The 288,358-nt window shown below is 39.2% G+C and overlaps 1 protein-coding gene, 1 long non-coding RNA gene and 1 pseudogene across 3 annotated transcripts; 2 read left to right on the top strand and 1 right to left on the bottom strand.

The window, feature by feature from the left end:
- The first annotated feature begins 9,594 nt into the window (after positions 1–9,594).
- LOC149226401 (putative choline kinase 2) lies at positions 9,595–210,202 on the top strand. Of its 2 annotated transcripts, XM_089375286.1 has the most exons (7): positions 9,601–10,277; positions 40,829–40,950; positions 41,083–41,278; positions 98,904–99,021; positions 105,336–105,383; positions 163,697–163,794; positions 209,907–210,202. In XM_089375286.1, exons 1-7 carry the CDS (start codon positions 9,936–9,938, stop codon positions 209,985–209,987), a joined length of 1,005 nt encoding a protein of 334 aa, XP_089231412.1. In that variant the 5' UTR covers positions 9,601–9,935; the 3' UTR covers positions 209,988–210,202. The 2 variants fall into 2 exon arrangements, with proteins under 2 accessions (XP_089231413.1, XP_089231412.1); XM_089375287.1 differs by lacking the exon at positions 98,904–99,021 and having other exon boundaries at positions 9,595–10,277; positions 41,083–41,297.
- On the bottom strand, positions 20,370–21,492 carry LOC149226402 (UNC93-like protein 3 pseudogene; annotated as a pseudogene).
- A 40,147-nt stretch (positions 210,203–250,349) lies between the features above and the next one.
- On the top strand, positions 250,350–251,516 carry LOC149226403 (uncharacterized). Its single transcript, XR_016247027.1, has 2 exons — positions 250,350–250,979; positions 251,189–251,516. It is a non-coding gene; the product is annotated as an uncharacterized LOC149226403 (long non-coding RNA).
- Positions 251,517–288,358: the final 36,842 nt, after the last annotated feature.

Below are 288,358 nucleotides of genomic sequence, written 5' to 3' on the forward strand. Positions count from 1 at the left end.
CTCAAACAAGTTCAAAAAAGGTATTTGACAATCAAAACAAATATGATGACACATTCAGAAACCAAAATTTAGACTCTGGCTAAGAGAAAACCTAAATTTTCAAAAATTTATAGGAACTGCGCGGGCGAGTAGCATAGTACATTGTGCATGCGCGTAGTTGCTAGGGCAAAAACTGCACATATCTGCGCTCTGTTTATGAACATAAACTGCGCAGATCTAGGAAGTCCAAGAAAAAATAAAAAAGAAAGCAATTAAACCAAAATATCTGAAAGATCATAAATTTGCTAACACTCAGGTCTAGCTAAACAAAAAATATCAGAAAGAAAAACCAAGGAAAGAGAAGAGAACAATAACGTTCCCCAGTGGAGTACCCAATTTGTTAGGCAGATAAATCCCTCTCGCTGACAAGAGCGATCTCCCTAGATCCTAAAGGAAACTAGAAACAAACAAACAATTGAATAACTCTTTTCTGAAGCTTACCTCGTTTGAATTGTAAATACGAGAGAAGGAAAATAAGCCTCTTACCTATTTGTAAGATGCTCGATGGAGATCCCTACCCCGTCCCGATGCAACTTCTCAATGCTTAAAAAGACTTGCAATCACAGACATAAGAAAGATCATAAGCATATGCAATATAACAATTCAAACAAGCTTAATGTAATGATCAAGGAGATTAGAAATTGAAACCATCTTAATGAACACCAAAAGAGACACAAATCATTCATCATTTCTGTAAGATAATGCAATGTAAAAAATGATTCATTTGTATTAATTTAAGGATAAATAAGAGCCTTGATCTGAAAATGGGGCACTTAGGATTCTTGTCTAAGTTGCAAGAACCTCTCCCACTTCTAAAGCTTTAAATATTCCCAAGTCTTATTTATTAACCAATGCGGAATTAAAAATGCTTGAAAATATAGGTGTATGTTGGTATTTGTTTTTAACTGATTATATGCTTTAAATTCTGTTGTTGTTCTGTAAGTTAATGTGCTCACACTGATATATAAATACATATAACAGTAAATAAAGCAGCAGAGACAATGCAGCAATAAAACACACACAGAACAACAATATTAATTTGGAGTTCACCCAAAACTCTTGGGCTACGTCTCCGTGAGCTCTAGTTGACTCAACTAGGCTCTCTGGGATTATGGCAGAAGTCCTTTTTTTTCAAGATCTTGGCTCAACTCCTGTTTTTTTACATAGAAACAGTGGGTTCAGACACCATTTTATTCCCTGGCTCTTGAAGCTCTCGGCTTTCTGGCTCTCGGCTCTGGCTTTTGGCTCTGGCTCTTAGCTTTGGCTCTGGCTTCTTCGGCTCTCAGTCAATTTACAACCCTCTGGCTTTCCACTTGAACTCCAAGTGACTCCCTTGGCTGCGTGCGCTTCAACTTTTGCCTTCTGCGCTGCTTGCTTTGCTGCTGCCTTTTTGCGCTGCTCTCTTACGCCTTAGCTTCCTACTTTGGCTTTGCTTCTAGCAACAACTCCAACAACACCCACCCCTTTCTGTCTCTGACATTCATGGCTTTTTAAGCCAACTGGCACTGTCCGTTCGTTTCCTCTTCTCGGGCTTACTGGCTTTTGTCCATTCGAATCCCCCTTTGAGCGTTAGCAATCATTGCCAAATGCCTTCAGGGTTGGTGGCCACCTATTCTACAACGGAAAGGACCTTCGGGCCTTTGAAATCCCCAAAAAAATGCGTTCTCTGTTTACACAGAGAAATACATTAAAAACTGTGAAAAATCGCCAAATTTTCGTTTATCGGATTTGAAATGTTATAGATTCCGCCTTATAACTCCTTTCGGGTCCGCTTGTGTATCGACATCGCATCTCCACCGTTGAGCTGGGAGATCCAGATCCAACGACTGTGGTTCATTTTGAACGACTCTTTCATATGGAGGTTAATTGCCCGATGAGGCTGGTTTTCTCTCTCCTTAGCCTAGACACGTGGCAACCATTGTATGGGATCGGGCAGAGCCTGGCCCAAACCACTTACCGCCTTTGGCTCGCCCGAAATCCCGCTTGTATCGTGATTTCCCTTTTATATTTAAAATACATTAAAATATGAAATCTTGCTCATATCGGACTTGAAACAATATATATTTGCATTAAAAAAACCCTTTCGAGTCCGGTTTCATCACATTTTCTTTTGTTTTTCGTTTATTTAACGAAAATGCGATTCACAAAGGAAAACCCTGTTTCTAGATCTCAAAATATATCAAATGTTGTTCATAGTTTTATCGGGTCCAGCTATCGTAGCCATAGTTATTATCGGGCCCGCTCCATTGAAATGCTCCGATGCGATGTTGCGATTGCGACTTGTCGCTAATCACATATTGCATAGACCTGGGGTCTGTCCATATGGCAGGGCCTATGCCGACGCCAATCCGCCAACTTTGGCGATTGCAACATCACTCGGCCCAGGGTCCCGCTTTAAGCCCCATGGCATGGCCACCGCCGATGCCTATCCCCCGATATCGACATATCGCATCGGCTCGAGGGTCCTTACCTCATGTTAGGTGCGCAGGCCTGCCTCTGACCTGATATGTCGGGGATCGGCCATCGGGGGTGATTCCCCTTCTCACTTAAGTCTGCCTTGGACCTCCTCTGATGCGATTTTCTTCATAAGGCCTTTTAGGCCATTTTTTGAAGATTTTCCTCTTTTTCCAAAGAACCAATGGGCATCTTCTTTTAGCGATAACTTCTGCATCCTAAGTCCATTTTTACCCATTCAAGTTGCAATAGATTCAAAAGGAGACAATCTCTACAATGGGGCTATGTCCAGGAACTTCCTTGGACTTTCATTTTCCTCTGTGAGGAACACTTAGACTTAGGAGTCTATCCAAAACCCCATTTTGGATCACACCTTCCCACTAAAAGAAATTTTGGTCTGCAAGAGACTGATATACTGATCTGAACAGTAAACGAGAGTGACTCACCCTCTTCTTTCAGCCTCCCTACACTTGCCTTGCATAGTGCCTCTGAACCAAAGTTTCTGACCACTTCCCTTCCTGGATGGGTTGGTCTTCCTGGGAAGAACTGTCTTCCTCCTTGCCTTCCTGCAGAACTCCTGCTGAAATGGTCACAAAAGGTGGTTTGAACTTCTTTGCCTTGATCATTGATCCAAGATGGCTCAAACAAATGTGAAGTACATCTGCTTCACAAAACTTTCATTTGTACGTGTTGGACATGCTGTCAACAACAACTGTTAACAAAAACTGGATGGCCTAAACTCCTGCTTCAACAAAAGAAACAGATTTCGCAGCTTGTGAACACCACCATGTCTTACATCTACATACAAATGATGGACTAGATAACAAGCCCACAAAACATGCCTTCAAACAAATGACTCTTCAAGTCAAGCATGTAGAAAAAAACCATTAGGACTCTTTTCAAAAGATGAAACACTTCATTATTATCTCCATTTGGAGACCAAGTTAACTTCTCCCAAGTCAACATGGCATCACATGCATGTCAAAGCAATCAACCCTGCAAGTTAATTACACATACATGTTCAAAAACAAGGAAATCATCAACATCCCTGTGTTCATGCATCTCATGCTCATGCATGCATTTCATCCTTCAAATTTCACTTAAGCACATTGTACTTTCGAAGCTGAAATGAAATATAATGTAGATGCATCAATAGACATGCAATCTTAATTGGATAAGAACTCTAACCATTCCTTACCAATCCCTTTCAAAGGTACTACCTTTGTTTGCACATCAGCATCGTCATGTAAATCATTCGGAGACACATCATTCATGGAATCTTCACTTCCATTTCTGCCATCTTCTCTTTCCACTTTCTTCAGCTTTTGTGGAAGCATTGCTGGATTCAGAGTCCAACATTTTGCAGCAAGATGTCCTTGCTTATGGCAGTAAGTGCACTGCATATGCACCCTCTTAACAGCATGATTTTCCTTGTCCAATGGAGCTTTGGCTTCTTGCTTCTTTTCCTTTAAAAGTTTCCTGTATGTAGCCATTCTCTTCGAACATCTAGAAACATTATGGTTATCCAACCCACATAAGGAACATGCAATTCTTTTCCCCTACATATGTGGAAATTTATCATGCTTTGCATAATCAAAAGGAAAATGTTTAGAACCAGATTTATACCTTTCTCTTTCAACTTTATTGCCTTCGTGAAGAGGTGAATCAAATGAAGAAGTGGCTCCCTTTGGAACATCATCAATCTCTTCATAGCTGTTAGAGTCTCCCCAACTCTCTAGTTCAAGTGTGTGCTTCTGAACACCTGCAATGCAACCCCTTCTTGGAGCTGCTCCAATGGCATTCAAGGTAGCTTTGGAACTTTCTCCATAAGCTTGTCCATAGCCAAGACCCAAATACTTAGGCCTTTCCTCAATCATTATTGGCTCAACAATACCTTGTGCATGTCTACCCAATCCTTTTCCTTCATGGCCCATCTTGGACATTAGCTTGGAACCTATGCCTTTAGTATATTTTTCAAAAGAACTAATATAAGCATCCTTAGAGGAATGTGAAGACAAACTGGAATGGTTTACCTCTTCTTCAAGCTGATACTTGACTAAGGCTTCTTGGGCAACAAAGAGCCGTGTCTCCAACTCATGCATCCTTTTTAGGTTCATATTTGCAATGTGAAGTTGCCTCTCCATTTCCTGCAATTTGTCAGAAAGCGACTGCTACTCTTCCTTCATGGAATTCAACTGCTCTCTAAGCATGCTGCTCTTCCTCCCATCCTCATACATTTCTCTCACCATATCCATCATGGTGGACAATTATTTCTTCAAGTCTCCATCAAAGAATCTTGTGATGGAGAAGGAATTTGAGGATACACTTGAGGAAGTTGTCATTATGCCAATGAACAAAAAAAACTTCAACAAGATAAATAAAGAGCTTATTCAGCAACTTTTTACAACAAACCTCTTGTGCTTCAAGGATTGCCTTGAGGTCCTTTGGGATAAGAAGAGTGTCTTCAACTCTCTTTCCTTCTTGTCCTTCCTGGACTGAACTATCAATAGCTTTCCCTTCACCTCTGCAAACTCAGAAAATAGTCAGTTTTCAACAAGCATACAATCAGCCTCTTGTTGTTCAAACACCTTTCAAACAAGCAATGTTTGCTTTGTCAATCAAGCATTCTGATATAACCTTCTTAAAGGTGTGGTTAACCAAACTTAGGCTTCGATACCACCTGATCTGAAAATGGGGCACTTAGGATTCTTGTCTAAGTTACAAGAACCTCTCCCACTTCCAAAGCTTTAAATATTCCCAAGTCTTATTGATTAACCAATGCAGAATTAAAAATGCTTGAAAATATAGGTGTATGCTGGTATTTGTTTTTAACTGATTATATGCTTTAAATTCTGTTGTTGTGCTGTAAGTTAATGTGCTCACACTGATATATAAATACATATAACAGTAAATAAAGCAGCAGAGATAATGCAGCAATAAAACACACACAGAACAACAATATTAATTTGGAGTTCACCCAAAACTCTTGGGCTACGTCTCTGTGAGCTCTAGTCGACTCAACTAGGCTCTCTGGGATTATGGTAGAAGTCCTTTTTACAAGCTCTTGGCTCAACTCCTACTATTTTACATAGAAACAGTGGGTTCAAACACCATTTTATCCCCTGGCTCTTGAAGCTCTCGGCTTTCTGGCTCTCAGCTCTCGCTCTAGCTCTTGGCTCTGGCTCTTGGCTCTGGCTCTTGGCTCTGGCTCTAGCTCTGGCTCTTGGCTCTGGCTTCTTTGGCTCTCTGTCAGTTTACAGCCCTCTGGCTTTCCACTTGAACTCCAAGTGACTCCCTTGGCTGCGTGCGCTTTAGCTTTTGCCTTCTACGCTGCTTGCTTTGCTGTTGCCTTTTTGCGCTGCTCTCTTACGCCTTAGCTTCCTGCTTTGGCTTCGCTTCCAGCAACAACTCCAACAACACCCACCCCTTTCGTCTCTGACATTCATGGCTTTTTAAGTCAACTGGCGCTGTCTGTTCGTTTCCTCTTCTTGGGCTTACTGGCTTTTGTCCGTTCGAATCCCCCTCTGAGCGCTAGCAATCATTGCCAAACGCCTTCAGGGTTGGTGGCCACCTGTTATGCAATGGAAAAGACCTTCAAGCCTTTGAAATCCCCAAAAAAATGCTTTCTCTGTTTACACAGAGAATACATTAAAAACTGTGAAAAATCGCCAAATTTCCATTTATCAGATTTGAAATGTTATAGATTCTACCTTATAACTCCTTTCGGGTCCACCTATGCATCGACATTGCATCTCCACCGTTGATATGGGAGATCCAAATCCAACGGCTGTGGTTCATTTCGGACATCTCTTTCGTACGGAGGTTAATCGCCTGATGGGGGTGGTTTTCTCTCTCCTTAGCCTAGACACGTGGCAGCCATTGTATGGGATCGGGTGGAGCCCGACCCAAAGCACTTACCGCCTTCGCCTCGCCCGAAATCCCACTTGTATCGTGATTTCCCTTTTATATTTAAAATACATTAAAATATGAAATCTCGCTCATATCGGACTTGAAACAATATATATTTGCATTAAAAAACCCTTTCGGGTCCGGTTCCATTGCATCGACACATTTTCTTTTGTTTTTCGTTTATTTAATGAAAATTCGATTTACGAAGGAAAACCCTGTTTTCCGGATCTCAAAATATATCAAATGTCGTTCATAGTTTTATCGAGTCCAACTATCGCAGCCATAATTATTATTGGGCTCGCTCCATTGAAATGCTTCGATGCGATGTTGTGATTGCGACTTGTCGCTAATCGCATATCACATAGACCCGGGGTCTGTCCATATGGCAGGGCCTATGCCGACGTCGATCCACCGACTTCGGCGATTGCAACGTTGCTCGGCCCGGGGTCCCACTTTAAACCCCATGGCATGGCCACCGCCGATGCCGATCTGCCGAGATTGGCATATCACATTGGCCGGGGGTCCTTACCTAATGTTAGGTGTGCAGGCCTACCTCCAACCCGATATGTCGGGGATCGGCCATCGGGGGTGCTTCCCCTTTTCACTTAAGTCTGCCTTGGACCTCCTCTGATGCGATTTTCTTCATAAGGCCTTTTAGGCCATTTTTTTGAAGATTTGCCTCTTTTTCCAAAGAACCAAGGGCATCTTCTTTCAGCGATAACTTCTGCATCCTAAGTCCATTTTTTCCCATTCAAGTTGCAGCAGATTCAGAAGGAGACGATCTTTGCAACGGGGCTATGTCCAAGAACTTCCTTGGACTTTCATTTTCCTTTGTGAGGAACACTTAGACTTAGGAGTCCATCCAAAACCCCATTTTGGATCAAGCCTTACAACCTCTGTCTTGATGTCACGAGGTTCCTCCCAAATGCCTCCAACCCTATCCTTAGATGATAAGCCTTCCAATCTAAATCCAACAACATAAGTCTATCTTTTCTGAACCTCCTAATCCCTCTAGCCTGTAGTCAATTTATAGGCCAAGAGGAAGAAGTTTCAGATCCAAAAGAGAAGGATGAGATCCTTTAATTGGGGGATTAGGGTTCCTTGATGAGAGGGAATTAGCTCCATGATCTGAGGTGTGTGGCTCGAACAAATATGGCCTAGAAGCTTTCAGTGTTGAGATATTCACCCAACAGTGCTTTTGGAATTCACTTTTTATTTTTACCTTTCTTTGAGTTATGTGCGTGGTCTATAGTGGAAGACAGAGTGCAGTTCTGCGCAGGTTTCAAGGAGAGAAATTGCAAATGTGCGGAAACTGACTAGGAAAAGCGCGCAGGTCATACTAAACAAGTTATAAAGCCATTTTACCCAAAATTCACATCTTCTTCAAGGGTTTTTGATTGTTTGACTTCTAAGGGAGTGTAATGGAACATGTTTATGGATGGCGAGAGATCCATTTTAACAGTAAAGTGTCATGGTGACAAAATGACGTGTAACAATTAGAGTTTGCAGAGAAGTTTCGATGTAACATCCCCACATTAAACTATGGACTTAACCTAAATAATATGGAGCACACACATACTGGTAATACTAAGATGCACATGATCATGTGGTGTGACAGGAAATCAATAAGACCTTTCCCATATCCATTTGATTTCTCATCTCACCATGGTTTGTTTTCATGAGAATGTAGGGGGTGGGGGTCATTTTTAAGCCCATTTGGGAACATAGATAAGGTTTACAATAACCCCATGATTTATAACCACGGGACCAAGCTTGACTTGGATGATGTCTTGATATGGTCAATAACAAATGACTTGTTTCCAAACATTTGAAGTTAAGTGGGTTAGCTAAGTTGGTTTGAATATATTATTTCAAGGCATGGTTTGTCGTGAGGTCTCTAGTTCTGGATTCAATAGGGTTAGAGTCCCGTTGAGTCTCAAAGGGTAACCGACGATTATTTTGGTTGTGATGTACGTCATCACATTCGACGAATTTCGAGCTTGAAATTCAAAATGTGTCGAATTTCAAGGTGGGGTGAATTATTTTGAATGTAATTCGGCGAACGTGAATTTCCATGTGAGTTTTGATTGCCTGCAACGCTTGCCCATGGTTTTCATCTTACTTGTGCCAATGGTTTATTTATTTATATTGTCCATGCCCATGCTTGTGCCCATTCCTGAGTCTCGCTTTGCTTTCTCACCACACAACTTATACGCTGCAACAATGTCAATCCTTCCCTCTTTCCAGAATTAGTAGTATGTTGAATTTAATGCCAAATTTTATTACAAAAATTCTTAGTGTCGAATTTTTGTCGAATTTCAAGATTGTTGAACTCGAATTCAAATTTGAACCAAGTGACACTGTTGGCAATTGAGCTACCCTCCATCTAAATATTAAACGGAAAAGTGAGGGGCAAGTAGCCTTAAAACCCATTCAAGAACACATGTTAGGTGCACATAAAGGGTATAAACCCACAATTTACAATCGTGCGACCCAAGTTGGACTTAGATGATGTTCCAATATAGTTGACCAAACATGAGTCAGTAATTGAATTCTCCTCCATTTAAATATTCCAAGTAAGAATGAGGGAATGTTGTCTTTAAACCCATTCGAGAATGCATGTAAAATGCACACAAGAAGTATAATCCCACAATTTATAACTATAAAACCCAAACTTAACTGGGATGATGTGTTAATATAATTAAACCGGTGATTAAATTACCCTCCAGAGTAACAAAAAAAATCTTTAAACCCATACAAAAACACAATGTAAAGTGCACATAAAAGCCCATACAAAAATACAGTGTAAAGTGCGCATAAAAGCCCATACAAAAACACATGTAAAGTGCACATAAACGATGCAACCCTATAATGGTGAGACCCAAACTTAAATGATGTACCAATGTAGTTAACCACATTTTAAACCAAATAAATTAAATCAACCCAATCAAAGACACGATTTCAAAGTCTCTTATGGGAATTTGGTTGAGTAACCAACGAATATTATAGCCAACAGTTAAACCACTCTACATAATAGAAAATATAAAACTAACGCCACCTTATGAGCTGATTTCCGTGTATCAACTCTCAAGCTAAGTTCAAAACACACTCGCCAAAAGTTGACGAGCTTATTGATAGAGATGTATTCACTCGGCGACACACAGCACCTTTTTAGTCACTCGGCGACACACAGCACTTTTAAGTCACTCGATGACACAGCACTCTGCATAAAGGCGCAGTACACTTGTATGTTACCCTGGAGCATTTCCTTGAAAACACCGGCAACCCATTGACACAGCATTTATCCGGATCTTATCAAGAATCTACCCGGAAAAATATATTCTCCCGAATGTGATTATGAGCCTGCTTTTTTAATATTCTGGAAACCCACAAAAGGATTCTCGCAATATCTTAACTGAATGTCATCGTAATACTTCCATTACCGCGAAGCCCCTTTGAACTCCCCAGCATATAAATCCAAATAGTGTTTTCTTGCAAGGGAGATCTGTCGCTGAATTTGACTATACGAGAAAATGAGCTGTGAAGGTGGGGATGCTGATGATATACCAGCAGAGGCATACTCTCTGCTTCATAAGATTGCCAGCCAATGGAACGGCATAGTGAATGTGCAGGAACTGGTATTGAAGATACTCCAGGGATCGATGACCAACAGGGTATACGAATGCCACTGGAGTTGGGAAGATGGCCACTGCCCAAAGAAAGTGCTTGTCAGAATCTACGGCAATAGCGCCAATCTGCTGTTCGAAAGAGAAAATGAAATTATAACGTTTGAGCGCATGTCTCAGCTGGGTCATGGGCCAAGGCTGCTGGGTCGATTCCCAAATGGTCGTCTCGAGGAGTTTCTTGATGCTCGGGTATGTATATAATTTTTTGAGTTTTATATCTGTATTCAGCTATGTTTAATGTTAAGAGATTTGATTTTGAGATGACGAAGCTCAGGGCTTAAACTCAACTTTCTGCATATTAAGCACCCACCTCCTCCCCGTTCTTTGAGAGGTCTCCATTTGCGAAATTTTGATCACGGCGGTTCACTTGCTCGAAATTCCACTCATGGTGATCCTGGTGACCCAAGACACTATAGAAGCTCATAAGTTTACCTACTCATGCCCTGAAAAGAGCGCAGTCCCTATTCATTGCGTGATGCAGTGCATATATTTGTGATTTTGACTCTATGGAATTGAACTACTGACTGCTGGCTGATAATTGTCACTCCACCGATGATGGGGCACAAACCTATTTCGTCCGTCCTTGTTGCATTCTTGTTAATCAACTCAAAGAATTATTTTTGAGGACCAGTGATGGATATGACTGAATTGGCAATCGAGATATCTTAGATTTGATTTCTTAATAATTGATGTTGATATTGAGCTTGTGAAGTAATGCCATGCCTATTAGGCACCCACATTCGCCATGCTTATTAGGCACCCACGTTCTTACAATTTTTTTTATTATCACAGTCTAACTGTTTACAATTTTGTTCATAGTAGTCCCCAGGACCTAGGGCTCAATAAGATGACATTGGTATAGAAAGCACACTAAAACTGAGCAGTTCAATTGCCAGTTGTCAGCGGTTGGCATCCTCAAAGTAACTGCATTTAGCTATTTAATCTCAACATTAAGATATAATGCATATCATTAGTTTGTTTAAGTGAGGGTGTATCTTGTGATTCATTGTTGGGGTAATTAAGCTTAAAATAGTCCCGGCAAGATGCTTCAAGAGCATCTACTACCTATTAATAGACGAGACATCATTTGACACTTGGAGGCATGAGGTGGGGGTTGACTCAATGGACTCAATTCTACTGCTTCATGATATGATGTTTTGCTTGTGGGAGTGTGTTGGCCCAAGGGGCAAACCCACTGTTTCTTTGAGGGTTCAAGCTTGGGTGGGGCTTGTAATAATGCTCGACAATTAAGCTTAATTGAATTCACCGTAACAAAATTCCTTAGTTGCTATGGAACAAGTAAATATTTTTTGACATTTTTGTTTGCTAATCTAGCTTAATTAATCTATTATCAAATGGCCCCATGTTAAGACCATAGGGTGTTGGAATAAGCTTGTGCCTGATGGCTTGTTATGTTGTTAGCTAAATCCACTCTATGAAAGGACTTCTCGATCCCAGTGGCTCAATTAGGGTCAATTGCATGTTTTGGGAAACCTTGGTGGAATAGTTATCCCTGGTCACATTATCATTGTTGAAAGGAAGTTTGACTGTTCTAACAGTTGAACCTTTGTGATGTTGAAAATGTTAGCGAAAAAGGGTCCCTTGATTTGTCCTTTAATCAAAGGAACCACAACGAGTTTCTCCTTGAGCATGCACGAGTTCCTATGAGTTAGGACTCTAGGAGCTAATTCCTAAAAAGTCTAATTCCTATAGAGCTCAGGGATTTGTGAGAAGGTTGCGCAGGTTTATGTGTGGACCTTGTGAGAGAAAAGTGTGCCAAGAGTAGCTTGTGTGCATTATTGGAGAGAGGAATTTCCTTGGGATTGTGCAAGAATTTAGGAGTAGCCTATTGCAAGGAATTAGGAGGAAATCGAGGAGCAGATTAGAGGTCTTGCAAGGAGTATTTCAGCCTAGTGCAGGCAGAAGGAATCAGATTGTATTCTCTATTGAAATAAGTTGTATTTGCCAAGTTGGGTTCCCTAGAAAAATATTGTGTTTAATTGTGTGTGAATGTGTCTTTAATTCTGTTTTATTCCGCTGCAAATTTGAAGTAGATATATTCTGTGTTGTAGTGAAAAGAAACTGGTTTTCAGTTTTCAGATTGTTCACTATAGCAGTTGCAGAATTTCAAGGAAATTGTATATGGTATCAGAGCAAGTACAAAATTTAGCCAGCACAGGTTGACACATCCATCTCAAGGGCTTCGATCATAGGCTAAGGAGCAAACAGATCTGGCTGCAGACCCTAAGGAGCTGATCTAACGTGAAGAGAGGATGAGTTAAGTTCCAACCTCTTGTGATCTGATAAGGTCGAGATAGGGAGAGCTGTTGGCTGAGTATTTAATGAAGTACTGTGCATGCAGGATACTTCTCTGATCTGACCTCAGGAAAGATCTGATCCCTAAGATAGGAGCTGTGACTTCTGGAGCAGCGTTTTGGAGGGATGCATGCCTTGTCTGCTACAGGAAAGAAGATTGCATGCAGTTGTGGATCAACGTAGGAAAAGAGATCCGGAAGAAGTGTCTATCGCAAAGTTGAAGGAGTATTGAAGGCTGAGTTTAGGGCACCTTTGAGGCGGCCGCAGGGGCCCTAAAGAGGGCCAAAAATCTCAGGTCATATGCACAGGAACAGTGACCTTATAAGATGAAGGCAACAACAGGTTAAGGTACGTGGATTTGCTACTTCATGTTGGTTGTTGCAAGGAGATGGAGAGCTGGTTCTAAAGTATTTAGAACAGGAGATCTTGAAGCCCTAGTTAGGGTCTTCTCAATGCATGTACAATCACCATGGATCAGCCCTTAAGTCTGTTCCAAAAATGCGTGCTAGGGTACAGAAGTGGTGTGTATCATGAATGGTAGTAGGGCTGTCATGAAGTGTTGAGAAGAGGGCAGATTCAAGAGTTTTTAAAGGAGCTGTTCAAGGTGTGAACAACAAGGATTTGTATACCCTAGTTAGGGGTTCCCTCTAAGGTATGCTGCCAATAAAAGATTGTTCAAAAGGTTGATAAATTTGCTCAGTTTTTCTGTACGTGAGAGAGAGGAGAGGGACCTTAAAAAGGAGACATATAGACAGGGAATAGTGGCTGTATTGCGGAGAGATTCTATGTATATGGCAGTCCTGAACTAGGCGCATTTCCAGCCTCTAGTAACTGTACAAAAGTGCAAATTTATGGGCAGAGTATATGGCTGATACAGTGAAGGGAAATATGGGTCAACGTGGAGCAGTCTCAGTGGAAAGAGAGCTGCGTTGAAGTAGTTGGAAAGGACTGTTCTAAAGGACTTAGGACAGTAGATTTGATAAGCCCTAGACCTGTAAAAATTTGCAGAACAAAGGGCAGTAAATTTGTAGCCCTAGATCAGTCACAGAGATGACTGTAAGTGGGCAGATCGGAAAGCGTGAGCACTGTTCACAAATGAAGTTGTGAACAGTGCAGGAACAGTGCCGGTTGCAGTGCAGGATCTAGTCTAGGTTTGGGACAGATTTATTGGCAACGTGTGTACAGGTGGGAGGACTGTTAGAGGGTTGCCAGAAGAGCCCTAAGTACAGTTTTGCTGAAGGACTATCAGGCTGTTAGAAGGGCAGAAGTATTGGAGCCTAAGGAGCTGAACCTTGAAGGAGGCAAGGGTAGCCAAGAGGGCTAGTCAACCAACCCTAGTTCACTGTTTTGAGAAGCACATCTTCAGTGGAAAGTGGGCAGCCTCCTTTGCCCTAAGACTTGTCTTTTGTGGAGCAGCAGTGAGTCATGTAGTGGGTAGGTTGAAGACCCTATGAGTTGGCATCCTTGATGGACAAAGGAGCAGCTAGAGGGCAGACTATTTGGGCCAAATATCAGTGACCTAAAGGAGCTGCATTCATTAATAGGGCAGATTGTGGAGCTGGTGATGCATGCTTTCAAAGGGAGCAGCCTTGAGCAGCAAGGCAGAAAGTTCTCAAAATAGGGAAGTGATAGACTGGCATAGCATGGCGGGAGAGAACAGGTCTTCAAAGTAGGTTCTGCAGAAGGAAGCAGGAAAGTCTTCTAGTTCAAAGGGAGCAGCTGCAGCAACGGAGAACATGGTAATGTTGGAGACAAATCCAGGTGGACGAGGTTCTTCCAAGAACACCTTCCTCGCTAAGAGGGAGTGTTGAAAATGTAAGTGAGAAGGGTTCCTTGATTTGTGCCTTGGCCCTTAATTAAAGGAACCACAACGGGTTTCTCCTTGAGCATGCATGAGTTCCTAATACCTATGAGTTAGGAGCTAATTCTAAAAAAGTAGGACGAGTTCCTAAAATTTAGGGTGAATTCCTAAAAGTTAGGAGTGCAAGAAGCAGTTGACTAGTGCTAATTATTGGAAGGCCAAGTTTATTGTCTTCTAGTGCGAGTTATTTTGGGCAAAGGATGAGTTGATTGAGTCAAGCTTCTAAATTATAGGAAGGACGAGTTAACACAACCAGTGAGCTTTTGTTACCTAGTCAATCAACAGTTCGACTTTCCTCAAATAGAACCTGCCAGTAATAGCCTAATCGAAGTGCTTATACGGAGGAATGAAGATACAATAGCATGAGTTGGTGAGACAAGGCAATAGAGAGCACAGGTTGGTGCTTGTGTGTTGAGGCTTGTGTGATTTTAATAGAGAGCAGATAGGGATCAACAATCTTGCAAGGGTTTCAAGCCTGGTTCAAGTTAGGAAAACAAGCTTGTTTTTATATTGAAATAAGTTGTATTTGTAAGAGATCTAATGCTCAGTTTCTATCAATAATCAAGCAGAGGGTTTTCCTAGTTGGGTTCCTAGAAAAATATTGTGTTTAATTTTGTGTGAATGTGTCTTTAATTCTGTTCTATTCCGCTGCAAATTTGAAGTAGAGAAATTTTGTGTTTTAGTGAAAAGAAAATAGTTTTCAGTTTTCAGATTGTTCACTACAGAAGTTGCAGAAGTTCAAGGAAATTCTACATGTGACGTTTGAGTCTATGAAAATGATCATGACATAAATTTTACCATGTAATTACGAAGTGTTATTTATAGAAAAAAGGGAAAAAAACTGCCCCATGTTTCTTAGTTATTGTCCTCATCCCCTTATATGGATTTTTGATTGTGAGCCACAATTCACAACCTTGTAAAGTAAGAGAGACGCACACACACACATTGTCCATTGGGTTGTGGTCTAGTGACAACATGGACTATGGTCTAGATGCAACATGGGCTATGGGCTAGGTTCAGACCTTGATGTGCTCGCTTCCCTCTTGTGCTATGGATGGTCAAGTGTGACCTCTATTGTGGCCTAATCATCAATATTGCTTCAACATGCGTGTTGATGATGCATAGCCTTGGACAAATGTCATTGTTTGTAATGTCCTCTTTCAATTAATTGCCCAAGGTAGGACATAGTAGCCTATTTAACCCCGTAGGCTATAGTCATTTGGAAAGGGGATGTAACACACGCCCTTGTCTAACCAGAGGTGGTTACTATGCCAACCCGACCCTCAATGTGTAGTTATGAGGATGGAGTAATTTTTTTTAGTTTACAATAATCCACCTCCACAAGATTACTAAAAATTAAAATAAGCACATTTACATAAGCCGAAAAAAAAGGCAGGCTGTTAAGAAGATTTTTAAACAAAGTGACAGATTTCATGCAAGAAAAAATGCAATACCCTATAACATGCAATTTACACGTAGTTTCAGCTATACTACAATGAGTAATTGCTTGACTATATTTCATTTTAGGCACAATCTACACAAAGCTTGTCTGGCAAGACATAAAGACGAAAACGTTAGTCCAACAGTTTAGAAAAAATGTAAACCTGAGAACTAGGGATAGTACTACTTGAAAATGAAAATCTAAATGTTTTTTTCCCAAAATAAATGAACTTTCAATTCCACCAAATTTACCTCTTCCTGAACTATCAGGAAAATATCATTATAGCCTCACAAACATCAATCAAAGTATCGTAGGTCAAATCACCTACTTGGAAATCTAATACTGATATAAACCTTTACAATTCCCACACCAACATAAACATCCATCAAACTTCTCAGTAAAAATATTAAAAATATCAATCAATCATGTCTTAGTTTTGGTTCATCAACTTGAAACTGTAGTTCAAATCAACATTCACAATGCTTCATAAACTGGGTTATCGGTAATGAATAAAAAAATCACTAGCAGCAATATGACGAAAGCTAGGTGTCAGGTTCTCCATCTTATAAGCTAGCTAGACCGAAAATGTTCACTTCTAGTCTCTAATGGACAAGGCTGGGAAAAAAGGATTTGCATCACAAAACTGTCTTCCATGAATTTTGATAGCTTTATTCCATCCAACCACAATTGAAATTGTAGGAGTCAATGTAAGAGTCTGACTGGAGTAAACATTTACATCAAGCAAATCCTTTTTCAATTCCATGACCAAGTCAACTGTAATGCCCTTCAAAGTGTAGAGCAAGCCGGGATCCCAGTAGGTGTGCATTCACTTGAACCTTAACACCTAAGTTCAATATCTCATTAAAATACTCAGATCACCAGTAGCCCTATTAAATCAGAAAGAGTGAAATCATTGGCACCTATAATTATTTGAGACAATGAGACATCAAATATCTAAATGGGAAATTCTTAGCTCACTACATTCAGAAATAACAGTGTTCCCCCCATGGTAATTAAAATGCTGTGATGATCTACACACATTAAATCTTTTGTAGATACCACTGTCTCCATGGCCAGCCCAAATTTTTCCTTAATGCAAAATTAAGGTCAGGAAATTACTGGCTGCTTGAGTGACGCGTCTATGAATAGTGAAGAATCACACTGGAAGCACTATCTCCATTATGACTCGATGGGATGACATTCAGATCTCATATCTATTATGTAACTAATAAGACAACTTGCCAGCTTCAAAAATCAGTTCCCCATTATATGCCCAAAAAAAAGATTTCTACTTAGAAGTGGCAGAAACTTATAAGTTCGGGAAAGCCACTCGAGCTTCTTAATCTCCATTTAGGGCATCAAGCGAACATCATTAATATTAAAACAGGATGCCCAAAGAGCTAATTTTAAAAAGTTCAAGTTGTTTCTCAATTCATCTAGAAGCTTTAAAGCTTGACTTCTGACAATGAACTTTGAAGAAGGTTTAACACAGGTCATAAGATACCCAAATAATAGATCTAGAGGCATATAGATCTAGTCCAGCCTAGGCCAACTAGTGCGTCTTGTCATAAAAACTCATCTGTATGCCATAGACATGTGTAAGACAACTAGACAAGGTCTCATGTACACTAACTATGAAAACGAAAGACAACAATAAAATTTGATGAAAATCCATGATTAACTATAAACAAAGCAACAGAAGACTGGGTTCTAGAGAAAACCAACAAATACCAGAACATTGATGCTCTTGTAGCCTGGGATTTGATATAGTAAATACAGATAGCCTTTTCAATGACTATGAGGCATCCCTGTGGCATGTATAGCCAGTGCTAATTCATAGTTTTGACCACTGTTCCTACAGTATTTTGAACATAACATGTAGGATTTCCTATATATATATATATAAAAGCCTGTAAACACCACTGTGACACTTGGGTTTCTACCCAGTGACTAGGCTTGACTGCATGCTCATAATCTACAGGAAATATGAGTTAACACCATTCTTTTAGCAGTGCAAACACAGCTGGAAAGAGCTCACACAATAGTATACCAATTCAACAGAGATCTGATTTATCATTTATAAACTACAACATTCCCTTCTAACACACAGAAATCTATTAATCATTAATGCAAGCAACATAAATGATAACCATGTTCAGTATCCATAGTCACCTTTAATGCTGATATTAACTGGACTCAAGAATCCATACTCATAATGTTAATGGTTTCAGTTCTCAGGTTTGTATTGTGTTCTTTCAGTTGTGTGGGGACGCATTCAGGTGTGTGGTGGTTAATTCGTTGCTGAACACTTCCCAGCCCAGTATCTCAGGTTGGAGTTCAGCAAGTCTTCGTGGTGGTCGATATACAGGGCTGAGTATCAGTTTGTGACCAGTTCTTCGACAAGAATTCTGTTACACACATCATTATCAGTCATTACAAAATAATAATGCCAGTAACCATGTCACTGCTAGATGAACAACTACATCACTGGTCATACCTCACACTTCAACGGCGTCATTTGCACTCAATAAAATAAACATCAAATTGATTATACTAATCAAACTTGAGAGTTACTTATCTCAATTAGGACTAGGGAACTGAGTCTGGGACTGCGACTCTCCACCCAACCTTAGATTGGCCTGCACAGCGGTCTTGCTTGCAGCCCAATCACCCCCTGAGCCAGATTCTAAAGCGTGAGGAGGTTGCTCAAAGGATGAGACCAAAACTGCCGGATGAAGCAGAAACTCCGGAGGTCCAACCACCTCCACCCACTAGCTACTAAATGCAATGAACCTAGTGTTGTAAAATGTATCTAGGTTTGGTCTTCATAATGACATGTAATTGTGATTTTTGTAAATGATGTAATAAAGGAAATAAAATTATTTTTGTATGCCTTGCTTCATGGGTTTCATGAGCAAGAGATTTTATTTGTTAGTGGCTCCCATTGAGAGCTTTAGGATTTATCATCAAGTCAAAGAGTCAATGTCATGTATGAAGAACTCTTCTTGAGCATATGTAAAATGTATATGAGTCTATGTCTATGTCTAAATAGCCCTCCAAATGACAAGCACAATCCTCCTCTTCATGTCGGCTTCAAGTAAAGATAAGACCTTCATGTTGGCTTACAGTTAAAGGGACACATCTCTTCGTTGGATCATGTCGGCTAATTTATGGAGGACCAACTACTATAAATACCCAGCTAGGATCTTCGCATAAGGACAGTTCAAGGATTCGGATACCTCTGCAATTTCGGTGGAAAATCTCAGAACAGATCTTGGCTATCTCTGAGATTTTCGGAAGTCTATTACAGAGACAGAAATTCGGATTTGGAGAGACAGTCAAGCTCTGAAATTCGGGTAACAAACAGAAGACAAGTTCAGACTAACGCAGAAGTGTAATGAAGGGACAGCGAGGGTTTGTTTAGGGCCTAACACAGAAATATCAGTTCGAATTTATGAAGGAAAGTCTCAGTACCTCAGCAAAGGAGCACTGCCTAATCAAAGACATATATACTACAGTTTGGTACTATGGAGAAGCCATAGCTCGCTGAAGTGATAGGACTATGATTTGGTACTATAAAGGAGACAGCTCAGTAATATTCCAGTGAAGTATTCAGTGCCACCTCAAGAAGAAGGTCACAAGTGTGTGACATAATCTCAGTGCTGATACGAAGGAGAAAGGTCTCTGTGTTATCAATAGTATCTATGATTCAGTGACATGACTTCAGAATTGGTGCTACAGGAGAAGGAGAAGTTCGGCATCCTTGACAAGTTCAATGTCATCACATATGGTGCAAGATGTGAAGGAGGAGAAACCGAGAAGGAGTAATCGAAGAGAAGGAAGAGGACTTGTGTCTTGGTCTTGGTATTCGTCAATTGGAATCTCTATAAGAAGAATTTGTGCGGGTTTTCTTCTCAAAGAGTGAGAGGTTTTGGCCCTGGCTCATGCCTACATGCTGTGTCTCTTGTCTATTTATGTTCATGCATTGGTTACTGTTTGATGAAGAAGAACACTAATAAACTAATGTGAAGAAGATACTAATCTAAAGAAGTAAAAAGCATTCACAAGCAGTCACTAATAAAAGAGAACTCCCCTAATACTAATGCCCTAGATTTCTCGACACCCAGCACAGGGAGTCTAGAGGTCTGCTACCTCCACCTTTCCATCAAATGATGGCTTCAGTAAAGGCTGAAACAGGGAGTCCAGAGGCCTGCTACCTCCACCCTTCAGCCCCCTTACAACCTCTTCAATAACCATAGCATAAATGTCCCCTTCCTTGGAATTAAATTTTATAGGAGTGGCCTCTTTTTGTAATTTGATTTAAAAGTACACCTCCCTTTAATAAGTTCAAACATGCTAAGATTGTGATCCCTTCCAGCTGACAGCCAGCCTTCCAGAAGGGTGTATGGACAGATCATTGGCACCCTTCTTGTGGGCTTTCAGAGTTCTCAAGTGTACCCACAAGTCTGAATCCCATATGTAGATATTTCAATTCAGGGAACTGCTTAGCAGGGTTCTAGGACAAGTGGAACCTCCAGACTTCACAGATGACTCATCTCCATAGAAGCACAGGCTTGTTATTACGGCTATGTGTTGGAGCAGAGAACCCATTTCACAGTAAGAAGCAAGGTCAAAATCTTGATGGTGTCATCCATACCCCTTGTTACAAGCACTTGACCGTATTATGGGGAAAAAGTAACCCAGCAGAGCATTTATTTGTGTTAAAAACTCCATCCCCTAAACCCCAAAATGCTGCCATGCCTAGTAGATTGATCAAGTCTATTGCTCCACCCCCAAACCTACGATTCAACCATAGTTCAAAAAGCATAATTGTCTAAAATATAATACCACCAGACATAATGAGGGTGATGGAGAGCAAACCAGTCGTCAAGCCCCCAGCCAATAATGAGAAAATTGCATCAGCAGCTTCAAAAACAGCCATAGTACCTCCAACACCTGATAACACCAATTGCAGGGCTGACATCATATTTTATAAACTCTGCCCATACAAATGCTTGTTCAAGGCCTGAGTAGACAAGCAAAGGGATCAACAATAGCATCCTTTTATCAAATAGAGGAACAAGGTTGTCTTCAGTAAATCTCCAACAAAAGAATGCTAGCCACTACTAGCTTGAACAGTAAGCCCTGCTTTTGTACCACTCTGTTTATCTAAAAAGAATCCAAAAATTGTGCCCAAAGTAATGCTAACAAGAAATTCAATAAATAGCAATGATATGCCGGAGCCTTTGCCTTCCATTCCATTTTTCAGCAAAGCAAGTGAAAGCATGTTACGTATAACCTGGGTACTGGCAAACATTTCCTAAAATTCTCCATTGAAGTTTCCAAGAACTCTTCCTTCCATTCCATTTTTCAGCAAAGCAAGTGAAAGCATGTTACGTATAACCTGGGTACTGGCAAACATTTCCTAAAATTCTCCATTGAAGTTTCCAAGAACTCTTCCTTCACGCAAGTTAAATTCAGCTGCATGGCTCCTTGTGGCAAAAGTCAGGTACATTCCATCCCCTATCCATATAACAGAAGTTTTAAATCCAAGATACAATGATGCCGGAACTTGGAAACAGGGAAAACCCCTTGAAAAATCTCCAATGTATCAATTTATAAAGTTGAATATCTTGGATATCCAATGGAGCAAACGGAAAGGAGTTTTGACATCACCTTGAAGGCTGAGAGAAAACGCACAGTGAGAGTGGGAATTGACAGCCAAGTGGGATATGAGCTTGGCGCCTGCACCCACCATGTGCAGAGCAAATGTCGACTCTGCACATCGCCCTCGGGAGCAGCCTAGCCCTGCATTAACATTTCTGGAAAGTTCTCGGAATGCAATTCACCTCGTCAACATGCATACCAGAATTTTCCAAGAATGAAAAGATGCTCCCCTATTTGAACTGTGAGTATCAAGCCAAAAGAGGGACGTCCTTCTGTGCTGATCCTCGTGGAAACCCACCAGAACCATCAATTATTCTCCTCCCTCTCTTGATTTGTGTTTCGTTCTGCTCCAAAATCAGTGCTCTCCCTCTGTATGTCTTTATGTGCATCTGCCTTCTTCTCCCAAACATTCTATCGATAGCTGTTTGATAATAATTTGATTCCACAGCCCAGGTTGTTGTTTCCCAGTCTGGCCTGAATCTTGTAGGCCAATCATGTTGATCCACACCATTTTCTCTCTCTCCATATTGTTTTGGTTTGTTTGTTTAATTTCTTGTTGCAGTGGTGGTCAGCTCACCCCGCCATGCTTCCAACACCAATGGGCTGCCCCCTGTATTGCCAGATCACCATTAGTTGGTTGTTGCATACTTGTCAGCCTCCTTGGCTGTGACAAAGCAAGAGAAATCCTGAGCAATTAATCCCCCTTAGTTCTGGAATCTGTGTCCCTAGACTCAGCCCATTTTTAATCAAATATTTTTACAATGCTTACAATAATTGGGAAAATGACCGGGGGCTGTCACAGGGAAAACCCCATTATTTGATGTTATTTCGGTAACATTAGATAATCTGGGGCAGATGGAGGGAAACTTGCAATAGACGTCAAATTTGGGGCAAATGGAGGGAAACTTGTTAGCCACTCAAATGAAAATTAGGAGGGAAAACCCCAAAGGGAATCTATAAAAAGGAGAGAGGAGATTCATTGTGAGCATCACGGGTTGTTGATCTTTCTAATTTTTGGGTTGAGGCTCTTGGAGGGTTTTAAGACCTCATTACTCTGGTTGGTTTCGGTAGTGAAAGATTCCACCGTAGCCAATCCACCATTTTCTCTTACTACAGGACCGAACTTTGTTTGGCATAATTTTCTGAGGCAACTATTTTGTGGCAGTGATGGTTTTTGAGGCTTTATCTATGGCAGCGGATCATCTCCAAAAGGATCCATTTGTGGTAGCAGACTACTTCTAGGGCATTGTCTGTGGCAGCACATCATTTCTGAGGCCATGTTTGCGATAGCGGATCCTTTTTGAGGCTTAGTCTGTGGCAACAGGGTATCTACAAGGTACTGTTGTGGTAGCGAATCATCTCTGAAGCCTTGATTGTGGCAGAAAATACTATTTGGGACACCTCTGAGGCCTGGTTTGTGGCAGCGAATGGTTTTTAGCAATTAAGTATTGAATTGATGGTGGCAGTAGGGTTGGAATTCCCTCTGTGAGGCAGCGAAATAACGCATTTGAGGTAGCAAGGAAGTGTGGGATCCCTCCCTTGTGGCAACGAGGAAGTGAGGGATCCCTTCCTTGTGGCAGCGAGGTTGGGAAACCCCGTTCTGAAATGGTGGAGGGTGGATCTAGGATTGCGGAAGAACCCTATAGGCCTATATTCCCGTGTGGCAATGGACGTTGAGATGCTATTCTTGAGGCTGCTGGCAGCAAAAAGGGATATAAACTGAGGGATGCGAAGATTACTAGGGTTTGGCTATTTGGATTAAAGCAGATAGGGCAAATACATCTCAGGCAACTAATAAGACCGGATCCGAGGCAGCAAGTGATTAAGGGTGCCAAGACCGTAGCTGGTTGTAAGGTTAGATCAACAGTATACGGACAATAGGATCTACTGATTTAACAACATTAGTTTGTGAATCTAAACTATAGTGGGTTATTGGAAGGATTGTGGAATTGTAACCTGTTATGTACTGTTGAATTGGCCTTATTTGTATGAATTATTGGTGAAATCAACTACTTTGTTTACACTGTTTGTGCATTCAATTTTATCTAGAATACAATTTTGTCATGTGCTCTTTTCAACCCTAAGGGTAAATTGCATTGTTGTTATTGAGCCCTCATGTTGACTAAAACTGACTCTATTCTTCATGTTGACCAAACATGACTCTATTTTCGATGGGTTATATATATATTCATTCATTCATTTATTTTGATAAAATCCTTCATTTAAGAATTGATATAAACAAGAAATGTATTTAGGCATTTTATACAAAAAACCATGGGCAGCAAATGCAATTGCCATAAGCACTATTTGGAGCTTAAAAGTTGCATTGGTTACACACCAAATATGCCCATTAACCTAGGACCAACCACCCCTTTGGGCATGCATGGAATGGAATAGTCCATAAAGTATTTGGAAAATAACAAATTCAAATGGCTTGAGGTCCAATAGTAAACACGGGGCCAAAAACATCAAGCGACAATAGGAAACCAATAGTGGGGTGGTTGATCATCATGGTCCTTGGGGTTTGGCCCCAATTAATAACACTAAAGTCTAGGTCACTGATGATTGGGCCCCCATTAGTTTTGGGCCCAAGCGGCTTCTTTCCCTCTTAAATCACAAGTGTGAGCATGGGGAACTTATTGTTCTTTTGAGTAGGTTAGTGGAGTCAACTACTTATTGTTCTTTTGAGTAGGCTAGTGGAGTCAACTATGTCTTGACTCCCTTCTTTGTCCTTCCACTTTGCAACCCTAATGATTGTTGAAATTCTATGACAAGTACACTAGAATACAATTTTCTGCTAGATAATTACTTCCTAATGATTTTCAAACAATATTTTATGCCACTGTTATCAATGAATAATTATACATAGAAAATCTCAATGGTAAATGCAGTGGAAATGTTAAAGATCATAGAAAGACAACCATGCACAATAGAGACAATAATTTTAGCCTGGGAAACCCAACTTTGAGAGAAAACCCATCAACTTTCTTAGGAGAAATTATTCCTTAGCAAGGTTTTCAAATCAACACTTTCTCTAGAAATTTGTGCCAATAATCCAAGTCAAATGCTAATCAAACCTGGTCAAGCAACAACAAGTCAATGTTGGTTAAATCAGTAAAAATATGCAGAAGTGAATGTTGGTCAAACTATCAAACTTCCACCCTGCAATGTTTGAAAATTCCAAACCGGAATCCTATTGAAGCAACTGGAAATTATTCTCCTAATTGTTAATTTAATTTAACAATTTATTTACTGTTTGCTACAACAAATACTGAATAAATCACACTGCAACCTACACAAATAAAATTGCGAAAGAATAAATGCTGGAAGAAATGCTAGCACACACACATAAAAAATAACACAGTTATTTTTGGACAAAAGTCCCTGGAAAAACCCAACTTGAGAAAACCGGTGCAGCAACTAAGGGTTTTATTATTATGCAGCAGTGAAATAATACGAGTACAACTGGATGCTAAAATTGGAAATCCTATAGAGAAATAATGGCAAAAATCTGGAGTAATTTTCCTCACCCCACAGGGAATCTCCCGACACAACCTGCCTTCAGAATTTCGGCCCTCTGAGCCTCTTTGTCAGTCTCTGCGTTGCTTTTTGAAGTTGGCTGGACGTCTAGCCTCAGACCAAACTCTGATGAAGTCGTTTCGTTTTTCCTTCTGCTGACCAGAAAGAGGCTTCTCCGGCACTTTGGGACTCCTTCCCGACCTCTGGAATTGAAAACGTCAATCTCTCCCAGCAAATCGACTTTTCCTTAAGAGGCTATTGCGCTGCCCTAGTGTCAGCCTCTTTGTGGCTCTCTTGCCTCTCTGCAAATGCACTCATCGGATTTGGAAACCTTCCTCCAACTTCACTGTCTCTGCCCCTCTCTCACTGCTTCGATCTCACTAGCTCTCTCTCTGGCCATTGACTGCTGCTACTTAGGAAATCAATCTGCTCATGAAAATCGAACCTCACAAGTGTCTTCTCCATCACCACATCGACCTCCTCTTATAATCCTCTGTTGGAGCACCAACGACCAAGATTAAAATATAATCGATGGCTAGGATCATCTCTGGATGGATCCATTTCAGTTTCTAGATGATTCATGCCTTGACTTAATTAATATTGATTAATTAACCATATTCCCTAAGTTTGACTTAGAAAATATTTAAAAATTGGTTAATAATCTAATTAAGTAATTTCTAGGCGGAATTTCTAGAAAGGATTGTTGGGTCATCTCTATGCATCATCTCTTGTCACGCTGCTGATATCTGGCCATACTGCCCACCAACCACTGCGCAACTTTGATATACGTTGCATTTGTGCTGTTGCTGACCCTGCTAAACTGCGGCCGACACTGCATCTGCACTGTAACTCCCTCTCATCTGTTGCTACTGCAACTGAAAAGCATCCAAAATACTGAATCAACTGTGATCAGTATAATGCATCTGTCACCCGAGGCTTTGACTGCTGCTAGTATCTGCACTGTCACTGAAGAATCCGTGCTGTCGCTGACTCTGCATTTTTCCAATTGCACTGCACTCCCCAGCATCTGGCTGCTACTAGTCTATGCAATTGTCTCTCTCTGGCATCTGATTGCATTACTGTCATTGATCCATCCTGCCATTGAATACTATGGGCCCCCGTAGCAAGGTATTGACCCATGAGAAGGACTCCTCAAGGTCCCTACCTAATCTCTGTAGTTTTTTAGGACTACAGTACTAGATCTCCCCATGGGAAATCTCTTTGCCTCCTCTTGGCAACTCGCAATGCCCTCCTACATTGGAAACTGGATTGCATTGCTTTGCGTTGGGAATCACCTGGCTGGAACTGCACCTGCATACTACAACTGGGCAATTCACACTTCCTGTGTCACTGCATCTAGCTTTGCAACTGTCTCCCAAGTACCGACTGCAACTGTCTAGTGACAAATTGCGTCTGGTGACACTGAACCTGCTAATATGATACTGTGGGATCCTGTAGCAAAGGTGATGGTCCTGCTGCAACGCTCTGGAATCGATCTGACTGATCTCCTTGTTGCAACTGCGTTGGACGCTGCCCAATATGGCACACTGGAGTCTTATACTCCTCCTAGATTTGGTGCCCCACTATCTCCTTTCAAGCCTAGTCCCAGGCCTAGACCCTTTCTTTCTTTGCAACTCACACTAGACAACTCGCACTTCCTCTAGCATCTTGCCTCAGGCAACTAGAAGTCGATCTGCTGCCTAGATCTGCATCCTGGGTAACTCGCACGACCTCCTTTGGCAATCTCGTACGGTCATCCCTGTAGAGCTACAAAATTTGGAAACTCAAAATTGGAGAAATAAAACTCGAAAATCTCCCTCTTTCCCTCTGCTCTGTAGCTGAATCTGCTACTCGCACTCCCTTCTGGAGTGAGAAAGTTTGCTCACAACAACTGCCAATCTGTAATTGGAAAAATCAAACTTCTGAGACTAGAAGTTCCTTGAGGAAATTTTTCCCTCAACTGTGTGTGCGTCTCTCTCTTCCACTCGACACTAGCTTTGCTCTATCGAACTGCTGCAAAACCCTCTGTGTCCAACTAGAGATCTGCTAAACAAAAAATCTGGGTTGCTCCCTCTACCTCTGGAATCACTTGATCTGGTAGGATTGAATTTTTCTGCCCCTCATTCAGAAAAATTCGAACCTCCACAAGTAAGTCGGCCTCTTGGCAGAATGAATGCGTTGCCCTTGGGAATTTCGGCCTGCTGCCCACAATGAGCAATGGAATTCCTTCTCTCTTTGCCTTTGAGCTCTCTCGTTGATCAATTGCGCTCTGATACTAGGTGAAAATTCCAAATTGGAATCCTATTGTAGCAACTGGAAATTATTCTCCTAATTGTTAATTTAATTTAACAATTTATTTACTGTTTGCTACAACAAATATTGAATAAATCACATTGCAACCTACACAAATAAAACTGCAGAAGAATAAATGTTGGAAGAAATGCTAGATCACGCATAAAAAATAACACAGTGATTTTTCGACAAAAGTCCTCGGAAAAACCCAACTTGGGAAAACCAGTGCAGCAACTGAGTGTTTTATTATTATGCAGCAACTGAGAAAGATGTTGCGATGATCCCATGGAACCTATGGACCCCTTGGATCCTCCTCCATGTGATCCCCTTGACAGGAAGAGACCACTTTGGCTTTGTGATTCTTTACAAGATGCTAAAAGACATGTTGTTGCCAAAGGATCCTTTAGAGAAAGTAAGAAGCCATGTCAATACCAGGGATATGTTGTAGCTGAGCCTCCCACCTTGAAGAAGCAGTGAAAGAGTAGGTTTGGAAAGATGCTATGGCCGAAGAATACGAATCTATTATGAAGAATGTGTGGGAAGTGGTTCTGAGACCCAAAGGGAAGTTTGGACTCTGTTATGACTTCTAAATGTTTATACAAGATCAAGCATGGAGCTGATGAAAGTATTAAGAAATATAAGGCAAGGTTTGCGGCTCAAGGTTTCTCTCAGGAAGAGGGAGAGGATTATGATGATATATTTGCACCTATTTCCCGCTATACTACCATTCAATCTATTGTTTCCGTTGCCGTTAGTCAACGATGGACTCTTCACCAGATGGATGTGAAGACTGTGCTTCTACAGGGCATACTCCAAGAAAAAGTATATGGTGAGCAACCATAGGGTTTTGAAGTGCATAACAAGAAGACTCTTGTGCTAACTGAAGAAGGCTCTCTATGGATTGAAGCAAGCTCCTAGGGTTTGGTATGCCTATATTGAGAACTACCCGGTGAAGCTTGGATTTATGAGAAACAATGCTGACCCAAATCTCTACTTCAAAGTGGTCCAAGGCACACCCCTTATTTTGGTTTTATATGTTGATGATTTATTCTTAACAGTTAGTGAGCCTTTTATGCTCGAGTGCAAAAGGAGTTGGCCTCTGAGTTCGAAATGAAAGACCTTGGATTGATGCATTACTTCCTGGGCTTAGAGGTGTGGCAAAGGCCCAATTAGATTTTCCTATCACAAGGAAAATATGTTGTGAAACTGTTGGAAAGATTTTGAATGGTGGAATGTAAATCTATGTCCACACCGATGGATATGAACTTCAAGGAACTATGTGGAGAAATTGATGGACCTGGGTTGGCGAATCCCTCTGAGTATCGATAGTTGATTAGGGCATTGATGTTCCTTGTGAACACTCGACCGGATATATGTTTTGTAGCTAACACGCTGAGTCAATTCATGACTGAGCCTCTTCATGCACTTTGGGTCGCTGCCAAGCATGTGCTGAGATATTTGCATGGAACGATTAATCTTGGTCTGAGGTACACTGCTGGAGATGTAAGACTACATGGATACACTGATGTTGACTGGGCCGAAAATGTTATTGACAAGAAGAGCACTTCAGGATGTTGTTTTAACCTTGGATCTACCGTGATATCTTGGATGAGCAAGAAGCAAAAATCTATTGCCCTGAGTTTTGCCGAGGCTAAGTATATTATTGCTAGCATGGCAAGTTGCGAGGCTATATGGTTGAGGAAGCTCTTGGGAGAGCTATTTGAGCAGGTTCTGGATACGACAGTCATATATTGTGACAACAAGAGCGGGATCCGATTGGCAGAGAATCCCGTGTTTCATGACAAGTTCAAACATATTAAGATTAGGTATCAATATATTCGAGACATGGTGTAGAGAGGAGTCATAAGACTCCACATTTCGATCGATGAGCAGATAAAAAATATTTTTACCAAGGCTTTGCCGAAAGGGAAGTTTGTCTTTAGAGAGTAGCTGGAAGTGACTCTCCTGGGAAAGGGTTTTGGCTGATCGAGGACACTGAGCTATGCTCTTCCCCATTGTTTGAGCTTACAGGAAGAGTAATTGAACTAGAGAGCTCCTAGGGTTGAGGGATCGCTGGACCATAGGTTGGTTGTGATCCTTACCCCTTTGCAGTGAGTAGTATCTTGCCTATTGTCACCACAGGGTGTGTGTGATCCTTGTCATTTATGGCAAGTTGGGTATCTCCCCCTATCATGTCTGGACTAGACAGAGTATACCCCAATATGCATCCTACCCACAAGATGGGCTTGTTGGGATTGCCACCCATCTGGCCAATGGGTGAGGATACTTGAGATGGTTGTGATCCTTGCCTCTCATGGCAAGTGGTATCTTACTCAAGTGATGGGATGCAAGGTGTTCTACCACTTGACTCTTGAGGGTCAAGGTGGGAAGATCAATAGACAATGGGATGGATGTGATCCTTACCTCTCAAAGTAAGTTGTATCTCGCCCATTGTTATTGGATGATAGGATGGATGTGATCCTTACCTCTTATGGCAAGTGTTATCTTGCCTATTGTCATTAGATATTGGGATGGTTGTGATTCTTGCCCGGTAAGTTGTATCTCGCCTATTGTCATTGGATATAGGGTGGTAGCTTGAGCTCCCCTATGATGATTCTTCTTTAGATTCGAGAATGTTCAGCAGATGGGTAGAGATGAGCAGAGATGAGTAGAGAAGAGATATGACTTGATTCGGAGATGATGATGACGGGATTTTTGAGATGGGACTTACGATGTAGTCAGAAATTTATCCCTAGCCAAGAGGGAGTTTTAATTTGGCAGCTTAGGGACAAATTCTCTCCATTGGGAAGTCTTCCTCATCCAGAGAAGCCCCTTCTAGCCCTTGGAAGAATTTAATTTGGTTAAGGAAAAATATTATTTTTAAGGTGAAACCCATAGGTGCACAAAAGTAGAGGTTAGCCTAAAGGACAAATTGGGACTCCACCACATATAAATAGATCATTTGTCACATCATGTTGGAGCATCAACACATCACATTTCTTCTCTTGGATTGGTTCGTCTACTTCTAAAATTGCAGGTTCTTTTCACATGTGCAAAGGAGAGAGAGTCTTTTCTGAGTGGTTGAATTTATCTTTCTGTTTGGGATGGTTTGACCAGTGTTGACTTTGCATATTTTGACTTGGTTTGACCGAATTTGGATTTGTTCTTTGGAGGCCGAGTTGACTGCTCCTTGGATCGAGTTTGGCTAGGAACTTTGACTTGCGTTGGCTGTAGGTCTGCACCTAGGGTTTCCACAGGTCAAAGGTTGACTTCGACCGAATTTGTATGGGCTGAAGTTTGACTATTTTGACTCCTTTGACTTATCTTGGAAGGCCGAATTTAATGCTACCTTGATCGAGCTATTTGGAGGATCGTTCACTATTGACTAACTAGGGCTGTCGCTACTGTTGTTGACTTTGACCAGAATTGCAGATTTGTCTTGTTGACTAGATTTGACTTTTGGGCTCATCTCTTATTGGATATTGGTTGGTTGATTTTTGGATAGTCAAAGGTTTGACTTTGACACTTTTTTGATGAATTGGAACATTGTATCTCTGCTAAACATTTGATGACAATTTAATAGAATAAGAATTTTGAAAGGGTTTTCCCCCTTGTGGGGTTTTTCCCTGGTCTTTGACCAAAGAATTATGTCTCTCTTGTTCTTGTCTTGGCTGTCTTCTATTGCCTTTGGATTATTGTTCTATCTACAATTACTTACTGTCATTAGAAGATTGAATTATATTGGATAAATTGATTGCTGATTGAAGAATAATTGGAACAAGTGATTGTGTTAAGCATAAAACACTAGAAAATTAACAAGGATGACTTCAATGGTTGATCTTTCAATAAAGCTTTTATACCATGTTGAAGTTCTATGACAAGTACAATAGAATACAATCTTCTATCAAATAATTATTTCCTAATGATTTTCAAACAGTATTTTATGCCATTGCTATAATTGAATAATTACACTTAGAAAATCTCAATAGTAAATGCAATGGAAACAATGAGATCATAGAAAGACAACCCTGCACTGTAGAGACAATAATTTTACGCTAGGAAACCCAACCTTGGGAGAAAACCCATCAACTTTTCTTAGGAGAAATTATTCGTCAACAAGGTTTACAAATCGACAATTTGTCTAGAAATTAGTGCCAATAATCCAAGTCAAATACCAGCGAAACTTGGTCAAATAGTAGCAAGTCAATGCTGGTCAAACTACCAAACTTTAGCCCTGTGGTCAACAGTCCCTAATTGCGGCCTTGTAGTCAAACTGTCGCTGGTCAAACGCTTGCACATGTGGCCTTCTTGCAATGAATTCTTGGTCAAATGTTTGGTCACCTTGACCTTCTTCCTCACACGTGCTGCTAGTCAAATAACTGGTCAACTCATCGTTTTTCTCACTTGTGTGGATGGCCAAGAGAGATAAAATGATGAAGAGAGAGAAAGACTTCCTCATGCTTGTTAATCAAATGAGACATTACATCATCTTATTTATACATGTCAAAGGGGTGTGTTAACCCAAGGGATACCTCCCTTCATTGGCTGGTCTACTTGACTTTTTTATGGGCCGAGTTGCCTTAGTAAAATAAAAATTTACATAATGCGTCTTGGTCCAACTTGAAGACCCTTTAGTCATGCAAAAATTGTTGAAAATGTGTAGTTGCGGTTGGTAATTGAAGTCCAAAGGTCAAGAAAATTTGTTTTTTTATATATGGTTCTTGTAGGCTCCATGATGGACAGGTTGGCCCCACCTCATGAAGGGGTGTGACCCTTGGGTTTATTCCACTTGGTCAACCACATATAAGTTAAGAGACTCGACATCCTCATTGATCATCATCACAATAAGAAGTTCGATCTGTTCAAGAAGCATTCTATCCACACGTGCGAAGGAGAAGAAGGAGAAGTTGACCAACGAGTTTGACCAAGTCTTATATCTGTTTGACCAGCATTGACTCTGTCCTTTTTGCTACTATTTGATCGAATTTTTTACTTTAGAAGAAGGTCGAATATTTTGGAATCTTTGACCATTTGTTGAGCGCATTTATGGAGCTGTTTCTAAGTGTTGACCGAGCTTTGACCACAGGGCAAAGTCTTTGATTTGACCGAGACTTCTAAGGTTGTCATAGGACCGAATTTTGGCCCTTTGGCTAGGAGCTACGGGCCAAAATTCAGCCCCTCGAATAGACTTGATCAATGAGCATAATGTTGACTCTCTCTCTCTCCCCTTTGACTTGTTTTCACTGGGCATTGAATGAGGTCAATGGTTTGAGATTTTGATTGGAAGAATCTGATCTACAAATTGATTGAATTGAAAAATTCCTCAGAAGGAAAGATTATCAGGTTTCCCCCTTGTGGGGTTTTTTCTTGAGAAAATTTTGGTGTCTCTTGTTTCATTGTCTCCTTATGATCTCTACTGCTCTATTGTGCTTAATGGCTGAAATTTTCTTATGTGTGCTATAAGAAGTTAAAAATGTATCATTCGAAGTAGTTATCGGGAAGAAAATTGATCTAGTCTCTATTGCAACTAGAAAAGTCAACATGGTATCATAGCTATGGTGAAGAAAAGAGCATTGAGATCACTATTGAAGAGACCCTATCCTACATCTGTTATATATCTGATCTGAAAATATATGAGAACACAAATATACCCAGAAATAATAAGATAGAAATAGATAGAAATGCTTCTCTTTATTAATATCAAACAATGTTGAAAATATCGGTATTAGCGGAATATCGACAAGGGTAAAAAAAACATCTTATCGGTAATATCAACGAAAATATCGGCAAATATCGACAAGCATAAAAAATGCATAATATATTCATTTTTTTCAAAATTTTAAATGTATAAAGCAATAACATAATGAAATAAACACATTGGCACACAAATATGAAGAAAGAATTGATATATATGATGTCAAATAGAAATGATACATCAAAGGCGATACCAAATCTTGCTGATCCCTGATAATTGTCCAATCAAGGACTCATTGGTGGAAAACCAACACAAAATAATATCCTATATATAAAAGTATCTCATCATCATGAGTTATATGTAGCAAAACAAATAAAACTAGCAGCTATCTATCTGAAATCACTACCCTCTCCCCCTTTTCCGAGAAAACATGATGGGCTGTTTGTCAGGCCTACCCCTAGTAATAGAAGGCCCTGGCCCTGCCTCTGCACCTAATGTCAAATAATGAGTGCTAGGTATGGAGCTATGCTCTCCTATATCTATAGCAGATGGTGTTGATGCTGATGTTCTCACAATGTCCTCCTCCTCCTCCGAGTGTTGCTCCTCCTCTGAGTCCTCCTCCTCTTGCTGCCCCTGTTCTAATGGATCATCTGGCTCTAACCATGAAGGTGACTCCTCCAAGATGGGCTTCTCAGACTCCACCCTCCACTGAGACAATATATCAATATTGTCCAAGGAAATGGCATCTGAATCCATTGGTGCTTCTATTTGCCTCACTCGAAGTCGGATATTGTAATGCACATACAGTAAATCATTGAGGCATGCGAACTACAACCTGTAAGAGTGCCAAAAAAACTAATGAGTCTTGAATCTTGACTCTTGACACTTGAAAGTCATAAATTAAAAATAAAAAATTATAATAAGTGTAATTGCTCAACTTAAGGCTAGAGCTCAAGTTATACCTATTGTGCTTTTTTGCGTCTATTTTCTCAAATATACACTAATTGCGCTCATTCCCTGAAGAGCTACATGTTTGACTCAAGATTCTTATGGCCAATTTCTACAAATTTGGTGCCCTTGCACCATTTCTGCAAATTTGGTGCTCTTGCACCATAGCTTCGCCACCAAATATCTACAACAAAATAAAGAAATAAAAAATTCAAAAACTTAAAATATAATTAAACTTTCAAGTAAAAGTTACATAATTGAATTTTAAAATAATAGAATTATAAGTAAGGAAATTCTAAATTGAAAACTCTAATTTCTAATAGCATCATCAAAGCCAAATAGGCCAACACAATCCCGATAAAACTGTATCTCGCAATTGATTTTGCTACGAAGCTCAAGATCAGGTACCATCCTATGAATACAGGAATGGAGCCCTTCCATCACCTCGCCATCAAAATCAAAGTCGCATTTGTATGAAAATGCAGCAGGGTTGAGGAAGAGTGTTGTTGCATGAATGGGTCGATGAAGCACCTCTGTCCCCCAACTATCAATCACATCCCATAACATCATATGCCTATCAAGGCCAGTAGAACCCTTGTCTGCATAATAAGAACGAATGGTCTCCATGGCCCTATCCATGGCCTCACACAAATAAGCCATTGTAGGCTTCTCCCCATCTACCAATCTGAGAACCTTTACTATAGGTTCACTAACTGAGCATGCTTCTTCTACTCCACGCCAAAACGTGTCAGAGTACACCATTTTTGCAATGGCTCTCCCGTCCTGTCTCCTGCTGTATCTACGATTACGCCAGTCTCCTGCTGTACCTACGATTACACCAGTCATCAGACACAAACATTTGCTTCAACTCGAACTGACATCAAAGCAAAGACTGAAGAGTAATAAAGTTTGTGGAAAAACGTGTGATCGCAGGACGCCACAACTCCTTGTTTCTAGTTAGTGAACCTCCTCATGAGGCTAAGAACAAAAGCATGGTTATAAATAAACTTGGGGATGCTCCTAGCCATATCAACCACCTCCTTGATGAAGGAGAGTTTCCCCATATCCTCAAGCAGCAAATCGGGACAATGTGTTGCACACGGAATCCAGAACAATGTGCGATGCCTCTCCATAAGCATCTTGCCGGTAGAAACATAATTACCTGCATTGTCTGTTATGACTTGCACCACATTCTGCGCACCAATCTTCCGAATGAACCCATCTAACAACTCACATATCGTTGCTGCATTTTTGACATGTTCTGATGCATACACTGATTTAATAAACACGGTACCTTTAGGATAATGTACCAAGAAATTTAGAAGGGTCCTACCCTTCCTATCTGTCCAATCATCAGACATCATTGTGCATCCAGAAACTTCCCATGTTTTTTTCAACTCCACCAATCTAGAGTTGATGCCCTGCTTTTCTGCTTGAAGAATTGGCCCCCGCAACTCCTCATATGTAGCACTTTTGTATCCTGGGCCCACAACAACAATAACATCACACATTCGCTGCTAAAAGGGATTGGTTTTGGTGATGCTGAGAGGTAAGTCGCTCCAGAAAAGACACCTTCCCATGACTCTATTTGCTTCTTGCTTCTCCTTTTTCTTAACAATTGATTTTATGCCATGTTATGATCTCGCACTAGCAGTAGCAGGTGATGCTGTGGATCCCCTCCCACTACCCTCAACATCAAAATCAGAAGAAGATATCTCGAAAGATCTACGTGCATGTTCAACCTTGTTTCTTTCTATCTCTTCTTTCTTTCCGCCTTTTTCATCAATTGCCTCAAGAGATTTTTGTATAAGCTTCGGACTAGAAATTGTACAAATCCCAACATCATGTCCAGTGAGTCTAGCCAGATGGTATTTCAATCGCGTAACCCCTCCTATCATCCTGATCCCACACAATTTGCATGATAGATATGCCCGATTTGTTCCACCATCAGGCTACCCATACTCCCGAAATGGGTCCAAGCCTTTTGGCATATTTCAATTTTGTAGTGAGCTAACTCAAACCTAGGGCTCATTGAAATTATTAAGTAATAACCACCTAATTTTACAAAATAATTTTTTTGCTACATTATTTGTAATGTGAATTCAATGAAAAATCATAAATGACAATAAGGGGGTGCATTTGAAAGTTAAAAAAAAATGGAGTTTGTTGTCCAAATATGGAGAAAACCCTTGCATTTGCTCATGGGCATGAAAATCATAGAAAATGAAAAAAAAGAACAAGCAAAATGTTTGTAGGCAAATAGGCAAGCAAGAATAACCCTAAAACTATCAAAAAAATCATTAACATAGGGGTTTATTTGAACATACATGTTAATGGAAGAAATGAAGATTGTCTCATTGTTCTTCAATCTTTGATCAACAAAATATTCGTTGTTGGTGGCTATAATGGCTATTCAACCCTTGAATCCTCCTTGGCAGCAAGCACAATGCTCTCCCATTCCTTCTCCAATAATCGAAAATCAAAATGAATGAAAAAAAAGCAAAATCGAACATTTCTAACCGCGGCGGCAAATTTTTTTCTGAGCTCGGCGATATTTTGCATCATAGCGCAATATTTTCCCGAGAAATCGCTGATATTTCGGAAATATCGTGATATTTTCGGGGAAACAAAATATCGCGATATTTTCTCGATGATATGTCGTCTCTCTGAAAATATCGCGATGTTTGCGAATATCGGCGATATCTTTGCGATATTGTCATCACTGATATCAAACCCTTAAGGTAGGGCAACACCATACATTCACTCAAGGAAGGAGAACACTCCACAAACCATATGCCTGTTCATACAGTAATCTTTGACATCCTTCAATGGGGAGTCTCTAGCCTCTATATAGGTCTCATACGTACAATACCATGGGTCATTACCATGGTTCCCTCAATACCATCTATTTAATACCATGAGCTTGTTACATTATTGCTAACTACTTGTGGTCCCTTACATGATACGGGTTAACCACCTTATTTATTACTATTGCCCATTCCATTATTACATTATTCCATTGGGTACCTCCCTTTGTACCCCATATTATCCCCCCTAAGTATACTACATTCCACCCCCTTTAACATGTTTCGTCCCCGAAACATGGGAAGAACACAAATAATAAGATCTACTCAAAAAAGTAGTCCACTGGTACCATGCTCGTGCATCTAGCCATCCCAGAGAAAGGTGAGCTCTCGATCTAGCTGGTGCCTCGCTCGCTTGAAATGGAAGTTGACCCTTGTAGCTCTTCTGTGTTGATGTATAGTAGGTGGATCGTCGCCCCTCTCTATATGCCATGCGGGGGCTGTTGTCCTTGTAGCTAATTTGTTGCCATCTTGTTGGTTGTTTTCTTGCTGGGTGATGTGGGTGGTGATATGCTGAAGTTTTAACCAACAATGTATCTTTCTTTAATTTACCACCTAATGGAGCCTGATTGGTATCTGGTACATGTTGTGGTGCCTGTTGTTGTTTTTTATCTTCCAATATTACTTCAACCACTGAATCCTCATCTGATGTAACATTTTTTGTTTCAGCCTCCTTGGACTTTAGCTGTTTTTCTGGTACTTGGTTTGACGTGTGTGTTTGGTTGTCGATCATCAGTGGCTCATCATCTGATATGTCAGTCCCTGGATATCTTCTGCTTCAGCCTCCGTGGACTCTACCTGTTTATTGATGGAAATATCCTGTAATGTAATTTTCTTCTTTTTATACCAGAGCTTCAGGAATTTCTTATGCACATTAATATTGATAGTACCCACGGCGTCCATCCAGGGGTATCCCAAAACAACATCCACATTAGCCATATCTGAAGCATAAAAATTAGAATGCAATACATGCTTGTCCATAAAAATCTTCAAACCTTTATAAACTTGCACCTCCTCATTATTAACCTGTGTGTGACCCATTTGTTTCGCTGGGACTTGCAATTTTTTTGCCAAATTGACATTTATAAGATTCTGCTTGCAATTAGGATTTATAAACACAATGATCTTCTCTTTCTGAAGCAATCCATGAACCTGCAATAAGGAGATACCAGTAGGAAATAACCCCACATGTTTCTCATTATCTTGTTTTCTGGCATGAGACCATCTGTCTAAAAGTAATTTTTCAAATTCTTCATCTGAAAGGTTGTAGAACTTCTTTTTGTTCAGTAATTCCCACCATGTGGCCGCCTCATCTGAAAAATGAGCCACTACCAAAAATCTCCAATGTTGTGCCCATACTGATTTTTTTGCTTTTATGTATTCTTCAATAGTAGGACCATTATCTTTTCCTGTAAAATATAGAATCGCCATGAAGAGGGTTTGGGAAAAATTCACTTACTTGGTGAAAATTTGGAATTGTCACAATTTAGTCAATATTGCTCAAAATCCCTATTATGACCTGTTTTCGGAAATAGAACAATCATTTTGCATCTTCCCATGTGATAGAAATCCCGATCTAGGCACTGGAATTTCCGATTCACACTGCAACTATCCCGTCGTCACAAAAAATTTCTGAAAAAAGAGCTGATTTTAAATCAGCGATATCTCCCTCATTCGGACTCCGATTCGACTGATTTTTTTTTTTTGAACTTGGGTATTTTTTCACAAAAAACCCAGATCTGCAATTAGATTCTGCAGATTTTGCACCAGAACGTACAGATCTGCTCCGCAAACTCGCCGCCCCGAAAAATGTCTGCAACTCAACTGATTTTTAAATTAGCAATATCTCCCTCATCCAGGGTCTGATTCGGCCAATTTTGTTGTTGTTGTTGTTGTTGTCAAATTGGGTATTTTTTTCACCAACAACCCAGATCTACAATTAGATTCTGCAGATTTTGCACCAAAACGTACAGATTTGATCGGCAAACTCGCCGCCTCGAAAAAATGTCTGCAACACCACTGATTTTTAAATCAGCAATATCTCCCTCGTCCGGGTTCCGATTCGGTCGATTTCTTTTTTCAAATTGGGTATTTTTTTGCAACAACTCAGATCTACAATTAGATTCTGCAGATTTTGCACCAAAACGTACATATCTAATATGCAACTCGCCACCCCGAAAAAATGTCTGCAACACCATTGATTTTTAAATCAGCAATATCTCCCTCATGCGGGCTCTGATTCGGCCGATTTTTTTTTTCAAATTGGGTATTTTTTCGCCAACAACTCAAATCTGCAATTAGATTCTGCAAATTTTGCACCAAAACGTACAGATCTGATCTGCAAACTTGCCGCTCCAAAAAATTCCTGCAAAAAAAAATAAAAATATTCTCCACTTTGCCCAAGAAAGTGCTCTGATACCACTTGTTATAGATCTGATATGAAAATATAAGACAATGCAAATAAACCCAAGAAATAACAAGATCTGAATATAGATAGAAATGCTTTTCTTTATTAATATCAAACCCTTAAGGTAGGGCAACACCATATATTTACTCCTTAAGGAAGGAGAACACTCCACATGCCATATGCCTGTTCATACAATAATCCTTGACATTCCTTAATGGGGAGTCTCTAGCCTCTATATAGGCCTCATACATACAATACCATGGGTCATTACCATGGTTCCCTCAATACCGTCTATCTAATACCATGGGCTTGTTACATTATTGCTAACTACTTGTGGTCCTTTACATGATATGGGTTAACCACTTTATTTATTACTATGGCCCATCCTATTATTACATTATTTCCTTGGGTACCTCCCTTTGTACCCCATATTAACCCCCCTAGGTATACTACAACATCTGAGAAGATTGATCATCTACACTTGAGGCAATCCTGAAGATGGAGTCATTTTTGTTTGCCCTAGAAGCCCTAATTTGGGAAAACCAACTTCTTCATTCCCTCATTGTACTTTGTATCTCTGTTGAACAATTGATTTCTAATAGAAGAAGAATCTGGTTGGGTTTTCCCCTTGTCATTGACCGAACTTCTCTGTGTCTCATTGAGTTCTTGGCTGTCTTCTATTGTGCATATGGTTTATATGGTTTATGTTCTATCTACAATTACTAACTTTATTGCAGCATAAAGAAATTCTGGATTTAAGTGATTATAACAACATAAAACATCTGTTTTTTAACAAATAATCACTTTGAGGTCTTGAATGATAGCCTATTTCCCTTATTTTCATGTGCCTTTGCTACTTGATCCCCAAATTTTTATGCTCTGCAACCTAGGACTGCTATAGGAGAGAGAGGGAAGCTGTCCTTACAAAAGGATTAACTGAGACCTTTCAAGATTTGGAAGAAGGAAACCAACTTACCATTTACAAATGGGGCAATCCAAGGATGGCCAACATGGACTTGGATACATTTAATGAATTTCAAGCAGAAGCCAAACTTTTGGAACACTACAAAGATAAATTCATGACAAACTTTATCAAAAACTTCAACCATATCTATTTTGACAGCCATACCACTTTCTTGCTAGGAATGACTTCAATATATGGCCCTCTCACACTGGTTTAATATATAAATTAGCCTGAAATTGATTTGGGGATTTTTTGCAATATTTCTAATACTGAGTAATAGTTGGCCTATAGTAATAGTAAGCATCTATAGATTTGATAGTAGTATGTTTAATATTGATTTGATTAATGGTTAATTGTGAATTAGTTTAATATATAAATTAGCCTGAAATTGATTTGGGGATTTTTTGCAATATTTCTAATACTGAGTAATAGTTGGCCTATAGTAATAGTAAGCATCTATAAATTTGATAGTAGTATGTTTAATATTAATTTGATTAATGGTTAATTGTGAATTAGTTTAACATATTATGATAAATATATTATACGTTGTCCTCGATATTGATTGGTGAAACACTTTGGTTTTGCAGAATTATTAACAAATATTTACTCTCATAGAAAGATAATTACCAGCTTTTGTAATTACATGTGCAAAGCACAACAACACAAAATGTATGGTTTGGACATCTTATGGAGTTTGGAATTAGGTGTTAAAATTTTATAGACTTTGCATTCTTAGTAAGATGATCAACTTTGATGATCTTGGCAGACGCTTTCAGCAAAAGATTTACGTGATCCGGACATATCTCAAAAGATTGCTATCAAATTGAATGAATTCCATCATTTAGACATTCCTGGGTCATCTCATCCACGACTATGGGAGCGCTTGAGGTTGTCTTCTAGGTCTTAAATTGAATTTTACATTTGCAAATTATTGTCTACATGCTTCAAATTAGTATTACAGTTAGAAATCTTGTACTAAAAGTGATATTATGTTTTACTCTTGCTTGCTTCTTTTCACAGGGATTGGCTGGAGAAGTCAAATAAATTGTGTAAACCAGAAATAATTCAGGAGTTCCAACTGGAGAGACTACAGAAAGAGATATCAAATCTAAGTAATTCTATCTCAAAGCCCAACGAGCGAGTTGGATTTTGTCATAATGACTTGCAATATGGAAATATCATGATTAATGAAAAAGATGGCGAGATTACTCTGATTGTAAGGCCAATATCAATTTGTGAGTTATATGATAAATGCAAATTATTATCTTGTAATTTCGTGAATAAATCTTATGTTCATCAGACTTGGACTTTGTTGATGTTTGTTGTGAATGTTCATTTTTTTTTCTCATATCATACTTTTCTGTAACCTAAACTTTTGAAGAAAGCTAAAAATATATTTTTGTCATTGTTGGAAAGGTTTGGATAGCCAATGAAAGTCGTACTAGGTATAAAAAGCATCAAGAGTCAACTGATGATATCAATTTTAGGATTTTTGTGTTGGAAAGGTTTCAAGCAATTGGCAACAAAATAAGGTTGCATAGCAATACATGTTGGGTAAACTTGGTTTAACAGTTAACTCCTTTAAGAGGATGCATTTATTTTTCACTAAAGGTAGATTATTTCTACATGCTCCTGTTGAGAAATCAATGTGCTAGATGATTATGATTGGTTTCTCTTAACTTGGTAATTACTTGTGAATGTTTGTTGGCTTCTTATTAAATTTATATTCTCTTCATCAAATAATTACCAAAATATAAAATACATGAAGATCACATGTGACAAAGAACACAAGAAATTAGGCTCCAAGCCATGGCAAAACCCCACAAGGGGGAAAACCCAAGAAAATCCTCTTCTTATAGAAACCGATCAAAGTGAGATATCCATGACACAAGACCAAGAGCAAGACTGCCACAAAGACTCCAAGATAGCGCTCAAATTCTCCTCAACAAGTCAAAGTCAGCAAAAGTCAATGCTAGTCAAACCTCTGAAATCTGGTGAACTCTTGAAATTTCGGGCGTGAAATACCTAAGAAAAAATCACAGAACTAGCGAAAAAAACTCGCCTTCTTTCTCTCCTTTGACTTTTCTCTCTCTGATTTGACTTCGATTGTCTTCTTTTTTGGCATAGAAATCGAGTTGATGATGTGAGTGAATGAATGAGCTCCAAAGTGATCAAACTGTCCTCTATATATATCTGTCCAGGAGGTCGAATAGGTGGCTCCTAGAAGCCCAAGTTGACTTGTTCCCAAGGAGGGCTGACTTGGTCTTGTGTTGAGTCTTTAACTGAAAATAAAATTCTTTTTCTTTCTTACAAAAATTCCAAATGGGATTTTGATTCAATTACATTTCTTTGACTGATAATAAATATTCTTTTTGACTCAATTGACCCTATAAACATGAAGAATGTGCTTTGACTAGAAAAATAATAATAATAAATGAATATAATAAGTACATCAAAGATACATTTGTATTACATTATGAAGGCCAACGCTAGTTACACTTTCAACACTCCCTCTTAACTAGGGAGGTATTTATAATGACACAACAAGATACTCTCAAACTAAAATATTCTCATAAGAACGGATTCAGATTGATAAGCATAATCATAACATCATAACCAACATTGTCAAAAATCGCAAGGCCTTGACTAACAAGCTCTATCTCTCTACTAGATCAAAGCACAATATTGGGAGGCACAAATTTGGACACCACCACCGCCTCTCAAGGCACATACCCCATCTAGATGTTCACTGGGTATGTTGTTATAGGACTATTCTTATCTTGGATATCACCCATCCTCAAAGAATATCGATCCTCTGGACTATGGTCAAAAGGAAGTTGAGATAAGTCATGATGTCACCTTCGACAAAGATATGGCCCTCACGAAGATCAACAACCTTCCTATCCTAAGGAAGGACAAAGAGGCTGACACAGGAAATCAGGGTGAAAAAGAGGACGAAACGATGCCTGCTGTTGATGAACCTATGGATCCTATTGATCCACTCCCTCATTAGCCTTCCTCCTCCAAGAGGATACCCTCATGGCTTAGGGAGACTCTCGAAGATGCTGAGAGGCACATTGCACCAAGGGGGACTTTTCGTGAAAGCAAGAAGCTGAACAACTATTGAGGATATTTGACCGCCATGAGCACTATCATTCAAAATGAACCTTCATCATTCGAAGAAGCCGTGAAGCAACAAGTATGGAAGGATGCTATGAATGAAGAAGACAAGTCAATTATGAAGAATGATGTCTGGCATGTGGTCCCTAGACCCTAGAACAAATCGGTTGTCACTTCTAAGTGGCTCTACGAAATCAAGCATGCAGCTGATTGAAGTGCAGAAAAGTTCAAGGCTCACTTTGTTGCTCGAGGCTTTTCTCAAAAGGAAGGTGTAGATTACGATGAGATATTTGCACCTGTTGCCCGATACACCACCATTTGCTCGATCATAGCCCTTGCTGCCTCGCAAGGATGGAACCTACATCAGATGGATGTCAAGACCACCTTCTTGCATGGTTTAATCAAAGAGGAAGTCTATGTGGAACAACCCAAGGGGTTTGAAGTTTACGATCGGGAATCTCATGTATGTAGGTTGAAGAAAGCTCTCTATGGATTGAAGCAAGCACCCCGGGCTTGGTATGAGAGGATCGATAGCTATCCGATGAAGCTGGGATTCACTAGAAGTGAAGCCGATCCGAACCTTTACTTTAAGGTTGAAAATGATAAACCTCTCATTCTAGTACTTTATGTGGACGACCTCTTTTTGACAGGTGCAGACCCTCTCATTCACAAATGTAAGAGGGAGTTGGCTTCTGAATTTGAGATGAAGGACCTAGGACCGATGCACTATTTCCTAGGGTTGGAGGTCTGGCAAAAGGCAGGTGAAATTTTCCTCTCTCAAGGAAAATATGTTGTGAAGATATTGGAAAGATTTGGGATGGTGGACTACAAGCCTGTGACTACTCCGATGGAACTTAACTTTAAGAAGTTATGTGGTAGTGCTGCTGGACCTGAATTGGGAAATGCTTCTGAGTATCGTCAACTCATAGGAGCACTAATGTTCTTGGTGAACTCTCGTTCAGACATATGTTTTGCAGTTAACACATTGAGCCAATACATGGTTGAGCCTCATCATATACATTGGATTGCCGCCAAGAATATTCTGATATATCCTCGGGGCACAATCACTCAAGGACTGAGATGCATTGCTGGAAATGTGAGGCTGCATGGTTATTCTGATGCTGATTGGGTTGGCAGTGTGGTGGATTGCAAGAGCACTTCTGGATGCTGTTTTTTCTTTGGGTTCATGCTTCGATATCCTGGATGAGCAAGAAGCAGAAATCGGTTGCTTTGAGCACCGCCGAGGCCGAATACGTAGCTGCTAGTATGGCCTCCTGTGAAGCTGTCTAGTTGAGGAAGCTCTTCAGTGAGCTGTTTGTACATGTGCTGGATACCATCATGATCTTCTGCGACAACCAGAGTGTGATCCGATTATCAGAGAATCTCGTGTTTCATGATCGCTCCAAGCATATAGATATCAGGTACCACTTTATCCCGGATATGGTATAACGAGGAACAATAAGGCTCCATCACGTTGGGCTGATGAGCAGGTCGCCGATATTTTGACAAAGCCCCTGGGAAAGGTCAAATTCTTGGCCTTCTGAGAACGATTTGGAGTCGTGGAGAGACCCTCTTATGAGGGTCCTGTATGAGATGGACATTGAGCTCTGGGAGCTCCAGGGTGCTTGGGGTACTTCTTGGAGCGGTGAGCAACCATAGGGTGAGTGGCTCAGCCTTCCCCTAGTGGTTTTCTATGTACAGGGTGAGTGGTTCATCCTTCCCCTGTGGTACCCCTTGGCGACATGTGAGCAGGACGAGTGGTTCATCCTTCTCCTGCCGAGACATCCTACCCATGTAGTTTGGGACTCATGGGAAGTACCTCTCATCTGGCCAATGAGTAGGGAAATGAGGATAGGGACCATAGTACTACCGATGGATGCATCGTTTACTACCGTACTCCCTATGCTAGGATGCCCATTATTGATCTGGGATCAATGGGAACTGACTTCGGGTCAGTAAGAGTGGTATGAGACACTAACTTTTGATTGGAACTAACTTTGGGTCAGTAAGAGTGGTATGAAACACTCTCTTTTGATTGGGATTGACTTCGGGTCAGTAGAGAATGGTATGATACATTCTCGATCACTTCTTCTTCATAGTTCAACAGAGCAGAGTAGAGCAGTGCATTGATGGTAGAGATTGTTAATCTAGGTTGTCATTGATGTCAATATAGCAGTGTTTGTGATGGCAAATTCTTTAATACATGATGTTGCCTATTGATGCCCATTGATCTTAATACTGTTCATGGAGGATCCAAGGATTGAATACAAACGTAATAGAAATAGTGGAACCTAGAAGGAAATATATCAGAAACCATCAGAAGAGAAAGAGAAAGAGTAAAGAGGAGAAGCCATTGTGAAGCCAAAGAGTAAGATGAAGAGTTTATTGAAATCCATCAAAGAAGCAAGTTATCGGAGCAAGAGAAGCAGGTTATCGCATATGCTCAAGGGTAAGTGCTATCGGAAGAACAAATAGGAACATTACGTCGGAGGAGTAGAGCTATCAGAAGAGGAGCCATAACAGAGGAGTTAACAGTAATAAACCGTGAAACTCTTTAAAGACCACAAAACACATTGACAACTTTATATTGATTCTTTATCGGCGACTTTATTATATGTCACTGCAAAAAATCTCCGATTGTGAATTGAGTTGCGGACCTGATTACTCCATTATAACTCACCCTATTGCAATATCGCATCTGTTGTATCAGAACCTTCACATCGCAAGTCTTAAAGGGATGTAACGTTAAAACGTCGATTGCGATATAATATGCGGACCCGACAACTCCATTAAAATACACCTTTATGTAGTATCACGTTCGGGTATCGGAAGTTACACAAATCATAAAGGGTTGTCACCCCAAACCGCCGGTTGCGATAAACCCCCGAACCACCAATTGCGATAGCATTGTCGACCCGTTGCACCATTATAGCATGGCTTAATTAAATACTGCATCCGCAGTAATAAGAAAGTTCAAAGGAATGTCAAACTACCGATTGTGATAAAGTTGTGGACCCGACGGACTTATTAAAAATAGTTTATTAAATATCGCATCCGCCATGGGGTGATATGTGAATATCAGTGTTATTGAATGTTGTGATTGCGGGATTCTCGTGAAGTTGCGATCGCGAGATTAAGCCATGACGTGACGTGTGGGGACCTCTATTAATGTGGATTTTCATAAAGTTGCAATTGCGGAAGTCTTATGAAATTACGATTGCAATAAAGTGGTGGACCCAATGGGTTTATCAAAACAGTTTAATATAATATCGCATCCAGTAGGGGCAATCGGCCATTGGCTATGTTATGGGCACGACTTGTAGAAGACCTCCGAAAGTTGCGATTTTGATTGAGGTAGTGACGTGGCATGTGGGACCTCCTTGTGGGTATAACCTCTCTTATATGGTTTCCGTGAATAATTAAGTTTGTGGATGAAAGAATCTTCGATATATTTTAATATACAAGTCGGCCTCCCTCCAATAAACGTGTCTTTCCAGTCATTAGTGAAACCTGTATAAATATAACTTAAGGCACCTCATTTCTGACTATCGGTCTTGGGCATAAATTATAGAACAGAACAACAGTTCACAATTCATGAACATAAAGGAACAGTAGAAAGAGAGTCGAAGGTCGAGAAAAAGAAGAAGTTGAAGGTCCAGCAGAAGACAAAGGTCAAAGCATTTTGTTGATTGGGTTAATCATTGAAAGTTCAGACTTATAATGAATCCGTAGAAGCACAACTCGCGATCTGTTAAAGAGACTGCATAAGACAGGGTTGTTTTATAATTGTGCGCACAACCTGACCCTGCGACAGTGATTATTCTGAAGCAGTTACTCCTGAAGCGTACTCCTGAAACAGTTACCGTGACAGTTAGAACAGAGGATTGACACAGAAAGTTGGATGTAATGAAGAGCAACAGTGACACCTTCTATGAGACAAGGTTGTCATTGATTTTATAGGATGAAGACTACAGTGAAACTGTAGATTGACAGAATTCAGTGAAGAAGATTTTGGGAGCAGAGAATTATTATCAAACATATCTAGACAAAATATAACAGTGGGTTGGAGCCTAGAGGGTTGGTGCCCTGAAGGTTGGAGCCTCGAACAAACAAGGTAGGTGCCTTGAAAGATAGGGTCAGAGCCCTTGGGGTTGGTGCCTCAGAATTGGAAGGATTGGTGTCCTTGGAGTTGGTGCTCTTAAATCCAAGGTTGGTGCCTTGAGAAGACAGGGTTGGTGCCCTAGAGGTTGGAGCCTCACAAAAAGTCCAAGTTGGTGCTTTGCAACAGGTTGGAGCCTGGGAGTTTGAAGATCATTGTCTTCATCTAGGGTTGGAGCCCTATATACATTGTACTTGATTCATTGTAAAGATTATATTAATAAAAGAATTTATTCCTATTGTTCATTTTGTGTTCTAAATATAAGTGATCTAATTGGTAAAAGTAACAATTCAAAAAGAACACTGATTCACCCCCCCTCTTAGTATTTCCAACAATTGGTATCAGAGCCAGTACCTTCACTCAAAGCCTAACAACTTGAAGGTTGATCATTAGAACACAAATGGCGAAGCCAAGGAAGAAAGTCTCCAATCCTCCTAAAGATGTGTCTCCCTCAACCACCGAAATTGAAGTCAATCAATTTGTGTCTCCCTCTAAATATAAGTGATCTAATTGGTAAAAGTAACAATTCAAAAAGAACACTGATTCACCCCCCCTCTTAGTATTTCCAACAATTGGTATCAGAGCCAGTACCTTCACTCAAAGCCTAACAACTTGAAGGTTGATCATTAGAACACAAATGGCGAAGCCAAGGAAGAAAGTCTCCAATCCTCCTAAAGAGGTGTCTCCCTCAACCACCGAAATTGAAGTCAATCAATTTGTGACTGCTCCAATGAGGAATTTCTTAAAGACTCAAGGCATCAAAATCTGGAAATTAGTGATTGTTGATAGCATGATGGATGGAGAATCCAAGGAGTACAATGCAAAAGCAATGAAGGCAATCTTGAATGGGCTACCAGATTCTATAAAGAACAATTTAGGAAAATGTTCGTCAGCGAGGGGTATATGGGACAAACTTCATGACCTTCACTCAAAAGGAGCATTGACCATGACCACTAGTCAAGAAGATGATTTAAACCAAGAAGGAAATCCAGAACCCATCATAGAAGCTGAAAATGAGAATGATGACATCAAGGCTAAAGAAGACCTAGAAGATGAAGAGAATGAAAAAGATTTTGAAGAAGATCTCCTCACTAAACTTATGGCTACCATGGAAGAGATTATCAATTTGAAAAAAGGAAAACGAGGAACTTAATAAGAAAGCACTAGCTGGTGACCAAGACCAAACAAGGAAGAAAGTTTACCTTGTTAAGCTTCAAGTACAAGAAAGGGATGAAGAGCTTGCCAAGCTTAAGAAGGAATTTCATCAAAGCAAAAGAAAGCATCATGAAGAAGTCATATCCATGACAAATCAATTGGATAAAGCAAAGAAATGGGAAGATAACTTGTCAAGCCACCTTGAACAAAGGCACTAGAGCTTGAACAAACTTGAAGCAGAGATTGGTCAATACAAGGAAGAGGTCTCCTCCCTTAGATCACAACTAGAAGAAGTAAGGAAACAAGCACAAGGAACTGAGAAGACAATGCAAGCATTGGTAATCATAGAAGGACAAGTTGATGAAGCAGAAAATGAGAAAAACACCATGATATGTCAACTAAAAGCAAAGGATGAAGAAATATTCAAACTAAAATCCGACCTCAACCTTCTCAAGGCTGAAACATGTAAAGCTACAAGGATCATGGAAGAAATGGAGAGCAGTCTAGCTAAGGAAAATGAAGAAATCTTCAGAATGAAACCAGAAATCATCTCCCTTAAAATAGAATCAAATGAAGCAATACGTATCAAGGAAGATTTTGAGAAACAACTTGCTAAGAAGAATAATGATTGTGAAAGATTGGAAGAAGAGATTCTCCCTCAGAAAAAAGGTTGAAGGGATGGACAAATTCTTGAAAAGCTCTCAAGTCTTGGATGACATGCTCAATTATCAAAGATCCCCATTTGATAAATCAGATCTTGGCTATGAAGGAGAATCCTCGAGCAAGAATGATAATGCTTCAAACAAAAAGGATGTGAGGAAGCCAAAAAGAAATGTTGATGCTTCCAGTTCCAACAAAGGCAAGGATAAGAGTCAAGGCAACAATGAAGGAAATCCTATTCTAAGAAGAAATGCAAATGATGTCAAGGATGCAAGAAGCAATGGTTATAATCAAAGGATCTCAAGGCAGAAAGACTTCAGAAGTACATAAAGGAAACCTTCTTCTCCCAGGTACCAAAGTATATTTCTTGGTTATTATTATTCTTGTACAAACTTTGGACACATGGCAAAATATTGTACGGCATACCACAAAGATAGACACTATGGTCCCCGACAATCTCCGAGAAGCAATTCTACAGGAAGAAATCATGAATTCTTATTCATGAACAACATAGAATGCTTCAAGTGTCATAACATTGGTCATATGGCACATGATTGTAACTTAACTTAGGTTCCTACACAAGCTAGAACCATGCCAGAAAAGAAAGTTACACAAGTATGGAGAAGAAAGCAAATACAATATGAAAATCTCCTGAACTCTCCAGCCAACAACACATGTTGTTGACTTGATGAAGATATTCTTGATATTTCGAGTGTTTGATGATGGGATTCTGCCAAAAAGAGACCATGCATACAGTTAGGGAGAGTTTGTGATTCTTAATCATTATTTTAGAAGCTATCCATGAAAGGGTCCTTATGAAATCCTTGATGAGCTATATTAACAATCATTGTTTGATAGATCATTTCTCAGGAACACTCCTTTGAAAGAACATGATCTCTTACCTATCCAATGGACTGTTGTTAAAAATATTTTCCACTTGATATCCAAACAGAAATTGGAGCAGTAGAAGGCCATCTAATGCTAATAAGTGAATAAATATGTTGTTGTTATTACAGAAGTTGAATATTTCGACTCAGGGATTTGATATGAGAACAAGTAAATTATGGACACAAATAGAGGCAACCTTCAAACAAACAGATACATCTGGGAATGAAGCTTGAAGCAAGAGCAATTGGCAGCATTTGACAAAATTGAAGCATTGCAAAAAGCTGTCAACTAGTAAAAAGAATTCAAAAGACAGTCATAGAATGGATGTCAAATCTGCTAGTAGAAATAACTTGCAGAAGCTTTTACTAGAACACAAAGAAAAATGGCTCATCAAAAGTACTATAGAAAGAAGATGTTGCATAGTCGAATATAAGCTCAGTTTAATGTTGGTCACTTTGGAAAATAGCAAGAGTGGGGCACAATCTCTCACCATTTCATCCGAATGCAATAATGTTAAAATATTGAATGGCAGTGACTTAAGGAGAAGCACAAAAATATAGAGGAACTCGGATTTGAAGAAAGATAGTGAGAAAGACAATTTCAATGGTTTTTTTTTTGTTTCGGACTATGAAGACCTCTTAAATCTGACTATGGAAGACAACAGAATATGGACAACAATCCTTCTATCTTGAGCAATAAGAAGAACATCATGACAGGGGGAGTAGTTTGATAAGAGGAGCAGTTCGACAAGGGGAGTCCTTGTACGCTCCTTTGCCATTGATGTCAAAGGGGGAGAGAAGAAGAATATTGCCATCAATGACAAAGGGGGAGATTGTTAATCTAGGTTGTCATTGATGTCAATATAGCAATGTTTGTGATGGCAAATTATTTAATACATGATGTTGCCTATTGATGCCCATTGATCTTAATACTGCTCATGGAGGATCCAAGGATTGAATACAGATGTAATAGAAATAGTGGAACCTAGGAGGAAAGATATTGGAAACCATCAGAAGAGAAAGAGAAAGAGTAAAGAGGAGAAGCCATCGTGAAGCCAAAGAGTAAGATGAAGAGTTTATCGAAAGCCATCAAAGAAGCAAGTTATTGGAGCAAGAGAAGCAGGTTATCGCATATGCCCAAGGGTAAGTGCTATCGGAAGAACAAATAGGAACATTACGTCGGAGGAGTAGAGCTATCGGAAGAGGAGCCATAACGGAGGAGTTAACAGTAATAAACCGTGAAACTCTTTAAAGACCACAAAACACATCGACAACTTTATATTGATTCTTTATCGACGACTTTATTATATGCCACCACACAAAATCTCCGATTGCGAATTGAGTTGCGGACTTGATTACTCCATTATAACTCGCCCTATTGCAATATTGCATCCGTTGTATCGGAACCTTCACATCACAAGTCTTAAAGGGATGTAACATTAAAAGTCGATTGCGATATAATATGCGGACCCAACAGCTCCATTAAAATACACCTTTATGTAGTATCGCGTCCGGGTATCGGAAGTTACACAAATCATAAAGGGTTATCACCTCGAACCGTCGGTTGCGATAAACTCCGAACCACCGATTGCGATATCATTGCGGACTTGCTGCACCATTATAACATGGCTTAATTAAATATTGCATCTGCAGTAATTGCAAAGTTCAAAGGAATGTCAAATTGCCGATTGTGATAGAGGTGTGGACCTGACAGACTTATTAAAAATAGTTTATTAAATATCGCATCCGCCATGGGGTGATATGTGAATATCGGTGTTATTGAATGTTGCGATTGCGGGATTCTCATGAAGTTGCGATCGCGGGATTAAGCCATGACGTGACGTGTGGGGACCTCTATTAATGTGGATTTTCATAAAGTTGCAATTGCAGGAGTCTTATGAAATTACGATTGCGATAAAGTGGTGGACCCAACGGGTTTATCAAAACAGTTTAATATAATATCGCATCCAGTAGGGGCAATCGACCATCGGCTATGTTATGGGCACGACTTGTAAAAGACCTCCGAAAGTTGCGATTTTGATTGAGGTAGTGACGTGGCATGTGGGACCTCCCTGTGGGTATAGCCTCTCTTATATGGTTTCCGTGAATAATTAAGTCTGTGGATGAAAGACTCTTCGATATATTTTAATATACAAGTCGGCCTCCCTCCAATAAACGTGTCTTTCCAGTCATTAGTGAAACCTGTATAAATATAAGTTAAGGCGCCTCATTTCTGACTATCGGTCTTGTGCATCAATTATAGAACAGAACAACAGTTCACAACTCGTGAACATGAAGGAACAGTAGAAAGAAAGCCGAAGGTTGAGAAGAAGAAGTTGAAGGTCTAGCGGAAGACAAAGGTCAAAGCATTCTGTTGACTGGGTTAATCATTAAAAGTTCGGACTTATAATGAATCCATAGAAGCACAACCCGCGATCTGTTAAAGAGACTGCATAAGACAGGGTTGTTTTATAATTGTGCGCACAACCTGAAGCCGCGACAGTCATTCTTCTGAAGAAGTTACTCCTGAAGCGTACTCCTGAAACAGTTACCGTGACAATTAGAACAAAGGATTGAAACATAAAGTTAGTGTGTGTAGAGCTTAGTACAATTCATTGAAGGTACATTCAAATCATGAAGAGACAATTGAAGACCATGATGTGTTAGTCTTCATGATGTGACTTGAAGATTTTGCTTGGATGTAATGAAGAGCAACGGTGACACTTTCTATGAGACAAGGTTGTCATTGATTTTATAGCATGAAGACTACAGTGAAACTGTAGATTGACACAATTCAGTGAAGAAGATTTTGGGTGCAGAGAATTACTATCAAACATATCTAGACAAAATATAGTAGTGGGTTGGAGCCGAGAGGGTTGGTGCCCCTGAAGGTTGGAGCCTCGAACAGACAAGGTAGGTGCCTTGAAAGATAGGCTCGGAGCCCTTGGGGTTGGTGCCTCAGAATTGGAAGGATTGGTGTCTTTGGAGTTGGTGCTCCTAAATCCAAGGTTGGTGCCTTGACAAGACAGGGTTGGTGCCCTAGAGGTTGGACCCTGACAAAAAGTCCAAGTTGGTGCTTGGCAACAGGTTGGAGCCTGGGAGTTTGAAGATCAGTGTCTTCATCTAGGGTTGGAGCCCTATATACATTGTACTTGATTCATTGTAAAGGTTATATTAATAAAAACATTTATTCCTATTGTTCATTTTGTGTTCTAAATATAAGTGATCTAACTTGTAAAAGTAACAATTCAAAAGGAATACTGATTCACCCCCCCTCTCAGTGTTTCCAACAGAGATAGTACAGACTGGCAGATGGATTAGCAGATGGAGTTCTCCCTAGTTGAGAGGGAGTGTTAAAATTGGCAAATATGGCCAAACTCCACATGGGTCATCTTATTTAAGACAATTGCTATTTTTCTTGGATTCCTCTCTCTGAGAGGTGTAGGATTGATCTAAAGATCATCTGATTCTGACATGTACAAGTGAAGATATAAATTTATTTTGATTATGGACAAATTGTCATGGTCAACCTTCGATCTCATGTAGGCTCAGAAGCCCAACAGTCACGTCTATTCATCCTCAACGTTAGCTTATGAATACATGATGCTTCATCCTCATTTGGACATCACTCATCTTCACACATCTCTCTCTCTTCTCATCTGATTGGGTACGAATTTCTGGGTAGCTTCTCTCTCCACACATGCGAAGGAAAGGAAGGACATTTTTTGTTTCAGTGTTGACCGAATTTCCAGAAGGTTGTTTTGGGCTGTGTTGACCAAGCGTTGACCTGTTTGACTGTGTTTTTGTGAGGGTTATCTCTAATTGGGCAGGCTGCATTTCTGGGCACATAAATCGAGGCAATCCGTTGACTGTTTGACAAATGTTGACTGTGGTTAGCGCTGACCACAGGTTGACTATTTGACCAGACTTTGACTGGGCTGAATTCCACTGTTTTGAGGGTTGTTTCATCTTGCTGTTTGGAGGCTGAAGTTGACCGGATCTTTGAGGGTCAAATCTGCCCTGTTGACAAGCATTGACTTTTCTGGTTAGGGCTCTTTTGCTGCTGTTCTAAATTATTAGAATGTGTAAATTGTACTATCTCTCTCTGCTGAAATATTGAAGACTAAATGAAGAATTGATCAATGGTTTCCCCACATTGGGGTTTATCCCTCGCTGGTGCCACATCTTGTGTCCTCTTGTCTTGGCTTGTCTTCTACTGTTTATGTTTAATGTCTTATCAACATTTTAATTACATGTTTATGCGATTGCTTAACTGAAATTGATATTGGGCTCATAAAGAAATTGAAGTAAAATTGCTCTAAAGCATAGAACATACCATTGTTGCCTAAAATTAACACTTCATAACAGGGTTTTTCTTTCATGCTTTTCCAAGAAATTATACCAGCTTCCAATCATTAGTAGTATCTATATCAGCATTGGTATTCTCAATCAAGGTGTTCCTAGATCAAGCCAACCAACTATAGGTACAACGATATCAAAACTCTTCTAATTCTTGCTACAAGATATTGCCCTAGATCACTCATCTTCTCCTTTTGATCACAAGCTTCTTTGGATTTTCTGTCAAACTTCAATTAATATTGTATCCATCCAAGATCTTACAACTACCTCTTTTATTGCCATCTAATCGACTTCTTTGATGCATACTTTTAACTGCTTTCTCCTTCAATTATGTCTATTAGAATTTAGAGAAGTCTTCATGCTTTATTGATTTCTTCCAATTCTTCCTTAAGCTTAGATAGATCTTGTCTTGACCTGCAACCTTTGTTAGAAGATTATGAAAAGAACAAAAGGCAAAGTGCATTAACAAAATAGCAACAATAATAATTAAAGAAAGTAGGTATATAATACTTATCCTTTTGAGGAGAGTCAACTCCCTCTTAATCTTGGAGCTTTTCATCAACCTTGTCCTCACATCAGCATGATGTCATTCTTGTCAATCTAAAGAGCTAGGTTTTCTTTTTACAACGGAAACAATTAGTTAGGGTTTATGTTCCCAGGGTTCCTTTTAGTCCGAACTTTATTAGGGTTTACAAATCCTAAATGCCAAAGTCTTTAAGATCTGCCATTCAAAAATTGCAAATGCTACAAACATACTAGTTAGGTGCAAAACCCTAGACACCTTATTGACAAGCCTTCTATACTAGAGATTTCACTCTTTGATCAAGGAAAGATTTCAAATGCGAATGCTAACATAGATCTTTTCATAACGTGACACTAACTTTCAAAGGAGCATAATAAGATTAACTATTTCCTCATGTGAGTTCACCATGATCTAGAAAGCTTAGCATTATATGCACAATAGTTTGCAAGACAGTTATGAAAAGAACAAGAATTAGACATTCCTCTTTTGACCTTACCTTATTTCTTGCAAAGATCTGATCCTTTTACTTATCTTTAGTTGTCATATATCAACTTTTTTTTCAACAAAGGTGTCTTAATCCTTCAGCCATTGCACGAGCCACAAAAATTTCTTTTGAGCTGCTAGCTTTGTCTTGGTTCCTTTCAAACTTCATAGACTGGTCGGCTTCATGGATGTAAGTCGTCTTTCTTTTATATTTAAGAGAGTAGCATTGCAACTTTACATACTTGTGCCACTGAGAGTGAGCTTCCTGTGCCTTGAGATGTCTAATCATAGTTCTTCCAAAGAGTTTGCAAAAACACATATATGGTCTTCAAAGTTTCGGCCCCTTTCAATTTTATACCACTGACAAGATGTCACAGGTTTGTTTTTTCAAGGTCCACTGAAGTCAATCTGTATTCTTAGATCTTTATAACGAACTTTTGTTCTTCATCCTTCAAGTCATCACATATATGCCACTAAAATGTTTGAATGCTATTTCAATATATTGTCACAGTGGGTTTCAGATGTCATCTTTAACTATTGGATTTGTCACAGATTCATTTTCTTGTCTTTGTCCTTGTAATCACTACATTGTTCTTGGTAATTTTGGTATAGCCTGTTCATAGAAGGACTGTTGCTTCGAAATTAGATGTTGCAACAAACTTGTAGTGCCTCCATACTTTGATGCTTGCCACAATGAGGTGGACTTCTTTCAAACTCATCATTTGTTTAAGAACTTATCTACTTAAACTTCAAGAGATTCGGATTTCCTGGATAATGTTAGCGCTTGAATTTCGCCTCAGGCTGAAAAAGACAAAATCCAAGGCAACATCAGACCACTTAGCCTCGTAGCTAGCCCTACGGGGACAGGAGAGGGCTCTCTCCGGGTCTATCTCGGCAAAAGGTTTTCAAAGGGCGGAGATGACCAATAAAGAACACTGATTTTAGGCTAGTAAATTGATAAGGAAAGTTTGATTTTAAATTTTTAGAGTTTTGTTGGAAAACTTAGCACAACAATTTTGGGTGCGGGGGTGAGACACAATTTTTGCAGAGGTCTTTTTGGGACAAGGTAGGAGATTGTCTTGATGCCTTTGATTTAAGTGAATGGATAGGAATGACTGGTGAGGAGCTAAAGAGAGCAAGAAACCTTCGAGAGTTCTCCTTAGACAGATGAAAACATAGATATTAAGCAAACTTAAAGGCAGAGCATAGAAACCATGAATTCTACCTTAACACTTCGTTTACTTAATGTGCAGAAAAGAGGAGTAGGAAAATGATACACATAAACAAACGTACAAGTACATGAGAGAAACACACCATCAACACAAATCACCACAGGAATCCCAAATAGTGCTGCAAAACCCTGGTCTTTCCTTTGCCAAAATTGCAGAGATACAAAGAGTAATACAGTCTAAGCTTATCCCTCAAGAGTCCAGCCATGAAAATGACTAAGAAAGTACATAATATAGGCAAGTTAACACATTTCCTTGCCTCTAGGGGTCGAGCTCATCATCCTAGGAGCTGTTTCAACCAATTCTAAACTGAGCACTACAATCTAGGCAATCAAAACAACTTGCCTCTATAAGCTAGGAAACCAATTCATTCATTAATTTTTTGCCATTTTATGAATGAATCTTCTAGAATAGGTAAAAAGTGTCATGTCAATCATGAAATTACATCAAATACATCAAGGAGGATGAAAAATCCAACCAAAAAGTCAAAACTAGTCACTGCTGCGTTTTCCTGTGCTGAAGATGCAAAACTGGCAAATTTTCCCAACGCGTAGCGCGCCTTTCAGGCCACTTTTGAGGCACTTCCCGGCATCCAAATGAGGCACAAGTGGGCTTGTTGGAAAGGTCTGGATGTCTACTCTCCAGCCCAAGTGGAATTTCTCAATTTGGTGGCCATTTGCCCCTCCAAAATTGCAATCTCCCAAGACTGCTTCCTGTGTGTCCAAAAAGTGGCAGAAGGTCATTTTTTGCTTGTTTTTTGACCTTTTGGGGGCTCAAATCTCCATGAAACTTCTTGGCAGTGGCTGAGCAAGTGTATTTTGTCATGACAAATCCAAAAATGCTGAGTTTTCGTGAAATGGACCTCCCCAACTTAAGGGTAGCGCGCGGCGCGCTACGCGTTGAGGGCAAAAACCTGTTTTTGGCACAAAAAATTCAAAATTGACCAAAATTGCTCCAAATTTCCTGAATTTTGAGCTGGAGGTGTATCATTGAGCACCATGCTCCCTCAAGGTGGCTTCAGCCAAAATTTGAAGCGGATCGGGCCTTTTCCTCCGTTTTAGTGCCTTGGCCAAGCGTGCTTTGAGTACCTTCATTTTTGCTTTGCACACATGCATGCGGGCCCAATAATGGTTCTTCATGTGGCGGAGCATGTCTTTGTCCCTGTTTGCCTTGGCTATCAACCTCTCTAAATGAGTGTTCACCTGAATGAGCATAGAGCTTTGCTCCTTAGGTGTCAAATCACCTGGTCTCTTGCGAGCCAAGTTCCAGTCTTCTCGGATCCTCTGCAACTCATCAAGAGTGTGTTCATCCTCTAATTGCTTGTTGCGCTGCTCTAAGTATGTGATTGCCCAATTTGCCATTTCCAACTTTTGCTGCAACAAGTCATTTTCCGCCCTAAGTTGCTGAATGATCTCTTTTGACTCTAAGCTAGGAGAGCTGATATCAAGGTCAACAACATCTATGTCTGGATCACCTGATGGCCCCTCATCAATCTTGGGTTGCTTGCCTCTCTCTTGTACCTGTGCTGCTGTCGAAAGCGAGGCCCCTTCCACCTGGTGTGGAGATAACACTCGCTGTGCTGATGAAGAAGGCGAGACCCCTTCCACCTGGTATGGAGATAATACTCGCCGTGCAGATGCAAATAAGACCCTGTGGCCTCTCTGATATGTAACATATGCTGGAGGAGCACTGACATGCTCTACCTCAGGAATATCAAACGGCTGTGAAGGCCCTCCCTCATCATGGACAACCTCGGGAGGTGGCTGTGGCACCATGAAAAAGTCGCGAGAAATGAAATCCTCCCAAGCAATACCCTGCTGTGCCAACTGATGCATCACTATGATCTCGATCAGTGCATAATGATATATACTTTTGAGCTGCTGTGCGGGATTCTTCCTTTGCACTACGGGCACCATCTTCTCTATATTTCGGCACATGAAAAATGGAATGTTCATCATTCGTACCCGGGTGAAATGCATCAACAAATGGATATGGTACGAATATAAACGTGAAAATCTGCCCTCACAAGTGAAATAACGCATAATGAGCCTCATCAAGGGTGCATACTCATCCCTTAGGAATCTGAAAGGAAAAACAGCAGTAAGGTGCCTCATGCATCCGGGTTTGATGTATGGTTGATAATGAAATTTATCTAGCAGCTTGCGCTTGGTCCACTCTTCCCCAACATTTGGTATCCCGGTGGCTTGAGCAACCATTTCAGGTGATAAGGTGAAATCCACTCCTGCAAGGTTCACATGGCCATTGTGCAAATGTAGGACAAACAAGCGGACCAGCTCTCTATGGTGTTGAATTTGTGAGATCCTCTCACAATATCCAAAGCATGATTGATACTGAAAACATGACGTTGCAAGTGGACAAGCTTGCAAATGAGCCAATGAAGTGGGCTCCTCTCTGACATGCCGACCACCCTTACCACCCTTATGATGCCTCCTTGGCACTTCTACCTCTGGTGTTGAATCACTGTCATAGCTCTACTCATAATCTGATTCGGTTTCTGACATGGTTATGAAGGCAAGATGACTGAAATATATTGCTGACTTGGCACCCAATTAACTGCTTTTTGACTTTTTCAAATGCTGTCACCAAGGGGACATAAATACAAGGGAATTGTTAGGGATAGGGGAACATGTGGGAATTAGGGAGAATAAACACAAAGAAGGAATTTAGGGAAGACAAGCATGGGAAATTACAAAATTGTGGGATTTTAAAGTGAAGTAGGGTTTAGGAATTAAGTATGCTTTTAGGAATTTTAAAGAGGAGAATGATGAAATTTCAAAGGAAAATTTGAGGGAGAAAGGTGATGAAAATGAGGGAAAAAGGGATTTATAAATGGGCAACCTTGGACAGCAAGAGAAATTTGAAACCCTAGTACCATTGAAACTTTAAATTTTTCACAACAAGGGAGGGTTTTGATTTATCATTTACATAGCATTTGAACATATTAATTCTCTTTTTCATCTTGCAAAACCAAATCTAGGCATAGAGGAGAAGCCTACCTGCACTTTGCCTGAGAGAAAAATCGATTTGATGACTTGCTGGCAATTTGTTGAGCAGAAAACCCAACGCGTAGCGCGCCCTGCCCAACGTGTAGCGCCCCTCTGACGCGTAGCGCACGTGCAAATTTGCACTGAGAAAAGCTCCCTGACGCGTAGCGCGCCCCTGACGCGTAGCGCGCCTCTCCTGACGCGTAGCGCGCCTCTGAAACTGCTCAACTTGCTCAAGAACTCCTAAAATCGACTTTGCAAGGATTCACTTAGCTTGTAAGAGGCAAATGAGTTGCAAATGAGGAGTGATGTGCTTTTATAGGTTTCCTTTTGATTTTTACTTGCCCAAAACCCATTTTGTAATGTTTTGAGTGTTGACACTTTTTGAATTAATTGGCTCTGACCTTTGATTTCTTTTCTTTGAAAAATTGGTTGAAATGATGATTTCTTTTGAAAATCTTTGCAGGGATAGCTTCTAGGATGCTTTGGCAAAGGAGACCAAGGCTGCACTTCGACATTTGAAGAATTTGAAATTTTGAGAATTTTTACAAAAATGAGATAATGACCTTTGTTTTCAAAAACAGAGTTTTTGAGAACAAGGTGAAAATTTAGCTGTACAATGATGAGAATTTTTGAAATAATGTTTAATGAAGGACATCCCTTTGGCCTGCTGGTCCTTTATGACCTCTCAAGACAAAAATGGACTCAACCCTAGACCTAAGACCTTAAAACTTAAAGCAAGATGAATGACCCTTTGAGGATTTTATTTACTTGAACAAGCCTGAACCAGCAGTGCCAAACAAGAGAGGAATAACGACACAAACTTCCTCCACCAGGATTATGGCATGCCTAACGGAATGCAACATGATCACACTGATGGGACACCTAATCATGAAATGCAAAGAGCTTTGATCTCTAGTGGAGGGCTACTAGACCGACTCTAACATTGGCTCCAATGGGGATGGTAGCTCCTTGGAGGTGCCAAGAACCGCAGACCTCTGGGAGAGCAGACCAGTGCTTTCCACCATTGGGCGATGGAGTCATTATTTACTCATTTGACACAAACTCTGACAGCTTTAGTGACTGCAGATTTGACTGAAAATTGGACACAACTTTGACCCAAACTAACTCAATTGTGGACAGAAAATGGACTGATAAAAACACCTTGACAAACCTCAAACCAACCAATCTCCATCTTCAGAATTATAGCCTTCACCGCGGGCCCCAGACTGAGGATGAAAGATCAGTACACACATGCGATAAAACAGAAGTAAAATGGTATATACAATGATGGTGACAAGAACAGAAAATCCTCAGACATGGTACTTCTTTAGCAGTCGACCATTGATCGACCCTCCGGGATAATCATCTCCATTCATTTCCTTGAGAAGAAAAGCATTTTGGCCACGATATGCTGCGATCTTAATATCTTATAGGGACCCTTCCATAAATTATCAAATTTGCCGTGCTTCCCTTTGTCTTCATTCCGAGCATCCCATTTCAAGACCACATCATCTATTTGGAAGTCATCTGATTTTGCTTTCCTGTCATAAATCTTCTTTATGCGCTCTTGCAACTTGAGTGTGTTGTGAAGAACTTCCTCCCATGTCTGCTGTAAATGAATCATTTGATTAATCCGCCTCTGCATGGGATCTTCCTCACTATCAGCTTCTTGAAGCAATTTGACTACCGGAATAGCAAGCGAAGTAGGAAACACTGCATCTGTCCCGTACACCAACTCAAAAGGAGATATGCCAATTGACTTTTTATGACTTACCCAATCAGCCCATAGTGCATTCACTAACTTTTTATGCCAGCTCTTCTTATTGATTTCCAGCAACTTTTTAATGATATTTACCAAGGACTTATTTGAAGATTCTGCCAACCCATTTCCTTGCGGATGGTATGCGGTAGAATGCCCCAAGCTGATATTGTATTTGTAGCAAAAGTCAACCATTCTCTTTGATTTAAATGCTGCTGCATTATCTGTAATTAACTTACTTGGACAACCAAAACGTGACAGTATATTATTTTCAAGGAAAGAAATAATTACCGCATCCGTGGCCTGCCGGGTGGGAATGGCTTCAATCCATTTTGTGAAGTAGTCTGTAGCTGTCAATATCCATCTATGCTGTCCTGACGATGCCGGATGAATCTCACCGATAAAATCCAAGCCCCACTGCTGAAATGGTGCGCTGACTTCAATTGGTTTGAGAGGCAATGGCTGCAATTTCTGTTTCCCTTGAAAAATTTGGCACTCATGACAACTCTTAATAGCTTTATATACATCTGAAAACAATGAAGGCCAATAAAAACCTGCCCTTAGTATCTTATTTGCTGTAGTCTTCCAAAACAAATGGCCCCCGCAGTCACCTTTATGAAAATCTTCCACTACTGTTTTGGCTTCCTCCTCAACCAAACAATTCAACAATGTTCCACCAGGGTCTTTCCAATATAGTGCAGATTTAAGGATGCAAAACTTGGCTGCTTTCAACTTCAATGTCCTACTTTTATTTCGAGGCATCCCGGGAGGTGAAGACAAATTTTGAAGTACATATACAATATCAGCATACCAAGGAGAAGAAATAAAGATGTCAGATACCTGTTGTGCTGAATTCTCCTCATCTTCATCGGACATGGCAGCTATCAAATTGATGTCTAGGACATGTAGATTTGTTTCAGCCATCAATTTGGCAAGACCTTGCCCTTTGATCAACTTAGTGGGTTTAATTTCCACATCATACTCCAATAATGCAGCAATCCACTTTCCCCGCCTTCCTTCCGGTTCTGCCTGTACCAACACATCCTTTACTGCCGCGTTAGGAACATATGCTATAATATGGGAATGCAATATATACACACGGAAATCCTTCAATGCCTTCACAAGCGCAAGCGCTTGTTTTTCGATGATGTTATACTTCAACGCTCCGTCTCTTATAATACGGCTGAAAAAAGCAATGGGCTTCTCAACTCCATCTCTTTTTTGCATTAATACAGCTGCCAATGTGTGCTCAGAGGCAAATGAAAACAAAATAAAATCTTGTGTGTAATCCGGACTGATTAGAGTAGGGGCTGAAGATAGAACCAACTTTACCAAATTGAAAGATTTTACCGCCTCTTCGGTCCACTTTAGCTTGCTGTCCTTTTTCAGCATGTTTGTGATTTCTCTAAGGTGCTCTGCAAGATTTGGAATGAAGCGACGCAGAAAATTCAGCTTACCATTAAAAGACTGTATTTCTTTTTTGTTCCGAGGCTGCTCAAGTTGCTGAATAGCTTCAACACGTGCAGGATCTATACAGATGCCATCTTTGGAAATGATGTGACCCAAGAGCTTGCCTTCACTCATGGCGAAAAGACTTTTCTTTGGATTCAGCGAAATACCATATTTTCTGCACTTTTGAAAAACAATTTTCAAGTGATATAAATGTTCTTCATCAGATTTTGAAAATACAGTCAAATCATCAAGGTAAACAACTAAAAAGACATCTTTCTCGTTGGCAAAGGCCATGTCCATCGCACGCTGAAAAGTGGCACCTGCATTTTTCAAACCAAAAGGCATCTTTGCATAATGAAATGTTCCCCATGGAGTAGTGAATGCCGTTTTGTCACGATCATCCTCATGCACCAAAATCTGATTGTACCCGGAATAGCCATCGAGTAGCGACATCCTTGATGCTCCAACTACTCGCTGCAATAAATGATCCATTTTGGGCAGCGGATAATTGTCCTTTAGAGACACCTTATTCAAATTTCTGAAGTCAATGCATAAACGGATCTCACCAGTCTTCTTTCTTACGGGTACCAAATTGGATATCCAATCGGAAAATCTGATAGGTACTATGATTCCAGACTTGTACAACCTATTCACTTCTTTTTCTATCAATGGCAGCAATTTAGGATTGATTCTCCTCAACTTTTGGCGGAAAGGCTTTTGATTTGGCTTTATAGGAATAGTATGCTGAATGATATTAGTATCATATGTTTTCAGATCTGAATAATCCCATGCAAAGACATTAGAAAACGAAGACAACAATCTGACATACTCCTTCTTTACCTTTGGTGACAATGACTTAGATAACTTTACCATCTTGGGATTCTCAGCTGCTCCAATGTTTACCTCTTCAACACCTTCTTCAGTTGGTCTCAATGTCGGCTTGCGGGCCACATCATCTTGATCAAACAGCTCTTCCAAAGGAATCAATCCTTTAGGAATAAAATTATCCTTAAGTTGCAGCACATCCATTTGATTTACCTCATCTGGTTCAGTATCTATGGAAATGTCTTTAAACTCACCTTCAATCTGTAGAAAATCTTTGATTTCTTCATCATCCTGGAAGACTTGCCAACACCGTTGATTATCCGGAACTGTGGGGCGGTGTTTCACATAAACCTCAAATTTGGTGCTGGAATTCATTGGAATTTTTAAATTACTTGCTGCCTTGGCCAATGCATCAGCAACACCATTTTGTATGCGGGGCACACATGTCAAAGTATGTTCAGAAAATAATTTCAAAATATCTAGGACAGCATTTCGATATGCCCTCGTGCGAGGATGCTTGGCCTGAAACTCACCTTTAACTTGCTTTATCACCAACTCGAAGTCGCCATAGACTGCAATCTTCTTTGCTTTCAGCGTGCGAAGAATTTTAAGGCCAGCAATAAGAGCCTCATATTCTGCCTCATTGTTTGAACAATCAAATGCTAGTTTATAAGAACAGACTCTCACCTTGCTTGGGACTTTGTCTCGGGCAGAGAAGGGACTTCGAATCCACACACCAATACCAGCACCATCGCTGCCCACAAAGCCATCGAAATCCATGGTCCAAAGACCATCTTCATCTTCTTCCTACTGCTGAAACTGTGTTGCCTCTGTTTTTTCTGTTTGCTGCCCCTTAGCTTCAGCTGTTCGCTTCATGGCAGCTGACTTTTCTTCTCTTTCCTTTTGCAGAACTTATCTAAAATTTTCAGTAATCTCTGGTATATCTTCTGCCTGAACTAACTGACTATCTATCTCATTAAAATTATCAGCAAACAAAACAAACGACTCCAAATCTGTATGTACATAATTTATAGGATGATTTATTGGCTTTTCTTTGCTAGTTATCATGTATTTCATATTTTGCTCCCGATATAACTTTCTCATTCGACCGAAGACTGGAATTGTAGCATAAGAAAAATCTGGCTGAAGTGTACCTTTCAACTTAGCTCCCCAAGATCTTGAAAGCAACATACCAAAACGCAGAGGAATATCCGCCACAACCACATCCATCAAAACATTCTTAGCTGGAATTTGATCTAGGCTTACCACCAAGTCTTTGATCAATCCAATACACTTTACCCGGCTGGAATCAAATGAATACAAATCATGATATCTTCTTGTGATGTCCAATCCCAACCTTTCCATTATTGCTTTCGGCATCAAATTATGCGAAGCACCCGAGTCAAACATAGCATTGTGCAAAACATACTCGTGCAACCTCAAACTGATATAAAAGGGAGGAACATCATTTTCAGGAGACTCACCATTTAAAGCAGGCCCAAAAATTAATTCCGGCTGATCATCTTCTACATTTACCGTGTCAAGCATTGGATCAATATTCAGAATTTTGGAAATTTGACCTCGGTAGGTGGTGTTTTTCATGATTTCGGTCAATGGAATAGACACTTTCAGCTTTGAAATTTCATTCTCCAAACTAAATGCTGAAACCTTTTCACCTTCTTTGGCCGGAACTTCTCTTCTTTCAACTTTATCCCTCATTATGCTTGGTGGCTGATTTACCTTATCCGCTGAAGATGATTGACTTGCTGGGGGATCAATTATATCTTTTCCTTTTGTCGGGGAAGCTGAATCATGTATCTTTCCTCTTCTGAATGGGATTTATAGGAACAGCTCGATTTCTTAATTGTCTCTGCTGAGCGGACAAAGCATTGAGATATCCTCTTTGGTACTCCTCCGATTCTTCCTCAAGTGCTGCATCATTTGATAGGATATAATTCTCATCTTGATGTATGATGGAATTTCTCACCAATTCTTCTTCTTCTGTAATATAAGTAGGCAAATCATCAGGAGTGAAAAAGTGATTTTCCTCTCCTATAGTATCACCTTCATCCTCGGATTCTTGGCTAACAAAATTCTGCTGAAGCGGAGGTTTTATTTGCTGCTGAACTGCTGTTTCTTGTGCCCTTGTTTCACGCTGCTTAATTCTGTATTGTGGCTGCTGCGGACCTCGGAAATTAGGATTACGGATCTGCGGTTCCGGCTTGCTGAGATGAGTATTTTCAAGCAACCTTTCTACCCTTTCTACCTTGCGAAGGAGCTGATCTGATGTAGAAGCTTCTTCTTTGATTGTCACTCGCTTTTCGGCTTTCATCCTCGCTCTTTTATCATTCAAATTCGCTTCAACACTAACAACGATTTTCTGCATATCCTCCAAGGTAGGCGGATCTCTATCTCGCAATGAATAAGCCATCTCCGGATCAAAGCCATCCGGGAATTTGAGAAGTGCTGATTTTCTAGATGGTCTTAAATCATCTGGAATAGCATTGTAAACTGTGTTAAATCTGATAATGTAATCTTGGACAGACTCACCATGATTACGTTTGAGATTGTTGTACTCAGCATTGATCTGAAGTGGATCTTTTCTGATTTCCCATCGATCTAGAAACTGCTTCTGAAGTTCTTCCAATGTGGGTATGCTTCTAGCTGTCAAACCTCTGAACCATTTTCTTACTTCTCCTCCGAATGTTTGTACAAACAAATGCATAGTTACATCCTCTTCATCTATCTCATATAGATCAAAGAAAGTTGTCATTTTGTCTATATGCTGCTGAGCGGAAACACCCTGAGGAGTGCCATCAAACATGGGAATTTTACTCTGATAATCAGCTGGCATATCATGCAGATTTTGAGGAAGAGCAAGTGGGGCAAACCGGGCAGCCATTGCTTTAGGTAGATTGGGTCTAGGAGTAGTAGGTGTAGCTGTAGTATGAGGGGTATAGGGAGGTGTAGGCAGAGGAGAAGCGATATGTGATGAAGAGGGAGAATTGACTGTGGATTCAGGATGTGTAACTATAGGGGATATAGAAATAAAAGGAGGATTGGTCTGTTTGTGCGGAACTGAAGCCGTGATAGTAGATCCAATATTGCTAGATATAGTTTCAAGGAAATCAGCAAGATTAGTGACTTGGATATCTGTCTGAAGGTGTCTTAGGATGAAATTTTCAACCAATTTATTGTGTCTCTCGATTTCAAGGGCAGCAACAAAATCAGGGTTGGGAACTAGAGAATCAAGTGCACTTTCAGATTTGGTTTTGAACAAAGACAACTCAAAACTCTCGTCAAAATCAATGTCTTCAAGATACTCAAAAACAGCTGGACATGAATGAGATTTGAATATATGATTAGAATCTGAAGCCAGTTTGGATATCAAGGAACAAATAACCAATCAGCCTGTGAAAACTCTCAACTAATCATCCAAAAGTTCAGAGTTTGCAAATGAACTGGGGTAAAATGCAATCGAAGTGCCGTATTCACAAGCTCACGGAGATTGACTGAAGCAGCGTTTATCTACTTCCGCTTATGCAAAGCAAAAGCGTTTCGAAGGCTACCTGGCATAACTTCAGGCTCCGTCTAAGACTTATGAAATAAACACATCAATCCACAAACAAGTTTGTTCTCCCTAGTATGGTCGCCAATATGTTAGCGCTTGAATTTGGCCTCAGGCTGAAAAAGACAAAATCCAAGGCAACATCAAACCACTTAGCCTCGTAGCTAGCCCTACGGGGACAGGAGAGGGCTCTCTCCGGGTCTATCTCGGCAAAAGGTTTTCAAAGGGCGGAGATGACCAATAAAGAACACTGATTTTAGGCTAGTAAACTGATAAGGAAAGTTTGATTTTAAATTTTTAGAGTTTTGTTGGAAAACTTAGCACAGCAATTTTGGGTGCGGGGATGAGACATAGTTTTTGCAGAGGTCTTTTTGGGACAAGGTAGGAGATTGTCTTGATGCCTTTGATTTAAGTGAATGGATAGGAATGACCGGTGAGGAGCTAAAGAGAGCAAGAAACCTTCAAGAGTTCTCCTTAGACAGATGAAAACATAGATATTAAGCAAACTTAAAGGCAGAGCATAGAAACCATGAATTCTACCTTAACACTTCGTTTACTTAATGTGCAGAAAAGAGGAGTAGGAAAATGATACACATAAACAAACTTACAAGTACATGAGAGAAACACACCATCAACACAAATCACCACAGGAATCCCAAATAGTGCTGCAAAACCCTAGTCTTTCCTTTGCCAAAATTGCAGAGATACAAAGAGTAATACAATCTAAGCTTATCCCTCAAGAGTCCAACCATGAAAATGACTAAGAAAGTACATAATATAGGCAAGTTAACACATTTCCTTGCCTCTAGGGGTCGAGCTCATCATCTTAGGAGCTGTTTCAACCAATTCTAAACTGAGCACTACAATCTAGGCAATCAAAACAACTTGCCTCTATAAGCTAGGAAACCAATTCATTCATTAATTTTTTGCCATTTTATGAATGAATCTTCTAGAATAGGTAAAAAGTGTCATGTCAATCATGAAATTACATCAAATACATCAAGGAGGATGAAAAATCCAACCAAAAAGTCAAAACTAGTCACTGCTGCGTTTTCCTGTGCTGAAGATGCAAAACTGGCAAATTTTCCCAACGCGTAGCGCGCCTTTCAGGCCACTTTTGAGGCACTTCCCGACATCCAAATGAGGCACAAGTGGGCTTGTTGGAAAGGTCTGGATGTCTACTCTCCAGCCCAAGTGGAATTTCTCAATTTGGTGGCCATTTGCCCCTCCAAAATTGCAATCTCCCAAGACTGCTTCCTGTGTGTCCAAAAAGTGGCAGAAGGTCATTTTTTGCTTGTTTTTTGACCTTTTGGGTGCTCAAATCTCCATGAAACTTCTTGGCAGTGGCTGAGCAAGTGTATTTTGTCATGACAAATCCAAAAATGCCGAGTTTTCGTGAAATGGACCTCCCCAACTTTTGGGTAGCGCGCGGCGCGCTACGCGTTGAGGGCAAAAACCTGTTTTTGGCACAAAAAATTCAAAATTGACCAAAATTGCTCCAAATTTCTTGAATTTTGAGCTGGAGGTGTATCATTGAGCACCATGCTCCCTCAAGGTGGCTTTAGCCAAAATTTTAAGCGGATCGGGCCTTTTACTCCGTTTTAGTGCCTTGGCCAAGCGTGTTTTGAGTACCTTCATTTTTGCTTTGCACACATGCATGCGGGCCCAATAATGGTTCTTCATGTGGCGGAGCATGTCTTTGTCCCTGTTTGCCTTGGCTATCAACCTCTCTAAATGAGTGTTCACCTGAATGAGCATAGAGCTTTGCTCCTTAGGTGTCAAATCACCTGGTCTCTTGCGAGCCAAGTTCCGGTCTTCTCGGATTCTCCGCAACTCATCAAGAGTGTGTTCATCCTCTAATTGCTTGTTGCGCTGCTCTAAGTATGTGATTGTCCAATTTGCCATTTCCAACTTTTGCTGCAACAAGTCATTTTCCGCCCTAAGTTGCTGAATGATCTCCTTTGACTCTAAGCTAGGAGAGCTGATATCAAGGTCAACAACATCTATGTCTGGATCACCTGATGGCCCCTCATCAATCTTGGGTTGCTTGCCTCTCTCTTGTACCTGTGCTGCTGTCGAAAGCGAGGCCCCTTCCACCTGGTGTGGAGATAACACTCGCTGTGCTGATGAAGAAGGCGAGACCCCTTCCACCTGGTGTGGAGATAATACTCGCCGTGCAGATGCAAATAAGACCCTGTGGCCTCTTTGATATGTAACATATGCTGGAGGAGCACTGACATGCTCTACCTCAGGAATATCAAACTGCTGTGGAGGCCCTCCCTCATCATGGACAACCTCGGGAGGTGGCTGTGGCACCATGAAAAAGTCGCGAGAAATGAAATCCTCCCAAACAATACCCTGGTGTGCCAACTGATGCATCACTATGATCTCGATCAGTGCATAATGATATATACTTTTGAGCTGCTGTGCGGGATTCTTCCTTTGCACTACGGGCACCATCTTCTCTATATTTCGGCACATGAAAAATGGAATGTTCATCATTCGTACCCGGGTGAAATGCATCAACAAACGGATATGGTACGAATATAAACGTGAAAATCTGCCCTCACAAGTGAAATAACGCATAATGAGCCTCATCAAGGGTGCATACTCATCCCTTAGGAATCTGAAAGGAAAAACAGCAGTAAGGTGCCTCATGCATTCGGGTTTGATGTATGGTTGATAATGAAATTTATCTAGCAGCTTGCGCTTGGTCCACTCTTCCCCAACATTTGGTATCCCGGTGGCTTGAGCAACCATTTCAGGTGATAAGGTGAAATCCACTCCTGCAAGGTTCACATGGCCATTGTGCAAATGTAGGACAAACAAGCGGACCAACTCTCTATGGTGTTGAATTTGTGAGATCCTCTCACAATATCCAAAGCATGATTGATACTGAAAACATGACGTTGCAAGTGGACAAGCTTGCAAATGAGCCAATGAAGTGGGCTCCTCTCTGACATGCCGACCACCCTTACCACCCTTATGATGCCTCGTTGGCACTTCTACCTCTGGTGTTGAATCACTGTCATAGCTCTGCTCATAATCTGATTCGGTTTCTGACATGGTTATGAAGGCAAGATGACTGAAATATATTGCTGACTTGGCACCCAATTAACTGCTTTTTGACTTTTTCAAATGCTGTCACCAAGGGGACATAAATACAAGGGAATTGTTAGGGATAGGGGAACATGTGGGAATTAGGGAGAATAAACACAAAGAAGGAATTTAGGGAAGACAAGCATGGGAAATTACAAAATTGTGGGATTTTAAAGTGAAGTAGGGTTTAGGAATTAAGTATGCTTTTAGGAATTTTAAAGAGGAGAATGATGAAATTTCAAAGGAAAATTTGAGGGAGAAAGGTGATGAAAATGTGGGAAAAAGGGATTTATAAATGGGCAACCTTGGACAGCAAGAGAAATTTGAAACCCTAGTACCATTGAAACTTTAAATTTTTCACAACAAGGGAGGGTTTTGATTTATCATTTACATAGCATTTGAACATATTAATTCTCTTTTTCATCTTGCGAAACCAAATCTAGGCATAGAGGAGAAGCCTACCTGCACTTTGCCCGAGAGAAAAATCGATTTGATGACTTGCTGGCAATTTGTTGAGCAGAAAACCCAACGCGTAGCGCGCCCTGCCCAACGTGTAGCGCCCCTCTGACGCGTAGCGCACGTGCAAATTTGCACTGAGAAAAGCTCCCTGACGCATAGCGCGCCCCTGACGCGTAGCGCGCCTCTCCTGACGCGTAGCGCGCCTCTGAAACTGCTCAACTTGCTCAAGAACTCCTAACATCGACTTTGCAAGGATTCACTTAGCTTGTAAGAGGCAAATGAGTTGCAAATGAGGAGTGATGTGCTTTTATAGGTTTCCTTTTGATTTTTACTTGCCCAAAACCCATTTTGTAATGTTTTGAGTGTTGACACTTTTTGAATTAATTGGCTTTGACCTTTGATTTCTTTTCTTTGAAAAATTGGTTGAAATGATGATTTCTTCTGAAAATTTTTGCAGGGATAGCTTCTAGGATGCTTTGGCAAAGGAGACCAAGGCTGCACTTCGACATTTGAAGAATTTGAAATTTTGAGAATTTTTACAAAAATGAGATAATGACCTTTGTTTTCAAAAACAGATTTTTTGAGAACAAGGTGAAAATTTAGCTGTACAATGATGAGAATTTTTGAAATAATGTTTAATGAAGGACATCCCTCTGGCCTGCTGGTCCTTTATGACCTCTCAAGACAAAAATGGACTCAACCCTAGACCTAAGACCTTAAAACTTAAAGCAAGATGAATGACCCTTTGAGGATTTTATTTACTTGAACAAGCCTGAACCAGCAGTGCCAAACAAGAGAGGAATAACGACACAAACTTCCTCCACCAGGATTATGGCATGCCTAACGGAATGCAACATGATCACACTGATGGGACACCTAATCATGAAATGCAAAGAGCTTTGATCTCTGGTGGAGGGCTACTAGACCGACTCTAACAGATAACACGGTTCTTGGTGTCATGAATGCTTTGAATTGCATAGGTAAGCTTGTTTCTCCGAGTCTTAAGTCACCACAGGTTCACGAAGTTCAGTCCTCTGTTTATATCAATTCCTTTTTGACTTGTTCCTTCGCTTGATATATATGCCCAGAACTTGCTCTAGTATGTCAGTCATAATTCTTTCACAAGATATTTAACCAAACTATTTATGCATATTTGTCGCGTCATAGAGATATCGACCACTTCACAGAGATATTGGTGCTAACTTCATTTCAGTGAAAGATACCACTTTCATCACAGAGAATTTATATAACCATGGAGACTTGCATTACATGTCCATAGGAGCTCAGGTTATCATAACAAAATTTGTAGTGTATCTTCACACAAATTCGCATCATATTAAGCCTTGAGTCTTTGTTGATATACCTCAGATACTTTTTTTCGTGCCTTAGAATCTTTATATCATAACTTGATCTTATATTACAGAAGAAGGTGCCTTAGATTCCATTAGTACTGTGAATTATGCCACAGGAATTTTGTATCAATGTGTCCCTCTGTTCAAAGCTTCAGTGTTCTCTTTTCTAGCAATATAGTGAGAAAACCTTCGGTTCTTATAACTGATGTATTATAGGTCTTCTTCCTAGTCCTTAAGGGTTTTGATAAGCCTTGTTATAGTACAGGAATCTTGGCTTAAAACATAGATAGAACATATAATATCTCTAGCCCAAAAACATGCTCGGATATAGTCCTCCTTCATTAATGAGCTTGGATATGTGCTTCAGATTTCGATCGATGCCATTTGAGTGGGAGAATAGAGTCTAGTGAAATACTTACTTGTTAAAGAGAAGCTGTTGTCTTGATAAGAGAGTTGAGTGTTGATGAATGAGAATCAAAAGCCTTTAATGATGTCAAAAGAGAGAGATAGTTGCTGTAATGATCTTCTTCAAAAGTAAGTGATTCCTGCCGCTTCAAGTCTTCTTCTTTAGCCTTGATAGAAAGAAATGTAACTTCTGTAATGATATCTTCAAATAAGCCAACAAGATGTGATCTTCAATCTTCCTTCCCTTCACATTAGCACTAATACCATGTTGAGAAACCAATGTGCTAGTAGATTATGTTTGATTTCTCTTAACATGATAATTACTTGTGAATGTTTGTTGGCTTCTTATTAAAGTTATCTTCTCTTCCTCAAGCAATCACCAAAATATACAATACATGAAGATCACAAGAGACAAAGAACACAAGAAATTAGGCTCCAAGCTAGGGCAAAACCCCACAAGGGGGAAAACCCAAGAAAATCCTCTTCTTATAGAATAAGATCAAACTGAGATATCGATGACCTCCAACGAATCACAATGAACAAAAAGAGTAAGAAGAACTCTCAAACAAGGCTTTGTGCAAGTGTGCCATAGTTAGCGTATGGGCTTCGAATTATCAACATATCCATAGGATTGAAAAAATTTCTTCATAGGCTGTGGTTCACCTTGAACAAGCTTCAAATCTGTGTCACAAACTGCTTAGAAATTGCTCTATCACTGTGCCACACCTTATCCACAGAGTGCCATAGGTTCGTGTTGATTAAATGTGCCCTAACAGGGTCTCCCCGATCGGGGTGCGAAATAGTTGGAGGCCCGCTTGGTTTGATTGATATGACAGAGCAGTTATTGGTTTGGGACTTTTGGTGGTATCTCCCACACACTCACACGCTTATTCACTGTGATAACATGAAGGGTCGCAGATCAAGCCAGATCCACGACGTGAAGGTTGATAACCCTCGGTGCCTACATGTGGTGGGAGTGGAGGTGGAGTTAAGACCATTCGTTCGGCGTATAAACTCAGGTGCTCAGCTTCTTAGGGAGCCTAAGTTTGATGTTTACAGGTTCACAACGCCAGGGATGCGAGAGGTATACCCAGCTACTGCCTGTCTCAGTTCGATGTTGGCGTATAAAGTCTGGTATGTTATAATGCTATCTTTGTATCTTGGGTTGGGGGCTGCTACTCGTGATAAGCCTTGCGTCTAGAGGGGAAAGGAAACACTGGTTAAATTAACAGTTTTTGTGACTGGCAATATTGGCCTTCTCGACTATGTAATGTTGATTTCTATCTTTTTTGGCAACATCCTTTCTCACATGGGCATGTTTACTGGTTTCTGGTTTTTTCTCATGATGTTTCCTCTGCATGTTGATAATTGGGTTCCTCGTTTTAAGCTTGAATTGTCTGGGCAAGCCCTGTGGAGAGTAAGGGTTTTGGTAAATGATCAGGGCCGAGTCTACGGACTCAGGGCTCAAGGGTGCATGGGGGCCATCATTTTTATTTTGGTGGTACCTCCCACTCCTGGAGGGTTACTGTTTATGTATGCTTGCTGGCTCGGGTGGTGGAATTCTGAAGGGACACAGTGCTGTCCAACGCTTCATTTTTTTTCTGGTCATACATTAAATTAATGCTTGTCTTTTGGGTGGTTCTCTGTATAAATCATATTCCAGGTTCGCCTACGCTGTATCCACTTCCAACCTCTATACAGTGGGCTGGTTTACGAGCGCGGGAAGGTGGGAGAAGGGTGAAGAAAGGGGGCCTGACCTTGGCAGATATGGTGAAGTCTCAACCTCACGGTGGAGCCTCGGGCCGAGGCGGAAGGGGCCGCAGACACCAGGAAGGAAAAGGAAAAGAAGTTGGTTCGTCTTTTGGTCGGACTGCACGACAGAGGGGTTAGAAAACAAACTCTGAGATTCTTCAAGCCACGGTTCAGGCATATTGCGAAGGGACCCCGACGCAGGTGAAACAATTGATTGCGACCTGGGAGGCAGAGTTGAATTTGAAAGCTGAGCTTGAACTGCCAGTCGAAGATTGGGGGAGCTAATCACGGACCTTGGGTACACTTGCGACCGTCTCACCCTGTTTAGACAGTCCATCCATCTCTACTGGTTAATGAAATGCATAGTGGCCAAAGCAATGGCCGCAACCACCAACACAATAGTGTAAAGTGAGGTCGAGCCGGGCCTCTGAGACATTCAAAAAGAGCTCCAGCTTATTCAACTTCAGTTGCAGAATTAGAACGCTTGCTTGGGCCGCATTGAGCGGCATATCCCATGTCTGCCACAATCTGAATTGCCAAGATCAAGTGCTAAAGATCCTGCTGTGGTGGAATCATTAGATGATTAGTTGGTCGAAGTTATGCTTGTTAATTTTGGCTATATATGTCACGTAACATTTATGTTTTCAGTGTTATGCTTACTAGTTGGTTTCCAGACTATCAACCTTATAAGGCTTGGTTAAATAGACTCAAACTATTTATGTTTTGGATGGCTTATAATGCGATTCGGTGGCCAATAGACCTGGTTTCCCACTGGGCAGGTTGAGGCCACCAAATGACTTATATATTTGTAACCTGCCTATTTATAGATGAATGAATGAAAGGTACTGCTGAGCTTACAAAAAGAAATTGTGCCCTAACAGGGCCAAAAAAACTCAAAACATTTCCAAATCAAAGTGTAAGAAATAAATAATGAACAAGTGCCTAAATTGACCAACGAACCTATCCTTGAAATAGGTCTCAATGGGTTCGGGTTTGTGCCCCAAAGGGTTGAAGAAATGCCTGAAGATTTATCCAAGATCTACCTGAGAATAAAGGCCAAATGCCTTCAGACATTTTGAGGTGTAATTTTGAGCATACATACCCCATACAAATTTTCTAGACATCACTTATTATATTTTACATTCAAATTTTATTCAAATTTCCACCTTGCGGGAAATTAAAAAAAATTAAAAAAGGACTCCTAGACCTAATCAAATTCCACGAAATTTTACGAGTGATCTTGTATGGTAATATACAATGACTCTAAACACTAGGATGCACCCATGACCTCACCATCAAGCTGCACTTTGGCTTTGGGGTTATGGTTGGATGAAAAAACTCAATAATTAATAAATTATCGGAAGAAAATGATAATTAACCAAGTGAACAAAACCTCCCAGAGTAAACTCACTTGATGACAAGGTCCCAGGCCACCTTAGATTGTTACATGACTCATGAATTTGAGTACAACAGAAGAAGATGAGAAGAAGAAGTAGAGTTGAATAAGTTTGATGATATAGTGAACTCCGATGATGCATGAAGCTTCTGATATATCCTTGGGCATGGAGTATTTAAAATTTCTGGGTACACTTAAGTGGTCAACAGGCGCTCAGCCAGGGGAAAACCCCTTCAGGGGGAAAACCCAGTCCAACTCTTGCATTAGTAAATTCAAATCAAGATGAGACTCTTCAAGACCTCTTAGACCTAGACAAAGACCTCCTCTAACCACCAAGTCAACCTTTCCCTTAATAGATGATCCTTGTCAAAGTCTCCAAGTAACAACTCCTCAGCAACAACTTCAATCGAAAATTTCGGTCCCTAGCAGTAGAACTTCGACCCCCAAGAACAAAATTTCAGACTTGCAGTAGACAGAATTTCGGCCCCAGTGACTGCCCGAAAACTTTGCACGTGGGAGAGATAGATAGCCTAGAAACTCGAATTAGGTCTTCCCAACAAATTTTGTCCTTCTCCAACGACTTCGCTCTGTTTTTTTGTCTCTCTTCCTTGAAGATCGAACTTATTGAGTGAATGCTCCAAATAGATTGAATTGCCTCTCTATATATAACTTTTCTGTTGGGTCAAATTGCCCTAATGTAGGCCGACTTCATGGGGACAGGGCTGACTTGTTGTGGAGGTGACAAATAACCTTTTTGTCTCAAAAACAATTGTTTTTACATGATACAAAAGCCCAAGGAGGGTCTAATAAAAATGACAATGACTCTAATGGCTCAAGATAAAACCTAGAAGCCTTCAATGGAGGCTTTGACCTAGAAAGCATTTACCCCAGCATGAAACCCATGCTTTAATAAGTCATTTTTCTTTAATAATAACTTTTCTTTTGACAAGTACAATTATGAAGACCGACACTAGTTACATTTTTCAACACTCCTTCTTAACTAGAGAGGTATTCATAATTACATACGTATAAGAGTATATGGAAGATCTCAAAATGAAATGAACTACGAAGAGTTATAGCACACTCAATGCTATGTATTAGATACCTGACCAGGGTACTCTAATCGGGTGGGACTAAGATGGACTCGAGCTTTAGCCACTCCGGGTACCATCAGGATTTTAAGCTCTACCATCAACTTAAGGATCTAGGTGCGTATCCAAGGTTGGAGCTCCATGACCAACGCCATCCTCCCTGCTTCGGGATCTAGACATCAACACATAGGCCGACCAGATGTCCTCCCAAGCATCTTGCCATAATATGCTTCATCTCTCCCTATAAACTAAATCTGTAATATCAACCAACCCAAGCATGCTTGTAAAATATTCAAACTTCTTATTCGGAAGAGATTTCATCAGCACGTCAACTACCTGTTCATCTATCGGGATATATTGTAGCTTCACGAACCCATCTTGTACCAAACTCCTAATATAGTGGTACTTGTTGTTGATATGCTTTGTCCTTGCATGGAATACGGGGTCTTCAGACATCTTGATGCTGCTTTGATTATCACAATTATCATGGTAGGATTCAGAGGCTTTCCGAACAAATATGACAAGTGTTTTCTTAACCAAACAACTTCCTTTCCTACTTCACACGCAAGAACATATTTTGCTTCAGCACTACTTAACGCAACAAGACCTTGTTTTCTACTCATCCATAAAATCAATGCAGATCCCAAACTGAAACATCCACCGATAGTGCTTCTTCCATTAGTGCCATTGCCACTCCAATTGGAATCGGTAAAACCTGTTAACTTGACTTCCTTTCCATCATACTTCAGACAATGATGTATTGTGCCACGTAGGTATCTCAAAATATGCTTGGCAACTATCCAATGGTCATGACGAGGCTTCAACTGAAATTGACTAAGAACATTTACAACGAAACATATATCAAGTCTCATATTCACCAAGTACATGAAAGAACCCACCAACTTACGATAGCTAGTAGGATCGACGAGACTAGAGTCAAAGCTTCTCAACTTCTTGAGATTAGTGATCATGGGAGTAGTCATAGGCTTGGAATCCATCATATCGAATTTCTGCAACATCTTGATTATGTATTTACCTTGACCCAAATAAATCTCACCGGGTTTCTGCCAGACTTCCAAGCCCAAGTAATAGTGCATGAGTCCTAGATCTTTCATCTCAAATTCAACTGCCAACATTTTCTTGCATTCTAGTATTTTGCGTTCCACACCTGTAATAAACAAATCATCCACATATAGTAGTATAATGACTGGTTCATTCTTCACCACCTTAATGTAGAGGTTTGCATCGACAAAACTTTTGACAAACCCAATTCTTAAGAGATATGCATCCATCCTTGCATACCATGCCCTAGGAGCTTGCTTCAAGCCATATAGGGCTTTCTTGAGTCTGCAAACATGTGTATCTCTGCTATTTATTGGAAAGCCTTTTGGTTGTTCAATGTATATATCATCAATGGTTCCATTTAGAAATGTTGTTTTAACATCCATTTGATGGATATTCCATCCCATAGTAGTAGCTAGTAAAACCAAAGATCTTATAGTAGTATACCTAGCAGTAGGAGCAAAGGTTTCTTCATAGTCTATACCTTCCTTTTGTGAGAAACCCCTTGCAATGAATCTAGCTTTGTATTTGTCTATGCTTCCATCAACAACATGTTTGATTTTGTAAATCCATTTTGAGGTGACAACTGATTTGTCACTTGGTCTAGGAACGATTTCCCAAACCCCATTCTTCATGATGGATTGATATTCTTCTTGCATCACCTTCTTCCATTCTTTTTGATGAGCAACTTCTTCAAATGTAGTTGGTTCAACTTCTATCAATTTTGTCATATATGCTGCATATCCTGAATATCTCTTTGGTCTTTTGCTTTCTCTAAAAGTTCCTTTAGTAGCTCCATGTCCTTCAACATCTTCAAGTGTAGCTTTTAACTAATTTGACTTCTTCTTTGTTTCAGGAAAGATCACAAGTTGAATAGGCTCACTTGGTCCTTCTTCTTCTTCTTCTTCTTCTTGGTTTTTACTTTTTAGCTGTCTTGTCATGATGCATTCTTCTTCATATAGTGGTACATCTTCATCATCGAATTCAATTCGTATATCCTTGGATCTTTTGTAGGCATGATTTTCATCAAATATAACATCCCTGCTAACTTCAATTTGTCTTCCTTGGATCTTTTGTAGGCATGATTTTCATCAAATATAACATCCTTGCTAACTTCAATTTGTCTTCCTTCCTCGATGTAGATTCTATATGCCTTTGAAGAAAGACTGTAACCAACTAAAATTCCTTTTATGGTTGTAGAATCCAATTTCTTTTGCTTGTCTTTTGGAACATGGATGCATGCATGACACCCAAAGATTCAGATATGTTCTACACATGGCTTCTTTCGATGTCATATTATTAAGCATTCTATGAGGACTTCTATTTTGTATATATACTGCTGTATATATAGTTCGTATACATTCTACAATTGTTTTATTTTTCCTTTTTGCAACTCCATTATGCTTAGGGTTGTAGGGAAATGAGCTCCCTCTTAATAGTCGCTTCTTTACAATATGCAATTGATTCTTTTGAGGTGTATTCCCCTCCTTTAACATCTTTATTTTTCTTTCGTTTAAGGTTCCACTTCGGATCTAAATTCCTTGAACTTTTTCTTAGCCTCACTCTCATGTGTTTAAAACAATTATAAGTCCAAAATAATTAAATTAATTAAAATCAAGAAAGTCGGATTTAATCCTCCCTTTCTAGATTGAGTTTGTTCCTCATGGTTAGGAGTCAGTTTAGGCCTAGTTGGTTGAGAGATTCTCTCCAACTAGTTAGGCTCCTAGATTAGTGTTTGGTTGAGATATTTTCTCAACCATAGTGTCCAAGATAGACTCACTATCTTGAGACAAATTCTCCTCATGTATTTATATGTATCATAAACATTATTTTAATAACGAGAATGTAAAGAATGCTGTGAGGCTCTCAGGCCTTTTCCGCCATGTCTGGTTTGTGTATATTTCTGTTGTTTATTTTATTAGTGTTTTATTAGTTGATTAAATTCCTTCATGTGGTATCGAAGCAAGGTTTTCTCTTTTAGATTAAGTAAGAGAGGGAGACCGATCTAAGTCAAGAAAAAGTTAGCATTTTTCGGTTCAATTGCATAGTCTTCAGATCATCTAATTTATGGAATTAACAAAGAGGGACACTAGACTGCATGGCTATGGTTAAAGCAAAAGCGAAACTTTATCTAGAAAATTTGGGGTTCAGGATTTTTGTTGAGTGTAGAGAAAAGATCACTAGTAGCTACAATCCCTGTAAGAATAAAAAATCATTGCAAGAGCCGTTTATGTTGGGCATTGAAAAACAAAAGGAGATTGATTCAAAGAGCATGAAGCATTGCCTGAGCTTGGAACATTGCATGAAGACCTGGATAATGGAGTGTTTGCAGAATGGTGTTTCTGGAGGAACTGTTGGTGTGTAATTGCTTCGTAGTAGATTGTTTTGATTTTAAACTGCAAAGCTTACTGATGGGATATGCAACCGAAAAGAAATACCAATAACAACACATGAACAATTGGTGCCAGTGCTGCTCCAACCGCCAAGCCATAGCGAGAACAAATTGCTTAAGGAAGGATCTCTTCAAACATCAAAGTAACAGAGATCAAAACGCCCCCCCAAGAAAAATTGGAAGAGCCAAGGTGCAAAGTAACAAATGTTGTTTCTTCACCATAGGTAATATCTTTTCAGCGTGTTTATTTTTATCTTTAGGCTTAATAAAAAATTAATCAAAACTTCCGAGTTGACTAGTCCCAACGACATTAGGTTGAGGGTAAGTCTAGACATAAAGCCAACGAAAAGCACCAGTGCGAAAATGATAAGAAGATATAGCCCAGAAATACACTCCACAACAGTACTGCGACACTGTCATTCAAACGATAGTTTGATGAATTCGCTAATTGAGCAAGCACTAAAATCCCAACAATTGACGCAAAATTCAAGTTTATTGATTTAGAAGATGGAAATTTGGGTACGATATCTCCCATTTCCATTGGGTTCATCATGGGCAATGATATCTTTTGTTGCCCACCTGCCACCTACCCTATCAATCTTGTATTAGACAGAATTACCTGTTGTATGATCCTTCCTGCTCCTTGGATTACCAGAACATTTCTTGCTACAACAATTGTTTTTGCACAGTGAAGCATCAATCAATGCAACATTCTCCTCCTGGATCATAAATCTGGCATGCTTGGAGCTGGGAAGGGAGATCCTTCTATCTGAGTTGCCCTGGTAAGTCGCTTTTATTCTATGGTTTCAAGAGAAACCAATTTTAAGTGTTGCATTGAATCCTGTAGCGGTTAGCATGGAGTTTACGGTGAGCGTGGAGTTCAAAGCTCAACAAAGTCGTTGATTACTTGTAGTCTCCTTAAGGATATTTATGAGCCCTCTCACTTTTTATCTCCAATGAATAACATGGATAAAGCTTTTGGTGCATGGTGCATATACTTTTCCATGCATAAACATTAAATCATTTTTGTAGTGTCTTCATAAATCACTTTAAAAGGAAACATTACATCACTTTGGAGTGTCTTCGTAAGGTTCATAATTTAATGGGATGAATGTAAAAGCATTTTTAAAAGGGATCATAAAATAAAGCTCTGGAGGAATAAGGTGGATTAGAAAAGGTTTTTTTTGAAGTGATTGTGTGGAGTGATAAGGTGATTTTTTTTTTTGTAATTTTGGAGCGATAAGTGTTTTTGCAATTTTGGAGTGATAAGTGAATTTAAAAAAAGAGGGAAGCTAATTATTGTATTTTGAAGTAATACTTTTACTTCTAGGAGGTTGAGTCAGTTTTGAAGAAATTTTTCTTTCAAGAAGTCCTGGAACTTTGAGAATATTCCATGACGATGTTGTCAAGGTGAAAGATGATGTACTCAAATACTTAATAAAGACATTTTTTTTGTGGTGTTGAAGTGTCCTAGATCCGCCCGAAATTGAATAAGGGGATCTTAGGTACACCTTGTGTAGTGATTGATTGTGCATGTTTTGTGTCTAGTTTTGACACTACAATTATCTTATCTAACACACAAGAAGTCTAAAGCAAGTGAATGAAACAAGCACATTAATCAAAGCACCTGAAATTAAGAAGCTACAACGAGCATTCAATCAAGCACAAACAATCACATGCATTTGCGCAACTACAACACATAATCAAAGTTGGCAACATCAACATTCTACATCAACAAGCAAATTCATGCAAAGCAATCAAGTTAATGCAACTACAAACTCATGCATTTCAAAAGACTACATCAACATTCAATGACAATTAGTCATTGTGTAACTTGCAAAATCATAATTTGTAAGTTAACTTGTAAACAAATTCAAATAAAATTGAGTTGAATTGTAAGGGTGCATTCTCGGTCGAAACTGACACCGAAATTGTGAATTTATAGGAGGTAAAGTGACTCAATTCTCCTCAACTGAGTCAATTATCTTCAATTGAGTCAATATCATTTTAACTTGTCATTGTAAACATTGGGTGCATTTTCAGTGGTATCCGACACCCTCATCCTAGTACAAAATTCAACCAAGCGTGCATTTCAATTGTTAACAGAAATTTCAAGCAAACGTCAAGCTCATTGAAGCATTCACAAAGTTCAAGTGAGCGTGAGTTCAACCATTCCATTGATAAACTAAATCAGACACACAAGTTCAAGAATTCAAGTGAGCGAGATCTTCAAATCCCGCAAGTGTTACAAGCAAGCATCAAGAAAAATCAAGCAAGCAAGCGAGCCAGTACAAGCGAGCGTGTCAAAAGTCATAATGGGTAAAGGAGGAAAATGTCTTCAAAGTGCAAAACTGGAGATTAAAGATTTGCAAGATTGCAATCATGAGTTACAGAACACAATTGAATTACTAGAATGGAAGTTGAAGCAAAGTAAAACCTTAATCAATCAAATGACCAGTACATTAGAAGCAGCGAAAGACTTTCAAATTGAGCTTGAAGTGAAAGAAAAACTCATTCATGCACTTCAAATTAAGTTAAGTGAAAAGCAAGATTTACTTGATGCACAATGTGTAGAGAAGATAGATGCAAGTTGTGACACAGAAGACCTCATCACAACAACAAATGAAAGTTGTGATACAAGTGATCTTATTCAGCATATTAATGAAGGTTGCAACACAAATGATCTAATCAAGCAAGTTGATATAAGTTGTGACACAAGTGATCTCAACCAACTAGTTGTACTACTTAATGATGCAACAAGTAGTACCAAAGATAAAATTGATTAGTTTGATGCAACATGTCAAACAGATGAACTGTTAATGCTTGATGCCCAGTGTGACACAAAAGGTTTCATAAATTGAGGACAAGATGTTAGTAGCAACAACAAGTATGAATAACAACATCAGGATAGTCTTTCGAAGAAGGTGATCAGACCTCGGGAAGAAATCACCTTCAACAAAGATCGACATGGCCTAGGATACAACAAAGAAAACACTTTGTTTGTTCCAGATTTCTCAAAACCAGTTCAGTTTGTAAGTGTTGGTTTTCTCGACAGTGATCAGAATATGGTTAAGTGTAACCATTGTAAACGAAATGGACATATGGAGAGTAAATTCTTTGACCTTCATCCTTGTCACTATTGTGGCAAGAAAAATCGTTCAATTGAAAGATGCTGCAAGCGAAATCAACCACCCAGAGTGAAGTTCAATTACGAATGGATTGATCCTTGGAATTGGTCATCTATAGTCAAACAGTTGTCTATGTGTTACCGAAGGATTCAGTCTCACATGAAGACCAATTCTACAGTAAAATGAAGATGGTGAAACTCTCCTACACCTGAAGGGGGGGAGTTCAGAAATCAAGTGCAAATGATTGTCTCTCCTTTCAGCTGACAAAGGGGGGAAATGATAATGGAATTGAAGGTGGTTGTCAGATTGAAAGTCTCGACAACATTAGAAAAAGCAGCCAGTGGGAAGTCTTCATCAAATTAGCCAGTGGGCATCGACAAAGCATCCAGTGGGCATCATCAACAAATTCGCTAGTGGGCGATCAACAATTTTTGCCATCATCAACATCAAGTAGCCAGTGGGCAGTTTCACATCAACAAATTCGCCAGTGGGCATTCAACAACAAAACCAGTAGTGAGCAGTTTTAACATTAGCAAATTTGCCAATGGGTGTTCTCAATATTTTTTCAGTGGACAAAGCAAATTCGCCAGTTGGCGTCATCAACATTTTGTCAGCAGACAAAGGATGTTGATTGAAAGCAAAGGACAGATGGATCCTTTTGCAGCTTGGTACTTGATGGAGTCATCAAGCAAAATTCAGAGATGAATCAGACTTGCAGTTGATTCACGTGCTCTTTAGATTGGAATTTTTTCAAATCCAGCTTTGGCGGTTTTTCAAGTAGTGTTTTTGAGGATCAACAGTTTCAGCATGAGAATTTCGAAGATGGTTCTTGGTTCTTATTTTAGATTTATCATTGAGGGGGGGAATCTTAGTCTCACTCTCAGGTGTTTAAAACAAAAAATCAAGAAAGTTGGATTTAATCCTACCTTTCTAGATTGAGTTTGTTCCTCATGGTTAGGAGTCAGTTTAGGCCTAGTTGGTTGAGAGATTCTCTCCGACTAGTTAGGCTCCTAGATTAGTGTTTGGTTGAGATATTTTCTCAACCATAGTGTCCAAGATAGACTCACTATCTTGAGACAAATTCTCATGTATCTATATGTATCATAAACATTATTCTAATAATGAGAATGTAAAAAATGCTGTGAGGCTCTCAGGCCTTTTCTGCCATGTCTAGTTTGTGTATATTTCTGTTGTTTATTTTATTAGTGTTTTATTAGTTGATTAAATTCCTTTATTTTTCAAATACTTTCTCCTTGGTCTTGAGAAGATGGAGCCATGGCTTTTTAGAATGATCATCAATGAAGGTCACATAATAAAGATAGCCTCCAAGAGATTTGTTAGACATTGGCCCACACACATCGAAATGAATGAGGTCTAATATCTCCTTAGACCTTGTATCACTACTTGTAAAAGGTTTCCTTGTATTCTTTCCCAAAGCACATCCCTTACATACTCCTTCATGATCTTCCTTGATGTTGGGGATGCCCTTTACCATTTGACTAAGTGAGGGTATTATCTTTTAATGAATATGCCCATATCTTCTATGCCATAGTTCGATAAGATTGATCTCCATGTGAACTAGGGCTTGAGGAGATGGTGTTATAACTCTATATAGCCTTCCTTCACGAACTCCAATAACTTTTGCCTTTCAATACTTGAATCCTTTCCCCAAACTAAAACTTTACCATCTACAAAGGCAACCCTATCTCTTTTATCTTCTAAACAAGAAATGGAAAGTAAATTCTTTTTCAAACCTGGGACATAGAGTATGTTGTTAAGGTGTAGCTTTGCTCCACTTTCCAGCTTCAGTGATGTAGATCCAAGGCCCTTGACTGCATAGTTGTTGTTGTCTCCTAGCTCCACTGCATGTGATGATGGTTCCTTTGATAGAGTATGAAGTTGTCCACTTTCTCCCGTCATATGTCTTGAGGCTCCACTATCAATGATCCATGCATTGTCATCATCAAGAGTACCTGTAAGTGCAACCAAGAATCCTTCACTCTTGACTTTCCTAGATAGATTGTAGATGATTCTTCCAATCCAACTTCTGGCAATTCTTATGATATTGAATCCCATCTTCAAGTAACTTGCCATAGAGGGAGTAACCTTTTCTTCCAAGCCAACAAAGTGATCTTCAACCTTCTTCGACCTTAGCTTTGATACCATGTTGAGAAATCAATGCTTATAGGAATTAGGGTTTGATTCCTCTTTCTTGATAATTACTTGTGAATTATGTTGGCTTCTTTTACTTCTTTATTAGTTTATCTTTCATCAAGCAATTACCAAATTATATGTATATGAAGACCACAAGAACAAGAGACACAAGATGTAGGCGCTCAGCCAGGGCAAAACCCCTTCAAGGGGAAAACCCAGTCCAACTCTTCCACTAGTAAATTCAAATCAATATGAGACTCTTCAAGACCTCTTAGACTTAGACAAAGTCATCCTCCAACCACAAAATTTGCCCTTCCCTTTAATAGATTATCCCTGAGAAAGTATCCAAGTAACAACACCCCAACAACAGCTTCAATCCAGAATTTCAGCTCCTTAGCCACAGAACTTCGACCCCCAACAACATAATTTCAAACCTGTAGTAGACACAGAGCTTCGGCCCCAACAACTGCGCAGAAACTTCGCACGTGTGGGAGATAGATAGCCCAAAAACTCGAATTAGGTATTCCCAACAAATTTCGTCCTTCTTCAACTACTTTGCTCTCTTTTCTGCCTCTCTTCCTTGAAGATCGAACTTGTTGAGTGAATTCTCCAAATAGGTTGAATTGCCTCTCTATATATAGCCTTTTTGCTGGGTCGAATTGCCCTAATGTAGGCTGACTTCATGGGGATAGGGCCGACTTGGTGTGGAGGTGACAAATAACCTTTTTGACTCAAAAATAATTCTTTTTACATGATACAAAAGCCCAAGGAGGGTCTAATAAAAATGACAATGACTCTAATGACTCAAGACAAAACCTAGAAGCCTTGAATGGAGGCTTTGACCTAGAAAGCATTGACCCAAGCATGAAACCCATCCTTTAATAAGTTATTTTTCTTTAATAATATTTCTCTTTTGACAAGTACAATTATGAAGACCGATAGTAGATACATTTTTCAACATAAAGTGCCTTTGTATATATACATATTTGTGGAGGCATTTTTAGGAGAGGTTGACTTGCCTTTTAGGAGGGAAAATTGATTTAAAAATTTGAATTTAAAATTTGATTTTGGAGCCAAAATTTTGGTACCAAAAATAAAATGTGACAGAATATTTCTCTTTTGACAAGTACAATTATGAATTATCACAAACTCATTTTCCTCTTCTCTGTATATCAAGTCCTGATGATGAGTCTTGCTCTAGACTCGAAACGTCGACAAGAAAAAGATGAACACTGTGGATTATCCGAATCCAATCTCTCAAAAACCACTCCACAGAAACCTGCAATCCAAAGTAGATACATTTTTCAACATAAAGTGCCTTTGTATATATACATATTTGTGGAGGCATTTTTAGGAGAGGTTGACTTGCCTTTTAGGAGGGAAAATTGATTTAAAAATTTGAATTTAAAATTTGATTTTGGAGCCAAAATTTTGGTACCAAAAATAAAATGTGACAGAACCCTTAAAGTTGAATAATCCCCCAATAAAATACTTTAGCGACAAGGTATTTGATTTTTTTTCTTAATTAAAATCCCTCTTGGAATTTATAATTTGATGTACTCTTCTAGTCAATGATACGCTGCCACATCATCTCCTTTCGGGGATTTTGACCATAAGAGGGGGGGGCACCAACTTTGAATGGGCATATCTCTCAAACCTTGAGGACTCTCATGACGAGCCATACATTGTTGGAACCGACATGACGAAGACTATCTAATGATGATGGCCATGAGCCCAAGAGACTTGGATGCTAAATAGAGGGATGCATAAGCATGACTCAACCCTTAGGATTTTTTTCCTTTAGGATTGAATGAGTGGCGCTGCTTCTAACTGCTGCTTGGGTTGACATCAATGACAACCACTTTTCAACAAAGGTGTGGCCCAACCATGATAATCCTATAGTTGTTCGACTCACAATTGCTGCCTGATTTGTCGATCAGATGGATAATGTATCTTGCCCATGTAAGGGGAAAGTCGAAACAGAGTACATGGTTGAATAGATTGGCAATATAAGTCTCAAGAGACTGGATGCCATACATCAAGAATTCTACATGAAAACATTCCTTATCCATTGCTCATTTGGTGCTCATAGCTTTGATTGCTCTCTTGATATCCCACTCAGAGAAAAAATAACATGTGGAAGGGGAGGGAATATGTGTTGGGGTTTGTCTAGAGATGCCATAAAGGGAGGTGGTATGGGAGAACATAACCATAGGGTCAAGGTTAGATGGGGTATTATGGTGTCTAGGAAAGAGGGCATGCCATAATTCTTTTGGAGAGTGGTGGAGGGTTGTGCAAAGTTCACGTCTTTGTTGGAAAATAAATGTTGGCTTTTTATGGTGAAGAAGTTGACAGTAGGCGGTGCAGAGGCAAGGAGAGGATGGGGTGTCATCCACGAGAGTAAAGTGGAGTCACTTGTGGAAGGATTTGCATTCATCATCGAACCAATGGTTAATGGGGTTGGTTTATGGACATACTGACGGATCAAATGGGGGTAGGAATGAAGGGCAATCTCTTTAAGAACCGTGAAGAGGACCTCATGCTTGGTTGTGGGTTTGTCCATTGACTTGAGGTTGTCAAGGTGGATCCTAACAAAATCAAATGTATGAGGGAATGGGCAATCCCCAATACCTTGAAGAAACTTAAAGGTCTCTTAGGATTGACTGGATATTACTGCAAATTTGTCAAGAATTATGGTCAAATAGCAACATCTCTAACAAAATTATTGAAGGAAGCATTTTTTTGAATAAAGAATTAACCAAAACTTTTGAAGAACTTAAAGAGGCTATGTTCATTGTGTACAACTCTTGTCTTGGCGACACCTGACTTCACAAAGACCTTCATTTTGGAGTGTGATGCCTTAGGCCATGGCATTGGTGTAGCTTTGATTCAATGCGAGGCCCTAACCTTTGAAAGTAGTGAACTTAAAGGAAAGAACTTATTCAGACCCATCTATGGAAAAGAAATGTTGACCATACTACATGTAGTTTAGAAATGACGTTCATACCTAATAGGAATACACTTCAATTTAAACATCGATCATGATAGTTTGAAGTACTTCTTGGAGCAAAGACTATCTTTAGAAGAGCAACAAAAATGGGTCACAAAGATGTTGGGTTATGACTTTGAAATTGTCTACAAAGAGGGAAAACAAAATGTTATGGAAGTTGCACTCTCAAGGAAAGAGGAAGACACAAAGGTTTTACCATGCACTATTTCCATTCCACAATCTAACTAGGTGCAAGAAGCAAGGATAGAATGGAAGCAAGTTGAGAAGGCATGCAATATCATTCAAAAACTATATGACCCCGATGCAATAGAAAAATTTGTGGAAAAGTGATTTGTTGTGATATCATATCACTTATACTTATGTAAGAATTCTCAACTCAAACATAAGTTACTTTTGGAATTACACACTTCTTCTGCAGGAGGACATTTAGGGTCCTTGAAGACATATGATAGGATCAAGAAAGTTTTTTTGGGAAGGTCTTAAAGTAGATGTGCAAAAGTTTGTGTTGAAATGTGTGGTATGCCAACAAAATAAGGGAGAGACAGTCAAGATCCTAGGGCTCCTATAGCCATTAACCGTGCCAAGCTAGTGTTGGGAAGAATTCCTAATGGATTATATTATAGGTTTATCCAAATTTGAAGGAAAGAGTTTCATTATGGTAATGGTAGATCAAATGTCAAAGTATGCTTGTTTTTGCTCTCTTTCTCATCCTTTTAAAGCAAGTACAGTGGCAAAAGCATTTGTGGAAACAATCCAAAGGCTACATGGAATACCAAAGATTGTTGTAAGTGACATAGATCCAATTTTCATTGGAAATTTTTAGACTAAATTATTTTCTTGTTTGGGTAATCAATTGGCTCACAACTCATCTTACGATCCTCAATTTGATGGGCAAATTGAGATTGTGAATAAATGTTTAAAAGGATATCTATGTTGCTTTGCATTTGATAAGAAGACATAATAGGTTAGATGGTTTCCGTTGGTAGAATGGTGGTACAACACATCATTACATACTTTATAAAAAATGTCAACATTTATGGTACCGTATGTTATCATTCTCCATCCATCACATCACCCTTAAAAGGGACAATAATGACTCAAGCAGTAGAGGATGACATACAACACCAACAAGAAGTTCTCAAACTATTCAAGGGAAACTTGTTTATGGCACAAAATAGGGTGAAACGACAAGCATATCAACATTGCAATGAAAAGGAATTTGAAGTGGGGGATTGGGTGTTTGTGAGACTAAAACCATATAAACAGTTGCCCCTAAAGCAACAAAAGGACAATAAATTAGCACCAAGGTATTATGGCCCCTGTAAGGTGTTGCAAAGTATTGGGAGTATGGCTCACAAATTGGAGTTGCCTCCATATTCATGTGTACATCCAGTCTTCCATGTTTCTTGCTTAAAGAAGGTAATTGGTGACAAAATCCCAGTCCAAACTATTCTACTAGATATTAATGAAGAAGGGAAAATAATTCTAGAACTAGAAACAATCATGGAAACAAGGACTAAGTAGCTTATAAATTGAGCAATTACTAAATACCTCATCAAATGGAAGAACCAACCCATGGAAGAAGCAACATGGAAAGATGAGTTGTTCCCGAAGAAACACCCACAGATGGTCAAGTGTTGAGGACAACACTTCTTTGAAGGGGAGGGATATGCTAAGCCCTATATAAGCCCCATGGAATCCTAAGACCCCTTATTAAGCCTTAGATATTGAGTGATTACATTTCTATTGTTATATTGTTATGTAGGCTAGAACCTCTCAAGGTCCCATTTTATTATAAGTGTCCCCTTTCTTTGCTATATGTATACTAAGGAGACTTAATCTTAGGATCAAATCTTGTCTTGTACATCATATATATTGTAAAAGGAGGTTCCTACCTTGGAAAGTACTGTAAGTATTGGTTTCTAATCTTTTTTAAGGCACAAGGTTTATAACATACCATGATGATTAGGATATCTAGGAATATCTTTAACATTTAAAGCAGGGTAAATTTCATGCAAATCCTAAGGAACCATTTTCTTGAACTTTGCATAACATGCAATTGTGTACTTTGGAGTCACCAAGTTGAATTTAAATGCCTTATAGATGCTTTCTTCACCCTACATGCATGAGATATTTGAAGATCAACGAAGGACTAGGGCTTCGTTCTCCCAATGGAGTCACTGGATGAGCAAATTTGTCCTTGGCTTTCAGACGAACCTATTCAAATAAATTGAACCATAGACTTCAAATCATGAGGAGAAGGACTCAACTCCTCCTTGATGATGGTGACAAAAAGCTACAACAAAATCTAGCAAGCCTAGTGCAAAGCCTCACATGGCAACCTAGGTCTTATGGCAACAATGAGATTAGCTACGACTATCATCTCAATGGTCTCTCTCCTGCGATTTATTGGTAGATGATAACCTACAAGGGGGGATTCCCTAACAAGGCTCAAAGGGTGTTCACCTAAGGCAATTGAATCTTTGAGGGACTTTTGACTAATGCCACGCAAAAAGATCTTCAATAAATAATGGCTCAAGGGTGTCAAATGTCTAATGGTTATGGAAGAGAGTACTAGCAGGGTCTTGATGGTTGTGATAAGAATTACAAGTAATTGAGCACACTTTTCACTAACCCCAATGGACTAGAAGAATGCTGTTATAAACTAGGGTTTTATTATGTGCAGATTTACATCTTGCAATAACATATAACAACCAAGAAATAACCTTTAAGTGATGGATTCAACAATGTTATGAATATAATTTATAACAAGTAATTAAATAAAATAAATATAAATATTAAATAATTAAATATTAATTAGGTTAAATAGTCATTAAGTTAAGTGAAAAGGCATGTCTAAAAGACATGCCCATTCACGAAAGGACACCTGCTTAGGTATATAAATGCGGGTCCTCATTGTAAACAATCATCACTTGTACAATTTTATATATTAATAAATTATTATTTTAAATACCTTGTGTATTTTAACATATTAAGTCTTTGAGCTATCAATTTTCTTGCTTCAGCCATAGTTTTTATGCTTCAGTGGTATCAGAGCCATGGCACACGATATAATCATGCGGGTCTTTGAATGTTGTTCACCGCACAATGTGCCATTACGTTCACGTCCTGAATGCATTGAACAATTTAGTAAAATTCAAGAAGCATTTCAGCGTTTAGAAAAATCATTTGCAGAAGTTAAAGAATGTCGAAAGGAAATCGATAATAAGGAAAATGATCTAGATGATGATTCCGAGGAAGCTTATACAGATCAAGATGAGGATTCAAATAAAGCTGATCTTGATGTGAATGAGGAAGCTGGAAATGATATGGAAATCGAAGTTAATGATGAAGTTCATGTAAAGATGACTTATGATGAAAGTGAGAAAAAGGATTACAAGCCTACAAAGGGACTTCAACTTGGTATTCCCCATGAGAAGGCATCACAGAAAGGATGTGAAAATAAGATAATGAACAAGCAAGGGTTCTCTTGTGACAGTGAAAGTGGTCTGAAAAAGTTAAATTTTTACAAGGAGGGGTTTTTAAATTATTGCCGAAGTTATGGTCCTGTGATGAGATACATATGGTTACCCACTAAGTGCGAGGCTCTTGTTGAAATGGAACGCAAGGGTGCAGATAATTTCATTCAAAGCAATCAAAACCAAAACATTTTGCAGCCTGAAAGGATCGTGACAATGTTAGTTACAGAGGCACAAATCCTGAGTAAGGAGTTGGAGAGTTTACTGTTTCACCTATTGAGTACTGATAGCTCCCAGCAATCTGGCCAGTTCAAGCCCAAAGGAAGAGTTCTGAAAGTTCATGTCTCGGACATGAAGCTGCGTGTTACAACACGTTCAATTCAACGAATATTTGAGACTTTGGGTAAAGTTGAGGTGATCGTCGTAACAGGACCGAAGCCCATCAATAAGAATCATGGAGTACTTCAATTTTTGGTTCAGTATAGCAAGAGCGAGGAGGTGTTTCAAGCATTCAACAAACTCGATGGGAGATATATGCAGGAGCTGGGTTGTCGACTAGACATAGACTTGACAGACTTAAATGACCTTCATGTCTGTTGCAATTTCGTTAAGCCGCATACGGTCAAACAACAACCACAACAGGAGGAGATTATTAACGAAGGTGATGCAGATACAGGCAACACAGTTTTAATTGTAAAAAACCTTCACTACATCAATCTCAACGACAGGACCACCGTGACACCGGAAATGGTGTACAATATTTTTTCGTTGACAATAATTATGCATGGAAAGTCTACGATGAAGTTAACAGTAATTATTTTGGCAATTATAACAGTCAACCCTCGACGCTGCACCCGTGCCCTCTCTGCTTCAACCCTCGATGCTGCACCTGTGCTCTATATTTGCAATTATAATAGCAGTCAACCCTTGACATTGAACCCATGCCCTCTCCACTTCAACCTTCGACGTTGCACCTGTGCCTTCTCCGCTATGCCCCCGACCACACACTTCCGCAGATCACAATCTCGACAGCTGACAATCGACGAGAAACTCCACAAGCACACACCGTTTAAAAGGTTGCATCGTGTCTCCAGTCACATCGGGCACCAAAATACGGCTGGTCAACCCGGCTATCAAACCCGTCCAACCACCTCTTCGACTCGGCGTGACGGTCAGCATAGTCGTTCAAAATGACATTTAGTTAATTTAATTTAATTAAATTTATATAATATGTAGATATAGTTATATATAATATATATATATATATATATATATATATATATATATATATATATATATATAATTATATAACATAGCGAGCATTGATCCTCCCTAAGGTCGAGTTATTTCGCATACTGTCCTTCTCAACAAATCTATAATCTATTAGCTACGTTATTCTGTTTCAAATCGAACATCTTCTGTCTATCCCAGCTACTGCAATTCCTTTATTAGTTTGGTTTTAATTTCGACACAGTTTTCAATTCAATCACCTGGTAGGACATAGACAACAATTGCAAAAATGGTAGGAGGAACAGTGCAATCAGCTGGATTTCCTGCCATTCCTCTGCGACAGTTGCAACAAATTCTTCTGCACGGAGCACCAATCCTATAGCAGTCACAGGTGCCCCAATGGGAATATCCGCGACCGCGTGGTTCACATCTGCCCCACCTGTTCTTCTTATGTATTGCAAGGTCTCAATTAAGACGTTTCCCTCACTCTCCGAAGGCACGCTGAGTCGGGAAACTTTAATCCGAAGAATAAGGTTAAGAAACCATAGTCTTGCCCTATTAAGTGATGCAAAGAAATCGTAACGTTTGCGAATTCACATATGTGCAAGTCTTGCGCTCTAAAGACGTGCTTGAAGCATCGCTTTCCTATGGATCACTCATGTCCCAAAGGCAGCAGTGGCTAGAGAACGACCGATAATTCCAATATTAAACCCAATGCAAAGGATAATTTCAACGTCAAACCCAGTGCCACAAATTTTAATCGCGATTGTTCCCGATTCGAGGGGGGTCCACATCGATTTTGGTGGTGACGTAGGACTAAATATATGAGGTGTAGATTAATTTTAGCGATTTGTATGAGATTTTTGTTTTCGTAGAGTTTCATATTCAAATTCCAAATCCTTAAAAAAAAATTATAAAAAAAATTAGAGTTTCAAAAATAAAATAAAATTAGAGTTATTATTAAAAAAAAATAAAAATCCAAGGGAATATTACTGATGGGGTACATGACGAGAGGATGGCCAGATTATCCAGATTATATACATCGAGGCGATAGACACTAAGTGAAGAAAATCCACAGTGTTAAAGCTTTGAGGACAAAGCTTCCGAAGGGAAGGGCTATGTTATGAATATAATTCATAACAAGTAATTAAATAAAATAAATATAAATATTAAATAATTAAATATTAATTAGGTTAAATAGTCATTAAGTTAAGTGAAAAGGCATGTCTAAAAGACACTCCCATTCACGAAAGGACACCTGCTTAGGTATATAAATGCAGGTGCTTATTGTAAACAATCATCACTTGTACAATTTTATATATTAATAAATTATTATTTTAAATACCTCGTGTATCTTAACATATTGAGTCTTCAAGCTATCAATTTTCTTGCTTCAGCGATAGTTTTTATGCTTCAAGCAAAGGATCAAAAGGCTATTAAGAGGTAAGAAGGGATAAGCAACTTTATGGTTTTTAATGGTTTTATTTGCATAAAACGACAATAAAAGTCTAGGCGACAACCCTACTTTTGGGGTAAAGAAATGCAATTAAGGATAGATTTTGTCATTTTGATTTATTAGATGCATTTCTATCAATAGGTCAATGACATACAAATTCACAATTACCATAAAATGCAACAACCCTAACCCTACTTGCCAATAAATTAGGAAAATAAATAAAAGTTTAAAATGATCGCCACTACTAGGCTAGTGCCTTTACTCAATTAGGAAATGGAGTCAATTAGGGCAAGGTCAATGATAGAAGGCCTTGGATGAAGAGGGTGAAACATCAAAATTCTTCTCTTAGTAACCCTAATGACTCCTTTATGTGGGAGATTTAAGATCAAAGGATGCATGCACCATACTTCTTTGATGAATTCTTGAAAGATAAATTTTGCATAACCATAGAGAATTATGGTTTCAAGAAAGATATTGCACTTTTTAATATGGAACAATAGAAACCCTAATTTCATAAAAATAACATGCAAAATGGAAGAAAATGACAATAAACTTACACAAGTCCACCAAGAATCACTTCGTCAATCCCAAAAGGTTCTCTCCATACAAAAATCTCCCACCCAAGACAATTCGCTCCATTAAATATCCATTGCATCCAAGAGAAAAGAAAAATAGAACTAGTGCGCACTCCTTTTTGAGAGAAGAAGTGAGTGAAAATGTGACTATAATAAAGTGCAACTGACTTCCCTTTATTTATATGAGGGCAACCAAGTCACTTTTCACAAATTTACAAAAAAAACCCTAAAAGTTTACTTGGTTCATTCAACTAGGCCTAAAAGTCACAAGTCGACCTTAATATATTTTTACAAAATGATAAAACATAAAAATACATCATAAATCTTTGCCACGTGTGGGCACAAATACTGTTCAACATGACATCATCCTCCTAAAATAAAAATAGACATCTCCATCAAGCAAGTGAGAAAATGGGTCCAAGAGTGCTCCTCACTTCAAGGTACATCATCAAAGTTCATAGGTACATCTCCAAGTACCATCTCCTCCTCCATGACGTCATTATGAAGGAGCCTTACGTCACCCTTCTAGGGCGTGTATGGATGATGTGGGAACCTCTGGAGCAAGTGTTGGCATCTAGGCCTGGTGTGCTAGTGCTCCCAAACCATCTCAGTGGTCTCCATCATCATCTATTCTATGGAACATGGCAACATCCATCAAACAGGGTCAAGGCCATCTTGGGGGCATCCTAGATCCATCTAGGTATATCATCAATCAAGCCAACGCCTTGGCTTCTTGGTTCAATGTTTCAAAATGTAGAGGTTGAGAAAACGACATACAACCATGTGGAGGCTTCTTAAAGCCCAATTTTCATCTTAGGAGGGCAATGTTGTGGCTTCAATGTTACATGTGCTCTCAAAACTAGGCTAGACATCCTTTGAATTATGCTAGAGAGGTGTCAAGCCATTCCTCAAGGGATCTCAAGATCAAGTAAGATCAACATCATTAGAGACAAAATCCATTCAAGTATCATAGTGGACCATGCAATGTTAGGGGCACAAACATAGTTCACAGGAACCTTGCCTTTAAATGTCTTTCTAGCTTAGGATTTGTAAGAAAGTTACCACACTTGTGTTAGGGATGGTTATGCTGTTAGCCATGTTAGGTGCTTCTTGCCCCTAAGGGGAAGGACATTTCATAGGTAAACCCATCAATCCATAGATGCATGTGATAAAGGAGGTGACATAATGGGAAAGTGTTCCAGGAAGATGGCCATAGCCATGGTACTAGCTGAAGGTGGTCCAACAAGTGCTATATTGAGAAGAGGAAGCAATTGTGGAGGTGTGGGTTACCCCTTTTCTCAGACTGCTTTTTTGACCCTTCCATTGCGCCTTTTACTTTAATGATTTATCTTTCTTTCTTACATAGTTTAGGAGACCCAACTTGCTTTATGCTTTTCTAGTACCCCCTAAAGATGCAGCAATTTATTGCTCGTTGGGATTGGGACAATCATGAGTTCTTTTATTTAGATAGGGCAATGAAATGCGGAGGAAATGGGTGATGGCTAATGAGGGGGGTGGAACTCATGCTAGGCTTTGGCCCATTTGCTAATTTTACCCCATCCATCTTTTGCATTTTTCATTTTTGTTATTTGTCTTCATATGCTTTTATCTTTCGTTTACCTCTTAGGGAAAATTTCCTAACCCTGAATCATAGATGAGGATATAGGGTGCTAGTCCCAATGGCAAAGAATGGATGTGGATAATAAGGAAAACATGGAAGGTGGCAAGCATGGATTACCTTGGGCACGCTATATCAATTAGTGCCCCTCCCAGAGGAAGGACCTCAGGGGAGGTCACACAAGACAAGGGGCAAAGGATAACCTCCCAGGTTAAGCATGGGAGCAAGTGTACAGTCAAGAGCAGTCAATCATCCAGCTTGACCTATGATCCATATTAGTATCCCTCAAAACATTAAATGAAAGCACATGATAACAGAAATTGTTAGTGTACCTTCCCATAGATGATCCACCTTCCTTCAAGATGCATTGGTTGGAGCATAGGTGGAGAGCTCTAATGTAAAACTATTTGTGGATCATCATGGGGCTGTTGGCTGCCTGGCTGTCCAATGGGGAGAAAATTTTTCTCGTATGGGTTACCCACTTTTTGTGGGTAACAAGACCATAATGTCATAGTAGGAAGGTCAATTTGTGGAGTTGTGCATGTAATTTTGCGCTTACTCCAATCTACTATCATCCAAATGGGCTTCAACTTCTAGTCATTCATTGATGATGCATTACTGTGACATCACAGGTTATAGTGGGAGGATGTGTCCTTTTGCTACCACTGATATGTCATAATACTTTTGTTCAATGCCAATTGTTAATTATCTATGCTTTGATGCCTTGGATCCCTGTTCTTAGGTCAAACAGGGGGAACAGTCAACAACTTGAGGGAGTTAATGGTTATAAGGAAGCATGTGGTCTTACACTTCAAACACTTATAACTAGCCTTGCTATGGTGAAGATAAATGGTTCCTTTTTGGCCTAAAGTATTTGGAATGCCTGGGTGGCAATTGTCTATTTCTGACATGGAGAAACTGGTTGCTAAGATTGGGTTGTCTTTTAATGATCATTATATCTGGTGGATTCCATTCCAAAATAGATTGGCAAGACCTTGACAGAGATTCGCTGGTTTCCGGCCCTCATGTTTTACAGGAAAGGCATTGCCTCAGCCAATCATCTCTTTGACAACTAATCTAGGGATTGGCGGCCATCCCTGATAACACTATTCTTGACAAAGTGACGAGATTAATTCTTGATGATCTATCCCTTAAAGCGGGGCTTCAACACTCTTGGGTCTGGTGGTGAGATTGGAAGTGGAACAAATCTAAAGCCTTCACCAAATACTATTTGATTGATGGCTATGAATGGCCGCGCACAAGGTTGGCCTTCAATATGTGCTTTAACGAGCTATGGAGGCTCAAGTCTAATGAAAAAAATCTTGGCTGTGGATGCTGTGAAGCCTGTGGAAACCTACATTGCAAGTCATGAAAGAAATGTTTGTATGGTATTTAATCATGGGGAGTCTGCCTGTAGATAGGAGGCTCAGTTTCCTGGGTATTCAAAATCCATAATGTCCCTAGTGTTTGGATGCTGAATTGCTGAAACACATCTTCTGGTTTTGCGCCTTTGCCAACTCTGCTTGGGTTTGGGCTAAGTCTCTATGTAGTCAACTCTTCTTTGCAATTATCTCCTGGAAATCTACTTTCTTAGGAGACAGACTCCCTTGGGCTGTAGAGTTTCGGTCTTTTTGGCATCTCATTTGTGTTTAACTACATTTTTTCATGTGGATGAAACAAAATTAAAGGTTCCCATTGAAAAGGGAAAAACTCATGAGAGCTGATATAGCAAGCATTCTGTAACTTACGTCAATTTGGGTCATGTTATTCTCTTTTATGATTATGCTTTCTAACTTTTTGGCACCTTATTCTAGATCACTGTTAACTTTTAAGGTTGATTTTGCTGTTTCTGAAGCTCTTTTAAGTGGTTTTTTTCTTGTTCTTTATCTTTTCTCTTAAATATGTTAGAGATTCTAGAAAACACCTGGAGGAAGGACCAATTTTTTATGAGGGAACATGTCACATTGTAACTGAACTGGATTGATTGATTCTGCAGGATTATGAATATGCAAGTTACAATCCAGTGGCATTTGACATTGCAAATCATTTTTGTGAAATGATGGCAGACTATCATACAGAAACACCGCATTTATTAGACCAGAAGAAATATCCAGGTTTGCTATTGATTCTCATTTTTCTATTCCTTATTAAAAGAATGTTCAATGAATTAAAATTCACATGGAGCAAACAGCTCAATGATAATACAAAGATATTTACAAGAATAGAAACATCAGGTTTCTATGTAGAATATCGAACAAACAGTTTCATCTAAGAAACTGCTAAAAGAATAAGAATAGAAACATCTAAGAGACTGAGCATTACTAAATAGAGATATAGAGATATATTCTAATACCCTCCCTTAATGCTCAATCTATTTACAACACCAATAGACCCGCGAAATTTTACAAATTTATCAGGACCAAGAGGCTTGGTAAAAATATCGGCGGGCTGCTCTGTGGTGGGAACATAGTGCAACTGAACTGAGCCGTCTTCAACCAGCTGTCGAATGTAGTGGCAGTGAGTTTCCACATGCTTTGTTCGTTCATGAAAGACAGGATTCTTGGCAAGTTTGAGCACTCCCTGATTATCACAAAACAAAGAAGTAGGCCCTGTCTGAAAAACATGCATATCTGCAAGCATACGACGAAGCCAAACTGCCTCACAGGCGGCCTTAACTGCTCCCCGATACTCTGCTTCTGTTGAGGAGAGAGCCACTACCTGTTGCTTCTTACTAGTCCAAGTAACAGCTCCAGATCCTAGACTAAACACATACCCAGCTGTAGATTTACGGTCATCAACCGAACCGGCCCAGTCAGAGTCAGTGTAGCCACTGAGAATAGGAGTGGAGCTGTGAGTATATAAGAGGCCATAATCAGAAGTACCACGCACATATCGTAGCACCCGCTTTGCTGCTATCCAATGATCAGCTTTAGGAGCTGACATAAAGCGAGAAATGTAGCTTACTGCAAAACTGATGTCAGGTCTGGTAGCAGTAAGATAGATGAGACTGCCCACTAATTGCCTGAATAAAGTTTCATCCACAAGAGGAGAGGATGACTGTGCTGAAAGTTTGAGCCCTGGTTCCATAGGAGTCGTGGCCGGTTTGCAATCCTGCATTCTGAACCTTTCCACAAGATTTTTGGCATACTTGGACTGAGAAAGAAAGATCTGATTTTCAGTCTGCCACACTTCAACCCCCAGACAGTAATGAAGAAGTCCCAAGTCTGTCATCTCAAAAGTTCTGCATAGATCTTGTTTGATCCCATGGATCAAATGTGCAGAGCTGCCAGTAATGATAAGATCATCCACATAGACAACTACAAACAAGATATCATCATCAGTATGCTTGATATACAGGTTTGCATCAGATGGACTCCGCTGAAAACCCTGATCTGTCAGATACTGATCAATTTTTATGTACCAAGCCCGAGGAGCTTGTTTCAATCCATAGATTGCTTTAACTAACCGACACACTTTCTGTTCTTGACCAGCAACCTTGAATCCTGGAGGCTGCGTCATGTAGACTTCTTCTTGGAGATCACCATTTAGGAAAGCACTTTTTACATCCATCTGATGAACTTTCCAATTGAACTGAGTTGCTAGGGCAAGCACAAGCCTGATAGTACTCATCTTGGCTGTAGGAGCAAAAGTCTCCTCATAGTCGATGCCTTCCTGCTGTGAAAATCCTCGAGCCACAAGCCGAGCTTTATACTTGTCTAAGGTTCCATCAGCTTTGTATTTGACTTTATACACCCATTTGCAGCCGATGGGTTTTTTGTCTGCAGGAAGATCAGAAAGAGTCCATGTGTGATTCTTCTGAAGACTCTGAAATTCTGCTTCCATAGCCTGTTCCCACTCAGATATACCCTTAGCTTCTGAATATGTTTGAGGCTCAAAAGTACTGTGAAGGTTAGCCATAAGAGCAAAATTGACTGTAGACTGTTGTCTGTTCTTATGCCTAGAAGTTCTACCTTAAAGGAGCTCATCATCCCGGAGATCACCTATGGTTTTAGCCCACCATTTTGGCCGAAGAGAAGAAGAACCAATATCAGGATTAGAGGGACCAATGTCAGGAGGAAGAGAGGCAGGCTCAAGAGCAATAGGGACAGCAAGAGGGGGATTAGCTTCTAGAGGAAGCTCAGATAGAGTAGTATCAAATCTTGTTGCTACATCATCCCTCCCATCAGATGGACTGACTGGAAGAAGAACACTGTGAGGCGGATCCTCAGAACGCTGCTCAGAAGAAGAAGACTGAAAGAATCCTCTGTCTTCATCAAATACTACATCTCGACTGAAGCTAAGTCGACCAGTGGCTATATCTATCAGCCTATAAGCCTTGTGATGATCACTGTAACCTGTCATCATGAGTTTCTGACTTTTGGAATCCAACTTAGATCGCTTAGCAGATGGAATCCAAACATATGCAACTGAGCCAAAAACTTTGAGATCACTGATTTTAGGCTTACGACCAGACCACACTTCTTCAGGAGTCTTCCCTTTAACAGCCTGAGTAGGGGATCGGTTAAGAAGGTAAACAACAGTAAATACTGCTTCAGCCCAGAATTTGTTTGGAACACTCCGGTGTTGTAACATGGAACGAGCCATTTCAACAACCGTGCGATTGCGACGCTCGACAACACTGTTCTGCTGGGGAGTGTAAGGTGTGGTGAATTGACGTTTGATGCCATGAATATCACAGAAGTTGGCAAAAGCTGAGGAACAAAATTCCCCCCCATTGTCGGTCCTAAGGGTCATGATATTACAACCAGATTCGTTTTCAACTAAAGTTTTAAACTTCTGAAAGGTACTAAGAGCATCAGATTTATTTTTTAAAAAATACACCCACATCTTTCGACTGAAGTCATCTACAATAAGTAAAAAGTATTTGCAAGCAGTTATAGAAGCTGTATTCATAGGACCACAAATATCAGCATGAAGTAACTGAAGTACCTGGGATGCGCGCCAAGATTCGCCATTTTTGAATGACGACCGATGTTGCTTTCCTGCTTGACAGGCGCTGCATACCCCCAACTGCTGAGTCTGAATATCAGGTAATCTTGACACAAGTCCCTCCCGAGAGAGCTGAGAGAGATACTGCATATTGAGATGCCCATATCGCTGATGCCATAGAGTACTGATGGGAGAGACACGAGCTGCTAGTGCCACTTCTGGAAAGTCACCGGTGTCAAGTAGCCTGTATAGACCATGGTCCTCGAGGCCAGTAGCAACTGTCAGACTGGTCTCCCTGTCAATGATGGAACACTTGTGTGCACTGAACACAACATCAAGCTGAGGAGAATTCCTCATAATCTGACTGACAGAGAGCAGATTAATCTCCATACCAGGAACATAGTATACATTTAGAAATATGAGCGTGTGTCCACCAGACTGAATTTGAACTGTACCCCTGCCAGCAACAGTGTACTTTTCACCTCCACCAAATACAACTGAATCACTGAAAGGTGAAAAGTCAATAAACCAGTCACGCCTGTGAGAGAAGTGGCGTGATGCACCAGAATCAATGTACCATGCAGAGGAAGGAACATGTTCTGAAGACCTTTTAGCCATAAAGGCGTAAAAGGCAGAATCTGTCTGCTCGGAATGTTCTGCAACATTCGCTGTCTGATGTGACCCTCCCTGTTTCTTTTGTTCAGCAGCAATCCTCTGCCTGCAGTCTTTCTTCATGTGACCGAACTTGTGACAGTAATTACACTGTACACTCTTCTTCCTGTTAGGATCAAAAGACTGAGATGATCCTCTCTGCTGAAAAGACTGAGAGGACTGATATTTTGCAGCAAATGCATTCTCCAAGGGCACTGATGCAGTACCACTACCAAACTGCTGTTTCCACCTATCTTGCTGCAGAAGTTTGGTACATAAATCTGAAAACTTCAGATCAACATTTGTGGTTGTAATGTTGAGTGTTTCAATGAAGTGTTCATAAGATTTTGGTAGACTCTTCAGGGTAATGACTACCATATCTTCTTCCTCCATGGTCCGACCAATGGCGTCGAGCTGATCTCGAATGTCTTTAATTTTGTTGAGATGTTCCTGTAAAGACATATGTTCATCCATCATGATGGAGAACAACTGATTTTTGAGAAAAAAAGCTCTGCTTTTATCAGATGTCTCATGCAGTTCTTTCAACTGTTGCCAGATTTCAGCAGCTGTCTTGCCAGAAGGGATCTGTGGTAACTGATCATCAGCGACAGAGAGCTTGAGAAGCATAACAGCCTCTCGATTTCTATCATCAAATTTATCTTGATCGGTCCCGGCTGTACCTGGACGAAGCTCTTTGCCCAAAATGAGTTGATCAAGACGCCTGTACTAAAAAATGGTCAGCAGTCTTTGTTTCCAAATGTTATAGTTGCTGCCATTAAAGCGTTGATTTCCTTCTAACATCAAATTGGTGAGCGTGGCCATTTTCCCAGAGAAAATACAGAAGTCAGCAAAAATATCTCTCCAGTCAAAAAAACAATAGTAATACTGCTGAAACTGTCCCCTTTAATCCTGCTGCAAAAAAAATCCTTTTCTTTAACAGTGACAGATCTAAATCATAAAAAAATTTGAGGTTCCTTTCTCTGTCCAGATCTGAGTTTTGTCCTAAGATAAGCACAGGTCTGAGAATATAGTTTCCCACAGGTTTGCTTCAGGTCCGTGGAGCTCCACCATAATCCGATCCCACAGCTAGCACTATAAACCGAGTGACAACAGATAATTTCAAGTCTGAGTTTGTAATGGGAACACACTGCTGATTTGGAACAAATAAGAAAAAAATGCTGTTTGGGAACACACTGAGCGACACACACCGCTGATTGAAAACGCTGATAAAACAAATACTAAGATCTGAAAATTGGCCCACGTGAGCTATCAAAAGCTTCACGTCACGTCTCAGCTACGTGGTATAGATCCACAGGTGAATACTCAGGTTTGAAATATATCCACGGTTCTGAAAATACTTGAAATATAACACGCGTATATCCACGGTTCTGAAAATACTGGAAATATAACACGCGTATATCCACGCCACAGAGTTATCACAGCTTATCCACGGTTCTGAAAATACTGGAAATATAACACGCGTATATCCACGCCACAGAGTTATCACAGCTTGTGAATACGCGGGTTTTGAAATATATTCTGATAACACTTAAAATACAAAACACGCGTATATCCACGGGTTTTTTTGGAATTACACTCGTATCACAGTGTTTCCTCACGCGTACCAAGACAGAGTTTCAAATACACGCCACAGAGTTTCAAATACGCGCGTATCACAGGGTTTCAAATATCCACGGGTTTGACAGATATCTACGCCACAGATTTTCAAATATATATTCACGGGTGTTGAAATATATATATCCACGGATTTCAATGGTAATACCATCCACGGGTTTGAAGACACAAGCGTATATCACTTGTTTGACAGCGTTTGAAAAAAAAATAGACAGTTGCCCGCAGATCGAATTTTCAGACCATGACTCTGATTTTAAATGAGTTATAAATGAGAGAAAACACCTGGATCACGATCGCTGAGGAATGCCACGTTGTGGTCGAAGAAAATAGCTGGATTCACGATTCCAAGCAAACTGGCCAGCCACAAAAAAAATTCCGCTTCCACGACAACAGTCACCTCCACAGAGTTATTTCCTTAAAAAAAATGATCATGCAAGGGAAGAATCTATTTCTGTATCGAGATGGACGACTGTAAGCATTTATCACAGCGAGCAAAGCCGAGGCTAAGACTCAGTGAAGGCTGCCTGGCTTACAGAGGGCTCGACCTTAGAAAAGACTCAAGAGATTACGATGCAGAGAGAATTATTGTTCAAGAAATCTCTTAACCTTGCTCTGATACCATAAAAGAATGTTCAATGAATTAAAATTCACATGGAGCAAACAGCTCAATGATAATACAAAGATATTTACAAGAATAGAAACATCAGGTTTCTATGTAGAATATCGAACAAACAGTTTCATCTAAGAAACTGCTAAAAGAATAAGAATAGAAACATCTAAGAGACTGAGCATTACTAAATAGAGATATAGAGATATATTCTAATACTTATCTTACCACTGAACATTAGCATTCCAGTGAGCGTTATCTGCACTTGTATTTACTAGTCAGTATTTCTTTAATGAATATGGTATTTGCGATGTTCCTTTATATAGAAGAAGATGACTGGCATACTTGGTAAACCCAAACTTAACCCAACCATGCAACTTCATATCAAAATATTCCACGACATCTGCTTGAGTGGTGAACATAATTGGTCACAGTCAATAACAACCTAACACATAATTATCTTTAAAGCTTTTAACTAGATCTTGCGCATTTGCTTTGGATATTCTTGTGTGAAATATTTCTTTTAAAAGCAGCATGTAGAAAATTTTCAAAGTTTGATTTACCTTTATGTTTTTGTGGTTGCAGATTTTGCAGAACGTCAGAGATTTGTCGAATGCTACCTTGAAGTGTCAGGTTAAGTACTGAAGACTATCCTGATTTGATATTGTTATAATTTCTTAACGTGTATGCAGGTTAAAAATGACATTTTGGTTCTAGGTTTCACAGAGTGCTTTCTGTTCAAAGTATTTAAACTGACATTTACTTGCCTGGCAATTAATTAAAGGACTTATTAGAGTTTGTAGTATGTCATACAGCCAGTCTATTATTTTCTTGATGTAGCTATCTAAACTCCAGTAGTCCTGCTTGGGCATGTGTAGTGTGAATTTCGAATGCTTCAAATAGAAATATTTGTAAGGGAGACAATTAGAAACAAGTGAGTGTAAAATTACCATGAAAATATAATCTATTTGATTGTGCCATATTGGCTAGTTTGTGTTTTAGGTACACCCTTTAATCTCAACATTGAATTGTTGAGATGAGTCGTTCATTTAACGCTTGACTTTTTTGACAATAGAATGTAGATGTAAGGACTGAATATACAAAATTGCAGGATAATATATTACGAACACCTTTTTTTGTGAAAAATGCGTCTTTTATTAATAGAAATATATTTTCCAAAGACAAAATAGAAGCGGAAGGGTATATACATTGGTGAATCAAATCCTCTTCCTCAGTGCTACAAGAACAGAGACATAATCAGAATCTTTAGCACCTGTGATCAGCAGAGATCCTTTAGCTAACAATTGGATATATAGTATATACCTCTTCCTGTAAAACATGACAAAGAGATTGAAATGAACTTTACTCATTGGCAAAAACTTCCTGTAAACCATGACAAAGAGATTGAAATGAACTGAACTCATTGGCAAAAACTTCTGTAAAACATGACAAAGAGATTGAAATGAACTGAACTCATTGGCAAAAACATACTTGCATATTAGTCTCTAAATTGGCAAATAGTGAACAATGCAGTGACTCTTAAGGTAATGCTGGATTCCTGAGAAGAAGAATGGACTAGATAGCAGGAATCTCTGAAAAGTGCTGCTTGCCAGTGGATGTTCCCCTGAAACAAAGCTGAATGCTCATCTGGGATTTACTGCTCAGTGCCAACAGTCCTTGGCAAACTTGCACTTGTAAAAATGTGTTTGACAGTCTTAAGGTAACGACAGACGGAGCTAAGCCCATGTGTGAGCCCACTTCTAGGCAAACAAACTTTAATAGGCAGCCCATGATTAATAACCAACTATGAAAAGACCCTTAACTTGTAGCAGAGGTGGAAAGCCACACACAGTGTAATTTACAAATTCACTTGTCCTCTGGATTGGAAGAAGTCCTGTGACCGTTTAGAACAGGGGACAAGATATGTTTCTGATGTAAAAAGGATTAAAGCTTTTTGGAATCATGATGCTGAAGTGGCTTCCCAAAACTTCCACCCCCAATCCCACCACAAGAAACCATGCATATCAGTATTCAGTGTGAACAGCTCCTTGGAAGGAATCAATGGCATAATATTTTTGGATACAAGAGGGATTTCTGGTGAGTCAACAGTCTCCCGTTCTTTTAGGCCCTGGCTTTGAAGTTCCAAAGATCCTTCCAAAAAAATACCCTTCTTGCTTAACCTATGAACTTTAAATCACAATCAGTGAAGACAATATCGCCGAAATATCACCGATATTCAGAAATATCGCGATATTTTCGGGGAGACGAGATATCGCCAAGGAAATATCGCAATATTTTGTCTCCTCGAAAATTTCGTGATATTTCGGGAAAATATCGCGCTATGACCCAAAATATCACCGGGCATGAAAAAATTCGCTGCCGTGGCTAGAAAAGGCCAAAATCGTTTTTTTTTCTTCATTTTGTTTTCTGATTGCTGGAGAAGGAAGGGGAGAGCATTGTGCTTGCTGTCAAGGAGGATTCAAGGGTTGAATAACCATTATCGCCACCAACAACGAATATTTTGTTGATCAAAGATTGAAGAACAGTGAGACAATCTTCATTTCTTCCATTAATAGGTATGTTCTAATAAACCCCTATGTTAATGAATTTTTTGATAGATTTAGGGTTATTCTTGCTTGCCTATTTGCCTACAAACATTTTGCTTGTTTTTTTTTTTTTTTCCATTTGCTATGATTTTCATGCCCATGAACAAATGCAAGGGTTTTCTCCATATTTGGACAACAAACTCCATTTTTTTTAACTTTCAAATGCACCCTCTTATTGTCATTTATGATTTTTCATTGAATTTACATTGCAAATAATGTAGCAAAAAATTTATTTTGTAAAATGAGGTGGTTATTACTTACGAATTCCAATTTTTTTTTTTTGGTGCCTTAGGTTTGAGTTAGCTCACTACAAAATTCAAATATGCCAAAAGCCTTGGTCCCATTTTGGGAGTATGGGGAGCCTGATGGTGGGACAAATTGGGCATATCTATGATGCAAATTGTGTGGGACTAGGATGACAGGAGGGGTTACACAATTGAAGTACCATCTGGCTAGACTCGCTGGACATGATGTTGGGATTTGTATAGTTTCTAGTCCGGAGCTTATACAAAAAGCTCTTCAAGCAATTGATGAAAAAGACAGAAAGAAGGAAGAGGCAGAAAGAAACAAGGTTGAACGTGCAGGTAGATCTTTCGGGAAATCTTCTTTTGATTTTGATGCTGAGGGTAGTGGGAGGGGCTCCACAACATCACCTGCTATTGCTAGTGCGAGGTCATCATTTTTTGTTCCACGAATAGGACATGGATCACAACCTGGCATAAAATCAATTGTTAAAAAAGGGATGAAGCAAGAAGCATATAGAGTCATGGGGTGGTGTCTTTTCTGGAGCGACTTACCTCTCAGCATCACCAAAACCAATCCATTTTGGCAGTCAATGTGTGATGATATTGCTGTTGTGGGCCCAGGGTACAAAAGTGCTACATATGAGGAGTTGCGGGGACCAATTCTTCAAGCGGAAAAAAAGGACATCAACTCTAGATTGGCGGAGTTGAAAAAAACATAGGAAGTTTCTGGATGCACAGTGATGTCTGATGGTTGGACAGATAGGAAAGGTAGGACCCTTCTAAATTTCTTGGTACATTGTCCTAAAGGTACCATGTTTATTAAATCAGTGGATGCATCAACACATATCAACGATGCAACAATGATATGTGAATTGTTAGATGGGTTCATTCGGGAGATTGGTGTGCAGAATGTGGTGCAAGTCATAACAAACAATGCAACTAATTATGTGTCTGCCGGCAAGATGCTTATGGAGAGACATCACACATTGTTTTGGATTCCGGGTGCAGCACATTGTATTGATTTGTTGCTTGAGGATATGGGGAAACTCTCCTTCATCAAGGAGGTGGTTGATATGGCTGAGAGCATCCCCAATTTTATTTATAACCATGCTTTTGTTCTTAGCCTTATGAGGAGGTTCACTAGAAACAAGGAGTTGCGGCATCCTGCAATCACACGTTTTGCCACAAACATTATTACTTTTCAGTCTTTGCTTCGATGTCAGTTCGAGTTGAAGCAAATGTTTGTTTTTGATGAGTGGCGTAATTTTAGATACAACAGGAGACAAGACGGAAGAGCCATTGCAAAAATGGTGTACTCTGACACATTTTGGCAGGGAGTAGAAGAAGCATGCTCAGTTAGTGAACCTATAGTAAAGGTTTTGAGATTGGTAGATGGGGAGAAGCTTGCAATGGCTTATTTGTGTGAGGCCATGGATAGGGCCAAGGAGGCCATTTGTTCTTATTATGTAGACAAGGGTTCGGCTAGCCTTGATAGGCATATGATGTTATGGGATGTGATTGATAGTCGGTGGACAGGGAGGCTTCATCGACCCATTCATGTAGCAACACTCTCCTCATCCCCGCATTTTTATACAAATGTGGCTTTGATTTTGATGGTGAGGTGATGGAAGGGCTCCATTCCTGTATTCATAGGATGGTACCTAATCCTAAGCTTCGTAGCAAACTCAATCGCGAGATACATTTTTATCGGGATTGTGTTGGCCTATTTGGCTTTGATGATGCTATTAGGGAAAGGACCCTCTTCATGCCACGTAAGTGACAAGTCATCACACATTATAAATTATAATTTTCAATTTAGAATTTCCTTACTTATAATTCTAGATTTTTAAAATTCAATTATGTAACTTTTATTTGAAAGTTTAATTATGTTTAAAGTTTTTGAATTTTTTATTTCTTTATTTTGTTGTAGATATTCAGTGGCGAAGCTATGGTGCAAGGGCACCAAATTTGCAGAAATTGGCCATAAGAATCTAGAGTCAAACATGTAGCTCTTCAGGGTGTGAGCGCAATTGGAGTGTATTTGAGAAAATACACACAAAAAAGCGCAATAGGTATAATTTTGAGCTCCAGCCTTTAGTTGGGCAATTACACTTACTGTAATTTAAAATTTTTAATTTATGACCTTCAAGTGTCAAGAGTCAAGAGTCAAGACTCATTAGTTTTTTTGACACTCTTACAGGTTGGAGTTCGAACGCCTCAATGATTTAGTGTATGTGCATTACAATATCTGACTTCGAGTGAAGCAAATAGAAGCACCAGTGGATCCAGATGTCATTTCCTTAGACAATATTGATGTATTGTCTCAGTGGAGGGTGGAGTCTGAGGAGCCCATCTTGGAGGAGTCACCTTCATGGTTAGAGCTAGATGATCCATTAGAACAGGGGCAACGAGAGGAGGAGGACTTGGAGGAGGAGCAACATGAGGAGGAGGAGGAGGAGGACACTGTGGGAGCATCAACATCAAAACCATCCGCTATAAATATAGGAGAGCACAACTCCATACCTAACACTCATTATTTGACATTAGGTGTAGAGGCAGGGCCAGGGCCTTCTACTACTAGGGGCAGACCTGGCAAACAACCCATCATGTTTTCCTGTAAAAGGGGGAGAGGGCAGTGATTTCAGATAGATAGCTGCTAGTTTTATTTGTTTTGCTACATATAACTCATGATGATGAGATACTTTTATATATGTGATGTTATTTTGTATTGGTTCTCCACATTTGAGTCCTTGATTGGACAATTATCAGGGATCAACAGGATTTGGTATCGCTTTTGATGTATCATTTCTATTTGACATCATATATATCAGTGCTTTCTTCATATTTATATGCCAATGCGTTTATTTCATGTTGTTATTGCTTTATATGTTTAAAAATCTGAAAAAATTGAATATTTTATGCATTTTTTATGCTTGCCGATGTTTTCGCCGATATTGCCAATAAGATGTTTTCTGGAGCCTTGTTGATATTTTGCTGATACCGATATTATCAACATTGATCACAATAACTTAATGATGCAATGATATTGATGATTCCAAATCCAAATTGAGCACCAAGTCAAATCCCATCCTGCATGGCCGCCTGAGAAGTTCCAATTGATTAGAGGAGCAACAACTTTCCAAGCCTATCGAATGCTCTTGTAGATAAAGGACCTAGAAATCCAGAGTAAGTGAGAGGTGGAAAGGATGTCACATGAGTCAAAAGCAACCAATACTTTAAGCAAATGTTAAGCTAATTGGAACCTATGCCACAATAAAATATGCCATGGGGAGGAACCCTCAAGACACCTCACCTCCCACTTAGTTGCAAGAATGCTCCAAATCTCCTGTTATGAATATAATTCATATAAAAATAATAAATGTAAATATAAATATAATAATAATAATAAATAATAATAATTAATTAACTAATAGTTAGTTAGTTAGTAATGAAGATGTTGGAAATACTGAGAAGGGGGTGAATTAATATTTTTTTTCAATTGTTCTTCTTACCAGTTAGATTCTTCAAATTATAATCAGAAATGAAATATATAATAACTTTATTAAGAGAGGAATTTAATCATGTTTTCAAATAATTGAGTACAATAATAGTTGAGGGCACCAACCCTTCAAAGTTCCAGGCACCAACCTGTAGCCAAGCACCAACTTGGACTTTTCATGAGGCTCCCACCTCTAGGGCTTCGACCCTATTCTTCTCAAGGCTCCAACCTTGTGTTTAGGGGCTCCAACCCCTAGGAAACCAAACCTATTTACTTCTTTTAATACAGAAGGAGAGTAGTACTTACTTGGATGTCCTTGACATATATCTTCACTGTTCAAACTCTAAAATTGCTTGTGAGCTTTCATTGTTTCATCACTTGCTTCACTGTGCTGTCACTATCACAATGTTCAAATAACACTTTTGCTGCTGATAGTTATTGCACCTCCATGCCACAGTCCAATATCTAAATTTATTGCAATAGCAATCCGAAAACACAGTTCTCTGCAGTGAGGAGTCCGATGTCAAAATGCGTGGTGTAGTTCAAAAAAAAGGATCACCAAGATCATTGTTTTATGCAGTCATAGAGCGAAGTTCTTTTCACCACAAAGATAGCCCAAGAAACACAGTAAGTGGTCCGAATGTATCTTGCTGTCATAGGTCCGAGTGTATTTTGATGTCACAGGTCTGAGTGTGGCTTGCTATCTCAAGTTCGAATGTAGTTGTCACAGATCCGAATAGCTTACTGTTACAAGTCCAAATAGCCTGCTGTCACAGGTCCAACTATTTTGATGTCACAGGTCTGAATGTAGCTTGCTGTCTCAGGTCCGAATGTGTAGAGGCAAACCTTGGATGTAGAGTGGAGGTATAGTGACACAAACCAAAGATATAGAGCCATAGACACGAGGAGCAGTTTCTGCCTTTTCACTATAGTAATCCTGAGAGTCGAGCAACAATCCACCAATCAGGCTAAAGACCAATCCGAGCCAGACAGTGATATAAATATTACTTCCTGGTTTTTTATTTTCCTTCCTGAAGATTCATGAGATGTGAACCTGTAGCTCATTTTCTTCCAAGTTGTGATCAAACTGTTGAGTAAAGAATGAATATGTATGCCTATTTTATAGTGTTCATATCTCTCCAAATAGGCTGACATGAGTAGGCCAATATAGGTCGGCTCACTGTCTAGAATAATATCCTTAACTTAAAAAATTCATATCTCCCAAACTATTTGGATTTTCGGGCCAAGTAAGAGCTCATTGGAAAGGCAAAATTATGCTCTAAAAGATGGTATAGGTATCATATGGAGAGGCTGCCTTTAAGGTAGTGAAAAACATTTTTTAATGTTACTGGTCATCAATTAGTGCAGAATTGGAGGTAGGATAGAATGGCTTCATGAATAGTAAGGCTTCGTGGTGACATTTACTAGGAGAGCTCAACAATATATATTTTATCAATGACAATTATTGACCAAAAATCTCCCCCTTTGTCATTGATGGAAATATTTCTCCATTCTCTCCCCCTTTGACGTCAATGGCAAATGGGGTGCCCAAGTACTCCCCTTATCCAACTGTTGCCTTTGTCATGCTGCTCCCCTTGATATGCCACTCCTACTCTTGTGAAGATGATTATTTAATGTGATGCAAGAGCAATAAGCCCCATCTTTTGGCGAAGGTGTTCAAATGCTTCTCGTTGAAGAGGTTTTGTAAAGATATCTGCAATTTGCTCTTTTGTATTGATGTATTTCAACTTGATGTTTTGTTCAGCATTCTGTTCACGGAGGAAGTGATATTTGATTGGAATATGTTTGGTCTTTGAGTACATTACTAGATTCTTTGAGAGACTGATGGCACTAGTGTTGTCACAATAGATGGTGATTAGCTGTTTAGTTTCTATGTTGACATCCTTCAAAGCTTCATCCACAATATCTGTGTAAAACAATCTGCAGTAGTTATATATTCGGCTTCAGCTGTGGAAAGAGATATAGATGATTGCTTTTTGCTGAGCCAAGATACTAGACAATCTCCCATGAAGAATGCATTTTTGCTAGTACATTTTCGATTGTCCACGCTTCCAGCCCAATCAACATCGATGTAAGCTGTCACTGTAAGAGTTGTGCTTTTGAGATACCAAAGACCGCAGTCAGGAGTTCCTTTTAAGTATCTGAGAATTCTCTTTACAACCAACAAATGGGATTGCTTAGGAGCTGATTGAAATCTTCCCACCATTCCTACTACTTGCATAATGTCGGGTCTTGTAGTAGTTAAGTATAGGAGAGCTCCAATTATTGACCTGTAAAGCGTTGCATCTACCGAGGGGGATTCATCATCTTTGCTCAATTTGCAGTCTGTGGTCATCAGTGTGCTCATAGGTGCACATTCTTCCATCCCATATCTTTTAAGCATGTCTTTAAGATATTTTGCTTGAGATATGAACATGCATGCTGTGGTTTGAGATACTTGTAGTCCAAGGAAGTAAGACAACTCACCAATCATCGACATTTTGAACTCTTCTGACATATTTTGAGCGAACTCATGGCTCATCTGATCATCATTGCTAGCAAGAATCAGATCATCAACATATACAAAAGTGACTAGTAATTTATCCTTGTTCATCTTCATGTAGAGATTACTTCCTACTACCCCCTTTTTGAAGCCTTGTTGTTGTAGATAGTGATCTAATCTTGCGTACTAAGCTCTAGGAGCTTGTTTCAAACCATATAATGCCTTTTTCAACTTACATACAAAGTCTTTTCCTTCTGCTAGATCAAACCCTTCTGGTTACTCCATGTAGACTTCTTCCTTGAGTTCCCCATTCAGAAATGCTGATTTTATGTCCATTTGGTAGACTTCGAATCCTTTTGAGCAAGCAAATGTCGAAAACATCCTTATAGCTTCCATACGAGCTACTGGTGCAAAGGTTTGTTCAAAGTCGATTCCTTTAATTTGTGAATAACCTTTACAAACAAGCCTTGCCTTATTTTTGATGATTTTTCCATCTTCATTCATTTTGTTTTTGAACACCCACTTGGTTCCAATTATATTTTTATCTTTTGGACGAGATACCAGCTCCCATGTCTCATTCTTCTCGATCCGAGACATTTCTTCTTCCATTGCTTCCACCCAATGATGATCCTTACTTGCTTAAGTAAAAGTTTTTGGTTCTATCGTAGACAAGAGAGCAACATCATCTTTCCTTGGTGTACTTGTCATCCTTCTTCGGGTTTGTATTCCCTCGTCTACATTGCTAATAATTTGCGTTTTTGGATGATGTTTTTGGAGGAATTTTACTTTTGAAGGGGTTTGAGATGGTTATTTTTGATTTTCTTGATCTTTTTTCTCTTTTGCTGACTCTTCTTCAACTTCTTCAAGGATAGAATCTTCTTCATGGACTTCAAATTCTTTTTCTGGAAGAGCTTCGTCAATTTTTACATCAATGCTTTCTACTACTATTTGTAGGCGATTATTGTAGCATTTGTAAGCTTTGCTTCTTGTAGAATATCTAAGGAGTATTCCTTCATCGACTCGAGAATCAAATTTTCCTAGTGAGTCATCATTGATCTTCATAAAACATTTGCTTCCAATGATTGTATAGTACTTACCGTGGCAAGTCTCCCTTTACATAGTTCGTATGGTGTTTTGTTGTTATTTGGTCTTAGTTGAGTTTGATTCAAGGTATAAACTGCTGTCCCGACTACTTCTTTCCAAAACTTGGGCTGCAAATCAGTTGCTAGTAGAATTGTTCTTGCCATCTCTTGTACAATTCAGTTTCTTCTTTCTACTACTCCATTTTGTTTGGGAGTTCTAGCAATAGAGAGCTCTCTCTTGATTCCATGTACTTTACAAAATTCATCAAATTCTTTTGAAGTAAATTCTCCTCCTCTATTTGTTCTAAGGCATTTAATCTTTGATTCTTTCTCATTTCTATTAGAGCTTTAAAATTTTTGAAACATTCAAAAGCTTCAGATTTAAATTTTATAAAGTATACCCACATCATTCCAATATATTCATCAACAAATAAAGAAAAATACCTTTCGCCTTGTACAGTTGCAGTTCTAGTTGGTCCACATAAATCTACATGTATTATCTCCAAAGGTTTTGATGTAGAGAACTCCTTAGTCTTGAAACTGATTCTTGTTTGTTTTCCATGTTGACATGGTCCACAAACAACTTGATTTGGCTTGATAACTTTTGGAATGTCCCTTACTGCATTTGTTTTGTTGATTTTGATCAAGTTATCAAAGCTTATATGGCCCAATCGTTTGTGCCATAGCCAACTTTCATTTGCTTGACTTACATAACATTTATCTTTTTGAACTTTGTTCAAAATGTATACGTTATCTGGTGTTATTATTCCTTTAGCTATAAGTTCACCTGAGGAGGAGCTCCTTATCTCACAATCTTTCGTACTAAAGACAACCTTGTGTCCTTGATCACAAAGTTGGCTAACAAATATTGTGTTTGATTTCTTCCACCAGCAATGCATTTTGGGCTTTTCCTTTACCATTGATGAGAGCAACAATTCCTTTTCTAGCTATCTTGGCCGTTCCACTTCCAAAAGACACATTTCCATCTTTCTTGATTAAGGAGGTAAATTTCTTTCGGTCACCTGACATGTGTCTTGAACATCCACTATCTACAAACCATTGATTTTCATCACTATGAGCACATAGGGCTAGGCCACATTTATCAATAACGTGTTCATCCTTTTGTAGATATTCCTTTTTGAATGGACAATTTTGTTCATCATGACCATAATCATTGCATAATGGGCAACTTGGATCATACTTAGCCAAAGGATCAAAAGAGTTGTAAGGCTTGATTTATCCTTGTTCTTTGAGGCCAAGTGGCTTGCTTTGTTGATTCTTATTTCTTGAAGCATTGTCCTTACGAGGCTTGCAATGCTTGACTTGATGACCTAAGTTTTTACAATAAAAACAATAACCAAGATAGATTGTTTGGTATGTGTTAGAATAGCCTTGACTTGAGGTAGTATTCTTCCTTGGAGTTGTCCTTCCTTCATTCATTGGATTGATAAAGGTGAACTTTTGTTCTTGGTGAGATGACTTCTCTTCTTTTGGATGGCTGGAAAGAATGTCAACATAGCTTCTTTGGATTTCCTTATTCACATTCTCCTTTGTACTTGATGATTCTCCTTTGAAGCCAATCCCAGATTTGTCATATTGAGGTCTTTGAGCATTAAGGGTGTTATCAAGTGTTTGAGAACTTTGCCAACTCCTTTTAACTTGATCCAATTCTTTTCTTAGCGGAACAATTTCAGTTTCACGTTTTTCGCAAATCTCTTCTTTCTCTTATAGTTTATTATTCAAGAAATCTTCCCTCCTTTTTGCTTCCTCCTTTTCTACTTTGAGAGAAACAATCTTCTTTCGTAATTTCTCATTTTCTTCAATGGCACTCATTAGTAAATCATCCACATTTCCTTTGCCTTCTTGTTCGGAGTCATCATTATTTGTAAATGCCATGAATAAAACTTCTCTGCTTCAAGCATAGACATTTTCCTCATTTTACTCGTCATCATTTATTTTGTGAAAAGTGATATTTTTAGTTGATTTCTTCTTGGTGATCACAAATTCATCTTCATCAGAATCGTCTTGTTTGGAGAAGTTCTTCTTGTTAAAACCTTTCTTTTTGAACATCCCCTTTTTATATTCCTCCTCCTCATCACTATCATATTTATGAGGACATTTTGCAGCATAATGACCTATCCTTCCACATTTAAAAAAATTGAGACGATGCTTCCCTTTTAGCTTAGATCCTTTTCTTAGCTTTCATACAAATTGAGCAAGTTCAGATTTAGTATCAGAGTCATCATTGTTGGTATTCCAATTCTTTCCCTTCTTTTTTGATTTTGAAGCTTTCAGTGCTGCTTCCTTGGAATTTTGGATCCATTTTCTCATTTCATAAGCAATGAGAATTCCATGAAGTTCATCCATTTTTAAAGTATCCAAATCCTTCATTTCTTCTATGGCACTTACCTTGGAGTCAAATCTATCTGGAAGAGATCTCAAGACCTTTTGAACAATTGTGCTTTCTTCAATATTTTCTTCTAAGCTTTTAAGTGAGTTGATGACTTCAACTACTCGGAGAAAGAATGATGCAATGTCTTCTTCATCATCCATTTTAAGACTCTCAAATTGCCTTCTATGAGTTTGGAGCTTTGCCTTCTTAACTTTGGAGTCCTCGTCATATAAAGCAATGAGTTTGTCCCACATTTGTTTTGCAGAATCACAACCCATGACTTTTGTGAATTCAGAGTCAGTAATTCCACTAGTTATGGAATTTAAAGCTTTGGCATTTGCAATGTAAGCTTTCCTTCCATCTTGATCAGTCGGAAGAGTGGGAGGAGTTTTGTACTCGTCAAAAATAGATTTCCGTACTCGACGTCTAAGAGACATAAATACTAGGACATCCTCTTCTTCCAAAAACCCAAGTTTATACCATCAAACAAGGGAATCTTTCCTATCATTTCCTGATTCTTCATTGTGACTGTGAATCCTTCCTCCAGCTGTTAGGCTGATAATGAAGAAGTTGGCTCTGATACCAATTGTTGGAAATACTGAGAGGGGGGTGAATCAATATTTCTTTTCAATTGTTCTTTTTACTAGTTAGATTCTTCACAATTATAATCAGAAATGAAATAAATAATAACTTTATTAAGAGAGGACTTTAATCCTCTTTTCAAATAATTGAGTACCTGTAGCCAAGCACCAACTTGGACTTTTTAATGAGGCTCTGACCTCTAGGGCTTCGACCCTATTCTTCTCAAGGCTCCAACCTTGTGTTTAGGGGCTCCAACCCCTAGGACACCAATCCTATTTACTTCTTTTAATAGAGAAGGAGAGTAGTACATACTTGGATGTCCTTGACATATATCTTCAGTGTTCAAAGTTCCAAGGTTACTTGGGAGCGAGAGCAAAAACGGGGAGCGGGAGCGGGAGCGACATTTTCAGAAGCTCCCGGTTTGGGAGCAAATTCGAGAACATTTTTTATATAATATATATATTTTTATAATTTGATGCATATATGTCAACAAAAACATGTAAAATGATGAATTAGATATAAAAAACATAGATTGAACCATATAACAACAATCATCTAGAAGTTATAATCTTCATCAACCATGTCCACAAGTTAGTAACATACAACATATTGAGTCTCATGAATCATGATTCATCAATCTTAAAGTTTCAAGCTTTCAAAATTCAATATATAACATTTATCATCATTGATCACCAAAGTTGTACTTGTAAGCTAAGTGTAACCATTACAACAAATAATATCTAACATGAAATGAAATGTTATAAAATGAAATGAAATGAAACAACTTTGAACTTTCATGAAGCATCATATTCATAATTCATTACCAATGAGTTATAATTGCCAACTTCAAACTTAAAACTTAAATTGTCATATATTGTTTACAAAAAATATCATAATAAATATGAAAGAGTCAACAATTATAAAAGCCACTAGAAACTAGAAAAGACAAGTAAATCTATCATCTACATCTTCCTCTTGCCACCACAAATAATGTATAATTTCTGAGCAGGTCGTGGTGTTGTTCTAGGAGTCTCCTCCCGCACAGTACCACGACTAGAACCAGAAGGCAAATGCCCTCCACGTGTGGATGTACATGGAGGTGACGACATCAAAGGAACAAGACTTGGACCTCGAGAATTGCTACTGGATGGTGGGGGTGGCATGGTTGTTGCTTCATCTTCCTCTCTCAGAAGTTCTGCTTCCAGTTCTTCAAGATGTATAGTGCCATCCTCCAAATTATCGTCCTTTGGGTGGTTGTCCCAAATTTTATATGTTGGATCCTCATAAGCCCGATCACAGTAATGACTCAACAACTTCAAGTTGTAGTGCACATAAACCAAGATTTCTTCCCAGTTTTCATTGAGTTTGTTTCTTCTTACATTATGTATGAAGCTGTAGGTGCTCCAACACCTCTTTGTAGAAGAAGTATTTACAACCTGTGAGAGAACTTTTTTTGCCAATTTTGGCAAAAGTCCCATGCCGCCATATGCTTCCCACCATGTGAGAGCATCAAATCTGTCTCTGTCTTCCATTGCATGCAAATAACCAGACAAACTAGTGCAACTGAAGTATTTGCCTAATTCAAGACACAGATTAGCACGCTCCTCCTTGTTAGATACCAACTTGTCTAATGCTTCCATATATCTTGTACATACCTCAGGATCTGTATGGGGTTTGACCCTTACCCCACCCCTAGGTGCAGGTTGGCCCAACCAATTTGGAGAGTAGTATTTTGGGATAAAGATATACGCCAAGGCATGTAGTGGAACATTACGTTCATTCACCGTGTACACACACAATTGTGAATCAGTGTATACAAGTTGGGATCATCTTTCTGAACAGTAATTTTTATTTTCCCCAACATGGTATCCATTTGCTCATACACCTCCCCAATCACTGGTTTATCTATATGTGCAAAATGAATCATGTGATAAGTGGGCTTGGTGAATTCCAATACTTGCCTCACATGTGCCCAAAACTGACCATTAAGAGCGGTCTCCTCCACCTTTTCAAAACCTTGCTTGTCAACTACATTTGTAGCCCTCTCCTTTAATACCTGCTAGTGTGGACTTGCTACCATGCTAGCCAATGACTCTCTTACCATCAAAAGGCGCCTGAAGGTGTGGTAATAGCTAGCAAATCTAGTCTTCACAATCTTCAACAGCTCCAATTTTGAGTGATTGTAGAAAAGCCCATGGGTATTGCTATGATTTGTAATAAATTTTATCATTTGTTTGCCTCTCTTGTACAAATCACCAATCCATTTGTATTGTTGGTTTTTGTTCTTAATAATATCATGCATCAAAAGGTTCATTGTGTGAACCAAACACCCATACCAAAATGTGTTGGGGTATTTATCCTCAATAATTGCTCCCGTTGCCTTACAATTAGGAGCATTATAAGTGATGGCTTGGATGACATTGTATGGCTCAATATGTTCAATTGTTTCAAGTAATGGTTCTGCAATGTTGATGTCGTTCTTGAACTTGTCTGAGTAATCATATGCTGAAAGAAAGATGGCACCAATAACAGACACATCAAGAACACTTATCAATGGCTTGCCTTTTGCATTTGTCCATCCATCAGATACAATGGACACCCCATGGTCAGTCCAAGAATTTGTCATTGGACTCAAAGAATGTGATATTTTTTCTTTTTCATGATCAAGTCCAACGGTTCTAGCCTTGTCATACCGAGGGCTCTTGTATCCTTTAGGGGCATCATTTATGGTAGAAGCCATTTCATGCCAATAATGTGAGTGACGAACATTGAATGGTATCCCACATGCATAGAGAAATCGGTAAACTTTTAAATCCACATCATTCCTACACACTTCATCAAGGAAATCTGATATGGTTCTATGCCTTAAAGAGATGTTTGGTGACCCTGTGCCTCCATATCCACTGCCATGGGAGGATGTTGAAGGAGTTCTTTGTGCATGTGATTGTGAGCTTGGTTCAAAGAAACCCTTTGGTTTTTTAGATTTGTATTGGGCTTCCTCCTCTTCCCTTGTGTATTTGGCTCTATCTGCCGCTGACACACTTGCACAAGTTTTGGTTCCTATTTGTTTATCTCCATCCCATGGCCTTTTCCCACATAGGTACCTTTTGGCACGGGTGTATGAACCTGTGTAATTATTGTTGCAATGGGGGTAGTGAAATTTAGTGGTTCCACCCCCTTTCCTTGCTTCAGGCCTAGTAACATATTTCCACAATGGGGTTTGGTCTTGTTTAGTTTTTTGGGCTAAATCATGTGCACTCTCCTCCTCCTCACCAAGGTACTCCTCTCCAGGGTTTTCATCAAATCCCTTATAACCCACTTCTTCATCCTCTTCTTCATGTTCAACCCTCCATTTTTCTACTCTCCAACACCATAATAACTAAAAAAGGAACCAAGAAGAAGAAACTGCCAAGCCATATAACCATGATGTTTGAAATTTGAAGTTTTGAATATGCAAAAAAATGGAATGGGAATGGGAATGGGAAATAGAGAATTTTATTTATTTATTTATTTAGCAATGAACATAAAAAAATGCTAGATTAGAGTGTAGATCCTACCTCTTTGGCCTCCAATCCCAAGCTCCAATCTCCCCTTGCAAGCTCTTCAAACTCCTCCAAGCTCCTCTCTCACCAAGCTCCTCTCCTTGCTTCAAACTCTCTCCAAACTCTCTTGCTCTCTCAATGGGATGAAGTGAATAATGGGAGGGGAGAGGGTCTATTTATTCCCCCCCCCCTTCCCTCTCTCCCTTTTTCCCTCCCTTTCCCCCTCTCTAAGCCGTCGTAGCCTCCCTCTCTGTCACGCCCCTACATTGGCGGTACTCTTCCTACCGCACAATGGGGGGTGCGGCACCACCACCCAATTTCTTTTTAACAATACTTATAAGTGTGGACTACGCCTACTTTCTATACTTAGTTTATTTTTCAACTTTCCTAAGTATAACATTCACATACACAGCGAAAACATTTAATTAATCATCTTCATCGTTATTACCATTCAACATAAATGCATAGCGGATATTTTAATGGGAGGGGCAACTCCCTAAAATATGAGTCTGCCTGATAATAACAATATTTCACAAAATATATAGTTTTACAGTGTTTGCAGGAAACCCCAAGTTTCCTTGGTACAATATCTGTCACAACCGTGCAACCCGGCCTGCACCGTTCAGACTACCTGAACCACCGTTCGGAGTGCCCACCGGTTCTACCGTCTGTTGCAACTCGTTCACCATCGCACTGTTCAGCACATCGTTCAGCCATTCGGGCGGACGCCCTCGCATGCCCTCGCCCGTTCAGTCGTTCAGGCAGACGCTCTCACGCGCCCTCTCCTGTTTAGTCGTTCGGGCGGACGCCCTCGCACGGCCTCGCCTGTTCAGTCGTTCGGTCTGACGCCCTCGCACGCCCTTGCCCGTTCAGTCGTTCGGTCTGACGCCCTCGCCTGAACACCTCCAAACGACTTTGCCCGTTTGGTCGTTCAGGCGGACGCCCTCACATGCCCTTGACCGAATGCCTTCGAACGATCGTTCAGACAAACGCCCTCGGATACCCTTGCCCGTTCGATCGTTTGGCCAGACGCCTTCGCACGCCCTCGCCCGAACACCTTCGCATGACCTACGGCTCCGTTTTCTGCATTTGCTGCGGCTCCGTGCTACGGCCCAAGAGTCCGCCTGCACTTCGCCCAATTTCAGACTCTCCAAGTAGCTCGCCCTCCTAGCTTGCATAAACACTTGGAAGCTTTGCTTGAATGATTTTTGCCACCATTCCAATGCTTTACTTATATGGCGGTTGGCCCATCGGTTGGGGCATCGACTCACCAAGCCGACCCACCGTTTCGTCCAACTCGCCCCTTCGTTGCGTTGGCCCATGGTGTGGGCGCCCATGTGCGGGACCGCCCCCACATATAAACTTTCCACCACCCAACACTTAGTCATTTTTGCGATGACTCTTCGTGTCACACGTTGGCTTGTCTCCTCCATTCAGTTAGCTCGTCGCACTGTGTGGGCGCGCCCCAACTCGCCGGTTACCACCCAGCTCGTCGCTTGCTCGTCCGTCGTGTGCCCACCACCAAACGAACTGTAACTCATGGGCGTTACATTCTCCCCCACTCTAAATGGTTGTCGTCCTCAACAACACCGTCATACGACATCGCAAAGTGTCACTAGCTCCAACATCAAAATTCTCATGCTACCTGCCTCTGCTCTGCCATCGCATAAACCATAAAGGCTCATGTCTCCATGAATCAAAAAGTCTCCTCAATCCATGATCATCAACCACATCCGTCACAATCCCCACATGTTGCCCCACCGTGGAAGGCTGGTCCCTCCAACTCAAGCTACATGCTCACTACAACATATTGTGTCGACCTCATCATGTATCGTCATCGTGTGAACTGTTGCCATGATACTCCAACATAATGCTAACACATCTCTGTACACTGTTGACCCCCATGATTCGAACTAGTCGGGTGATCAGTCCAACTGTCACGCTCAAACCATAAGAATGCACATCCTCATGCCACCATCAGTCGTTTCTCCTAGCCTCCTGTCACAACATCAACTCGATCAAGAATCCATCTCCATCTCCATCAAAATGTAAGCCATGCCCAGGTCCATGAAGTAAACTCCATCTCGTCTACAACATGCTGCCCATGATGTTTGGTATCAATGTGCTGCATGAAATCAGCCACATCTATCCCAACATCATCATCCATGTGCTGCCCATGATCATAGACCAATCAGCTCCCATGTGTAAAAAGTGGTTAAGTCTCGGCTCAACCCATGCCCAAGTGTTGCCACCAAGGCATCATCATCGCTGCAACTCCATCACTCCAAAGTGTCTCATATCGATCCTCCACATCAAGTCACTCTCTCAAGCACACCCATACATGTACTCAAAAGTATGCACCCCATCCTGCATCAAAGTCCCTAACCTCAGCTCCTCAATGCATCAGATCCTCCAAGTCCACCATAATATGAAGTCCCCAAAAGTCACAACCTCATGTCATCATGAGCTCCATGAGTCATCTCCAACCAACATCCTAGCAAGCATACATGTCTCGGCCCAAAGGTCTCTGCAAGATGCCTCAGCTCTCCATGTAGTAGGAATGCTCCATAGTCTGCTCACAAGTCCAACCAAGTCCATGGCCTTGTTGTACAAAAGTGCACAACATCCCCATCGGCTCATAAGTAAAACATCTCCATGTCACATCAGCAAATCCACCTGCACAACATCTCTGCCTTGGCACTCCTCATTGGATGCCCATAAGTGACACCTCTACAAGTGCTCCTGCATAATGTCCCTGCATAAGACTGCCATGCTCCATGTCTCCAACTCGATGTCCATGACTCAAGTTGCCCATGTTGTCCAACTAAGTAGACCCATCACAACAATCGGTCATCCTCATCCAAGTCTGCAATCTGGTCTAGTGAACTCGGTCACCCAAACCATATCATCATCACATGAGTCTCTTCCACCATGGCTCCCCCACTGAAGGTTCCACCAAGACTTCCTCTTGGTCTTGGCCATGAGAAGTCCACCCAAGTATCATCAAACTCAAGTGTGTGCCCTTCTCCAATCTGTCCATGAGTCATGCCGGGCACTTAGCCAATTTCTCCATATGGCTAAAGCATGACCCATTCCTCCGCAATGATCATCATGTTCCTCCCTTGTCATGGGCATTTGCACCTTCTGCCATAAGGTCACAAATAAGCCTAACAAGCTTTGCAACAGCCAATGGTCCTTGCTTCTCCATACAAGGTCTCATTGTAGACATCCATGGTAAGATCCTCCATCGCATCGACAAACTGATTTTGCCCTTCCTTGCGCATGGTCCATCCTCCAAAAGCTCAGATGAAACACAAGTAGTACTTACTTCATCATGAGGCTCCTCCATGTGAGTATCCTCATCCACTAATCCCTGCAAACTGCACGATCCTGGTCCAACTTGAACAATTTCAAGTTCCTCCTCCATCGCTGTCATATCTGCAACATCCTCAAACATCACGACTTCTTCTTCTTCGTCATCGCAATTTGCAGCTGCAACCTGCGCCATTGCCCAACCAAGTCGAAGAAGTTCATCTTCAACATTTCTTTCTAAGACTTCAAGTTCATCTCAAATCCGCGGGTTCTTTTCTTTTATCAGCTTCAACCTGTATAAGGTCAGCAAGAGCTTCCCTTCGCATCCTTCCAAACCTGCCATGTCTTGTCGTTCAGCTTGGCCCAAGCATGAAGCTTCACCCCTGCTAAACTTGTCACGAAGTGTAGCACTTCAATCTACAAATCTGAATCACCAAAGCCCGCGGAATACGGAGCTCTGATACCACCTGTCACGCCCCTACCCTGGCGGTACTCTTCCAACCGCACGATGGGGGGTGCGGCACCACCACCCACTTTCTTTTTAACAATACTTGTAAGTGTGGACTACGCCTACTTTCTATACTTAGTTTATTTTTCAACTTTCCTAAGTATAACATTCACATACACAACGAAAACATTCAATTAATCATCTTCATCGTTATTACCATTCAACATAAATGCACAGTGGATATTTTAATGGGAGGGGCAACTCCCTGAAATATGAGTCTGCCCGATAATAACAATATTTCACAAAATATACAGTTTTATAGTCTTTGCAGGAAACCCCAAGTTTCCTTGGTACAATATTTGTCACAACCGTGCAACTCGGCCTGCACCGTTCAGACTACTCGAACCACCGTTTGGAGTGCCCACTGGTTCTACCGTCCGTCGCAACTCGTTCATTGTCGCACTATTCAGCACGTCATTCAGCCATTCGGGCGGACGCCCTCACACGCCTTCGCCCGTTTAGTCGTTCAGGCAGACGCCCTCGCGTGCCCTCGCTTGTTCAGTCGTTTGGGCGGCGCACTCGCCCGTTTAGTCGTTCGGGCGAATGCCCTCGCACGCCCTCGCCCGTTTAGTCGTTCGGCCCGATGCCCTCGCATGCCCTCGCTCGAACACCTTCGAACGACTTCGCCCGTTTGGTCGTTTAGGCGGATGCCCTCACACGCCCTTTGCCCGAACGCCTTCGAACGATCGTTCAGACAAATGCCCTTGGACGCCCTTGCCCGTTTGGTCGTTTGGCCCGACGCCCTCGCACGCCCTCGCCTGAACACCTTCGCACAGCCTGGGGCTCCGCTTTCTGCGTTTGCTACGGCTCAAGAGTACGCCTGAACTTCGCCCAATTTCAGACTCTCCAAGTGGCTCGCCCTCCTAGCTTGCATGAACACTTGGAAGCTTTGCTTGAATGATTTTTGCCACCATTCCAACGCTTTACTTATATGGCGGTTGGCCCATTGGTTGGGGCGTCGACTCACCAAGCCAACCCACCGTTTCGTCCAACTCGCCCCTCCGTCGTGTCGGCCCATGGTGTGGGTGCCCATGTGCGGGACTGCCCCCACATATAAACTTTCCACCACCCAACACTTAGTCATTTTTGCGATGACTCTTCGTGTCGCATGTTGGCTCGTCTCCTTCGTTCGGTCAGCTCGTCGCACCGTGCGGGCGTGCCCCAACTCGTCAGTTACCACCTAGCTCGTCGCTTGCCCATCCGTCGTGCGCCCACCACCATATGAATTGTAACTCGTGGGCGTTACACTCTCGGCCGCGCGGGCGTCGCTTTCCGATGGTCGGGTGTGAATTTTCCAACTGGGGAGCGATCGCTCCCCAACCACTCCCTGGCTGGAAAATGCACTCTCAAAGCGGTCGCTCCCGACTGGAGCATGAATTGGGAGAGGGATCGTGATAATAATTGCACCTCCATGCCACAGTCCAATATCTAAATTTATTGTAATAGCAATCCGAAATCACAGTTCTTTGTATTGAGGAGTCCGATGTCAAAATGTGTGGTGTAGTTAAAAAATAAGCATCACCAAGATCATTGTTTTATGCAATCACAGAGTCAAGTTCTTTTCACCAAAGAGATATTCCGAGAAACACAGTAAGAGGTCTGAATGTATCTTGCTGTCATAGGTCCGAGTGTATTTTGATGTCACATGTCCAAATGTGTCTTGTTGTCTCAGGTTCGAATGTATCTGTCACAAATCTGAATAGCTTTCTATTATAGGTCTGAATAGCTTGCTGTCATAGGTCCGACTATTTTGATTTCACAGGTCTGAATGTAGCTTGCTGTCTCAGGTCCGAATGTGTAGAGACATACCTTGGATGTAGAGTGGAGGTATAGTGACACAAACCAGAGATATAGAGCCACAAACCCGAGGAGCAGTCTCTGCCTTTTCACTGTAATAATCCTGAGAGCCGAGCAACAATCCACCAATCAAGCTAAACACCAATCCGAGCTAGACAAAGATATAAATATTACTTCCTGGTTTTTTATTCTCCTTCCTGAGGATTCATGAGATGTGAACCTGTAGCTCATTTTCTTCCAAGTTGTGATCAAACTGTTGAGTAAAGAAGGAATACATATGCCTATTTTATAGTATTCATACCTCTCCAAATAGGCCGACATGAGTAGGGCAGTATAGGTCGGCTCATTGTCCAGAACAATATCCTTAACTTAAAAAGTTCATATCTCCCAAACTATTTGGAGTTTCGGGCCAAGTAAGAGCTCATTGGAAAGGCAAAATTATGCTCTAAAAGATGGTATAGGTATCATATGGAGAGGTTGCCTTTAAGGTAGTGAAAAACATTTTTTAATGTTACTGGTCATCAATTAGTGCAGAATTGGAGGTAGGACAGAATGGCTTCATGAAGAGTAAGACCATGAAATGTAAGGCTTCGTGGTGACATTTACTAGGAGAGCTCAACAATATATATTTCATCAATGACAATTATTGACCAACAAAAGAGGCATGTCTTAGAGACATGACCATTCATGAAAGGGCACCTTCCTAGGTATATAAGCAAGCCCCCATTTCAATCATTTCACACATCTTTTATACATTCAACTATTCTTATATACAATTACTACTTGTCCTACGATGGATACTTACATATTTCAGTTCTTCTGAATTATTTCCCAAGGCACTGTATGAAGCTCTTACTGCCCTGCATATTTAGGCCATAAAAAAAACTTGACAATTTGCTTCAACTTTTTGAATTGGGACTTGTTGGGGAGCCAATGATAGTGATAATAAATGTGAAAACCTTCCTTGAAACCACAATCGACTTGGTTGCAAAAGTGAGATCTTTGACTTGCTAGGTGTGGAACTTCTTTTGTAGCTTCTAAAGGCACCAATCCCACATGGCTACAATCAAGAGACCGATGCCAAACAAGGTCTTGAGTAACATAAAATCATTCTAAGTTAAATATAATTCCACAAAGGGTGTGTTGGAAAATGTAACTATGTTCGGTCTTCAATAATGTACTTGAGTCATTATGTAATGTACTTGTCAAAAGAATAAAGAAAAGAAATTTTATTATTATTATTGTGACATATTAAAGCATGGGTTTCATGCTTGGGTCACCATGTTTTAGGTCAAGGTCCCCATTGTGGACTTCTAGGGTTTATTCTGAGTCTATAGAACTGTTGTATATTTAAAGAGACCCTTCTTGGGCTTTTGAATCATGTAAAAAGGTTAAGTATTGAGTCAAATATGAATTATGTAACTATCACACCATGTCGGCCTAAGGGAATATCAAGTCGACCTAAGGAACCTATTCGACCCCACAAGAAGCGTATAAAAGGAAGGTCATTGAATTCATTTGCATCATCACTCTCTCATCAAGTTCAAATTCTCGTGTATCTTGGAAGAACTGTGAAAATCTCTTGTTGCTAGGCAAAAGTGCGAAGTTCTCTTGTAGCTGGGAAAGTTTGTTGCCGGAAAGGCGAAGTGAGTGCGAGTTTAGGGAAGTCTAAGTAGACAAGGAAAATTGAAATTTTGGTGTCTCTCTCTCTTTGTTTCGTGTCCTGGATTGGGAGATCGAAGTCTTCCAAGTTTCACTGTCACGGAAAGCTACCAGTTGTTGTAAGCTGCTGCATAGTCGAAGTTGTTGGGAAGAGGTCGAAATTTTGGACGCTGACTTGGTGTGGAGGGAAGGTCTGGTCTTGGTTTAGGGTGAAGAGTCTCAAAGAATAATATTGAAAGGAGGAATTATCTTGACTGGGTTTTCCACTCGGAGGGGGTTTTGCCCTAGCGTGTGCCTACATCTGGTGCTTATTGTTTTATGTGCTGCTGTTTTTTGTAATTGCTTGATGAACTAAAGAAAGAAGATATAAGGAATAATAATAATAAGAAACATCGCAAGTAATTATCAAGATCAAGAAAATCTTTATTGCATTTTTGATTTCTAACATGGTATCAGAGCTTTGGTGAAGAAGGCAGAAAAAGACAGTCTCAAGCACTTGATCCATAGGTACTGTCTCAGGGAAGGAGTCTATTATATTCAAGGAAGACGTCTAACTCAATCAAGGGTGAGAACAAGCTTGAAGGAGCATCTAACTTTAGATCTTGGAAGAAGAGGATTGACCTAATCCTCCAGAAGAACAAGGTGCTGGATTTGGTAAAAGGAAATGTAAAGAAGCCTACAGAAGAAGCCAGTGATGCCGAAAAAGCGAAATTCAGGGATTTAGAATTGGTGGCTATGACTCTGATGGTAGAAGGAATAAAAGACAATCTTGTCCCATTCATAACAAACATCGATCAAGCTCAAGAGATGTATGAAGCTTTGTTGAAGCTGTTCACTATTAAGAACATTGGTCAAGTAGCAAGTTTGAAAAATGAGCTGAGGACTACGTAGATGACTAAAGAAGATGCCGTGGCAACCTTCTTTGTGAAGATAGCTAGACTCTTGGCCATCGATAAGATTGTTCCGGACAAAGAACTGGTGATTACTGCCCTATTAGGATTGCCACCCTCTTGGGGTGCATTTGCTGCAGGTCTGATTAGTTGGAAGGTAGCTCCCACCTTTGAAGTATTATGGACGCCTGTAGTCAAGAAGATTTAAGTATCTCAATGGTTACCAATCCTGAAGGAGTATCAAATGCCTATGTTGCTCATCATAAAGGAAAGAGATCGAAGGGACCGAGGGAGAAAGTTGACATGTTCAAGATAGAGTGCTATCAATGTAATACAAAAGTGACTGTCCCGAGAATCCAAAGAATAAGAAGAGAGGAAGAGATCAAGCCAACCTTGCTATAGAAGGAGACTCAAAGAAAGTCAAGCTTGAAGAACCATACATTAGGGGCTTACACTATTAAGTCCTTTGCTTATATCTTTACATATCTTGTTTTATATGTTTTAGAATTTATAGGTTTTTAACATATTTTGGAAAATACATTTTTGTATTATTTTAAGTTTGTAGGTTTCCCTCAAGCTTTGGAGGTAGCCCTCAACAACCTCCAAAGATAAGTATTTCATGTTTTTTTAGTTTTGGGTTCATCTATTCATTTAGTTTTGATTATATTAAATACTAATCTCCTTTCCTCCTCTGCTGTCTTGATTAGGAGAAACATTTGCAAGGAGTATCTCGCAAGACATGGTTAGTCAAGAAACAAAGGTATGCTTTAAGTACATTGATTGAAAGGATTATTCATTTGATGATCTATTACTAACTGTGTTATGACTAGCCATATTGAATCTTAGTGATTCTTGTTTGGGTGATTCATCTCTTGATAAATCTACCCACCCCACTCATTCTTGATTGATTGTGTAGAACTCTAGACAGGTTATGGAAAACCCTAACCAAAGGGTACGCTCATATGATGTTTGAAATCAAAAGTTGCTCAGGAATGTTGTGAAAATGCTAGTTGAAGTTTTATTGATAATGTCTTCTTTGGGATTTTGGTGTGATCGGGAAATCCTAACTTGTTAGGATTGAATGATAAGGTCTAAAATCCCGAAACCTTTGAAGGTTTGGTAATGTAGGGTTTGCTATGTTTCTACATTGGAACCCTTACTCATTAGGGTTTGGTGGAATGAGTGAGCAAGACCCTTACATTGTCTTAGAAATGTTTACTTTGGTATGTGTGTGTTTGTCTGATCAAACCCTAGTGTAATCAAAATGATTGTATGTCTAACTCTTATTTGATATTGTTGTGAAGTTGGGTTTGACTAACACATGATATGAAATGTATTTTTTCATGATGATGAAATCTAGGCATATATAGATATGTCCCTTGGTTGAAATCCTAGGTTGGTCTAGGTCAGATGTATTAATATTGTTGGACATATGATATGCTTATGAATGATTATGAATTCCTAGATATATGTGTTGACCTAGTTATTGATGGTCATAAGTCTTAGGATTTAATGGAAGTCCTTGTCTGAAATTCTAGGATGATGATATTTGGAAATCTAGGGTTTTGTAGCTAAACCCTAGTGAAGTTAAATTGTCTAGTATGTGTGATATAACAATCTGAAATCTATTTATATTAATTGGCAGTGAAATCCTAGTAGTGACATTGTCTAATATGAGATCCATGTATTTAATGATTGTTGAGATTGTGGAATTCTAGGGTTTTAGAGTTAAACCTTAGTCAATGGAAAATCTCTGAAATATGATAATTTGAGAAGTTTGTAAGATTGTTGAAATTGTGAAATTGGAATTCTAAGGTTTTGAAATTGAACCTTAGTTGAAGTAGAAATTTCAAATGAATGTTGACTATATAATAATTTGAGATTTGTGAGAGATTGTTGAAATCTGAATTTTTGGTTGAGTTTGATGATTGCTCAGAAATCTGTGTTTTGCAAACTAACCCTAGTGGTAGCTAGTGATTGGTTGATGGTTGATTGAAAATCTAGGGGTTGGAACTAACCCTAGTGGAAGCTGGTCAGGTTAATGACTAAGCTGTGATTGACTTTGATTGATTCCTTTGTATGAAATCTAGGATTTGTATGAATCCCTAGTGAGAAGTCTAACATATGTATTTTGAAAGATTGTTAGATGCTTTGTAAATATATGTTTGTGTGAATTGTTTCTAGGGTTTGCTATATGTTGTAGTAAGGTATGTCATACCTTTGGAAGACACATTGAAACCCTAGATGGAATGAATGTTGTTATGTAGTCTAGGGTGTATAACAAAGTCCCTAGTGAGATGTTGAAGAGTATGTGTCTCTTGTTTGTAATTGAGTTTGGGTTTCTGATATGTATAAAGATGAAATGCTTTCGTGATTCTAATATGGCTAACATCATGCTTCTATAGATTTGGTTGTACTTGCTATCTACGTTGTGCTAGTACTTAATCTTCAACTTGGTGAAGATGCTCGTTGTGACAAGCACGCTGTGTTAGTACACAATCTTCAACTTGGTAAAGATGCTCGTTGATGTGATAAGCATGATGAGGTTGATGATAACTCTGATGAAATGGTTGGAAGCCATGAAAGATTCTCTAATGTCAAAAAAGAAGAATCTGATCTCCCAGAGGAAGCATGAATAGAAGAGATCTCCCTAAGATTAAGAGGGAGTTCGGATAAAGAGGTGCTTCCTGGTTGAGAGGGAGGGCATAGCTTGGTATTAATTGAAGAATGAATTTCGGAGGATATGTTGTTGCATGGGAAGTAGGAAGGAAAAATGTATAATTAAGAAATTTTCTGTCAAAGATTTGGTTGATAGTCCTACTATGGAAAGTTGAAAAGCAACATCAAGTTGTTTGTAAGACCCTGGAGGTTTGTATTTGATTATGTACATGTGAAAGTATATTATTGATTGGGGTTGTGTTTGTATAGGTGAATCTCTCGAAGGATTTGATAGCATGTTGGTTACCAATCAGTTTGATTGGGAGAGATTGGTCATTCTTGATCTGCTGGATCAAGGGGTGTTGAGGCTTTGTGAGTGAAGCATTGCCTCGGAGGACATCTCGCCGACACATTGTGTTGATGTCTGGAAGCTGGAAAGGTGGTGTTAATCAAAGAGCTCTGTTTTGGATATGCACCTGGATTTTTGGGTTGATTGTTAGCAAGTAAGCCTAAGGGTACCTAAAGGGGATGAAGCTTGAGTCCATCTTAGTCCCCACCTCGATAGATTGCCTTGGTTAGGAATCTAGTCCATGGCATTGCGATGCCTAAACTATTGAATACTTGTTTGGATAGATTGCCTTTGTTGGGAATCTAGTCCATGGCATTACGATGCTTAAGGTTCTTCATGGTTCATATAGTTTGAGATCTTCCATTGTATATGTACATTATGAATACCTCCCTAGTTAAGAGGGAGTGTTGGAAATTGTAACTTGTTCGGTCTTCAACAATGTACTTGAGTCATTATGTAATGTACTTGTCAAAAGAATAAAGAAAATAATTTATTATTATTATTGTGACTTATTAAAGCATGGGTTTCATGCTTGGGTCACCATGTTTTAGGTCAAAGTCCCAATTGTGGACTTCTAGGATTTATTTTGAGTCTATAAAATTGTTGTACATTTAAAGATGTTGGAAACCTAATCCTCTAAGGGTTGGTGTGGAAGTTGAACAACCAAAGGGAGTCCAAGGGACCACTTGGAATATGAATCCAAGGGTCTTTCCTATGTATTATAAATATGTATCATTGTGAATAAGAAAAGTAATCTAATGCTTATCTTTCATATTGCCTCTGCCATGCATGTGTTTAACATGGTATTAGAGCCACGATCTGTGGCCTTCTCCCACCTTTAATTGTGTGGTATTCTTCAAACTAGGTGATCTTCCATTCAACCATTAAATATTCAACCCTTTGTGCACTATTTTAGGTGTCCTCTATGCCTTTTGCACTGTCCTTCTTGCAAAAATGTTACATTTACCCTGAGCAAATCCTGTTAGCGATTAATCTGTCACCTGTCACTACACGTTTTTCCATAGTCTTGAAATAGCAAAATGGGCGCTAGTCTGAGCTGCACATGCTATGGCTTTTTCAGAGTGGGCATTTCTCTGCGTTGTCATTAGCTTGATATTCTCTTCCAAATTAAGGTGGTAGCTATCATCAGGAGCAGTTGTACATGCAGATGCAAAAATTCAGTCTGCACTTCCCAAGTCGGTCATCAGACCTTGGGAAGAGCTTATCCATAACAAACACAGAATAGGTCTTGGATATGATAAGGATGTTTCCTTTCATATTCTTGATTACTCAAAGCCCATCTAGTTTCAGAGCGTTGGATTTCTTCTTGACAGTTCACCTTCAGTTGTTTCATATTCTGGTCCTCTTCCACAAGAAACACAACAGATTGTTAAATGCCAACACTATAACCGAGATGGCCATATGAAAGAGCACTGTTTTGATCTTCATCCATGCAAGCACTGTCATAAAACCAATCATTCTTCAAACAGATGCTTCAAAAACAAGTCTCCTGCAAGAACAAAGATTCATCTTGGATGGATCGCTTCTTCGGAATAAGAAGATATTTCAGTCATATGTCAGAACTTGGTCTAAAGTATTGAATAATCTTGCAGTTGAGTCTTCTCCATCATCTCATGTTGTATCTGACGGGGGGGAAGTGATGGTCATCTACAAGCTTCAAAGCCACATCAAGCGAGCCTGAGCCACAACCTGTGATACCAAATTCAGAGTTGTAGCCAGAGACAAAGATGCCCTTGAGCATGCCTTCAGTTGGTGATGCCTCTTCAAAGAATTGGGGACACTTCCTCTAGCAGAAGACTTCAGCTTCTTGCCAGTTTTGGAAGAGTTCCAGGAATTGCATTAAGCATTCCAGAGTTGTTGATCATCCTTAAACCATCACAGGTTGAGACCTCCCTTTTCAGGTTGAGGTTCTCCCTTTTTATGCGGGGTGAGACCTCCCTTTTAAGGTTGAAGATTTCCCTCTTCAAAACATCAGGAGCACTTCCTCTAGCAGAAGACCTCAGCTTCTTGCTAGATCTGGAAGAGTTCTGGGAACTACACTAAGCGTTCCAGTGTTGGTGGTCATCCTTAAACCTCCTCCCTTTATACCAACATTTCAGAGCACATTCAGCCTAGTGCTGCCATGCATTTTTGCACGTTTTGTATTACAACTCTCTTCTTGGACTCATACATAACCCTTCGGATTAAGGGGGGAATGTTGGACACCTAATACTCTAAGGGTTGGTGTGGAAGCTGAACAACCAAAGGGAGTCCAAAGGACCACTTGGAATATGAAACCAAGGGTCATTCCTATGTATTATAAATATGTATCATTGTGAATAAGAAAAGTAATCTAATGCTTATCTTTCATATTGCCTTCGCCATGTATTTGTTTAATTAAAGAGACCCTTCTTGGCCTTTTCAATCATGTAAAAAGGTTAAGTATTGAGTCAAATATGAATTATGTAACCTCCACACCATGTTAGCCTAAGGGAATATCAAGTCGGCCTAAGGACCCTATTCGTCCCCACAAGAAGCCTATAAAAGGAAGGTCATCAAATTCATTTGCATCATCACTCTCTCATCAAGTTCGAATTCTCTTGTAGCTGGGAAGAAGTGTGAAAGTCTCTTGTTGTTGGGCAGAAGTGTGAAGTTCTCTTGTAGCTGGGAAAGTCTATTATGGGGACACTGAAGTGAGTGCGAGTTTGGGGAAGTCTAAGGGGACAAGGAAAATTGAAATTTTGGTGTGTCTCTCTCTCTGTTTCATGTCAAGGATTGGGAGATCGAAGTCTTCCAAGTTTCATTGTTCTAAGCTGCTAGTTGCAGTAAGTTGCTACATAGTCGAAGTTGCTAGGAAGAGGTCAAAATTATGGAGGCTGACTTGGTGTGGAGGGAAGGTCTAGTCTTGGTTTAGGGTGAAGAGTCTCAAAGAATACTATTGAAAGGAAGAATTATCTTGACTGGGTTTTCCCCTGACATGTCCCTACATCTGGTGCTTATTGTTTTATGTGCTGCCGCTTTTGGTAATTGCTTGATGAACTAAAGAAAGAAGATATAAAGAATAATAGTAATAAGAAACATCACAAGTAATTGTCAAGATCAAGAAAATCTTTAATGCCTTTCTGATTTTCCAACAAGGGGAACCAAGCTAGAGGATCATCAATCTTGACAAGCCAAAAATTAGTCTTCTTCTTAATAACAATGCTCTAGAAGAGGTGCAAAATAGATCCAAACAACTTGTATTAACTGCCACCACAAAATATAGCACCCGAGTGCTAGGATGCACTAGTCCCTAGCAACAACAGGACCCACTACCATTATCACCTTAGCAGCAAAACCCCCTATTGTTTTATGGGTGGATGTCATGTTGAGGAATCAATGTTAGTAGAGTTAGGGTTAGATTTCTCTTTCTTGATAATTACTTGTGAATTATATTGGCTTCTTTTATATTTTTGTTATATTATCTTTCATCAAGCAATTACCAAATTTTATGTATATGAAGATCATAAGAACAAGAGACACAAGATGTAGGCACTTTGCTAGGGAAAAACCCCTATCTAGGGGAAAACACAATCAAACTTCTTCCTTTAGTAGTTAAGATGAGATAATCCAAGACTCTTCGACCTAGACACAAAACTCCTACAACCACCAAGTCAACCTCACCTTCTAGCAACTTCGACCTAGATCTTTGACGTTGCAATAACAACACTTCTACCCAGCAAATCCAAAATTTCGACGTTCCAACAACAAAATCTTCGACCTAGCACTTTCAGAACTTCGGCCTATCCAGTAGCAAAACTTCGATCCAGCAACTGGCCCAGTAATTTCACATAAGAGAGAGAAAGAGATAGCCCAAAACCTTCGACTTGTATTTCTTCCTTCCTCACCTTGAACTTCGCACCTTTCTGCACTTCCTTGATGTAGATCGAACTTCTTGAGTTGATGTCTCCAAAGGAATTCAAACTGCTTGTATATATAGGCTTTAGGTGAGGTCGAATTACCTAGTTTGAGGCCGACTTGATCTCTTCAAGGCTGACTTGGTGTGGAGGTGACAAATACCTTATTTGACTCAATAATAAACCTTCTTACATGATTCAAAAGCCCAAGATGGGTCTCTTTTAATGGACAATGATTCTCATGACTTGGAATAAATCTTAGAAGTCCTCAATTGGGACTTTGACCTAAAACATGATGACCCAAGCATGAAAACCATGCTTTAATAAGTCACAATAATAATAATAAAAATGTATTTTTCAATCTTTGAGTCAAGTATAACTATGAAGACCGAACCTAGTTACATTCTTCAACATGTTAGCCCCACAAGGGAGGCTCCCATGACAGGACTTAGATGTTAGACGACTAAAGGGATCCTAGCCAAATGACTCTCTAAGGAGCTTGCAAAGTTTACACCCCATATAAAATAGTATTTAGTAAAGTATGATTCTAGGTGAAATGAAGTAGCTAGGTCACAAAACCGATTGCTAAAGATAAGCTTCTGAGATGCTCAGAAGTGATTCCCTAATATATGCGACTTTGAATTTAATGATTTTCGAAAGAATATAAAGTGATGGAGAATGGAGGACTAATGCCTTGGCTCATTATTGAATTTCCGGGCATATGGAGTCAAATAAGGAGTAGGTCAATAACTGAAGACCTTGGATGGCATGAGAAGGAAAGAATAATAAACTCTCAATACAACCTTAATGATTTTCAAAATTAGGAGACTTAAGGTCAAGGAATGCAATCTAGTTTCCTTGATGGATACTTGATGACATATCTTGCATATGAAGAACATAGAGTGTTGAATTTTGTAGCTATGGCCAGTCTTCATAATTGATATTTTAGCCCTCAAAATAAATGTAAGACCTGTTCTTCATGTCAGTGTTAAAAAAAAGGAATTTTGAATTTTGAATATTAAATTTTTGGCTCCAAAAACATAAGGTCGGCCCTCCAAGGAGTCAAGTAGGGTTCATCCAATCATTATAGATACCCATTCAACCTCATCACTTGAGGGGCAATTCAAACCACTTCTGTTCATATTGAAGTACGAATTCGAGGCTTATAGAAGGACTAATATGAGGCTTATTCAAGCACGAATTTGAGGCTTGACACAGGATGAATTTGTGGCGTTGTGTAGGACCAAATCTCTGAGGAAGCAGCAGGATCGAATGAGATGGTGCATGACCGAATCTCCAAGGAAAGCAGTAGGACCGAATCTCTGAGATGGTGCAACTTTGAATCTCTAAGGAAAGCAGTAGGACAAAATCTTTGAGATGGTTTAGGATCAAATCTCTGTGGTGGCAGCAGGTCGAAATTCTGAGGCAAAACAAAAGTATGAATTTCGTCCTTATATCTTAGTGTTGATTAAATTCTTTTTAGAGCAACTTGACTTGTCTAAATGATAGTTTGACTAGGTGTGACCAAGGGCTATGTTACTAGTTAGCTTGATGCTTTGTTTAACTTGACGCATCTCAGTCGAATTTAACCTTTTTCTCTAAGAAAAAGGTTGTTGGGTTTTTCCCCCATGTGGGTTTTTCCAAGGTAAATTCGTGTATCACTTGTTTCACTATCTCTTTATGACCCTATTGGCATTTTGTTTCTAGTGTTGAGATCTTTTGTGTAATTTCTTTATTATGAATTTGAATGCAAAAAGGATTAACGTAAGAAGGCATAATAGGTAATTATCTGTTAGAAAATTCAATGAAAAATCAACATGGTATCAGAGGTTGGGTGAAAGAGCAGCCTAGCCAAGTCAAGCTTGCTTTGAAGGAAAAAGAATCTTGTCATTAATCTTTGTAAGAAGTTTTCCCTAGAAGTAATCCAATCCGAGTTTCTCTTTTCCTTGAAAACCCTGGATAAGAGCCCTCAAATTAGGGCCAAAATTCTCAAAAGGCCGAAACGCCTCAGTCTAAATGTTAGGAAGCCCGAAAAAGCCTCAAAAGCTGGTTGCATGGGGCTGATAAAATCAGGTTTGCCTCAGAAGAATTCCATCTCAGATGGACCGAATGATTACAAATAGGCTGAAGTTCCAAGTTGACATTTACATTGTTGGAAGAGGACCATAATCCATTTTTGAGATCTATTTATGAAACCTCAAAGAAGCAAGGAACCACAAACTATAGCAAGAACGTTGAAATATGTCTGGAAAAGGCTAGTAATGTTGTTTGTGCATAAGACATGCTAAGTTTGTTTGCACTTTGATTGTTGAAAGCACTATATCGGAAGAAGATTGGACTAATGCTAGTTAATATTGGTTGATCTATTTTTTCTCAAGGGATTACAACAATGGCAACTTTTCTCAACTTTAGTAATTAATAAAGCAAGCTTCCAACATTAAGTTTGTGGAGATTGATCACATATATGATCATTGGTATTGATGCATTTGTACTTGGAAAAATGTTTAAATCTTGTGATGTTGAACTCCATAGTTGATTCTAAGCCTACACCTTATGGGAAGTAATGATGAAGTGTTTTCAAATTCTCTCAGGGATAGGCAGTTTACCGCGCTGATATTCTTGTGGTTGAAGGAAGACTCCTTGTTAATATTTTTGCAAAGGTTTTGAGGATAATCTGGAAGGCTCTTAATATGGCACCAAGAGATGTTGGCCATAATGTTGCTACTGATGTCTGAGATGCCTAAGGAAATCAAACAAAAGCTGATTGCAAAAGGAAAGCATGCCTTTCAGATTGAGATTCGTTGATTGATTATATATTAAAGCCACTTGGCTCAAATATGTTGACTTCAGTTATAAAAAGGGGCGTTCAAAATACAAAATAGGTCGAGTTCCTCATCAATCTTGGAGATTGTATTTCTCTTAAAAACAAAGGCATTGCTACTACTATTACATTGTTTTCGAAGAAGCCAAGGTACTTAATAGAGTCATTTCCATAATTGAAATTGTTTTGAAGAAATCATCTCTATGGATAGAATTTGCTAACGACCACGAGGGAAGTTTGACCTTGCTCACGCCTCTTAAAATTTGTTCCTAATGAGGCTTGTTCTCTTAGAATTTGCATATTACAAAGTTTATTGGACTTGCAAAAGGAGAATTGCAAAGCTAGGGTTTGTAAATCCTAGAAGACTAAAAGTCTTGGATGTGAAAGCCCTAGGGTTTGTGGATAAAACCCTAGAGTTGGACCTAGATTGATGTTTCCGCTGAAAGAAGAAACACTAGCTCATGCAAGGAAGGAATGATAAGGACAAGGTTGATAAATTTGCAAGATGAAAGCAAGAAGGCCAAGATCAAGAGGGCGTTGACATTTCCCTATAATCCTCAAAATATAAGTACTTTATATCTCTCTTCCTTGATTATTATTAGTCATTTTACTATTAGTTAGCCTCTTGCCTTTGTTTCTTTTGCTGGGTTGTAATCGTTCTTCCATGGCCTCCTAGTGAGGATTGCAGGTAAATAGTAAAAGCTCCAAAGGCTTTGGCAGTAGACAAAAGCATTGGGAAGAATGAAGCAAAGCTTGCGACAAGAGTATTCTCCTACAATGATTTGCGTTCAAGAGGGAGAAGTTGAACTGAAATCTAGAACCATGCTTGATGATTGGAAGAGCTCCTAGCTTAGAGGGAATAGGTAAACAAGTTTGAAGGATGCCATAATGAAGACTGTGTTGAGATTTGAAGAAAAGTTAGTGATGAATTCCAAGTGGATATACAAATATGCGGTAGATGGTAACATAGAGAAGTACAGAGCGAGATTTGAAGATTCTCCCAGAAAGAGGGAGAAGACTATGAGAAGACGTTTGCTTCAGTTGTTAGGTACACTTTTATTAGAAATATTATCAATTCTATTGCTTTGAAAATAGCACTAGGTGGATACAAGGATTGCTTTTTTTAGTGGAGTAATTGAGGTAGAAGAAGTGTACATAGAGCCACCTCAGGGCTTTGAGGTACATGAGAAGAAGTCTCATGATTGCATACTAAAGAAAGCTTTGTATGATCACAAGCAGACACGTTGGGCCTGGTATTCTCGGATCGATGAATATCTGACGAGTCTTGGTTGATCTTGTTATTGTATGACTTGTTTTTTACAGGAGCAAAAGGACTCACGTGACAGAGGAAGCAACAATGGTAGCTTGATTTGCTTCCGTGATGGAGGGAGCAATCAAGTCCCGCTTCAGTGTCAAAGGGAGTTGACATCTAAGTTTGAGATGAAGGATCTTGGTTGGATATGTTACTTCTTAGAACTAGAAGTGTGGAAAAAGTCGGAGGGAGCAACAAGATTGCTACAATAGGATTTGATTTAGTGTTAAGAAGCTATGGTGATGGTTCCAGTGAAGGAAGCAACTGCAGGGATATACAGATTCAGATTGGGCAGAGAGTGGTAAAGACAGGAAGAGCACAATACGATGATGATTCAGTTTGGGTTTTGCTTGGGTAGGAAGCAAACAACTATCGCACTTAAGATTGTTGAGGCTGTGAATATTGCAGCTAGTTTGGCAAGTTGTTAAGTAGTGTGGCTTCAATAACTGCTCACAAGATTGTTTGATTAGGTGCAGGAGACGATCATGATGATAGGTCGAAGCACATTGAGATCAAGTACCGAGACATGGTATAGAAGGAAGCAGTGAGGTTCACAAAGCCTCTGTCCTAGGGCCAAGTTTGTACACTTCAAGGACAAGCTTGAGAAGTTTGTATACTTCAAGGACAAGCTTGAGAAGTTGGTATACTTCAGGGACTATCCATAGTGGTTGAGAATATTTTCCTCGGTTAAAGAGAATGGTGATTTTGTCGCATCAAGGGGCAGACGTTCTCCCTAGGTTAGAGTATTAGTAGGTTAGACTAGGGGCCACAAAATGTGGCTAGGGAGAATGACCCAGAGAGCATCATGTTGAGAAATCAGTAGGCCTTAGATTGGAGTGGTTTCTCTTTAACTTGATAACTGCTTGTGATATTCTTTTACTTTTCTTTATGATTAGCTTCTTCTTCTATTATTATTATAGTGTTCTTATCATCAAACAACTACCAAAACATGAAGATCAACATAACAAATGGACATAAGATGTACACTGCTAGCCAAGGCCAAAACCTCTCCTAGAGAGGAAAACCCACAAAAATCTCTTCTCTTCTTATATAATCTTCAAATGACGAATTCCAAGACCCTTAGACCCAATACCAAGGCCCTTCGAAGACCAAGTCAACCGTTTGAGGATGTGCTTCTCTTCACCAAGTCAAACTGCAGTCCTTCAACTTCGACCCTCCTGCAATTTACTGCAACTTCGCATGTGTGGGTGATTAGTGCTCTTTTAGGATTCCTCCTTCCTTCGCTTGGTCTACTTCTTCTTCAAAGGCTTGTGGATGATCAACTTAACTTTGTTACTTCAGATTTCGTTCCTTCTTTTGTAGCTCAAAAATTTCGTCCTTGTAGCTATAGAAACCCTAGCCTCCTTCGCACATGTGAGAGATAGAGAGAGAGAAAATCAATGCTTTGTCTTTCCTTCTTTCTTCTAGACCTTCGCTTGCCCTCTTGCTTCTTGTCTTTTCTTCCTTGATCAAATGAGTGAGTGAGACCTTAAATGAAGTCGAATGGTTTCTTATATATAGGCTTTCAAGGAGGAGGAATAGCCCTAATGAGGCCGACTTGGTCTTGGAGGGGTATTTTGACACTTTTGACTCAAAATAAAGTCTTTTGACTTATTACAAAATGCCCGATAGGGTCCAATACATGTGACAATGACTCTTTTGACTTCTTGACTCTGACAAAACCTAGAAGGACACAATGGGTGCGTTGACCTAGAACAATTTAAATTTGAGCATGAAACCCATGCTATAGAATAATAATAATTTCCTTTGTCTTCTACATCAAATATATAAAATCAAGAGTACATAAAATATTATGAAGACCGAACCTAGTTACAAATTTCAAGACTCCATCTTAATTAGGGAGGTATTCATAATAACAATGGTACAAGGATATTCTCATACTGAAGAGTTCTCACAAGAAGAGTCTGATTAGTAAGCCATCTCATAAGCTATCTTTTCAACTTATATCAATGCATCTGATCATATTAACCAACATTGTCATATAGCAAGGCCTTGACTAACAACTCTATCTCTCCACTAGATTAGAGCACAATGTTGAGGACACAATGATTTATAGACACCCTCAACATTGCCTCTCAAAGCACATACCCATCCGATATTCACAAGGTATGTCCTTTTAGGACCATGACCCTCTTCGATTTACACATCCTCAAGGAATCTCCTCTTCGACTACTCTTGCTTATTGGATGCCCTACCTCATCCTCAAAGAGTATCGATTCTCAAGACTACTTCTATCCTCAGAAAGTATTGGGCTTAGATGCTTACACAGTCCTTCATCCTTTCTTCATGATGTGAAGACAAGAATGATATGTCTATCTCTCCCTCTCAACCAGGGAGGAGATATCAACCAATCCAAGTTTGCTAATTAAATACTCAAGCTTCTTATTAGGAAGAGATATTGTCAAAATATCAACTACCTGCTCATCAGTTGAGATGTATTGTAGCTGTGCCACCCCATCTTGCACCAATTTCCATGGGGTCTTCAGACAACCTTATGCAACTTGTGTTGTCACCATGTATGATTGTAGGGTCCATTGGTCCTTTAAACAAATCAGATAGCAACTTCCTTAACCAAACAACTTCTCTACCAACTTCACATGCTACAATATATTCAACTTCAACACTACTTATGTTGAAATGTGTAACTAGGTTCGGTCTTCATAATGTCTAATGTAATCATGATTTTATGTAAAGAGAAAAATAAATTTTATTATTATTCTTTGTAGCATGGGTTTCATGCTCAAGATTATTTTATTTGTAGGTCAAGCACCCATTGAGTGCTTCTAGGTTTTGTCATTGAGTCAAAGAAGTCAATTGAGTCATTGTAATATGCGTAAGACCCATTTGGTATCATGTATCAAGTCAAAGAAATTTTATGTAAGTCAAAAATGTCATAAAGACCTGCCAAGACCTTGTCAACATGCAGTCAACAAGTCTGCTTCATTAGGGCCATTTGACCATCATGAGGAAGCCTATATATAAGAGGATCATCGATCTCATTTGGGAGACATACATTCAAGCAAGAAACAATTCGATCAAAGAAGAAAGAAGGGGCCTAATACCTAGTGAAGGAGGACAAAAGGAGAAAAAGAAATCAAAGTTTGAAGTATTGTTTTGGGCTATATCTTCCCACACATGTGAGATCTAGGGCATCATCACTATTGTAGGAAGGCTAGATTTCAAACCTGCCAAAGTGAAGCCGAAATTTGGAGCCAAAGGATCAAGAAAGAAGTTGAGTTGCCTAGAAAGTGAAAGCACCCCAAACAAAGGAGGAAAAGGTGAGAAGTTTTCCCTATAACAGTCACACGTGTGAAATTATAGTGAGTACAGAAGGGTCGAGAATTGCAGACTTGTTGTAGTGACCGAAATCCTAAAGAAAGGCAAAAATTAGAAGGTTTGAAGCAGCGCTGACTTGGGTTGACTTTGTGAAGGACGAGCTCATCAAAGAAGAGATTGACTTGGTCTTGGAGGGGTCATTGTAAAGGGTCATAGGTCTTGGAATTCGTCATCTGAACATTCTATAAGAAGAGAAGAATTCTTGTGGGTTTTCCTCTCAAGAGGAGAGGTTTTGGCCCTGGCTTGCAGCTTACATTTTGTGTCCTCTTGTCTCATTGATCTTCATTGTTTGGTAGTTGTTTGATGATTAAAAAACACAATAATAATGAAGTGAAAGAAGAAGGTAATAACAAGAACATCATATTAAGTAAAAGAACATCACAAGCATTTATCAAAGTAAGAGAAATCTCCTAATCTAGCTGCCCATAGATTTCACAACATGATATCAAAGCTACGATGACTACAACAAGAAGAGGCAGCTTGAAGATCACTTCATTGAAGAAGGATACATAAGCGCTGAGCACAAGGAGATAATCAAAGAGAACTAAAAGGCATCAAGAAGGATCATCTATCACATCATAAGAAGTATAGGAATGAATTGATCCTCCCTAGTTGAGAGGGAGAGATAGACACATCATTCTTGTCTTCATGCTATGAAGAAAGAATGGAGGATTGGGTAAGCATCTGAGATTGATTTTGATACTCTTTGAGGATGAGGTAGGGCATCCAATAGGTAAGAGTAGTCGAAGAGGAAATTCCATGAGGATGTGTTAATCCAAGATGGGAATGGTCCTAGAAGGACATACCTTGTGAACATCTAGATGGGGTATGTGCCTTGAGAGATAATGATGAAGGTGTCTATTAGTCATTGTCTCCCCAACATTGTGCTCTATTCTTGTGGAGAGATAGAGCTGTTAGTCAAGGCCTTGCTATATGACAATGCTGGTTGATATGATTAGATGCACTGATATAAGCTGATATGATAGCTTATGAGATGGCTTACCAATTCGACTCTTCTTATGAGAATTTTTCGGTATGAGAATGTCGAAGTACCTTGTATGGATCATGAATAACTCCCTAGTTAAGAGGGAGTGTTGAAATGTGTAACTAGGTTCAATCTTCTTAATGTCTTATGTAATCATGATTTTATGTATTTGATGTAAATAGAAAAAGAAATTTTATTACTATTTTTTGTAGCATGGGTTTCATGCTCAAGATTATTTTATTTGTAGGTTAAGCACCCATTGAGTGCTTCTAGGTTTTGTCATTGAGTCAAAGAAGTCAATTGAGTCATTTTGATATGTATAAGACCTATTTGGGCATCATGTATAAAGTCAAAGAAATTTTATGTAAGTAAAAAATGTCATAAAGACCCTCCAAGACCTTGTCAACATGCAATCAACAAGTCGGTCTCATTAGGGCCATTTGACCATCATGAAGAAGCCTATATATAAGAGGATCATCAATCGCATTTGGGAGACATAAATTCAAGCAAGAAATAGTTCAATCAAAGGAGAAAGGAGGAGCCTAATACCTAATGAAGGAGGACAAAAGGAGAAAAAGTAACCGAAGTTCGAAGGATTGATCTGGGCTATATATTCCCACATGTGTGAGATCTAGGGCATCATCATTGCTGCAACAAGACTAAATTTCAGACCTGCCAAAGTGAAGCCGAAATTTGGAGCCAAAGGATCAAGAAAGAAGCCGAGTTGCCTAGAAAGTGAACGCATCCCAAACAAAGGAGAAAAATGAGAGAAATTTGCCCTATAATAGTTACACGTGCGAAATTACTGTGAGTACGAAAGGGCTGAGAATTGCAGACTTGTTGCAGCGACCGAAATCCTAAAGAAAGGCCGAAATTAGAAGGTTTGAAGCAACGTTGACTTGGGTTGACTTTGTGAAGGATGAGTTGATCAAAGAAGAGATTGACTTAGTCTTGGAGGGGTCTTTGTCAAGGGACATTGGTCTTGGAATTCGTCATCTGAACATTCTATAAGAAGAGAAGAATTCTTGTGGGTTTTCCTCTCAAGAGGAGAGGTTTTGGCCTTGGCTTGCAGCATTCATTTTGTGTTCTCTTGTCTCATCGATCTTCATTGTTTGGTAGCTATTTGATGATAGAAAACACAATAATAATCAAGTGAAAGAAGGTAATAACAAGAACATCAAGTTAAGTAAAATAACATCACAAGCAATTATCAAAGTAAGATAAATCACCTAATCTAGCTGCCCATAGATTTCTCAACAATTTAAAGCAGTCGATTCTTGCTTTCTACTCATCCATGAGATCATAGAGGATCCCAAGCTAAAACATCCTCCAGTAGTGCTTCTTCCATCTCTCTCATTGCCTCCCCAATCTGAATCTGTACATCCCAATAGTTGGATATTGTTCATCATACTTCAGGCAGTGATTTAATGTCCCTCGTAGGTATCTTAATATGTGTTTGGATGCTACCCAGTGGTCATGTCTAGGCTCCATCTTAAATTGACTGAGAATATTCACTACAAAACAAATATTTGGGCGTGTGTTTGCAAGATACATCAGAGAGCCAACCAATTGACTATAACTTGTGGGATCTACGAGGCTTGATTATGAACTTCTCAAACTCTTCAAGTTGGTGATCAAGGGAGTTGTCACCAGTTTGCTATCCATCATGCCAAACTTTTGTAGCATCCTTGTGCTAGATATATTTTCCTTGTGCTAGATATATTTCGCCAAGTTTCTGCCAAAGATCCAATGTCAAGTAATAATGTATAAGCCCTAGATCCTTCATATCGAATTTTGCTGCCAATTGTTTCTTGCATTCTTGAATACGATTTTCCACACCTGTTATGAGTAGGTCATCCACATATAGAAGAATGATCACTGGTTCATCCTTCACTACTTTGATATAAAGATTTGGATCTACAAAACTCCTTAGAAAACCAATCCTTAGTAGATATGTATCCATCCTAGCATACCAAGCCCTTGGGGCTTGTTTAAGGCCATAAAGTGCCTTCTTCAGCCTGCAGACATGAGTTTCTTTACTATGTACTTTGAATCCCAAGGGTTGTTCAATATATACTTCTTCATAAATGGCACCGTTTGAGAAAGCTTTCTTGACATCCATTTGATGGATGTTCCATCCCATAGATGCTGCAAAGAGATTGATGGTCTTATTGTTGTGTATCTTGCTGTAGGAGAAAATGTTTCTTCATAGTCAATGCCTTCTTGTTGAGAGAAACCCCTAGCCACAAACCTTGCTTTGTACTTGTCAATGCTTCCATCTGTTGCATGCTTAATCTTGTAGAGCCATTTGGAAGTTACAATAGATTTGTCATTCGGCCTAGGAACGATTTCCCAAACTCCATTTTTCATTATAGACTGATATTCTTCTTTCATAGCATCTTTCCATTCTTGATGTTTGACAACTTCTTCAAAAGAGGATGGTTTTGCTTCAATCAATTTTGTCATATAGGTTGCATACCCTGAATATCTTTTTGGCTTTTTACTTTCCCTGAATGTTCCTTTAGCTGCAACATGTCCTTCTGCTTCTTGAAGAGTAGATGTTAACCAGGTGGGTCTCTTACGAGTTTCAGGGATTATGACTTGCTGCATAGGTTCACTAGGACCTTCTTCTTCATAATTAGGTATAGTATCTTCTTCTTTCCTTGGACTTTCTTCAAATATCAGTAAATCTTCACCATCAAAATCAATAGGGAGATCTTTAGACTTCTTGTAGGCAATGTTTTCATAAAAAATCACTTGTCTACTGACTTCAATTCGGTGTCCTTCCTTGATGTATATTCTATATGCCTTTGATGAGGCACTATAACCAACAAATATGTCCTTCATGCTAGTAGGATCCAATTTCTTCCTCTTATCTTTTGGAATGTGAATATAGACAGGGCAACCAAATATTCAGAGATGATCTACACATGGTTTTCTTCCGGTAAACGCTTTTTCAAGAGTCATGTTGTCAAGTATCCTATGGGGACTTCAGTTTTGAATATAGATTGTTGTTATGGATGCTTCACACCACAAAAATTGAAGTAAGCCTTGATGATGTAACATAGCTCTAACACATTCTTCAATTGTAGGATTCTTTCTTTTCGCTACTCCATTTTTTCAGGATAACTATAAACTCCCTCTTAGTTCCAGCCTCCTTACGGAAAGCTATGAGTTCTTTTGATGTATATTCCCCTCCATTGTTAGATCTTTAGCACTTTTATCTTTCTTTCTGTAAGATTTTCCACTTCTGCCATGAATTCTTGAAATTTATCAAATACTTCATCCTTGGACTTAAGAAGATAAATCCAAGTCTTTCTTGAGTGGTCATCAATGAAAGTTACATAGTACAGATGACCTCCAAGAGATTTTGTAGCCATAGGACCACAAACATCAGAGTGAATGAGATCCAAAATTTCCTTAGATCTTGTAGTACTGCTTCCAAAAGGTTTCTTCACATTTTTGCCTAATGCACATCCCTTACAAATTCCTTCATGATTTTCCTTTAGTTCAGGGATGCCATTCACCATTGAGTTTAAAGATGGTAAGATTTTGTAATGAAGGTGTCCAAACCTTCTATGCCAAAGTTCACATGGTTGATTTCAAGGTGAACCAAGGCTTGAGAGAGAGGTGTAAGTAATCTATAGAGCCTTCCCTCACAAATTCCAATGATTTTTGCATTATTAATGCTAGAGCCCTTACCCCATACCATAACTTTTCCATCAACAAAAGAAATTCTATCTCCTTTATCTTCTAGACAAGAAATGGAAAGTAATTTTTTCTTCAAACCTGCGACATATAGGATGTTGAGATGTATGTTTCCTCCATCTTCCAGCTCCAACGTGGTTGATCCAATTCCTCTTACTACATAGCTCTTTCTATCTCCAAGTTCGACTGAATGAGATGAGATTCCTTTTGATAGGGTCTTTAGTTGTCCATGTTCACCTGTCCTGTGTCTAGAAGCTCCACTGTCAATTACCCATATGTTGTCATCTTCAAAAGTACCTGTAAGAGTTGAGAATAGTCCTTTATTCAAATTCTTTGTAGAGGAAGTCTTGGTCATATAGTTGTTGATAGACAGTAAGAGATCCCCAAATGCTTTGATACTTTTCTTGAGATGTTTTGCCATGATAGAGAACTGCTTCAATGAAAACTTCAATGACTTCTTCAAGGAGGTAGTGATCTTCATCATGCCCTTTGACAACGTTAGCTCTGATACCATGTTTAGAAATCAATAGGGCTTAGATTTGAGTGATTTCTCTTTAACTTGATAACTACTTGTAATATTCTTCTACTTTTCTTTATGATTAGCTTCTTCTTCCATTATTATTTTAGTGTTCTTATCATCAAACAACTACCAAAACGTGAAGATCAATAGAACAATTGGGCACAAGATGTATGCTACTAGCCAAGGCCAAAACCTATCCTAGAAAGGAAAACCCACAAAAATCTCTTCTCTTCTAGAATCTTCAAATGACAAATTCCAAGAACCTTCCAAGACCAGGTCAACCTTTTTGAGGATGTGCTTCTCTTCACCAAGTCAAATCTCTTCCAAATGCTCAATTTCGATCCCCAACAACAAACTTTGGCCGTCACCGCCATCCTGCAACTTCGCACATGTGGGTGATTAGGGCTCTTCTAGGCTTCTCCTTCAAATGCTTGTAGATGATCAACTTGACTTTGTTACTTCATATTTCATCCCTTCTTTTGTAGCTCAGAAATTTCATCCTTGTAGCTGCAGAAACCCTAGCCTCTTTCGCATGTGTGAGAGATAGAGAGAGAAAATCAAAGTATTGTCTTTCCTTCTTTCTTCTAGACCTTCGCTTGCTCTCTTGCTTCTTGTATTTTATTTCTTGATCGAATGAGTGAGTGAGACTCCAAATGAAGTCGAATGGTTTCTTATATATAGGCTTACAAGGAGGACAAATAGCCCTAATGAGGCCGACTTCTTCATTGCCAGGCCGACTTGGTCTTGGAGGGGCATTTTGACACTTTTGACTCAAAATGCCCAATAGGGTCTAATAGATGTGACAATGACTCTTTTGACTTCTTGACTCTGACAAAACCCAGAAGCACACAATGGGTGCTTTGACCTAGAACAATTTAAATTTGAGCATGAAACGCATGCTATAAAATAATAATAATTTTCCTTTTTCTTTTACATCAAATATATAAAATCAAGAGTACATAAAATATTATGAAGACTGAACCTAGTTACAAATTTCAACACATCGAGGCCTAGAGTGCTCCCTAGGTGGGCGAGTGAGAGCCTCTAGCATTGGGCAAGAAAGTTACCATTCAATTAGCATGCAAGAATGGTAATAGCCCAAGGTTTCACCATATGTCACAAGTGTTGACCAGGTTCCAAGTTCCAATTGACGACTTGGATAATTGGTGAATTGCTCCAAGTGATGATTTGTTGAGCATGATGTTTTCCATAGGTAATGGATTGACACATCAACATAGATAGCTCATTCAGGGACACACATTCTCCTTGTGGTGTGTTGACTGGAATTAGGGAGAATGGTCCAATAGAGGACAACCATTCTTCCTGTGCCAAGTAGTGTGACCAGAATGAGGAAGAATGGTCCTAGAGGCCTAGAATCACTTAGTTGAATGGGTGCTTTTTAACATTAGGTTCAGACTCAAAATAGGTTAGAGTGAGCACATTTAGCATCAAGCCTAGAATTACTCATGAAGAGTGAGACCTTTGGGGATTCACCATGAGTCAAAGATATTGACCAGGATGGTGGTGAACCAAGACTAGTCTGTATACCATGTGTAAGAGGGACTGGAATTATGGTGACTAGTTGATGCTAATGTTGTACCATGTGTTAGGAGTACCGACCAGGATTATGGTGAAGATGTACCATAGGTTAGAGGTATCGACCATAATTATGGTAACTAGTTGATGCTGTAGATTTTACCATAGGTCAAAGATGTCGACCATGATTATGGTAATTAGATGATGTTGATGCTAATGATAAATGACGTAACCTTTTTTTAGAGAAATTTGTCAACAAGAGAACATCTGGATAGTCATTATGAATACCTCCCTAGCTATATGAGGGAGGGTTGAATTTTGTAGATATGGTCGGTCTTCATAATTGATATTTTAGCTCTCAAAATATATGTAGGACATGTTCTTCATGTCGGTTTTAAAAAGAAGGAATTTGGAATTCTAATATCAAATTTTTGGCTTCAAAAACATAAGGTTGGCCCTCCAAGAAGTCAAATCCGTGTGCCCCTATAGATGCACCTATTCGGGTTCATCCAATCACTATATATACCAATTCAACCTCACCACTTGAGGGGCAATTCGGATTTTTTTTGTTCATATTGAAGGATGAATTTGAGGCTTAATACAGGGCGAATTTGTGGCATGGCGCAAAATCGAATCTCTAGGGAAGCAACATAATTGAATCTCTGAGATTGTGCAAGACCGAATCATTGACGGAAGCTGCAGGACCGAATCTCTGAGGAAAGCAACAGGGAAAAATCTCTAAGATGGTGTAGGACTAAATCTGTGGTGGCAATAGGCTAAAATTTTGAGGCAAACATGAGGCTAAATTCCATCCTTATATTTTTGTGTTGACTAAATTCTTTGTGGAACATCTTGACTTGTCTAAAGGGTAGTTTGACTAGGTGTGACCAAGGGCTATGTTACTAGTTAGCTTTGTTGAGAATTCAGGAGGCTTGTGAATTAGGGTATATTTCTCTTCTTTGATTATTGCTTGTGAAGTTTGTTGGCTTCTTATTAATCTTTATTATGTTCTTTTTCATCAAACAATTACCAAAACATAAATATGAAGATCACAAGAAAAGTACAGTGAAAAATTCCGAAGACCAAACCTAGTTAAATTTCCAACACTCCCTCTTGACTAGGGAGGTATTCATAATTCCACAGACGATACATGGATAAGTCTCATATTGAAATATTCTCATAAGAAGAGTCGAATTGATAAGCCATCTTTAAGCATCAACATCATAACTAGCATTGTCAAATAGTAGCATAGCAAGGCCTTGAATAACAAGCTCTAACTCTCCACAAGATTATAGCCCAATGCTGGGAGGCATACATATGGACACCACCATAGTCTCTCAAGGCACATACCCCATCCGGATGTTCACCAAGTATGTCCTTCCAAGACTATTCTCATCTTGGTTTCCCAATCCTCAAAGAAGATTGGTCCTCTTCGACCACTCTTGTCTTGGATACCCTGTCCAATCGTCAAAGAGTGTCGATCCACGAGACTACTTCCTATCTTGGATTCCCAATCCTCAAGAAGTACTAGTCCCCGATGCTTATCCAATCCTCCATTCTTCCTTGTAGTGCCTTCACTAGACGTACGACAGATAATCCTGGCCTAGTGCATGACACATGGAGAATATGGTGTCCATCATCACTCCCTCTCAACCAGTGAGGAGATCCTTACTCCTTCTCAAACATGGAGGAGATTTCTTGCTCCCTCTCAATCAGGGAGACATCGCACAATCCTTCGCTGGTCTCATACATATCAATACATCAGATACTTGTTATTCCGTGGAGATTTAGTTGTAGCTGCAGGGATCCTTTCTCATGTTACATCATTCCTAGGCTTCAACCTTTCGGGATGTCAAATATTTTACGGAGTTGAATTCTTTCATATTTCATCATCATGATAGGGTTTCTCGACTCCTAACAACATCAACCTCATATCACACTTCGACTTTTCTAGATCTTGTCAACAACTTTATTATCAAATGGTTCATCTGATATCTTCAATGAGTCGAACTTCCTCATAGCTGCTAGCATATGCCTTCTATTCTTCATATCAGAGTTCTGCCTTATATTTTTCAAAAAGTTATATCAGCTTTCCAATATCATTTTGCCATCATGCTCTTCATCAACAATGTTATCCATACAAGCCATGTGCTCCATGATCAGCTGAGCAGCTGTAGGTATATCAACGTCATGCAACAAATCTTTCCATCCTCTACATATTTCTGCAATGTGTCCTTCTAGGGAGCTAAACCATATTCCATGATTAGCAGAGTTGCCAGATCATAGTAAACTCTAGTCAAGGTGCATAATTCTTTTGCTATGTGCTCCCTCTGAGGTCAACATTCCTTTGCATGATGTATCTCATATTGTAACATAGTTCTGCATCATGCTCTTCTGCTTTCAATTATCAATCAATGCGAACAAACCCATTAGCAAGCTTCAATAAGTGAACTTCTTGTCAAGCTTCAAACTGTTCTCTTCTTCTTCATCTTCATGCTTTGCCACATTCTTTTACTTCTTCCTTTTGCTAGTCAGGTTTGACCTGCAACCTTTATGAAAGAACAAAGAGATAAAGTACGAGGATGAAATAGTTATAGGAATAACCAAAATGTAGAGTACTTATCCCTTTGAAGAGGGTTAGCTACTTGTTAATCTTGGACTTTCTCACCACCTTTGTCTTCTTATCATTATGATGCCTAAATGAGATGCATGTGAACATTAGTGTTTCCAGAGAAAGTGTAATGAGAGAAAATCTTCAAGTAGATGTCACCAATATCTTTCAATGAAAATAAAACATGAAACAATTAGCTTGATGTAAACCCACAAGTTCCAAAATATGTTGCAATAAAGTAAAATTGCTCCAAATGAAATGGCAAAATAAATATCTCAAGAAATAACCATCAATGACCAAAGTGCCATATGAACATGAATTGATAAAGATATTGAAGCAATATTCTCATGAACTTGTAGAGCAAAGTGAAATAGTTTAAATTTGCCAAAATAAAATACTTGCTTGCTCAAATAAAACTTGCATGTATTGTGAGTGAATTGCACAAGTAAATGGAAATGACAAAATGTAAACTAACATCAAGCATGTGCTAGAATAGGAAGAATATGAATGCTATGTTAATCATGCATGAAATGAAATTAGTAAGTGCAAAAAATTTTAGCAACTATAAAAAGGGTTAGTCAGTCCACAAACCAAGTTTCTCCCTCTAAATGGAGAGAAGGGATACCATGGGAAAAATTCTCAAGCTCCCACAAAAGAAATCAACCTTTTTATTAGATTAGTTACAAGGAGATGAGAACCCCTAATGGCTTCAACCAAGCTCAAGGGAAATCTTTACAACAATAACTTTGAAAGCTTTAAACAAATAGACTTTTCCTTGATGGATTATTAATACAAATGAGGCCAAAGAGAGCGCTTTGAAATCTGAAAATTGAAGACTTTTCCTTCTATACAAAATTTAGATTTGAATAGAAGAGAAATTAGCATAAGGCAAGAGAGGCTAAGCCTCCTTAAACCTCATGGCCTAGAGAGAGAGATGCTCCCCTCAAAGAGAACTCGGCCTAGTCAAAGTGGAGTCCCAAAGAGCTCACGACCTTGTTGGAAAGCTGCCCAAAAGAGTGCAAGAGGTCCTGCAAAAGATATGTTATTAGTTTTAGAAGGATCCTCCCCCAAACTTGTCGCCAAAATGGATTTGTATTTCTGCTCAAGAGGCTGCAAAACAAATTTGAAAATAAGTGGAGAGAGCATGCAAAAAGAAAAACAATAATTCACAATTAATGTACAAGAGCTAGATCAAGTTATGGGAGTAGAACTCCATACTTGTCTAGTTAAAATCGTGCGCCAAGTAGCTCATAAAATCCTTTAAAGCTCCAAATTTTGATAAAGAGAAATATTAAATTTGAATTTTATATGATTTTAGTAGAGTAGAGGAAAAGGAAACTCCCCTCTTTGCTTTTTGTTGGATGAGGTCCTTGGAGCCAAAATTGATGGGTCCTTCGATTCTTGAATTTGAAAGTGAGTAGGTATGTTCGAGATTTCTTCCACGCCCAAATAATTTTTTTCAAAATTTCAAAAGAATTTTCTAAAACATTTGAAAATAGATATTGGCATTCATAAAAGAATTAAAGAAATGCAATGGGTGAGAGAATTAAAAATTCTTCCTAAAATCGCCTCGTACTATTCACTCCTAGAATATTTCTCTAAATCAAAAATACATAAAAAATAGCTTGCACATATTAATCCACAATGAATGGCAAGATAATGCTAATAATCCAAATTGCATAAAAAGTGAAGCACATAAACTAGAAAAATATCACCTCAAGAAAGGAGGAGAGCACCATCAATGATACCCCAAAGTCTTTTGTATTATTATCAAAGCAAGTATACAATCTAGCAGAGTCTCCTCAAGCCCAATAACTCATATCAAAAATACATAGTGAGAGCCCAAAGCTCACTTAAATAGAAGAGATGGGAACAAATCCCAATGAAGAACCATGTGACAAATGTTATGATGATAATCCCAAGGCACTCCTCTCAATGCAAATCGAACTCCACAAGTGGCACATAGAATTCCTTAAGAGGCCCATGCAATTCCTGGTAGTTTCCACACATTTCTAGAGGAGGGACACATGTATGTGGGAGTGGAGTGGTAGGAGACCACTCTCCACTCATATCTCGTGGAACTCCAAGCCCAAATCGCACTAGATAGTGACTCATCAAGCTAACTCGAATTCCTTGCTTCAATAAATGCGTTTTTCCTTGAGGAACTCGTGGTTCCCTCCAAGAGAATTCAATTCTTTGGAACACATGTCTTTTCCTCAAATCAGGGAGTCCACATCACCTTTGAACTTTACTTTAACTCCTCAATGATTTTCCACCTCATTTCCACATCATTTAGCATGTGTGGATATTTATTTTCTCCAATTTATTTAATTGTTGGATCAATTTATTGCCACATTTTCCATAGAACTTAGGAAAAGTGGGTTTTGAAGGTTTAGAACTTATTTTGTACCCCTCAAAGTGTGTCTTAGTAGAAAGTTGAGGGTGAGAGGTGTAATTTTGAGCACACATAGCCCATACAACTGTTTTCGACATCACTTATTACCTTTTACAACAAGAACTTATTAAAATTTCCGCCATGTGGGAAATTTAAAAAATTAAAAAACTGACCCCTAGACCTAATTAAAGTCTGCGAAATTTTACGAGTGATCTAGTATGGTAATATACAATGACTCTAGACACTAGGACTCACCCAAGGCCTTGCCATCAAGCCACACTCCAGCTTTGGGGTTATATTTTGGAGGAAAAAACTCAATTAATTATTAAGTGCTCGAAAGTACCTAATAATTAACCAAGTAAAAAAAACCTCTCAGAGTAAACTCACTTGATGACAATGTCCCAAGTTACCTAGGCTTGTTACATGACTCAATTCATCACACTAGCATCACTTTACATCATCCCTATAGGGCTTGCGGAATCTGAGTACAATATAGAAGAAGATGAGAAGAAGAAGTTAGAGTTAAAAAACTCTGATGATATATGAACTTTGATGGTACATGAAACCTTTGACATATCCTCTAGCATGGAGTCCTAAAAATTTTTAGGTGCAACTTTAGTGGTCAACAATAACGATCCCACAAAACCTTTTTAACGATGCCATACGAACCATATAACGATGATGCTCAGAGTATAGTAATAACCTTGAGCCTCAGATGCGATGTCATAGTTGACGTATATATATATATATATATATATATATATATATATCCGAGTTACCATATGCAAACCATAGATTATATTAGCAAGCGAGTGACTATATTGTCGTTTTGTCCCCTGTAGAATTATGTCACTATTTAATATATTGATGCCATCTCAAAGTATGGCTACACCACTGCACATTCTAGAGAACGATCCCAAACAATGCCACTGTACATAACAATGTCAAACGATGCCATTGAGCATAAGAGGTGCTTGACCATTGTACTGATTGAGCAATGCGTGATCACTCTAATGATTGAGCCATAGATACTACAGAGTATACAAGAGCGAAGTCATACAAACCATACGAGCCTGAAACTGTACGATTTTCAGAACTATTCGAACCTCAAAGATAGCTGCGATGCTTCCAGGATTAATAGAGTACCACTATTATTTAAATGCGAGCCTTGGATGTCAATTGTGTGCCTCAAAGTAATATAACACGCCACCATATTGAGATCACTGAGCCATACATTGTTATGCCAGTGAATAAACACAGGTGTGGGTTACTGATTTATAGATTTGAGCCACAAGGTAGAAGAGCGAGCTACAGGTGACATACAAACCATAGAGTTGACCGGGCCTTAGAGCGAGCTACAAAATGTATACGAGCCCTGTAGAACGAGTCACAAAAAGGGATATACTAACCATTGTATCTTAATTTGATCCACAAAAAAAGAAATCTGAGCCACAGTCATACAGAAGAGATATCCGAGTTATAGAAATAGTGCTTGAAAAGGATCTTTGCATCATTAGGGTCTTCTTCTCATCGGAGAGTTATCCATAAATATGTAGATCAATCTTACTCGCATTAATTCAGAGTAAGTTTCCATAGAAACTCGTATTAATTCCTAGGTATAAATATCTTGCATTATTTGTTCAACGTATTGCCTTAGAGATAAGCCAACAAAAATGATTTTCAAACCTCCTTCAAACCTTAGCTTTGATACCATGTTGAGGAATCAAGAGGCTTATGAATTAGGTTAGATTTATCTTCTTTGATAATTGCTTGTGAAGTTTGTTGGCTTCTTTTTAATCTTTATTGTGTTCTTTTTCATCAAACAATTACCAAAACGTAAACATGAAGATCACAAGAAAAACAATGAACACAAGATATAGGCTCCAAGCCAAGGCCAAACCCTTCCAAGGGGAAAACCCAGAAAACAAATCAAATCAAAATGATATATCCAAGACCCACAACCAACCTTCTAGATGCCAAGTCAAACCCTCCTTCTGCACAACAAATCCGTCAACAATGAGAGATCAACAACAAATCTTCAACAAGAGGTTTGATAAGGCAAAACTTCCACAAATTCGACTTTAAGAAAAACCTTCATCAATTATAGATTTTGACCTTCCTTTTCTTTGTTATTCCTCTCTATGATATTTCAGACCAATTCACGAGACTTACTTGTGTACAAATGTGACCAACTTACCCTCTATTTATACTGTCTAGAGGGGTTTGAATAGACATGTCTTCTTGGGGCAGGGCCGACTTGGCATCTTTAGGTAATTTTGACTTGAATTACATATTCAGAAATTATTCTTCCTTGTTCTTTACAATAGGTCCAAATAGGACTTTGATTCTGACTCAACAAATCCCATAAGCATGAAGAACATGCTTAACTAATGAAATAATAATTTCATTTTTTCCTTCTTTTTGCTGTTTACATAAAATACATAATGATACGAGTACAATGAAAAATTATGAAGACCAAGCCTAGTTACAATTTCCAACAAGCTTGACTCTATGTTTGACTTGATGTATCTCTGTTGAACTTAATTATTTCTATAAGAAAAAGGTTGTTGGGTTTTCCCCCATGTGGGTTTTCCCAAGTAAATTTGTGTGTCACTTGTTTCATTGTCTCTTTAGGATCCTATTGGCATTTTGTTTCCATTGTTGAGATCTTTTGTGTAATCGCTTTATGATGAATTTGAATGCAAGAAAGGATTAACGTAAGAAGTCATAATAAATAATTATTAGTTAGAAGATCCTATGAAAAATCAACATGGTATCAGTGCTGGGGTGAAAGAGCTTCCTAGCCAAGTCAAGCTTGCTTTGAAGGAAAAAGAATCCTCAGTCACTAATCTCTATAAGAAGTTGATATAGCTAGTTTATTTCAAGTGAATAAATTTGGTCCAAGATGGAAATTTTCGCGATTATTGCTTAACCCTCTTGATGAATTTCAAATATGCTTAGGAGTGGCCTCTCCTTTGAGTGGCATCTGCAACCTTCAATCTTTGTGTGCGGTAGAATACAAAATCTGGGACAAATTGAAGATCCCTCAAGAGATGGTTCAAATGCTTGTATTGAACTACCTTCAAAACCAAAAAAACTTATGTGGGGTGTTATAAACATAAATTATGTAAAAATAGATAATAAATAATAATCATAATATTATAAATATAATAATAAGTAATAAGTAAACTAACTAATGGTTAGTTAGTTAATAAAGAAAAGGCATGTCTTAGAGACATGTCTGTTCGTGAAAGGGTACTTACTTGGCTATATATACAAGACCTTCATTCTCAATTGTAATCATCCTACATCAATTATTTATATAATATACAATTCACACTTACTATCCTACGATGGATGTATTTGTCTATGAAGTATTTTAATATTTCCGCCGCGTATACGACCCTTGGTCATTACATTGGTATTAGAGTTGTTCGATCCTCTAGATGTTCAACCGCTGAAGAGAACCAGTCTGATCCGGCCTTTGGCCATTAATCCTTCGTCAACCTTGTTGTCGTCACAATTGAAGCGTTTCACTACACAAAGTTGGAGTTTCTTTGTTTCACCAGTTTCGTCATTCAGGGCTTTGGCCATTAAACAAACAAACAAAAAGAAGAAAAAATAAGATAGTCAAAGAAAATAAAAGAAGTACATATAAAGATTAAAAAAAGATTTAAAAATAAATAAATAAATATAGTTCGATGTAAATTTTGAAGGAGAACATTCATATATATAAAAAGGTTCTACATTATTGATAAAAAGTGCATGATAAAGTTAAGAGGGAATCTTTCCAAATATATTTAAAACTATACATAAGAGAAGGAAGAGTAGATAATATTATCTTGATTCTTCATTAAGTGGTTTACAAGCCCGTGGTTTTAGCAACCCATGGTATTTTCAAGGTAAAAGAAAAACAAAAGGAATACAAAAACTTTTTATGTGAATGATAAGTTTTACCTTTTACGTAGAGAAATTGACCGAGTCAAAGGCACATAAGTGGACATATATTTTATATTATACCCCAAAGAGGTGAATAGCCACGTTTCACTAGGGTTGTAACTTTTCAAAAGAAAAAGAAAATATTATAAATAAAAGATATGTAAAGAGAAGTTTTATATTATAAAGGGGTATTTTAAAGAAAATTTCAAGTCATAAAATTATTGAAAATATATATAAGTACAAAGCAGGTATTATTATAGAAGGTTACTTAAAAGATCCATATATTAAAGTATATAAAGGGTTAAATCTAGAACTATAAAGAGACATAAGGATAACAAGTTATAACAAAGAGTATTTTTTAAAAGCATTATAATAAATATAAGGTGTAGTTTATTTAAATAGTGGAGCTATATTAACTTATTTTAAAGTGGGAAAAAATATATAATTGAGGAAAATAAAAGTTAAAGAAATTTATAAAGGTGTTCAAGTTTATCAAATAAAAGGACACTTATTTTAAAGAAGAAGTCCATTTTTGAAGAAAAAACGAATGGAGCCTAATTCTAAAATGATGGACAATTTTCCTATAAAGGTGTTTTAATCACACATCACAAGTTAATTACATTAAGAGAGACTTTCAAAGGGAACAAAGTTAATATTGCTATTAGTACAAGAAATGACAAAAATTACATAAATATTAATTTGGCGAATCGACTGTTAATTTCAGATGCCAATGTAGGCGAAACAATAGATCTTTTTGGAAAAAAATATGAAATTAATGATTTACAAATAATAGTAGATCATTATGAGTGCATATCCCAATTTTGTGTTGTAAAAATGTATGACATGGAGGTTGACATAATTCTTGGTCAACCTTGGTTTAGAGAATTGGGTGCGTTCATGTTAAACATAGAAAATAAATATTGATGTTTTGTTATAAGGGAAGGATGATCACATTTTGAGACATGACAATGAAGTCAAAATCGATAATGTCCTCGTCAGAAGACTTTAAAGATGTTACGAAATTAATACCTCAAAGGAATCAAAACTCAATATTGGAGAAGCAAAAAGAGCTTGAGGAGGCCATATCCAATAAAAACGATGAAAATTCTCGTTTAAAATATCATATCCATAAACTACTTGCGTAAGTCAAAAATCAATGTTCCACTGAGTTTCCGGGACGGGGAAATGCGGGAGCGGGAATATGCACAAGGGGGGCGTATATAAGCAACCCCAAAATTTACGGATTTTTTGGGGAAACGGGGGGCGTCAAAGCCATAAAAATTATAAAATTATAAATTATTAAAAATTTAATATATAAAAATAAAAAAATAAAATGCCAAAAATATGTCAATAACTAAATAGAAAATCTTAATAATTATGAAATGTACATCTAAAGACTAAATATGATCATCATTACATATTAGACTACTATCATTTATGAATTAACAATGAGCATTTGACATTTCCGCATTGTAAATCTAAAAGTAAATTACTAAATTGAATCCATCATTTGACATTTCCGCATTGTAAATCTAAAAGTAAATTACTAAATTGAATCCATCATTTGACATTATGCAATGTTCCATCTAAATTCATTATTTGGCATGATGCAAGGTACATGTAAACTAGTACATTTCTCAAAAAGAACTAAATAATATTAATAAATATTAAGTTTTAAGATTTAATATACGTTTTTTTTGTTATTGTTTTTATTTTTTTTTAAGTTTTAAATTCTAATATAATATAATTTATTTAAAAAATTCAAGTTTTGATAAATTTCAAGTTTTAATATGGTTTCATTGTTTTTGTTTTTTATTTTTTATTTTTAAAATTTTTCATATATTTAAATTTGTAATTTTTTTTTTTAAATTTTTAATATTTGAAAAAAATTATTAGACAAAAAATGGGGGGATGCATATGCGTCCTCCATGCATCCCCTCGGCGTCCCCTGGTCCCCCTTGTGTTTCCTTGGCGTCTCCCTTGCGTCCCCTCGACGTCCCCCCGTCCCCCTCTAAAGGAGTCGCGTTTCGTCGCCAAAAAAACGTCCCCTCTGAGTTTCCCCGAGTGTCCCCAAAAAGGGGACGTGGGGGAAATGTTGCCCCAAGAGTTTCCCCGTCGCCGGAGCGCGAGGGAGCGCCATGGCGCGTCCCCCACCGTGGGGGACGCATCCCTGTGGAACTTTGTCAAAAAGTGTAAAATTAAAAGCAAAAGTTGGAACAAGAAAAATAAAGTTTTAACGGGAAGTTCAATGGAAGTTTATCAGAGAAGGAAGAGGAAAAATTACACTTAAAGAACCTTAATAAAAAATTATTAGAACAAATAAAAAATTTAAAAGATCAAAAGAAGGATAATAGCGACAAGATCAACGATTAAGAAAAAGAACTTTTATGCCTAAAAAAACATAACCAAAAGCTTCTTAACCAGATTAAAAAACTTAAGACTGATAAGAAATCATTGAAGAATATATACAAAGAACTTATCGCAAAGGAAGCATCAAAATCTCCAGATGTAGCAGCCCAAGTTGAAGAAACAAACATCGATCCCACTAATCTCATAGTTCGGGCAAATCCAAATCCTAAGCCACCCTTTTGCTTGAACTTCAATGCCCTTGCTTACTTGGAAATTCTAGAACTTGGGTTTTGTTCTACTGGTCTTGATCTATACTGGGTATCTCTTGGATTTTTTATATCCCCTAGGATGTTGCCATATTATCACCCTATATGTTGTATCATCACCTCCCTGTGCTAGATCTCTAACACCTTGACTAACCTCGGAAATCTAACCCATGGGTTTTGTTCGTTTCTTCGTGTTGATCACTTTTGGTGTAATGCATGCAAAACTCTGCCCAATGCTCTACCTGAACTACCCCTTGGAAACTTTTTTGACTTGTTGGCCAAGTTTGACCAAGTTGTAGCTAGCCACTTGATGCTTAGATCTGAAAAAATCCGTGTGTTATTGACTTGTCCCATCCTGCTCTACAATCTGAGATTGGATTGACATTTTGACCACTGGATTCTCTTTACATTGGGAAGATTGAATTGCGTTGGGAAAAGTGAATCTTGTCAAAAGAGATTGTCATGCTTTGAGAGTTATCATGAGGAATACTACACCCAGGCCAAGGTCACATATAGACTCGATAAAATTTAACCATGTGGAATGACATAGGTGCAACTTGACGTGGGCTGAATTGGCCCATACACTTGCAAGGGATAGGGCATGGTTTGACCTAATAGATGAATACAAACTCAACGACAAAGACACATGTCTAGGATGACTAATACAAGGTCTCACATGGTTTTTACATGGATTTTGACTTGTGACTTTGGGCTTACAATGGTGATGAATGTTGCACTGAAAAGTATATGTACCCTGCTAACATGCGGGGTAACGAGTCCAAGTAGATTACATTGCATGTTGATCCTCGATCTACTAGATAATGCATATAAAATTATGGTTGTAGGGTGACTAGGAAATCTTTGTTCAACAACAGCAAACATGTCGAACAAAACAAATAAAGTGAATAAGTCCATAGCAATTTTGTTAGAAACGATAAAAATATTCCTTTGAGAGAGAAATAACTCATGGCTTGAAATAGTATGTAGCTTGTCATAACACATGATTATTACAATGTAAGTCTTTGCTCATGTTCTTCAAGAGTGTAGTTCTCTGTCTTGACTCTAGGTGATGTATTGGTGCTATATCCCTATTGGCTGATTTTTGTTATTTGTGTGCACTAATGTAGCTTATTTTTTCTTTCTATGGCTACTTACAAGCTTACTGTATTATGATTATTAAAGGAGCCATTTTTCTTGATACTGTATCATATTCTAGTTTGATGTTGGCTTAGATTATCTTATTGACATATAATTATAGTTTCACCTTTTCTTATACAACGAATTCAACCTGGTTTACCATATTCTCTCACAAGTTATTAGTTCTGAACATTGACAGATGTTTTATATTTTAAATTTTATTTTCTTTTCATGTCAATCCATGGTTTACCTTTTCAAATTATTGCCATTATAAACAATTTTTCATTCTTCTAATGTTCATGTGAGATTTGTTTTTAGCTTTGAGAGGAAGTTTATTCGAGTGTGATCACTTCTAATGATAGAGAAGCAACATATATGATGTGAGGCATTTTAAATTGAATTTGGAAAAAAATTATGAGTTTACTTTTAATGTTACAAGTACATTTGTTCGAGTTTTTCACGAAAATCATATTGTTTATGGAGGCAGGAAAAGGAGATGATTGCGAGGTTGAGAACCTTATGAACGACATAGACCATTATGTGTTAGCAAGCCATATTCATTGGGGTCTTTGGGGAATCTTATCTGTGAGTTTTTTGAATACAAATGAATATTAATTTTGAATAGTTTTTCCAAATCAAATTTGTTGTTGAGATCAAATTAATCCTTGTGTACTATTTATGATGGATTTTAGATTTTCAAGATGCATTAACAAATGTGAAATTTGTGAAATGCCTTTATTTTACTGTTGTTATAAATGCAATCGATATTCTATGTTTTCTTCAAGCCTCCTTCACTATGCATTGTAAAGTCAAGCAAATTGTAACGAACAGGGTTCGTATATGCAGTGGAAATATTCAAAATTTCTGGAATATGTAAATATCCATTATCGAACAATAATATATTTATAAAAATATTGAATTTACAAGAGAAAAGATATGAGATATGTTAATTTGTCACTGTTCTATGTTGATACAATTACTTTAGCCCAATTCTTAACTTCAATTAGCAATCAATTCAATCTTCCAATAAACAATAGCAATTGTAGATAGAAAAATAAATGCAATGAGCAATAAGAGACAATCAAAAGCAATGACGAGAGACAACAAGATTAGTCAAAGACCAGGGAAAAACCCCACAAGGGGGAAAACCATTTCAATTTTTTCTTCTTATTAGATTGTCGTAAAATGTTCAGAAGAGAGTACAATAATCCAATTGAACAATGAGTCAAAGTTAACCTTTGACTATCCAAATATACAAACCAATATCCAACCAATGATGAGCTTCAAAAGTCAATTTTGGTCAACTGTCAAAGTCTGCAATTTTGTCCAAGTCAACAATAGTCAAAGTGTGCCCTAACCAGTCAAAGTCAACAGTCAAAACAGACCTCCAAGAGCTCGGTCAACAGTCCACAAACTCGACCTTCAATGCTGGTCAAAGATAGGTCAAAACAGTCCCAATGTAAGCAGTCAAACCTAGTCAACAGAGAGAGTCCCTGCAGTCAATCTGCAGTTAAGCCTGTGGTCAACGCAGGTCAAAGTGCCCAAATCTCCTCGGTTCTTGTGCCAAACAATGCGGCCTAGCAACACAAAAATTCTCCCAAAAGATCGAAGTCAAAATATACCCAAAACATCAAGGTCAATGCTGGTCAAAGTCTCCCAAACAGAAAGTCAATGCAGAAATTTCAGAGTTGCCTCAAAGACCCTCGCACGTGTGAAGTCAGCCTGCAATTCTTCAGAGTTGTACAAACTAATGAGAAGAGAGAAAAAGAATGATGTGTTGTTGTGATGCCAAATGAGGTGTGCCTTAACTTGTATTTATATGGCATTGGAGGGGTGCCAATTTTGCTTCTAGGCCAACTTGGATATTTGTGCCATTATGGGTTTTCTCATCAAAAATATATTTTTCCTTAACCAAATTGAGTGCTTGCAGGGGCAATTTTGTGTCTCTGTGAATAAGTAATTTCGTCCAATGAAGGCAATTTATCCTTGAGCTGCCAAACTAACACTCCCTCTTGGCTAGGGAGAAATTTCTGACTACAAAATATGTCCTATCTCAAATTTCTCGTCATCATCAAGTCAAATGTCGTCCCTGCTCATCTCTGCTCATTGATTGAGCACTATTGAATCTAAAAGAAGAAGAATTTGACATCATAGGGGAGCTCAAGCTACAACCCTCTATCCAATGACAATAGGCGAGCATCTACCAACAAGAATCACTTCCGTCTTGTTGTTTAGTCAACAATGGAGACCAAATTTGCTATATAGGGTAGATATCACATCCATCCTATCGTCTAATGACAATTGGGCGGGATCCATCTACCAGCAAGGATCGCATCCATCCTGTTGTCTAGTCAACAAGCGAGACCAAACTTGCCATATAGGGTAGAGATCACAACCATCCCAATTTACGCTGATCTTCCCAAGTTGACCCTAAAGAGTCAAGTGGTAGAACACTTGCATCTTCTATACTTCAGCAAGATCCACTTGCTATGCGAGGATCACACCAAATCAAGTCATTTCAACCCATTGGCCAGATGGGGAGGCAATCCCAACAAGCCTTGCTTGTGGGTACAATGCATACTGGGGTATACTCTGTTAATCATGATAGGGGGATATATCCAACTTGTCATAAATGACAAGGATCACCCACACCCTATGGTGACAATAGAAGAGATAATACTTACCTCAAAGGGTAAGGATCACAACCATCCTATTGTCCATAGGTACCTCAACCCCAAGAGCTTTCAAGCTCAATTTCTCTCCTTGTGAGCTCAAACAGAGGGGAAGAGAATAGCTCGGTATTCTTGATCAGTCGGCACCCTTACCCGGGAGGGTCACATCCATCAATCCCAACTGCTCTCTGAAGACCAAGAACTTTCCTGTTGGCAAAGCCTTGGTCAATATGTCTGCTATCTATTCGTCTATCGATATGCGATGGAGTCTTACGACTCCTCTTTGTACCATGTCTCGAATGTAGTGGTACCTGATCTCAATGTGCTTGGACTTGTCATGAAATAAGGGATTCTCTGCCAATCGAATCCCACTCTTATTGTCATAATATATCATTGTAGTACAAGGACTTGCTCAAATAGCTCTCCAAAGAGCTTTCTCAACCAAACTGCCTCACAACTAGCCATATCAACAACAATGTATTCTGCCTCTGTCATGCTTAAAGCTACGAACTTTTGTTTCCTACTCATCGAAGATATCATAACAGATCCCAAGCTAAAGCAATGCCTTGATGTGCTCTTCTTGTCAATAATGTTTCCAGCCCAATAAAGATCAGTGTATCCATGCAGTCATACATCTTCGCCAGAATATCTCAGACCAAGGTTAATTGTCCCATGCAAATATCTCAGAATATGTTTAGCGGCAACCCAATGTGCATGGAGGGGCTCAATCATAAATTGGTTCAAGGTGTTCACTGCAAAGCTCATGTTCGGACGGGTGTTCACAAGGAACATTAATGCCCCAATCAGTGGTCAATACTCAGAAGGATTAGCTAGGTCAGGTCTAGCAGTATCTCCACACAACTTATTTAAATTCACGTCCATTGGGTTGGCCAAGAATTTACATTCTGTCATTCCAAATCTTTCCAATAGCTTCACGACATATTTTCCTTGAGAAAGGAATATCTCTCTAGGTCTCTGCCAAACCTTTAATCCTAGGAAATAATGCATCAAACCAAGATCCTCTCAAACTGAGAGGCTAACTCCCTCTTACACTCGAGGATCAGGAGCTCACTACCTATCAGGAATAGATCATCAACATATAGAACCAAAATCAAAGGCATACCTTGGACCACCTTGAAGTAGAGGTTAGGGTCAACACTACTTCTTATGAATCCAAGCTTCACCAGGTAATTGCCAATATGGGCATACCAAGCTCGGTTGGGCTTGCTTCAAGCCATATAATGCCTTCTTCAATCTGTAAACATGTGTCTTTCGGTCCTTCATTTCAAATCCCCACGGCTGTGCAACTTATACTTCTTCCTGTAGAATGCCATGAAGGAATGTCGTCCTTACATCCATTTAGTGAAGCGTCTATCCCTGACTAGCAGCAAGGGCAACGATCAATCTAATAGTAGTGTAGCGAGCAACGAGAGCAAATATATCATCATAATATTCTTTCTCTTTTGAGAGAACTCTTGGGCCATGAAACTTGTCATATACTTCTCGATGCTTCCATCAGCTCCATGTTTGATTTTGTATAGCCATTTTGAAGTTACAACTGATTTTCCCTTCGGTCTTGGAATGACATCCCATACATCATTTTTCATAATCGATTCATACTCCTTAGCCATAGCATCCTTCTAAACTTGTTCTTTCACAACTTCATCAAAGGTAGGTGGCTCAACTTGAATGATAGTGATCATGGCTACAACGTATCCCTGATATCGACAAGGTTTCTTACTTTCTCTAAAGCTCCCTCTTGCGAGAATGTGTCTCTTAGCATCCTGTAATGTATCTCGAAGCCATGATGGTCTCTTCCTAGCAGGAGGATCACTTGGAGGAGGGTCCAAAGGATCCATGGGCTCGATCATATCATCAACAATATCCTTCTCAGATTCAAGCACGGACGGACCTTCTAATAGATCCATATCATCATCCTTCTTCTTAGGAGGAGGAGGTGGAGGAAGATCCCTTGCTTTCCCAAGGTCATCATCTTCATCGAAAGTTACATCCCTGTTAAACTCATCTTCCTTTGAGGAATATATATTCTAAATGCTTTAGAATTTTCATAGTACCCAGCGAACGTACCTTTCCTTTCGGTGGCTTCCAACTTGTTCCTCTTTTCCTTCGGCACATGAAAATATATGGGGCAACCCAATATCTTTAGATGTCCAATGTCTGGCTTGACACCTGTGAATACCTCTTCGGGAGTCTTGTTGTCCAAAGCTTGATGAGGAACACTATTTTGAACATATACTGTTGTATTTGTTGCTTCTCCCCAAAGGAACTTCGGCAACTTTTGATCATGGAGCATAGCTCGGGCAACTTCCACAATGGACCTGTTCTTTCTTTCATCCACTCCATTTTGTTCAGGATTATAAGGCGCAGTCGTCTCCTTCTTAATACCTTCCTTCTTGCAGAAGTATTTGAACTCATTTAAAATATATTCTCCACCATTGTCAGACCTGAAAACCTTTATTTTCTTCCCTGTTTGATTTTGATCAATGCCTTGAAGTCCTTGAACATAACAAAGGCCTCATCCTTATGCTTCACATAGTATATCCATGTCTCCCTGGAGAAATCATCAATAAAGGTCATGTAGTAGAGATGGTCACCAAGAGAATGCATAGGCATAGGTCCACATTGTTAGAAAATTAGAAAGGCAGGAATATTCTCTTATGTTGATAATTACTTTTGATATTATTGTAGTCTTATTAACTTTCTTTATGTTCTTTTATTTTCTTTTCATGAAGCAATCATCAAATCAAAACATGAAGATCAACGACACCATATGTAGGCACTCAGCTAGGGTTAAAACCTCTCTATAGGGGAAAACCTAGTGAAACTCTTCCACTAATCAAATTGAGATAGACCAAGACCTTAGACCTGACCAAAAGAACTTCCTCCTCCATCAAGTCAACTTTCTAAGATGATTCAACAAACTTCATTAGTCTCTTCTTGTCCAGCAACTTCATCCCAGCAACAATCCATAATTTATCCCCTAGCTTCTAGAATTTTCAACCCTAGCGTAGATTTGAAATTTCGGCTTCTCCAACAGTTTCAGAATTTCGCATGTGTGAGAGTAGAGAGAAAAAAATCGACTTTTTTTCCTTGATAAAGAATTCCTTCTCCTTCGCTGGTGTTTTGTTCTTCTTCCTTGAATTTCACACCCTTTTTCTTCACTAGCAACTACAGATCGAACTTGTTGTGGATGTGCTTCAAATGAGGTCGAGTTGTTGCCTTTATATACTAGATTTTTGCCTCTCAATTAGGTCAAGTTGTCCAAGTTGAAGCCGACTTGGCGGAGGAGGCCTAGAAGACCTATTTTACATCAAAATGAATTTTTTTCTTGACACAAGAAGCCCAAGAAGGGTCTTTTACATAATGACAAGGACAAGGAATCTTGACACAAACCCTAGAAGCTTACAATGGAGGCTTTGACCTATTAACCATTGACCCAAGCATGAACCTCATGTTTTAATAAGTCAATTTCTTTTATAATAAAATTCATTTTTCTTTCTTTTGATAAATACATTACATCATGACTCAAATACAATTATGAAGACTGACACTAGTTACATTTTCAACACTCCCTCTTAACTAGGGAGGTATTCATAATTACATATATACAAAGGTACATGGACGATCTCGAAATGATATGCTCTATGAAGAGTCACAACACACTCGGTGCTATAGATTAGATACCTAACCAAGGTACTCTAATCATGTGGGACTAAGGTGTACTAAAGCTTTAGCCATTGTAGGTGTTGAGAAATCTTTTGCATTGAGATTAAGTGATTTCTCTTCTATTGGTAACTGCTTGTGAATGCTTTTTACTTCTTAGATTAGGATCTTCTTTTACTTATGTTATTATGGTGTTATTCTTCATCAATCAGCCACCAATGCATAAACCATAAAGAGACAAGAGACACAAAATATAGGCTATCAGCCAGGGCCAAAACCTCTCCCACTTGAGAGGAAAACCCGAACAAAATCTTCTTCTTATAGGGACCTCAATTGATGAATACCAAGATCAATTCCCTCCAAGACCAAGACACAAAGCTTCCTTAATGAGATCCTTCTTGCCTTAGTCAACAAAATTCAAACTTTTGTTCCTTCCTCCTTCTCGGCTACCCTTCAACTTTGACTTCCTTCTGCTTCATATTTGCTCCTTATTTTGGCCTCCTTGAATTAGGTCTACAATCTTTGACTCTAATTCAGAAACCCTAGTTTCTCCTAGAAAAATGTCCTTGATACCTTCGCTTAGGATAGAGTCTCCTTTTAGCTTGCCTTGGCTTCTCCTTTGACTTGCCCCTCTTCCAATTCGGCTACCTAAGAGGAATGCAATTCCTCTCGGCTTCTTCCGTAGCAAATGACCTCTTTCTTCTTCGGACGTGTGACCCAAAATAGACCCAAAAACACTCCTAAAAACTTTGCTTTTCCATTGCTTTATTTTGCTGGCTATAAGACTATCTTCCTTCACCTTTTCACACTTCTTGTTTCAGACTTTTTGATGACCGAAATTCTTGCTCTAAAATGAGGCCGAGCTGCCCTATTTATAGTTGTTTCCCCATCAATTAGGCCGACTTGTTAGAGGGTGAGCCAACGTGTCATTTGGTGAAGATCTTTTATTCCTTCTTGTAGCCGACTTGTAGGCGCCGTCTTTGCTTGGTCTTGGAGGGCCTTCTTATAAATTTAATGACTCATACACAAATATAACATGCCCAAGAAGGGTCCTTCATACATGACATTGACTCAAATTGACTTTTATGACTAGATGACAAAACCTAAAGGTTCACAATGGGAACCTTAACTAAAATAGAATTCCTTGATCATGAAACCCATGATTCAAGTACTAGAAAAATAAATTTATTTTCTTCTTTTCATCAATTACATAAAATCACAATTTACACATGCCATTATGAAGACCGAACCTAGTTACATTTTTTAACACTCCCTCTTAACTAGGGAGGTATTTGTAATGGTACTTGGTCATTCTCAATCTGAAGAATTCTCATAAGATGAGTCAGATTGGTAACACATCTGTTTAGCATCATATCAACCTGCATTGTCACATAACAAGGCCTTGACTAACAACTCTATCTCTCCACAAGATTTGAACTCAATGATGGTGAGACCAATGATGTATAGACACCCTTATCATTGTCTCTCTTAGGACATACCCCACCTGGGTTCTTAGGGTGTGTTCCACTAGGACTATTCTTATCTTGGATTCCCAGTCCTCAAAGAATATCGGTCCTCTACGACTACTCTTATCTTGGATGCCCTAACTCATCCTCAAAGAGCATTGGATGCTAGATGTTTACCCAATCCTCCATTCTGTCTTCCCAAGTGAAGACAAGGATGATGTGTCTATGTACTCATTCCTATAGAAGGAATCTACCTAAGCTCCCTCTTGGCTTAAGAATTTTGCTTCCAAGTTTCTTCCAAGTAAGAAACTTGTTTCCAAGCTCCCTCTTAATTAGGGACCTACAACAACTCCTCAGGTGGTGATGATGGGACAACCAGCTGCTTGAAGAACTCCTCCTCATGATGTCATGAACTTCTTTTTGTTATCTAGGAGTCTTCATGTTTGTTACTTCTTCATAGGGTACATACCATCCATCACTTTCATCCATGAGTCAGTCATGTCATCATTGGAAAGTGATCCATCAATTCATATATGGCCTTCCTTCATGGCATGCTACCTTCTTCATGCCATGTTTCCTTAAGGATCTTTCATCCTACTACATGGGCATCGACAGCCCTGTAGCCCATCTAGATATTTGTTCAAAAATAAGAAATGAACACTTAAATCAAAATTACCTTTGTGATGGTCTTTCATCATGACATCTTCTAGTTTGCATCAGCATCCTACATACATGTCGACACATCTCCCAAAGATATATACTGTCAAGGGTCTCTCTCTTTTTCAGAATTCACCAAAGTCTACATATCTTTCTTGGAGATATCCTAGTCAGATCTCTTGGTTTTCGGATGTTGATTGCTTTTTCCATGGTTGCATATTCCACGATCTCTTCCTTCTTTTCTTTTACACATTTCATTCCCAGGAACTTCCAATTAGAGTTCCTCTAATTATTGTCAAACACCTCATATTACATATGAGGACATATTATGTTGATTTCATCTAGTGAATGTGTGACTCATGCATTATTGCATCCCTTCGAAGGAGGAGATCCTTCCTTACGATTATGCTCTCAAGATAGAGCATTGATCCATGTTACATGTAACCATATGACATGACTTCTACAATATTGAATGTAAACATACATTCATCATTTTCCTTTATGTCATCTAGACTTACTTTAGCAGCTTCCTTGATTGAAAAGAGTTTCAATCCCATGATCTGTTTCACCTCTTATGTCATCATACCATCATCCCATGAATTCCACAAGTTTGGAATTCTTGATGAAACACTTGCTGCCCCTCTTGATCAATGAACCTTTCGATGAAGATTCCATCAGAGAATCTTGAGGATCTAGAGTATCCCCATCCAACAAATGTTTCCTTTTCACTGATGTATGATGAGCTTTGTCCTAGACGACTTTTGTTAATCTAGGTTGTCATTGATGTCAATATGGCAATATTCTGGACAGTAAACAATGATGTGAAGCCAAGTAGAGCAGATCCATGAAGCAACAGGAGTATGTCAATATGGCAATATTCTAGGATACTAAATGATGATATGAAGCCAAGGAGAAGTAGAGCAGATCCGTGAAGAAACAGGAGCAAGAAGCCATGAGGAGAAACCAGAGGAAAGCCAAGACAGTCAAGCCATTGGAGAGAATATCGGAAGTCATAGGAGCTATCAGAGCAGAGCTATCAAAGCAGAGAAGAGGTATTGGAGCGGTATTGGAAGCCACAGGAAAGCCAAGTTAGTGTAAGAGCGGGAGATTGAGGAGGAGCCATATCGGGAGTATCGCATGTAATATATGCCAAAGAAGAACTGCAGAGTATCAGAGGAGTTAACAGAGGAGCCATATCAGACCAGAGAAGAGCGGAAAGTCAAGGGAGTTGAGATGATTAGGTTTTGAGTGAGAAGCGAGAGGTTGAGTGTTAGAGGGGGTTTGAGATAGAGGTCAATTTATTATTGTAATTGAGCCGAGAGGGTAAGACTCGTGCCTGGTGTGGACTCTTGTTACTCTGTGTATCCGCGTTCAATAGTTAACCGGGTATTTCTTTGTATTCCCACTGAATGGATCGATGGCAATCCAATATTAAGTGAATGAATTGATATATGAATGTCGTGTGTTAAACGCAGTGTGGAAGAAACCGTGGTTTTAACACAGAGTCCATCAAAAGCAAGCGAGATTAAGTTAAGGAGGAACAGACGGAGAGTGCACAGGATCCGTTGGATCTCATAGATCAATGGTCATCGCATGGTGGAAGAGCGCGAAAGATAATCAGCGAAGAGGTGGTTTCTCAAAACCATAAGTGGTATTTCGGGCAGACAAAAAGCTGAAAGCTGTATTGAAGGGTAGTCACCCGATTCCATTAACCATTCGACATGTAGCAGCTGAGGAGAGAGAAAAACCGCTTTATCGGGCCGGTATTCTTCGTGCTTTGTGTCTCACCCGAAATCGTTTTGGATCGTCAGATGTCGTGCAAGTTGATTGATCGGGAAAAGGCATCAGCCGTTGATCTGATGGAAGGAGATCAACGGTGGAGATCGAGTGGACTGGTTGGTGATCAGGCTAAGCGACAACCGTTGGATCGAGCGCCAGATCGACGGTCGCGATTTAATTGCTAATCGCAGTTATGAAGGGTTGTCAACCCTGAAACATCTGATTGCGATAATACATGCGGACTTGCGGCTCCATTGTAAACCGCCTATTGAAATATCGCATCCGCCATATCGCAAGCCTCTTGTAAAGCCTTGCCACATTGAAAGCACCGATTTCGATAATAACGTGGACCCAAATGCACCGTTTAACATGGCTAAATTTAATATCACATCCGCACGCTCCCGGAGCGATTTTTTAATGCTCGGGAGTGATCGGGAGCGATCGCTCCCCGATCGCTCCCGGGCTTAAAATTTTGCTCTGGGAGCGACGGAGTGATCGCTCCGTACAGCGCTCTCGAAAATGGCAAGGAGCGCAAATTTTTTTATCGGGAGCGCGCTCCCGACCCGCTCCGGCCCGGAGCGCACTTCGGGAGCGGGTTCGAGGGGGGGGGGGGGGGCGCTCCCCCGCAACTTTGCCTAGTCTCTAAGGGATGTCAAACCGCTGATTGCGATAAGGCTGTGGACCCGACGGACTTATTAAAAGCAGTTTAATATAATATCACATCCGGTAGGGGCAATCGACCATCGGCTATGGTATGGGCACAACTTATAAAAGACCTCCGGAAGCCACGATTACGATTAAAGGAATGCAATGTCCGTGAACAATTAATGTATATTATATGAATATTAAAAAGGGCCTCTCTGATATTTTTTTAATATGCAACACTATTGTAATTCGGCCTTTCTTTCGAATTAACGTGTCCTGTGAGTATTTGAATACTCGAATAGACAGAGGAAGCCATAGATCAGGAAGCCGAAGAATCAAGCGAGCGCAGAGGAAGCTAAAGCGACCGGAGGAGGGAAGCCAGAAGGTTGAGCGAGTGTTGAGGAAGCCGAAGCTCAAGCGAGCAAGGAGGAAGCCAAAGGTCAGCATATCAGGCTTAAATAACAAAGAAAAAAGGTGGTTGGTTGTTGGCAAATTGGAAGAAAGAAGGAAGCCGATGGTCCAGCAGGATAGAAAGAGGCCGAAGGTCTAGCAAGACAGAAGGAAGACGAAGGTCCAGCCGGACAGGAGGCAGTCGAAGGACGAGCAACTCTGTTGATCGTGTTATCCTGTGAAAGACTCAGACCTGTGATGAATTAATCAGGTACATAATGCATTTTGAAGAACAATTCTGTGATATAATAAATGAAGTTTTATCTGACATCGTTTGAAGGGAGCAGTAGCTAGCACTGGCATTGAAGCATATGTGATTTTATTTCTGGGAAGTAAGAGAACAGTGAGAAGCAGTCACGCCTGAAGCATTTACTGCGATTGGTAGAACAGAGGCTTGAAACAGAGAGTTGGTTCTCGTGTAGAGCTTAGTGCAGCTAATAGTAGACTCACTAAAGCTGTGTGGAGACATTATCAGAGATCATGATGGCTATTTGATATCATCATGAGATAGCTTTTGCAGACTCTCTGTGGACAGTATGAAGAGTTGTAAAGAATTCTTCATATGAAGACTAGTTGCCATTGATGTTGTAGCATGGAGACTATAGTGAAGCTATAAACAGACAGAATTCAGTAAAGAAGAGTTTTGGGAGTAGAACATTACTATCAAACATGCCTTGACAAGATTGGGTTGGAGCCCTTGGGGTTGGTGCCTCAGAAGTTGGAAGGATTGGTGTCCTTGGAGTTGGTGCTCCTATATCCAAGGTTGGTGCCTTGACAGCAGAGGGTTGGAGCCCTTGAGGTTGGTGCCTCAGAACTGGAAGGATTAGTGTCCTGGGAGTTGGTGCTCCTAAGTCCAAGGTTGGTGCCTTGACAAAACAGAGTTGGTGCTCTGGAGGTTGGAGCCTCACAAAAGTCCAAGTTGGTGCTTGGCAACATATTGGAACCATATATATATATTGTATCTATTTTACTGCAAAGGTTATATTAATAAAAGCATTTATTCTTGTTGTTCATCTTGTGTTCTGAATATAAATGTTTTAACTGGTAAAATAACAATTGAAAAGAAACACTGGTTCACTCCCCCCTCTCAGTGTTTCGAACAACTTTTTCCTTTCCATAAGTGCCACTTATGTTTCCAATGAGGTTTCCAAGAGTTATATCCTTCATAGCTGATTTCCATAGATTTTAATTTCAACCATCTTTCATGCTTCTCTGTGATGATGTCTCGAGCTCTTGCTTTCAATGCTTCTATGATGCTAGGATGCATCCCATCATTTTTCTTAGTGAATCATGATAGCCATATCTTACAACAAAAGACTTAGGAACTTGAAAAGAACTTAGGTGAGGAAGACTATCTCAGTCATAGTAGAGGTCTCTTACTTCCTCTTTCTTGGACTTATTCTTTTCAACTTCCTCCACTTCTTTGGTGATAAGGGCTTCTTCTCTTCCTCTTTTGTTGTTGTCCTTCTCGATCTTATGAGAATCTCTTTTGTAGTGCCCATATTCTTGACACCCATAGCATTGAATCTTAGCCATGCCCCTTTTCTTTTTCCGAGAACCAGACTTTCCAAATTTTCCCTTTCTTCTTGTCATTGTAGCATAAACTTGATTTTTCTCACTTGCTCCCACATCAGATTTGGCCTTTATTCTAGATTCTTCAATCTTGCACAGTGACCATAGATCCTGGAATGGAGTAGCTTCTTCCTTCCCATAAGTACTTGAAGTAAAGTTACCCCACTCCTCCAATAGTGCATTTAGTACAACTTTAGTCATTTCTCTATCAGACATGACTTCTCCCAGATCTTGAAGTTGATCCCTGATTTCAGATATCCTCATAATGTATGAGGCTATTCCATCTTCCCTTGACATCTTTAGCTTGTAGAGTTATTTACTTAATGAGATGACTTCTCCAGCAGTGCTTACGGAATACAACTCTACCAATTGTCATAGATTTCTTTTGAAGTTTCGAGTTTTGATACGTATGGGATGAGGGGATCCTTGATGGATTCTATGAGAATCCTTTGAGCCCTAACTTCCCCTTTCATATACTTTGCAAGTGCTTGAGCATCTTCTTTTGCTGGTTTGGTGATTGATCCTTTGACATGTTCCATAACCTCATTTTCAATGAGGTTCAGATCTGTCATTTTCTTCCATGCAAGATAGTTTGAAGCCCCAACCAATTTGTTGCTTTCCTTGCAAAAAGACATTTTGATAGATTCAGATGTGGACATAAATATACTTACTTGATAGGATGCTCCTTCTCCTTGCTGCTTCCTTGATGTTGATGATGATATAAAGAATAGAAAACTTCTCCTTGATGAAGATAGTTTTCTTCAATAATGATCCTTGATCCCACAGAGAGGGAGATCCCTTTGGATCCTTTGATGGTGGAGTTTTTGTTGATGAAGATCAATGATGACTTCTTGATGATGTCTTCAATGGTAAGGATCTTGCTTCAACGAGAGAGATATCACCTTAGAATCTTGATGACAATGTTCTTGGTCTTGCTTGATGTATAAGTCCTTTAACTTGATTAGGGTCTTTGAGGTCTCTTGAGATGGCTTGAGGGTTCCAAAACTTCTTCTTTGATCTAGGGTTATGATGCTTCCTTTGTAGATCTTGACTTCAAGATGATCTTTGCTTTGATGCCTTCCTCGAGATTTGATCCTTGAGTGTCCCTTGATAAGATGCCCTTCCTTGATTTAGTTACCTTAGCTCTGATACCATGTTGAGAAATCTAGGGCATCGAGATTAAGTGATTTCTCTTCTATTGATAACTACTTGTGAATGCTTTTTACTTCTTAGATTAGGATCTTCTTTTACTTATGTTATTATAGTGTTATTCTTCATCAATTAGCTACCAATGCATAAACCATAAAGAGACAAGATAGACAGAATATAGGCTACCAGCCAGGGCCAAAACCTCTCCCACTTGAGAGGAAAACCTGAACAAATTCTTCTTCTTATAGAGACGTCAATTGACGAATACCAAGACTAAGATCCTTGACCTATTTGCCACTCCAAGACCAAGGCACATCTTCCTTGATGAGATCCTTCTTGCCTTAGTCAACAATAGTCGAACTTCTGTTCCTTCCTCCTTCTCGGATGCCCTTCAACTTCATCTTCCTTCTGCTTCATATTTGCTCTTTATTTCGACCTCCTTGAATTAGGTCTGCAATCTTCGACCCTAATTCAGAAACCCTAGTTTCTCCTTCTAGAAAAATGTCCTTGATACCTTCGCTTAGGATAGAGTCTCCTTCTAGCTTGTCTCGACTTCTCCTTTGACTTGCCCCTCTTCCAATTCGGCTACCTAGGAGGACTGCAATTCCTCTTGGCTTCTTATGTAGCAAATTACCTCTTTCTCCTTTGCACGTGTGACCCAAAACATACCCAAAAACACTCCTAAAGACTTCGCTCTTCCTTTGCTTTACTTCGCTGGCTATAGGACTATCTTGCTTGACCTTTTCGCACTTCTTGTTTCAGACTTGTTGATGACCGAAATTCTTGCTCTGAAATGAGGCCGAGATCCCCTATTTATAGTTGTTTCCCCATCAATTAGGCTGACTTGTTAGAGGGTGAGCCAACATGTCATTTGGTGAAGATCTTTTATTCCATCTTGTAGCCGACTTGTAGGAAGTGCCTTTGCTTGGCCTTCTTATACAGTTAATGACTCGTAGACAAATGTAACATGCCTAAGAAGGGTCCTTCATACATGACATTGATTACATAAAATCACTTATTACATAAAAGCACATAAAATCACTTATTACATAAAATCACAATTACATAAAATCACAATTTACACGTCATTATGAAGACCGAACCTAGTTACATTTTTTCATCAATAGGTACCATCAAGCTTTTAAGCTCTAACACCAACCTAGGGATCTAGGTGCATATCCAAGGTCAGAGCTCCAAGACCAACGCCACCCTCCCTACTTCAGGATCTAGACATCAACACATAGGCCGTCGAAATGTCCTCCCAAGCATCTTATTGCCACAAGATGTTTTATCTCTCTTAATCAGATATATCGACCAATCCAAGCATGCTTTAAACGTTCAACCCTTTTATGGAGAGATCTTGCATAGTCACAACCCCAATTAGTAATAAACCTTCAAATATATATAGAAGTAATCACAAACCTTCGAGGTCCTCAATCATTCTAATGCTACTGATATCATCATCAAGTTATTCAGATACAACTTATCATAAGCTTTCTTCTTTCATTTCTTCATTAGCACCAAATACAACCTCAGTGATTTTCAAGTTTGCAAATCCATCTATAGTACTTTTATTCATTTTTAGGTTTCATTCTTTCTTCAAGGTATTTACGTATGACCATCATAATATGCTCTCCCTCCCAATTGGGGAGATATACCCTTTCTTCTATCCAAGCTCCCTCTCAGTTCAACAATTTCCTTCTTTTATAACATTGGAGAGATTTCAACCTTTCAAGGCTTCATGTCATGAAGGTCATCTTGAACATCATTATTCCTTTAGCTTCCTTCATCATGTTCATCATCTTTAATTATGAATATCTTCAACATTTTGAAGATTATGTATTTGCAAAACTGTAATAGTAAGTACAACCAAATAGAAATATATAGAAGCATGAAGTCAACTATGTCATTATAATGGAAGCACAAAACATTCAAGTTTTAGACATCAAATACATAGACCTAGTTAAGTTCATAATAAGCAAGGGTTACATCTTTTATATACTAGACTTCATCATCGTGCTATGGTTTTGTCATAAACCCTAGACTCCATCTACGAGACATAAAGCCTTTGATATCATCAACTCAATCATAAAGTTTGAACAATATGCTTTTAGAATTACATATCAAACTCTACTAGGGTTTATTGCAAACCTTAAATTTTATCATCAAAACTAAATCATATCAATAATTGAAAACAATATATTTCTAGGTTTTCATCATCATGCCCTAGAATATCAATTTCTACTTTACAAACCCTAGATTTTACAAACTAAAACATGAGTATCAACAATTAAATTAGCATACCAACATTACATCTCTTATATCAATCAATTTATTTCTATGATGTAAACTCCAAAATTAGATAACAATTTAGACTAGGCTAGGGTTTCGATCATACTAACAAATATACACCTAGGGTTTTATTCCTAAGACCTTACTTTAGTTATTACAAGCGTTTTGTTCATAAACCCTAAATCACCACACCCTAAAAATCTAGGGTTTCATTATATAACCTAGACATTAACAACAAACCCTAAAGGACTAGAGTTTTTACCACAACATTATCAAAACCCTAAACTTCAAAAGAATAGGATTTCTAGACTTTATCAACAACCCCTAAGTAAACTAGGGTTTCATTATTAACATTACAGACCCTTAGCATCAAGAGGCTAGGGTTTTATAGTGAACCCTAAAGGTTCGGGTTTCACAAGAATGATCAAATGACAAGAGATAGTATAACGAGCACATATTCAATCTGATGATTAATCACCCTAAAGACTTCGCTCTTCCTTTGCTTTACTTCGCTGGCTATAGGACTATCTTGCTTGACCTTTTCGCACTTCTTGTTTTAGACTTGTTGATGACCGATATCCTTTCTCTGAAATGAGGCCGAGATCCCCTATTTATAGTTGTTTCCCCATCAATTAGGCCGACTTGTTAGAGGGTGAGCCAACGTGTCATTTGGTGAAGATCTTTTATTCCATCTTGTAGCCGACTTGTAGGAAGTGCCTTTGCTTGGCCTTCTTATACAGTTAATGACTCATACTCAAATGTAACATGCCCAAGAAGGGTCCTTCATACATGACATTGATTACATAAAATCACTTATTACATAAAATCACAATTACATAAAATCACAATTTACACTTCATTATGAAGACCGAACCTAGTTACATTTTTCATCAGTAGGTACCATCAAGCTTTTAAGCTCTAACACCAACCTAGGGATCTAGGTGCATATCCAAGGTCAGAGCTCCAAGACCAACGCCACCCTCCCTACTTCAGGATCTAGACATCAACACATAGGCCGTCGAAATGTCCTCCCAAGCATCTTATTGCCACAAGATGTTTTATCTCTCTTAATCAGATATATCGACCAATCCAAGCATGCTTTAAACGTTCAACCCTTTTATGGAGAGATCTTGCATAGTCACAACCCAAATTAGTAATAAACCTTCAAATATATATAGAAGTAATCACAAATCTTTGAGGTCCTCAATCATTCTAATGCTACTGATATCATCATCAAGTTATTCAGATACAACTTATCAGAAGCTTTCTTCTTTCATTTCTTCAGTAGCACCAAATACAACCTCAGTGCTTTTCAAGTTTGCAAATCCATCTATAGTACTTTTATTCATTTTTAGGTTTCATTCTTTCTTAAATATATGACCATCATAATATGCTCTCCCTCCCAACTGGGGAGATATACCCTTTCTTCTATCCAAGCTCCCTCTCAGTTCAACAATTTCCTTCTTTTATAACATTGGAGAGATTTCAACCTTTCAAGGCTTCATGTCATGAAGGTCATCTTGAACATCATTATTCCTTTAGCTTCCTTCATCATGTTCATCATCTTTAATTATGAATATCTTCAACATTTTGAAGATTATGTATTTGCAAAACTGTAATAGTAAGTACAACCAAATAGAAATATACAGAAGCATGAAGTCAACTATATCATTATAATGGAAGCACAAAACATTCAAGTTTTAGACATCAAATACATAGACCTAGTTAAGTTCATAATAAGCAAGGGTTACATCTTTTATATACTAGACTTCATCATCTTGCTATGGTTTTGTCATAAACCCTAGACTCCATCTACAAGACATAAAGCCTTTGATATCATCAACTCAATCATAAAGTTTGAACAATATGCTTTTAGAATTACATGTCAAACTCTACTAGGGTTTATTGCAAACCTTAAATTTTATCATCAAAGCTAAATCATATCAATAATTGAAAACAATATATTTCTAGGGTTTCATCATCATGCCCTAGAATATCAATATCTACTTTACAAACCCTAGATTTTACAAACTAAAACATGAGTATCAACAATTAAATTAGCACACCAACATTACATCTCTTATATCAATCAATTTATTCCTATGATGTAAACTCCAAAATTAGATAACAATTTAGACTAGGCTAGGGTTTCGATCATACTGATGAATATACACCTAGGGTTTTATTCTTGAGACCTTACTTTAGTTATTACAAGTGTTTTGTTCATAAACCCTAAATCACCAAACCCTAAAAATCTAGGGTTTCATTATATAACCTAGACATTAACAACAAACCCTAAAGGACTAGGGTTTTTACCACAACATTATCAAAACCCTAAACTTCAAAAGAATAGGATTTCTAGACTTTATCAGCAACCCCCAAGTAAACTAGGGTTTCATTATTAACATTACATACCCTTAGCATCAAGAGGCTAGGGTTTTATAGTGAACCCTAAAGGTTCGGGTTTCACAAGAATGATCAAATGACAAGAGATAGTATAATGAGCACATATTCAATCTGATGATTAATCACCCTAACAAGATTCTTTATGATTCAAAATCCTAGACATAAAGATGTTAGTAGTGTAACACTCTAAAACAAATTTCAAAAGAAGAATGATCATACCTTTTGGATGAAGAAAGCCTTGCAACAAATCTTATGACATGCCTTGAGTTATTTTTTAACAAACCTTGTAGGACATCAATTCTTCTATGATTCAAGTCTTTCCTTTGAAGTTTCCTCCATAACCTTCATGTATTTTGCAAGCTTTCCTTCCAAGGAAAATATAAAGAAAAAGGTTATGAGTATATAATACAAACAAATCTCGATATGAGGAGGAAACCAAACATGAAAGATGAAAACAAAGAACAATATACTTATCTTTTGGTAAAATGGTGAAGTCTCCCTCTTAATCTAGTCTTTCTAAGGGATACCTACAACTTAAACAATAAAAAATGTTCTAACAAGATATATTAGATCTACAAACTGTAAAAATCAAAACATAAAAGAAAACATTACAAAACTTTAAGTAAAAGGATATGTAAAGGACATTATCACTAAGAGATTTTTGCAAATAAGTCTTTGACGTCAGATTCTTCAATCTTGTTTTTCTTGGGTGGAGCTTTATCGACAACATTTGCATGTTCTCTCTCTCTTCTTATTTCTTGGGTTCTCAGGACATTGACTTTTGTAGTGTCCCATTTTATGACAATTGTAGCATTCAATCTTTGATAGATCAACTTGCTTCTTTAGTCCTTTGAACTTTTTGTACACCCCCTTCTTCTTGTGATAAGCAGAGTAGGCATTTGAAGTGTTATTTTCTTCATCCTCCTTCTGGGCACTTACTAAGGAGATGCAAACTTCTTCTTGATTGCATGCATTTCACATTTGTTCAAAGGTTGGTGTATCCTTCCAACTACTTATTCTTGATGCGAAAGAGCTCCAAGATTTTGGTAGACCTAGTAGTGCAACAATCACGAGTTCTTTCTTTGGTATAACTTCATCAATAGCTTGGAGTTCGTCTCTTATTTTAGAGATCCTTACGAAGTAGGATGATACAATGTCATCTTTAGTCATCTTTATTGTTCTTAATTATTCTTGAGACTAGCTATCTGACCAATGTTCTTGATGGTAAATAACTTGGAGAGGGCTTCATACATTTCTTGCGCATAATCTATATTGGATATGTACGGTATTAGATTGTCCTTTACTCCATCTACTATTAGATTCATGGCCAAGATATCAGTTTCCCTATAGTTTTCCTTTTCTGCATCATCTGTAGGTTTCTCAAATTTTCCTTGAACAACATCCAAAACTTTATGCTTAGCGAGAATAAGATCTATCATCTTCTTCCATGCCCTGTAGTTGGAGGCTCCTTCTAGCTTGTTTTCTGTCTTCATTGAGGTTGTCATATATAGATAGCATTCTCTTCTTCTTATATGATCCTTTCCTTAATGACTTATTTTGTTCCTTCCTCCAATAGATCTTCAAGCTGCCTTTTTCCTTTCCTTCTTCACCTTGGCTTTGATCCCATGTTAGAAAATCAGAAAGGCAAAAATATTCTCTTATGTTGATAATTACTTATGATATTATTGTAGTCTTATTAACTTTCTTTATGTTCTTCTTTTATCTTCTTTTCATCAAGCAATCATCAAAATCAAAACATGAAGATCAATGACACCATATGTAGGCACATAGCCAGGGCTAAACCCCTTTAGAGGGGAAAACCTAGTCAAACTCTTCCACTAATCAAATTGAGATAGACCAAGACCTTAGACCTGACCAAAAGACCTTCCTCTACCAAGTTAGTTTTCTAAGATTATTCAACAAACTTCACCAAGTCAGTTTTCCAAGATGATTCAACAAACTTCAATAGTCTCTTCTTGTCCAACAGCTTCAGCCCAACAACAATCAAGAATTTTCGGCTCCCAGCGTCTAGAATTTTTGGGCCCACTGCAGATCTGAAATTTCGGTTTCTCCAGTAGCTTCATAATTTTGCACATGTGAGAATAGAGAGAGAAAAATTCAACTTCTTTTGCTTGATAAAGACTTCCTTCTCCTTCGCTAGGGTTTTCTTCTTCTTCCTTGAATTTCACACCCTTTTTCTTTACCAGCAATTTTAGATCGACCTTGTTGTGGATGTGCAATTTTGTCTCTCAATTAAGCCGACATGTCCAGGTTGAGGCCAAATTGGTGAAGGAGGCCTAAAAGACCTATTTTACATCAAAATAAATTTCTTTCTTGACACAAGAAGCCCAACAAGGGTCTTTTACATAATGGCAAACCCTAGAAGCCTACAATGGAGGCTTTGACCTATTAACCATTGACCCAACCATGAAACTTATGCTTCAATAAGTCAATTTCTTTTATAATAAAATTTCTCTTTCTTTCTTTTGACAAATGCATTGCATCATGACTCAAATACAATTATGAAGACCGATACTCGTTACATTTTCAACACACAGGTCAAAATGAATGAGTTGGAGACTGTCGCTTGTCTTGTTCTTGCTAGAGGGGAATGGTCTCCTTGTCTTCTTTCCACTGCCACATCTTGTACACACTCCATCATGTCCATCTTGAACATCAGGAATCCCGAAGACTAACTTCTTCAATTTCGGTAGAGCTTCATAATGTAGATGTGCCAATCTTTGGTGCCATAGCTCGCTTTGATGATTGGTGTCGTGGACCATTGCCAACAGAGGTCTTCGAGTAACTATATAGAGTCCTTCAACTTTAGATCCCAAAGTAAAAGCATCCCTCATTCGAGATTCCATCAGCTAGGTGAGGACTTTTCCCTTTATGAAGGCTACTCTCATCCCTTTGTCTTCCAAAGCAGAAATAGATACCAAGTTCTTCTTTAGTTTCAGAACATACATTACTTCATGAAGAAGAACGAATTCTCTAGAGTCCAAATCAAATTTGACAGATCCAAAGCCCTTCATAGGATATGAAGTATTGTCTCCAAGAATGATCTTTAAACTTGTCTCCCTCTCAACCAGATTTGAGAGGACTTCCTTATACCCGGAGAAGTGTCTAGAAGACCTACTATCTACTAGCGAACTATCATACAAATCCAAAGAGGAAGTACTAGAAAGGGAAAAAATGTGAATATATTCAGATTGACTAGCAGTTGCATTACTTTCATACCTGAAGTTCCTTGGCTTCTTTTGAGGACGATGGCCTTCTTCACGATCATTTGGAGCATCTCTTCTTCTTATATCATATCTTCCTCTTCTATTATTGAGCTTGTTATTATTGAAGCCACGATTATTGTTGTACCTTGACCTTGGAGCATCCCTCCTTTCTCGGCAATCTCGAGCATAGTGGCCAAAACTGTGACACATATAACACTCAATCTTTGACTTATCTTTGTCTCTTCCCGATTTTCTTCTGTTGGAGTCCTCACTGAATTTCCACAATCTTGGGTCTAGGATAGAATCTTAGAATCTCTGACACTACCAAACCAAGAATCTCAACAGAACTACTTTCCACAGCAGAACAATATAAAGCGATAACTCACATATGCACAATTATAGACAACTTTTTACAAAATATTGTACAAATATGTACAACAACCCAATCTTCGTTATATTAAACCGAGTAATACAACATTCCTAGGATTCCCTTACAAGGGATACAAGATACAATGACAATCTCGTTGCAGTCTCTATGTTGTATCTCGTCTTGTCGGTCCTTTGCTTTCATTCTGCTCTCTAGCTGCCCCTTAGTCCATCAACAGACAACACATAGAGTCTTTAGGAGGGCTTCCACCTATCACTGCTGCAAGTCACTTCTACTACAATGAACACAAGCTGATCCAATCTGCTCCGCAAGGCTGGCCAACACCTGAGCCCCAATCTATCAATCTAGCAGTCACTTTCATTCATCATAGTGTTGCACATTAGGCTCCAATCTTCACCCAACCTTCAGTTGTCACACTTTAGGATTGCTTGTCAAGGGCTACTTTGGGTAGCCAACACGTTGCCCTCCATCAGCTCAATGGCTCCCAATAATCACTGTGAAATCTGCCCCTTGTTGAGGTGTCCAACGACCCAAGTCAACCTCAACACATGGCTCCCACAAGTTGCAATAACTCTGTCCACACTAGCATACGATTTCCAACATCAAATCAACCTAAACACATCATAACTTACCGTTGTTTTAGGACTGTTCTTCTACAATACGAATCTAGTCTTGGTTAGGGATGATAACACACTGCTGCAACTTGCAGCCCCTTATCCTACCTTCCATACCTCCTTCAAGGTTGTTGTCTTGCTGCCCCTTGCTCTTGGTGTTTAGGACTGCATTCTAGGATGAGTCTAGGCTTAGATTAGGCCTCCTTGCCCTCTCCTAACTGCCCATAGCTCTTCGAGATTTATGCGGCACCCTACAATAGCACTTAACACCCTTCAACTAGGCCTTTCGACCCCATGCAAGTAGACTATTCTCTGTGGCCCTCCAATGGAGGTATCCTACAACAAAACCGCATCCCCAAACAGTCCTTGTAACCCCTCTTTGTACTGCGGATGCTCTTGCAATAAACTCAGACCTGTGGTGAAGGTAAAACATGCCCAAAACTGCCCTTAAACCTCCACATCATGTCCTCCTTTTCCTGCGACTAGTTCAGAGATGAAATGATGGTGACTTGATGTTCCTGGATGATCTAAAATGATGTCCAACACCTTCTATTTATACCTATGTTGCCAGGAAACGTGGGTGCGGGGACGGGGACGACATTTTTGGAAACAGGGTGCATGGGTTCGTCAGGTAATATAATAATATTAAATTTTAATAATTATATTTTATAAATTATAAATTTATAATTAATAATATATATGAAATTTGAGTTTGTATATTTTTTCAACTTTAAACAAGAAAACTTTAATGATAATCATTTAAACATGCACATCATTGAACATTCAACATTGACATTGAAATTTCAAAATTTATCCCCAAAAAACTGTTCTTTTGAATCTTTTCCGTGTAACCATGACACTGTGACAGCTATGTGAGAGAGCTCAAGGCTACTACTAAAACTGAAAATTCAAAATACATACTAGGATAAATGCTAGACTCAGCTATTTTGGTGAAACTTGGGACAGATTTTGTCACACACAGGCTTTAAAATAACTATGCAGCTTAGGTTCATTTGCAAGGATACCTATCAATGAATCAGGCTGTGGTCGTACAGACCCTTCCTCCTACACAGCCAAGGAGTGTTAGCATTTCTGCCTCCTGCTCTAATTTCAAGACAACTTCTCTCCTTATTGAAATTGCTCATTCTGGCTGGAGCTTGAGCTTGTAACTTTGCTTTGAATGTTTAGTCTCTCCCATATAAAAACACAATTTTTTCATAGGAGATTTTTCTCAACCTGATAGTGGTCTAGAATTTTCTTGATGTCTAATCATCCACCGGCCCCATGCATGGTGTGCTCTGTGGTAAAGCAATCCCAAAAATAGTGGCAGCCTTACCCTTCCACAAAACACGCTTATCAGTCTTTGTTTCCCAATAAAATGCACAACAGCCATCTGATGGCTTGAGGGATAGTTTGTCTTTGAGTGCGAAGCTCTGCCTGAATATTAATTATCTAAACATAAAACATCTTCGCAGTTTTTAGAGATTACTTGGTGTACAAGTCTGTAGAGACCATATATGATTTAGGCATATTTTCCTAGTTTTAATCTTAACATGATGTTATCAGAATGCTGTGAGAAATTGGCAGATTTTGATACTTAATTTAGCCATTGTCCAAAATAGCCCTTCGCCATTTAACAGCATCAGATGATTACAGCTTATCGCTGGTCTCAATCCTACTTTCTATTTGACCGAAAATTTCTGAACCTGTATGTGTGCATTTACAGTTTATAATTTGATGGTTATTTGGCTCGGGAATGAATGTTTCATTCCAAATTGATTTACAAGAATTCTTAAAAAACAAGACTTGTAAAAAACTTAAAAAACCGGGTGCGGGTTCCCGTGCAACACAGGTTTTGATGGTAAGGACCGTGGAAGAATGTTTCATTCCAAATTGATTGACAAGAATTGATTTAGGGTTTTTTAGGTTTTGTTATAAGTTTTACCTTTGTTATAAGTTATTTTTTAAATTTCAATAAAAAAAAATTATTTGAAAATTAAATTTTTAATGTAGTTTTCTTATGAAGAACCCAAAGAACCCGAAGAACCCAAGAACCCAAGCACCCAAATAACCCAAGAACTTAAGAACCCATTAAAGGAAAAGAACCCAATTTTTTTTTTGAAGAACCCGGTTCTTCATGGAAGAACCCGGTTCTTCTGGGTTCGTCTAGGAAGAACCCGTACCCGAATCCGGTACTTGGGTGCGGGAACCCGGGACGGGTTCGAGAACCCCACCCCCGGGTGCGGGTACCCATGCAACACAGATTTATACACTTTAGAAGGGCTACACAAATTTGTTGAAGAGACATGTCTTTTGGCACTTGCACTTCAAGCCTACATGACTTATGTGCCAAAAATTCATATCTCATCAAGGACATCCCAGAATTCGACGATTTTTGAAGCGTTAGATTCTCTTCACCATCATCTATCATCTCCATCCATCTCATGTCCAAAATGCTCAATGGTTTTGGCCCAAATCTCGATGGGTACAAAACCCCAACCTTGGGTTCCAAGCCCACAAGTGACTCTTGTGGTGCTCTAACCTCCAAACCCTGAACCCTAGGGCTTGTAGTACCTCCCAAGCTACTCAAAAATCAACACTCCCTCTTAGCGATGGAGGTACTTCCAAGACTAGGAAGTAACTCATCATCATCATCACTACTTACAACACTTGCCCAACTCTTGGCGCTCACCACTGCAGCAATCCCTGTAGCATGAACTACACCTCTCTCGGAAGTGTCGCTATCAGTGGAAGCATCCTGCTTCTTCTTCTTCTCCTGTATCGCTTTCCAATCCCTCCATGATTCCTTCTTGGCAGATGTGGAAGCACCCTTGCTCCCCACTGACCACACGCTCTTCTTGGGCTGCAAAGTCTCCCTTTGAATCTACAAACTCCCACTAGAACTCCCTTTGAGCCTCTGGAGCCTAGACCTTTTTCTCCTGGAACCTGTACCTGCCCCTCTGAAGCCTGCACTTTCACTTTCTTCTTTGGAACCTATGCCTGGTCCACCTGCTTCTTCTTCCCGTGATATATTGGCTCGCCCGTCAAACTGTATAGACCATGCTCTTTAACTCCAAGCACAATACCATCAGAGCTAGAGCCTCTAGGTCTGAGTCTTGCCTTCCCATCTTGGAACAAGACCTCAAACCCCTTCTTCTCGATCATCGAGATAGATATCACGCTATATCTGAGTCCTGGTACAAACAGTACATCCTGGACCCGCATCACCTGTCCTGTCTCCATCTTGAATGGCACAACTCCCGATCCTCAGATCTCCTTTTGACTCTTGTCGCCCAACACCATGTGCAACTTCGAGTCCCATTCAGCTAGAGTCTCGAAAACCTCCTGTGACCTTGTCATATGTTTCGACGCACCATTGTCCACGTACCATCCATCCTCATCGATAGTACCCTACAAGAAATGAGAGATCATAGCAAAGTCCTCCTCCTCCAACCTTCTGGTGAGAGCATCTATCTCAGCAGAAGTGGCAACACCGACGACTTGCTTCCCTTTCTTCTTCTCGTCATCTCCCTTCCTCATCAGACATCTCGATGTAAAATGACCCATCTTGCCACAGTTGAAACACTTGACTTTATTCAAGTCCTCCTTCTGCTTACCTTTTCGTGCTGCAAGTGCCATGTCATCATCTGAAGCCCTCTTCTTCGAATGAAGATCCTCGTATCACAACTACTCTTGAATGAAGTCGTCCCACATCCTATTCCAGTCTGGCAACTTCTCTCTGGCAACAATCCCTTTGATGAAGGGCTTCCATTCCTCGGTGAACCCTTTCAAAGCAATCCTCACCATATCATTCTCTGAAATAGTCACATTGACGACAGCAAGCTCATCTTTGACCTGAGACAATCTCGTCAGATATGAAGTCACTCCTTCACCCTATATCATCTTGGTGGACTTCAACTTATCCTCCAATACCAGTACCCGATTCTCGTTCTTATTTTGGAACAAATTCTGAAGAGCCATCCACATCTCATGTGTAGTGTTCTTCCTGGACAAATGAGGTATTAGGGGATCCTTCACACCATCAAGGATGATCAATCTCGCCCTCGTATCCAAATCCTCGTACACTTCCAGCTCCTTTGGGTCAGTTGGCTTCTTGATGGCTTTCTCGGCGAACTCTCAGATCTCATTGACCTGTAAGACCAACTTGATCCTTTCCTTCCATGAACTATAGTTGGACAACCCCTCCAACCTGTCCTCATACCAGAGACCAACCTACAACTTCAACATTGTCACCTACAATGTGACCAACTCCCTCTTAAGTTGTATTTCACTGTGCACACTCTGATTCATTGTCTTCCAAAGTAGCTCAGACACACTCTGATACCATATTGAATTTCCATGATCTTGGGACTAGGATAGAATCTTAGAATCTTTGATGCTACCAAACCAAGAATCTCAACAAAACTACTTTGCACAACGAAACAATATAAAATAGTGAATCACATATGCACAATTATAGACAACTTTTTACAAAATATTGTACAAATATGTACCGCAACCCAATATTCGTTATATTTAACCAACTGAGTAATACAACAGTCTAGGGCTCCCTTACAATGGATACAAGATACAATGACGAGTCTCACTGCAGTCTCTATGTAGTATCTCGTCCTATTGGTCCTTCGTTTTTCGTTCTATTCTCTAGCTGCCCCTTAGTCCATTAAGAGACAACACATAGAGTCTCCAGGAGGGTTGCCACCTATCACTGCTGCAGGTTGCTTCTACTACAATGAACACGGGATAATCCATTCTGCTCTTCTAGGCTGGCCAACACCTGAGCTCCAATCTACCAATCTAGCAATCACTTGCATCCATCAAAGTGTTGCACATTAGGCTCCAATCTTCAGCCAACCTTCAGTTGTCACACTTCCATTAGGACTGCTTGTTAAGGGCTACTTTGGGTAGCCAACACGCTGTGCTCCATTAGTCCAATGGCTCCCAATACTCACTGTGAAATCTGCTCCTTGTTGAGGTCTCCAACCACCCAAGTCAACCTCAACACATGGCTCCCACAGGGTGTAATAACTCTGTCCACACTAGGACATGATCCCCAACATCAAATCAACCCAAACACATCATAACTTACCTTGGTTTTAGGACTGTTCTTATGCAATATGAATATGGTCTTGGTTAGGTTTGATAACGCACTGTTGCAACCCCTTATCCTACCTTCCAGACCTCCTTCAAGGCTGCAGTCTTGCTGTCCCTTGCTCCTGGTGTTTAGGACTGCATTCTAGGATGAGTCTAGGCTTAGATTAGGCCTCCTTGCCCTCTCCTAACTACCCAGAACTCTTCCAAATTTTTGTGGCACCCTACAATAGCCCTTAACACCCGTCAACTATGCCATTCGGCCCCCTGCAAGTAGACTATTATCTGCGGCCCTCAAACAGAAATATCCTACGACAAAACCACACCTCCAAACAACCCTTATAACCCCTCTCTGTACTGTGGTTGCTCCTGCAATAAACTCGGACCTGTGGTGAAGGTAAAACATGCCCAAAACTGCCCTTAAACCTCCACGTCCTGTCCTCCTTTTCCTGCGGCTAGTTCAAAGATGAAATGATGGTGACTTTATGTTCTTGGATGGTCTAAAATGATGTCCACCACCTTCTATTTATACACTTTAGAAGGGCTACATGAATTTGTTGAAGAGACATGTCTTTTGGCACTTGCACTCCAAGCCTACATGACTTATGTGCCAAAAATTCATTTGTCAACTTCAAAAATTCATATTTCAGCAAGGACATCTCAAAATTCAACGATTTTCGAAGCTTTGGGATTCTCCTTGCCGTTCTCTATGATCTCCTTCCATCTCATGTCCAAAATGCTTCATGGTTTTGGCCCAAATCTCGATGGATGTAAAACCCCAACCTTGGGTTCCAAGCCCACAAGTGACTCTTGTGGTGCTCCAACCTCCGAACCCTGAACCCTAGGGCTTGGAGTACCTCCCAAGCTATTCAAAAATCAACAGTCCCTGGGTGTTGGAGCAGACTTCCTTGAATTAGATGGACCTCCTCTACCTTTCCTCTTTTTGTCTTGAGCAACAAAGGCAGATGGCCCTCCTTCATTCTTTCGAATTCTTCCACTGGTAATCATCTTGGCTTCCTCTTGAGTACATTGTCCAACGAGCTCATCAAATGTTGGGAGTTTGTTATTGTTTCTTATGGTAGTAATGAATGATTTTCACATAGGAGGAAGACCTTGAAGAGTGATCATCACTAACTCTCTATCAGATGCAGGCTCACCAAAAGTTTGTAGTTGATCTCTTAGTTGAGATTCCCTCTCGATGTAGGATTGTACAAATTCCCCCTTTATCATCTTCATTTCTTTGAGTTTGTTCTTCAAGGAGAGGATGTGGTTCAAGTTGTTGACTTGATACATCCCTACCAACTTATCATACATATCCTTGGACTTATTCAAATTACCAACATAAAGAAGTAAATGATCTTGCAAACCATTAATAATAATTTTCTTAGCCTTGATCTCACCTTTCTTATACTTACACTTAATGGCAATGGGAGCATCCTCCAGAGGCTCAAGAATCTTCCCTTAGTTCCTTATCTTCTCTTATCCCTTAGAGAGGGTTGCAATTGAGGCAAGCCTATTTGAGGTAGTCTATAGGTAGAGGAAAGGGGCCGAGAGGCCTCTAAGGCCTGAGAGATAGGGTCGAGGTGTCTCAGACCTTGGAAGAGGCCAACGTAAGTGGATTAAGGGTTGTTGTTCATTGAGGAGTGGGTTGGTTGTTCATTGAAGAGTGGGTTGCTAAGTTGTTAATGAAGTCTGGTCATGAAAACACGGCCTGAATAGCATGTTTAGAGGCTCATAAGTACAGTGAGCTAAAGAGAGTCCACTGTGAGCATCTAGGTGTGCAAGGAAATAAAAAGGGCTATTTCCTTGTGAGTTAAGGTGGCAAAGTTCTGTTAGGACAAAAGTAAAAGGGAGTTGATCTTTTGTGGACAACAGTACTGAAAGGGTTGATTGAAAAGGGAGCTTAACCAACAAGTTGTGAGTTTTGTCTTTGATTTTGTTGGGCAGATTAAGGGTCTAAAGGAGTTGACTTTAAGCCCCTTGTTGTATACTAGTTTGTATCATGTTTCGTAAAGGACCATGATCCTTGGTATGGGAGCCCCACAATTGTTTATTGAAGGATTAATATAACAAGTTTTGGGCCACATATATATTTGTGTACTTTATTGTTTCATTGCTATTATATTTCTGCGATGCAAAGTTGTTTTAGTTGAACACTACTAGTGTGTTTGTGTGCTAATTCTAGCCATAGGTTGGACCTAGGGGGCAACAAAATTGTAACATGGTATCAAAACTACTTTGAAGGGCACATGGATCAGAGTGTGCGTAGGAAGCAACTTAAGAGGGAGCTATGAAACGGCTAGACATGGAGCAGAAGGTTCAACTAAGAATGGAGATGTGGTCTTGATTGGTTTGGTGATGAGATAGGATAAGAGTTCTAGTGGATTGATAGAGAACTCTATGGACAACAGTATGTTGAGTGGTAGGTTGTCGATACCGTTGATGGAATTCTGTTGACTTGTCAAGTAATCTGAGACAATTCAAGAGCCTTAGCAAGGAGCGCTTTGGCATGGACGAGGTAGCTGTGTGGATAGTAGGTTGATCATGAGATAGTATCTTCATTGGGTTGTGGAGTTTTACATCTGGCAATAGAGCCATGTGCACATGAGGTATTTGACCCAAGAGGATGAGCACGTTTCCATAGTTGAGTTGCGGTGGGTCTAGAGTGGATTAAACCCAATCTTCAACCACATCTCAGGACTGACCTTATAGGGACACAAGTTCAGTGGCAACACTTTTTGGGAGGGAAAGCAAAGTGAGCGAATGAAGGTTGTGTAGGCTCGGAGGGAGTGTAGCTTTAGAGGGAGATTGCAAAGGAATGCTAGTCGCTCAATTGAAGTATGAATCTTCAAGTTCAAGCGAGAGAGTGGATTTTTCAACCCATGCAAGGACAGTCACAAACCATGTGAGAACACTCATGGTGGTGCAAGGAAAAGTCATGTTGCATGCGAGGACAATCATGCACCATGCAAGATAAAGCTAGGCCTAGTACAAAAGAAGATGTGGCACATGCAAGGACAGTTATGGCCACACAAGGAAAGTCATGACTCATGCAAGGACAGTCATGGGTATGTAAGGAAAGTCATGGAGTTGGAGATTTCAAGGTGTGATGGAAATACCTTCCTCACTAAGAGGGAGTGTTGAAAATTGGGTAGTTCGGAAGGTCTTTGGACCCAAAGCTGTGGGTTTTGGACATAAGTAATTAATTTTATATTCTAATTATTTGTTAATTGGTTGAGTGGGAAAAACCTTGAAGGCACAAGGGTTCTCTAAGTAAACTAAGACAAAAGTATTTATAGAGGAGACCAATGGAGAGGTCAATTTCACATATAGCAATCTCATCTCGTGAGAACAAAATGCTCAAGGGAGAGCCACAAATTGCCAAGGAAGGACAAGTAACATCGAGGAAAAGTCTATTCTGTGATTTCTAATCTAGAAGAAGAGGTCGAGTTGCTTGTCTGCGTGTTGGAGGAAGAAGAGAGGTCGGACGTGACTTTTTGTTTGCTGCAGAAGAAGAATGAGTTTTCTTTTGTGTCTTGGAGGAGGGTTGAAGCCCCCGAAGTTTGTTATAGGTAGGCCAAAAGATCTCAGGCTGTTGCAGGAGGGTTGAAAAGGCCTTAGGACCACATAAGGGTAAGCGAGGGCTGCAACCGAGTCAAGCGTATCTGAGGTAGGCCACAGGTAGAGGAAAGGGGTTGAGAGGCCTTAGAGGCCTGGGAGAAATGGCCGAGGTGTCTCAGACCCCGACAAAGGTGGATTAGGGGTTGTTGTTCATTGAAGAGTGGGTTGGTAAGTTGTTAATTAAGTTTGTTCATGAAAATGGAGGTTTGAACAGCATGTCTAGAGGTTGATAAGTACAGTGAGTTGAAGAGAATTGTCCACTGTGAGCAGGTGGGTGTGCAAGGCAATCAAAGGAGCTATTTCCCTATAATTTAATGTGGCAAAGGACAGCTAGGACAAAAGTAAAAGGGTGTTGATCTTATGTGGACAGCAGGAAATGAAAGGGTTGATTGGAAAGGGAGCTCAACCAACAAGTAAGTTGTGAGTTTTGTCTTTGATTTTGTTGGGCAGATTGAGGGTCTAAAGGAGATGAGCTCAATCCCTAGTTGTATAATGTGTATACTAGTTTGTATCAGGTTTCATAAAGGGCCATGATCCTTGGTACGAGAGCCCTATGATTGTTTATTGAAGGACTAATATAACAAGTTTTGGACCACATATATTTGTGTACTCTATTGTGTCACTATTGTTATATTTCTGCCATGCAAAGTTGTTTTGGTTGAACACTACTAGTGTGTTTGTGTGCTAAGTCTAGCCATAGACCAGACCTAGGGTGCAAGGAAATTTCAATACTAAGAAGGGATCTAACCATCATCAATCAATCTTCTACGGAACTTCGCAATTATTTGATTGCTTTAATAAATTTTTATCATAAGATTGTATTTTGCAAACATTAGTATTCTTTGAAACACAAGTTTGTTGTTTATGTTCTGAATGATATAGATACACAGATTGATTGAAATGTTTGCTCTTGTGATTCTGATGCCAATAAGGAGCTTTTGTGATTTGATTCTCCCTTATCATGCATGTGACAATTCCTTGTTTTACTTCAGGGACTGATGTTGTTGAGTTGGTTACATAATATTCACTTGAAATTCTCACCATTTGAATTGCAACATTTGAATATGTTTTTACTTCAATTGGTTTGTCATCTTCTTGAGTTGTGATATTGACTGCATCAGTATTTGTTCCTTTTTCTTCAACTTGGACTATTATGTCTAAAGAATTTGATGATTCTTTTGTGATAAGTTCTTCTAATTTGTTTTTCAATGACTTTTTTATCATTTTTAATTTTTTAATTTGAGTGAGTAGACTTTGATTATGATTTTCGAGACATAAAAGTTCTTTAGTTTTTTATTCATCAACCTTATTTTTAGTGTTTCGACGTTTAACCTTTTCATCTTTGAAACCCCTTATTTGTTTTAATAACCTTTGATTAAGGCCTTTAAGCGTAAAATTTCTTCTTCTCTAATAGATTCTCGTTGAATTCTTTCTCGACACATTCCTTTTCTTGTTCTAATTTTTTCTTTGTAGCTTTGGACTTCTGGACCTTTGCAAGTAATTTTTTACTATGGTCTTTTAATGAGAAATTTCTATTGAAAAATGTAACTAGTATCAGTCTTCATAATTGTATTTGAGTCATGATGTAATGTATTTATCAAAAGAAAGAAAAATAAATTTTATTATTAAAGAAATTGACTTATTAAAGCACGGGTTTCATGCTTGGGTTAATTGTTTTTAGGTCAAAAGCCTCCATTGAAGGCTTCTAGGGTTTATGTCAAATATCCTTGTCCATGCCATAATGTAAAAGACCCTTCTTAGGCTTCATTTGTGAAGAATGAAATTTATTTTAATGTAAAATAGGTCAATTAGGCCTCCTCCACCAAGTCGGCCTCAAGCTGAACAAGTCAGCCTAACTTAGGGGTAAAAACTCCTATATAAAGACAACAACTTGACCTCATTTGTAGCTATCTCTCATCAAGTTCGATCTAAATCTTCCGGGGCCAGAAAAAATGCGAAATTCAAGGGATAAGAAGAAAAAGGTTAGCGAAGGAGAGGAAGGTCTCTATCAAGTACACGAAGTCGCAATTCTCTCTCTCTCTCTCTCTCACACACATACACACACACACACACACGTGTGAAGTTTATCACCTTAATCCTCGGTCACCTTAATCCTGTGTTAACCTCAGAACTTCAGATTTTTAGAGTATTTCAAAGTTTGGGATTATGAACAAAGGTTTGATCCCTTTCATATGAGACTTGGCTTGGTCTTATGTTTGTAGCCTAGACTTCTGGTCCTTCAAAATGCTATTTGGATTCCTCCAACTGTTATAATTTAAGCTCTAGTTTATGGTCGTAATTACCCAATTTTGCGGCCTAATCAAGTTCAGAATTGAGTCATGTTAATTCGGTCCTCCTAGGTAGCTCGGTCTTGAAGACTAGGCATGAGACTTTTTATTTTAGTGATATTCTAGTTGCCTTTCACCTTGACCAATTGATTTCTCTTATTATGACATTATCTTGTGACATTTAATTATTCGATCTTCTTCAAATTATTTTGTTCTTATCATTAAGACTAATGCCAATCAACAAACAAGAGAGGACACAAGATATAGGCACACTGCCAGGGAAAAACCCTAGAAAGGGGAAAACCCAATCAAGAACTCTTATATATTCCGAAACAAGACCGAAGTATTCAAAAGCATTTATAGGACTGTTATAAAGTTATTGTCACCTCAAAATTAAAGGATTCGAGACCCCTGTGGAAGGACAAGAATATATATATATAAGGCCCGAGCCTCAGTAAAAGACGACTTGAAGGATCACAGAATAAATTGTCTTGAAGTCTAATTCAGAAAAAACATGATCTATCAATTGAAGAAAGGAACAATTCGTTGAACAAGCTCGATATCTCTATAAAGCAGTCTATCATTTTGTAAAGGAGTTGACTCAACACCTTATAACTTCCAACATTTCTTGGACCAGCTTGCAGTCATTCATCAAAGTCAAGTAAGTGTTATCTTTATTCTTTATGCTTTAATTGTCTAACAATGTGTACTCAGTTTGCAAGAAGAAGAAGAAAGGCAAAGGACATCAATCCTTCAAGAATGAGGTAAGTAATCTTAAGGTATGTATAACATAATCATTTGTTAAAAGTATGAAAAATTTTAGGGTTTAATTGCTTCTAGGGTTTTCAAGTTTTCTTTTGTGATGAAAATTGAACATATGGAAACCCTTACCCTTATACTCTTGTTCCTAACCTATGATATCTAGGGCTTATAGGTATTTGACAATTCTTTATGAAACGAAATATTGAATGATGTTTTTGACATAATGCCCTAGATTTAGTCAGGGTTCGTACTCTAAATCCCTTGGAATTCATTCAAGGTGATGCAAACCCTAGATAGATATTATGCTATTGTACTTGTATTTTTTGGGTTGTGTTTTGAATGTTACAGGTATATATATCAAAGGAAACAAGGCAAACATGTTAATTATAGGAAGGGTAAATTGAGTTGGATCCATGGACACTAAACAAAAGTTGATTCAAATAAACCATGAAGATGTTGTCATGATTCAGTTGGAGCCCTTCAATAAGGAAAAACCCTACAAGGTTTGTAAAGAGCATCTCCAGATATGTTTAAGACCACTAAATTTGTAGTTAATCTTCTTCATTAAGAGGTGTAATCATTTTTAATTTTGCTTTAGATTACTAACTCTTTCTTGTCCAGGGTTTTCTATAGGATCATTAAGATTATATATTGTTAGGATGATTAATCTCTAGATTGAATCTACCCTCATCATATTTTGTTTATGAAACCCTAATCGTAGGGTTCATTGTAAAACCCCTAACCTAAGGGTATGTCGATGAAACCCTAGTTTACTTAGGGTTTGTATAATGAAATTTTATCCTTGATTAAGATATGTTAACAATGATGTTGAAACCCTAGTCCTCTTAGGGTTATTCCATTCTTGTAATATTTAAGGTTTTGGTATTGTTATGACAAAATCCTAGTATTTTATATAAACCAAAATTTTAGATCATTAAGACTATGATAAATTAGGGTTTGCTGCCGATAAGTCGAAATCCTAGATTCTTAGGGCTTGGTAAATTAGGGTTTATAAGCAAAACCCTTGTAAAAGAAGATCCTAGGAATGAAACCCTAGGAATGTATGCTTTCGCTTAATCGAAACACTAACTTGATCGAGATTGTTGTGTATCTAACTTTGATATAATAATATATGTTTCTAGAGTTTACCTAAGTATTGATATAAGTTTCAATGATGAAACCCTAGATATGCATATGCTAGTAGGATAACTTGATTATCAATGTATCTAGGTTTAGAACAAAAACCCTAGCAAAGTTTATTATCTAAGGCTTTGCAATTAAAGTCTAGAGTTTATAATAAAACCCTAGCAATTTTAGGTATCTAATGTCTAATTTCTAGTGTCTAATGTCTAAAGTTTAAATGTTTTGATGACTTAATTTTGATATAATTAATGTCATGCTTTGTATATTTGCTTTTGGTTGTACTTGCTATTAAAGTTTTGCAGGTACATGATCCTCAAGATGTTGAGGATGATAATGGTGAAGGAAGTTATGTCATTAGAAGGAGTCATAAAAGGTTCTTCGATGTTATAGAAGAAGGAAGTGGTTAATCTCCCCGAGTTAAGAGGGAGCATGGTTAGAAGAAAATAATACATCTCCCCAGTTGAGAGGAAGAGGCATATTATGGTAGTCATGATGAATACCATTTAGAAGAAATCAGAGAATGAATAGAGGATGTCTTGGTGCTACTGAAGGAATGAAAGAAGAAAGGAAGAAAATCCTTTGAATATTTGAATATAAATAACCAAGTGGCGTCAAGATGATTAAGAGCCTTGAAGGTTTGTGTTTACTTGTATATGTGTATTTGAAAGTTTATTATTAATTGGGATTTGTGTTTGTACAGGTAAATGGATATATCTAGTTTGATACGGAGAGTCGAAGCATCTAATGGTGGATGCTTGGGAGGAAATTTGTTCAACTTATGTGTTGATGTCTAGATCCTGAAGAGGGAGGGTGGCATTGGTCATGGAGCTCTGACCTTGGATACGCACCTAGATCCTTAGGTTAATGGTTAGCAAGTAAGCCTAATGCTACCTAGACTGGTTGAAACCTTGAGTCGATCTTAGTCCCACCCAGATAGATTACCTTGGTCAGGTACTTGGTCTATAGCACTGAGTGTACTAGAACTCTACGTAGTTCATTTCGAGATCTTGCATGTACCTCTATATATATGTAATTATGAATACCTCCCTAGTTAAGAGGGAGTGTTGAAAAATGTAACTAGTATTGGTCTTCATAATTGTACTTGAGTCATGATATAATATATTTGTCAAAAGAAAATTTTATTATTAAAATTGACTTATTAAAGCATGGGTTCCATGCTTGGGTCAATAGTCCATAGGTCAAAAGCACCCATTGAGTGCTCTAGAATTTTTATTAAGTCAAAGTCAAAAGTTATTTTTATAAGAGACCCTTCTTGGGCTCCTTAAAGTCAAGAAAGAAAAATATATTTGTCTTACATCTCCTCCATCAAATCGGCCTTGGTCTCCTTGCAAGTCGACTTCATCACTTATCAAGTCGGCCTCCATTTTATCATGTCAGCCTCAAAATACAGGCTCCAACCACTATATATAGGAAAGGAACTCGACCTAGTTTGGGATAGATTCTAATACATTACAAGAAGGTCTGAAATTCGGCTATCTATCAAGAAAGGAACAGATTAATAAGAAGACTATTTTGGCATATAAAAGGGAAGACTATACCGCAAGGAAAAAGAAGATTGTTTCTATTACAATTGCAGGACCAAAGCTTTCATGGTTGCAGGAGTTGAAGTTTTATGATTGAAGAAGATCAGTATTGGAAGAAGGCTATGTCATCTAAAAAGTTGACTTGATGGAGAAAGGTTTAGGTTAAAGAGTCTTGGTTTTCTCACTGTGATTTGAATCTACTGAAGGAAGAGTTATTGACTGGGTTTTCCCCTTTCTAGGGGTTTTTACCTAGCAGTGTGCTTATGTCTTGTGTCCTCTCTTGTTTCTTTATTGGCATTAGTCTTGATGATAAGAACAAAATAATTTGAAGAAGATCCAATAATTAAATGTCACAAGATAATGTCATAATAAGAGAAATCAATTGCTGCCATAATGGATTTCTCAACACAGTTTTCCCAAGTTGGGTTTTTTTAGGGACTTTGGTCCAAAAATAATTGTCATATTTTTTGTGTGTGCCTGTTTCAGCGCTTTTATTTTCCGCAGTATTTTTGTGAAAATTGTGGCGCGATTATTGCGTGGTTGTTGTAGCAATAATCCGTTTAATTAATTTACAGTTCGAAGCTGGATGTGTTTTATTACCTCTAACTGAAAGGTTGCACCGACACCCTTTGCAGGCACCGACCTGCCCTAGCACCACCTTGCCTCCCTGAAGCATTATTAGGCTCTGACCTGATCACAAATCTTCCATTTCAACCTCCTTTCAATAGGCATACAAACATGTATTTGAATTGAGGAGGTCACTATTGTTCATGAGATTGGACCGAGCCTTATCTCCTAAGGAAACCCTAGGCAGAGATTGCCATAGGTTTGTTCAACTAAGTGCCAAGAATTGCGTAACAAGACAAACAGATTGTACGTGCAACTTTTCTTTGGTCTCCTCCCGCAACAAACCTTTGCTCAAACGAATCCCAAACACCAAAACAAAACTCTAAAGTAAGACTCCTCCAATGAGATAGATCAGATCCTAGCAAAAATAGATGATAACCAAATCAAGCCACTTCAACTAATATGACAATCTTCCATAGGGCTGAAGGAGATTTCATATGTTGATCACAAAAGAATAATCGGTTTGTGTACATACCTAGAATAGCTAACCTTAAGCCTTTAAATAAATTTGCTCTTGATTTAAGAAGGGACTTCCAATGAGCCGTTGGAGGGATTTACAATTAAATTTAATATAGATTTGGCTTGGAGTCAAATAATTTGGAACCCTTAAGAAATGACTTTTGAATTTTTAAATTAAATTGAAAATTCTCCAAAATAGACTTTTGTCTTAGCACTTCAACATTTAATTTGACCTAAGAGCTACCACATCATCATCCTTTTGGGGTTTTTTTCCCACACACTGGGGGCTTCAACTTCAAAAAGGAATATCTCTCAAACCGTGAAGAGCCACATGGCGTGCCACATGCCACCGGAATTAACTTAACGAGGAGAATCCATTGATAAGGATCTTCAGAGAAAACTCAGTGATTTGTTGCTTCAAAAACCCTCAACAAGTGTGGTATATGTTCATACTCCAGGGAACCCAAGCCCTAGAGCTAGGGTTTCCAACCATGCATTGAAATCAATGACAACACCATTCAACAATCTCCCCCTTTGTCATTGATGGCAACACACATACTCCCCTTGTGATCACTACTCCTACCTTCATGCCTCGATCTTCCTCTGATGGTTTCTTTCCCCCTTTGACATCAATGGCAAAGGGTGACTCCCCCTGACAATCTACCTGCTACCTGTGGACCGATAATCTACCTGTGCTTGCCTTGTCAACATGCCTTCCTCTGCTTGCTGCAACAACTGATCTCCCCCTGATATCCTATGTTTCATATGGATTGCCACGGTTGATTCATGACATGGAACTTTTTTTTTTTTATTTTGTTCGCAACTTCGCCTGCCAAAGTTATTTCATTGAACTTGCTCATAATGTTGAATGCTAAGCTAAAGATTTCTCCATTTATCAACCTGTCAATGATAGATTTCCAAACGTGCAATTGTCACTGCATAGACTCCCCCTCTTCAATATTCAAGGAGTCAACAAGTTGGATTCTTCAGAATAATGTATGAAAATTCTATCACTGCAACAACTGATTTATTTTACCTACTTATTTCCCAATAAGTTATTTATGAAAATCTTTCAGTAAACATTAAAATAAATTATGTTGCAGATATCACACCATAATACAGAAACAAACACATGCACAAGAATCAACAGTGAACACATCGACACAGATATTTTGGACAACAGTCACTGGAAAAACCTAATGTGGGAAAACCGGTGCAGCAAGGGAGGATTTTATTATTCAACAATTCTTCAGTACAATTGGGTGCCAAACTGGCTTACCCAACAGAGAGAAAATTCTCCAGCACTTGTCCCAGTCCTAGCGTCAAGGTCGCTGACCTCTGCATAGCTCCCAGGCCCTCTACGTCAACACTTGCCTCTCTGCGTCAGCACTGGGCCTCTCTGCGTCACCCACGTAGACCCTCCAGTGACTGCGCAGTCTGTTGCCTCTGCGTCTGCTTCTCCAATCTCTGCGCTGGTCTTCTGGTGTTGTTCCCGACTCTCTGTTTCGTACTCGCTGCCTCCTGCTGCTCTCCAGACCACTAGTTCGAATTTCTCAGCTAAACCCGCTCTAGAAAACAAACTGACTGGTCTCCTTTAGTGTGTTCTCCAACTGACCCTCAAGCCTCTTCTTATACTTTTCCTGTTGGTCCATCAACGATCGAGATTACATCTCTAATCAAGGCTTAGATTAGACTTGGCTTGATCCATGACTTTTGGAACCTTCTAACCTAATTTTATATTAATACCCATAAATATTTTATTTTTCCTAAGTTTAGACTTAAGAACTCCATTAAAAATATTAAAAATTTTAATATCTCCCAAACCGGTTTCAACCTGTCCAAACCATTTCTAGGTCTTGGAGATCTCATGTGCCTTAGCCTCTCCACCAATTTTCATGGCTAGAGCACATCCGATGCTACCCCAAATGAACACTCCCTCTTAGTGAGCACTGTGCTCTAGTAATACTCCACACTGAGCATTACCCTGATCATTCGGCACCGGTCCCTGTTCTGATGCTAGGCCTCCCCACCCAACATCCTCTGCACTGCTACACCTTGTACTGTTGCCCATGGCTCTGTCTCTACCGCTGTTGCATCCGTACGACAACTCCCTCTGCATTCGTGCTGCTGCTGGTCCTTTCTCCCAACACTGCATCTGCACTGCAAGTCCCTCTGCATCCGTGCTATTGTTGGTCCTTCTTCCCAACACTGCATCTGCACTGCATCCTCTTCTCATCATATTGCATCGTGCTACTGCTCACTGCTACTGCACTGCAACATCACCTCCATTTCTGCTATTGAAATGGATTCTTTATCATCCCCATCTTTTCCTTGAAGTAATCAAACTTTGTTCTTACAAGGACCTTGGTGAGGATGTCTGCCACCTGTTCTCCTGTAGGAGTGTAGCTCAACTGTACAGCTCCTCGTTGGACACAGTCTCTGACAAAGTGACACCAGATATCAATATGTTTTGACCGATCATGAAACACTAGATTCTCAAAAAGCTTGATGCAACTCTGATTATTGCACATGATCCTGGTCGCCTCCATCTTTCTTCTAAATAGGTTCATGAGCAATTTTCTAAGCCATATGGCCTCACACGAAGCTGTGCTCGCAGCCATATATTCTGCCTCAGTTGAGCTCAGAACCACGGATTTCTGTTTCCCACGGCACCAGGAGGTCATTCTTGATCCATGTTGAAACAGTGCCCAGAGGTACTTTTCTGATCCACTGAACCTCCTACCCAATCTGCATCAGTAAATCCACTTAATCTGATATCCTTACTCTTGGTTTATAAGAGTCCATAATCGACTGTTCCCTGTAAATACCTGAGAACATGTTTGCCTGCTGCCCAGTGCACCCTCTTTGGCTCCACCGTGAACTGACTGAGGGTGTTGGCAGCGTAGCAAATGTCTAGCCTGGTATTGACCAGATACATCAGGGACCACATGAGCTGCCTGTATAAGGTGGGATCAACATCCTTGTCTTCTGATGCATCAATCTTCTTCCAGTTGGTGATCATTGTAGTAGCCATGGGTTTATAGTCCTCCATCCTGAATCTCTTCAGGATTTCTGTAGCATATCTCCCTTTCCTAAGGAAGATCTCCCCCTTTTTGTGCCAAACTTCCAACCCTAGGAAATAATGCATTCGTCCCAAATCCTTCATGTCGAATTTTGTGGTTAGATTCTTCTTGTAGTCCTCGATGAGCCTCGATGATCTTGTCAGGAAGAGATCATCCACATATAATACTAAGATTAGAGGCTCATTCTCTACAACCAGATAGTAGAGATTTGGATCTTCGTCACTCTTGACAAATCCCATTTTTTGCAAGTAACCATCGATTCAACCATACCATGCTCTAGGTGCCTGTTTCAGCCCATACAAGGCTTTCTTCAATCTGCATACATGAGACTTCTTCTCATGTGTCTCAAAGCCCTCTGATTGTCCAATGTATACCTCTTCTTCTATCACTCCGTTCAGAAATGTCGTTTTGACATCCATTTGATGAATCTCCCACCCCATTTGTGCTGCAAGAGATATCACGGTTCTAATAGATGTATACCTGGCTACTGGGGCAAAGGTCTCTTCGTGGTCAATTCCTTCCTTCTGAGCATACCCCTTAGCCACGAACCTAGCTTTGTATTTCTCAACACTGTCGTTTGTAGCGTATTTGATCTTGTAGATCCATCTCGAACCTACCACTGATCTCTCTTGAGGCCTTGGCACTACCTCCCAGACATTGTTCACCATTATGGAGTTGTACTCCTCTACCATCGCATCCATCCAAACCTGATGTTGAGCTGCCTCCTGAAAAACTGGCAAGCTCCCCATCCTGAGCTACCAATGCCTGATATCTATCTGGTTGTTTTTGCTCCCTCTTGTTGTTCCTTGGCGCACCGATGAAATCCTCTGCATCTCGCAGAATCTGACGAAGTTCCCTACTCGTTCTTCCTTTGCCAGCAGGTGCTTCTGTTAGCTCCTCCTCATCCTGTGATTTTTCCTAACCCGAGGAAGAATTCTTTTCTTCCGTTGGTTAAAGAGGTTTGACGAACGGTTCCTCTTTTGACTGCTCCTTGGAAGGCATTTCTCGAGATTTCTGAAAGCCCTATCCTCCATGAACTTTACATCTCGTCGAACTACTACCTTCCCACTCCCTGGAAGATAGATTCTGTATACCTTGGCGTTTTCGCTATATCCCACTAGATATCCTTTCTCTGCAGTTTGATCCAGCTTCTTCCTCCTTTCTTCGGGTATTCAGCAATATGCTAAGCTCCCAAATATCCTGAAATGATTGACTTCAGGCATCTTCCCTGTGAAGACTTTCTCTCGAGTAATCTTGCCCAATGCCCGATGAAGAGCTCTATTATGAACATAGACTGTTGTGTTGCATGCTTCTGACCACAAGAATTTTGGCATATCCTGATCATACATCGTGGCCATAGTTGCTTCTACAATAGTCCTATTATTCCTTTCTGCTACTCCATTCTGCTCCGGATTGTAAGGAGTTGTCCTCTCTCTTCTGATGCCCTCCTTAGCGCAAAAATCAGTGAAGTCCTTATCGTCAGATTCTCCACCATTATCTGAGCGCAAAACTTTTATTTTCTTCCCAGTTAGATTCTCCACCAGAGCCTTGAACTCTTTGAATCGACAGAAAACCTCGTCCTTGGTTTTCAGAAAATAAATCCAAGTTTTCCTTGAGTGGTCATCAATGAAGTTGAGGAAGTACTCAACACCACTAAGAGCTTTAGTGGACATTGGTCCGCAGATATCTGAGTGTATGAATCCTAGTACACCCTTGGGCCTATTTTTACTTCTAGGAAATGTTGCTTTAGCATACTTTCCTAGAGCACATCCTCTGCATATATCATCTCGTTTCGTACTAAGATCCGGAACTCCTGTTACAGTGTTCTTGAGAATTCTCAGAGCCCCATAGTGCAAATATCCCATTCTTCTGTGCCATAGTTCATTCAAATCCTTGTCTCCATGACTGCCTATTAGTGCCATTGGTGATTCTAGTTTTAGTCTGTTCAACCTGTTACTTTTGATCCCGATCTGCACTCTCTTTTTCCAGCTTGGGTGTTTGACGTATACTTTCTCCTTGATGAAAAAAACGTCATAGCCTTTGCCTTGAAGTTGCGACACGGAATGTAAGTTCATCCCCAATCCTGGGACATGCAGCACATTGGTAGCACGGAACCGCTCTTCCGTTTCTATTTGAAAAACTATGGTACCCCTCCCTACTAGATTATACTTTGCCTTGTTCCCCATGGTGATCTGAAAGTTCATCTTCTCCTCCCGATAATCTAAGAAACATTCCCAGATTCCCGTCATATGCCAAGAGGCTCCACTGTATATATACCATACCTCTGATGATGCAGAGCTAGTCACACAAGCCACTTCTTCTTCCATCCTAGAAGCCAACATAGAGAAATCAAAATCACTTTCTCTTGTGCAATTTTCTGAAAATTTGTGCGAGTCTCCTGATGTAGATGCCTCTGCATCATGGTCTCGACCCATAATTGATTTTCCCTTCCTGTCTCTGATTACTTGCTTTGATATCATGTGAAAATTCTATCACAGCAACAACTGATTTATTTTACCTACTTATTTCCCAATAAGTTATTAATGAAAATCTTTCATTGAACATTAAAATAAATTCTGCTGTAGATATCACACCATAATACAGAAACAAACACATGCACAAGAATCAACAGTGAACACATCGACACACATATTTTGGGCAACAGTCCTCGGAAAAACCCAATGTGGGAAAACCGGTGCAGCTATGACTTGTCTCGTAACATCGCCCTACCGCCTTGCCTTTGTGATGATCTCTAGGGAAGCATTCGAACCTGGATGTGTTTTATCAGCTTCGACTAAAAAGTTGCACGAACACCTTGTGCAGGCACCAACCTGCCCTAGCACCACCCTAGCACCCTGAAGTTTTCTTAGGCTCTGACTTGAAAGAGACTCCGCTCTCCTGCCTTGCACCACCTTAATCAACAAGCTGTCACTTGCCCTAAAGGCTCCAACCTTCAACTCACACTAATGGACCATGTTTCACAACTTTCACACTGGATCCACCTGTGCTCTAAATCATTACAAAATATATTGAAATATAATCATTGTTGTGTCTGCTTAGTATATCAATGTCAAGTCTTCTCAATCTCTGTAACAATTCTGATTGTTGTACAACTGTCAACAAATATCTTTGCTTCTGTTCAACCTGTACCACAAACCTTGGCTGTCAACCTTGACACTGTCACTGTACGACAACCATTGTTGCCCTCGACACAAACACTCCAATGCTCATGAATGAATATGCATTAAGAAGCTCATGGAGCAGTGGCCCAAACCAATTGTGCCAAGTTGCCTTTGACCTTATCCTCTTGCACCGGTGCTGAAGAATGTATCAATCAATGTTGCTACAAGTACCGGTTTATATGCTGCTAGCACTGATGTCTGATGATGGCTCAGTCCTAGATGCCTTAGGTCAGCTCTATGACCTTCTTGCAATTGTCTCAAGTTCCTCCCAAGGAAGCCCACTGGCATACGTCTTATAGTTGTTCAGATATAGCTATGAAGCACCTGCATCTGTTAGCTTTCTAACACAAAGATGTCAAGATAATCATATATGTATGGACAAGCATGCAAACATCAACTTGTATTGCAGTCAATTACAACTATCACAAATCATAAATAGGTCTAAGTGATAGAACAATGAAACCCAACACAATCACTCCAGTAAGATCTGTCTGCAGTCACAATGCTTCTTTAGGTTTTCAAAATGAACTTCAGTAATTCAACACAACTATATGATAGATTTAGTGTTCTACAAAATGATTACGGGAAACTGCTAATTAAGCCTCAAAATGAAAGACCAAAAGAAAATGAATATTTAGGCCTTACCATCAATGTTTAGACTATAAATAAAACAAATAACTTAAATGTTTAGACTTTTCAATAAAATAAATGTTTAGACATTACAACCAAAATAAAATAAATGTTTAGACCTTACAGTCTGGCGCTCAAGCTATATAATATGCGAACTATTGTAAGGTTAATGGTAAGGTTTATTTGGCTATGCAATGTACCCGTGTCCAGAAGTTAAGCCCATAATGGATATACGTTAGACAGCTGCTCGTCAATCATATCACATCACATGATAAATCCACCGCAGTGTATGTTCAGTTTGCTACCATAAGCACATGATAAGCATGGTCACAGCTATGCTCTTCAAACTGCATTATACCACTGTTCCAGAGCCTGATCTTGAAGATTGATTATCGAGAAACACTTTTAATTTGTCACTGTCACAAAGCCGCGGGATTGAATGAAGCTATGAATGAGACCGCACCGAAAAGGATAAGACTCCAGGCAACTGGCAACAGTGTTAGTGTCAATCGATTGTAACTGCAAGTCTCAACTTGATGCCTGAAATGACAGGTGTCTGGTCAGATTTTAATAGGGCCGAAGCAATAAAAGACTGATTGTAAATCTTCGGTCTTAGCCTCCTTTCAATAGCCATACAAACATGTATTTGAATTGAGGAGGTTACTGCTGTTCATGAGTTTGATCGTAAGTAGGTGGTTGATTTATTATGAGTCAGGGCGGGCTGTACAAGCCATGTACCTACTTAGACCTATTAAACTGGAAACTTATGAGAGAACACTGTATCCACTTATAGCATCTTCATATAAACTCTTTTGGAGGAAGATGAACAGAAAGTTAGGATCCTCAGAACTAATCAATCAATGATGTGATTATGTCTTCCCTCATGTGAAAGTGTCAATAAGGATATGAAATTTTCATCTTATAGTAATATTGTATTCTATTGTGTTAGAAGACATGATCGACAATTGGGTCATTGTTATTTCGTAGACATATTAGCTTTAGAATGACGATAATTTGGATCAAAGGTACTTTTATGGCATGTAACGGTTAGTTTGTACGTTTTTTGTTTAAGTTTGTACAATTGTTTTCTGGCATACTAGAATGGTGCAAAGTTAAATTGTTATTATAACTTGGTTTTGCTTGGGGCATCAGAGGCTAACTGACTAGCAAATGGTATTTTATTCCTCTTTTTAATTTACATCTCGATCATTTGTAATACGACATAAATTTTCTTGGGTGAACTTGCAGGCAAATGTGGCAGAGATTGATTTCAACTATCTAGGATATGCAAGGGAGAGATTTAAGCTCTACTACCAACATGATCTTTAAAATACAAGCACTGTAAAATTTGAGCATCAGCTTGAAAGGAAGCCTTTCCTCTACTCTTGATCTGTAGATAGTTATAATATCAATGGGATTTATGGGTATCATAATATGATACTGAAGATATTTTTCTACACTGAAATTTAAGGGTTGATTCTTTCACAAATGTACACAAGTTCTTTTTTCCCTTCAGATTTCTCTTTTTCTTGTTTATTTTTCAACGGTTGCATTTATTTGGTATTTTCAGTACAACTGCTTTATCATATATAAGCAATGCAGTATTATGTCCCTCAAAGATCCCGATAACGTTACTTAATTTAAGTAACGTTATTATATGTTGCCATGTGGAAGAGAGACGTGCAATGAATCATGCCCTGTGCCAATAGAATCTCCTTGTACCATCTTCCTTGTAGCAAATGTAAAAAATGCGAAATCCAATAGGGCATGATAAATTGATATCATAAAGAACTCACTCGCAATTAGAGATGGAGAGTATGATAAATGAAATAAGAGAGTTTAAGGGATAAATCAATTATAATATAAACTCGATATTTATTCAACAATAGAAAGGATGAGAATAAAAATGTCCTCGAGTTTCTTTCTTTTTTTCACGGTTGTTTCTATTATGTGTTTTTGCTCTTGAGCTAGCAAATTTGAAGGATTAAACATAATCCATGCTTAGTAGGAACCCATGTTTTCAATGTGGCATGGGAGATCTACGCCAACCAATAATGAATTTTAATCATCACAGTATCATTTACCATTTGACTTCATATCAATCCTAGTGACCTGAGTGACACTATGAATCCAAAAAGTTCACATGTAGGGGTGGGGAGGTTTGAATGGTGAAAATATAGGTAGTCCACCTCTACAAGAAAAATAGTGATATAATCTCAATGAAGCGAGATACCGTGAAAAATGCAACTATCTAATTCAAGAATATATATAAAGCCTCAAACCAACAATGTTTATGGTTACAAACATCATATGATCATTTCTCTCCCCAACTCTTAGTGGAGACATCTCAAAAGAAATGATATCATTTGAGAAGAGAGGTTATCTACTAAATATAACTCTTGAAATTAGCAAGGCCAAATGTAATCTTTATTCAGATCAATTCAAATTCTTAGTGAATTATACCAAACTTGTTTGGATTTCATCGAGAAGGCCTATAAAAAAGCATTTGAAAGAATTCCTAAAAGTAGAGTTCAATCATAGTTATGTGAACCCATGTGTAATTCCAACAAGATGCAAGTTAAAGGCCTTGCAGGCCATGTGACATCATGTATTATGGTATCCTAGGCCTATTATAGTCATCCATGCCACGTCCTCTTAAACCCCACTCTTAGGTACTTTCTTCTTGGATAAGATTGGAGGGCTTAAAGGAGCCATTGCCTTTTGTAGGGTGATCACAGTTATAGGCTCAGTCTAGCTCATGTCTTGTGCACCTATGACTTTTTCACATGGTCATGTGTCATAGAGTCTATATTCAACTTTTGGGCCATGGTACAACATATTTCAATTTTTCCACATGGCAGTCTCACAATTCACAACATTCCATGTTTTATAGGGCACTACACAAATCCTAATGCACAGTTCTCCTAGAATTAAAATTCAACAGTGACTCAAAATGTTCATCAAGGGACATACTTGACATGCCACATTGAATTTTGGCAAAAGTATGTTATTTCAAGCAAAATCACTGCTTTAAGATGGCCATACTATCTATCCTAGCCACATGGAGGGTAAAAATGTCCAAAAGGAGGTCACTCCTTGACATGCATTAATAAAATTTACATCAAAGTTTAAGTAAATCACACTCTAGAGAAAACCTAGATGCCATAATCTATCACATCAAGCAAGGTGTTACCCATGCCAGCAAAAATGAACTTCATTTCTAGATTTAGGTTGACCTAGAGGTAACATACTAGGTCCAAATCAGGCAAGCGATGACTTGTTGGTTTCCTCGTGATGTGGCCTTGGACAACACTAGTAAGGAATTTTCTCCATAAGATAGTTTTTGGAATTGGTTAAAAAGCATGCAAATTGGCACGTTGGGGCAAATGGTGGCAAACCAAGATCCATCTTTGACATGCGAAGATAAATTTTATGTCAAAAATTATGTAGATTGTTGCTGAACAAAATCCATGTGTCAGATTTCGCAAATAATCAATGGAATTGGAGATCTAGCAAATCGACCCCCTCTTGTGGGTGAATTTTTAATGCAAGAAAAGTAAGTCTCCAACATCTAGATGACAAGTCAAATAATATTATTTTGGTAAAGTCAAACTAGTTGTTACAAGAAATATTATAAAAGGCTAGATACTCCCATTAGTTGTCGAACTGAGATCATTTTGATATCATAATAGAAGCTTTTCATGTGCAAGCACTATGTGAATTGAATTTTTTGTGGTCTATTTTCTCAGTTTTGTGCTATAATATTTATCTTTCGTAAAATAGACACAAGTGCTCTTTGTTACCACAAATTTGTCAGGCCAATCCATTGAGGTGCTACAAGTCACATGGAAAGGAAGGTTTAGGCCCAAGCCTTCACCCTCCCATTTGCTAGTGCTAAAGGTGTTCAAACCCACTCGTTGGACAAACCCTTTTGTCATGTCCCCAATTAAATTTTTGACATGGAAACTCCCAATTTTGCAATTTCGACGATTAATATATATATATAGCTAAATAAAATAAGGAGAAATAAGTTGTGGAGATATTTAATTAATTTTGGAGAAAAGACAATGGTTGGGACTTGGGAAAAGAAGAAAAATTAAAGTTAAGTTGTGGAGTTACCAAGTATATTAATCGAACCATGGGAAGGATCAAGCCATGGTATGGGAAAAATCGAACCATGGCATGAGGAAGTGAAAGAAAAAATAAAAAGGAAGGTTGGGGCTTCATTTTGATCATTTTGGTTTTGGCATTTCATTTCTAAATTGGAGATTTGCTTAAGTTGTTGAGCTAAGTCAACTAGTGTTGCTTAGCACAGGGATTTCCAAACGGAAAATTCCAACTCTCTTTCGGTGAACTTAGAGTGTCATCCTAGGAGAGAAAACTTGGAGTTGATTGGATATTTCTTTTCCTGCGTTTTGTGAGTCATTTCATCTCTACAACAAGTAGGACGAATTTTTCAGTGGGTCGTAGTAGCAGAAGTAGAGTTGCTTGGAGGAAGAGATTGTTAGGAAGATTTGTCTTGAGAAATTACATGAATTCTGCTTGAAGAAGGGGCGTATTGTTCTTCCTCAAGGTCTGCGCAGGGGTTTTCTAGGTCCTTTTTGCTGGAGTAGTTGCTGCAATCTTGTGTCGAGAAATAGATGGAATTTCACTCTATCTTTTTGGTCCTATCTTTCATTGATTTCTCAGTTATTTTTGTGAAGAATTATGGTGGATCAGTTGTAGATTTTCTGGTGGGACGCAGAGATGAGCAGTGGGTGATTTCACTTGATTTTTGGGTAACTCTGGGAGGTTGGAATTAACCCAAAATATTTATGGGTTTTGTTGGTCCAGGGTTGGAGATCATTGTCCTAATTTTTCAAAAAAATTGGAGCAGATTTGAGGCCTCATTTATCAGTTTGCCTCCAGCAGTAACAATAGGAAATTTCTGGGTAGAGCATGCAGCTAGTGAACCATTTCAGCGTGAAGTTTTTCTTCATTCTCACCTGGGTTTTGTGTGCTTTCTTTAGCAAGCCTATGTGCACACATTCCACTATATTTTGTACTCAGCTTCTCATTAGATATTTAATAAAATGGATCAACTCTATTATTTTTGCTCAAAGGTGTTCTAAACTTGTTCTTGTGGAGTTTTCAAATTGCGTGTTTATCTGTTTGTTGTAGCTAGTTCATGTTTTGATATTTCACTGTATTTCTCTAGTTAGAACATTACAGTGGTATCAGAGCATATTCTTGGCCAGTTGTGGGCTCTAGAGCATGTAATGACTGGACTATTTGGTGGAGTTGTTCATTGTCCTAGAGGTAGACGCAGAGGGAGAGGAAGAGGTCGCGATAGAGAGGACGAGCCTGAGCATCTTTCTGATACAACGTTTGAGAACACCAGAGACTACATGGGGGACAATGGTGAAGATCAGCTTAGGCAGGGTGGCCATGACCCACTACTGGAGGAGTTGGCAAGTTCAAACCAACAAATGATGGAGATGATGAGGCAGATGTTGGCTCTGCAATTGCAAAATATGCAGGGAGGACCTCAAGGTGGTGGGTGAGGAAACAATGAAGGAGGAGGTTCTGAAATAGGAGAAGGGAGCCATGTACATCCACACACAACTCACACTTATGGTCAGACTCCCAGGCCTACTATGCCTCACTTCACGGAGGGACCAAAGCGCGAGATAGGTGTTGATGCATTCACAGAGTTAATTAGATCATTCACTGATGAGATTAACGAGTATGGGGCCTTGGATCCCCAGATCAGAAGGACACTCTCCTTTGCAGATCACTGCCATCTATAGGAGAAATATAGGGGAGTTGGGCCCTCATTCCGAGGAGGATAACAGAATCAGAATTGGGGTAATCAGAAGTTAGCAGGGAAGGTGACATTGCCAGGCTTTGATGGGTTAGCCAAGATTTTTGTGAGATCATGGGTTCAGAAACTAGACACTTACCTTAATTTGAATCCCATGCGAGAGGTAGATGCCATCAAATTTTCTACATTACATTTGGAGGGTGATGCGCAGGAGTGGTGGTATCACAGATTAGTTACACTTGGGCATGCATCCATCACATCCTATAGTGAGTTCTCTCGCAAGCTAGTGGAGGGATTTGATAAGAGGATCTGAAGTTGCACTTCAGGGAGTTGGCTAACTTGAAGCAAACAGGCAGCACAGAGGCTTACATAGAGTTTCAGAGGCTTGTGGTGATGGTTTCAAATATTTCCAAGGCGAGATTGATCATGTTGTTTATTGAGGGTTTGGCTAAGCCTTTGCGAGGTTGGGTGTGAGCTTATTGGCCAGTACATTGCAGGTTTCCATTAGCCGAGCACAGGACATGTTAGATGTTGTTCCAAAGACAAGGGTTCCAACACCTATTAAACCCTCTTTCCCTCAAAGGGGAAAAGACACCAGACCTTCTCGGAAGGAGTGGACAGGGAAGGGACAACTGGATGATGAGACTAGGAGGGACCTCTAACAGAGGAAATTATATTTTACTTGTCAAGAGCCATGGGCACTAGGGTATCAATGTATCAAGGGAAAAGCCTACTACATAGAGGTATTTTCATATAGTGAGCCAAACAAGGAGGATGTAGACCATAAGGTAAATGCAGGTGAGGATGGACCTCAGAGCTTGGGAGGAGGTGGCACATTGCCCCCACCTAATGGAGGAGCTTTCTTGCCCACTGGTGGAGTTATTGCTTCGCTTCGCCGAGTTCTGAAGTTTTTGACACTAAGGATCAGAGGCACAATGCAGGGATAGGGTGTATCCGTGTTGGTGGACAGCAGGGCAACCCACAATTTTATTGATGCACAGTTGGTGGAACATAGGGGCATTCAAATAAAGGCTTTCGAGGGATTTTCAGTACTAGTTCTAGGAGATAGGACTATGCAGTGTACCTGGTATGTTCCCAACATGACAGTGACCATGGGGAACTATTCGGTGACAGACCATTTCTTCGTGGTGGACGTTCCAGACACCAATGTGGTGAGGGGAGTTCAATGGTTGTATTCTCTTGGGCGTGTCACCACTGATTGGAGAAAATTGGAGATGGAGTTCATAGGGTCAGATGGAAAGCTAGTAGTGTTGAGGGGTATGCATTCATATCCACCCCAGACAATGTTTGCACATAGGATGGAGGCTGATTTGAGGCATGGTGACATAGAGTGGGTTGTAGAGTTGAGGATCTCAGAGACTGGGGGCTGAAGGAGCAAACACATCCGAACATATTGGCTCTCTTAGAGAGGCATTAGGCAGTATTTGGAGAGATTCCACCAGGCAAGCCACCCGACAGAGGGTTCGAGCACACCATTGAGTTAGAGGAGGGGGTACACACAGTCATCACCACTCCCTATAGACATCCCAAGGCATATCGAGATGAGATTGAGAGGGCTATACAAGAGTTGTTGAGATTGGGGCATATCAGGCCTAGCTTAAGTCCTTTCGCTTCTTTTGTAGTCCTCGTGAAGAAGAAGGATGGGACCCTTCACATGTGCATAGGCTACAGGGCCCTCAACAAGAAGATGTTGAAAAAGTATCCCATTCCATGCATTAACAAGTTGATGGACGAGCTTAAAGGAGCCAAGTACTTCTCTAAGATATACATGCACTAGGGTACCACCAGATCCAGGTGAGGGAGTAGGACATCCCCAAGATTGCTTTCTTCTACCATTATGGATACTTTGAGTTCTTGGTGATGCCCTTTGGGCTAACCAACGCACCAACCACGTTTCAGTCTTGCATGAACCATGTGTTCTGCAAGCAATTGAGATGATGTGTCTTGGTATTCTTTGATGATATATTGATATATAAAAGGACTTGGGAGCAGCACCTCTAACACTTGGAGGAGGTCTTGTGCATACTAGAGGAGCAATAGTTGTATGCGAAAATGTCCAATTGTGAGTTCAGATTAACCGAGATGTTATATCTTGGGCATGTGATTAGGGAGGATGGAGTACGGGTGCATCAGGAGAAGATTAGGGCCATCCTAGATTGGCCTATGCCTATGATTGTGATAGAGTTGAGGGGATTCGTGGGCATCTGTACATATTACAGGAGGTTCGTGAAGGGGTTTTCCCAGTGAGCAACACCCCTTACAGATTTAACAAATAAAGTGGCTTTTGAGTGGACTGGTGTGGTGCATATGGATTTTGAGTGCCTCAAGAGGGTAATGAGTAGTTGTCCTCTTTTGGCCCTTCCAAATTTTTCATGCCCATTTGGCTTGGAGTGTGATGCATTAGGGGAGGGCATTGGAGCAGTTTTGCCACAGGGAGGTCATCCCATAGAATTTGAGAGCTGAAAACTCCAGCGACATGACAGATTGTATCCCATATATGATAAAGAGATGCTAGCAGTCATGCATGCGTTGGCTAAGTTTCGACAATACTTAGTGGGGAACAACTTCAAGGTTACGACTGATCACAACAGTCTTTGATTCTTCTTGGAACAACAAAACTTGCAGGAGACACATTAGAAATGGGTTAGTAAGATCCAAGCATATGATTTTGAGATTATGCCAACGACAAGCAGAACATAGTATCTAAAGCATAATCACGGAGGCCTGCGACACTCTCTTTGATGGATATCACACAAGATTGGAAGGAACAACTTTTGGTGGAGTACTCCAAGGATCAGCAGGTATGTGAGATCTTGGATTGTACTCATTGGGATGACAGGTACTGGGTGATGGATGATGTCATCTATTACAAAGATAGGATTTATTTGGTGCCAGGATCACAATTGAGGGAGAAGATCCTACACGTAGCTCATGACTCACCTTTGGCAGGGCATCAGGGATTCTACAAGACTTACAGGGCCATTAGGGAGTGTTTCACTTGGCGGGGTCTTAAGGAGGATGTTCTGAGGCATGTCAGGGAGTGTGATGCATGCCAAAGGAACAAGGGAGAGCACACACATCCCGTTGGGTTACTAGAACCTCTTCTTATTCCTGAGAGGAAATGGGAGAGTATATTGATGGACTTTATTATAGCATTGTTGGCAGTACAGGGGAGAGATTGCATTTATGTGGTTGTTGACAGGCTGACAAAGTTTGCACACTTTTTCGCCATTCCAACTCGATATTCAGCATCACAGGTGGCTGAGTTGTTTTTTTGAGAGGTGTTTAGGTTGCATGGGTTGCCTAAGACGATTGTCAGTGATAGGGATGCCAAATTCATGGGAGGATTTTGGCACGAGTTATTTCACCTTCTGGGCACGAAGCTAACTCCCAACACTAGCTACCACCCTCAGAGAGATGGGCAGACATAAATAGTAAACAAGTGGTTGGAGGGATATTTGCGCAACTATGTGACTGGACACTAGAGATTGTGGGCGAAGTGGTTGCACCTTGGGGAGTATTACTACTACACCACATATCTTATGTCCATAGGTATGACACCCTTTCGTGCTTTATATGGTTATGATGCATTGACTTATGCTAATATGCTTTTTGGAGATAGCAAAGCTGCAGGGGCTGAAGACTGGATATAGGAGAGCCAAGATATCCTTAGAGCACTCAGGGATAACTTGCAGATGGCACAATACCAACAAAAGTTATATGCAGACAAGGGCAGAGTAGAGTGACATTTTGAGGTGGGAGATTTGGTTTTCCTGAGATTGCAACCATACAAGCAATCCACACTGAAGTAGATGGGAGCTGAAAAGCTTCAACCTCATTTTTATGGGCCATACAAGGTGATCCAATGAGTGGGAGAGGTGGCTTATGAGTTGGAGCTTCCACCAGGAAGCAGGGTGCATAATGTATTCCATGCCTCTTGCCTAAAAACGGCCTTTGGACAATGAGTGACAACTGCCACCGAGTTGCCACCATTAGATGAGGAGGGGCATTTGATTTTGACACCGAGACTATATTACAGGAGAGGGAAAGGAAGCTGAGGAGCAGGACCATTAGAGAATTCCTTGTCAAGTGGAAGGTTTTCCTGAAGAAGATGCCACTTGGGAAGGTGAACATATTTTGCAGCATCTAGCACTACAGTTGCTTGAGGACAAACGACATTTGGGAGGGGAGGACTATCATATCCCCAATTAAAATCTTGACATGGAAATTCCCAATTTTGCAATTTTGGCTATTAATATATATATTTAGCTAAATAAAATTAGGAGAAATAAGTTGTGGAGATATTTAATTAATTTTGGAGAAAAGACAATGGTTGTGACTCAGGAAAAGAAAAGTTGTGGAGTTACCAAGCATGGAAATCGAACAATGGTATGATGAAGTGAAAGTAAAAATAAAAAGAGGGTTGGGGCCTCATTTTGATCATTTTGGTTTTGGCATTTCATTTCGAAATTGGAGGTTTGCTTAAGTTGTTGAGCTAAGTCAACCAGTGTTGGTTAGCAGAGGGATTCCCAAGCGGGAAATCCCAACTCTCTTTCGGTGAACTTATAGTGGCATCCTAAGAGAGAACTTGGAGTTGATTGGATATTTCTTTTCTTGCATTTTGTGAGCCATTTCATCTCTACAACAGGTAGGATGAATTTTTCAGTGGGACGTAGTAGCAGATGTAGAGTTGCTTGGAGGAAGAGATTGTCGCGGAGATTTGTCTTAAGAGATTGCAGAAATTTTGCTTGGAGGAGGACGAATTTCCTTATGGAGTTTTAGAGCCTAGGACTCTTGCATTTGTGAGGGTCATATTATTCTTCCTTACGGCCTGCGTAGGGGTTTTCTGGGCCATTTTTGTTGGAGCAGTTGTTACAATCTTCTGTCGGGAAATAGCTGGAATTTCACTCATCTTTTCAGTGCTATCTTTCAGTGGTTTATCAACTATTTTTGTGGAGAACTTTTGGTGGAGTAGCTATAGATTTTCTAGTGGGATGCAAAGCTAAGCAGTGGGTGATTTCACTTGATTTTTAGGTAATTCTACAAGGTTGGAATTAGCCCAAAATATTTATGGGTTTTGTTACTCTGGGGTTGGAGATCATTGCCCTATTTTTTTCAGAATTTTTGGAGAAGATTTGAGGCCTCAAATATCAGTTTACCTCCAGCAACACCAGTAGGAAATTTTTGGGCAGAGCATGCAGTGAGTGAGTCATTTTAGCATGGAGTTTTCCTTCATTCTCACTTGGGTTTTGCGTGCTTGCTTTAGCAAGCCCGGGTGCACACATTCCACTATATTTTGTACTCAGATTCTCATTAGATATTTAATAAAATGCTCAGCTCTATTATTTCGGCTCAATTGTGTTCTAAACTTGTTGTTCTTGTGGAGTTTTTAGATTGCATGTTTATTTGTTTGTTGTAGCTAGTTCATGTTTTGATATTTCACTATATTTATCTAGTTAGAACATTACATCTTCAAAAAGGGTGAGATCCTATTAGTGTTTTGGGAGTTTCTTACTCAGCGTCACAAGATTTAATGTTGGTGGCTTAATTTGGTGGTGATTGGTAGCTCAATTCTATAGCACTCAACGACTTGTTGGTTCTTGTTTCAATGGTGAATTATTGTTAGTGGTGGATCCTCTCTCTTAATGTTTGGTAGGAGGTTGGGGGCTTTGACCTTATTTTTGACCTTGACAAACTATCCAGAACTTTTGCTTAGCTTTTATTCATTGGAAAATTGTGTACATAATCCTTGGAGGATTCAAGTTTGTTAGTTTTTATTAGGATCTAGGGGTTTTTATTGATCTCTAAGCCATCTATCTTAACCCTTACGAGGAGGTGGGGCCTCCTAGGGTTTCAGCTCCTCTACAACCCTAACCTTTGGTCTATTTGGGGTTAGGGTTTTTCTTTTAGAACTCAACTTCATAAAAAAGGATAGACTCAAGGTGTGCAAATGGGGCAATATTCTTTTCTTCCAAATTTGTATGGACATTGTTCAAGTAGTGCAGTTCACCCCTTATGGGGATGTGAAAAATGTTTTTCATAGTTTACTTCTCATGTGGGGGGTATTGTTCTTATAAGCCGTCATCACTTGAATATCTTGTCGGTATGAACATGTATTGGAATTTTCATTATGAGCCATTAATTATACATTTAGGTTGAGAAGTAATGGTTAGCTATCATTATGGATTGATCATTGTACATGCCATGATATATGTTGCTTTAGGCAATGAATTTGTTTTCAACTCAAGAGCTTTGCTTAGGATTAGAGAAAAAAACAAAATTGTTGATACGACAATTACCATTTACCCAATCCATTAGGAGTTTTTCTATTTCCTTTTTTTGTTTTTTATATCCCCTGTCAATGTAGAAGGGTTTAAAACTTCTTTCCTTATCCATTTATAAAATGAGTAGACATTTTGTACTTGCAAAAATGTTTATCTAAATGTCTTTTTTTAAAGTTTTCTTTAGTGTATTTTTAGTGAATTTAATTAAGCACTACTTTGTATTTTCCACTCCAATCAACTATATCAAGGGCTTTTAATCCATAAAAGTGAAATTTTGAACAATTTTATAAATGGTGGAAGAGGAGCTTTCAACATTATAGAGAGTTTAGTCCCATTAAAATGGATTTTTGACTAATTTTAGATGGGGAAGAGCTCTTTACGGTAGGCTAATTTCCGTTCACTACCTCAAATAATTTTAGATTTTGAATGGTTTGAATGTGTTTTTGTCAAATAAGGTTTTCTAGTGGTTTACTTTTCTAGGTTTTCTTCTTCAATTAATGTTAAAGGAAGAAGACATTAAAGAAAAAATTTAGAATTTTGCTATAAATGAAGGAAATCAAACAAATAAACAAACTCCTCTGCTTGAATCTTATTAAAAATTATTAAAGTTGGGAAGCAAGGGGGTTGATTAGGCATATCACAAGAATTTGGGCATAGACAAAATCTTGTTAAGTAACATAAATCAAACCATGATCAACTTACATCTAAGTTTTGTTGTTAAAACACAAAATTAATCACTAAAACAATAGAACAAATAAATTTTGCTTCTATTGATGATGCTAGTGGCGTTATTATTTATCCACACTAAATTACATTTGGACCCAAAGGCTTTGTTGCCTCTTTTATGTTGCAAGTCAACACTCACCCACTCCAACCCAACTTAGATTTGAACCACCCTTGGAAAATAGGAGATGGTGTAGCATTGTTCATGAGGCTACCTAAGAAGCCATAAACATATTTTGATTTTATATAGGTTTGCTATTCAATGTTGTTAGGTCTCCATGTCTACAAGGCAAGGTTAATCTTCTTGTTGCTTGTGTTGAATTTTTGTAACTATGGTTAGTCTTCATAATTTATATTTTCATCATTATGTAAGCATGTTCTTCATGCTCAAATGAAATTATATTATTTTTATTTTTCAAAGAAAAGATGAAAGGCATCTTCTTCATGACCTTTGCAAAAGAAGAATTTTGAATTTTGAATTTGTAATTTTCCCTCCACAAGAAACCAAGTCGTCTCCTCTAAATGTTCAAGTCAACTCAACCTCTTATGGCACCCATTCTACCTCATAATGACTATATATTGAAGTCACTCGTTCTCCTCTCCATTATCATTCGATATGAGCATAAAGCATAGTATCTTCTAGTCATACGAAGCAAGCCAAGGAGCATAATGAAGATCAAGCATATTAAAGGCAAGTCGAAACTCTTGGAAAGGGCCAAATTTCTTTGTGTGAGGTTGAATCCTTGTGGAACAAGGAGGTTGGATATCTATGGAACAAGAGAAATTTAGGGCAACTAGAATAGGTGTGATTTCTCTAAACTTGATAATTGCTTGTGATGTTCTTTTACGTTAACTTATTGTACTTATAATTTGTTTCATCCTATCTTGATTATTATGGTGTTCTTATCATCAAACAACTATCAAAACATGAAGATCAATACAACAAATGGGCACAAGATGTAGGTTACTAGCCAGGGCCAAAACCTCTCCTAGAGAGCAAAACCCACAAGAAATTCTTCTCTTCTTATAAAATCTTCAAATGACGAATTCCAAGACTTGTAGACCCGTGACTGAGAACCCTCCAAGACCAAGTCAACCTTCTTTCTTGATATGATTTCCTTAAACAACTTCCTGCAACAAATTCCAACCCTCCAACAATTGTTGTAACTTCAATCCCCAACAACTTCGACCCCCAACAACTTTCTGCAACTTCGACCCCAGCAACTTTGCACGTGTGGGAGAAAGAGGCTAGTTTAGGCATCCTTTCTTCTTCGCTTGACTTGCTTCTTCTTTTCTTAGTCAAATGGATGATATGTCTTTCCTTTTGATCGCAGATTTCGACCTATAAGATGCCCTATGTCATCCTCAAAGAGTATCGGTATTGGTTTCAGATGCTTACCTAATCTTCCATTCTTTCTGCATGATGTGAAGACAAGAATGATGTGTATATCTCTCCCTCTCAACTAGGGAGGATCTACTCATTCCTTTACATGAAAGGAATGTACCCAAGCTCCCTCTTAACTAGGGACTTTTTTCCAACAACAATTATTTATTCCTCTGTGGAGATCATGGTAGTATCAGTTGCTAGTAGGGCTCCTTTTTCTGCATCGTTATAAATTTCAACTTCTACATCATAGAGCCATCTTCTTCCATAACTTCTACATAGGGCTTCAACTATATTTCTCATCACTCTCCCTTTTTCTCTTTAATGAAAGATAGTGTTGAACAAATTTAATGCTAGTAACGTCATCCTTATTTTCATTGGAAAGTGACATTCTTTGTCATCATTTGGCTATTCTTCATGCCAGCTACCTCTTCCAAGTCATGTTCCTCTCATAATCATCCACCTAAATTTATGTGTAATAGTTGTAGGTGAATTTCTACAACCTTTTGTCGGTAGCCTATTCCAATCCAACCATATGCTTTCTTTCAAAAATCAAAAGTGAACATCAAACCCTAAAACCCTATGGTTTGTAAAAAAAACCCTAAAGTTAGAACTAGTTCAATATTTCCACTTAAAGATGTAACTCTAGCTCGTGAAAGGAAGGAATGATCTCATAAGTACCTGGTTGCAAGAAGGATTAGATCAAGAGGGAGCTAACATTTTTTCTTTTTCTCAAAAGATAAGTATTTTATATCTTTCTTCCTTGTTTATTACTGTTGTTGTTTTTACTAGTATTTAGTCTTTTGTATTTGTATTCTTTCCATGGTTATAATGGTTCTTACATGGCCTCCTAGTGAGAATTGCAAGTATATAGTAGAAGCTTCCAAGGCTTTGACAGTGGTTGGAAGAAGTGAAAGAAGGAAGCAAAGCAAGAGGACTTTCCATAATTGTTATTTGAAGTATATCGTATTAGATGAGACCCAAGTTCAGAAGGAGCACACAGTTTGAAGTATGCCTTGATTGTGCCTACGAAAGTCAAGATATAGCATGTAGCAGATGGCAGCATGGAAGCAAGATTTGAGAAGGTTATCCCAAAAAGAAGGAGAGGATCATGACAAGATGTTCGCTGCAATTGTAAGGACTACCTCAGGTTTTTGAAGAAAATGACAAGAAGTCTCAAGATTGAAGAAGACTTTGTAATTTGGGCTTGGATCAAAGATGATCCTATATGATTTGTCTCTGAAAAAAGGAGGACTCATGTAGTTGTGGAGAAGATATTGCTTCCAAAGGGAGCAGTTAGCAAGCCTTGTTTTGACCTTAGGAGTTGACCTGAAAGCATCTGTGATGATGGATCATGTGAAGTTGCAAAGAGTTCATCAAGATATTGCTTCATCTTGGGCTCCGCTATAATTTCTTGGATGAGCATGAAGCAATATGGCAAAGGTCGAGTATATTGCAGCTCAATTGGCAAGTTGAGAAGCAGTATATCTTCAAAGGCTACTTGCAGGTTTTGATCAAGTGCAAGTTACTACCATGATGGCAGACATGGTCCAGAAGGGAGAATTGAAGCTCAAGTATATCTCCATTGATGAGAAGATATCCGATTTGATGATGAAGCCTCTTTCTAAAGGGAAGTTTGTGTACTTCCAAGACAAGATTGGGCATTTGGAGAATACCTCTTTTATTGAGAGAGAGAATTGATGAGACATAATTATGAATGGAAAGTCTCTCGGCGTCTTCAAAACCTTGGTTGAAGAATGGTCTAATATTCTCCATGTGTCGTTATGAGATTGGTTGGAAATTCTCCCCATATCTTCAAAAGCATGGTTGGAGAATGGTATGATATTATCCCTATCTCATTATGACCTTGGTTGGAGAATGGTTTGACAGGAAGAATGTCAATCCATGAGGCCTTAGGTGTTTCACCTAGACTATGTCTATAGTTGTTTGATGGTGAATTGTGATGATGTTGATGTTGGTGATTATAATATTGATGATGATGTTTATCTTAATCTTGATCCTTTCTTGTAGAATCTATCAACATGAGAACATTTGGACAGTCATTATGAATACCTCCCTAGTTAAGAGGGAGTGTTGAATTTTTGTAACTATGGTCAATCTTCATAATGCATATTTTCATCATTATGTAAGCATGTTCTTCATGCTCAAATGAAATTATATTATTTGTATTTGTCAAAGAAAATATGAAAGACATGTTCTTCATGACCTTTTGCAAAAGAAGAATTTGTAATTTTCCCTCCAGAAGAAACCAAGTCGACTCCTTTAAATGTTCAAGTCAGCTTAGCCTCTTATGGAACCCATTCGACCTCATGATGGCTATATATTGAAGTCTACATTATCATTCGATCTAAGAAAAAGTGTAGTATCTTCTGGCCATACGAAGCAAGACAAGAGCAGAACAAAGATCAAGGAGCAGATAAAAGGCAAGTTGAATCTCTTGGAAAGGGATGAATTTCTTTGTGGTATATCTCTTTGCAAGGAGGTTGAATCCATGTGGAACAAGGAGGCCGAATCTCTGTGGAACAAGGAGGTTGAATCTCTATGGAACATGGAGGTCAAATATTTGTGTAACAAGGAAGTTGAATATTTGTGGAACGAGGAGGTTGAATCTTTATGATCATCTTTGTGCAAGAAGGCCAAATCTTATGTGGTCTAGTTTTGTGGAAAAGGAATGAATTTTTGTGATTTGTCTCTATGAAAGAGGGTCAAATTTATGTGATACATCTATGTGAAAAATGTAAACATTCTTTATGTTATCTTTGTGGTTGCAGTGAGATTGAGGAGGGTTGACTTGGTTACTTGGTGGATGTTCTTGCTGTCAAATTGAGGATGGTTGACTTGGTTTCTTGGTGAGAGGTTTGAGCTTGTCATCCATGTTGGTCAGTTTTTTTTCATCTTGAATTTGATGTCTCTCTTGTTGGATTGATTCTATAAAGGAAGGATTGTTGGGTTTTTACCCCTAGTGGGTTTTCCCAGGGTAAACTTTGTCTTGTTCTTGTGCATTGTGATCTCTTCTTTCCTTCTATTGTTAATAGTTGAATTTTTGAAGTATAATTTCTTGATGAAGAAGTTGTAAATGAAAAAAGAAGACACATAATCATTAGAAGTAAGTATCATTGTTCAAAAATAAGTATTAGTCTACATTGTACTTGAAAAATCAACAGCTTGTGGCATAGGGTTTATAGCACATCCTTTTTTTATCTCTTAGAGGTATGATTTGGATGATGGTTAACATACTTATTGAATAGCAATAAGGTCCAAGACCACATTATTTCTCATAGATAGAATGATGGAAAAAAACCTAAGTGTTGTAAATTTCCTTATGTCCAGTACTAAATGCATTATGTTCTAAGAAATGTTAATATATCCAATCAACTAAAATCTGCTTACCTGCTACATAATTTATCAAAGGTTATTTTGAAGATGGACTAAAAAATGTTGTGTAAATTGTATTTAATAACATTTTGGTGAACCTATAAGGTTATAATCAACCTATCTAACAAAGGATTGATATGCTTCTTATTATGTTAAACTAGTGGACTTAAAATGAAGTGATACTCTACCAATTTTTGGAACCATGCTAATTGTTATGTTATGTTTATCCCAACCAATGGATACAACGAAAAAATCATGGGTAGAATTTGTTGTGGACAAGCCCAAATCATTAACCAATTCTATTTTACTTGCATATAGATGAATTTCATAAAGAAATCCATCTCAAACAAGAACCTAGCACAATGTTTTATTAATCTATTTAAAATTGTTTACATTTATTTCCAAACATTATGTGCCCAAAAGAATGTTTATAAGGATAGAATCGATTCAGTGAAATTACAATTAGTAGCATGCAATTGATATAGTTGCATTGGTCTTCAATGATCCTTTATGGAGGGTTGTTAGTGAGGCCATAAAAGTTTCAAAACCATTTTTTTGAGTATTAAGAATGCTATACAAAGATAAATTTGAGTATTAAGAATGTTATACAAGGATAAATTATATGTGAAAAACATAATGGTTATACATTCATCTTCTTATAATGGTTGATATGATTTCATTTCTATAATGTTGTATGTGTGTGAAAGAGAGAAGATTTGTGAATGATTTATTATTATTACGTTTTTTTCTTACAAAATATTAAAAATATTTAGCTGACTTTAAATGGAATGGGAAATTGGGTTGGATGTTACATGGGATGGAATATACAATCTCTTCATTAATCTTGTTTCTCTCGAAGTAATAAGGAAAAATACCATGCCTCCTTCATAAATCACAAAGTTTAAGTGGCAAGGTCCGTTGTACATCTTTGTGTACAGTTAGGTTTATATCGACTACGATATATGTATCAATAAATACAAATGCATTGGAGTTCTTTGCCTGATATTTGTGGGTGTGGATTGTGAGGTTGTCTTCTACTATCTCAAAATCGTAGGTGGTTTTTTTATCTATTAAATAGAAACTACCTCAAGGTAGTGGTTATGTCTTCTTACCAAGTATTTTGTTTTTTCTTAGAATTTAATTGTCATTATATGAATACAATTTAACTATAATTTGCTCTTGAATTTTGTCAATTTTTCGTTGAGCAATGTTTATTTTATTTTTTATTTTTTGTGTAAGTGTGATAGAAGCCTTTTGAAGATCATGCTCATATAACTTATTACTATTTCATTTGCATATTTATCTATATTTATTTTAATGACTAAACGACATAGAATGACATTGCCATTAATTATTTGTTTATATATATATATATATATATATATTCATTTGATGAGTTAACTCCTATTCCTTGGCCTATAGATTCAAAGTTGAATAAATTCCATTTGAATGATCTCCTATATATACACTCATTATATTACTTTTTGAGGGGAAAAGTTCAAATATTTTGCATTTGTAACGTGAGCCCTATCGATTTTGATATTTTTGTGAAATAAACAAATGAAATGGATGATATTAAAATTTAATATTTATATTCTTACATAATAAAAAATGTTTTAAATATTTAATTTTGGGCTATCTAAATGAAGTAAATAGAGAAAACTATGTACCTCACAACATTTAAGAAGTTTCATATATCACCTTAATAACTCTTAAAGCAAAATTATATATATTTATAATAGTTGAGAAATTTACATATCTATTTGTTATCATTCATGGGTTGCTTACAAATACAAGGCAAGCCTCAACATGTCTTTGTTAATTTGCAATATTATTGTTGGAATTCTAGTTTCTGTTATGTATATAGAGATTTATTGTAGCTTAAGAACTTAGTTCAATTAGTTTCCATTTGGGCAATTTTGTTAGTTACATGTCAATAGGCATTTATTTGAATCACAATGGGTAAAGTACACTAGTCTATGCCACCAAGTTTACTAGGAATGTCATCCATGATTATGGGGCAGAATATCTTGGGTTTTTCATGAGGCTTTCATCGCAAAAAAAAAATAAATAAATAAATAAATAAAAATTAAAAAATTAATAATTAATAATAATAATAATAAATAAATAAATAAAATAAAATAAAAATGCATTAAATGAGATGACATGTTGTCTATAATGATCAAATTAATAATATTCATATTTTATATAAAAATAAATAAATTATTATAAAGTTGGAAAAATATAGTTCCTAAAATTAATATTTATAAAAAAGTATTTAAATAAGAGTTTCATATTTTTTTATTTAGTACATTTAACTCTTTTTCAGTATTTAAAAAAAAAACTAATGACATTGGTGGTTGAATTGACCTTTTTAGTATTTAAAGAAAATTTAATGAAATTGGTGAATATGTTGACATTTTTAGTCTTAAAAAAAACTTGATAACAAGGTGTTATAATGAAACAATTGTGAATAGGATTTCTTGTGCATTTATCAAGATGGCATGTTCTTTGTGCATTCTTTGTGCATTTAGTCCATGTGATTTGTGAATTTTATCGAATATGATTTGTTGTTGTGCATTTATTCTATGTGACCTATATGTAGATGGCATCTTTATCATCATATCAAAGTTTATTTTCCTTCCTTTAAAGGACTTGAATTTTCTTTTTTTTATGAAATATGTTTAACACCTCTTATTTTTGAGTTGGAGTCTAGGACGTATTTTTCCCCAAATCCACTACCAAAATCTCATTGTCTACCAATATGGGGGACATATCACTCCTAGACAAAATGCAAGAGCACCACTCACTAGGAATTGAACCTAAACCATTGTAGAAAAATTCATACCTATTTACTACTAGACTAGAGCACTTGAATATTACACAACACACTCAATTTGTAACACTTACACAAAGCTCCATGAGTTGTATGAATCCTTATGCCCATAGTACCTTTTTATTAACTACATGACTAATATTTTGTTATCTATCTACCACAAATGCATATTCTACTTTTTGTGTTTCTAATCGCTTGCAAATTTGTCTCTTGGCATTAATCAATTGTGTTGCATAGATTTAGTGATGAAACAACTCTAATATAAGAAAAATCTAAAGACAATTTGAACGTACCCAATGCCTAAAATGTCTACTATTAGTGTTGGGTGTAAATTCAACATGAAGTGTATCAATAGGCTAACCCATTGAGTGGTTCCAACCAAGTTGGTTGTCAACGACTAGTTAACTAACCCAATGGACTCCCATTCTTGCATGAACCATAGCAAACTAAGTGACTTAGACCACCTTGAGTAATCAAGTTTAACTAGATCTATCATGATCTAGGGAAATCTATTAGATACTCAAGTATAACTGTATGAACTTTTGTGACAAGTAGGATATATGAAACATTATGGTGAATATATATTTATGTTATATACTTTATTGTTGTAACAGTGTCTTTAGACACCATCATTTAACTTGAATCTATTTGTTTACTTCTACACTTCCCTTATGAATTATAATATGGTTTTACAGCTATAGTGTTTGAAAATCTTAGTTTAGTTCTAATAGTTGTGAGGCTTCTAGACATCGTTACGTCCATACGAAAATAGTGGATGGTATTTGTGCTTTTAATAAATCAAATCTATGAAGGGCTTGACTCGTTTGGACTTGTGGGGTTTTGAATCAAGGTTTGTAGAAGTAATATGGCTTTTTAACAAGAACCAATCATGATTAATGAGCATGATGATGGAATTTGGGTGCATGATATAGATAATTTGCTAAAGAGTAAAGGTATATGATAATGTGTAAAAATCGCAATCCTAAAGATGACTATGAAAAGTTTCTACTCAATGGTAAGAAGGATGACAAAGTAGGTGTCATGACAACTTACATCTCAAGGGAGATTTGGCTCCATATCAATGGGATCCACTAATGAAATGATGCCTAGAACAAGTTGAAGAATCAATTTGACAAAGTCAATGAAAACAGTGGTGCAACTCAAGGAAGTTGATATCTCTAGAACCCTTCTCTTTAATAGAGGTTGAGGGTTGTCTAGCAAACATTAAGGAGTTGCAATTGAAGCTATACAAATGTGAAAAGTCTTCCCAAGGGAGGAAGCTTGATTGATAGAATCAATTTTGATTAATCTAAAAACACCCCACGATGTTTTATGTTCTACATCGTAGGTAAATTGGGTTTCAAGGAAGATAGTAAGGATTATATTTGAACTTCTTTTGTAGTTCATTGATTAAGGCACAAGAGAAACTTCTTGATGAAAGAAAGTTTAGAGATATGTTGCAAGTGTTTTTTACAAAAGGAAGACAAAATTACAAGAGGTCACATTGGCAATCTAAAAAAGAAGCCATTTTGGAGATCATGATGCTCCAATTGACAAACAAAGTAACCCACTAAAAATGAGAAATTGATGAAGAAGAGTAAGAAGAAAAATATTTTATCATTATGGTAAGAAAGGGTCTATTGAAAATACTTGTTGGAAGAAGATTAGTGATCTTGAGGAGAAGGTTAAGAAGTTTGAAAGTGAACATTGGACCAATCAACCAAGAAATCAAGGAAGCCATTTTCAAGAACATAAGGGTGATAATTATCCCTTTTCTATTAGTTATTTTTAGGCGCTATATATCTCCCGAAGGCACTGGATATTAGAATATTTTCATTCACACCACAGGGCCAAAGATGCTTCTCTCTTTTCTTCTTCGTTTCTTCTTTATTTAATGCTAAAGAGAGATTTTATATTGCAAACAAATATGCATTTATTATTGTTGATAGTGGTAGGATGAACATGGTGTGATCAAATGTGTTTTTCCCTAAGGAAAAAACGTAATTTTCATTAATAAGTTGAAAATTACATATTGTAGATGCTTGAAGAAGCATATGCAATATAGTGTGGCAGTCCACCTTCATATGTTCTTATACAAAAAAAAAAACCCGTAGGGAAGTCTAGTAATAATTACATGATTACAAGTTAGATATTGATATGTACATAAAAAAGTTGTAATGGAAGAAAATGTTTGTATGTGAATCAAAAAACCATGAAATCGAGGCTTGTCTGCCCCCTAAATCCTCTGATCAATGTAAGGGCGGTGTAAGTACGAATAGAAGTCCAGTCCCCTCTGCTCTTGAATTAGCCATAGACCCCTAGGCTGGATCAAGACCTCCTTAGATAATCGATCGGAAACCTGATTGCATTCCCTGTAGATGTGATGACAACATATGGAATGAAAATGTGATTTCAAAAGTAAAACATCAGCTGGAATATTCCTGAGTGTGTGCACATGACAGATAGATATGTTGTTGAACCAGTTAATGATGATCTTAGAGTTGCCAAAAATTTGTATATGCCTACACTCCTTTTCTAATGAAAAGTATAAAAGGTGTTTGAGGGTGATCAACTCAGCAAAATTAAGCCCATCTAAATTTTGAAAAAATGATTATCAGATAGATGTAAAAGGACACCTCCACCACAACCATTCTCTTGGGCAGACCCATCAAAATAAGCCCATGGGAGACTCTTGTCAATGACTTCAGGGATAATAGTTCTCTGAGATGTAGGTCGGTCATCATCTGGGATGTTGGTGTATAAAGATATAATATGAGCAAATGCCTATGACCAGAGAGGTTTAATACCCTTAAAAATAGATTTGTTCTGAAGCAGCCAAATAGGCCAGCAAACCAGAAGAGGGAGGTTCCTAATTTTAGAAGGTTGAGCAGATGTCCACCACATTTTCCAGGCCTCAAGGATAGTGTCCCCCTGCCATCTTATGGTAATTGAGAGTGTAGAAAGAACCTGAGTCCGGAAAGGTAACATGGAGGGGCAGTGAAGGAAAAGGTGATCAATCGACTCATACGTATGTCAATAAAGGACGCACCAAGTAGGTCCATGGAATGAACACCTCTTTAATTTTTCTCCTATAGGGGCTTTATATCGAAGGACATTCCACATGAACAATCTAGTGTGCGGTGTGGCCTTCACCTTCCACAATACACTCCACCACCAGTCAATAACAAGGGTCTTATGAGCAGCATAAATGATAGTATACCCTTCCTTTGGAGTATATTTTCCATGCTTGGCATGAACCCATATGAGTTCATCCTCCCCATCAATAATCCTTACATGAGATTTAGTAAGAGCATTAATGTAGTTGAGCCAGTCATGATGCCAGATGTCAGGAATGTCTAATTGTAAAGCAAATTTCCAAGCCTGAGAAAAAATGTTAGTGTTCTCTGGATCTGCTATATGAGCTAGATATGATATACCAACATTAGATAAAAAAAAGTATGAGATTAGGAGGAAGCCTATAAGAATTACCACAGTCGGACCATGGATCCATACCAATGCGAACAGAGGAGCCAGATCTTATTCTCCATGCCAGTCCATCGCAGATGAAAGTTATGGAATTTAAAACAGCTCGCCAAATGGATGAGATATTGGTGCGATTCCAAGTAGGGAGTCTGACCCAATCAAGGATGTGAAGGGGCCATATATATTTCTGATAAACCACCTCTGTCCATAAACTTTTTGTAGTGAGGACTTGCCAACCCATCTTGGTAGCAAGCGGTTTAGAGGAGTCAAGATTCTTCAGTTCCCAACCTCCCAATTCCTTGGCTAAAGAAATCAGATCCCATCTGACCCATGCATAGATGTGGTCAACTCGTTTCCCTTTCCATTGAAATTTGCAGCACATTTGTTGTATGCTTGACAAAATACCCTTAGGTATCCATGCCATGGACATCCAATACACTAGAGTGGCTTCCATAACATATTTGATTAGAACAAGACGACTTGCCTCGGAGAGATATTTGTGATGCAAAATATTCAACCTCCTTTCAATCTTGGCCACAAGCCACGTCCAATCGGCAATTTTATAATGGTGGGGTTTGATCTGAAACCCAAGATACTTGAGCCCTTCATCAAAGGGTAGAAGTGCATAGGGAAATCTCTAGTGAGCATAATGAATCTCATGTGGCGAGCATCCAACAGATGAGATAGTAGATTTCCTATGGTTACACTCCATACCAATGGCTTGATTGAATAATTGCAATATATTAAAAAATGCAGAAGTATCACCAATACCCCCATTAATAAATATTAAAACATCGTCGACAAAAAGGAGATGTGTAATAATGCAGTTATTGGTGATCTTAATTCCTTGCAGATGACCAAGCCTTCATTCTTCAGATATGAGCCAACTCAGACCTTCCATGACAAGTAGAAATAGTAGGGTGGATGGACGACAACCCTATCGAAGGCCACGCTCAACATGGAAGAAAGGGGAGGTTGATCCATTTATAAGAACATTGTATGAGACCTTGGTAATGCAACACATAATCCAGTTGATGAAGTCGAGGGGGAATCCCAAATGAGTAAGGAGCATTCTCAGATATAACCAACTGGTACGATCAAAAGCCTTAGATAAGTCAATCTTGAGGATCATTCCCTTGAGTCTCTTAATCTTGATGGAGTGTAAGACCTCCTGTGCAGTGCCAATAGCATCATGGATTTGACAGTGATTTAGAAAGGCAAATTGTTCAGGTGAAATATGAGCAGATAGAATAGGTTTAAGACGATTAGCAATGATCTTGGCAATAATCTTGTAAATGCAGTTACAGAGGGAGATGGGTCGGAAATCATTGAAGCTCTGAGGGGAGTTAATTTTAGGAATAAGAGCAATGAAATTCGAGTTGAAAGCATCATACAATTCAACCACTGATCCAATAGTCCTCAATAACCTGTAACAGATCTTTCCCAATTAATTCAAAAAATGCCGAGTAGAATTCAACCAACCATCCATCTAGCCCAGGGCTCTTATCCTTTTTAAACCATTTTAAAGTGCCCTCCAGTTCCCCCCATTGAAACAGGCTTGTTGAGATCCTCGACAGTTTCTTGATCAACAGAGTGAGGGAAGAGACCAACCACTCTAATAATCTCTACAAGGGAGGCTTCCTGAGGGGCCTTGTAAAGTTGACTGAAATGTGATGAGCTGAGCGATTGAAGTTGATTGAAGGTTTGGACTCTCTGACCTTCCTCATTAGTCATCTACCATATGGTATTGATAGCTTGGCGACCATTTGTGAATTGATGATAGAACTTCATATTATCATCCCCTGCTTGTAACCAAATGGCTCGACTCCTGAGTCACCAAGTTTCTTCTCTGTCTTTTAGAATCCTATTCCTTTTAGCCTCGAGCTCATTGAGGTGGGATTTAGCTTCAACAAATGAGTAACCTCTCCCATCAGCATCTTCCAGACTAGCGAGCTCAAGTTCAATATTGTGAAGTATGAGATCATCCTTCTTTCTCTTGTCTTTGGCCCAATCAATGGTTAATCTCTTAAATCTAAAAATATTATTGGCAAATCCTTTAATGATAGACTGACCAGAATCAGGGAGGTGAGCCTTCCAAAAGTCCGAGACCAATTTGATGTAGTCCAACTCCTTTAACCAGGTAGCATTAAACTTAAAGGGGTCTTTAGGCTTGCGAGCATGACCATCAGGTAGTCCACATGTTCCCACCCATTGTTTGTAGATAGAAAGAGATCCAATAAGAGGTTCTTTGATAAGAAAATGATCCAGTCTTCGAGCCAGCATGACCTCTCCAGTCCTTTTGTTCCTCCAGGTAGGTTGAGGCCGAGCCATAGGGATGTCTATGAGTCGATGATTTTCCAAGAGTTGTTCCATAGAATCAGATAGGGGGTCAATCTGAGCATTGTGCCCCTAGGTCTCAGCATGGCCAATAGAAAAATTGAGGTCACCTCCCAATATGATATTGTCTTCTTGCAAAAGAGATAGAAAGTGGTCCTCGAAAGCAGTCTGGTTTGGACAGGGACCATACAAATTGATCAATCTTAGTTCCTTCCCCAATTCAAATGATAAAATGTTTGCGCCAATGAATCCAACTCCTCCCCAAATATTTATAAGCCTAACAGACCGGGGATTGAATCCAAAACCAATTCCCCCAGATCACCCTCGAACATCTAGGGCTTGGAATTTCCAACCATGGATAAGGGATTCCAAAGCAGGGATAATCTGGTCAGTTTCTTGAAGGAATATAACATCCACCCATTCAGTTTCCAAGAGTCTTTTAAAGGTTATCTTTTTGGCAGGGCTATCCATCCCACGACAATTTAGGGATAACCACTTCATGGGGGGAGGGGGAAGATAGGGTGTTATGTGCTTTAAGTACCCAATCAATAGAAAGTTGTCTGCCTTCGGCCACGTCTATACCAGCTTGATGGATGGCCTTGGAAATGGAGGAATGTTTGCCTCTAGAGATATTGGAGGGCTTGGGAGGAGAGATGATGGCAATTCCATAGACGTCCAAGGAGGAAGATTTGTCCAAGGAGAGCAAGCTGTAGGAGTGAGAAGGATGCGAAGCATCGGAAGCCTCATGCGAAGGGACTGAAGGAGGAGGATCAAGGAAGGATGGAGGTGTGTTGGAGATGTTAGAGGAGGTGATGCACATGCAGATGACATGATACACTGAGTCAAGGAGGAAGACAGAAAAGATGTAGAAAGTGAGAGAGATGAAACAAAAGTACAGGAGGAAGGGTTACTCGATGAGAACATTGTTGTGGTCGTCGTACGAGACCTGGCAAGAGGAAGCGAGGAGGGAAAACTGGTGCAATCACATTCCTTTTCTCCCGAACCTTAGCCTTTGCCTGATTGCTAGGTGCTTTGGGCCTCTGCTTGTCCTGAGAACCAGTCTGGTCTGCTAATCCGATGCTTTCAGGTGCATTTTCTGGGGAAGAAGATGATAGAACCAGTGGATATTCCTTGTACAAGTGGCCCACCTTATGACAACGTCTGCATCTGAAGGGCACCCCTTCATAGTCAAGTATATGGATACAGGTAAAATTCTTCCAAAGTAAAGTAATTTTCTCCTCCAAACCCTCACTAGTGTCCAGATGGACCAGAATGCAGGCCAACGACATATTGTTTGAAACAATATAAGGTTTGTTATAATCCAAATAAGTTCCAAGAGAATTTCCGATGCGAGTGAAGATGTCTTCAGACTAGAAGTGAAGCGGCAGACCCAGTAAGCGAACCCAGATGGGTCCGGCCCCCAATTATTCCAGTTCTGGATCAAACATAGGACTCCACCACTTGAGAAGGATAGGAGCCAATTCAATGTGCCAATATTTTGAGAGCACCCAAGATGTATAATCTGCATGCTGGAACTGGAGAGCGAACCACCCGCGCAAGAGGGTATTGACCGATGGCAGTTCTGAGAGTACCTGCCCCCAAATTTCATTGATCCACATCCGTAATCTCGTTGTGGAGTAAGTGCAACCACGTACCCTCCCGACCAAAACCCTTTATGCGATATCAATAACAACCCCCATTTGAAGCCCTTCCCCAAAGCAGAGAGAAATTCCCTTGTTCCTGGATTTTACGCACTTAGACTTCTTCACGGACTTGGAGGACTTGTCTGCCTAAGGAGCGGAGGAGGGCTCAAGGGGGGAATCCTGAACATCATCAACCCTAGGATCAAAACCGCATGCAGACAAGCCAAAATAAGGGCCTTCAAAGCAACCAGAAGAGAGGGGAGCAGTGGCCTGAAGGGATGAGGGTGCAAGATGAGTTAGAGGAGGTTTGATAAGGGGCACCGAGGAAGGGCACAAATGACCCAACTCCGAAGGAGAGTTGTGAGGGAAGCCAACAGAGGGGAAAGTTGAAACGTTGCTGGGAGGATAAGAGGGGGTAGTCAGGTGCAAACAAGTTTCCAGGAAATGAAGGGATGCCGAAGATGGGGGAGGGTAATCAAAACCCGTCCAGGGAATCGATTCCATAGGCGAGGAGATGACCGGTCATGAGGAGCTAGGGTAGCGAGGGTAAGACGAAAATTCAGCCCTAGGGTTACCGTCAGATGTAATCGAGAGAGCAGATAGTGATGCGACTGACGGGGGAGAAGGAGTAGTAGTCCAGATGGGCACAGAATCATACGGGCCATCTATATAGTCTACTGAGCCCTCCTCCATTCTCGTCGACATAAAGTGATGGGCAGTAGAAAATCGAAACTGAACTTGATGTCAGGTGCCAGAGGGTGCCAAAAAAGAGAGTAGTTGTGTCCCTGAGTCTTTCGCAGAGTGAGGTAGGAGCACGGGTTCAAATCCCCCTTCTGCAGTTGTAGGTGTAGGAAACCCTATCCGAATTCGGTGTCACAGCAGAGGGAGAGAAGACGCGCCATCCTCGCCAAACCGAACCCTTTTGTGTTATTAAATTTTTACCATGTTCCCCAACTTAATCCAAATATTATGCTTGTACCGCAACTCACTTAGAATGAAAAGAAGGTTGACTTTTTACCTAAAAAGTTTGTAGTAAAATATGTGAACAATAATTTCAATGTTATTGATGGTGATAACCTAACCGTGCACAAACGGAAACGAGGTTACGGAGATCGTAGCGATGGAGGCAACAAAGACCATAAGCTTGTTTAGCGGCCACGGTAACTGCTTCTTACCCCCTGTTTTTTACTGTTGATGTCGTTCCTAGGGTACGTTGTCACCACCTGCTAGCTGTTGCACTCGCCCCTTGCTGCTCCCCCCGACGATTACGGCTGCCCCAATCCCACTGCAACATGGATACCATGGATCTTGACGAAGTCGACTACACGACTAACCCAAACCCCGACCAGCAAATCTTCAGGCGACCTAACCTTATGCTAGCCCTAACCGCCGCCCGTAACCTAGCTACCTCATTCTGCACTGGCTCGCCTCCTGTGGTTACCCTACCTGGAACCTCCACCTCGAGCCTTCATTTTGATAGTCTCTCCATCGCCTCACCGGACCTAGATTTCCCGCCACTCTCTCTGGCGACCCTTCACCTCCTAGTTGCTTGCTCACCCTCCTCTCTGCCATTCGAACCCTCTCCTCCCAGTGAATACCTCTGTGCACCTCACCTTCCCTCCACTTCAGAACCTGCCCCTCCAGGAGTTCCTGAGCAGCATCCCCCAATAGACACTCCATCTAACGCTACAGCGCCAACAGCCACAAGCTTGCCCTCTTGGTGTTTCGAAACCCTAACCGTCAAAGTTCGCCACTCTGCACAGGGACCTCAGCACGAGACACAGGGTACAGCTGACCCTCTTCTGGACCACCCCACAGCACCTAGATCAGGGAAAAGAAAAACAAAGTGTGTGAAGGCCTCCTGGAAGGACTTCACCCTCAAGTTCGGCGAAGGCCTCAACATGGGCGAGGTGGTTAACACGACCGGGAAGGTCCTGGTGGGTAGGGTTAGAGGCCGAGCTTACACTGCTGAGCGACTCAGTCGCTGGGTCAAAGAAATCTGGGGAAATACCTTCAAGGACCTCCCTGAGGTTCAGATACTCCCCCAGAGGTTGGTTTGCACTGCATTTCTCTCTGGAATAATATACCACCCTAGCACTATCCCGTTACTGGCACATCGAAATGGCCCCGGTTTTACTGAAGCAATGGAGCCCGCTCTTCGACCCTGAACGTGAGCAGATCGGGGCTAGACCACTATGGGTGAGATTACTGGGGCTCCCACTGCAATACTAGTCTAAAGATGTCTTCGTTCGAATTGGAAATGCCCTGGGTACTTATTTGGATTACGACAAATCCTACATTCAGTCCAGGAATAGAACATTAGCTCGTATCCTAGTGCACCTGGACACTAGAGAAGGTCTAGAAGAAAAAATCACACTGCAATGGAGGCATTTTACCAGAATCCAAATCTTGGATTACAAAGGTGTCCCCTTCAGATGCCGAAGATGCCACAAAGTTGGGCATCTTTATAAGGAATGCCCTCTGGTGCGAAAGGACACGGACCCTTCTGTGGGATTTGAGGATGCTGCAGGGATACACACTGCCCCCATCTCAGGGCCATCTCCACCAGCTACTGCGACTACAATTGGATTGACATCTTCCACTCCACAAGTTGCACCCATCGGACCTCATCCACCCTCCCCACCGATGACCAAATCACGGGTTGTTGCAGAGGTTGCTCGCACCTCAGGTACTCCTCCTTCCTCGATCTCTGCTTTTATTTCCTCACTTGCATCCTCTGCATCGCATGTGCATGTTGCATCTCTGGGTGGCACTCTTACCTCCATCCCCTGTCCCCTAACCCCTCTTTCACCAACTTTCTCCACTACCCCCCCATCTTTCCCCCCCAATCTTCCCCCTGTCCCCTCATGCACCCCATCTCTCCCCTCCGATTCTCCCCATCCTTATAACCTAAGATCTCGCCTTTCCACTCCACAGGATGGCAGATCTAGACTGGGCCTATTACCCTCCCCCTCGAACCACAAGCCCATCCGTGGCCGAAAATCACACCTATCCAAAGTTATTCTGATAGCAGGGGTGGAAGTCGCCTCTGGCAAACAAGCCACACTCGACCGGGTACTTAGAGCATCGAACACCCATGTACAGTTGCCCCCATGAAGTGGCTATCTTACAACTGTAGGGGCATGGCTAGCTCGCCCAAAAAACTAGCCCTCAGAAGACTGTTTGAATCTGAATCCTTAGACATCATCTTCCTACAATAAACCTTGGGAGAAGCTGACCTCATCTCCCATACTCTCGGTTCCTTAAAGCCTGGTTGGATTTTCCAATCCTTGGATGTAATTGGATGTTCAGGTGGATTGGCCTTAGGATATAACCCTCGTACCATAAACTTGAGGACCTCTTGGGGAGGGGACAGATTTATTGGCATGGATATCTTCTCATCTGAATTGGGAGTGGACCTCTGCATTGTCAATGTTTATGGACCATGTCATAACAGAGAGGCATACTGGAATCAATTTCTCAACTTATCTATCATGTCCTCGAAAAATCTCATCATTGGGGGTGACCTAAACTTCTCCATTGGATATGGAGAATCCTGGGGGACCAATGCACAAGTTGACAAGCTCATTGAAACTATGGAGATGCTACTGGAACAACATCATCTGACAGACATTCCCATGAACAAGCCCCTACCTACTTGGAGAAATCGGCAAATAGGTGAAGCTGCATTAGCTAGAAGGCTGGATAGATTCCTGATTAAGGACACTCTGATACAAAATCTATCCCTCTACAGACAATGGGTGGGATTTGGTGGGATATCAGATCACTCCCCCATATTCATGGAGATCTCGGGTCCACAAAAAAAACCGGGGGCACCCTACAAATTCAACTCCACCTGGTTAAATGACCCATCCTACAACCAAATGATAAATGATTTCTGGCGACTCCATCCGCCATCCAGAAGCAGAACTTGGGCTGAAGGTTTCTGTTGTAACCTCACAATGCTAAAAAAACTCTCCATTAAATGGGCCAAGGAAAAAATCAAGAGAGATGATAACACCCTCACTACAGTGGAGAAATCTCTGGCTTCACTTCAGGATGAGCAGAACAGAGGGTTTGCATCTGTTGAAGCCAAGGATCAGCTTATTGAACTGGAAAACTAGAAGATCAAAATTCTAAAGGAGAGGGAAGAAACATGGCGACTCCGAAGTCGAGCAATCTGGTTGCAAGCAGGGGATGAAAACATAAAGTTCTTCCAAAACTACGCAAAAGGAAGGAAAATCTCCAATACTATCTGGCATATGCCTTTGGAAGATGGAAGCAATGCATCTTCCTTCAGTCAACTCTCGCAGTTGGGGAATTCACACTTCAGAAATCTCTTCATGGCCCCCCGAGAGGCATCCATTGCTGAAATTGTCCAAACAGCAGGGCACTTCCCCAGTTTTGTTGATGAGGACTCAATTGAGGATCTCATTTCCCCAGTCACACAGGGGGAACTTGAAGGAATGCTAAAATGGTTCAAGAAAGACAAGAGCCCAGGGCCGGATGGATGGACCATTGAATTCTTCCTTGCCTTTTATGAACTCATTGGCCCTGACCTACTTAAGGTGGTGGAAGAATGCAGATCATCTGGGCACATGTATGAGGCCATCAATACTACTTTCATTGCTTTAATCCCAAAATCCGACTCCCCTACATCTTTCAATGATTTTCGGCCTATCTCCCTTTGCAACTGCTTGTATAAAATCATTGCCAAGATCATTGCAAATCGGCTCCGCCCCATCCTGTCTAGACATATCTCCTCCGAACAATTTTCTTTTCTCCAGAACAGACAAATACATGAAGCTATAGGCACTGCACAAGAAGCCCTACACTCTATCAATCACAAAAAGATCAAAGGAGCCATTCTCAAAATTGATCTAGCCAAAGCTTTCGATAAGGTTAGCTGGCTCTATATCAAAATGATCCTCACACATCTAGGTTTTCCCCCTCCCTTCATCAACTGGATCATGTGTTGCATTAACTCAGCAACCTTCAGTGTTCTCATTAATGGCTCTGCCTCGCATTTCTTTCATGCTGAGAGAGGCCTTCGGCAAGGATGCCCTCTTTCCCCTCTTCTTTGTCTAATTGTTATGGAGGCCCTTAGCAAACTCATCACATCAGCCAAAAGGGAAGGTCAATTACATGGGATACAAATGAATGACCTCTGCCACCTCAACCATCTACTTTTTGTCAATGATGTCCTTATCTTCCTCGATGCCAGCCTGTAGGACTCATCTACCTTCCACGACATCCTTAAACTCTTTGCAAAATCCACTGGCATGGAAGCAAACCATACCAAGTCCACCATTACTCTCTCCTTTACATCACCCCAGGAAGCTAGATCTGCATACCAACTCTTTCCCTTCCAACAACATCTCTTGGAGGATGGTCTAAAGTACCTGGGCTTCAGGCTAAAACCCCACAGCTATCGTATTGTGGATTGGATTTGGCTTGTTACAAAGATTGAGAAGAGGCTGAAAAATTGGAACCATCGTTTCCTTTCAAGGGCAGGTCGACTTGTTCTCATAAAAACTGTCTTGAAAGCCACCCCTGTATATTGGATGACGTTGGCCTAGATCCCTAAAGGAATTCTTGCCCACATACAAAAGATCTGTTGCAGATTCCTTTGGAATGGATACAAAGAAGGCAAGCCCTATGCTTGGGTTGGATGGAAACAAATCGCTCTACCAAAAAAATGGGGAGGGTGGGGTTTAAAAGACCTCTCAGCATTTGCACATGCACTAGCAGCTAAGATGGGATGGTCCTTGCTCACTTCACAGAACCTCTGGACTGAAGTCACTTATCACAAATACATCTGGCCTCAACATCTCATGGACTGGATTCACAACCCAACCTGGCCTCGAACTGGGATATCTATCATTTGGAAATCCATCCTCCATACTATGCCCAGCATTCGAGAGGGTCTTGCTTGGAAAATCAATGAAGGCAACATGGCACGCATAGGCATGGATCCATGGTCTGGTGGGGGCAATATGCATCATCTACCCCCAGATCTTATTCAATACCTAAACCAGAGGCAGATTAAAATGATCGGCCAAATTGCAGACATGGAGAACAACTCCATTTTTTAACAAGCCTGGTTATCTGCACGACACCTGGGCATCCCCGAACATTGGCACCAGAATTGGGAGGGTTATATAAATGCCCTCAATGAAGCACATGTTCACATTACTGAGGGATCTGACGAACTCATTTGGACCCCAGCTGAGCACGGGAAATACTCTCCCAAAGCGGGATATCCAAACCTGCTAATGGATCGTAAACCACCCGCTCTCCTAGAATGGTGGACAAAAATCTGGAAACTAAAAGCCCCCCCACGAGCCAGACTTTTTATGTGGAATGTGCTCAATAACAAGACTCCAACCAGAGAAAATCTCATGCACATATCATGATTTGGGCCACATTGGTGTGTCCTCTGTACTCAGGTAGCAAAGACTAATGAACACCTTTTTTGAACTTGCCCTCTCACTATTCAATTGTGGCAACAAATAATACACCTCCTCAATAAGCAGGGTAGTTGGCACGAACTGTCGATCGCTGAAGCATGGAACAATTGGAATGATGAGCACTTGGACAACAAGTCTTGATGCTTACCCCTCCTCATTTGCTGGAAGATCTGGTTGACCAGAAATAACATCATCTTCCAAGGATCTTCAGCACGATGGCCACTCATCACTACAAAAATTACAGCTGCATATCAAGAAATCCCCAAGGAGACACAGTCCACTACAGCATGACCTCATGCCCCCGAAATTATAGATCGAACTATCCCGTGGGCATATTTCGATGGAGCAGCCCAATCTCATGGATGTGGGGGTGGCTCTCTTCTATACCTATCTGAACAACACCATTACCAAATCAAGATGGGTTTGGGGGAGGGTACAAACAATTTTGCAGAACTGATTACTCTCAGACACTTATTGCATTTTGCACTTGCACACTCATGCAATAATATTCAAATCTTTGGGGATTCCAAAATCATCATAAACTGGTTCAACAACATAAATATTTGTCATGCTCATTCTCTCATAAACATTCTGGACGAGATTATGGTTTACAAGGCCCAATTTAACTCTATCATCTGTCAACACATTTACAGGGAACATAACGAGGCTGCTGACAAGTTATCCAAGGAGGCCACGACACAACCCAGAGGACTGTGGATGATTCAAGAACAACATGGAACAGATCAATATCAGTACTATCATCGGCCATACATTGACAGATCATATCCTCGGAGGGACCAGGCACAAAATTTTTTATGGGCATAACAGCTCAATTTTTATTTATGTATATATTTATGATATGTTATCTATCCTCTGCAAGAAACTCTGAACACCCTGTGTGGTGAATATGTACAACGCTCTATGGCTTCGGCACATATATTATTTTTTGATAACTATGGACCTGGTTTCGACTAACAGTTATGCATATGCCTATGGCATCTACTACATGTAATTTTTCAAATTAATGGAAGATTACGATTTTTCCTTGGGAAAAAAAAATAATTTCAATGTTATTGCTAAAGTATTTATAGACTCCAAGGATAAAGTGTACAAGTTCTATGAATTCAGCAATGGAAAGAAAATGGACCATATGCTCTTTTGGCCAACATTGACAATAAAAGCAGAGTTTGGCATGAAATATTAGGGCATTGAGCGCAAGAATATGAAATTGATAGTTCCACTAGATATGGTTCATGACCTCCCTAGTTTAGTTTCACTAGAAGGCATGTGTGAGGGTCGTGTTCATGGCAAACATCACCAAGATTAATTTGAGAGAGGGAAAGCAGGGATAGTAAGTACACAGTTAGAGCTTGTACAGAATGATCTCCACACAATAAATATTCATTCTCTAGCTAGTGCAAGGTATGTTCTAACCTTCATTAATGATTTTTCCATATATTTGTCCCATAATGATATTCATGGAAGTGAACATTACCTTACATTCTTCTATGGAATGGAGTTGTGGAGAAATGAACAATGCCTTACACTTTTCTAACATAATGGAGTTGTTAATAGGATGAATGGAAACTTGTTGGAGATGGCTTAGTGTTTAATGCAAGCTAAATGCATATGGATTAGTGTTTGGGTAGAGGTTGCTCTCTGCTTACGTTACAATATGAACAAACATGCAACTAAAGAAATGTGAAATGGAGTGGACAAAAAACATTAGTTGAACATCTCAAAGCCTTTGATGTGTCGCTTGGGCTCATATTCCATATTAGAAATGGAAGATAATGGATCCCAAGAGTCATACTATGAAGAGTCAAAAGCATATAGATTGTTTGATCCAATCAAACAACAAGCGATATGTCTATGAGATGTTATCTTTGATAAACAGCTTTGAGCATTGCATTACTAACTTCTTTTGGATCAACTAGTCTAAATTGTAGACTTACTAGTTCACATTCCAAAATTGACTAGGGCATTTGCACCAATCTCTAGTTAAATTTCTATCATTGAATCCACTACAAGTGGATCTTGTAATTCTGAATCTACTAACCTAGATGGGTATATTCATGATGGATGTGTTGTATTCTACATGAGATACTTGTTATCCCAAGTAGGTCACTAAGATGATTAGCAATGTCAATGTTGATGTAGGGGATGTGATTGACTCGAGTAAGGCTTGAGGTCAAAAATAGTAGGGAAATGTGTCAATAAACACACTTGCAATAGAGTTGATCTTAAGACATATAGATGCACATGATATAGCCAAATGGGGAATTTCCATCACTCATGAATACAATTTCCAACTGAAATATCATAATTAGAAATTGGTTTCCAATCACAAGGAAACAACATAGTAAAATACAAATGGGTCTATAAAACCATATTCATGTTGGATGGTATTGTAGAGTGAAGTCTCCTATGGTAGCGAAGGATTTCTCTTAACAAGAAGGAATCAACTACACCTAGACATTTTCTCCTATTGCCAAGATTATTAAATTATGTGGTTATTTTTCTCATTGTGAATTTTGAATAGTAGGTGCTTCAAAGGTATGTAAAGAGTGTTTTCTACATGGTATCTTAATGAGGATATCTACATGAAGCAACCCCCCGTTTTGTACAAGATGGCAATGTGTATGCACACAAAATAACTCTTTATATTGTTTGAAATAGGTGTCGTCTACACTAATGAGAAGAATGACCAATTCTTTCTTCATCATGGTTTCAAACAAGCATAAATTTTATGTACATTGTGTGAATGATAAGATTTTGTTGATTTCGTTAAGTTAATGACCGAATTATCACTAGGAATATTTGAGGCTATTCTTAATTTGAAAAAATTAAAGGATACATGTAAAATAATAGATTTCACATGTTACATTTATTTTTGGCATCACAATTATGCCATTGGATGATGGTATCTTCATCTATTAGTGCAACTAACCATTGGATCTCTGGAAGAGGTTTATGATGGAACATGGTGATCCTTGTTTTATTTTGTGTCAATATGGAGGGAAAGCAACTAAACAATGTGATTATTCAGAATTTGATGTTACTATATACAAGCGACTTGATGGCAATCACATTCATGTAACTCATAGTATACTTGGTCTTGCTTTGTTGTTGGCTAATGAATGTGATTCTCTGAAAGTCAATACCATTATGTATTGGTAACTTGTTAGTAGTCTCATTTATTTAACTCATAGTAGAGCTAATCTCCAGGTTCATGTAGGCTCCAGAGGAGAACCTTCATATACGAAAAAAGAAGGGTTGTTTAGTATGTTTAAGTGCATGTATTAATTTGGTATTATCTCAATAGACACTTGACTCCATTATTCCAAAACATTGATTCATATTTTGTCATGCGTGTGAAGATGACCAAAAGTTGACTTCTATGTATGTCTTTCATCTTGGGAATGCTTTGATTGTTTGGTTGTGTAAAAAGTCAACAAATCTCTCATTATCAACCATTAAACCTAAATACAAGGGCATAGTAATGTTCGCATTGAAGCTATATGGATTTCCACCCCAATGGGTGAAATAGGATTTCCTCACAAGGAATCAACTACAATGAATTGTGATAAGAAAATTGCAATACAAGTGGCTCAATACCTCAAGTAATCAATATAAATGAATGTAGTATCTCTTGTTTATTGTGGGCAAATGCTCAAAGTGTTGATATCTTTACAAAGCCATTGTGGGATGTTACTTTTGGTTTATGCATGCGCTTTAGGATGTTGTAATTATAGGGCAGTGTTGTGCTAATTTACATCTTAATCCTCTAGTCATATTTTACAGAAGAATGTCGTAATGCATTAATTCAACTTAAAGTGTATCAATGAACTCACCCATTGAGTGATCCTAGCCAAACCAATAAGGACCCATTGATACATCAATTATTCAACCCACTAGGCTCCCCTTAAAGTAGAAACCATTGATGACTAACCCACTAGTACTACATTCAACAATCAAAGTTAATTAAATCTACCTTTATTTAAAGAAATATGTTAAATACTTCAAGATAAATATATAAACTTTATGTAATGAGTATTTATGATATATAAAAATATGATAAACATACATTGTGCTTTTTATACTTCAGCGCTACAATGTTGTCTTTAGACACCACAGTCCACTAACTTACAATATCTTTAGTTACCTTTGCAAGCAACATGTAATTCTAACATTCTAAAAAGCCTAAGCGGGAAAGAAAATATGGTTGTAACCCAACTTCAAGAACGTCCTTTCTAATTCCAATTTGCATTTGAATTCAATACAATACGAAAACAATTTGGCTGCGAAATTCTAATTTGAAAAAAAAAAAACAAAAGCTAGTATACTTCCTAACACAATATAAATTCTATAAATTCCCTTCAAGGATGTATACTTGTTGGTTTGGCTAGTTGTCTTCGTCCGTCAATCAGTGGCTTCAGCGACTTATGGCTCGAGTTGCCACCATTCAACACCATGGTCAACTCTGTTCGTTGAGAGAATTCCATGAAATTGCCTCAACCATCCACATCTCCATTAGGGGCTACATGTATACCAAAGGTTCTATGCGTGACAACTATCCGTAGGACTCGATCATGGAGCAAACAAAACAGATAGAGGGAAGGTTGCTAATGGATTGGGTAAATGGTGATTGTTGTCTCAAGAATTTTGCTCCTCCTCCAATCCTAAACAGGGCTCTTGAGGTAAAAACGAGTTCATAGTTCTCTCTCGTATTCATAGAGAATTTAATTCTGAAATTGATAGGTATCTAAAGAAGTTCTCTCATTGTTAAGAAGGTTTTTTTCTGAGCTGAAGTTCAAAAATGGGAAACTCCAGTGAGAAATTGTTCTTTCAGCCCGGAGTTTCCAATATAGCCATCCTTACGAGCTACTAATATATGTTTTCAACTTGATATGTGTAAATATTTGTATTTTCAGTGGTTTATTGTTTTCGTATTTTGAAAACGATGTTAATAGAGAGGCATAAAAGTATTATGTATGCATTTTTTGTGCTTACATGCACAATCAGAGGACTTAAATGACCCAGGAAGACCATAATTAGCAGTAGGGACGACAAACTAAAAGTTGTCAGTATAGAACCCTTTTGGTTCAAAAAGAGTACTAAAGGCAGTACAATGCATATTGTGATTTCAGACTTCCAAATATTGAATATAAAGTTTTTTCATGTAAAATAAAGGTGATAAGGTAAAAATGTTCAATGAAAAACAAGGCCCAACGCTCAAAATTTGATATAGTTGGATGAATGAGGATTGTAACTATGTAAAGTCCAAGAAACCAGCACTTTCGTTCGAATGTTTGATTCAAACAGCTGCTTGAAAGGACTTTTTTGGTTATCGCCCAAGAAACATTTTGACAGGACTTCAATTCTAAAAACTGATAATAGATTTGTCTATCCCTGGCATCACCGGGATACAAAGATCTTAAACATGCATCCGAAAATCATATTATTATTCCAATGTAGAAATCAAGGAAATACATCTGTGGGCCTTCATGGTTTGATGACCCAGGTTTACGTCGATGGTAGTGAAATTGCATTGAGGTTTTGAATATAATAGAGTACCATCGTCGTGCTGACCGTCCTGCTCTCAATTGTAGTATGAAATCCTTTTTAAATACACTGCAGTACTAGCTACAAATTATTTCATCCAGAAAATACTAATAATCATCAATCTTGGAACATATAAATACACTCCATGATGCTTTTAAGTACGCTTTTTGGGGCTACACAAAACCAATTACATTGTTACCTATGTTGCACTTGTTTTCGGAACAGAGTAACGGTGGTGATGAGGGGACACATTCCTGGGACAGCTAGAGCATACCCCCACATGTTTGAAGGAATGACAAGTTGGGGATGGCAATTATATATATATATATATAAAGAATATTAAAAATTTTAAATTCAACATAATGATTTGCAGTTGCTTCGAGCTTGTAAGTATAATAAGCTAAACTATATAGTATTATGCATAGCCCTTACACTTGCTAATCCTCGAAATGCTGAAGCAATTCAAAAAAGCGCTATTGGCCGCTTGAAATGAGCAAAATGCGGTTTGGATTTAGGAATCTTAAGTGTAACTCTTTTCATTTTCCAACAAGGTCCATTAAGGGTCTATGAGACAGAATTGTCCCTGTAGCAGCTATTATTCCTCATATTTCTTGTTAATGATGATTATGTTAAAACATAAAAGGCATTCCCTCCAGAAAAGGTTTTACAGACATTTACTGTTGTGTGGAAAACCAATTTAAAACATATTTCTTGTTAATGGTGATTATGTTGAAACATAAAAGGCATTCCCTCCACAAAAGGTTTTACAGACATTTACTGTTGTGTCGAAAACCACTATAAAGCACTTAGTTTTGTAAAGATATTAATTAGAAAAATAAATTGAATGACTATGAATTTATTCAAACATTTAGTACCCAATCCAAGTCATTGTTTTCACAATGCTTGAGGTTGGGATGGTGGAAGCTCTAGGACTTCAATGACTCCTGGAAATCCATGTACAACATGTAAAAGACCCAAAAGAAAGTGAAGAAAAAGAACAATAACCGCTGAGGATCAACCCTTTGAAATGTTATATTTTTTGTTTTCTTAACATGGAGGCTTTGCTTGTTGTACTGTTGTTGCTGAAATAACAATATTTAAATCACTAGACACTCAAACTGAAATTAATCAAATGTGTTAAGCTGCAACTTGTACAACAAATTTAGATTCATTGTTGTTAGACACCTAATCCTCTAAGGGTTAGTGTGGAATATGAGCAGTCAAAGGGAGTCCAAGAGACCACTTGGAGTATGAAACCAAGGGTCACTCCAATGTATTATAAATATGTATCATTGTGAATAATAATGCATTTCAAGGCTTATCCTTCACACTCTTGTCTTCACCATAGTTATGTTTAACGTGGTATCAGAGCGAGCAATTGTTGGCCCTGGTCCAATTTGTTCTTGTGGCCTTGCCCAACCACTGGCTTTGTGGTCTTCGTTACCCTGTGGTACTTGCAACTCAGAAATGACAACATATAAATTTCATTAAACCTGGTGCTCATAACTCACCAGCATTATCCATCCTCACTCAATTAAAAGGTGTCAGAATGTCCCTGCCATGTACAGTTCTTAAAATACTTTTCTGCCACCTCTTCGCTTTATACGGGTCTATTTCTATTTGTGCTCTTCCTATCAAAGTGAAATTTTATGTTGTTGGCTCTATCACATTAATTTCCCAACCAAAACATTTGGACTACTCTGCTTAGTGAATGTTAGGTTGCTCACTCTGCATCCCTAGCAGAGTAAACGCCTCATGATTGAGTGTTGGTGTCTCCTCCTTGAATTAATTTCTTGTGCATGGAATCTCTGCAAATATTTTAGTGTTGGAATCAAGACTTAAGGTGTAATTATTCTGCATTGAACAGTTTGTGCGAGTGTGATTGAAGGGAGCAGCGTATGGTGCTGTGAAATGGTGACTGGCATGTTGTACATTGAACTTTACAAATCATGATCGTGCTTTGGTGGTGCGTTCTACCCCACCACATAGAGACAGAAAAGTATAGCTTGCTTGTGGCAAGCATAATTTGACTTTGCTCCTCCACAGCCAAGACCACAATATCCTCCAACAACTATTTGCAAGTCGAATCATTGTTTGCAAAAGCATAACTTGGGTTTGCATAGTTGTTACCAAAACTGGGAGAAGCGAATAATTGGTGGAGACTTTGACCGGAACCCTAGAATGAAATAATATATAGCAGGCGATAAAGCAATATGCCTTTTGTTTCCCAGCTTTCGGCTCTGTGCTTACCCCAGAAATGTATTGTTTTCTGTAAATATTTGCATCCCGAGGGCACATCTGTCACCATATTTCAGCATATTCATAGCTTAAAGGTCGATTTCCGACAAAACATGTTCTAGATCTCTCTCCTCCATGGTATTACCTCCTCCAACTCCAGCACCCTCTTCTCCTTGGAATTCCCTTCCATTTGTACTCGCTTTTGTTAACTATTGTAAACTTCCTATAAAAGTACATAGCAAGAGTTTTTCTTTCCCTGTTGTTTTGATGGAGATGTTGGTGCCCCGAGGTCTTCTGATTGCTTGATTTTGATTGACACATTGCTCATACTGGTGCTCTGATCACAGTTTTCAGGGCGGGCTTGTATTGGTTCGGACTTGTTTGAAGCCTCTTTGGAATATATTGAGGGTGATTGGAATCCCCAGTTGTGAGCATGATAAGGAGACAAATGCAACAAACAAGCACCGCAATAATGTTGTTTCTCCCTCTCTCGACTCCGAGGTAGATTTAAATAGAATGACTGCTCAGATGCAGGATAATGTAATCTCAACTTGCACTTCTTTTTGGAAACCTCTGTTGAATATGCAGCAGTAACACAATCTCAAAGTGGTGCAATGGGAACATGGTTGATTTGAGCGCTAAATCGAGTGTGGCATTGGTCCTTTCTTAACTTTATATGTGCGTTGACTGTTGTTGTACATGTTGTTCAAAACTTGACAATGAGCGTGGAATGTATTGATGTATTATGCGTATGCTGGTGGAGCTTTGTAAGTCGACGTTGACGTTTTGGTTAAAGTTGTGTATGTTAATATGTGTGCTCTCTGCTAAGTTGAACTCTTGAAAACTACAATGCTTTGAATGGTATGTATACCTGCATTGCAACTGGTCTGTGGTGTGAGAAGGTCGTGGCATATATATTCTCCATTGAACTACGTTGTTACGTTGATTGAACCTCCTAGCAACTTTTAATAACATTTTATGTGTTGTTGTATAGTGTTATAGGCTTCTATCTTGGCATAGTGTTATATGCGTTGGATGTTGGGTCGTGATATATGATGGTGCAGTAAGCGTGGAGCTTTGTGAGTCGAATTTGTGATGGGTGTGCATTGATATTAAATGCCTGTGGAGCAGTTTAATCTTGCATTGAAATTATTATATGCATTAGCATGCCCCTCCATTTTTTTTAAATTATAGCATATGCATTAAGATTGTGTAGCAACAGTTAAAGGGTTGTAAGTTGCAGTTATAGTCCAACAAATTTTGTGCAATTTCTAGCCTAAGGTATTAATTATAAGATTGGAGAAAATGGCTATGATTGATGATGCAATAGAGTTGTTGAATACTTTAATACATTCCATTGTTGATGGGATGGTAAACATCAGCAAAGACACTCTCTTTGACATTCAGACCTGTTTGCATAATGCATAAGAAAATATAGAATTTTTGCAGCTCGAATCACAACTTCAGCTAGATGCGTTATAGTAGAAAAGACATCCTTCTAAACTTGTTTTTGTTCAGAACAATCCCCTATTTGACTTTGAAATAGGATCCTATCAGTAGCCAACAAATCATCAAGTCAGTAAAGTTGAGGTTGATTCAGATCAAGTGCTCATTTTAGAAGCAGATTTGCATATAGGTGTGGAAATTCAACCTACACTTCCCAAGCCAATCATCGAACCTTGGGAAGAGCTTGTTAGCAATAAGCACAAAACAGGGCTTGGATATGATAAGGAGGCGTCCTTTCATATTACAGAGTACTCAAAGCCCATCAACTTTTAGAGTGTTGGATTTCTTCAAGACGGTTCATCTTTAACTATTCTTGCTCCTCTTCCACAACAGCGGATTGTGAAATGCCAACATTATGACCAAGTTGGCCATGTGAAAGATCATTGTTTTGATCTTCACCCGTGCAAGCATTGTGGTCAACATACTCATTCTTCAAATAGATGCTTCAAAAACAAGCGTCCTACAAGAACAAAGATTCATCTTGGATGGATCGCTTCTTGGCAATGGGCTTCAATAGCCAAGAAGATATTTCAGTGATATGTCAAAACTTGTTCTAGAGTATTGAACAGACTTGCAGTTGAGTTTTCTCCATCTTCTTACCTTGTATCTGACAAGGGGGGGAGTCATAGTCATATACAAGATTCAAAGCCACATCAAGCGAGCCTAAGCCACAACCTGCCATACTAGATTCAGAGTTGTAGCCAGAGACAGAGATGCCCCTGAGCATGCCTTTGGTTGGGGGTCATCCTTACACCATCTATGAGGGGTGAGACCTCCCTTTTCAGACTGAGATTCTCTCTCTTCAAAGAATTGAGGGCACTTCCTCTAGTAGAAGACTTCAGCGTCTTGACAGTTTTGGAAAAGTTCCATGAATTGCATTAAGCATTCCAGTGTTGGTGGTCATCCTTAAAGCACCGTAGGTTGAGACCTCCCTTTTTAAGTTGAGGTTCTCCCTTTTTATGCAAGTTGTAGACCTCCCTTTTCGAAGTTGAAGGTCTCCCTCTCCAAAGCATTAGGGCCACTTCCTCTAGCAGAAGATTTCAGCTTCTTGCGAGATTTGGAAGAGTTTCGAGAATTGCACTAAGCGTTTGAGTGTTGGTGGTAATCCTTAAACCACCACCTCATACCAACATTTCAGAGAGCACATTCCGCCTAGTACTGCCATCCATATTTTTTCACATTTTGTATTACAACGCTCTTCTTGGACTCATACTTACCCCTTCAGATTAGCGGGGGGGATGTTGGACATCTAACCCTCTAAGGGTTGGTGTGGAATGTGAGCAGTCAAAAGGAGTCTGAGAGACCACTTGGAATCTAAGTCACCTGACACGGGGATTCGGGATTCGTAGGATACGGGGATTCGAGAGTCGGATTCGGACACGTTGAACCCCGGAACAGGACACGTAGGATTTGTTATATATTATTTTATTAAATATATATATATATATTTAAAATATATATTAAAAATTAGATATTTCTTACACAAATTCTCATTAATGATACAAATTCACTGATCTCAAACATAGATCTTCATCTAGATGTTAGTTTTATTATTTACAAAGTAAGTTAGTAACATTATAGCATGCATAGTACATACAAAATTCAAATACATGTCACATAAATCATGATTCATAAATGAAAGACAACTTACAACTCAAGATAGTAAGATAAAGACACTGAGAACTGTAGTTTTCTCATTAAGTCATCAAATCAAAATGTGTTACATAGGTAGTGCAATGCCAATGGCAAATAGAAATAGAAAATATTTAAATATAAAACAACTACATGTATACAAGCCTCAAGGCAATAGGTATCCCATGACTCATGAGTCAACAATCCTCATAGTCATCATCAAAATCAGCATCAATGTCCTCATCATCATGGTCACTAGACTCACCACTACTCTCCTCTGCATCCTCCTCCTCCCTTGTATCCATAGTCGCCTCTGCATCTGCTGGTGTGGAGGATGACCCCTCTAAAATATCACTGTCATCAAATTTAACAGCCTCTAGCACGGGCTCATTGAGATCCATGTTGGCCAATACCAACTCAACACTGCTGTCCAGACCCATATCATCACGAAAGACATCCCACATCTTTGTCTTTCCCCTCAACCACTCTTCCCTTTGCCTGTAAAAAAGACGAAGGTTGGTGTGCACATACACCATTGTCTCTGCCCTGCACTGCTCAAGCCTGCTCTTCTTCACACTATACAAATTCCCATATGTGCTCCAATTCCTCTCGCAACAAGAGGATGAAGTCACCTGAGAGAGGAGCCTCATGGCTAACTATTGAAGAGGAGGGCTTGTTGCCCCATGATTTTCCCACCAAGAATAGGGCTTCTTAGCCCCCTTGTCTCTAATCACATCATATCCTGCAAATCGACCAGTGCCAGTGGAAAACTCTGCAAAGGCATCCTCCACCTCATCAAGCAATGCTCTATCCTGAAAAACCTGCCTGAATGCATCTTTCCTCCCCTGTGAGATTTCACCATCCATGTGAGGAGGGAATTTGTGGGAAGGTCCACCATTCAGCCACTCATGGCTGTAGTATTTTGGGTTCAATGAGTGAGCCAAACAATGTAAAGGTGTGCAATTCTTGTCCCATCTGCTGACAAGAATATCTTGTATAGTACCACAGAAGGCCTCTGGTGATGTCTCATACTTGGGGCACTCACTCTGTAGAATAATGCTCCTCACAGACTCAATCATGGAATCCCATCCCTCATAAACCTCTCCTAGGATGGGTTTGTCTGTATCTGCAAATCGAAGCAAAGAAATGATAGGGTCCATGATCTGAATAATTAGATCTACCCTCTCCCACCAAGCATCATCTAGCACTGTGTCCTTCACTCTTTTAGAGGCTACTTGATCTGTCTTTCTCCAAAAAGACCAAAACTCATAAATAACCATGGCCCCAAGAGCGGTCTTGACCTCCCTCAACCTCTTCAACATCATGAATGAAGAGGCAAACCGTGTATCAGCAATCTTCAACAATGATAGATTGTTGTACTCCTTGTAGATAGTGAAAGCATTTGTATGATTTTGCACAAAGTTACAGATATGTTGTGCATCCTCAATAATGTTACCAATCCAAAGCACATCAGAAGCAATGGATTTCAGTGCTAAGTTCAATGAATGGACAATGCAAGGTGTCCAAAACACTTGTGGATATTTAGCTTCCACAATCATGCCAGCAGCCTTGCAAACAGGTGCATTATCTGTAATGATTTGCACACAAGAATCAACACCTACATCTTCAATAACTTTAATAAATAACTCACCCATAAATTGTGCATCCTTGTACTCTCCAAGTGTATCCACTGCTTTCAAGAAAACTGGACCATTCAAGGAAGACACCATGAAGTTGATGATTGGGTGTCGTGCTAGATCTGTCCATCCATCAGAAACAATGCTAACTCCAGATGTTGGCCATGATGCTTTAATAGGCTCAAGCATTTTTTGCATCTCTTTTTTGCCTTCATCAACAATGTGGTTCTAAGCTTCTCTGAACTAGGAAGCACATACCATCATGGAGACCCGTGAGTTAGAGCTCGACACATCTCAATAAATAGAGGTGAGCGTGCAACATTAAATGATATGAAGTTTTGATAGAAAAAGAAGGCAATGGTGAGATCAATCTCTTCCCGTTTCTCTTTTTGAAAAATCTTGTCCATTAGACCAAGTGAAATTGCTCTTCTTTTTGCTGCTTGTCCCCTAATAGAACTCTCAAATGGAAATTTGGTGGTGCCTTTCCTCAAAATGGAAGGGGGTTTTCATTCTTGGTTTTTCTTGATTTTGCAGCCACATTTGCCATACCAACAATGAACTCCTTTTCCATTTCTTTCCTCTTTTGTAAAGGAACAGCTTTACAAGCTCCAATTCCACAACCTGGTAAAGCCAACAAATGGCCTTTCACACGGTAATATGTGCTTTTGAAAGCAATGTGGCAAAAGTTGCATCTCCATTGCACATTGCCTCGTCCCTTCCCCTTGGTGCTTGTCCCATCCTCTCTTGTGACATATTTCCACAAGGGATATTTCTCAATGCCGTCTTTAGGTCCTCCTCTTCCCTCAACATTACTTGCAGCAGACTCTAATGATATTGGGGGAGGAGGGGCATCTCCAATGGAGACATTCTTCCCCTTCCTTTGCCCCCTAACTGCTGCCCTTGATTGAGCAATGAACTTTGTAAAAAAAATAAACAAAACATGCACAAATTTGTAAAAAAAAATCATATACAAATTGCTATAATAGAAATGCAAAAAAATAGAGATGAAATGCACTTAATTGCTACTTGAATCTCCTTGCCGAACGCTCCACACCCTTAGCTCCTTGCTCCAAACCCTTGGCTCCTTGCCCACAACTCAATGTATGCAAAACTGAAAGAGAGAAATGGTAAATGAATGAAAGAACAACGCTTTTTTATGCCCGCGGGTTTCATTTTTTTGGGATTCGAATCCCAAAATCGGGACACGTACGGGATTCGAGCGTGTCCTGTTAGGACACGACGTGTCCCATTCTGGGATTTGAATCTCCAACGAATCGTGTCTGATTCGTGGGATTCGGACACGCAGGCCATTTCCAGCAAATCCAGTTTCATAGCTTGGAATATGAAACCACAAGTCACTCCAATGTATTATAAATATGTATCATTGTGAATAATAACACATTTCAAGGCTTATCCTTCACACTCTTGTCTTCGCCATGGTTATGTTTAACAACTACAATACAAAAATAATGAATGGGAAAAATGATCATATCGTCAGAGAGTGTCAAAATGGAAGATATGTGTCCCGAAAATCCCTGAAAATTGCCTAGAAAATCTCTGAAATCTGCCTGGAACATCCCTGAAATCTGCCAGGAACATCTTGGGGATGGCCAACAAGTCCTTGAGTCCCGAGTCCCGATGGACTTAAATGACCCACGAAGACCACAATTAGCAAGTAGGGATGACAAACTAAAAGTTGTCTAGTATAGAACCCTTTTGGTTCAAAACGAGTCCTAAAGGCAGTACAATGTATATTGTGATTTCAGACTTCCAAATATTGAATATAAAGTTTTTTCATGTAAAATAAAGGTGATAAGATAAAAATGTTCAATGAAAAACAAGGCCCGATGCTCCAAATTTGATATGGTTGGATGAATGAGGATTGTAAGTATGTAAAGTCCAAGAAACCAACATTTTCGTTCAAATGTTTGATTCCAAGAAACATTTTGACAGGACTTCAATTCTAAAAACTGATAATAGATTTGTCTATCCCTGGCATCACCGGAATACAAAGATCTTAAACATGCATCTGAAAATCATATTATTACTCCAATGTAGAAATCAAGGAAATACATATGTGGGCCTTCATGGTTTGATGACCCAGGCTTACGTCGATGGTAATGAAATTGTATTGAGGTTTTGAATATAATAGAGTAGCATCATCGTGCAAACCGTCCTGCTCTCAATTGTAGTATGAAATCCTTTTCAAATACACTGCAGTATTAGCTACAAATTATTTCATCTAGAAAATACTAATAATCATCAATCTTGGAACATATAAATACACTCCATGATGCTTTTAAGTACACTTTTTGGGGCTACACAAAACCAATTACATTGTTCCACTCATAACCTATGTTGCACTCGTTTTCGGAACAGAGTAACGATGGTGATGAGGGGACACATTCCTGGGACAGCTAGAGCACATCCCCACATGTTTGAAGGAATGACAAGTTGGGGATCGCAATTATATATATATATATAGGGGACACATTCCTGGGACAGCTAGAGCACATCCCCACATGTTTGAAGGAATGACAAGTTGGGGATCGCAATTATATATATATATATATATATATATTAAAAGAATATTAAAAATTTTAAATTCAACATAAGCATTTGCAGTTGCTTCAAGCTTGTAAGTATAATAAGCTAAACTATATAGTATTATGCATAGCCCTTACACTTGCCAATCCTGAAAAAGCTGAAGCAATTCAAAAAAGCGCTATTGGCCGCTTGAAATGAGAAAAATGTTGTTTGGATTTAGGAATCTTAAGTGTAACTATTTTCATTTTCCAACAAGGTCCATGAAGGGTCTATGAGACAGAATTGTCCCTATAGCAGCTATTATTCCTCGTATTTCTTGTTAATGATGATTACGTTAAAACATAGAAGGCATTCCCTCCACAAAAGGTTTTACAGACATTTACTGTTGTGTGGAAAACCACTATAAAACACATTTCTTGTTAATGGTGATTATGTTGAAACATAAAAGGCATTCCCTCCACAAAAGGTTTTACAGACATTTACTGTTGTGTCGAAAACCACTATAAAGCGCTTAGTTCTGTAAAGATATTAGATTCATATGTTAGCTTAAGAAATTGATTGAATATGAATTTATTCAAACATTTAGTACCCAATCCAAGTAATTGTTTTCACAATGCTTGAGGTTGGGATGGTGGGAGCTCTGGGACTTGAATGACTCCTGGAATTCCATGTACAACATGTAGAAGACCCAAAAGAAAGTGAAGAACAAGGACAATAACCACTAAGGATCAACCCTTCGAAATGTTACATTTTTTGTTTTCTTAACATGGAGGCTTTGCTTGTTGTAATGTTGTTGCTGAAATAACAATATTTAAATGACTAGACACTCAAACTGAAATTAATCAAATGTTTTGAGCACTTGTACAACAAATTTAGATTCAGTGTTGTCAGACACCTAATCCTCTAAGGGTTGGTGTGGAATGTGAGCAGTGAAAGGAAGTCCAAGAGACCACTTGGAATATGAAACCAAGGGTCACTCCAATATATTATAAATATGTATCATTGTGAATAATAATGCATTTCAAGGCTTATCCTTCACACTCTTGTCTTCGCCATGGTTATGTTTAACACGGTATCAGAGCGGGCAATTGTTGGCCCTGGTCCAATTTTAGCCACTGTTCTTGTGGCCTTGCCCAACCACTAGCTTTGTGGTCTTCGTTACCCTGTGGTGCCTGCAACTCAGAAATGACAACATATAAATTTAATTAAACCTGGTGCTCAGAACTTATCAGCGTTATCCATCCTCACTCAATTAAAAGGTGCCAGAACGTCCCTGCCATGTACAGTTCTTAAAATACTTTTCTGCCACCTCTTCGCTTTATACGGGTCGATTTCTATTTGTGCTCTTCCTATCAAAGTGAAAGTTTATGTTGTTGGCTCTATCACATTAATTTCCCAACCAAAACATTTGGACTGCTCTGCTTAGTGAACGTTAGGTTGCTTGTTCTGCATCCCTAGCAGACTAAACGCCTCATGATTGAGTGTTGGTGTCTCCTCCTTGAATTAATTTCCTGTGCATGGAATCTCTGCAAAAATTTTAGTGTTGGAATCAAGACTTAAGGTGTAATTATTCTGCATTGAAAAGTTTGTGCGAGTGTGATTGAAGGGAGCAACGTATGGTGCGGTGAAATGGTGACTGGTATGTTGTACATTGAACTCTTCAAAACATGATTGTGCTTTGGTGGTGCGTTCTACCCCACCACATAGAGACAGAAAAGTATTGCTTGCTTGTGGCAAGCATAATTTGACTTTGCTCCTCCACAGCCAGGACCACCATATCCTCCAACAACTATTTGTAACTCGAATCATTGTTTGCAGAAGCATAACTTGGGTTTTCATAGTTGTTACCAGCACCGGGAGAAGCGAATAATTGGTGGAGACTTTGATCAGAACCCTAGAATGAAATGATATATAGCAGGTGATAAAGCAATATGCCTTTTGTTTCCCAACTTTCGGCTCTGTGCTTACCCCAGAAATGTATTGTTTTTTGTAAATATTTGCATCCCGAGGGCACATCTGTCACCATATTTCAGCATACTCATAGCTTAAAGGTCGATTTCCGATGAAACCTGTTCTAGATCTCGCTCCTCCATGGTATTACCTCCTCTGGCTCCAGCACCCTCTTCTCCTTGGAATTCCCTTCCATTTGTACCCACTTTTGTTAACTATTGTAAACTTCCTATAAAAATACAGAGCAGGAGTTTTGCTTTCCCTGTTGTTTTGATGGAGATGTTGGTGCCTCGAGGTCTTCTGATTGCTTGATTTTGATTGACACATTGCTCATACTGGTGCTTTGATCACAGTTTTGGGGGCGGGCTTGTATTGGTTCGGACTTGTTTGAAGCATCTCTGGAATATATTGAGGGTGATTGGAATCCCCAGTTGTGAGCATGATAGGGAGACAAATGCAACAAACAAGCACTGCAATAATGTTGTTTCTCCCTTTCTCAACTCCGAGGTAGATTTAAATAGAACGACTGCTCAGATGCGCAGTAACGCAATCTCAACTTGCACTTCTATTTGGGAAACCTTTTTTGAAGATGCAGCAGTAACACAATCTTAGAGTGGCGTAGCGGGAACGTGGTTGATTTGAGCACTAAATAGAGTGTGGCATTGGTCCTTTATTAACTTTATATGTGTGTTGAGTGTTGTTGTACATGTTGTTCAAAACTTGACAGTGAGCGTGGAATGTGTTGATGTATTCTGCGTATGCTAGTGGAGCTTTGTAAGTCGACGTTGAAGTTTTGGTTAAAGTTGTGTATGTTAATATGTGCGCTCTCTGCTACGTTGAACTCTTGAAAACTACAATGCTTTGAATGGTATGTATACCTGCGTTGCAACTAGTCTATGGTGTGTGAAGGTCGTGGCATATATATGCTCCATTGAACTGCGTTGTTGCGTTGATTGAACCTCCTAGCAACTTTTAATAACATTTTATGTGTTGTTGTATAGTGTTATAGGCTGCTATCTTGGCATAGTGTTATATGTGTTGGATGTTGGGCTGTGATATATGATGGTGCAGTAAGCGTGGAGCTTTGTGATTCGAATTTGTGATTGGTGTGCATTGATATTAAATCCCTGTAGAAGAGTTTAATCTTGCATTGAAATTATTATATGCATTGGCATGTCCCTCCATTTTTTTTTAATTATAGCATATGCATTAAGATTGTGTAGCAACAATTAAAGGGTTGTACGTTGCAGTTATAGTCCAAAAAATTTTGTGCAATTTCTAGCCTAAGGTATTAATTATAATATTGGAGAAAATGGCTAGGATTGATGATGCAATAGAGTTGTTGAATACTTTAATACATTCCATTGTTGATGGGATGGTAAACATCAGCGAAGACACTCTCTTTGATGTTCAGACCTGTTTGCATAATGCACAAAAAATATAGAATTTTTGCAGCTCGAATCACAGCTTCAGCAAGATGAGTTACAATAGAAAAGACATCCTTTTGAACTTGCTTTTGTTCAGAACAATCCCCTATTTGACTTTGAAATAGGATCCTATCAGTAGCCAACAAGTCATCAAGTCAGTAAAGTTGAGGTTGATTCAGATCAAGTGTCCATTTCAAAAGCAGATTTGCATACAGGTGTGGAAATTCAACCTGCACTTCCCAAGCCAATCATCAAACCTTGGGAAGAGCTTGTCAGCAATAAGCACAAAACAAGTCTTGGATATGATAAGGAGGCGTCCTTTCATATTCCAGATTACTCAAAGCCCATCAAATTTCAGAATGTTGGATTTCTTCAAGATGGTTCATCTTCAACTATTCTTGCTCCTCTTCCACAACAACGGATTGTGAAATGCCAACATTGTAACCAAGTTGGCCATGTGAAAGATCATTGTTTTGATCTTCACCCGTGCAAGCATTGTGGTCAGCATAATCATTCTTCAAATAGATGCTTCAAAAACAAGCCTCCTGCAAGAACAAAGATTCATCTTGGATGGATTGCTTCTTGGCAATGGGCTTCAACGGCCACGAAGATATTTCAATGATATGTCAAAACTTGTTCTAGAGTATTGAACAGTGTTGCAGTTGAGTTTTCTCCATCTTCTTACCTTATATCTGACAGGGGGAGAAGTGATGGTCATATACAAGATTCAAGGCCACATCAAGCGAGCCTAAGCCACAACCTGCCATACCAGATTCAGAGTTGTAGCCAGAGATAGAGATGCCCCTGAGCATGCCTTTGGTTGGTGGTCAGCTTTAAACCATCTATAAGGGGTGATACCTCCCTTTTCAGACTGAGATTCTTCCTCTTCAAAGAATTGAGGACACTTCTTCTAGCAGAAGACTTCAGCTTCTTGCCAGTTTTGGAAGAGTTCCATGAATTGCATTAAGCATTCTAGTGTTGGTGGTCATCCTTAAAGCACCACAGGTTGAGACCTCCCTTGTTAGGAGAGGGGGGGAACGGGTTTCCCATGCAACATAGCTCAACCATTTCAATTGCAGCTAGGCAACCATATGTGCTGGCTTGAAAGGAATTTCAAACAAAAATCTCTAATTCTTCTAGGATGGATATTGATCATCAACACTTTGGAAACAAAAAATTCATTCCTACTGATGGGGCATTTCATCAGCGGTACTTCACTTGAGTCAATGATTAAGAACTGGGTTACGGAGGCCTAGTAAATCCATCCATGGATTTGCACAGCCAAGTGTAACATGACCAAAGGTTGTTTTAGTTAAAATAATATCACATAGATTTAATAAGTCATTTCAACTTTAGGTTATTTTAAGTTTTTATATTTGATTTCACTTTAGCATGTTTCTCCCACATTCATAAAGTGGATTGACTCAACTAGTTTCTCCTACATTCATAAAGTGGATTAACTCAACTAGCTTGTCACCATTTATAAAGAGGCTTTCACTCCCTATTTTATTAATCCAATGCAGAGAACTGTCTCTAATTCATTTTGGTTTTCTCTCTGTTCAATTTCTGTTTATCGTGATATGGTATCATAGCTCAGTAAGAGCCATGGACTCTAAGAGCATGAAACCCCAAGCACTGTTGGCAGACACTGTTGGCAGAGACAAATCGGGGGATCGATAAGAGTAACACATAAGAGAGCCAAAAGGGTTTCACCAAAAACAGGTATTGATTTAGCTTTTTGTAGTTCCAAAAATGAGTCTCCAATCGTACAGATCCACTGCTAGGGCAGGACTGATAGTACAGATAGTATGACAGCAAATCAAAATGCCAAAGTAGAAATTGAATGTATGGAAGTAACCAAAGAAGTTTTACTACCAAAAGCTAAGCTGTACAGTCTCATTGGACAGTAACAGGAACTCAGGCAAATTTCTCAAGTTTCTTGACTACAGAGGAATTGGAAACAAATCTAAGCTATTGCTGCTCAGTACAGTCTCATTGGACAGTAACTCAGGCAAATTTCTCAAGTTTCTTGACTACAGAGGAATTGTAAGCAAATCTAAGCTATTGCTGCCCAGATTTGCAGATCTGGAAGTTTCAGCTGTCGTTTATTAATTCTCAACAAATCCAAAGAGAAATTAACTATTTTTTTATGTTGCTTTTATCAACTCTGTCAAAATCTGCATGATTCGGTGCTGTTTCTGAGCAGATCTGTCAAAATCTGCATGTTCTAACGCTGTTTGTGAGCATATCTTTGAGTTTTGTTGTTGTTTTTGAGCGAATTTATCAAAATATGTGGATCTGGGGCTGATTTCGGGCTCAAAAATGTGTTTTTTCACGGATGCGTTGGTCCTACTTGTGTTTAGAGCTAGTATACAGGTGTTCTTACTCCATCTTTCCAGCATTTTACTATGTTTCGTTATGTATTACTGCATTTTTTGACTTGTGTCAATGGCCTCTTTACCTAACATCATGTTGAAAAGCAGTTAGATATTCTCTAGTAAGAACCACAATACGTATGAGCAATGTACGTTGGCCATATGTGAGTATAGGAGCTTGGCTGCTATCATCGGAGGTAAAGATATCCAACCACAAGCTATGGGTAGAGACTAGGATAAGTTTGAAGAGTATGACAACAACAAAAAAACCAATAATGTTATTTGAGATTCCAGTGGGGATTTGGAAGCATTTGAGATAGTTACATAAGAATTCGAACAAAGGCAACGCTTTCTCCAAAAAGAATGTTATTTTTAATCACATTGTATGAGATTGCAACCTTATAGGAGCATTTACTAAAAAAAATAATATATATATATTAAAGAACACTTATTGGCCATGATGCAAGAGGAGGACATGGTCGTAATCACACTAAAAAGCTTATCATGTGCTTATGAACACTTTATTGAGACCTTGAAAATCACCACTATGAATATTGACCTGAAGTTTGACATGTTATGCAATAAGCAGTTCGTGTCGTGTCAACTACTTTATAGTAGTATACATTTTTTGCAAAAGGATTCTATTATGTTTGAGCAATCAAATATCCTGGATTCATTATCGACAGTCGTTAGTCTATTCGAGTTGAAAACCCATTCTGCAAAATTTTAATGTAAATGATGTTAGTAAGATCATATATGTATGTAACAACCTAAGTAAGCCTATTATTTTGGCGACGAATTTCATTCTAGGAGATTTTTTGTCTCATTGATTTATTTGTGTTTCTAAACACGAATGATCAGCAGAGTTTTTCCCTTCAGCCTCACCCCAAAGTTAGAGTGGAATTTATCATCAAGGTCTTAGGTGAGTCGTAGCGTTTTAATCGAGTCTTTTGTAAAAGTGATTTGGGAATAATTTAAGTTAATTGGCTAAATTATTTTATTACAAATCACTTGGTCTACTAGATCATATTGAGTCACAGAATTGGGTAATAAATTGGGGGGCTATAACAAATAGGTGTTCTCTTTGAGAGTTGAAATGTAATTATCTTAGGTAAAAATATTTTAGTGCATGGTCTTCTATATTTAGACACCATGACTAACATATTAGAGGGTGGGAAAAAATATTTAATCTCCTCAAGTGTCAATTAATTAAATTTTCTGACAAAAATAAATTAAAATCATAAGCCATAAATTTAATTAATTAGAGTCAAAATTAAGTCCTAGAGAAATTAAATTCTCCAAGTCAAAAATTCGTGGGTATCAAAGAAATTGATTTTTGCAGGTCCCCACCAGGGGAATATTGGAAATTTCAAGAAAAATTAGACCCTTGGGCCTTGTTGGTTAAGTCAAAGTCAATTTTTTGAGGAAATTAGTTTAAAATAATTAATTTTGAGCTAATAAAAAATGGATTAAATCATAAATTCGAAAATTCCTCAAAAATAAAGATTTTCGACGGTGGAACCCTAATGGAGATGATGAACCTGGCAGTAGATTTACACATGGGAATTAATTATTAACACTTGGTCGTTGGTATAGGGATTGGCCTCCCTGCCCTCTCATGACATATTGAGTACCGGGAGGCGTTAATGCAATTTGTGTGAATTCCCCATCAACCTCGAGGAGAGTGGGAGAGGGCGATCGTCGAAGGTTTATGGAGGGTGGTGCATTTCTCTGGCATGTAATATGGGCGTTGTGACAGTTTGAAGGGCATAGTTTGAGCTTTGGGCACAGGAGTAGCAAGTGCAGTGGGCACCTTGTCTAGGAAAGGTGGCGCTTCCATCGTCGGCATCCCCTCCCCAGCGTCTGGGTCAGTAATTTGGTTGATTTCCTTTTTGATGTATGGTCTTTGGCTTTCTCGAACGGGAGAGGAGCTGGAAATTTGGTTTTGAGGTCCATATGAAGGTCTTGTTGTGGGTAGGTGGGCTCTCCTCTACATCCACGTAGAAGTCAGCTTGTCTTCCTCAATAGTTCTTCCTCGGGGCTTTGCATGGGTAAGTGGCTTCTACAAAGGTGTGATGGCTTTCGGGTTGTCTAGTTCGTGGATGTTCTGCAAAGGGTCGGGGACGGAGAATTGAGGGTTCAATGCCCCGTTGTCGGCTTAACATCGTGGCTCCCCGTTCTTCTCTTGGTCAGGTTGTTTGTGGTCTTACCGGTGTGGGTGGGCAACTCTCTGCGATTAAAGTTGTAGTCTGTGTTGAATTATGTTGGCTCACTTCGTCTCTTCTCAACAACGCTGCTCCTGTTATAATGTGTCTGGTACCACGCAACGCTCGCTCCTTTTCCTCGACGAAGTGAAGTTCAGCCAGACAGGGGGGCCAAGGGTCTTCTGTGCAGGTGACAATGGTAGCAGTGGCGATCACTGGCTCTGGTCTGGGCGGTAGAACTATTGGTCGTTCAGGTCAGGCGGTTTCTGGGGCTCACGGTGGTCACGATCGTGGTGGCTCGGTGGCTAGTCGTGGGGGTAGCACCTCACAGACTCAGCATAGGGGTGGAGCGACGCGTCGCTGGGGCACAGGTAGACGGGGGAAGGCGAGTCATTCGGGGTGTGGGCTGATGAAGGAACGTCAATGTTGTTTGGAAAATTATCGGGATTTGATTCAGTCGATACTAGACCACCTAGAAACCTCGAAGAGGGTGTTGTAGGAAGAGCATGCATAACTCATTGCTACGTTGAACAAGATGCACTACTTCCAGTGTCATGTTCGACAGCGGGTCGTAGTGGTCCGGCGAGGCCAGAATCTGTTATCTAAGAAAGTGGAGAAGCTGGAGTCATGGATGGCCCACTTCGAAAAGCATGTCTAGTGTTCCTTCTGCCCTCCTCCTCCTCAAGGGACTGCTCTGGACAACCCAACTTCTATTACTTCTGATGACTAGTATGGTTCTAGGTGTTTTACTTGTTTTATGTGCTTTCTAGTGCTTTTGGCCTCCTAAGTTGTGGGTTGTGCCTTTAGTTGTATTTTTGTTTCTTTGCCATATGTTGATCGCAGTAGTCAACAAACTTGGTCGTGGTGAGACTACCTGCATTTTGCTACTAATGTACCTCTTTTTTTATGAATGAATAGAACTTCGATTTACAAAAAAAAATAAGATTTTCGACAGTAGAGATTAAAAGATGATCAAACATTTATCAACAATCGAGATTATTTTGATGGGGATCAAGCCAACTAGCCGTTATTTTCCACTTGGAAGATTTATCTATAAATTAAAAGTCATTTACTTCTCAAGATATAATAAGATTTTGTAAAGAAGCTTTGGGTCAAACTTTGCCAGTGTAATATTTTCTGGAAATAATAAAGAAGACTTTGGGGTTTATTCATGTTGATCAGTGATTGTCATTGATGTCAACCCAAGCAACACCAGGGGCTACCCCGATATTGAATGGGAATTTTGACTTGAAAACTTACTCTATTTTGAGTCAAGGATCTTCTAGATGGATTCTACTCATCAAGATGTTTCCGTTGATATATGGCACGCCAAGTAATTCTTCACGGTTTGAGAGATATTCATGTTTGAAGTTAGTAACCCCATTTAGTGGGCTAAAACCCTATGGGGTTGTGGCATGGAACTCATAATTGGTTGTGGTCATTGAATAGTCAATAATTAATAATAAAAAAATTGCTCCTAAAATCCCTCCAATGTTCACTTGTTGAGGACCCTCTCAACTCAAGACATTCATATAAATAATGACCCTCATATCCTCCTCTAGTAGGGATTTTATGGCTTCAAACAAGTCATTGTGGCATTTTCGCTATAAATTTTTTTCTGCGAAGCATCAGAAAATAATATTAAAACCAATTCCAGTGGAAATCTTGATGAACTTTGTGACCAAATTTCAGATCTTGGTTTGCTATATTTTCGGATATATGATCTGAGGAAGTTAGGGTTTTTGCAAGATCCCGAATTCCACGTCAAACAAGTGACGTTGGGAAAATCGTCATAACTTTCTCTCTGAGGATTAGATTCAAATTTTGTAAATAGTCACATAAAGAGAACGGGTTGTAGTTTGTTGAGTAGCGTTTTCAAGGCCGAAGGTCGCAACAGTGACATGTGGAACTTCGTACAAGTTCGCTCTACTGAACCAGTCTATAATCAGGTCATTGTGGGATATTGGGCATAACTATTTCTTGAATAACCTAATCTTGATCATACCTATGGGGTTGAAAAGAGGACTCAAAGGGCTACCACAGGACGAAATTTCAGACCCTGGAGATCCGAAATTACATAGATACAACAAATTCAATATCAAGATCCTAAAAGGCAAGAAAAAGCATGCATTCAAAGATCACTACAGTAAGGACCACACATCAACAGTCAAGGGTAAGTCTCCTACAGCTAGGTATGTATGATTAGTGTTTACATTTGAAATATTAGTATCATCTCTTGCATATATTTTTGTAGGACAATGTAAGTATATATAGGGTCTCGTTATATCTTTGTCTCTGTATGTCACAGTTAGTTTTGATACCACATTTCGGATGTCCTATTCTTGATACTACACATTTGATGCTACATATTCTTGATGCTACACCAAGTCTGCTAAATCTATATGATGTTGTATGTTCATGTTACTTGTCTTTTCATAGTTGATAGAATGGTCTTTGTTGTTGTACTTAGAACTTGGTCCATCACAAGTCTAGGGTCCGTCATCAGTTTTTATTGTATATATCTTTAGGTCAGTTTTGGATATAGTTTTGCATAGAGTCCAGACCTATATCAAGAGTGGGAATCTTTATTTATTGTTGCAACAAGTCAACAACAAAAGTGACAAGCACACTTCAGGTACGCATTGTAATTTTAATTTGTATTTATTCATTATTATGCACTTACATGTCTTTTGCAAACAAAGGTAAGTTGAAGGGTATTGTTTTTTTGTTTTGGGATTGGTTTCGTCGGGAAAATTTTGCACGCAGGTAGAAGAAGATTCAAGTACAACTTCAAGCAAGAATTCAAGATCAGAAGTATCAAATAAGAGGAAGCATTTCAACGAGACATCCTTTGAAGACATGACAACCATGTGCATATTGTGAAGAAATATCAAGACCAAGAGTCAACGGGACATCCTTTGAAGACATGACAGTCATCTGCATATTGTGAAGAAGTATCAAAGCTAAGAGTCATTTGTAAAATAGTCATCATTGTAAAGATTGTAAAAGAGTCATTTTTCCTAGAGTCGAAGAGGCAGTGTTCGGAGGTATAGGAGTCACTGTTGGGATGATGTCATGGTTGAGTTACAGGTCATAGAGTGATTGGGTATTCGGTCAAGTACACGAAAATTATCATACATCTTAAAGTATTGTGGATTGTTGTACCTAGTTTGGGAATACATAGTCTTGTCTTATTTCAGTCATTATAGGGTGGCAGGGAGGTGCTAGGTAGGTGTATGAGGTCGCCTACAAGTTGGGACTTGTGAACACTTCAGGGTGGTAGGGTGGTGCTAGGGCAAGTTGTGGCTCGGTAGGGTGTTGAGGCATCCATTCAGTTGACTACTGAAGAAACCAGGGCTTTGGGGCATCCTTCCAGTGGAAGCTGGAAAAGAATGCTTTTCTAGAATTCTAGGAAGTTGTTACTTTCATTTCAGTTGGGGCTGAAGATTAAATAATTTATTAGAAAATCGAGTGGTTTTTTTCCCAGAGGGGGTTTTCCACATAAAATTCTTGTGTCTACAGTGTTCTTTTATTTACTGTTATTACTACATAAACATTAATAATAATTGAAGATTAACTAATGCTCTGAAAAGATTTAAAAGTGTTAATTGTTAAGGAATATTGATTCACCCCTCTCAGTATTTCCAACAATTGGAATCAGAGCTTGGTTCCTTCAATAGCAGTCTAACAACTGGAAGGAAATCATGGAGTATACTAAGAATAGAGTTCTTTTGTTCAATGGAAATAACTATGCACTTTGGAGTGGAAAAAAGCAGGTTCATTTGTTGGCGCAAGAATACGAAGTATGGGAAAACGTTGACAAAGGCTTCACACTGACCCAAAATGAACAAGGTAAGAAAAATATGGTATATGATGCAAAGGCTAAAGATATTATTATCAATGGGCTTATCAAATATGTTTATCTTAAGGTATTGAGTTGCAAAACTGCCAAAGAGTTATGGGACAAACTTGAAAATATATATGCAGGTAACTCAAAGGTGAAAGAAGCAAAGCTTCAAATTTTCAAGGCAAAATTTGAGCAACTCAAAATGAGGGAAGATGAAGATATTGCTGCATACTTTCAGTGTGTTGATGAAACAACAAATACATTGGAAGGTTTGGGAGAACCTATTGAAACGAAAATTGTTGTCCAAAATATCCTCAAAACCTTGCTAGCAAGATTTAACCCTAAGGTATCTGTCTTGGAAGATAGATCGAATCTCACCAATCTCAGCATAGATGAATTGCATGGAATTCTTACGGCATACGAAATGAAGATTGAAGAAGAGGATGGCACTTCTCACTTAGAAACAACATTTTCCGCATCCAAGAAGAATAGTAAGGACAAGTAGACTCCGAAAGAAAAAATTTGCAATTGTAAGGATGAGGAAAAGGAAGAAGATGAAGAAGAATTCTCAGATAAATAATTTGCCTACTTCACGCGGAAAATGAGAACAGGTACGGGAAAATTCAAAGGTAAACTTCCATTAATATGTTTTGATTGTGGTGAGGTTGGGCATTTTGCAGCCAAATGTCCTCACAAAAATGAGGGTGTTACGAAAGGGAAGAAAAGTCCTAAGAAGTTCAACAAGCAAGGCAAGAAGAAATGGTTTAAGAAAAGTTTCTTCTCCAAAGAAGATAGTTCCTCATCCGAAGAAGACAATGATAACGAAGAAGAATTCAACGGAATAGTTTTATTTATAGCCAAACACAATAAACAAGAGGCACCTAACGAAGAAGGAGACGAAGAAGAAGAAATGACTGAAGTCGAATTTCAAAACAAAGTAATCAGGGTTATCAAAGAGCTCAAGGCCGAAAAGAAGCATGTTAACACTCTTGAAGACGAATTGAAGACAGAAAGGGAACAGGTCCTCAATCTTAAAATCAAGGTTGAAGAATACAAACGAATTGAAGAATCACTCAGGAAAGAAGTAAAGGAAAGCAACAAGGAGAGAGAAGCATTGGAAGCTGAAATAGTTTCTTTGCGAAAGGAAGTAAAAAGTGGAAAAACTCTTCAAGACTACACCAACAATTCAAAGGCTTTGGACGAACTCATCAGCAACCAGCGATCATACAGTGACAAGACTGGTCTTGGTTACAAAGAAAAATCTGAAAAGGAGTCAAGTCCTTCTATGACAACTAAAGAAGATGGATATGCAAAAGGGGTAGATCCCCCAGCTAGATCAAGAGATCAAGACTCGCAGGAAGAAACTTGGAAGACAATTCCTCGAAGAATATTTTCTCCCAGGTACCAACCTATCTTTTATGGTCATTGTTATTCATGTGGAAGGTTTGGACATAGAGTTGCAGAATGTCGCATGTATGTTTGGAATGAATATAATTCCAGGATATCCTTCAAAAATGGATATTCCAAAACTCAGCATAATATCAAAAAATTTGATCATTTGAGAGATGATGTCAAATGTAACAATTTTGGACATATGGCTAGGGATTGTGAAGTTCCGGATAGGTACAACTATTATCGACAAAACCGTAGAAGCAAATTTGCAGGATCACGAGATAGATTCCAAACATAATCTTCTATGAATAACATCGAATGTTACAAATGTCATAACTATGGAGACATGGCTCGTAACTGCAGGTACAAGATGGAATCAACCATGAATGAAAATCTTGACGACGAGAATAAGAAGGTTTGGAAAGGAAAACATGTACAGGATGAACAAGTACAAGATGAGCAAGAAAATCAAGAAGGCAATAATGTCCCTACAGTTATGCTTTCATGATTCATAACGGATTGTGAGGAATCCACAGTTGCTTTGGTTAATGACTCGATTTAAGACGGTTCGTTAAATGACACACTATTCAGAACAATTCAGCTTATCGACCCCTAGAAATTTGAAGATGAGGAGCCTATGCAACAATATATGACACAAGTGTACGATTGACACACAAGTAGTTTGAACAAGATGGCAGTTTCATTACTTGTTCAAGGGGAGAAGAATAGTTGAGGTATTACAAATTCAAGAAAGTAAGCATTGACAAGCAATCTCTATGTGAGAGTGGATCAAGACAATCTAACGATTATCGAGATATCTCAGTAGGATAAAGAAAAATTCATATATTAAATCAAGTACATCAAGGAAATGCTCAAGAAATTCAAGATGGAAGATTGCAAGACTATCCTTACCCCCATGGTAACAGGTTACAAGAAGTTTCATCAACGGATGTGGACCAAATGTTGTATAGATCCATGATTGGTAGTCTCCTATATGTGACAACCTCCCAACCAGATGTGATGCAAGCAGTTGGACAAGTAGCAAGATTCCAAGCAACACCAAAATAATATCATATTATTGTCATCAAAAGAATTCTTCGATATCTTAAGGGCACAATGGAATATGGTCTATGGTATCCCAAAGGAAATGATCTGGTTATCCAAGCTTATACAGATGCAGATTGGGCAGGAAGTGTTGATGATCGTAAGAATACCAGTGGAGCAGCATTCTATTTAGGTGGTTGTCTTGTTTCATGGTTAAGTAAAAAGCAATCTTCAATCTCGTTATCCACAACAGTCTTCAAATCAGAATACATCGTGACAACAACTTGTTGTACTCAAGTTCTCTGGATGAAGCAAACCTTGCAAAATCTTCAAGTTAAGTTTGATGAGTCTATTTCCATCTTCTGTGATAGCATCAGTGCCATCAGTATCTCCAAAAATCATGTGATGCATTCCAAAACAAAGCACATTCTGATCAAATATCATTTCGTTAGAGAGTAGGTCGCCGAAAATAATATCAAGCTTGAATATGTTGGCACAAAGGAACAAATTGCTGACATATTTACCAAACCATTACCTCATGAAGCATTTGAGTATCTTCGCTAAAATCTTGGGATTCTCCCAAGTTCTCATTAGAATCTTTCTCTTATCTAACTAAGTAGAAAGGGGGAGTGGAGGTGTGTACAGGTCCGCAGGATGACAGTTTTTCAGGGGGAGTTACCCTTTGCCATTGATGACAAAGGGGGAGAGAAGGCAGTAGGAAAAGGTGTCATGATCGCAGGGGAGTACTTGTGTTGCCATCAATGCCAAAGGGGGAGATTATTGATCAATGGTTGTCATTGATGTCAACCTAAGAAGCACCAGGGTCTACCACGATCTTGCATGGGCATTTTGACTTGACAACTTGCTCTATTTTGAGTTAAGGATCTTCTAGATGGATTCTACTTGTCGATATGTTTCCGTTGATATATGGCACACCAAGTAGTTCTTCATGGTTTGAGAGATATTCATGTTTGAAGTTAGTAACCCCAGTTAGTGAGCTAAAACCCTATGGGGTTGTGGCATGGCACTCATAATTGGTTGTGGTCATTGAATAGTCAATAATTAATAATAAAAAAGTTGCTCTTAAAATCCCTCCAACATTCACTTGTTAAGGACCCTCTCAACTCAAGACATTCATATAAATAATGACCCTCATATCGTCCTCTAGTAGGGATTTTGTGGCTTCAAACAGGGCATCGTGGAATTTTCACTATAACTTTTTTTTTCTACGAATCTTCAAAAGCTGAAATTAAAACCCATTTGAGCCGAAATATTGATAAACCTCATGACCAAATTTCAAATCTTGGTTCGTTATATTTTCAGAGATATGATCTGAGGAAGTTAGGGTTTTGCAGGCTCCTGAATTCCATGTCAAACAGGTGACGTTGAGAAAATCGTCATAACTTTCTCTCTGAGCATTAGATTCAAATTTCGTAAATAGCCACAGAAATAGGACGGATTGTAGTTTGTTGAGTAGCATTTTCAGGGCCGTAGGTCGCAACAGTGACACGTGGTACTTTGTACAAGTTCGTTCTATTGAACCAGTCTATAATCAGGTCTGGTGGGAGATTGGGCATAACTCTTTCTTGAAGAATCCAATATTGATCGGACCTGTGGGGTTGGAAAGAGGACTTAGACGACTACCACAAGACGAAATTTCAGACCCTAGAGATACGAAATTACATAGATACAACAGATTCAATATCGAGCTTCAAGAAGGCAAAAAAAACATGCATTCAAGAATCACTACAGTAAGGACCACACATCAATAGTCAAGGGTAAGTATCCTACAACAAGGTATGTATGATTAGTGTTTACATTTGAAATATGGGTATCATCTCTGACATATGTTTTTGCAGGACAACGTAAGTATATACAGGGTCTCGGTTATATCTCTATGTCTCTATATGTCATAGTTAGTTTTGATACCACATTTCGGATGTCCTATTCTTGATACTACACATTTGATGCTACATATTCTTGATGCTACACCAAGTTTGTTAAATCTATATGATGTTGTATGTTCATGTTACTTATCTTTTCATAGTTAATAGAATGGTCCCCGTTGTTGTACTTAGAACTTGGTCCATCACAAGTCTAGGGTCTGTCATCAGTTTTTATTGTTAATATCTTTGGGTCAGTTTTGGATATAGTCTTCCATAGAGTCCAGGCCTATATCAAGAGTGGGAATCTTTGTTTACTGCTGCAACAAGTCAACAACAAAAGTGACAAGCACACTTCAGGTATGCATTGGAATTTTAATTTGTATTTATTCATTATTATGCACTTACATGTGTTTTGCAGGCAGAGGTAAGTTGAAGGGCATTTTGTTTTATTTTGGGATTGGTTTCGCCGGGAAAATTTTGCATGCAGGAAGAAGATTCATGTACAACTTCAAGCAAGAATTCAAGAGTAGAAGTATCAAATCAAAGGAAGCATTGCAGCAGGACATCCTTTGAAGACATGACAACCATCTACATATTGTGAAGAAGTATCAAGGCCAAGAGTCAACGGGACATCCTTTGAAGACATGACAACCATCTGCATATTGTGAAGAAGTATCAAGGCCAAGAGTCAACGGGACATCCTTTGAAGACATGACAACCATCTGCATATTGTGAAGAAGTATCAAGGCCAAGAGTCATTTGTAAAAGAGTCATCATTGTAAAGTTGTAAAAGAGTCATCATTGTAAAGATTGTAAAAGAGTCATTTTGCCTAGAGTTGAAGAGGCAGTGTTGGGAGGTATAGGAGTCACTGTTGGGATGATTTCATGGTTGAGTTGTAGGTCATAGAGTGATTGGGTTATTGGTCAAGTACATGAAAATTATTGTACATATTAAGGTATCGTGGATTGTTGTCCCTGGTTTGGGAATTCACAGTCTTGTCTTATTTCAGTCATTATAGGGTGGCAAGAAGGTGCTACGGAGGTGTATGAAGTCGCCTACAAGTTGGGGCCTGTGAACACTTCAGGGTGGTAGGGTGGTGCTAGGGTGAGTTGTGACTCACTAGGGTGTTGGGGCATCTATTCAATTGACTATTGAAGAAACCAAGACTTTGGGGCATCCTTCCAGTGGGAGCTGAAGAAGAATGATTTTCTAGAATTCTAGGAAGTTGTTGCTTTCATGTCAGTTGCGGCTGAAGATTAAAGAATTCATTAGAAAAGCATTCGGTGGTTTTTGACTTGGAGGGGGTTTTCCACCTAAAATTCTTGTGTCTATTGTGTTCTTTTATTTACTGTTATTACTGCATAAACATTAATAATAATTGAAGACTAACTAATGCTCTGAAAAGATTTAAAAGTGCTAATTGCTAAGGAATATTGATTCACCCCCCTTCTCAGTGTTTCCAACAATTCATGGTGGTATTCCTCTTCTGCTTCTTGTGGTAAATTTTATGGATTTTGTTCTTAAAGCTCTATTGAATAATATTTTATAAGCTATTATTTCTTTAGCCATTGATTGGATTAACTATTTGCACAGGTATCTTGCATTAGTTACTAGGTTTAAAGAAGCATTCTAGCTTGATTGATCTAATAGGTATCTCTAGATCTTGAGGGTTATGGTGTCTATCTAGCCCCTGTTGACCTAATAATTTTATCTTTAAGTGTGTAGAGAAATTATGGTATTTGGATCTTGGGCGTGAGGGGAAGTCTTAGGTTGGACTAGCCAACTCCCAAGACAAAAAATCTTAATAGCCCACTTTGTTAAATTTCAAGGCTTATCTGACAATTGGTTTTGCAGAGATCTTGGTCATTGTTCACTTATTTAAACTATTTCGCTCATCTATTTTTATATATTGTGCATTTAACGAATAGATCTACTTATAAAAGCCATAAATCATTGTAAATATTGTAGATTATTCTTGTAAACAAATTTTGGGCCATTGTATTTTATTTTATTTGAATTAACCCTTATACCTTTTATTTTGTAAATAATTTTTTATTTATTTAGCTCTTGTAAATAATTTCATTTAAATTTTTTGTGTATATAATTTATAGATAGGTTGCATATTAATTACTAACCCCTGTCTATATTTTAAATTTTCTAATGTAGATATTGTAAATAAATTTGTAAATTATTTGTAAATCTCCTAACCTTTGTGATTACTTTTCTTGGTCTATTTTTCAAATACATTTATATATATTTAATACTAACCCATGTAAATATTTTGTATATATAACTTTTTGGGGGTTTTATTTTAATTTTTGCTTGCAGATCTAGTGGATGGCTATCTTTCTCTAACTTGTAGGTACCCTACTTCAATATCCAAGAGGCAAAATTTGAATTCTGAAGGCCTTAGGTCCTCACAAACCCTAGACATCTAGGGTTTCAACATCAATTTTTTTATTTTTTTTTGCAAAAAGGTTGTCTAGCATAGGGAGTGAGGTCAACTGGGTTTTGAAGGCTAGATCTAGCCTCTTGAGGACTAGACTCATCCTTCTTAGTCCTTATCTGCTCAATGCTCAATCAGAATTGGAAGTCGCAAACCCTAAGGAAGGTTGATCACATTGCAGGTTCATAAATCCTCAAAGGTTTGACACAACAACAAAAAATTGTTACAGTAGCTAGTCGCAGGGCCTTTTTGGCTTCCATTCACTCAGTCGCAAGTCTAAACAAGGCTCCTCACCTCAGACACAGTCTTGAGCAGCGTTTATTCCTTAGTCGTAGGCCTTTTGGAGGGTTTCATCATTGTTTTAATGTAGTTTGAAATATTGATATTGAGTGTTGCGGGTCTTTGTCCATCATTGCAGGAGTCGTCAAATTTATTCTTCGATCATATCATTTGGAGTTTCCTCTTGTGCATGGCTGCAAGGTGTAGGCCTTAACCCTACCTGCAGACGAATTCTTGAAAACAGAAAATATACAATGGCAAGAAACACAAAACAAATACACTGTCATTATGTTTCTTTCAATGTTACAATATATATATATATATAGATGTTGAAGCATTCATAAACCCCAATCCATTAACCCTGGATTAGAACATAACCGTAGTTCCTTTGAGCGGATCTACAAAATACCATGGGAAGAAAACCATCATGCCCAAAACCATGTGCAAAACCCATGCACAAAATCGTAGGTAGGTCCGCCAACCCAATATAGGGTCCAAAAAAAAATTCCCGAGGCGTTGCGCCCAGCGCAATGAACAGAGGAGGCTATCGCTCCCCGTATGACGCCCCAACACGTGCGACTAGTCGTGGAAAAAATATAACACACACACAACATTCTCCCACTTGTTTTCTTTTCCACACAGGGGGTCACAGGAGAACTTAGTCATCGGTCCAGCCCTGCCACGCCCATTGTTTCTCTACACCAAGAAAACTTCTCAGTGCTCACAAAGTTTGTTAATGCATCTATAGCATTCTTCAAAGTGTCCACCTTTACCAGCAACACCTTTTTTTCCTCAACGATATCCCTCACAAAGTGATATTGAAAATCCATGTGTTTTGTCTTTGAATGATAAGCAGGGTTCTTTGCCAAGAAAATTGCACTTTGGTTGTCACAGTTTATCTTTATAGCTCGTTGTACTAACCCCATACTTGAACACAATCTCTGCAACCAAATTGCTTCCTTGCTTGCATGAGTCGTTGCCATGTATTCTGCCTCTATAGTTGAAAGTGTCAATACAGACTGTCTCTTGCTCATCCAATTGACCTCACCTCTGAATAGGTTAAACACATATCCACTTGTAGATATTCTTTGATCCATATCTCCAGCCCATTCTGCATCAACAAAGCCACAGATGTCCAAAACTCTATCTAATCTTGGTCTTCCTTAGTAGCACAGACCATAATCACTAGTGCCACACAAATACTTGAAAACCCGCTTCACTGTTGTTCAATGCTACTTCCCTGATTTTGACATAAACCTGCTCAATAATCCCACTGCATGTGCAATGTATGTTCTAGTACAAACTATTGCAAACATCGGGCTACCGATTGCACTTACGTATAGAACACGGGACATGTCATCTTCATCTTCTTATGTCTTGGGACATTGTTCAGTAGATAATTTTACACCTACAGGAATAGGAACCTTCACCGGTTTACTATCCTGCATATTAAATCTCTGCAGTATTGTCTCAACATGCTTTCTCTGGTTTAACCAGAGCTTCCTCTTTACCCGACCTCATTTAATTTCCATGCCCAAAATATAGTTTGCAGCACCAAGATCATTCACGTCGAATTTGGAGGACAATTAAGTCTTGAAATCTTGGATAATTTCTTTGTCATTTCCAATTAGCAACATATCATTCGCATACAAGACCAGATAATTAACATGGTCACCAATTAATTTAAAATACAAATAGTGATTTGTTTTGCCTCTGGTGAAGCCAAGTCCCGATATATATGTATCAAATTTCTGATACCACATCCTTGGTGACTGTTGTAACCCATACTGAGATTTTTTAACCTGCATACTAGTTCTTTCTTTCCCTTCACCGCAAAGCCTTCAGGTTTCTTCATGTAGATCTCTTCTTCCAAATCCCCGTGAAGAAATGTTGTCTTCACATCCATTTGTTTTACTTCAAAATCAAAAGCAGCAACTATAGATAAAAGTAATTTAATAGAAGCTACTTTGGCAACAGAAGAAAAAATATCACCAAAATCAATTCCTAGTACCTGGGAATAACCTTTTTCTACCAACTGAGTTTTTTATTTCTCCACCTTGCCTTCTGCATTCATCTTCTTCTTAAACACTCATTTTCTTCCAAGGGGTTTCCTTCTAGCCAACAATTCCACCAAATCCCAAGCCTCATTTTTGTCCAAATATGTCATTTCATTAACCACGGTTTCTTTCTAAAGTTTTCCATCCTCTGAATCTACTACCTCCCTAACAGTTCTGGGATCATAATCAATAATAGATAAAGCAAAAATTGAATAGAAAGCAAATGGACTATACCTTTATGGTTTCCTTCTTTCTCGATTTGATCTTCTCACAATTGGAGTGTGTGGCTCTTCATCTTCTAATTCATGTTCTGTTGTAGAGTCTGATTCTTCCTCCTTTAGATTAAACTCTATCTTCTCAAGTTCCTTTGGTAGGACTTCATGTTTAATAGTATCTTTCACCCATCTAAACACCACATATCGGTTGTACACAACTTTCCTTGTTTATGGGTTCCAAAGCTTATAACTTTTTAAACCATCCTTATACCCAATAAAGACGCACCTTTCAGATTTACAATCCAACTTGGTTCTTTTCTCCTTTGGAACATTTACATATGCATCACAGCGAAATACCCTCAAATGTGAAAGAGAGAGTTTCTTACAAATCCATACCTCATGTGGAGTCTTATCCTCCAATATTGACGAAGGTGATCTATTACCCAGGTAACATGCAATCTCCATCGCCTCTGCCCAGAATTATTATCCTAACCTGGCACCACTGAGCATGCTTCTTGCATTTTCCATCAATGTCATGTTCATTCTTTTTACAACTCCGTTTTGTTTAGGTGTGTATGGAGTATTCTTTTGTCGTGTTATACCACACTTCTTACAAAATTCTTCAAATTCCTTCATGTAGAACTCTCCACCATTATATGTCCTCAACACCTTTATCTTTTTCTTTATCTAGTTTTCTACCAGAGCCTTAAATTTTTTAAACTTGTCAAAGACTTCAAATTTCTCCCCAAGGAGATATTCATGTATTCCTTGAGAAGTCATCTATAAATTATACATAGTACACAAACTTACCTAGTGATGGAACCGACACAAGTCCAAACACATCATTGTGCACAAGCTCTAATACCCTTTCGCCCTCTTAGCACCAGAGGGGAAATTCACCCGATTATGCTTCCCATATACACAATGTTCACAAAAATTGAAATCAAGAAAGAAATTATACATACCTTCTACCATACTATTACCATGAAGTATTCGAAATTCCTTCTCTCCAATATGTCCAAGCCTTTGATACCATAGCATGGTATTTTCTCTAGAGACCACTAGATTTTCTACTCCACTTGCAGGAACCACAGAACTGTTGCACCCATCAATAACAATACTACCCAGAAGCTTGTACAAAGTTCCAATCCGAACTCCCCACATCAATACCAGTGCTCCCTGAACCATCTTGCAGGTATCTTTCTCAAACATTGTTTTTATACCTGCATCATCCATCTTGCTTACAGAAATCAAATTTCTGGCCAATGCAGGAATATGCAGAACACCAAGAAGTGTTCTAATCCTTCCACCTTGCAACTTCAATTTGACTTTTCTACGTCTGATGATTCTAACTTTCTTGTCATCCCCTAAGAAGACATCACCACCATCATATTTCTTATACTCGCAGAACCACTCTCTATGGGGAGTGAAGTGAAATGATGCACCTAAGTCAATCAGCCATGAAGCATGGCTGATTGACTTAGGTATATCATTTCACTTCACTCCCCATAGAGAGTGGTTCTGCGAGTATAAGAAATATGATGGTGGTGATGTCTTCTCAGGGGATGACAAGAAAGTTAGAATCATCAGACGCAGAAAAGGCACACTTATACTCGCAGAACCACTCTCTATGGGGAGTGAAGTGAAATGATGCACCTAAGTCAATCAGCCATGCTTCATGATCTACATGTGTACTTGAAGAAGCAGCCAAGTACACATCCCCTGATCTGAACTTAAACAAGAACACAACAAATTACAGATATAACCATAAATACATAAATGCGGCAAAAATAACACTTCATTTCATTAATATCAGAATATTGAATATGCTTACAAACAGAATGGAAATAAACTAGCTCGAGCGATGGTAGCTTATCTCTGAGAAGAGATGTGGTGGCTACATGCCTCTGATCTTCCTTACAATGAGGCTCCAAGGCCTATTTATTATTGAGAAACAGTGGAAAACCCTAAACATCCAAAAGCCTAACCCTAATAGATGAAGCGCCAAAATTGTGGGCCCCGTTTGGGTAAATTGTTAGATTAATTTCTCGGGGTCATCTCGAAGAGTAAGCTATAATAAATAAGTAAATATGTTTCGAACTTTTCTAGTCTCTTAGTTTTTCCTAAAAACATCGTTTAGGGCCTCAAAACGGCTCCGGAAGTTTAGGACCCGAAAAACTACCAAAAATACTAAATTGTGCTATAATTAACGAAACTGAAAAACCAAAAGAAACAGTGTTGGGGGTCCAAGTGGAATAGGAGGGTGGCCACCAATATCCACCTGGATCGATCCTCCGCCCTTAGGAAGCAATGGTCCCCACTGCATTGAGTGCCTCCATGAGATGGGGAAACTTTTGTTGAACTTGGTCAATGGTGAGCCACTTGCCTTGGTGTAGGAGTTGGCCAGATTTGAAAACCTGATACAGTTGGATTTTCTGTCGGTGAGTGTTCTTGATTTGTGTGTTCATGATCCGATCAGTTGTGGTTTGTTCCATGCAGTCTGGGTTTAGCTCTGTTAGTGTGAGTTTTTTTCAATATCGGATGTGTCCAGCAATGGTGGAAAGTATGGTCGAGGGCGGTCTACAATGAACACTGGGTGCGGACCAAGGAATGGGGGAATGATGAGCTCAAAGGCATTGTCCCCTATAGCCTTGGTGATGGTGTATGGCCCATATCGGAGCGGGCAAAGCTTGCAATGGGGTCCAGCGAGGCACTCCTGCAAATGTAGCCAAACTTTGTCGTCCACCTGGAACTTGTGCGACACTCGATGTTGATCATGGTGATGCTTGTACTTAGCGTTGACTCTGTCCAATATATCATGGACCTGCTGGCAGATGTATTGAATGCGCTCAATGAAGTTGTTAGCCCTGTCGGCTTCGGACTGGACATGAACCAAATCTACCTAAGTATCTCCAAATGGTATGGCCACATCAATGGGACATAATGGTTGAAATCCCAACCCTACCTGAAAGGGTTTGTGGCTCGTTGAGTTGTGGAGAGGTCTATTGTAGCTATGTTGGACATAGGGGATGCTTTCATCCCATGTGCGTGGATGCTTCGAGTTGCACATATGCAGAATGTGTATGATCATCCTATTGACGACTTTGTTTGGCCATCAATTTGGGGATGGAAAGTCATGGACTTAGTGAGTTTGGTATCTAGCATCAACCAGAGACTTGACCAAAATGCACTTAGGAATCTGTTGTCCCAATCAGAGACAATGGATTGTGGGATCCCAAAGTGTACCCACACTCGCTCAAAGAAGAGCTTAGTAGTGGCCTTTGTTGTGATACTCTTCTTGCAGACCGCCATAATGGCCATCTTAGAGAATCTGTCGATGACCATGAAAATGCAGTCGTTGTCGTGCTTAGTAGAAGGAAGGCCTGACATGTAATCCATGGAGATGGATTCCCAAGGTCGACTAGGAGTAGGCAGAGGAGTATATAGGCCTTGCTTCTTGATGGTTGGTTTGGCAATGGCGCAGGCAGTGCAGGATTTAATGTACCTCCCAACATCCCGACGAAGGTTCGGCCAATAAAAATACTTCTACAGTACTGCCACTGTTTTCTCTACTTTGAAATGTCCAGCGACCTGACTATAGTGCGCCTCCTAAATCATCTTGGCATGCTTGCTTAAAGGAACACAGATGTGTCCCAGGTGGCATAACAGTGCATCTTGGAGGTGAAAATTTGGAACTTGCTTACCTTCCAAGAGTGTCTGGTATGTGTTGTTGAATTCTGGATCGCTCTTGTAAAGATGCGGCCACCCCAAAGTCTCGTGCCCACAAGAGTCGAGCACAGTGATCAGCGCCACGACTGGTGGTCGGTTGAGGCAATCTGCAACAATATTAGTGCTACCCTTCTTGTACTTAATGCTAAAATGGAATTGTTACAGGTATGTGGACCATTTTTTGCATGACTGGATTTTGTTGATGTTTTGATTGATTACCTCATTTATTAACAAATTCTTACTTCTTTGAACTTTCAAGTGTTTGAGTGCAATTGGATTTATTTTAGGGTTTCTAGGTCGTTTGATTATCACTTGTCTCTTGTTAGTGTCTTTGGGTCTCTGTTTTGCTAAATGATTAAGTCTGTTCATCTAATAAAATCACTTGAAACATTGACTTACATTGGTTTCGGTTTGTCTTGTGCAAAGTTTTTTTCATGTGTACAAGGCCATCTTGCATTTGAAATCCATCCTTGTCATTTATCAAACATAGATTACATTGTTTGGTTTGCAAACTGAAATGAGTATATTTGCTTATCTATTCGAAAGAGAAAGTGAAATACATTTTCATTGAGTGCTTTTGAATTTGGTATTACTTTGATTGATGCCTTGTTTTCATTAGGAGTACTTTGAATCAAAATATTTTTTTGGCTTTAGTTGAAGCTTAGTTGCATGTGAGCATCTTAAAATCAAAGAAAACATCATATAGGTAAAGTGCATCTTAGTGAAGTGAAGGTCATTTTTGCTTTCAATAGATTGCATATTCATTAGTGAAAGTGAAGTTTAGTTTTGCTCTTGCATTTTGCATTTGGAAAAGTTAGTGGAGGCATATTGTTTGATGCATTAATTGCTTGAACTTTCTTCCCTTGTTAATATAGAATTCATTGAAATGAAAGGTTTCATTTTTCTATAGTTGCATTCTAGGATTTAGGTGACATCATTTGAACCCAAAATTGAAACCTAATTCAAGAAAAAAAATTAAAATTTATTGAATTAACCTAAGGATCATTTGGAACTTAACTCAAACATTTAGAGGACTATGCTAGAGATGCATTCCGACGTCTATAAACTTAGAAGTTATCGTTAACTGCCTGCATTGTATCCCAGGTGTGAAATCTCGTTCTAGTATGAAAGTATATCAGAGGTTCTCTAGTACTCTTCGGTATATCGGAGGCACTCTAGTATGGCAAGTATATCGAAATGCTCTCATCGAATGGTTATGTATTAGACAACGCTAACACGCACTTGTGCTCCCCATACCGTCGAGTATATATTGGGAGACCCCACTAAGTTGTTATCCTTTAGCAACAGGGAACTGAGTCGGCGGTCTTGTAAATGTGATACATCGAACATAGCATTCGGGCGGATCGGTCGCCGTACGTTAAGTCCTTGGTTTTGTCTAAGGTGTATATAACGGTTCACGGATAATTGGTAAATCCTCTTGCCTAGTACACCATTTTTTGATTTATTTCTTGTTTTTAAGTTCTAAAATTTAATTGCCCACGATAACATGACTTACCTATGCAGTTACCCTTGGCCTCATATTTCCTGATTAATAGTAAATTTTAATTGTAGGCTCAAATCAACCACCCCTTATTATTTTTGAGAAAAGGTAATCGTGGTTGAACCACTGGGTTCACCTTACATTTCCACTTCATCATCTAACATTGAAGAGTCATCACAAGGAGTTCATCCTGAATTTTAACAATCACTTGAAGCCCAAGGTCTTAAACTTAGAATTATCTCGAGTATTCAACCCCTTGCTTCTCGTCCTCCACCTCGAGACTCGTCGTCATCTCAGGAATCTGATCCAGAAACCCCTGAGAGTCCACAAAGGTTTGTTTCATTTCCTCTAAATTTGATTTTTGATCGATTGGTTATATCTCCTCAACAGCCTTATAGTCCATACGATAATCTCGGTGTGCCTTTTGAGTTATCTCCACGATCATCTCGGAATCCTCTTCACCCATTGTTTCCACCCATGGCTTCAGAAGGTGAGTTTCCAGCCTCTTCTCAGTTTCCAGCCTCTTCTCAAGGTCCCCCAGAAGTCTCAGCTACTCATACTCCTTGTGTTGACAATGATTCTGAATACGACTTTCCACCTTAAGGTTATCCATATGTGGTAAGTGTTGCACCTCCACCACCCCCTGAAAGCAGTGAGCCTTTATTTCCATTTGGTTATACATCTTGAGCTCAATTAGCTTCAGGTACTCCAAGTGCGTCTTCACTTTATCACAATCCCATTTGGTCATTAGGCATCATGCCTACTTCCGGTCTTTTTGTTTCAAACGTGGCCTCTCAAATTCCTGTACCGTCTGCAATTTCGTCAATTCCTGTACAACCAATAGTTATGGTGGGGGCAATTAATGTCCCTATAATTTCCTCAGGTCCTCCATTAAATGGACAATATGTGCCACCACCTATACCATCGCATGGGGGGCAACAGCCACCTCCACCTTATGTACCTCCGATTTTGGGTGGAGCTTATGTGAGTGCACCTCAAACTCACACTACCAGAGCTAGTCATAATGTTGGCAGTGTACCTTATCCTGGTGGATTATCAATTCCATCTGGATCAAGCCAGATCGTGTATCAACATCCTCTTTCGACTCAAATACCCTACCAGCAACTGTACCCTCTGTATGGCTCCCAACATAATCAAAACCCACCCTTTACTCAACAAGAAAGCCCCCCAAATGCAGCCTGGTTCAATTCCCTCATTTGGGGAATCTGGTCAAATTCAAGATGGAGCTTATCAATACCAACCTGGAACTCCGCAAATTCCACAAGGAACTTTCCAACAACAGCGGCCTTATGTACAGCAACAACCTTTTGTACAACAAGTGCCTTACCAACAACATTTGCAACAACAAGGACAACCTTTGCAGCAGCAAAACCAACCCTTATATCAAGAAGGTCAACCCTTGCAGCCACAAGGTCAACCCCTGCAACAGCAAGGCCCACAATTCTACCACCAGGGTCAACAGTTGTAACAAAAACCTTATAATCCATATGCCGCACAAGTTTTGTATCCACCTTACGGTTCTCAACGGCCCATGTCGGGTCAGTACCAACCTTACCCTGGTCAAAACCCACATTTGTGGGGGCATAATCCACCTTTGTATGGTTAGAATACCCCTAAGTGGAGGCAATATCAAGCTCCTTATGCTCAAAATCCACTACTTTGGGGGCAGAACCCATACCAACAAGGATGGAATCCACAAGTTGGGCCTTATCAAAGGCCTCCTATGCCTTTCAATCCACAATTGCCATTCCTAGCAACGTTGGAACTCCCAGATGTGTCAAGACTCACTAACAATCTAATACTTCATCTGTCGTATTGGCCTCCGGTTCCTACTAAGATTCATGGTGATTGTCCAAAATTTGAAGGAAAATCTGGAGAAGACCCTAGGCCCACGTTATGACTTACCATTTATGGTGTTCATCTAATTCCTAGGTCGATGACTCTATTCGTATACGTCTTTTTTAGCACAACCTTACGAGTCCTGCCATGAAATGGCACATTGAGTTGCCTCGAGGTGCTTACCAAAACTTCAATTCTTTGCCAATGGCCTTCCTTCTCATTTCAAGTTACCAATTCGCTATGAAACTAGTACCCATCTGCTTACGTCTTTGAAATAGAATACTACTACCCGCATCCTTGATCATATCCATGAATGGAGATGTCGACGTCGATTTATCAAGTTTGATATACCTGATGAATTGTTAACTAAATGGTTTACCAAATCATTCGTCAACAAAATTGTTGCAGACATAGATATGGGAGGTTGTGTAACCGAAGATCAAGCCATTTCCCATGCCCAATATTTAGATTTGGTGTATTCCCAATCTGACACGTTATATGATCTCTTGCCTGATGCTCCAAGACCATCTACGGATCCAACATCTTCTAAACCTCTGAATGTACCACCTGTCGATGGTATTATTGGATCAGTGACTCAAAATTCCAGTAAAGCTTCTTCGAAGCAAAAATCCGTTTCGAATTCTACATCCAATCCTCCTTCGAATCCCTCTCCAAATCCTGGTAAAACCTCTGAGTTTAATGTCGTTCAGTCTACCGTGACAAACCAAGCCTCCAAAGGTAAAAAGAAGAGTAAAGGAAAAGAAAAATACGATACCTCGAAACAGGATCCTCCAAAGTCATATGTTGATGATGCATCTAAACGTAAGCCAAAATATCATTGCCTCATTTTTGAGGAATATCACTATACCAAGGATTGTCCTTGTCATGCGGAAGTTAGTCACTTGTAAAAAGGCACTCAAGGGACATCAGTTGTACTTAAAGAACCTTTCCCATCACAGCACACCCAATTGTTAGAACAACCTCAGTCTTCTACATATTTAGGTTTTCAGGTTTATATGAGTGTAACAATGCCTATTTCTATTGCCACCCGGTCAAAAGACTATCAAACTCCTCCCAAACAGACTGTGGAGAAATAATTTACTGATACACCTTCTACTTCTACTCCACCCAGTTCTAATCCTCTTCATATTGAGAGACCTAGTAATGACTTCGTTATCCGACCACCTCCCAAGGGTGTCCTTCGGAAATCATCTTACAATCTGAATGCGCGAGCTACCCAGCATTATAATATTGTCGAAGATTTAGCTCAAGCTCCTTTGGCAGACAGCGAGTTCCTTCGGCGATGTCTACCTTGGAAGTTCTCCAAACTTGTCCAACGCAGCCAAAGCATTACTATCCTCCATAGGAGGAATTGACCCTACGAATTTGAGTTTGATTACTTTTGACCTAGAAAATCATGTTCCTCGTCTTCCCCACCAACTTGCATTTTTAATCCAAATCATTATAAAAGGAAAGACAATACATCAGACTGTGATTGATGAGGGTGCTTCCATCTGTATCATGTTTGTTTCATGCTGGAAATCTATCGGCTCTCTGCCTCTCAACCAATCTCTTAACACCTTAGAATCCTTTGATGGCAGAGGATCTCATCCTTATGGTATTCTCATGAGTTTACCTATCATGTTAGAAGGGAAAATTGTTGAAAATTTAGAAGTAGAATTCGTTGATGCAAGTTTGAATTATAACCTTCTACTTGGACGAAGTTGGAGTCATACTATGTTTTTCGTGGTTTCTTCTTTGTTCCACGTGCTCCGTTTTCCTCATGAATGGAAAATAGCCACCATTGACCAGTTAGCCTTTTTCTCTTCTGGGTCTTCGAATGGCAATGTGCCATATGTGGGAAATACCGACATTCCTTATGAGAGCATTGGCGTAGGTCTTTTTAAAGATTCTGTTGTTATGGGAAATTTTTCCCTCCCACCTCCTCATGTCGCTTCTATCAACATCATCTCTACTTCTTA

Source organism: Pinus tabuliformis, chromosome J (assembly GCF_031772625.1).
Source record: "Pinus tabuliformis cultivar Carrire ecotype Pingquan chromosome J, CPIR1, whole genome shotgun sequence".
Taxonomy (NCBI): Eukaryota; Viridiplantae; Streptophyta; class Pinopsida; order Pinales; family Pinaceae; genus Pinus; species Pinus tabuliformis.

Coding starts and splice junctions, on each gene's coding strand:
- LOC149226401 (XM_089375286.1), top strand. CDS start 9,936: ATGAGCTGTGAAGGTGGGGATGCTGATGATATACCAGCAGAGGCATAC. Junction 40,951..41,082: donor CGACTATGGGAGCGCTTGAG/GTTGTCTTCTAG, acceptor TTCTTTTCACAG/GGATTGGCTGGAGAAGTCAA. Junction 163,795..209,906: donor GTCTTTGGGGAATCTTATCT/GTGAGTTTTTTG, acceptor GTGAACTTGCAG/GCAAATGTGGCAGAGATTGA.